The sequence below is a fragment of the Chlorocebus sabaeus genome, chromosome 22 (genome assembly GCF_047675955.1).
Source record: "Chlorocebus sabaeus isolate Y175 chromosome 22, mChlSab1.0.hap1, whole genome shotgun sequence".
Taxonomy (NCBI): Eukaryota; Metazoa; Chordata; class Mammalia; order Primates; family Cercopithecidae; genus Chlorocebus; species Chlorocebus sabaeus.
Genome location: NC_132925.1, coordinates 21,580,224 through 21,868,581, shown reverse-complemented (window position 1 = coordinate 21,868,581; position 288,358 = coordinate 21,580,224). Strand labels below are relative to the sequence as shown.

Below are 288,358 nucleotides of genomic sequence, written 5' to 3'. Positions count from 1 at the left end.
TCCATTATTGATGGATGCCTTCGTTGGTTCCATGTCTTTGCTATTGTGAATGGTGCTGCAATGAACATGCAAGTGGATGTGTCTTTTTGGTAGAACAATTTATTTTCTTTTAGATATATACCCAGTCATGGGATTGCTGAGTGGAATGGTAATTCTAAGTTCTTTGAGAAATCTCCAAACTGCTTTCCACAGTGGCTGAACTAATTTACATTCCCAAAGGCAGTATATAAACATTCTCCTTTCTCCGTAACTTAACCAATATTTGTTGTTTTTTGAATTTTTATTAATAGCCATTCTGACTGGTGTGAGATGGCATCTCACTGTGGTTTTAATCTGCATTTCTCTGACGATCAGTGATGCTGAGCATTTTTTCATGTTTGTTGGCCATATGTATGTCTTGGTTTGAGAAGTATCTGTTTATGTCCTTTCCCTAGTTTTTTTTTTGTTTTTTTTTGTTTTTTTTTTTTAGTTTTTAGTTCTGGGGTACAGGTGCAGGATGTGCAGCTTTGTTCCATAGGTAAATGTGTGCCATAGTGGTTTACTGCACCTGTTAACCCATCACCTAGGTGTAAAGCCCAGCATGCATTAGCTATTTTTTCTAATACTGTTCTGCCCCCAGCCAACCCCCGACAGGCCACAGTGTATGTTGTTCCCCTCCCTGGGTCCATGTGATCTCAATGTTCAGCTCCCACTTATAAGTGAGAACATGGAGAACATATGGTGTTTGGTTTTCTGTTCCTGTGTTAGTTTGCCAGGGATAATGGCTCCCAGCTTCATCCATGTCCCTGCCAAAGGAATTCATTCCTTTTTATGGCTGTATAGTGTTCCATGGTGTATATATATACCACATTTTCTTTCTTTATCCACTCTCTCAGGGATGGGCATTTGAGTTGAGCCCATGTCTCTTCTATTGTGAATAGTGCTGCAATGAATATATGTGTGCATATATCTTTGTAATAGAATGATTTATATTCCTTTAGGTATATACTCAGTAATGGGATTGCTGGGTCAAATTGCGTTTCTGGTTCTAGATCTTTGAGGAATCACCACACTGTCTTTCCCAACGGTCGAACAAATTTACATTCCCACCAACAGTGTAAAAGTGTTCCTGTTTCTCCACAACCTCACCAGCATCTGTTGTCTCTTGACTTTTTAATAATGGCCATTCAGACTGGCATAAGATGGTATCTCATTGTGGTTTTGATTTGCATTTCTCTAATGACCAGTGATGAGGAGTTTTTTTTTTCGTGTTTGTTGGTTACGTGAATGTCTTCTTTTGAGAAGTGTCTGTTTATGTAGCAGGACTTTTTTAATATCAAGTAGTTCATGGGTCAGAATTGAAGAGCAGAAAAGAAAATAAGGGGTTACATCAAAGGGAGACTTAGAAATCTTTCTGGCTCACAGTCTCAAAACATCTTTTTCTGGCGTCACCACTATTATAAATTTTGTGAATGCCTGTTCTAGGTCAGAAAAGAAACTATAATAAACCTTGACCCTAAAAGTTGTGTAAGATTTTTTTGAGGTTCTGGTCCTACAGGAGCCGACTCTCCTATGCATAAATGTCAAAGCCTATCTAGAAGGATTGTAGATTAAAGAGCACTAGTTTCAATGTTAAAAGTCCTCCATTCAAGTTATGGGTCTCATTCACTAGCCGTGTGACTTTGGGCCAGGCACTTATTCTCTTAGGACCACAGCTTTGTTTTGTTTCATCGTCCAGGATGTCAGCTGACATTTCTCTGCACTCCTTATAGGGCACACGGTGTTAAGCAGGGACTCAGCAGGTATTCACTCATGAGTCTAACCCCATGGACCTAGCATGTTCTCATGGCTAGGACTTCTACACAGAGATTTAACTGATCCCGATGAATTCTGGGTTACATTCCAACTCTGTTCCTACCATGGGTCAGGATAGGAGTTAAAATTCAGTCCCTGGAGTTAGAAACCCCTGGTTCAAATTCTGGCTTGCCATTTTTTAGTTCTCTGACCTTAGACAAGTTATTACTTTCCCTCTCTGAGCCACCAGTAACACTGGCATCTACTTTATATATGGTTATTATGAGAATTAAATAACACGATGCTTGTAACATATACAATAGCACAAGGGCCCGGCCCAGTGGCTCACGCCTGTAATCCCAGCACTTTGGGAGGCCGAGGTGGGCGGATCACTTGAGGTCAGGAGTTCGAAACCAGCCTGGCCAACATGGTGAAACCACACCTCTACTAAAAATACAAAACTTAGCCGGGTGTGGTGGCACACACTGTAATCCCAACTACTCAAGAGGCTGAGGCAGGATAATCACTTGAACCCAGGAGGCAGAGGTTGCAGTGAGCCAAGATCGCCCACCACATTTCAATCTGGGTGACAAAGCAAGACTCTGTATCAAAAAAAAAAAAAAAGTACATGCTTGAAAAAAGTTTAATTACCGATATTGTTGCTGCCCTTGAAATAACCTTAATGATCATATCCATCTTTTCTCTGGCTATAGGCAAAGCACTGCTTGCAATCAGCCCCCTTGGCAATGGCATGTTATGGAAACAGCATCTGTGTTAAGTTCTAAACTTTCTTTGGTGAACTTTTCAGTATGAAACCTAAGTTCCAACTTGTACCTATCTGTGTGTCATCTTCTAGAAGCATTCCTTATACAATTTTTGTTATGCCAAATGTAGTAAATAGTGCCTGAATGGAAGCATAAGAAGTAAAAGCATATCAGCAAATTTTTTATTCTAATTGCTGTTTTTCTTTCAGTCCCAACTTAGATGTCACTCTCTTCTGTGAATCCTACTTCCATCTCCCTGCCTTTCATGCCCCATACCCTGAAGTTACTCACTCATTTTCTCTTCTCTGTACCTTTGGCATGTTTTCACTGTAGTAAGTAGGATTCTGTGTTGCCAAATATTGATGCCTGTTTCCTCTTCTAGATTGTACATGCCTCGGGGCAGGCTCTAGGTCTGATTCATCTTTCATCTCCTACTACCACAATGCCTAGAACACACTTTTAAAAGTGTTTGTAGAATAGATTAGAAATAAATTGAATTTTGAGGTTCCACATGAGAAATATCTAGAAAAATGATCCCCAAAATGGCTAGAAAACAGCCTACAGAGAAAGCCAGAGGGAAAAAAGTACAGAAGCAAGATTGGGGGATCGCTGTAGATATAATATAGCAAGTAGAACATTCTGGGTTTATAAATCAATCCCTGCTCTATTTGGGTTTCCTCTTCTGTGATCACATGTCTGCTTGGGAGTAAGTTGAAGTGGAAAGGACCTTAGACTATGAATTTAGACCTGGGTTTAGTCCCAGCTCTGCTATCAACTGCCTGTGTCACTTCCTGTGCCTAAGTCTGTGTCAGACATAATGATTCCTAAGATCTCTTCAAACTTCTCACACAAGCACAATATCTGGATCCATTGCCATTAGCCTCATTCCACAGCTAGGACATTTGAGACACAAATACCACAACCAACTCATCCAAGAATTTTACAGCAACTGGCACCCATAGTTAGTGACTGAAGATGGATGGAAAGTCTCCCTATCTGGGGCCCAGCCCTGCAGAGTCACCCTACACCTGGTGGGACAAGGGAGTTTTAGGGAAAAGCAAAGCTTCTCTGTCCTCTGCCAAGAACAGGAAGTTCCCACATCTGCAGGAGCCAACTAGTTTCATAGTATCAGCTTTCAGTACAATCACAGCTCTGGGATTCCTGGTAGACATGCAAGAATGTCTTAATTAATGTCCCCATGCAGAGATGTCTTAATCAATGTTAAGCAATTGGCAGAAATTGCTCAAGCTCCACCTATAAAAACAGGAATCCTGTCTAGGTCTTCCTATTTGCTCCAGTCACTGGAGCTTCACTGGAGTCTAACAACTAGATCCAGGACCAAGTCCCAAGTTGAGAACCCGATTGGCCACTTGACTTAAACACCCCATTCAAACAGAATACTTGAAAACCTTGAAAAAGAATAATCTGAGGCAGAGATGGGTAGATCACCTGAGGTCAGGAATGTGAGACCAGCCTGGCCAACATGGCAAAACTCCATCTCTACTAAAAATACAAAAATTAGGTCGGGCATGGTGGCTCAAGCCTGTAATCCCAGCACTTCAGGAGGCCTTGGTGGGCAGATCACAGGGTCAGGAGTTCAAGACCAGCCTGGCCAACATGGTGAAACCTCATCTCCACTAAAAATACAAAAATTAGCTGGGTGTGGTGGCACACACCTGTAATGCCAGCTACTCAGGAGGCTGAGGCAGGAGAATTGCTTGAACTGGGACCTGGGAGGCAGAGGTTGCAGTGAGCTGAGATTGCACCAGTGCACTCCAGCTTGACAACAGAGCAAGATTCTGTCATAAATAAATAAATAAATAAATAAATAAATAAATAAAGCAAAATAGCCGAATAGGAACACCTCTGGTCTACAGATCCCAGCAAGACTGATGCAGAAGACTGGTGACTTCTGCATTTCCAACTGAGGTACCTGGTTCATCTCACTGGGACTGGTTGGACAGTGGGTATAGCTCATGGAGGGCAAGCTGAAGCAGGGTGGGGAGTCACCTCACCCGGGAGGCACAAGGGGTCGGGGGATTTCCCTTTCCTAACCAAGGGAAGCCATGAGTGACTGTACCTGGAGGAATGGTATACTCCTGCTCAAATACTGTGCTTTTGTCATGGTCTTCGCAACTGGAGGACCAGAAGATTCCCTCCCGTGCCTGGTTCAGTGGGTCCCACAGCCAAGGAGCCTTGCTCGCTGCTAGTGCAGCAGTCTAAAATCGACCTGGGACACTGGAGCTTGGCAGGGGGAGAGGCATCCACCATTGCTGAGGCTTGAGTAGGCGGTTCTATGCTTATAGTGTACACAAAGCAGCAGAGAAACTTGAACTGGGCAAAGCCCACCACAGCTCAGCAAAGCCTACTGCCTCTCTAGATTCTGCCTCTGGGGGCAGGGCATATCTGAACAAAAGGCAGCACAGCTTCTACAGACTTAAATGTCCCTGCCTGACAGCTCTGAAGAGAGAAGTGGTTCTCCCAGCATGGCATTCAAGCTCCAATAACAGACAGACTGCCTCCTCAAGTGGGTCACTGACCCCCATGTGGCCTGACTGGGAGACACCTCCCAGTAGGGGCCGATAGACACCTCATACAGGTGAGTGCCCCTCTGGGATGAAGCTTCCAGAGGAAGGATCAGGCAGCAATATTTGCTGTTCTACAGCCTCCGCTGGTGATACACAGGCAAACAGTATCTGGAGTGGACCTCCAGCAAACTCCAACAGACCTGCAGCTGAGGGGCCTGCCTGTTAGAAGGAAAACTAACAAACAGAAAGGAATAGCATCAACATCAACAAAAAGGACATCCACACCAAAACCCCATCCATAGGTCACCAACGTCAAAGACCAAAGGTAGATAAAACCACAAAGATGGAGAGAAACCAGAGCAGAAAGGCTGAAAATTCCAAAAACCAGAACGCCTCTTCTCCTCCAAAGGAACACAACTCCTTGCCAGAAAGAGAACAAAACTGGACTGAGAATGAGTTTGACGAGTTGACAGAAGTAGGCTTCAAAATGTTAGTAATAACAAACTTCTTTAAGCTAAAGAAGCATGTTCTAACCCATCACAAGGAAGCTAAAAACCTTGAAAAATGGTTAGACAAATGGCTAACTAGAATAACCAACATAGAGAAGAGATTAAATGACCTGACAGAGCCAAAAACAATAGTACAAGAACTTCATCAAGCACACACAAGCTTCAATAGCCAATTACAACAAGTGGAAGAAAGGATATCAGTGGTTGAAGATCAAGTTACTGAAATAAAGAGAGAAGACAAGATTAGAGAAAAAAGAGTGAAAAGAAATGAACAAAGCCTCTAAGAAATATGGGACTATGTGAAAAGACCAAATCTATGTTTGATTAGTGTACCTAAAAGTGATGGGAAGAATGTAACCTAGTTAGAAAACACTCTTCAGGATATTACGCAGGGGAACTTCCCCAACCTAGCAAGGCAGGCCAACATTCAAATTCAGGAAATACAGAGAACACCACAAAGATACTCCTCAAGAAGAGCAACCCCAAGACACATAACTGTCAGATTCACCAAGGTTGAAATGAAGGAAAAAATGTTAAGGACAACCAGAGAGAAAAGGCAGATTACCCACAAAGGGAAGTCCATCAGACTAACAGCAGATGTCTCAGCAGAAACCCTACAAGCCAGAAGAGAGTGTGAGCCAATATTCAACATTCCTAAAGAAAGAATTTTCAACCCAGAATTTCATATCCACCCAAACTAAGTTTCATAAATGAAGGAGAAATAAAATCCTCTACAGACAAGCAAATGCTGAAAGATGTTGTCACTGCCAGACCTGCCTTACAAGAGCTCCTGAAGGAAGTACTAAACATGAAAGGACAACCAGTACCAGCCACTGAAAACATATGCCAAATTGTAAAGACCATCGATGCTAGGAAGAAACTACGTCAATTAACAGGTGAAATAACCAGCTAGCATCATAATGACAGGATCAAATTCAAACATAACAATAGTAACCTTAAATATAAATGGGCTAAATGCCCCAATTAAAAGACACAGACTGGCAAATTGGATAAAGAGTCAAGACCCGTCAGTGTGTTTATTCAGGAGACCCATCTCATGCACAAAGACACACGTAGGCTCAAAATAAAGGGATAGAGGAAGATCTACCAAGCAAATGGAAAGCAAAAACAAAAGCAGGGGTTGCAATCCTGGTCTCTGATATAACAGACTTCAAACCAACAAAGATCAATAGAGACAAAGAAGGCCATTACATAATGGTAAAGGGATCAATTCAACAACAAGAGCTAACTACCCTAAATATACATGCACCCAATACAGGAGCACCCAGATTCATAAAGCAACTTCTTAGAGACCTACAAAGAGACATAGACTCCCATGCAATAATAATAGGAGACTTTAACACCCCACTGTCAATATAGACAGATCAATGAGACAAACAATTAACAAGGATATCCAGGACTTGAACTCAGCTCTGGACCAAGCAGAACTAATAGACATCAACAGAACTCTCCACCCCAAATCAACAGAAAATACATTCTTTTCAGCACCACATCACCCTTATTCTAAAATGGACCAAACAATTGGAAGTAAAACACTCCTCAGCAAATGCTGAGAAACAGAAATTATAACAAAGAGTGTCTCAGACCACAGTGCAATCAAATTAGAACTAGGATTAAGAAACTCACTCAAAACAACACAACTACATGGACATGGACCAACCTGCTCCTGAATGACTACTGGGTACATAACGAAATGAAAGCAGAAATAAGGATGTTCTTTGAAACCAATGAGAACAAAGACACAACATACCAGAATCTCTGGGTATACATTAAAAGCTGCATATAGAGGGAAATTTATAGCACTAAATGTCCACAAGAGAAAGCAGGAAAGATCAAATATCAACACCCTAACATCACAATTAAAAGAACTAGAGAAGCAAGAGCAAACAAATTCAAAAGCTAGCAGAAGGCAAGCGATAACTAAGATCAGAGCAGAACTGAAGGATATACAGACACAAAAAAACCCTTCAAAAAAATCAATGAATCCAGGACCTGGTTTTTTTAAAAAGATCAACAAAATAGACTGCTAGCAAGACTAATAAAGAAGAAAAGAGAGAAGAATCAAATGACACAATACAAAATGATGAGGGGATGTCACCACCAATCCCACAGAAATACAAACTACCATCAGAGAATACTACAAACACCTCTATGCAAATAAACTAGAAAATCTAGAAGAAGTGGATAAATTCCTGGACACATACAACCTCCCATGACTAAACTAGGAAGAAGTTGAATCTCTGAATAGACCAGCATCAGGTTCTGAAATTGAGTCAGTAACTAATAGCCTAAAAACCGAAGATGGCTGAATAGGAACAGTTCCAGCCTCCAGTTACCAGCATGAGCAACACAGAAGACAGGTGATTTCTGCATTTTCAACTGAGGTACCAGTTTCATCTCAGTGGGGCGTGTCGGACAGTCTGTGCTGGTCAGCGGGTGCAGCCCAAACAGCGAGAGCTGAAGCAGGGTGAGGCATCACCTCATCTGGGAAGCACAAGGGGGAAGGGAATTCCTTTTCCTAGCCAAGGGAAACTGAGACATACAACACCTGGAAAATCAGGTAACTCCCACCCTAATACTGCACTTTACCAAGGGTCTTAGCAAATGGCACACTAGGAGATTATATCCCACACCTGGCCAGGGGGGTCCCATGCCCACAGAGCCTCCTTCATTGCTAGCACAGCAGTTAGAGATCAAACTGCAAGGAGGAAGCAAGGCTGGGGGAGGGGCCCCCGCCACTGCTGAGGCTTAAGTAGGTAAACAAAGCCGCCAAGAAGCTCAAATTGGGTAGAACCCACTGCAGCTCAAGGAGGCTTGCCTGCCTCTGTAGACTCCATCTCTGGGGACAGGGCATAGCTAAACAAAAAGCAGCAGAAACTTCTGCAGATGTAAATGTCCCTATCTGACAGCTTTGAAGAGAGCAGTGGTTCTCCCAGCATAGAGGTTAAGATCTGAGAAAGGATAGACTGCCTGCTCAAATGGGTCCCTGACCCCTGAGTAGCCTAACTGGGAGACATCCCCCACTAGGTGCAGAATGACACCTCACACCTCACATGGCTGGGTGCAAAGCTTCCAGAGCAAGAATCAGACAGGAACACTTGCTGTTCAGCAATATTCTATCTTCTGCAGCCTCCACTGCTGATACCCAGGCAAACAGGGTCTGGAGTGGACCTCAAGCAAACTCCAACAGACCTGCAGCTGAGGGTGCTGATGGTTAGAAGGAAAACTAACAAACAGAAAGGACACCTGCACCAAAACCCCATCAGTACATCACCATCATCAAAGACCAAAGGCAGATAAAACCACAAAGATGGGGAAAAAGCAGTGCAGAAAACTGGAAATTCAAAAAATCAGAGTGCATCTCCCCCTCCAAAGGAATGCAACTCAACACCAGCAACAGAACAAAGCTGGACGGAGAATGACTTTGACGAGTTGAGAGAAGGCTTCAGTTGATCAAACTTCTCAGAGCTAAAGGGGGAACTACATACCCAGTGCATAGAAACTAAAAACCTTGATAAAAGAATGGAAGAATGGATAACTAGAATAATCAATGCAGAGAAGACCATAAACGAACTGACAGAGATGAACACCATGACACGAGAACTACGTGACAAATGAACAAGTTACAGTAACCAACTCAATCAACTGGAAGAAAGACTATCAGTGATTGAAGATCAAATGAATGAAATGAAGCAAGAAGAGAAGTGTAGAGAAAAAAAGAGTAAAAGGAAATGAACAAAGCCGTAAAGAAATATGGGATTATGTGAAAAGACCAAATCTACGTCTGATTGGTGTGCCTGAAAGTGGGGAAAATGGAACCAAGTTGGAAAACACTCTGCAGGATATAATCCAGGAGAACTCCCCCAACCTAGTAAGGCAGGCCAACATTCAAATTCAGGAAATACAGAGAACACCACAAAGATACTCCTCAAGAAGAGCAACTCCAAGATACATAGTTGTCAAATTCACCAAAGTTGAAATGAAGGAAAAAATGTTAAGGGCAGCCAGAGAGAAAGGTTGGGTTACCCACAAAGGGAAGCCCGTCAGACTAACAGCAGATCTTTCGGCAGAAACCCTACAAGCCAGAAGAGAGTGGGGGCCAATATTCAACATTCTTAAAGAAAAGAATTTTAAACCCAGAATTTCATATTCAGCCAAACTGAGTTTCATAAGTGAAAGAGAAATAAAATCCTTTACAGACAAGCAAATGCTGAGAGATTTTGTCACCACCAGGCCTGCCCTACAAGAGATCCTGAAGGAAGCACTAAACATGGAAAGGAACAACCACTACCAGCCATTGCAAAAACATGCCAAAATGTAAAGACCATCGAGGCTAGGAAGAAACTGCATCAACTAACGAGCAAAATAACCAGTTAATATCATAATGACAGGATCAAGTTCACACATAACAATATTAACCTTAAATGTAAATGGGCTAAATGGTCCAATTAAAAGACACAGACTGGCAAATTGGATAAAGTGTCAAGACCCATCAGTTTGCTGTATTCAGGAGACCCATCTCACTTGCAGAGACACACATAGGCTCAAAATAAAGGGATGGAGGAAGATCTACCAAGAATATGGAAAACAAAAAAAAGCAGGGGTTGCAATCCTAGTCTCTGATAAAACAGACTTTAAACCATCAAAGATCAAAAGAGACAAAGAAGGCCATTACATAATGGTAAAGGGATCAATTCAGCAGGAAGAGCTAACTATCCTAAAGATATATGCACCCAATACAGGAGCACCCAGATTCATAAAGCAAGTGCTTAGAGACTTACAAAGAGACTTAGACTCCAATACAATAATAATAGGAGACTTTAACACCCCACTATCAACCTCAGACAGATCAACGAGACAGAAAGTTAACAAGGACATCCAGGAATTGAACTCACCTCTGCACCAAGCAGACCTAATAGACATCTACAGAACTCTCCACCCCAAATCAACAGGATATACATTCTTCTCAGCACCACATTGCACTTATTCCAAAATTGACCACATAGTTGGAAGTAAAGCACTCCTCAGCAAATGTAAAAGAACAGAAATTACAACAAACTGTCTCTCAGACCACAGTGCAATCAAACTAGAACTCAGGACTAAGAAACTCAATCAAAACCGCTGAACTACATGGAAACTGAATAACCTGCTCCTGAATGACTACTGGGTACATGACAAAATGAAGGCAGAAATAAAGATGTTCTTTGAAACCAATGAGAACAAAGATACAACATACCAGAATCTCTGGGACACATTTAAAACAGTGTGTAGAGGGAAATGTGTAGCACTAAATGCCCACAAGAGAAAGCAGGAAAGAGCTAAAATTGATACCCTAACATCACAATTAAAATAACCAGAGAAGCAAGAGCAAACACATTCAAAAGCTAGCAGAAGGCAAGAAATAATTAAAATCAGAGCAGAACTGAAGGAGGCAGAGACACAAAAAACCCTCCAAAAAAGCAATGAATCCGGGAGCTGGTTTTTTGAAAAGATCAACAAAATTCATAGACCACTAGAAAGACTAATAAAGAAAAAAAGAGAGAAGAATCAAACAGACACAATAAGAAATGATAAAGGGGATATCACCATCGACACCACAGATATACAAACTACCATCAGAGAATACTATAAACACCTCTACACAAATAAACTAGAAAACCTAGAAGAAATGGATAATTTCCTGGACACTTACAATCTCCCAAGAATAAACCATGAAGAATTTGAATCCCTGAATAGACCAATAGTAGGCTCTGAAATTGAGGCAATAATTAATAGCCTACCAACCAAAAAAAGTCCAGGACCAGATAGATTCACAGCCAAATTCTACCAGAGGCACAAGGAGGAGCTGGTACCATTCCTTCTGAAACTATTCCAATCAATAGAAAAAGAGGGAATCCTCCCTAACTCATTTTATGAGGCCAACATCATCCTGATAGCAAAGCCTGGCAGACACACAACAAAAAAAGAGAATTTTAGACCAATATTCCTGATGAACATCGATGCAAAAATCTTCAGTGAAATACTGGAAAACCGAATCCAGCAGCACATCAAAAAGCTTATCCACCATGATCAAGTGGGCTTTATCCCTGGATTGTAAGGCTGGTTCAACATATGCAAATCAATAAACGTAATCCAGCATATAAACAGAACCAAAGACAAAAACCACATGATTATCTCAATAGATGCTGAAAAAGCCTTTGACAAAATTCAACAGCCCTTCGTGCTAAAAACTCTCGATAAGTTCGGTATTGATTGAACGTATCTCAAAATAATAAGAGCTACTTATGACAAACTCACAGCCAATATCATACTGAATGGGCAAAAACTGGAAGCATTCCCTTTGAAAACTGGCACAAGACAGGGATGCCCTCTCTCACCACTCCTATTCAACATAGTGTCGGAAGTTCTGGCTAGGGCAATCAGGCAAGAGAAAGAAATAAAGGTATTTAGTTAGGAAAAGAAGTCAAATTGTCCCTGTTTGCAGATGACATGATTGTACATTTAGAAAACCCCATTGTCTCAGCCCAAAATTTCCTTAAACTGACAAGCAACTTCAGCAAAGTCTCAGGATACAAAATCAATGTGCAAAAATCCCAGGCATTCTTATACACCAGTAACAGACAAACAGAGAGCCAAATCATGAATGAACTCACATTCACAATTGCTTCAAAGATAATAAAATACCTAGGAATCCAAATTACAAGGGATGTAAAGGACCTCTTCAAGGAGAACTACAAACCACTCCTCAGTGAAATAAAAGAGGACACAAGCAAATGAAAGAACATACCATGCTCATGGATAGGAAGAATCAATATTGTGAAAATGGCCATACTGCCCAAGTTAATTTATAGTTTCAATGACATCCCCATTAAGCTACCAATGACTTTCTTCACAGAATTGGAAAAAACTGCTCTAAAGTTCATATGGAACCAAAAAAGACCCTGCATTGCCAAGACAATCCTAAGCCAAAAGAACAAAGCTGGAGGCATCACGCTACCTGCCTTCAAACTATACTACAAGGCTACAGTAACCAAAATAGCATGGTATTGGTACCAAAACAGAGATATAGACCAATGGAACAGAACAGAGCCCTCAGAAATAATACCACACATCTACATCCATCTGATCTTTGACAAACCTGACAAAAACAAGAAGTGGGGAAAGGATTCCCTATTTAATAAATGGGGTTGGGAAAACTGGTTAGCCATATGCCGAAAACTGAAACTGGACCCCTTCATTACACCTTATACAAAAACTAACATAAGATGGATTAGAGACTTAAATGTAAGACCTAAAAACATAAAAACCCTAGAAGAAAACCTAGGCAATACCATTCAGGACATAGGCATGGGCAAGGACTTCTTGTCTAAAACACCAAAAGCAATGGCAACAAAAGCCAAAATTGACAAATGGGATCTAATTAAACTAAAGAATATCTGCACAGCAAAAGAAGCTACCATCAGAGTGAACAGGCAACCTACAGAATGGGAGAAAATTTTTGCAATCTACTCATCTGACAAAGGGCTAATATCCAGAACCTACAAAGAACTCAAACAAATTTACAAGAAAAAAACAAACAACCCCATCAAAGAGTGGGCTCAGGATATGAACAGACACTTTTCAAAAGAAGACATTCATACAGCCAACGGAATCAACCCAAATGTCCATCAGTGACAGACTGAATTAAGAAAATGTGGCACATATACACCATGAAATACTATGCAGCTGATGAGTTCGTGTCCTTTGTAGGGACATGGATGCAGCTGGAAACCATCATTCTCAGCAAACTATTGCAAGAACAGAAAACCAAACACCACATGTTCTCACTCATAGGTGGGAATTGAACAATGAGATCACTTGGACACAGGAAGGGGAACATCACACACTGAGGCCTATTGTGGGGAGGAGGTTGGGGGAGGGATAGCATTAGGAGATATACCTAATGTAAATGATGAGTTAATGGGTGCAGCACACCAACACGGCATATATATACATGTGTAACAAACCTGCACACTGTGCACATGTACCCTAAAACTTAAAGTATAATAAAAACTAAAAATAAAAAGTAGCCTACCAACCAAAAAAAGTCCAGGACCAGACAGATTCACAGCCGAATTCTACCAAAGGTACAAAGAGGAGCTGCTACCATTCCTTCTGAAACTATTCCAATCAATAGAAAAATAGGGAATCCTCCCTAACTCATTTTATGAAGCCACCATCATCCTGATACCAAAGCCTAGCAAAGACACAACAGAAAAAAGAGAGAGAGATTTTTAGGCCAATATCCCTGTTGAACATTGATGTGAAAATCCCCCAAAAAAATATGGGGAAACCAAATCCAGCAGCATATCTAAAAGCTTATCCACCATGACCAACTCAGCTTCATCTCTGGGATGCAAGGCTGGCTCAACATATGCAAATCAATAAATGTAATCTATCACATAAACAGAACCAAAGACAAAAACCACATGATTATCTCAATAGATGCAGAAAAGGCGTTCAACAAAATTTAACAGCCTTTCATGCTAAAAACTCTCAATAAACTAGGTATTCATGGAACGTATCTCAAAATAGTGAGAGCTATTTATGACAAACCCACAGCCAGTATCATACTAATGGGCAAAAACTGGAAGCATTCCCTTTGAAAACCGGCACAACACAAGGATGCCCTCTCTCATCACTCCTATTCAACATAGTATTGGAAGTTCTAACCAAGGCAATCAAGCAAGAGAAAGAAATAAAGGGTATTCAAATAGGAAAAGAGGAAGTCAAAGTGTCTCTGTTTGCAGATGACGTGATTGTATGTTTAGAAAACCCCGTAGTCTCAGCCCAAAATCTCTTTAAGCTGATAAGCAACTTCAGCAAAATCTCAGGATACAAAATGAATGTGCAAAAATCACAATATTCCTATACATCAGGAAGAGGCAGAGAGCCAAATCATGAGTGAACTCCCATTCACAATTACTACAAAGAGAATTAAATACCTAGGAATACAATTTACAAGAGATGTGAAGGACCTCTTCAAGGAGAACTACAAACCACTGCTCAATGAAATAAAAGAGGACACAAACAAATGGAAGAACATTTCATGCTCATGGATAGGAAGAATCAATATCATGAAAATGGCCACACTGCCCAAACTAATTATAGATTCAATGCTATCCCCAACAAGTTACCACTGACTTTCTTCACAGAACTGGAGAAAACTACTTTAAATTTCACATGAAACCAAAAGAGCCCACATAGCCAAGACAATCTTAAGCAAAACGAATGAACAAATCTGGCGGAATCACACTATCTGACTTCAAACTATACTACAAGGCTACAGTAACCAAAACAGCATGGTATTGATATCAAAACAGAGATATAGACCAATGGAACAGAACAGAAGCCTCAGAAATAACACCACACATCTACAGCCATCTGATCTTTACAAACCTGACGACAACAAGCAATGTGGAAAGGATTCCCTATTTAATAAACGGCGCTGGGAAAACTGGTTAGCCATATGTAGAAAGCTGAAACTGGATCCCTTCCTTACACCTTATACAAAATTAACTCAAGACAGAATAAAGACTTAAATATAAGACCTAAAACCATAAAAACCATAGAAGAAAACCTAGGCAATACCATTCAGGACATAGGCATGGGCAAAGTCTTCATGACTAAAACACCAAAATCAATGGCAACAGAAGCCAAAATTGACAAATGGGATCTAACTAAACTAAAGAGCTTCTGCATAGCAAAAGAAACTATCGTGAGAGTGTACAGGCAACCCACAGAATGGGAGAAAATCTATCCATCTGACAAAGGGCTAATATCCAGAATCTACAAAGAACTTAAACAAATTTACAAGAAAAAAACAACCCCATCAAAAAGCAGGCAAAGGATATGAACAGACACTTTTCAAAAAAAGACATTTATGCAGCCAACAGACGTATGAAAAAGTGCTCATCATCACTGGTCATCAGAGAAATGCAAATCAAAACCACAATGAGATACCATCTCACGCCAGTTAGAATGGCAATCATTAAAAAGTCAGGAAACAACAGATGCTGGAGAGGATGTGGAGAAATGGGAATGCTTTTACACTGTCAGTGGGAGTGTAAACTAGTTCAACCATTGTGGAAGACAATGTGGTCATTCCTCAAGGATCTATAACTAGAAATACCATTTGACCCAACAATCCCATTACTGGGTATATACCCAAAGGATTATAAATCATGCTACTATAAAGACCCATGCACATGTATGTTTATTACATGGCTATTCACAATAGCAAAGACTTGGAACCAACCCAAATGTCCATCAATGATAGACTGGATTAAGAAAATGTGGCACATATACACCATGGAATACTATGTAGCCTTAAAAAAGAATGAGTTCATGTTCTTTGCAGGGACATGGATGAAGCTGGAAACCATCATTCTCAGCAAACTATCACAAGGACAGAAAACCAAACAGCACATGTTCTCACTCATCAGTGGGAATTGAACTATGAGATCACTTGGATATAGGGCTGGGAACATCACACACCAGGGCCTGTGAGAGGGTAGGGAGCTGGGGGAGGGATAGCATTAGGAGAAATACCTAATGTAAATGATGAGCTGATGGGTGCAGCAAACCAACATGGCACATGTATACCTATGTATCAAATCTGCACATTGTGCACATGTAACCTAGAACTTAAAGTATAATTAAATAAACAATAATAATAAAAATAAAAAGTCAGGAAACAACAGATGCTGGAGAGGATGTGGAGAAATAGGAACACTTTTACGCTGTTGGTGGGAGTGTAAATTAGTTCAACTATTGTGGAAGACAGTGTGGCAATTCCTCAAGGATCTAGAACTAGAAATACCATTTGACCCAGCAATCCCATTACTGAGAATATACCCAAAGGATTATAAATCATTCTACTATAAAGACATGCACATGTATGTTTATTGCAGCACTATTCACAATAGCAAAGACTTGGAACCAACCCAAGTACTCATCAATGATAGATTGGATAAAGAATATGTGGCACATATACACCATGGAATACTATGCAGCCATAAAAAAGGATGAGTTCATGTCCTTTGCAGAGACATGGATGAAGCTGGAAACCATCATTCTCAGCAAAATATCATAAGGACAGAAAACCAAATACCACATGTTTTCACTCATAAGTGGGAGATGAACAATGAGAACACATGGACACAGGGCAGGGAACATCACACACCAGGGCCTGTTGGGGTGTGGGGGTCTGGTGCAGGGATAGCATTAGGAGAAATACCTAATGTAAATGACGAGTTGATGGGTGCAGCAAACCAACATGGCACATGTATATCTGTGTAACAAACCTGCTTATTGTGCACATGTACCCTGGAACTTAAAGTATAATACAAAATAAAAATACAAATAAATTACTCAGGCATGGTGGCACATGTCTGTAATCCCAGCTACCCGGGAGGCTAAGGCAGGAGAATCACTTGAACCTTGGAGGCAGAGGTTGCAGTAAGCCAAGATCACACCACTGCACTCCAGCCTGGCAACAGAGCAAGACTCCATCTCCAAAACATAAAAAAGAAATAATCTGAAAGTGTGAGCTATATGCATCCATTTAGAGTAAGAAAGCCATTCGACCTCTAAAAGTAAGGTAAAAACCTAGAGATAAATCATAATCTAGTTTAGCATTAAACATTTGTAATGTAAGAAGTTTTATCTAACTTCTTACATTTAGAATGTAAGAAGTTTTTGAGTTCTTAAAGAGAGCCTGGAAGCCTAATACACTGTATATATATTTATTATATTTGCTCTTTTAAAGTATACTTACTCAGTGGTTTTTAGTGTATTCAAAGAGTTGTGCAACCATTACTACTATCTAATTTCAGAACATTTTCATTACCCGAAAAAGAAACCCCACCCTCATTAAGTCACTTCCCTATTCTGGAGATTTCATATAAATGGAATCATACCATATTGGCTTTTTGTATCTGGCTTTTTTCTAGGGTACATTTTTGCTCTACAACTCTGGACAACAGGATCTAATAAAAAAGGAGAAGCCCATCTTGAAGATATCATCTTTCTTTTTCAGAAGTTCCTAAAAATACAGTATGAAATACTAAGAATGTAGAACTCGTGGACTAAGATCTGGTCTAGACTATAGACTCCCCAGCCCACTGGAAGAGATATTCCTCAAATTCCCCCTACTGATTACCACCTGGCCTAAGTCTGAAGCTCACCCTTAAGACAGAGCATAGTGTCATGGGAAATTCAAGAGCATCAGAGCCTCACAAACCCAAACCCTGACACAGCCACTCACTAGCCCCAGGGTGACCTTGAGCAATCTTTTTTTTTTTTTTTTTTAAAGACAGAGAAAAGAATAATCTGAGGCAGAGGTGGGTGGATCACCTGAGGTCAGAAGTGTGAGACCAGCCTGGCCAACATGGCAAAACCCCATCTCTACTAAAAATACAAAATTAGGCTGGGCGCGGTGTTGCACAGGCTGGAGTGCAGTGGTGCGATCTCAACTTACCGTAACCTCCACCTCCCGGGTTCAAGCAATTCTCCTGCCTCAGCCTCTTGAGTAGCTGACATTACAGGCATGTACCACCATGCCTGGCTAATTTTTGTATTTTCAGTAGAGATGGGGTTTCACCATGTTGGCCAGGCTGGTCTTGAACTCCTGACCTCAGGTGATCCTCCCACCTTGGCCTCCCAGAGTGCTGGGATTACAGCTGTGAGCTACTGCGTCTGGCTGACCATAAGGAATCTATTTAACCTCTTTTATTTTTCACTTTCTTCATCTGCAAAATGAGATGACAGCAATACCTTCTTTGTTTGATTGTTATGAAGACTGGAAAAAAAGATATACAAAGTACCTAACGCCTGGCAGAGATAAGGCCCTCAATAAATTATTATGATTATTACAATTATAAAACTATTACTATTTTTCTTCTCTTAAGTGTTTTTACTTATCACCCATGACAAGTGAACAAAGAATTGTTCACCTGAACAAATAATTATATTGGTCATGGTTCTTGCCCTCTCAGAAATGACAAACTATGGTAAATATAAAATATACCTCTTTTTGCAATCTAAGATTATCTGTCCCTGTTGTACTTTAATCTCACTACTTAATGTTGGAGAGGAATATAATGAAGACTATTCTGTGTTCTTTGTGCACATGTTTAATCTACAATACTGGACTGGAAACTTATGTCAGCTCAACTCTTCTAAGAAGAAGATGCCAAGACAAAATTAGTCATGCAGGAGACTTCTTGGGAGAAATGCCTTGAAGGATTTGGGGAGGGGGAGCCAGCATGAGCAGGGACGGCCTTCAGACTAGGAGGAAAGGAGGAAGACGGGGCAGTAGGAGTCAGATGACACTGCAGCGCTGAGTCTCAGCCAGGCCCACCAGGAGACCTCAGGCAAAGACTTCTCATTAGAAGAGTCCCATGCCAGCCAGAAATAGCCTGACCCTGGTACCATACAACTACCACATTCAGTTACTAGCTAGAAGATTCCCCAGAAGAGTGTGACTTGGCAGCATGAATGCAGGGGCAGATCCAGAGGGGCCACAGCTGGAAATATCAGCTAACTACCCTCCTCATGAGCTTCTCACACAAGTGGATTTGAGCCGTGCATGCCCACAGCCTCTAGAGAACTCCCTGAAGACAATAATTTTGTTGGTATTATTGCTTGTACCTAGAAAGTTCTCAACAATTGTTTGTTGAAAACTGAATACCCAAAGGATTATAAATCATGCTGCTATAAAGACACATGCACACGTATGTTTATTGCGGCACTTTTCACAATAGCAAAGACTTGGAATCAACCCAAATGTCCATCAGTGACAGACTGGATTAAGAAAATGTGGCACATAAACACCATGGAATACTATGCAGCCATAAAAAAGGATGAGTTTGTGTCCTTTGTAGGGACATGGATGCAGCTGGAAACCATCATTCTTAGCAAACTATCACAAGAACAGAAAACCAAACACCACATGTTCTGACTCATAGGTGGGAACTGAACAATGAGATCACTTGGACTCGGGAAGGGGAACATCACACACCAGGGCCTATCATGGGGTGGGGGAGGGGGAGGGATTACATTGGGAGTTATACCTGATGTAAATGACGAGTTGATGGGTGCTGACGAGTTGATGGGTGCAGCACACCAACATGGCACAAGTATACATATGTAACAAACCTGCGCATTATGCACATATACCCTAGAACTTAAAGTATAATAATAATAATAAAGAAAGAAAAAAAAGAAAACTGAATACGTGATGGTTTTCAGCAACCAGCAGGAAGAACAACCCATTTGCTCAATCCAGGTGGATTAGGTCTCATAATTCCTGAAGAAAGAAAATGGCTTCCATCATTTCAAGTAAAGGACAAGGCCCAGAAAATACTCCTGTGGCATAGCAGATTCCAGCCTCCAAACAATAAGCGGGATGGGGGGTCGCTGAGGCAATGAGCTGACAGCAACAGGAAGAAGTGTCAGGCAAAAGTGGCCTGAATTAAACCCACCGTTGACTTCATTATGCACTTCATTTCACTTGTATAGACATAGCCACAGGATGAAGTAACCAACAGTGGGTGTGGCCTCAAAGGTAAAAGCAAGATGGTACAAAAGCTGCTTCTGAAACAGATGACAGAGTGGGGAGAGCCTCAGGAGCTCGGGGCGGAGGGAAGATTTCAACTGTGGAGGTACACTTGCCCAAAGCAAGCACCCAGCAACTGGAAATCAGGTCAGCACAGCACTCACTGGAGGCTTGAAAAGGATAACTAACTCCAGTTTTCAAAGAATTCAAACAGCTATGGGTGAGGCAAGAGGAAGAGATGACTCACGAATCTGGAGGTAAAATGAGATCTCTGAGCTGACGACCACAAATAAAGGAGGGCAGAGAGAAGAAGCAGTGTGCTTGTCAGACTCATTTCTCATTTTCATAACAGACAGCTATCTACTTCAATTAAAAATGATTTATTGAGCACCTACTGTGCACAAAATGAAAGAAGCAAGGTTTCAAAAACATTCACATGTCCAATGAGCATGGCTGAGCTCCTCCCAATGCCAGGTATATATATATATGCTGGAGTCTGCAGAAAAGAAAATCATTCCCAGTGACTACACTAAATCCCATGAAGGAGACAAATCCAAAAAACAATTAAAATACAACAATACAGCACATTGTGAATCATGTAGTGATAGAGGCAGGTCTAAGTATTATGAAAACACTCTAAGTAGGGCAATCATTTAACTCATCATTAAAGCAGAATGATTTGAAAGTAGAATTGGGCATCATCAATAATTACACTGTGACAATGGGCATAAACTGGGACTGTTCCTGGACATACCAGGATGAATAGCATCCTAGTTATAAGGAATAAAACTGGGGAGAGACCAGGCATGGTGGCTAATGCCTGTAATCCCAGCACTTTAGAAGGCCAGGGTTGGGGGACTGCTTGAGCCCAGGAGTTCAAGACTAGTCTGGGCAACATGGTGAGACCCTGTCTCTATTATTTAAAAGAAATAATATTTTTTAAAGTTGGAAGAAAAGGATAAAGAGGATCCCAAGGTAGTGCAGAGCATCACACAGACAGGGGCTGAGCATACTAAGATGCTAGCTCAGGTATCTCTCTTATAAACCACAAGTTCCCCTCCAATGATAACCCATTAATCCATTAACTCACTAATTCATTAATCAATTAATCCATGAATGAATTAATCCATTCACCAGGGCAGAGTCCTCATGATCCAATCACATCTTAAAGGCTGCACCACTCAATATTCCTACGTTGGGGATTAAATTGAGCATGAGTTTTGGAGGTGACAAATATTCAAACCATAGCACATAGTTCATTTGCAAAGTGATCCTAAGAAGCTCTAATAGGAGAAATGGGAAGGGGAAAGGGTGATAAAAGGAAGAGAAACAAGCCAATGCCAGGTGTTAGTGAGCAGATTACCACAAAGGACACCTGGGAGTCAGTCCTGCTGAGGACCTCTGAGAGATAATAAAGAATATCCCTCAGAGTGGTCCCACCCAATAGATGATGAAGCTGAGTTATTTATCCTCCAGTTTCCATCTGTCACTAGATGAGGACTGCTACTGGCGTTTCAACTTCCCAGAACCTTTGGCCTCCCTTCCCTGCACATGAACCAAGCTTACTAGAGAAAGCTCTCAAATGGAGTATTGGTGATGGCAGTAGGAAAACCATCAGGGTGCACAGCAATGGCAAGTGACAGGGAAATATGAGAAGAATATTAAGAGGGTCTGCTACATAGTTAAAATAGATTTTAAAGGGAAAATCATTACTAGAGGTAAAGAGGGATATTTTACTTTTTAATTTATATAAATTTATGGAGGGCAAGTGCAATTTCATTGCATGAAGAGATTGTATAATGGTCAAGTCAGAGCTTTCAGGGCATCCATCACTCAGATAACATACTTTGTACCCATTAAGTAATTTCTCATCCTCCACCTCTCTGTCACTCCTTGACTCTTAGTCTCCATTGTCTATCTCCCATTTTGCAGGTTGTCTGTTCACTCTGTTGCTTATTTTCTTTGCTCTGCAGAAGAGTTTTAGTTTAAGTCCCGTTTGTCTGTTTTTGTTTACTGTGCTTTTGAAGTCTTAGTCAGAAATCCTTTGCCTAAGCCAATGTCCAGAAGAGTTTTCTCTAGATTTTCTTCTAGTATTTTTATAGTTTCAAGTCTTACAGTTAAGTCTTTAATCTTGAACCACTTTTGTGTATTGTGAGAGATAGGCATCCAGTTTCATTCTTCTGTCTGTGGCAATCAGATTTTTCCCCATACCATTTATTGAAAAGGGTGCAAGAGGGATACTTTAAAAAGATAAAACTTTCAGTCCATAGACATATATAACAAATATAATTCATCGTATACCCTTGGTAACATAGCATCAAAATATATAAGGCAAAAAAAAATGACAGAACTAAAAGAGAAAATGGACAAATCCACCATCTCAGTAGAATCTTAGCAATATCTTACCAAAGATATTGAAGATCTGAACAGCACAACAAAGAATTTGATTTAATTGACACACAAAGGACACCTAAGAACTTCAGAATACACATTCTTTTCAAGTATAAACAGATACTTATAAATATTGCAAGCCACAAGCAAGTCTTACACATTTCTAAGCTTAACAGTATACATAAAAATGTTTTCTAACCACAGTTCAAGTAAGCTAGAATTAATAACTAACAGATAAGTGAAAATCCCACCTACCTGGAAAGTTTAAATATACTTCTAAATAACCTATAGACTAATTTAAAAACACAATGGAAATTAGAAAACATTTTGAACTAATGCTAATGAAAATATGACGCATTAAATTTATTATGTGTAATTAAAGTTGTGCTTAAAGAGAAATTTATGACCATAAACAAACATTAGAAAAGGATTCAGACTTGACCGCTTGCCAGCTGTGTCATCTTGGGTAAAATCATACCTTCTGCTGAACCTCGTTTCCTTACTAACACAACAGAGGTGCCAATAACTACTTCAGAGAGATTTTTTGTGAAGATAGGGCGATGTCAAATGTAAAGCTTTTAACCCAGTAGAAAATCCATTAACCATTTGAGAAACGTAACTATTCCCAGCCTGGGGTCCCTTCCAGGTTTAAGCAAGCTGTTGCATAGGAAGCCCAGAAGTTCCCACGTTCTGCATTCAGGGACCTCTAGGATGAGAACGTCAACGCAATAAGCCTTCAGCCTCTAGATTTGAGCTCTTTACACTGCTGATTTGCAGATCAGGCTGCTATGGGTATGCTGTGACAGAGTGAAGAAACAGGGAAGAAAAGGAGGGATGCTTCTCAGTAAGACCCTAGGCATTTCCGTCCACAGCACTTAAACACACTCCATACCAGCACAAACACCAACATAAAGTCATAAGATTGTTTCGGTTACTTTGTAATGTTACCCTCCTCCCTACCTTCCCCACGTCCTTCCACACATTCCCTTAAGCTTTGAGGCCTTTTACAAGAATTTGGTGTCCTATGTTGCTTTCCTCTGCCCTCATTGTTCTACTGTTCTGTTGCCTTGTCCATCTTACTTGATGGACAGAGTAGGGAGGTTAAAGGACCCTCAAGGACAATTTATCCCCACCCATTCCTTTGACTTTTGTGTTTTGTTTTGTTTTGTCTGTTTTTGAGTTGGAGTCTTACTCTGTCACCCAGGCTGGAGTGCACTGGCATGATCACGGCTCACTGCAGCCGCAAACCCCTAGGCCCAAGCAATCCTCCTGCCTCAACTTCCCAAACAGCTGGGCTTACAGGTGTGAGCTACTGTGCCTGGCCCATTCCTTTGATTTTTATATATGTGGGAAATGAATATCAGAAAGGTCAACTTGGCTCAAAGTCTTTGACAGAATGTAGTCTAGAAGCCAGTTCCAAGTTCATTACCATTTCCTCAACTGCATGTTGCCTCTCCAGTAGCTCTGACCTCTGAATTATCTTCTACAGAGAACAGAATTCCTACTTAATAGGTATCTTTGAACCATGGTGTATTAGATTCCTATGGCTGCTCTGACAAACTGCTAATAGCTTGGTGGCTTAAAACAGCACAAAGTTATTTTCTTATAGTTCTGGAGTCCAGAACTGTAAAATCAGTTTTACTGGAATGAAATTAAGGTGTAGGTAGGGCTCCCTGAAGTCTCGAGGAAAGAATCCCTTGCATTGCATTTCCTGTTTCTAGTAGCCACCTGCATTCTTTGGCTCTGGCCCTTTCCTCCGTCCTCAAAGCCGGCAGTGTAGCATGTTCTCTCTGTGACTCTGTTTCCTTCTGCTTCTGTCACATGGCCTTCTGTCTTCTCTGTCTTCTGTATTAAATCTCTCTTCACTTCCTTCTATTTATTTATATATTTATTTATTTATTTATTTATTTTTTAACACAGTCTCACTCTTTCACCCAGGCTGGAATACAGTGGCATGATCTCAGCTCATTACAACCTCCGCCTCCCAGGTTCAAGCAATTCTCCTGCCTCAGCCTCCCAAGTAGCTGAGATTACAGGCACCCGCCACCACACCAGGCTAATTTGTGCATTTTTAGTAGAGACGGGTTTTCACCATGTTGGCCAGACTGGTCTCGAACTCCTGACCTCAGGTGATCTGTCCACCTCAACCTCCCAAAATGTTGGGATTACAGGTGTGAGCCACCGCACCCAACCTCCACTTCCTTCTTATAAGGACACATGTAAGTGCATTTAATGTTCACCCATATAATCCAGGATAATCTCCCCATCTCAAGATTTTTAACTTAATCACATCTACAAAATCTCTCTTGCCATGTAGGTTAACATTCACTGGTTCTAGGGATTAGGACCTGGATATCATGGAGAACAGAGGGGAAAGGACATTATTCAGCCTACTATACATGGTAACTGATTCAATGAAATGGATAGAAATGGCTTCCAAAATTATGAACCACATAAAAGCACTCCAATACAAACTGAAAAGGTGGGGTTAAAGAAGTGTCAGAGAAAACCTAATATCTGGAGTATAATGAAATGTTTAGAAAATATCTTTGATTTTGTTTGAATCCTAGCTCAACAAATCAACTACACAAATAGATTTTTAAGACCAGTAGGGACATTTAAATGTAGACTGGATATACTAGAGGTTACCCAAGAATCACTGTTAATATTGTTAGATGTGATAATTATGATTATGTAAGAAAATGTTTCTTTTTAAGAGATGCATAATGAAGCATATAGAGGTATAATGACATGAGGTCATGAGAAAATTTGCTTTAAAATACTTCAGCAAAAAGTGAAATAAATCAGGCACAGAAAGACAAATACTATCTGATCTCATTTATGTGTGGAATCTAAGAAGTATTGAACTCATACAACTAGAGAGTAGAATGGTGATTACCAGAGAGTGGCTGGGAGAGGTGATAGGGAGCTGTTGATCAGAGTATAAAGTGTCAGACAGACAGGAGGAATAGGTTTTAACATCTATCACAGAGCAGGATGACTATAGTCAACAATAATATATTACATATTTCAAAATAACAGAGTAAACTTCAAATATCTCACCATAAAAAATGATACATAATTGAGGTGATGGATATGTTAATTTACTTGATTTAATCATTTCGCATTCTCTACATATATCAAAATACCACATTGTACCTCATAAATATTTATAATTATGATGTGTCAGTCAATCAAAATAATATGAATAAAAAAGACCAGCAAAAATGTAGATTTAGTAATAAAGCAAGTATGGCAAAATATTACTAATTATTGAACATGGGTGACAGGAATAGCAGAGTTCCTTTCTCTACTATTTTAATATTAAATTAAATAGTTAAATATTGAAAATTATTGATTGTATTTTAATAATTTGTTATCTCTATTGTTCTGTATATTTGAAATTTTTTGAGGGAAAATTAAAAATATAAAGGCTCCATTTTAGAATTAAAATTGCCTGTCCCAATCCCCAGCACTCAGCATCTGACCAGTTGCTCTGTAGGAAAGATAAACCGGAGGTGAGGAAGCCTGCCTGCCAGAACCAAAGGAGTGATGAGCCTAGGTGTTTAATGTCTGATGGGCTGAGTGCTTGGTAAACATTGCAAAAGAAATCTCAGGGTTTTGACAATAGATCCCCAGAGCAACATGTTTGTATGTCAGTATTGATTGTGTTTCTGTTTCTCAAACCCCTTTCTCCCTGTTTCTTCATGGTATTATAATATCCAACATAAGGCTCCTTTCCCCAGTGAGGTTAGAATATGAAGGGAAGAAGGGGACAGTAAAACCATCAGCCTCATCCCATCTACTTCCAAACTCTTTTCCACCATGTTGCCAGGGTGAACTTTCTAACAAATCTATATAATCCTGTCTTCTCACTGGCTTCCCAATCTGTGACATACAATATCTGCACATCTTGACCGGGCACACAAGACCCTTTATGATCTGGATCCTCCCAAAGCTGAAGATCAATTTGCTCTAAGAAGAAAATTAAGCTCCAGGAAATGGAGGATAAATACAAAGGAATGTGTGTTTAAACACCAGTCCAACGAAGAATTACATAACAAATAGGAATTTAGAGTCAGGCTTTGGATAATAGGGTAGCAATTCTGTTCGGAGTTCTGAACGTTCCCAGATCCACTTCAAGGAACTACCCAGAATTAATTGCGAATTCATACTCTGAATTGAAAGATAATTGATTAGGTGGCATTACAATAGATAGATAGGTAGATAGATAGATGATTGATTGATAGAAAGATAGATAGATAGACAGACAGACAGACAGATAGATAGATAGATAATCTAGATACATGGGGAATCTTTCTTTTCTAAACCAAACATCATGGTCTCTACTTTTACAACAGGATATAATATCTCAAGTTGTAAGTGCCATAGAAACTTAGGACACATGGATGTCATCACAAATATTTTCCTCTCATCAATGGAACAAAACTATACAAATAGATATTTTAGTGTAAAGTAAGGGGCCTCCCAGATTACAAAACTGATCTTCTTGCTTGCAAAAATTGCTTTACTTCTTACTCTCATTCACCATCAATCCATCACCTTACAAAAAGCTTTTGCCTATTCTCAAAAGCATAATTGGATTTGGGAGATAAAAGTGTACACAATAAATAAATATATATACAAGATCCTACGCACATCCAAATTGTTTATTTGAAATGATTATGCAACTGTCGCTTATTCCAAGGGCTTGGCTTATTCCCAGAACTCCTCTTTAGTTGGGCAAGCACTATGTCTTCTGGACTTGCACTTTATTTCTTCTCGCTCAGAGTAAACTGATGTAAAGTTAAGATTTTATTAAGGTACTTGGATTGTTTTCCCTCTTCTCTGAACAACTGTATATTCATTATCTACCACCTTCAACTGGAAATTATTATACATTGACCTCAATTATTCTCTATTTCCCTGGAGAGTTTTCTCTTTTTTAAAATAATTTCAACTTTTATTTTAGATTCAGGGAGTACGTGTGTAGATTTGTTACCTGGGTATTTTGTGTGATGCTGAGGTTTGGGGCACTATTGATTCAGTCACCCAAATACCAAGCACAATACTCAGTTTTTCAATCCCTGCCCTCCTCCTTTTCTCCCCCAAGACTTTTTTAAAAAATTTTTTAAGACTAGTCAAGTGCAGTTGTGAGAAGCGGGGAAAAAGTAGAACAAGAAATTTGATCTGTAACTCACTGTGAACATTTTGGATAACTCACTCCCTTTGGATCAACCCCAAGACTTTTCTTTACAAAACAAACAAACAAAAAGTATGTTTCTGAAGGATGTTGAATTTGGTGATGATTTCTTGGATACTATACCAAAAGTACAGACAACAAAAGAAGAAACAGATAAACTGGACTCCATCAAAATTAAAAACTTTCATGCATCAAAGCATACTATCAAGAGATTAAAAAGACGATCCACAGAATGGGAGAAAACATTTGTAAGTCATATATCTGACTGTAGATTAATATCCAGAATATATAAAGAACTCCTACAACTCTGCAATGAAAATAAAAACAATCCAATTCAGGAATGAACAAAGGATTTGAATAAACATTTCTCCAAAGAAGATATGCAAATGGCCAACAAGCACATGAAAAGATGTCAATATCCCTAGTCATTAGGGAAATGCAAGTCAAAACCACAATGAGATATTACTTTACATCCATTAGGATGGTTATGTTTTATGGAAAATACTGCAAGAAGTGCATTTACTAAAATACAAGCTGTGTTGTCAAAGATATGTAGAAACTGGAACTCGTGCATCACTGGTGGGAATGTAAAATGGCACAGCCACTGTGGAAAACGTATGACATTTCCTCAAAAAGTTAAAAATAATATTACCATATGATCCAGCAATTCCACTTGCAGGTTTATGCCCAAAAAAATTGAAAGCAGAGACTCAAACAGATACTTGTGTACCCATATTCATAGCAGCACTATTCACAATAGCCAAAAAGTAGAAAAAACCTAAGTGTCTATCATCAGATAAATGGATAAACAAATGTAGCAAACACATACAATAGAATACTAGCCTTAAAAAAGAAAGGAAATTTTGGCCGGGTGCAGTGTAATCCCAGCAATTTGGGAGGCCGAGGCAGGCGGATTGCTTGAGCTCAGGAGTTGGAGAACAGCCTGGGCAAGATGGTGAAACCCCATCTCTACCAAAAATACAAAAAATTAGCCAGGCACGGTGGCACATGCCTGTAGTCCCAGCACCTCAGGAGGCTGAGGTGGGAGGATCACCTGAGCTTGGGAAGTTGAGGCTGCAGTGAGCCAAGATCATGCCACTGCACTCCAGCCTGGGTGACAGAGTGAGACCCATCTCAACAAAAAGGAAATTCTAATACATGCTGCAACGTGGATAAACTTTAAAAAACAGTATGCTAACTGAAATAAGCCATGCACAAAAAAACAAATATTGTATCATTCCACTAATAAGAGATACCTAGAACAGGCAAATTCATGGAGACAGAAAGGGTTACAAGGTGCTAAGAGAAGAATAAGGACACTATTTAACAGGTACAGAGTTTCTGTTTGTGATAAAAAAATTTCTGAAAATGGATAGTGATGGTTGCACAACACTGTAAATGTACTTAATGCCACTGAACTGTACACTTACATGACTAAAATAATCATTTCTGTGTTATGTAAATTTTACTGTGAAAAAAAAATAATTTTTAAAAGTACGTTTCTTAAAGACTTGGCTAGCCAGCAACAACTCTAGTATTCTACACAAAGCCCAGGAATGCCAGGCACGCAGTGGGTATTTTAAATACATTTGCTCAATAATTGATCAGCTCGTATGTTTCTTGGTTGCCAGAATCATTATTTACATGAACAGGGAAGGGAATGGAAGACAAGCAAAGAAAAGAATATTAGGCTTTTTGTCCGACATCTTAGCAAGGCTGCGGTGTCCGCTGCTGCTCTGCGAGCTTCGCAATGCCGCCCAAGGACGACAAGAGGAAGAAGGATGCCGGAAAGTCGGCCAAGAAAGACAAAGACCCAGTGAACAAAACCGGGGGCAAGGCCAAAAAGAAGAAGTGGTCCAAAGGCAAAGTTCGGGACAAGCTCAATAACTTAGTCTTGTTTGACAAAGCTACCTAGGACAAACTCTGTACGGAAGTTCCCAACTATAAACTATAACCCCAGCTATGGTCTCTGAGAGACTGAACATTCGAGGCTCCCTGGCCAGGGCAGCCCTTCAGGAGCTCCTTAGTAAAGGACTTATCAAACTGGTTTCAAAGCACAGAGCTCAAGTAATTTACTCCAGAAATACCAAGGGCAGAGATGCTCCAGCTGCTGATGAAGATGCATGAATAGGTCCAACCAACTGTACATTTGGAAAAATAAAACTTTATTCAATCAAAAAAAAAAAAGGAATATTAGTATCTACTATGTCCCAAACACAGTTAGAGGCTTAAGATACTCTAATTCACTTAATCCTCAAAGACATAAAATTCAAAAAGAACTTCACATCATGATCAGGACCTCCACTGGGTATCCTGCTTTGTTCACTTACTGGTAGTATTTTCACACGTCGTGTCATCTTATTTATCAAGAAGTCAATATGTGATATGATTTTGAGTAGATGTGGGTCAAGTAAATGTCAGGTAGCTTCTGTAGGGCAAGCCCAAGCCCGATGGTGACGACAACCACGGGGTTGACCCTGAGGTCCCATGAACAGTCCTACAACCCTGGACTTGGGACTCTCTTCAAAGATGCCCTACTGGCGCTAGACAGGTGAGCAACGTGGGAGATTCCTCATCGATGGAGCCCCAAGTACGTTTAATTGTTCACTTTCATAGTCAAGATTTGTCCCTGGCCTCCAGCCCTTCTTTTGGAGGTTGAGGTCGAGGGGGAAAAAGGAACAAGGAGGACTTACCAAAGGTAGATGCTTGGTTAGGAAAAATGGTGCTGAGCCTGTATTTATATTAGATTTGGAAATATTAAAATAAATGCCTACATTTTTCAGGTTTTGTTTGTCTATAATGGGGAAAACCCAAACTGCCTGTCAGCTGTTCTTCTGACTGTATGATTCCAGTTTCTGCGACTTTTACCTATAGGTCAACGTGAAATGAAAACAAAGGCATTGGAAAGAGGCCTAAGGGACTCGAGGTCAAATCCCGACTCCATGACTTACCAGGTATATGATCTTAGCAAGTTACTTCATGTCATTTTTGTTTTTGTTTTTGTTTTTGTTTTGAGTCTTGCTCTGTCACCAGGCTGGAGTGCAGTGGCGCAATCTCAGCTCACTGCAACCTCTGACTCCCTGGTTCAAGCAATTCTCCTGCCTCAGCCTCTCAAGTAGCTGGGATTACAGGCATGCATGCGTCACTACGCCCAGCTAATTTTTGGACTTTTAGTAGAGATGGCATTTCACCATGTTAGCCAGGATGGTCTTGATCTCCTGACCTCGTGATCCTCCTGCCCTGGGCTCCCAAAGTGCTGGGATTACAGGCATGAGCCACCGTGCCCAGCCATAATTTCATGTCTTTAGATACCAATTTTATCATCTATAAAATGGCAGCTTGCTATCACGTGGCCCCATGTAGCATAGTCCTAGAAGCAGCCTGCCTAGATACAAATTCTGACTCTTCCACCTACCAGCTGTGAGACCTTGAACAACCTTCTTACTCTTTCTATGCCTTAGTTTCCTAAGCTAAAAAATGAGGATAATAAAAATATTTAACTAATGTGTTTAATGAGGATTAAATGAGTTAATGCTTGTGAAGCCCTTAGAATGAAATCTGGTACCTAAGAGGAGCTGAATAAAAATTAACTTTTAATATTATCATATCAGTGTTTAACTTTCTCTTTTAAAAAAATAGCCCCAGAGATTTAAAAGCATTTAAGAAATATGACCTTCCGCAAAGCTTGCTTCCAGTCCAGTGACTGCATGTTTTAAACACAAGCAATACACCACGGTTTTGCTTTAGATGGTTGGAGCTATATAATAGAAAATGTAAAATTGTAATGTAAATTCTTTAGTAGAAACTTTAAAGGAGGAATAATTTTCTATGGTGCTGATTATCCAAAAATCCTTGGAGCATTCCTGCTGCCAAATAGAACAAAAAATAAGCTTTTAACACACACAGCTTAAATGCCTTAATTCTTTGGAGAGGTTCCCTTTATTTGATTCCCAAGCTCCAATAATAAAGAAATATTGCTTCAGGAAAGAATAGAGAAGCCACACAGTTATGATCTGTTGACATGTTTGTCATAGGATGTAATGTCTGAAGTAAAGCACTGCAGGTCTGACTGGTTCTATTGTCTGGAATAAAATGGCAAGGAATGGGAGCCAATGCCACAGGATATCAGGGATTGAGCAATGAAGGGAAGCTCTACCTTCAATCCTGGGTTTTTCTTCCTTTCTCTCCGCTCCGCTCCCCTATCCCTGCCCCACTCCTGCCCTGGTTTCCAAAACTACAATCTTAATAAAATCCCAGGTGAAATGAAAGAAAGAGCTAAAGTAGCATGTGAATTAGATAAGTTGGTCTTGATTCTTGATATGTTCCTTCAGTTGACAAATTACAACAGCTGAATTGAGTCCACTAATAGATTCAGCGGTTTCTATGTGTGGCTTCAAAGAAACACAATTGGTAAATCCACCAGTTTGGTCAGGTTGGTTAGCCTGCTTTGGGTACATATCTACCATAAGACATATGTACAAAGCCCAGAAATTATACTTTGGGAAAATCTCCCAAGATTACTACTTTATTGACAGATTGTCACTGGATCCTCTGAGCATTAACTCAGAACTGTTTCCAATTTAAAATATTGAAGCCCCATCTTGAAATGATAAGCTCAGGTCTAAATTTAAAGGAATATGGGTTCAATCTCTCCATTCACCTCTTTGTGTTCTCACTTCAGTTGGTACTTTCATTTACTCATGACGCATTCCACCCTCACCAGATCTTTTTCTTCCAGCACAACTCAGACAAAACCACTTATTAGCAGAGTAGAAGCAGTCAGAGCCAACGAGGCAGGAAGAAGTGGTTCAGGGCTAGGAGCAGATGATTCATCGACATAAGTGGACACACTTAAGTCCTTGTTAAATGTTCTCATGATTTCTCCCATGCAGAGTTACAAGGATCCAGTGAAAATACTTTTGTCAAACTGAAAATGTAAGTTGCTGAGAAGGTCATTTGATCTTGAGGCTTATGAAAGGAAAGAATTGGGAGTGTGGAGGCACGTCAATGGTAGCTGACACTACCATTGGTAAAATCAGCCCACCTCCAACTGACTCAGATTGGGGGAAAAGAATTTGACAATTCTATCATACAGGAGTTTACAAAAAGTTGGTTAATGGGTTTAAAATGCTAAGTTGACTAAGGTGTCCTCAGACACACTGAGCCTTCCTGCAGTGTCCTTTAGTATAAAGTTTTCCAGATACCCACTCCAATTATCCCAGCTAAATTGCTTTCTAATCAGAACTCATAGTACTTTATTAAAACAACTAATGTTTCTCTTATCTATTTAGTTTCTAGCTATTTGTTTCTTTTCCTTGAGGGCAGGGGCCATATCTTACTCTTCTTTAATTTTTCATAGTTTTTTTAAGTATAGTAGGCACCCAAAATATTCAGTGAATGGCTTTAATTTTCCTGTCATGTCCTATTATATGGAAAGATCTCTAATCATTTTTAATGCTGAGGAAGGATTGGCAATAATCCAAATTTCTCTCTTAAATTTTATTTTTTAGTGTATTTGCATTCCCACTTACATTGTAATTAGGCTAATTATCAAAAGCTTGATTTCAACAGGGCAGGATGGCTCACACCTGTAATCCTAGCACTTAGGGAAGCTGAGACAGGCAGATTGCTTGAGCCTAGGAGTTTGAGACCAGCCTGGGCAACATGGCAAAACACTGTCTCTACAAAAAATACAAAAATTAGCCAGGCGTGATGGCACAGGCCTGTCGTCCCAGGTACTCTGGAGGCTGAGGTGGGAGGATCCGTTGAGTCCAGGAGGTTGAGGCTGCAGTGAGCTGTGGTGGCACCACTACATATCAGCCTGGGTGACAGAGCAAGACTCTGTCTCAGGTTAAAAAAAAAAAAAAAATGATTTCCCAGAGTACACAACTGTCAAAAGGAGGAAGATAGACCAGAAGAATGCTGAATGAGTGGCAAGAATAAATAATTTTGGAATTAAAACTCTTCCCTAACTATATCAGGTCATGTTCCCCAGAAAAGAGACTATAGTGGGGATTTGCATGAGGATTTTATTGGAGAGTGATCTCAGGAGTATCTGTAAGGGGTTGAAGAAAAAAAAGGATTGAGCAGAAGGAGAGACCAAACTGTTACACAAAAACAACAGTGGTCTCAGCTGATGTCAGGGGGTCTGGAATAGCCCTTCAGAGTTGTTCCAAATGGAGGTGAAGGAGCCTGAAACATTTTGCATATCACATAGTCATAGGTGCAGGCTGCTTCTGAGCAAGGAGCATAGGTGTATTCATCTGTTTTCACACTGTTGATAAAGACACACCCGACAATTTACAAAAGAAAGAGATTTAGTGGACTCACAGTTCCACATGACTGGGGAGGTCTCACAATCATGCTGAAGGTGATAGGCATGTCTCACATGGCGGCAGACAAGAGAAGAGCGCTTGTATAGGGAAACTCCCCTTTATAAAACCATCAGATCTCATAAGACTTATTCACTACCACAAGAAGAGCACGAGAAAGACCTGCCCCCATGATTCAATTATGTCCCACTGGGTCCCTCCCACATCATGTGGGAATTGTGAGCTACAATTCAAGATGAGATTTGGGTGGGGACACAGCTAAACCATACCAATAGTCTTGGGCAAGGAAGCTGAGGACAATCCCTAGAGTGGGACTTGGGTAAAAGCTATCAGCAACAACCAATATTCTAAGGGTGCTGAAAGAATGAGTACCTCAGTCTTGACATGGAGGACCTGGGTGGCACACCATAGTATCCCCTCCACAATCTAATCTAAAAAGTAAATAATCCACACATATGGCCAATGAAGCGAACATACATATAAATAAGTCAACAATACTATTTAACCAAGAAAGTCAAGTCACTAAGTCATGAATATTTTTTAAATTGCTTGGGGAAGTTATTGAGAGAATTATGTATCTAAAATATGATTTCTATCCTTTATTCTGCCAAATTCCTAGCTATATTGGAGAAATCACTCAACATATTGATTTAAATAAAAGTAAGAAGGCTTGGATCCATTGCTTTCCCCAAGGAGGTTGATAGAAACATACTTAGCCTCATGATAACACTAGCTGCCTCTCTAGTACTGCTAATACTAGAATGAGGTAAAATAGTGCTACAGTTAACAGTGTTATAGTTAATAGGTCCTAGCTGTGCCTGGCACACACTAAATTCCCTTTAATAACAGTATGGTTTTAATATTAATATAAAGACCCAGTAACACTGATTGGTTTACAGCCATTCTTAAGTACAAATGCCTATCCCTCAAACGATGCCATTATCTGGGCCTGATATGGAGTTATTACTTATACAAAAGATTTTACATATTTATCCCATGAAGAATGAGTTTGTTTGAATGCACTGATGAGAAACTAGTAGGACCTCCCAAAATTAGATATCCAAACATGCTTGAATGAGTTGAAGTTAGTGGGCAACCATGATTCTAAAAGTCAGAGCGGCCCACCATAAGAACTGTGAGCCTAAGACCCAAGATGCTAAAAATAATGGTTCTATAATATGAAGACTATTGTACAAATGGAAATACTATCAGTTGGAAGTTAGGCAGAAGTAATATCACGGAAGTGCTATTAAAAAGTAGGTAACGGGAACCCTTAAGTCAGACTCTCCAGAAAAATTAAAAAAGAAACCCACTACCACATTTTTGCTATGTACACTCTTAGGACAAGTCGATTAACTTTCCTGAGCCTCAGTTTTCTCATTTGCAATTAGTAATAGTACCAGTCTCGTTCAGATTGTGGTGCTATTACACAGGATAATACATGGAAAGTGTTTAGCAGAATGTTTTCTATATTTATATATTCAAGCAACCAGTAAACGCCAAAGAGTAGTAATGAATAGATTTGAAAATATAGTAAATTCTGAAAAAAAAAATGTTTAAACGAGATAGTTCAGAACTATATTCAGTGAAATATGTTCTTTTGGAAGAGATCCAAAAAAACCCGTCTTTTGAAAGTTTAAGTTATAAAACTTCCCACGGCCCCATGGTCTTGTGAAACAATGGTCAGGCTCAATTGTTCTAGTTCAGCATATTCTTGTATCATGATTTTAAACTTTTGGCCCATAAGATTTTTTAAAATCCAATGTAAGCCTTTGCATATTTAAGTTACTTTTTATTACAGGGTTTTTTATTTTATTTCGTATTGTTAGGAAAGAGGAATATATACATTTCATGAAATAAATGTGGTCTGACTAATGGGAATAAATCACCATAATATAATTTGATGAGGCCGGGCGTGGTGGCTCACACCTATAATCCCAGCACTTTGGGGAGGCCGAGGTGGGCAGATCACCTGAGGTCAGGAGTTCAAGACCAGCCTGGCCAACATGGTGAAACCCTGTCTCTACAAAAATACAAAAAAAAATTAGCCAGGCATGACGGTAGGTGTCTAATCCCAGCTACTTGGAAGGCTGAGGCAGGAGAATCACTTGAACCCAGGAGGTAGAGGTTGCAGTGAGCCGAGATTGCACCATTGCACTCTAGGCTGGGCGACAAAGCAAGACTTCATATCAAAAAAAAAAAAAAAAAAAAAAAAAATTGAGGAAATAGGTTTTAACTATCATATTGAGTAATGTGCACCTAATCTGTAAACACATATCAGAAACAGCCATTGCCGTTTCAAGAAGTTAGTTGGAAATTTACTATTACACATTTGACTAGTTCTTCATAGTTTTCAAAGAAAACTTTATACTCTTATCTCTTCTGATAAGCTTTATCTCTGAACTATCTGAGGCAGGCATACTACTACTCTTGAATCCTGGTGGCCTTTATAGAGACATGGAAGGGAAGATGGCAGAAATTCAGCCAAAATTAAGCTGTCCTGAAGCTGACTCTCATTTCTCATGAGAACACCTCTAGGAAGTCGTAGGAAAAGGCTTCAATATTTTCCCATATGTTTTGACTTTCTGTATTTAACTCAGCCAACCACTGAGAGAGCTCTTTTCTTTGAGGGAGCTTTCAGTTCTTAAGAAAAGTGGAAGGATGATAATTTCCCACATGGTTGATGAACTGAAAATCCTATCAGTGCATTTATAGCTTTCTTCAACAGGAGAGAGAAAAGGGCAGAGAGAGACAAAGATATTATAACTGCTAAAAAGGAAAAGGGCAAATTTTATTTTCCATAAGATCATTGGTTCTTGGGTTGTAGGGGAAATATTGACAGAATCTGAAACCTAATTGATTGTTATCAAAAGATTGTGCAGCTAGCTCAAAAACTGTTACGCAACATTCACACCCACCTATTTTCCTGAACTAATATCCTGGAAAAAGCTGAAATTTACCTCTTCAAAATCAATGAAGGGAAAAGATCCCAGAATTATTTAGCTAGAAGCATTTATTAAATATCTAGTTCATTATTTTATTTTTAGATACCTAGAAAATGTGAAAGCATAAGAAGTGTTTTAAACATATCTTTTAACATCTATGTATTATCATTGTGAATCAATAAAAACAAGTGATACATAATGCAGAAAGTAAATGGGAAATAAAAAGAATCTCCTCTGATGCACTCTTCATAATGAGGTACAAATTAAGGAAGTTTTTTCTACAGCCAGGTTGCAAAGTGTTGGTAACAGCAGAAACTCATTGTTACAAAAATGTGAGGCACATTATTTACCATAAGAAGTTAACTCTGATGTGTTAGGATGTTGTCATCCAACTAAATGAAATTATTACATTCTAGAATGTCTATGTGTAGTTTAATTACTTTAGAGCCCAAGTCAATGAAACCAAGCCTTGGTTCCATAAATTTAACCCCCATATTGTTCAGTTACTTGAGCCCTGTTCTGTTATATAACTAAAGCCTGCTCCCCTGATCTTGACCATGCTTTTCAAAGATGTATATAAGGGTTACAGAAATAATCCAGTAAGAAAGTACAGGTCATCCAACAGAAATTCATTCACCACAGCCACAAGAGCACCTCAAAGTACATATGCTGCTAATGGAAGGACATACTAAAGGATAAGATCACAGAACAGTAGGCTTACAAGGGATCTTTGAGGTCATCTAGTAGGAGCCTTCAGTTTACACATAAAAAAGCTTAGAACTTTAGAAATTATATAATCTGTCCAAGGAAAGTGGGTGGCAGAGCTTGAAATAAAACTTGATTATTCTGGCCATCATATTCAACTGTAAAATTAATATAAAATTCCTCGGCCTACTCATCTCATAGGGTGGTTGTAAAGTTTAAAATAAAGTGATATCCATGAATATAATATTTTAAAGCCATCTAAATATTGCAATTAAACCTAAGCCAGTATTATTTAGGAAGCAACATGGTATATTGTAAAGAAAACCTGAATTGAAGCCCTAGTTTAACCACTTAGAGGATGATTTGGTCAAGTCACAAAGTATCTCTGAGCCTGAGTGTCTTTATCTTCAAAAAAGAGAAAATAATGTACTACTTCACCAATCTCACATGATTGTAAAGATCAGTGAGGTAGATAATACATGGTAAAAGTCATAATAAGCTGAAAAGTGCTATGGCGGTGAGACCCAAACATAACTAATGCTTCATGTGGCTCAGTTACACAGAGTCTTATAAAAAATAAAAATAAAAATAAAAAGCAGTCCAGAAAAAAAACACACATACATGCTCGCGCACGTTGTTACTGTCTGGTGTTTGACGTTTTTCTATTTTAGCCATCCTAATGGATGAGAGTGTTATAGTGGTTTTGATTTGCGTTCCCTTAATGTCTAACAATGCTAAGTGTTTTTTCATGTGCTTAGTCAGTCACCATTTGTAAGACTTTGGAGAAACATCTATGCAATTTATCTCCCAATTTTAAATTGAATTATTTGTCTCTGATTGTTAATTGTAAAAGTTCTTTATATATTCTGAATACAAATTCCTTATTAGACATACGCTGTCTAAATATTTTCTCTCATTCCATTGGTTGTCTTTTTACATTCTTGACGTTATTTGAAGCACAAAACTTTTAATTTTGATGACATCCCACTTATCTTTTTTTCTTCTGTAGCTTGTGCTTTTACTGCATTTTTTAAAATTTTGTGCTCATTCAAATATATATGCACAATACAGAGAAGTTTAAAGTTAGTCCAGGAACAAGAGGCTACCTGCCCTAAAGCTGTCCTAGCCAAACTGAATCTTGACTGGACATACAGTACAGATCAGAACCCTGACCTACGGGAATTCATTGATTTCTAAGCTTTTCCACCATCCCATCTCTCCACTGCCACCAAACTCCATCCCTAGTTTTTGTCAAAGTTTCTTTTGGAAGATTCCAGTATTATCCCAACTGAATTAAAAGTAACCAAGGCTCCATCTCTGCCAACATATGTCGGAAAATCAGTATGCAGTATGCTGTCAATAATCAGATATCTTTGTGGTATACCTTCAACTAAAAAGCTCAGAAAGGCCAGTATAGAAAGTATGGACCCAGAGTGGGCAGAACTGGGGAGACTCATGACTATTCTTCACCTCTTGGATAAACACCAAAATGGCAACAAGAAATGAGAGCTAAAAGTTCCAAGACAGAAAAGTAAAAAAAGTAAATACAAGAACCCAAAAGACATAGTAGTCAGTGCCTATTTTGCAAAGGAGCAGATTTTTCTTCACATCTCAGAGGGTATTAAAGGAGTGTTATCCACCAATCTTTCTTTTCCCAAGTAGCTGCAGGTTAGCATTATATCCAGCTAAACTGAGATTAGGGACATCTTAGCATTCTGACTACCATAAAATGTAATTAGACTAAACTAGAAGGTTTTAGTTCCAATTCCCTAATTATAGAAAAGCGTATCTGATTGATCCAGGCCAATCAAGTTATCACCTCTGCTCCAATCAGAGTGGACATCATATAGTATAAACACGACTCCTACAGTAAGAAAACCTGAAAACACATCTATGATAATAGGTTATGGTAATATCACTACCTGGCAGGAAGAGTGCTAGTCTATCAGGTTACATAATCTCTGGGCAATTCCACAGAGACTTTACAGTTGGGTTTTTTTTAATGAGTCTGTCTCATCTGTCTCATTAAGATCAATGGTGTAGTTATTAATAAAAACATGGCCATGGCCATGCCTGTAGTCCCTGCTACTCAGGAGAAAGGCAGGATTGTTTAAGCCCAGGAGTTCGAGGCCAGCCTGGGCAACATAGTGAGACCACATCTAAAAAATAAATTAATTAAATTAAATTAAGTTTAAAATTTGGGATTTTATCCGTCCATGTAAAAATAAAATACAATTTTTTAAAAATCAGTGAGGTTTTTTTTTAACTTTTGCATGGACACACACCCAATTCCCATAGATCAGTCAAATTATCACTGCAGTCTATGAGACCAGATACTTCTTGTTCCAAACACATACTTATGTTTAATTCTCTAAACACAGTGAATTCTCCCATAACACAAAATAACCCCAAATTCTGAGGTTTTTTTAGTTGTAAAGTTATACTACATTTAACTTTTTTTGTGAATAGTTTCAAATTGTATTTTCAACTGGGAGCATGGATCAGTGGTTAAAAACAGGAAGTTTGATGAGCAAACTTGAAACCAGTGAAAATACAGAAGATAATGAGGGAAATTCAGAAAAATCTGAAATTGGCGACAGATGTGACAGTTATGGAGCAGTTCCTAAGTTTTCCCATATGAATCTGGTAGTGGAAAGCATGATTGCAATATCCTGCCAAACATGCCAAACAAGCAGTAAATCAACAGAAGGCAATCACAGGCTGTTCTCACATGCTGATCGAAAGTGATTTTCTTAGTATTTTGGATATTTAATAAAAGTTGTGTGACTCTTGTTAATCCTGGAATAATAATTGTATGAGACCATGATGCTAGCAGAATTATTTTAAAAACCAATCATGCAAATTTTATAAAGAGCACAAGAATTCAATGAAAAGCACAGTTTAAGAGGCCAAAAAGAAATTTCTTAAAGTTTTCCTCAAGGGTAATTTCTGAATCTTCTTAGAAAGCGAAGCCTATATGCTTGTAGAAACTAAAGTGAAACAGAGAAAGGAAAGCTTTAAAGGCATCATTTCAAATAATTCATTTTTAGACTTCAAAAAGCATCAACAACTGCTTAGGAGAATAAAGTTAACCAGATTTTTTTATCTTGCATTTAAATTAAAACATCGATATTAGTAATTTAGCCATTTTCTTGGTCTTTGCTTATTAAACTTATAAATGGTGTATTTGATGATGAAATGAGGAGTAAACAAATTTTCCCTGAGTTATGGGTATACATTCAGTCTAAGACACACAAGGCTGTTGGAGGGATGATGATCATGGCCCAAGGCCTCACAAACCCTGAATGCCAAGCAACTTAGGCAGAATTCAGCAAAACCACACCTCAGAGAATGCCTTCTGATTTTCAAAGTGTGTCTAACGGAGCAGTCAATGCTCTATGTTATGCTTAAGCATGTGTTTGAACGCTATTCTTTTTAGACAAGTTTATAATGAAATGAAACTTTTTCAACCATATAGATGTGTGCTATTTAACCAGAAGAAATGGCTAGTCAGGGCTAAACTGGTAGTTTTCATCTTAAATAACTTTTTAAATCGGACTTAATTTGGCTACTCAAAGGCCTTCTTGGATTATATCTAAGTTCTTACGATTTAAGTTTGTGAAATAAGTGGCTTCTGTAAGGGTAAGATATGACTACAAGTGTTAGTGCGACTTAACAATGGTGTGAAAGCAACACTCATTCAGTAGAAACCATACTTAAGTACCCATACAATCATTCATTTTTCACTTTCAGTGCAGTATTCACTAAAGTACATGTGATATTCAATACTTTATTATAAAATAGGCTTTGTGTTAGATTATTTTGCCCAACTGTAGGCTAATGTAAGTGTTCAGAGCATGAGGTAAGGTAGGCCAGGCTAATCGATAATGTTCAGTCAGTTGGGTGTATTAAATGCATTTTTAACTCATGGTATTTCCAGTTTGCTATGGGTTTATCGGGATGTTACTCCTTCATAACTTGAGGCACATCTGTATTATTAAATCCTAGTCAAGCCAAGCCAACACCACCAGTCCCAGCAACACTGAGTGACCTGCCCTAGGCATTTTCTAAGGTGCTTACCTTACTCTTAGATCCCACCCTGAAAGAATCAGACTCTGAGAAGTCTTATCACAAACCTGTGGTCCATCAATTAACAAGCTTTTATTGAGCACCATTCTGTACTCAGCACTTACATTCACGAAACCTTAAACTCCTCTGTGTACTTAGTCTGTTTTATCTCTGCTTCTGTCTTAATAAGTGCCGTTACATGAGGGATCCCAGGATCCTACCAGCCTGCCTGACACATCGGGTTTCAGGGCGCTCCTGTGATGACTTACAGCCCAGTCTTTTCAGTACATTGTCATTTCCTCTCTTTACCACATCTCATTCTTTCCAGGGCGTTTCCTCTATTTTCAAATACAGGGCAGTTTGCCAACATATCTTCTGTTTTGGAATAGTAATCATCACACTATGCCAAGAATTTAAAAAGTATTAGAATGGAGACTGCTTTTAAATCCCCCTCCCTCTGTCAGCATAATCCTAGGTATTGCTGCTTCTCTTGGGACACATACTTATTTCTATTTCTTACTTTTCTGACCGAATTCCAATAACTACCTCATAACCCAAGCAAACTGCCCTTTTTTCTTATTATTATTATTCCTCTTATCTTTTCTCTTTCTCTTCTCATAAATGGTGGTACTGTTGTCTGTAAGACTTTCACTTTCAAGCATGGGTCTGTGTATCAAAGTTAAATTATTTTAATTGAACTAAAAGGTTTTGGAGGCCTACAAGACTAGCTACTTAAAAACATAGATATATTAACTAGACACAGGCTCAAAACTTTATGGTATCATGAAGGGAGGAATGAGTAAGTGTGAACAAGTAAATAAATAACCACTAAAATGAGACCTAAGGTGAAGATGAGAGGTACAAAATCTTTTGGGGGACAAAGCAAAGAGAAATCCTATATGTTTGAAGAACCAGGGAAAGCATCATAGATTTCGAAATAGATTTCGAAGATGGAGCCTGCATAGATGTCATCCTGACCCAAGAGGAAAGGTAATAGAACAGAAAAGTAAGGACATGTTGAAGGAACGGTGAATGGTACCACTTGGCCAAAATGGACCTCACATGTAAGAAAGTGCTGGCACATATGTCTCTAAGATAACTTGGTCCACATGTTTTCCTGCTTCAGTTTCTTGGAAATCATGAATAAGTGAAGTCTTCTGAGCAGAAGAGTGTCCTAATCAGAGCATGCACGAAGAAGACAAACCAGCCAGCAGTGAGGGGGGTGAATCCAAATGTGTTTTTTTTTTGTTTTTTTTTTTTTTTTTGAGACGGAGTCTGGCTCTGTCGCCCAGGCTGGAGTGCAGTGGCCGGATCTCAGCTCACTGCAAGCTCCGCCTCCTGGGTTTACGCCATTCTCCTGCCTCAGCCTCCCGAGTAGCTGGGACTACAGGCGCCGCCACCACGCCCGGCTAGTTTTTTGTATTTTTTTAGTAGAGACGGGGTTTCACCGTGTTAGCCAGGATGGTCTTGATCTCCTGACCTCGTGATCCGCCCGTCTCGGCCTCCCAAAGTGCTGGGATTACAGGCTTGAGCCACCGCGCCCGGCCGAATCCAAATGTTGAAGCAGGAGCAAGAGCCGTGTCGGGAGCCACGACAACTGTCCATATAAGAAGCAACACGGTCCTGAACTGAGCAGGCCACAACAGAAGGAAGAAAGGAGAAAAAAACATGGAATGAGCATCTGCATTTCAGGAACCGCATGAAGTCCCTGATACATATTATTCCATTTAATGGGAAAGAAAGTTGAGTATGAGAGGCATAATCAGGATTAGGGAAAAGAATGAGATCAGTATTTATTAGGACTTCATATAAACTGTGCAGCGCTCATCCAATCTTCTCAATTGGCTATGTAGGAAATGTTATATTCCCTGCTTTATACATAAGGATATCAAGACTCTGGTGAGCTTAACTAACTGACTCAAGACCAAAAGGGTAGTAAGTAACAAAACCATGATCTGAACTCAGACTTATCTGACTGCAAAATAGATGCTCTTCCCACCCTGTGTATCACAAAGGCTATAGACTCTTCCTTACTCCACAATTTACTAGGCACAGGGCGTGAGAAGTAAGAACGAATAAAAAAATTACTTGTGAGTTGTGAAAGATGATTCATTAATAGTGGTGTCATTTATAAAAACAAAATAGAAACAATCAGTTGGAGTTTGGGGTTTCATGAACATAAGTTAATGGGCTTCGTTTTAGATACGCTGAGTTTAAAATTCTGGCTGGTTACCTAAGTAGGAAAGTCTTAACAGCAATTGGAAATTGCTAGATTTTAGAATCATCAGGAGAAAGATTTTGAGATGAAGGTAAAAGAGATTGAAGAAATTCATGTGTAAAGCAATGTGAGTAGATGAGAAGTCACATGGGGCAAAGAATGTGGAGAAGATCATATTTTAATTATGGAGCAGGAGAAAGAAAAAGCAGCTAGTGAAAGAGATGGAAGAGAAGTTTCCAGAAAGATAAAAGAGCAAGCAGGCTATGGTATCACAGAGGCTATAGAAGGAGAATGTTCCAAAAAGTGAAATTTCTGCAGAGACAACAAGGAGAGTAAGGACTGAAACAAATCCATTAGATTTGTTGGATATGAAACTAAACTCCCAGTGATTTTCTACAAGGTGGTTTCATAGAGGGGTAAAGGTAGAAGCCATATTACAAGGGGTTAAGAAGTGAGTGTATGAGCAGGAAGTGAAAGCAGAATTTGTATTCTTTTAGAAGAAGTATGGTAATAAACGGAAGAAAGATAAGGCAGTAACCTGCTACAGCAGCAGGGTCAGAGGGGGGTTATTCTAGGATATGGACGGCCCTGGCCATATTTGTGGCAGAGGAAGAGAGATTGGAGACTGAAGATGGAAGAAAGATAGGGCTTAAAGGATGGAGCAAAACTGAAAGGAGGTGAGCAGTAACAGAATTAAGAGCAGTGTTCTTGTCAAGGAAAAAAGCAAGTTACCTTATGTTGAGGTAGAAAAAAGGAAAAGAGGGCAACCCTTCAAGAGCTATTGAGAGAATTCACATGGACTGGCCTCATTCTCAGTAAAACATAACATGAACAGCCAATACCAGGAAGAGAAAAAGAAGATCTTCTCCAAAAGACTGGAGCTCATATTCTAAAGGGAAGAAAAATGTTTATGTTGGTCACAAATAGAAATTCAGTTTTGCAACGTTATCAAACTTCAACAATTTCCCAGGGCTACTCTCTATAGCATGTATTTCCTTTTCCAGAATCAAAGCTGTTGTTCTCTAAAAGTACACGTATTTCCCTCGGACTGCATGGTTATAATTTGGACAAGGAAGATAGCCCTATTGGTTGTCAGAAATAAAGCAACTCTCTGGACACTTATCTGTGTTCTTTTGAGAAGAAAGTTCAAGATGTTCACTTCAGTAATGTTTGCCAAAGCAAGTACCGTTCTCAGTGTTTATTATCAAAGCCTATCAATTATATGATTTTAATTTGTCTACGAGTAACCAATACCATCTTTGAGCAAAACATTCTATTTCATGAGGATTAGAAACAGAAATTTTAATATAGCCTCAGTTACTGGAGCTGTTTTCCTAGTCCTTTCCATTGTCACCTTTAATCACTAAGATTATAATTATTACATAATTATCATTATCATTCATTGATCTGATACTCCTTGTGGGATATACAGTGTACATGAATATTATTTAATCCTCATAATCTTATAGTATAAATATAATTATTATCATTCCCACTTTGCAAATAAATAAATAAGATTAGGCCACATAACTTCTCCAGGGTCTCAGAGCTAGTAACGGTAGAACCAGTATCAGTCCTAGTCTGATTTAAAAGCCTATGTCTCTAAAGACTAAGCTGTACTACCTCACCATTCAGTTGGATATTTTGTTACATACAGTTTTTTCTTGTTCTCTAGTGTCTTTGGTTATGTAAGAAGTCTCCTTTTTGTCCCCCTCCTCACCATGAGCATATAAATTCTTTGAAATCAGATACAAACTTTAGTATCCTTGAAACAGAGTCTGGAATATCGGACATACTCAAAAAATGTAAAAGTAAATTGAAATAAGAGTAAAATCAACTCAGAATCTTGCTCCATTTTTCATCACATCTGCTTTGTTTCCACTACACTTCCTATACTCACCACCCCTCTCATTGGTTTCAAGAGAATATGGAAGTTTGGGAATGTAACTATTATTGTGAAAAATAACACCATAAAATGGCTTCTATAAATAAGCCTGTTCTTGTCAAGTGTCTAAATGTAGTGAAGATGAATACAGATTTTTCTCATCAACAATTACACAGGAAGATTGGAGCTGAAAATTCCCTGGTTCCTTCCCCTTAGAGATGATGTTCCCTGGTTCACTCAACAGCTGTTCATTGAGTATCTTCTATTTGCCTCATCCAGTTCCTGCCCTCCGAGTTCTCAGACAAGTAGGGGAGACAAACAGGTGTTATACAATTACAGAAGAGCCTGGTAATGCTGGAACAGAAGTAGTAAGGATGGCTGAACGACAGCCTGACACTTTTTCATCATTAATATGTATTTCAACCTAACTTCCCAATATGGGCTCATTTCCTTTTTGCATCAACACGAAGCCTCAAATGAAACCACACAGTGTATTTCATTTCAAAATGAAACTCATGACACAGCTAAGAAGTGAGTCATCCTCAGAGACCATGAAATTTCAATTCCAGTGGTTGAAAGACTGGCTGGGTCTTTTTTTTTTTTTTTTTTTTTTTTTTTTTTGAGACAGAGTTTCACTCTTATTGCCCGGGCTGGAGTGCAATGGCACGATCTTGGCTCACTGCAACCTCCGCCTCCTGGGTTCAAGTGAGTTTCCTGCCTTAGCCTCCCTAGTAGATGGGATTACAGGCATGGGCCACCACGCCTGGCTAATTGTGTATTTTTAGTTGAGACGGGGTTTCTCCATGTTGGTCAGGCTGGTCTCGAACTCCCGACCTCAGGTGATGCACCCGACTCGGCCTCCCAAAGTGCTAGAATTACAGGTGTGAGCCACCATGCCCAGCCTGGCTGGGTCTTTTCTATCATTAAGCTGCATTATGTGTTTCTTGGGCTGAACTGTTTTTAACCATTCATTTTAATTTAGCTGATGATTGTCAGAATGGCTCCCCTTTGTACTATAATGAAAAAACCTGCAACTCTCCACAGTCACTAAAAACTGAGTTTGGAACAAAGGGCAAAGAAAGTGGATAAATTATTTTCCTCACTGACCTACATAATAGAGGAAATTAAACAGTCTGATCACAATTTTTCCACAGTGATTATCCTCACAGCTTAACCTGTATTAATTACTATTTTACTCTATTGTGTGAGCTACAGAATTTTGTGAGTTAACAAAAGGCAACATCCTTTCACTTTGGAATGCAAAAAAAAAAAAAAAAAATAGAGGAGAGATAGGAAATCTTGGAGTGAAGCATAGATGCAGGCCAATAACACGTTTCAGTATTTGTGAAGATGCCACAAAGGCAGCTTCCTCTGCCATATGGGTAATGCCATAGCTGCTTGTCTGTTTCTCAGTTTCTCATCCTTCTCTTGAAAAAAAAAAAAAAAAAAAAAAAAAGCTTCAGTAATTTCTCTGGGTTAGAACACAAGTTAGTGTGAACCAATCACCCAGTAAGCACCATTAGACTTCATCAGCCCCATCCTGACACATCAAAACACACACATATATAGCACAAAAGGAGAGAGAGAGAAATTACATCTCACTAATGCAGAAACAAATTCACCGTCACCTCAACTTTTAGTTAATTTTTTAAAAGCATTTCTGTGTGTCCCAACACACCAAATCTTTTATGTGATCTTGCATTATCTCAACTTCCATACTCCTTTCCTTCACTGCTATTGCCACTTCTCAAAGTTGTGAAGACACATTTCTACTTCAGGCTTCCAAGCTAAGGTTGTGTAAATAATGCCCAGCCAAGTGAGTCTGGATTTTTCAAACCTTCACAGAGGCCAGCCCTGAGGCTGCAGATCACATGCAAACTGTGTCATGGCTTCCAGTGGCACCAACATGCAGTGAGATAAGAAGTTTAGCTCACGTAGTGCTCAGCGGAAAATCCTAATGAATCACCACCTATATGGCAAGCAAGGAAACTAACAGCCTGTACTCAACCTCTTTATTCTCTGTAACACAGAAGGGACAATACACCAGATAGAAGTGCTTAGATTTCACAACTTCCGATAGTTTGGTTTCAGTCAAAATCAAGGTCCTTCCTAAATACTTATCAGTTGGGAAGATGGGTGGGACACAGAACTACTTCCCGGGTGAACATCATCTATTTTTTTTTTTTTTTTTTTTTTTGAGACAGAGTTTCACTCTGGTTGCCCAGGCTGGAGTGCAATGGCGCAATCTTGGTTCACCACAACCTCTGCCTCCCGGGTTCAAGCGATTCTCCTGCCTCAGCCTCTCGAGTAGCTGGGATTACAGGCATACATCGCCTTGCCCAGCTAATTTTGTATTTTTAGTAGAGATGCGGTTTCTCCGTGTTGGTCAGGCTGGCCTCGAACTCCTGACCTCAGGTGATCCGCCCGTCTCGGCCTCCCAGAGTGCTGGGATTACAGGCGTGAGCCACCACTCCTGGCCCCATGAACATCATCCTCTCTCCACCTTACCAATTTTTTTTCCTCCTTAACCTAAAATGAGAGACCCTACCAATTTTAGTGTACAACTAGAACAATCTTAATCTTTCTTTCTCCCTTTGAAATGGAGTCACGTCTTACTCCAGGACTAGGTGGGTTAGCCCATAAAGTGAAAATTTTACGCAATTCAAATTACCCCTGAAAACCCCATAAGTCCCCCATAGAGTGCAGTGTCTTCTGTTGGTGATCTTATCAGTTCCTCTAATAGTTCTCTAGGGTTTTTGATTAATTTTCAATTCCTACACTGCACATGTCAACAAATCAAATCCTTCACCATCCACTTAACGAGTCCCTTGAAAATCTATTTCACATCTTTATTGTTGACCAGGAAACCCCCTAACATCATTCATACAATCATTCCACGGTTTTTTGGTTTTTTTTGTTTTTTGTTTTTTGGTTTTTTTTGGTGGAGTCTTGCTCTGTCACCCAGGCTGGAGTGCAGTGGTGCAATCTCAGCTCACTGCAACCTCTGCCTCCCAGGTTCAGGCGATTCTCCTGCCTCAGCCTCCTGAGTAGCTGGGATTACAGGGGCCCACCACCATGCCCAGCTAATTCTTGTGTTTTTAGTGGAGATGGGGTTTCACCATGTTGGCCAGGCTGGTCTCAAACTCCTGACCTCAAGTGATCCACCTGCCTCAGCCTCCCAAAGTACTGGGATTACAGGTGTGAACCACCACACCCAGCCTGTTCCATAGATTTTTACTAAAGATATTGACCATTTTGGGCTTGATTAAATCTTTTGCCTACTAGAATGAACAAATAATTACACCACTACTTATGCTAACCACTGAGCCCATCTCTGTCTTTCCATCTCTACTACTGTCCCTCTGTCCCTGCCTCATTTCTTTCCTTCCCTTCTCTTTTTTTCTGCAAAACTCAATTCCAATAAATTGCTCATAAAATTATCTGTATAGAGGGAATATTCTCAAAAAGCATTTATAAACTCATTTACCTGATTTTCTTTCATCATATTTGTTATTTTTTATTGTTCCCACTTATTCATTCATTCATCCATTCCACAAATAGTTGACACCAGCTACATACCAGATACCATTCCAGGCATTGCGGATATATCAGTATTCATTTTCAGTGGGGTAGACAGTAAAGAGATATACACCTGGTAGACAGTCAGACAGGAGTGAATGTTAAGATGGGGATTGAGGACAGGGTGGTCAGGCCTCTGAAAAAGGCATTTGAGCAAAGACCTAAGTAAGCCAGGAGACGAGCCACGTTAAGTATCTGGGAAGCAGTGTTCATGACAGAGGGAGCAGCAAGTGCTCAGGCCTTCACAAGACAGTGGAATTCGAGTATTCCAGAAACAGCAAGGAAACTTTCAGTAGCAATGAGCTGAGAGCCCAAAGGGGAAAATGACATGAGATGGGTTTGAGAGCTGGCCAGAATCCAGGAGGACTTTTGAGTTTTATTCGCGAACATTACGCAAAACCCTGGGCTCTGGGTCCTTTTGAACAGGAAGGTTGCGTGATCTAACTGTGGGCGTTTTTAGGAGGATTTCTCCAGCTATTGTGTGGGAGTGTGCTGTAGAGAAGGAAAGACAGGAGACTGAGGAGCCTCCTCCAACCCTGTAGCATTGCCCAGTGTCTCAGATTGGTGTTTTCCAGAATTTAACTTTTCTGTCAAGGAAGACAATTGAGAAAACATTTCTAGTTAAGTGGTTTTGTTAGCACGCCATACAGCTTTCAGAGTCCTTCCTTCCCTCTCTGTAGGTCTGATTCTCTACCAGGAAACCAGCTGTGAAGCTGGTCCTGAAGGCGAGGCACCCTGGTGCCCAGATGCCACCTGTGCCCAAGCGACTGCAGCGAATGCTGCCCTCTTTCCAGTGGAGGAGCCCAGCTGCTCCCTTTCTCTTTACACGGCAGAGCTTCTGGAAGCTTTATGAAAAAAATAACAATAGTTCAAAATCAAAGCTTCAATGTTAGTTCTTGACTCACCAAAAAAGCTACATGTTTCTAATAAAGTCATGTGTATTTAATATGGACAGTAAGTTTTCCACTGAAATATACTGAATATGCATACAATAACTCTCAAATACCAGGAGAAAAATATTGCCTTTGAAAATTTACTTCTTGAGCTTGGAAGACCTTCAGAAAAATCAATTCTGAATAATCTCCTGATGTTTAAGAATCTGAATGTTTTCATTATGGCACATTCCTGTGTGCACACACATACACACACACACACAACCTTCCTTTCATAGTCTCATCATGAGGAAGGTGAGAAGCAAGCCTCCTTCTCTTGAGGAGCAATGACTTTTTGTAAGTGGGTATGTTTTTACAACAAAGGGCCTGTGACTTCAGATTTGTAAAAACTAGTTCACTATTTCATTTTAATCCCTTTATTAAACACCAGTCTAGATAGAATTTTTAGTGCCATGAAAAGTCTGTCAGTGTAACAGATTGAGTTTCAAATCTGTAAGAAGTAATTTTTTAACTTTACCTTTGACTTATTAAAAATCAAATAATGAGGGGTTTTTGTTTTGTTGTGTTTTGTTTTGAGACAGGGACTTGCTGTGTCATCCAGGCTAGAGTGCAATGGTGTGATCATAGCTCACTGCAGCCTCGAGCTCCTGGCCTCAAGCAATCTTCCCACCTCAGCCTCCTGAGTAGCTGGGATTACAGGCATGTGCCGCTATGCCTGACTAATTTTTGTATTTTTTGTAGAGACAGGGTTTTACCACGTTGTCCAAGCTGGTGTCAAACTCCTAGCCTCAAGCAATCCTCCTGCCTCAGTCTCCCAAAGCGTTAGAATTAGAGGTGTGAGCCACTGTGCCCAGCCAAATGATGAGGGTTTTTTTAATTTAAAAAAAAAAAAAGAAGATAAAAGTACCTTATGTAAAATATACAGCGCAAATTATCATCACTAAAATCCTCATTTCTTTTATATATGTGTATGCGTGTGTACGTGTATATATACATATAGGCATATATTTATATAATTTTTTATCAAGTATGTCTAGAGTATTTTTGTTTAAACCTTCTGTCAACCCTATCACTTAGCTCCACTCAATGCCACCACACCCCTATTCTAGTCATTGGCGCTGCTCAACGGCCTGAGTGCATCTACTGCCCGCTGGGGTCATGCCAAGGAAAGTGGATGTGATTCTTTAGGTCATCCATGAAGGTTTCAGAGAAGAAGAAGAACGTCGTTTTTCGATATTCACTTATTCAAGCATTTGTTGTGCATGAACTATGTATTAGCGCTGTGCTAAGCAGTGGAGATACAACCACAAATAAGACAGAGCCGACGGCCTTACAGAGCAATGTGCCTGCCATGTGGAAAACAGGGAAGCTGTAGGTAGCTGAGTCCCAGGGCAAAAACACTGCAAGAGCGTTTGTCACAGTCAAAGAAGAAGAGATTGTGAAGCTAAAGAAACCCCAGGGACATGGCAGAATTAACTGGACTTCGTCACCCATTAACTGTCAAGCTTTCTTTCTTTGCCAAATCTCAGTTAATTTTCTCCAGAATTTCCCCTATAGAAGTGTATAACACTTTAGAACTCTCTGAGTAATCCAAGTTCAGAGACAGCTATACAGAGTGTCCTGCTTCATTTGCATATAAATAAATAGAATAAACATTATTGATGAGTTGACTTAAGGATTTGAGTACCTGGGTGTTATGGTACTAAAAAAGAGGAAACATGGGCCAGGCGCAGTGGCTCCCACCTGTAATCCCAGCACTCTGGGAGGCCGAGGCAGGTGGATCACTTGAGGTCGGGAGTTCAAGACCACCCTGGCCAACACAGAGAAACCCCATCTCTACTAAAAATACAAAAAAAAAATTAGCCAGGTGTGGTGGCGCATGCCTGTAATCCCAGCTACTCGGGAGGCTGAGGTAGGAGAATCGCTTGAACCCGGGAGGCAGAGGTTGTGGTGAGCTGAGATTGCACCACTGCACTCCACCTGAGCAACAAGAGCAAAATTCCATCTCGAAAAAGAAAAAAAAAAAAGAGGAAACGCTTCCAGCAAAAGTAAGAAAAATACAGTTTTGTTTTATAAAGGTCATGAGGATATAATATAACTACTAAAGTCCCCATTAAATAGATACCACTCATCACTCTCTATAAAATGTTATAGAACTTTCTGGTATTTCAATAGAAAATGACAAACCTAAAACTCTGGCACAATCTGAAATCTAGCAGGCATGATGTTTGGCCACTCTGTAAGGTTGCCTTTCTCCTACGACCTTCTCAAAGGAAAATGCAAGGCTAGGGGCTGTGGCTCACACCTGTAATCCCAGCACTTTGGGAGGCAAAGGTGGGAAGATCACTGAAGCCAAGAGTTTGAAACCAGCCTGGGCAACACAGTAAGACCCCATCTCTACAAAAAAAATATATAAAATAAAATTAGCTGGGTATAGTACACATACCTGTAGACTCAGCTTCTTGGGTGGCTGAGGCAGGAGAATCATTTGAGCCCAGGAGTTTGAAGCTGCAGTTAGCCACAGTCACACTACTGGACTCCAGCCTGGGCAACTGAGCAAGACCTTGTTTCTAAAATAATTAATTAATTGAACGACAATTAATAAGAAAATGCAGACTGCCTCAGAGCACATTTGAAAACAAATAGTCCATGCCAAGGGAAAGAAGCCTTGATGGGCTATTTGGTTTGCTTTTCAGAAGTAAATGAATAGAATGGAGTTAGGCTGGAGCAAGTCTTTCCAGATTATCACCTGATACGTTTAGCCGCAGAAGAAGAAATCTAACTGTGAAGGATGAACCCATCTGTGGGGGGCAATCATCTTCTTCCAAGTGAAGAGCCTAGAGACACTTTGCTCCTTAAAACAATTTATCTGCTAAGTCTGGCATCTAGTTTACAAAGATCCTAAGCCACGCTCAAGTCCAAGTGAAAGCAGTGATGACTCTGTACGCATTTCCATGTCCATCAAATTGATTGAACTTTGCGGATATATGGCTGTGACTACACGGAGAAATGGCGATAGTCAGTAAAGGGAGTCTCAATTGCCTGTGTGTAGGCATTATCATTTTGGTTATCTAACCGCATAACAAGCTGCCTGAAGCATAGCGGCATAAAACAATAAACATACTATTATGTTTCTTCATTCTAGTGGTCAGGAATTTTAACAGGACACAGATAATTTGTCTCTACCCAGTGACATCTGGGGTCTCAGCTATGATGACTCTGAAGGCTGTGAGGTGACTCAAAGGGTATGTCTGGAATAGCGGGGACAGAAGCATGCACTTTCAATGTTCACTTTCCTTACTCACACAGCTGGCACTTGGCCTGGGGTGGGTGAAGGGCAGCTTCAGCTGAGGCTGTCAGTCAGAGTGCCTACATGTGGCCTCAACAGCAGTCTCAGGGTAATCAGATGTCTTCCATGATGGTTCAAGGTGCCAAGAACAAGCTTTCCAGTGAACAAGAAATATGCTTCATGGCCTCTTGTGACCCAGTGTCAGAGGTCACCCAGTGTTACTTCCACTGCACCCAACCAGTCCAAGCAATTAACAGCCCGCTCAGATTCAGGTGGAAGAGAAATGGACCACACCTCCTAATAGGAGAAATGTCAAACAATAAAAAATAGGCCAGGCACAGTGTAATTCCCAGCACTCTGGGAGGCCAAGGTGGTTAGATCACTTGAAGGTGGGAGTTCGAGACCAGCCTGAGCAGCATGGTGAAACCCCTCTCTACTAAAAATACAAAAACTTAGCCAGGTGTGGTGGTGTACACCTGTAGCCTCAGCTACTCGGGAGGCTGAGGCACAAAAATCGCTTGAACCCGGGAGGCAGAGCTTGCAGTAAGCTGAGATCATGCCACTGCACTCCAGCCTGGGCAACAGAGCAAGACTCTGTCTCAAAAAATAAATAAATAAATGAACACATTACATTATGTAATAGAGACACATAACAAAGCTGAAAATTGTTTACTTAAAAAACTAATAAAACGTTTACCAATCTATGATAAAATGGATTTAAAAAAAGAAAAGTATAAAGAAAATCAGGAATTCTAAAAGAAAAAACATTTGAAAACTTAGATGATACACTAAAATGTCTAGAAAAATATCACTCAACAAAAATCCCTTCGAGTAAAACATGTTAATAGTTTTCTAACCATTAAAGATACTGGGTCTGCAGTCTAACCACTTGTATTGGCTTCTATGACATTTTCCCCTCAAATAGTGCATATTTGGTTATTGAAGGCATATAGTCGATTTTTTTAATATAATTACAATTTAACACAGATTATTCTGATGTATAGACAACAGAAAAAATACTCAACACTGTTTCTGAGCTTTGTATAACGTTTATTTTAAAAACTGACAAAAGCAGTACAAAGAAGGAAAATAATAGTCCAGTTTCAATCATGAACATAGATGCTAAAAACTAAACATAATATAAGCTAAACAAGTCACCCCAACTATTCTCTAATGTACTGAAATGACATTAATTTCTGGACCTACTGGGTAGGTCATTGTTCCCACTGAGTGGGGACACTGAGTTTTGTAAACCGTTATCTTTTAAACTGAACAAACATATATATTTGTTCAAATACATTTTGTGTACCCTTCCATATAGGATACATTTCATAATTTTTTTTTTTTTTTTTTTTTGAGATGGAATCTCACTCTGTCGCCCAGGCTGGAGTGCAGTGGCGTGATCTCGGCTCACTGCAACCTCTGCCTCCCGGGTTCACGCAATTATCTGTCTCAGCCTCCCGAGTAGCTGGGGTTACAGGCACCTGCCACCACACCTGGCTAATTTTCGTATTTTTAGTAGAGACGGGGTTTCACCATGTTGGCCAGGCTGGTCTTGAACTCCTAACCTTGTGATCCACCCACCTTGGCCTCCCAAAGTGCTGGGATTACAGGTGTGAGCCACCACGCCCAGCCATATTTCATAATTTTTTTAAAAAAAACACTATTCTCTAGAAACACCTGACACATTCATTCACTCTCATTAAACTCATGTGATGTTCACTGACCCTCTCAGAATTCTGCACTTGTTGTTACACAAAGGGTGATCCAACACCTAGTAGCAGCAGCAGCACCAACATCACATAGCAACTTGTTAAAAATGAATATTCTGGACCCCACCACACACCTACTAAATCTGAATTTTGGACATCCAACTCAGGAATATGTGTTTTAACAAGCCCACCAGAATATTTGAAGATTCACTCAAACTTGAGAAGCACTACTCTACATAACAGTGACAAGCAATAGAGGACTTGCACGCAAGAGCCTGGGACTTGAGCCCAAGAGAACTTGAGCCAGAGGCAACTTCGTGTTCAAAATCACACCCACAGCCTTACCTGCAGCACACATTGCACCATGTTGGGTTTTCCTTCTTTGAAGGACCAGCCTCGCCTTGACCAATCTTATTTCACAGTGAGGATAATTTTTCAATGACTCATACCTGAACATGTGTGTTAATTATATGGCTATCGTTCTTCAATTATATTACAAGATTTCTTCTCCACAGTGGTCACTGTGGAAGCCGCCCAGAGTAAACTCACTGCTGTATCTCTGAGTGAACAGGAAGTGTGTTCATTCCAAATTATCCAGGAACAAGAACTCTCTTTAATTCACTGACTAATCATCTGCTTGTGGGAACATCCAAACATCCTCCTCCTTCCTGCTACCTCTCTTTTGTCATTTTCACTCCTCCCCAAAACCCTTGTAAATGAAGGAGAAACAATAGACAGTTAACTTTCAAATAGGTTCCTCCGGCTACCTGCAAATGACTCTGCGGGACTAGAGACCAGAACAGTTGGTCAGAACAAGACATCTTTTAATCATTGATTAAAATGTGCATTTTATAGATAGCTAAATTAAGCCTTAAGAAAGCTGAATAGCCATCAGTGATAGAATTAAAATAAAATATTTTTTATTTTTATCAAATGTATACTTTCATGTAATTTGAAAAGACATATCATTTTTTTAAATATAAAAAACAGTAGCCCCTGATCCAGAGGAAACAATTTTCCTCTCCTTCAGAGGATTCCTTGGAATTTATCACTATATCTCTAAATAATATGATCATACTGTACTTCTTGATGTCTCAGTTTTAGTGATTGTCTACTGATTTTCTACCAAGGAAGGTAAAGCTTTAGCTTTCTTTAACCCTCCCCTCACCCCACAGTAAACACACTCTTTCTGTTACTACCACCACTCCCTCATTCACTTAATAGAGTTGCACTGAAATTTCGGCTAGATCAACATTCACCGTTTATATTATCGTGACTATGTAAATGTCATTCACAGCTGAGACATGTAGACAACTACAATTAATTTCAATTCCTGCACAAGCTTTTGTTGATTGGGAATGGGGGAAAGAAGGTGCCGGGTGAGAAGGAACTGCTGTTTGTTTTTTCTTATTTGCTCATAAGATTAGTATTATATTTACTTATCATCAGTTCAATTCCAAACTCTGCCAAATATCTAAAATTCCCATCAACATATTGTGAAACACAGTGTCAGATAGTCTATTAACTTCATCTTCTTAAGAAAATATTTGACTGGCAAGATGGCTGAATAGGAAGAGCTCCCATCTGTAGCTCCCAGCGAGATCAACACAGAAAGCAGATGATTTCTGCATTTCCAACTGAGGTACACAGTTCATCTCATTGGGACTGGTTAGAGTGGGTGTAGCCCATCAGAGAGTGAGCTGAAGCAGGGTGGGGCATCACCTTACCCAGGAAGCACAAGGGGTCGGGGAACTCCCTCCCCTAGCCAAGGGAAGCTGTGAGGGACTGCACCATGAGGAACGGTGCATTCTGGCCCAGATACTATTCTTTTCCCACGGTCTTCACAACCCACAGACCAGGAGATTCCCTTGGGTGCCTACACCACCAGGGCCCTGGGTTTCAAGCACAAAACTGGGCAGCTGTTGAGCAGACAGCAAGCTAGCTGCAGGAGTTTTTTTCATAACCCAGTGGTGCTTGGAATGCCAGCAAGACAGAACCATTCGTTCCCCTGGAAAGGAGGCTGAAGTCAGGAAGTCAAGTGGTCTAGCTCAGGGGAATCCTACCCGCAAAGGAGCCCAGCAAGCTAAGATGCACTGGCTTGAAATTCTTGCTGCCAGGACAGCAGTCTGAAGTCGACTTGGGACACTTCAGCTTGGTGTGGGGAGGGACGTCCACCATTACTGAGGCTTCAGTAGGTGGTTTTCCCTTCACGGTGTAAACAAAGCCTCCAGGAACTTCAAACTGGGCGGAGCCTACCACAGCTCAGCAAAGCTGCTGTATCCAGTCTGCCTCTGTAGATTCCTCCTCTCTGGGCAGGGCATCTCTGAGAGAGAGGCAGCAGCCCCAGTCAGGGACTTATAGATCAAACTCCCATCTCCCTGGGACAGAGCAACTGGGGGAAGGCGCAACTGTGGGTGCAGCTTTAACAGACTTAAATGTTCCTGCCTGCTGGCTCTGAAGAGAGCAGAGGATCTTCCAGCACAGTGCTCAAGCTCTGCTAAGGGACAGACTGCCTCCTCAAGTGGGTCTCTGACCCCATACCTCCTGACTGGTAGACACCTCCCAGGAGGGTCAACAGACAACCTCATACAGGAGAGCTCTGGCTGGCATCTGGTGGGTGCCCCTCTGGGACAAAGCTTCCAGAGGAAGGAACAGGCAGCAATCTTTGCTGTTCTGCAGCCTCTGCTGGTGATACCCAGGCAAACAGGGTCTAGAGTGGACCTCCAGCAAACTCCAGCAGACCTGCAGCAGAGGGGCCTGACTGTTAGGGAGGAAAACTAGCAAACAGAAAGAAATAGCATGAACACCAACAAAAAGGACATCCACAGAAACCCCATCCGAAGGTCACAAACATCAAAGACCAAAGGTAGATAAATCCACAAACATAAGGAAAAACTAGCACAAAAAGGCTGAAAATTCCAAAAACCAGAACACTTGTTGTCCTCCAGAGGATCACAACTCCTCGTCAGCAAGGGAACAAAACAGGACAAAGAATAAGTTTGGTGAATTGACAGAAGTAGGCTTCAGAAGGTGGGTAATAACAAACTCCTCTGAGCTAAAGGATCATGTCCTAACCCAATGCAAGGAAGCTAAGAACCTTGAAAAAAGTTAGATGAATTGCTAAGTAGAATAACTAGTTTAGAGAAGAACATAAATGACCTGATGGAGCTGAAAAACACAGCACGAGAACTTCGTGAAGCATACACAAGTATCAATAGCCAAATCGGCTGAGCAGAAGAAAGGATATCAGAGACTGAAGATCAACTTAATGAAATTAAGGGTGAAGACAAGATTAGAGAAAAAAAGAATGAAAAGGAACAAAGCCTCCCAGAAATATAGGACTATGTGAAAAGACCAAACCTACATTTGATTGCTGTACCTGAAAGTGATGGGGAGAATGGAACCAAGCTGAAACACTCTTCAGGATATTATCCAAGAGAATTCCCCAACCTAGCAAGACAGGCCAACGTTCAAATTCAGGAAATACAGAGAACACCAGAGATACTCCTCAAGAAGAGCAACCCCAAGACACATAATTGTCAGATTCGCCAAGGTTGAATTGAAGGAAAAAACGTTAAGGGCAACCAGAAAGAAAGGTCGGGTTACCCACAAAGGGAAGCCCATTAGACTAACAGCGGATCTCTCTCCAGAAACCCTACAAGCCAGAAGAGAGTGGGGGCGAATATCCAACATTCTTAAAGAATTTTCAACCCAAAATTTCATATCCAGCCAAACTAAACTTCATAAGCAAAGGAGAAATAAAATCCTTTACAGACAAGCAAATGCTGAAAGATTTGGTCACCACCAGGCCTGCCTTACAAGAGTTCCTAAATGAAGCACTAAAGGAAAGGAAAAACTGGTACCAGCAACTGCAGAAATGTACCAAATTGTCAAGACCATCAACACTATGAAGAAACTGCATGAACTAGCAGGCAAAATAACCAGTTAGCATCGTAATGACAGCATCAAATTCACAAATAACAATATCAACCTTAAATGTAAATGGGCTAAATGTCCCAAGTAAGAGATATAGACTGGCAAACTGGATAAAGAGTCAAAACCCATCAGTTTTGACTTCCATTCAGGAGACTCATCTCATGTACAAAGACACACATAAGCTCAAAATAAAGGGATGGAGGAATAATTACCAAGCAAATGAAAAGAAAAAAAGAAAAAAAAAAAAAAGCAGGGGTTGCAATACTAGTCTCTGATAAAACAGACTTTAAACCAACAAAGATCAAAAAGACAAAGAAGGGCATTACACAATGGTAAAGAGATCAATTCAACAAGAAGAGCTAACTCTCCTAAATATACATGCACCCAATACAGGAGCACCTAGATTCATAAAGCAAGTTCTTAGATACCTACAAAGAGACTTAGGCCCCCACACAATAACATTGGGAGACTTTAACACCCCATTGTCAATATTACACAGATCAATGAGACAGAAAATTATCAAGAATATTCAGGACTTGAACTCAGCTCTGGACCAAGCGGACCTAACAGACATCTACAGAACTCTCCACCCCAAATCAACAGAAAATACATTATTCTCAACACCATATTGTACTTAATCTAAAACTGACCACATAATTGGAAGTAAAACACTCCTCAGCAAATGTGAAAGAACAGAAATCACAACAAACTATCTCTCAGACCACAGTGCAATCAAATTAGAACTCAAGATTAAGAAACTGACTCAAAATCGCACAACTACTTGGAAACTGAACAACCTACTCCTGAATGACTACTGGTGAAATAACGAAATGAAGGCAGAAATAAACAAGCTGAAACCAATGAGAACAAAGGTATAACATACCAGAATCTCTGGGACACATTTAAAGCAGTGTGTGGAGGGAAATTTATAGCACTAAATACCCGCAAGAGAAAGTAGGAAAGATCTAAAATTGACACCCTAATATCCCAATTAAAAGAACTAGAGAAGCAAGAGCAAACACATACAAAAGACAAGAAATAACTAAGGTCAGAGTAGAACTGAAAGAGATAGAGACACGAAAAACCATTCCAAAAAATCAGTGAACCCAGGAGTTGGTTTTTTGTAAAGATTAAAAAAAATAGATAGAACACTAACCAGACTAATAAAGAAGAAAATGTGAAAATTGTGAAAATGGCCATACTGCCCAAAGTATTGTATAGATTCAATGCTATCCCCATCAAGCTACCATTGACTTTCTTCACAGAATTGGAAAAAACTACTTTAAACTTGATATGGAACCAAAAAAGAGTCCACATAGCCAGAACAATCCTAAGCAAAAAGAACAAAGTGGGAGGCATCACACTACCTGACTTCAAACTATACTACAAGGCTACAGTAAGCAAAACAGCATGGACTGGTACCAAAACAGATATATAGACCAATGGAACAGAACAGAGGCCTCAGAAATAACACCATACATCTACAACCATCTGATCTTTGACAAACCTGACAAAAACAAGAAGTGGGGAAAGGATTCCCTATATAATAAATGGGGTTGGGAAAACTGGCTAGCCATATGCAGAAAACTGAAACTGGACCCCTTCATTACACCTTATACAAAAACTAACATAAGATGGATTCGAGACTTAAATGTAAGACCTAAAAACATAAAAATCCTAGAAGAAAACCTAGGCAATACCATTCAGGACATAGGCATGGGCAAAGACTTCATGTCTAAAACACCAAAGCAATGGCAACAAAAGCCAAAATTGACAAATGGGATCTAACTAAACTAAACAGCTTCTGCACAGCAAAAGAAGCTATCATCAGAGTAAACAGGCAACCTACAGAATGGGAGAAAATTTTTACAACCTATCCATCTGACAAAGGGCTAATATTCAGAATCTACAAGGAACTTAAAAAAATTTAGAAGAAAAAAAACAAACAACCCCATCAAAAAGTGGGCAAAGGATATGAACAGACACTTCTCAAAAGAAGACATTTATGCAGCCAACAAACATATTTTTAAAAAGCTTATCATCACTGGTCATTAGAGAAATGCAAATCAAAACCACAATGAGATACCATCTCATGCCAGTTAGTATGGCGATCATGAAAAAGTTAGGAAACAACAGATGCTAGAGAGGATGTAGAGAAATAGGAATGCTTTTATGTTGTTGGTGGGAGTATAAATTAGTTCAACCATTGTGGAAGACACTGTGGCGATTTCTCAAGGATCTATAACCAGAAATATCATTTGACCCAGCAATCCCATTACTGGGTATATACCCAAAGGGTTATAAATCATTCTACTATAAAGACACATGCATACGCATGTTTATTGAAGCACTATTCACGATAGCAAAGACGTGGAACCAACTCAAGTACCCATCAATGACAGACTGGATAAAGAAAATGTGGCACATATACACCATGGAATACTATGCAGCCATAAAAAAGAATGAGTTCATATCCTTTGCAGGGACATGGATGAAGCTGGAATCCATTATTCTCAGCAAACTAACCCAGGAACAAAAAACCAAACACCGCATGTTCTCACTCATAAGTGGGAGTTGAACAATAAGAACACATGTACACAGGGAGGGGAATATCACACACTGGGGCCTGTTGTGGGGTTGGGGGCTAGGGGAGGGATAGCATTAGAAGAAATACCCAATGTAAATGATGGGTTGATGGGTGCAGCAAACCACCATGGCACGTGTATACCTATGTAACAAACCTGCACATCTGCACATGTATCCCAGAACTTGAGTATAACAGAAAAAAAAAAAAGAAGGAAAGAAAAAGAAAATATTTTCTGGATATTTGTGATTTGCTTAATTCAGGACATTGTCCTCCATGCCTAATATTGAGCTATTGTCCTGAGATCTCTCTTCATTCATTCTGAAGAGTCTTTCGCATCCTCTTGCATTAAATCTCCTGGGTTTTTGTTTGTTTGTTTGTTTGTTTTTTTGAGAGAGAGTCTTGTCACTCACTGCAACTTCGACTTCCTGGGCTCAACCCATCCTCCCACCTCAGCCTCCTGAGTATCTAGGACTATAGGCACATGCCATTATGCCCAACTAATTTTTGTATTTTTGTAGAGATGAAGTTTCACCATGTTTCCCAGGCAGTCTCCAATTCCTGGGCTCAAGTGATCCAACCTCTTCAGCCTCTCTAGTGCTTAGATGGCAGGTGTGAGCCACTGTACTTAGCTAAATTTCCTGTTTCTTATTTCCCATGTTTTTCTTCTCTTTTAGTTTACTCCATTTCGATGGATCATACCAGGCAGTAAATCTCTGAAATCATATCCAGGAGTAAATCTATGAGAATCTCATAGAAGATAAAAATTTTCAGACCTTGAATATCAGAATTTCAAAATTCTGTTCTCATATTTGCTTATGAATTTCCCCAAGTATAAAATTCTAGGTTAAGAATTAATTTTCCTCAAAACTTTTTAAGGTATTTTTACACCCTATTCTAGCCTCTGTTGTTGCTACTGAAAAATCAATAAGTACTCTAATTTTTCACCTTTTGCATGTGACTGTTTGTTTGTTTTCCATTTCCGGGAGATTTTAGAACTTCTTTGTTTACCCAGAGTTTCAACCTGGAAATTCTAACCTTTAGTTCTAGAAATTTGTCTTTAATTATATGGGTAGTGTATTAGTCCATTCTCAACTGCTATAAAGAAATACTCGAGACTGGGTAATTTATAAAGGAAAGAGGTTTAATTGACTCCCAGCTCTGCATGGCTGGAGAGACCTCAGGAAATGTACAATCATGGTGGAAGGCAAAGAAGCAGCAAGTACCTTCTTCACAAGGTGGCCGAAAAGAGAGACTGTGAAGCGGGAAGATCCCTTTATAAAACCATCACAGTTCATGAGAAGTCACTGTCACAAGAACAGCATGGGGGAAACCGCCCTCATGATCCAATCAGCATGAGGGAAACCACCCTCATGATCCAATCAGAATGGGGAAAACAGCTTTCATGATCCAGTCATCTCCCACCAGGTCCCTTCCCCAGCCTATGGGAATTACAATTTGGATTACAATTCAAAATGAGATTTGGGTGGGGACACAGCTAAACCATATCAGATAGTGATTTCCTCTGTTCTGTTTTCCTTCTTTTCTTCCTCTCCCTTTGAAACTCTTGATATAAAGACATTGAATCTCATGATCTGGTCCTCTAATTTTATTATATTTTCTCTTCCCCTTTTCATATTTTCCTTTCGTTCAATTTTTACAGAGATTTATTTAATTTTATCTTCCCACTGTTCCATTGGCCTTCTTGTGTCTGTTATTGTATTTTTAATTTCTAAGAGTTCCCAATTGTCCCCTTTTAAGGCATCCTGTTTGTGTTTCATGAATGCAATACTATCTTATGTTTCTCTGAGGACCCTAATGATGATTTTTTAAGTAGCCTTTCCTCTGAAAAATTTTCTTTTCTCCTGAGTTGATTTTATTCTGTGTGTTTGTTTTTGTCTCTCTGTTTCATGATGAACTCTTTTCTCAGCTAGCTGGTGACCTTGCCTGCCTATTCATTTTTAAGAGTGGAGCCCTAAAGGAGCTGATTGGAAGTTCTGAGCCTGTGACTGGGACTTGACTGCTATGGGCTTCGCTGTAGCTATTAATCTAGCTGGGCCTTGGAGCTCCTTCTCCTCCTTGGAGCTCCCTCTCCTCTATTGTCAGTACCATTACTTCTTATTCTTGGTATGGTTGAGTTCCTACAGAAGAATCTTCTAGTCTCCTATCTAGAAGATATAAGTCTGCCTGTCAAAATTTTGAGAAGTGGGTGTACAAGAGGTCTGGGGTTGTCTCAGTACTCAGAATGTAAATATTTGCTTAATTCCTCTGTTTTCAGCTCAACTGTATTGACAAATCCTATACTCAGGATGTAAATATTTGTTTAATTCCTGTTTTCAACTGTATTGACAAATCTGAGTGCAGAGACCCTCTATTTTATAGTCTCCAGTGGACAATTTTCTTCAGCTTTCTTCCAAAGTGAGTTGGGGGTAGAAAACAATTGTTAAGTGTATGGACTGGGAAAGGGGGTCAAATTGCTTTTTAAATGGACTCCAAGTTGATGCTTTTTTTTTAGCACTACCTCCCCTCTTCCAGGAGTGCCCATGTACAGCTCAAGCTTTTAGAAGTCCTGTGGTGTAAATTAGATTTCTTCTCGGCTTTCCCACTGCTGGCTTAAGATTCAGCTTTCTTAAGTATTTCAAATTGTGCTGATATTGCCTCTCACTTTTTGTCATTTTATATTTACATACTTCTCCTCAAAACATCCATTTATTACCATTTTATGAGATGTTGAAAGGAAGTAAAAGTGTGTGCCCAATTCACCATCTTGACCCAAAAGTCCCAGAAATAAAATGCACACTAAAGATCTTCAGGCATCAAAAGATTAAAGAATTTCAATGATTATCTAGAGAATTTAATCCACATTAAAAAATCAACAATTCCTCAAAAAACTACAAATAGAACTACCACATAACCCAGCAATCCCACTACTGAGCATTTTTCCAACAAAAAGAAAATCAGTGTATAAAGAGAAATCTGCACCCCACATTTATCACAGCACTATTCACAATAACTAAGACACCAAATCAACCTTGGTGTCCAATAATAGATGAATTTTTAAAATGTGGTATATATACAAAATGGAATATTATTTAGTCATTAAAAAGAATGAAATCCTGTCATTTGTGGCACCATGGATGGAATGGGAAGACATACGTTAAGTGAAAAAAGTCAGGAACAGAAAATTAAACACTGCCTATTCTCATGCATATGTGGAAGCTAAAAAAGTTGATCTCATAAAAGTAAAAAGTAGAACAGAGAATATTAGAGGCTGGGAATGGTGGAGGAAAAGGGCTATAGGAAGAGATGTATTAAAGGATACAAAATTACAAGTAGGTAGGAGAAATCAGTTCTAGTATTCTATACCACTGTAGGATGACTACAGTTAACAATAATATATTATATACTTTCAAATAGCTAGAAGGAGAATACTGAATGTTCCCAAAAAAAGGAATAAGTGTTTGAGATGATGGATATGCTAATTATTCTGATTTGATCACTATACATTATATGTTTTAAAACATCACTATGTTGCCCATGAATATGTATAATTATTATATGTTAATTTAAAAAATTTTAAGCCATGTGCTGTGGCTCATGCCTATAATCCCAGCTACTTGGGAGGCTGAGGCAGGAGGATCACTTGAGACTAGGAGTTGAAGACCAGCCAGGGCAACATAGCAAGAACCACCTCTAAATAAATAAATGAATAATTTAAAAAATAATAATAATCAATAGAGTAAAAAAATTAAAATTACATTAAATTTTTTTTAAAAAGTAAAAAGTCAAAGAAAAGGCAGAAGAAGTCATTAATTCAATCACTTTGAAAAACTGTTGGCAATAAATTTTTGATATTACACCAAAAGCATGAGCAACAAAAGCAAAAATAAGTGGGACTACCTCAAATGGAAAAGTTTCTGCACAATAAAGGAAATAATCAACAATACGAAAAGGCAACCTACAGAATTTTTAAAAATTTGCAAAACATGTATCTGATAAAGAGTTAATATCCAAAATTTATAAAGAACTCAATTCAACAGCAAAAAAAGAAAAAACTAATGACCAAATTAAAAAATGGACAAAGCACCTAAATAGACACTTTTCCAAAGAAGATGTAAAAATAGCCAATGATACATGACAAAGTACTCAACATCATTAGTTATCAGGGAAATGCAAATCAAAATCATAATGAGATATCACCTGACACTTGTTAGGATGGTTATTATCAGAAAGACAAAATGTAACAACTAATTGGCAGGGATGTGGAGAAAAGAGAACCCTTATACATTGTTGGGAGAAATGTAAGTTGGTACGGCCATTACAGAAAACAGTATGGAGGTTCCTCAAAACATTAGAAACAGAACCAACATAAGATCCAGCAATCCCACTTCTGAGTATATATCCAAAGACAATAAAATCACCATCTTGAAGAGAGATGTGCATTACCATGTTCATTACTGCATGGTCTCACTTACATGTGGACTTTTTAAAAGTCAAACACATAGAAACAGAGTAAAAGGATGGTTACTATCGACTAGCGGGGGTAGGAGAAACAGGAAAATGTTGGTTAAAGGGTATAAGATGAATGACTTCTGGAGACCTAGTGTACAGCATGGTGACTAGAGTTAAAATAATATATACTTGAAATTTGTTAAGGTAAGTAGATCTTAAGTATTCTTATCACCAAAGAAAGCTAACTACAGGAAGTGATAAATATGTTAATTAGCTTGATATGTAATCATTTCACAAGTATACATATGTGAAAATATCACGTTGTATACCTTAAATACATACAATTTTTATTATTAACTATACTTTAACAAAGCTGGAAAGGAAAAATTATTTGGTAATATCTGCAATAACTGAATATACACAAAATCTATTCCACTTCTACCTGTATATGCAATGAAAGTAGGTACATATGTGCATCAAAAATCATATGCAAAATTTTCCATAGTACCACTATTTATATTAGCCAAATATACTGGGATCAACCACAATGCCCATCAACAGTGAAATGTATGATAAATTGCAGTATATTCATGGAATATGCACAATATATACACAAGTGAATACTAGAAAATTATTGCTGTATTTAAGAACACAAACATAATGTTGAATGAAAAAAGGTATGTACTACAAAGCACATGTTATAAAATTCTATTTCTGTCAAGTTCGAAAGTATTCTATGGTGATAGAGGTTATAAAAGCACTCACCTTTGAGAAAGAAAATAATGACTGGGAGCAGATATGAAGGAGGCTTCTGGGGAGCTGCTAATTCCCTGGTCTGAGAGGTGATTCCATAAAAGTGTTCCCTTGGTATAAATGCATCAACTGTACACTTCAGAGTTGCTCATTTTTCTATGCTAGGCTTCAATTAAAAACTTCCTTCAAAAAAAATTACCAGAAGAAAGGGCAAACCGCCGAAGTGATTCATTCGTTACCAAATTCTCTGATTCAAATAGTTTCTTAGATTCAAATGTCAGATTTGCCACTTATTAGAATGTGACTTTAAGTAAGGCATATACATTCTTCTATAAAATTAATATGCAGTCACTCATTCATCCAACAAAAATGTATTGAGTGCCTCCTACTAGTGCACTTGGGATGTAGCAATGAACACAAAACAACCAAATCCTTACCCTCACAGAGCAAATATTCTGAAGAGAAAGGAAAAAATGCATGTTCTACCTACCTAACATAATTTCTGTGAATCTCAAGGGAGATTATGATAAGCACTTGCTACTCAAAACATGGTTTGTGGACCAGCAATATCAGCACCACCCGGGAATTGGTTAAAATGGCAACTGCAGGCCGGGCACGGTGGCTCAAGCCTGTAATCCCAGCACGTTGGGAGGCCGAGACGGGCGGATCACGAGGTCAGGAGATCGAGACCATCCTGGCTAACACGATGAAACCCCATCTCTACTAAAAAATACAAAAAAAAAAAAACTAGCCGGGCGAGGTGGTGGGCGTCTGTAGTCCACCAGCTACTCGGGAGGCTGAGGCAGGAGAATGGCGGGAACCAGGGAGGCGGAGCTTGCAGTGAGCTGAGATCCGGCCACTGCACTCCAGCCTGGGCTACAGAGCGAGACTCCGTCTCAAAAAAAAAAAAAAAAAAAAAAAGGCAACTGCAGGCCTACTCTGGACCTGATGAAACAGTATTCTCACTTTAACAAGATCCGCAGGTAATCAGTATGTACACTGAAGTTTGAGAAGCACTGCCATAATACCTCGTGAATCATAAAATGCTGTCAAATGTAGATTATTAGTAGTAGTAGTCATGCTCACCGTGGAACTGGCTCAACCCTGCTGGGTAGTTACATTTCTATTCCAGCAAATAAGGGATATGAGGGTTAAAAAAACATGTGTGTACTCCCATTCTAATGTGCATTCTATTTCCAGGACATGTTCCAGGAGCGTTTTCTTTCTGTTGTTTGTTTTTTAAGTTAGCCTCAATTCTCCAAGTCAATAGACCCCTCCATCAAAAGCCCTGATAACGAAAATGCTATTGGTGAACCTAATTGCTGGTTTTTTCCATTGGTGCAACACCTTTCTTGGTAATCCAACAGTGAGCCTAGGAAGAGTACTTTGATAAAGTAATAAAATATTGAACAATACAGACTTGAGATTTACAGAGTTTTACTGGCATGTTAGTGTATGCCAGATTTATTTTACATCCTTCATCTCCTGACACGCAGAGCTAGCTCAGTGTTTTCCTGCAGGCTGTTTGGTGGGTCTCTGATTAGTCTTGTTCCCACAGCACTTTTGTGGAAGTGAGAACTATTGTCCTGGAAATTTAGGACTAATCAGGCCTTCAACAACTATCTTATGTAAGAAAAGATACTTTGTCAAATTGTCCCTATGGTAGTGTTACTCAAAATCTAATGTGTAGACAAATCACCTAGAAATCATATTAAAATACAGTTTTGAATTCACTAGGACTGGAGTAGGGCTCAAAATTCTTCATTTCAAATATGCTCCCACTTAATATGGATGTTGCTAATTCCCAGACCATACTTTGAGTGGCAAGGTCTTATCCTTCAGGGACTAAAGAAAAAACAAACAGTAATTTTGAACCACAAGGCTCCTCCAACATACACAGAAATGTCTTCTGAAAACCAATGTCTAGCAAACCTATGTAAGTTAACTTACTGTTGGTTTTGTTTTGTTTTGTTTTGTTTTTGTTTTTGTTTCTGAGACAGGGTTTTGCTCTGTCAACCAGGCTGGAGTGATCGTGTGATCATGTGATCACAACCAGCTGCAATGGTGTGATCATGGCTCACTGAAGCCTCGACCTCCTGGACCCGAGCAATACTTCCACCTCAGCCTCACAAGTACCTAGGACCACAGGTGTGCACCACCACCATGCCTAGCTAATTTTTGTATTTTTTTTTTTTTATAGAACAAGGTTTCATCATGTTGCTCAGGCTGCTCGTAAACTCCTAAGCTCAAGTAATCCATCCATCTCAGCCTTCCAAAGTGCTGGTATTACAGATGTGAGACACCACACCCAGCCAACTTACTGGTTCTTTAGAAATTTTGAAATTAAAAGAGCCACATGTTTAGATATAACTATATAAAAACTGCAAGTGCACTAAAATGTTAAAATTGTGTTCTCTTCTTATTTCTGCATTCTAGATTTTCTAAAAAATATAATTTAATTTTGAAATAAAAAACAGTAAATAATAGTTTTTAAAATGTATTTTTTTTTTTTTTTTTTTTACAAATTAACCTTATCCCACAGTATACACATTGAAGACTAGGTTTAAAAAACAGTTATTGGAGGGGCAGCAGGCAAGATGGCCAAATAGGAACAGCTACAGTCTGCAGATCCCAGCGAGATCAATGCAGAAGGCAGATGATTTCTGCATTTCCAAATGAGGCATCCTGTTCATCTTACTGGGACTGGTTGGACAATGGGTGCAGCCCACAAAGGGTGAGCCGAAGCAGGGTTGGGTGTCACCTCATCCTGGAAGTGCAAGGGGTCAGGGAATTCTCTCCCCTACCCAAGGGAAGCCTTGAGGGACTGTGCCCTAAGGAATGGTGTACTCCAGCCTAGATACTATGCTTTTCCTACAGTCTTTGCAACCCACAGACCAGGAGATTCCCTCCCGTGCCTACGCCACAGGGCCCTGGGTTTCAAGCACAAAACTGGGTGGCCGTTTGGGCAGACACCAAGCTAGCTGCAGGAGTTATTTTTTCTATGCCCCAGTGGCACCTGGAATGCCAGTGAGACAGAACCGTTCATTCCCCTGGAAAGGGGGCTGAAGCCAGAGAGCCAAGTGGTCTGGCTTGACAGGTCCCACCCACATGGAGCCCAGCAAGGTAAGATCCACCGGCTTGAAATTCTCACTGCCAGCGCAGCAGTCTGAGGTCAACATGGGAGGCTCAAGCTTGGTGAGGGAGGGGCATCCGCCAATGCTGAGGCTTGAGTAGGTGATTTGACCCTCACAGTGTAAACAAAGCCACCAGGAAGTTTGAACTCGGCAGAGCCCACCCCACCTCAGCAAGCCCGCTGTGGCCAGATGGCTTCTCTAGATTGCTCCTCTCTGGGCAGGGCATCTCTGAAAAAAAGGCAGCAGCCCCACTCAGGAAAGCCCCCATCTCCCTGGGACAAAGCACCAGGGGGGAAGGGGCGGCTGTAGGCACAGCTTCAGCAGATTTGAACGTCCCTGCCTGATGGCCTGAAGAGAGCAGTGGATCTCCCAGCACAGCGCTTGAGCTCTGCTAAGGGACAGACTGCCTCCTAAAGTGGGTCCCTGACCCCCGTGTATCCTGACTGGGAGACACCTCCTAGTAGGTGCCAACAGACACCTCATGCAGGAGAGCCCTAGCTGGCATCTGGCAGGTGCCCCTCTGGGACGAAGCTTCCAGAGGAAGAAATAGGCAGCAATATCTGCTGTTCTGCAGCCTCCACTGGTGATACCCTGGCAAACAGGGTCTGGAGTGGACCTCCAGCAAACCCCAGCAGACCTGCAGCAGAGGGGCCTGACTGTTAGAAGGAAAATTAACAAACAGAAAGAAGTAGCATCAACATCAACGACAACAACAACAACAAAAAATGTTCACTCAAAGACCCCATCTGAAGGTCACCAACATCAAAGACCAAAGGTAGATAAATCCATGAAGATGGGGAGAAACCAGCACAAAAAGACAGAAAATTCCAAAAACCAGAACACCTCTTCTCCTCCAAAGGATCACAACTCCTGGCCAGCAGAGAACAAAACTGGACAGAGAATGAGTTTAATGAATTGACGGAAGTAGGCTTCAGAAGGAGGGAAATAACAAATTCCTCTGAGCTAAAGGAGCATGTTCTAACCAAATGCAAGAAACCTAAGAAGCTTGAAAACAGGTTAGAGGAATTACTAACTAGAATAACCAGTTTAGAGAAGAACGTAAATTACCTGATGGAGCTGAAAAACTCAGCATGAGAACTTCATGAAGCATACACAAGTATCAACAGCTGAATAAATCAAGTGGCAGAAAGGATATCAGAGGTTGAAGATCAACTTAATGAAATTAAGTGAGAAGACAAGATCAGAGGAAAAAGAATGACAAGGAACGAACAAAGCCTCCAAGAAATATATGACTATGTGGAAAGTCCAAATCTCCGTTCAATTGGTGTACCTGAAAGTGACAGGGAACCAAGTGAGAAAATACTCTTCAGGATACTATCCAGGAGAACGTCCCCAACCTAGCAAGGCAGGCCAACATTCAAATTCAGGAAACACAGAGAACACCACAAAGATACTCCTCGAGAGGAACAGCCCCAAGACACATAATCATCAGATTCACCAAGGTTGAAATGAAGGAAAAAATGTTAAGGGCAGCCAGAGAGAAAGATCGGGTTACCCACAAAAGGAAGCTCATCAGACTAACAGAAGATCTCTCTACAGAAACCCTACAAGCCAGAAGAGAGTGGGGGCCAATATTCAACATTCCTAAAGAAAAGAATTTTCAACCCAGAATTTCATATCCATCCAAACTAAGTTTCATAAGAAGTGACGGAGAAATAAAATCCTTTACAGACAAGCAAATGCTGAGAGATTTTGTCACCACCAGGCCTGCCCTACAAGAACTCCTGAAGGAAGCACTAAACATGGAAAGGAACAACCAGTACCAGCCACTGCAAAAACATACCAAATTGTGAAGACCATCAACACTATGAAGAAACTGCATCAACTAATGGACAAAATAACCAGCTAGGATCATAATTACAGGATCAAATTCACACATAATGATATTAATCTTAGATGTAAATGGGCTAAATGCCCCAGTTAAAAGACACAGACTGGCAAATTGGATAAAGAGTCAAGATCCATCGGTGTGCTGTATTCAGGACACTCTTCTCGTGTACAAAGACACACATGGGTTCAAAATAAGGGATGGAAGAATATTTATGATGCAAATGGCCAGCAAAAAAAAAAAAAAAAAAAAAAAAAAAAAGGATTACAATCCTAGTCTCTGATACAGAATTTAAACCAACAAAGATCAAAAAAGACAAAGAAGGGCATTACATAATGGTAAAGGGATCAATTCAACAAGAAGAGCTAACTATCCCAAGTATATATGCAGCCATTACAGGAGCATCCAAATTCATAAATCAAGTCCTTAGAAACCTACAAAGAGACTTAGACTCCTACACAATAATGGTGGGAGATTTTAACACCCCACTGTCAATATTAGACAGATCAACAAGACAGAAAATTAAGAAGGATATTCAGGACTTGAACTCAGCTCTGGACCAAGAAGACCTAATAGACATCTACAGAACTCTCCACCCCAAATCAACAGAATATACATTCTTCTCAGCACCTCATCGCACTTTTTCTAAAATTGACCATATATTGGAACTAAAACACTCCTCAGCAAATACTAAAGAATGGAAATCATAACAGTCTCTCAGACCACAGTGCAATTAAATTAGAACTCAGGATTAAGAAACTGACTCAAAACTGCACAACTACATGGAAACTGAACAACCTGCTCCTGAATGACTACTGGGTAAATAACGAAATGAAGGCAGAAATAAAGATGTTCTTTGAAACCAATGAAAGCAAAGACACAATGTAGCAGAATCTCTGGTATATATTTAAAGCAGTGTTTAGAGGGAAATGTATAGCACTAAATGTGCACAGGAGAAAGCTAGAAAGATCTAAAATTGACACCCTAACATCACAATTAAAAGAACTAAAGAAACAACAGCAAAAAAAAATTCAAAAACTAGCAGAAGACAAGAAATAACTAGGACCAGAGCAGAATTGAAGGAGATAGAGATATGAAAAACCCTTCAAAAAAAATCAATGAACCCAGGAGCTGGCTTTTTGAAAAGATCAACAAATAGACCACTAACCAGACTAATAAAGAAGAAAAGAGAGAAGAATCAAATAGATGCAATTAAAAATGATAAAGGGGATATCACCACTGATCTCACAGAAATACAAACTACCAGTAGATAATACTATAAATACCTCTATGCAAATAAACAAGAAAATCAAAGAAATGGATAAATTTCTGGACACATACACCTTCCCAAGTCTAAACCAGAAAGAAGTCAAATCCCTGAATAGACCAATAACAAGTTCTGAAATCGATGCAGTAATTAATAGCCTACCAACAAAAAAAAATTCCAGGAGCAGATGGATTCACAGCCAAATTCTACCAGAGGTACAAAGAGGAGCTGGTACCATTCCTTCTGAAACTATTCCAAACAATAGAAAAAGAGGGAATTCTCCCTAACTCATTTTATGAGGTCAGCATTATTCTGATATCAATACCTGGAAGAGACACAACCAAAAAAAAAAAGAAAATTTCAGGCCAATATCCCTGACGAACATTAAAGCAAAAATACTCAATAAAATACTGGCAAACCGAATCCAGCAACACATCAAAGAAGCTTATCCACCACGATCAAGTTGGCTTTACACTTGGGATGCAAGCCTGGTTCAACATACACAGATCTATAAACGTAATCCATCACATAAAAAGAATCAATGACAAAACCACATGATTATCTCAATAGATGCAGAAAAGTCGTTTGATAAAATTCAACACCCCTTCAGCCTAAAAACTCTCAATAAACTAGGTATTGATGGAACATATCTCAAAATAATAAGAGCTATTTATGACAGACCCAAAGCCAATATCATACTGAATGGGCAAAAACTGGAAGCATTCCCTTTGAAAGCCAGCACAAGACAAGGATGCCCTTTCTCACCACTCCTATTCAACATAGTATTGGAAGTTCTGGCCAGGGCAATCCAGCAAGAGAAAGAAATACAGGGTATTCAAATAGGAAGAGAGGAAGTCAAATTGTCTCTGTTTGCAGATGAGATGATTGTATATTTAGAAAACCCCATCATCTCAGCCCCAAATCTCCTTAAGCTGATAAGCAACTTCAGCAAAGTCTCAAGATACAAAATCAATGTGCAAAAATCACAAGCATTTCTATACACCAATAACAGACAAACAGAGAGCCAAATCATGAATGAATTCCCATTCACAATTGGTGCAAAGAGAATAAAATACCTAGGAATACAACTTACAATGGATGTAAATGACCTCTTCATGGAGAACTACAAACCGCTGCTCAAGGAAATAAGAGAGGACACAAATAAATGGAAAAACATTCCATGCTCACAGATAGGAAGAATCAATATCATGAAAATGGCCATACTGCCCAAAGTATTGTATAGATTCAATGCTATCCCCATCAAGCTACCATTGACTTTCTTCACAAAATTGGAAAAAAAACTACTTTAAATTTCATATGGAACCAAAAAAGAGCCCATATAGCCAAGACAATCCTAAGCAAAAAGAACAAAGCTGGAGGCATCATGTTACCTGACTTCAAGCTATACTACAAGGCTACAGTAACCAAAACAGCATGGTACTGGTACCAAAACAGAATAGAAGCCTCAGAAATAATACCACACATCTACAACCATCTGATCTTTGACAAACCCGACAAAAACAAGCAATGGCGAAAGGATTCCCTATTTAATAAATGGCATTGGGAAAACTGGCTAACCATATGCAGAAAACTGAAACTGGACTCCTTCCTTACACCTTATACAAAAGATAACTCAAGATGGATTAAAGACTTGAAAGTAAGGCCTAAAACCATAAAAACCCTAGAAGAAAACTTAGGGAATACCATTCAGGACATAGGCATGTTCAAAGACTTCATGCCTAAAACACCAAAAGCAATGGCAACACAAGCCAAAATTGACAAAGAGGATCTAATTAAACTGAAGAATTTCTGCACAGCAAAAGAAACTATCATCAGAGTGAACAGGTAACCTACAAAATGGGAAAAATTTTTTGCAATCTATCCATCTGACAAAGAGTTGATATCCAGAATCTACAAAGAACTTCAACAAATTTACAAGAAAAAAAAAAAAAAAACATCAAAACTTGTGCGAAGGATATGAACAGACTCCTCTCAAAAGAAGACATTTATGCAGCCAACAAACATATAAAAAAGAGCTCATCATCACTGGTCATTAGACAAATGCAAATCATAGCCACAATGAGATACCATCTCACGCCAGGTAGAATGGCAATCATTAAAAAGTCAGGAAACAACAGATGCTGGAGAGGATGTGGAGAAATGGAATGCTTTTACACTGTTGGTGAGAGTATAAATTAGTTCAACCATTGTGGAAGACAGTGTGGAGATTCCTCCAGGATCTGGAACTAGAAATACCATTTGACCCAGCAATCACATTACTGGGTATATACCCAAAGGATTATAAATCATTCTACTATAAAGACACATGCACACGTATGTTTAATGCAGCACTATTCACAATAGCAAAGCCTTGAAACCAACCCAAATGACCATCAATGATAGACTGGATAAAGAAAATGTGGCACATATACACCATAGAATACTATACAGCCGTAAAAAATGGTGAGTTCATGTCCTTTGCAGGGACATGGATGAAGCTGGAAACCATTATTCTCAGCAAACTAACCCAAGAATGGAAAACCAAATACTGCACATTCTCACTCATAAGTGGGAGTTGAACAATGAGAACACATGGACATAGGGAGGAGAACATCACACACTGAGGCCTGTTGGGGGGTTGGTGGTTAGGGGAGGGATAGCATTAGGAGAAATACCTAATGTAGATGATGGGTTGATGGGTGCAGCAAACCACCATGGCATGTTATACCTATGTAACAAACCTGCACCTTCTGCACATGTACCCCAAAACTTAAAGTACAATTTAAAAAAAAAAAAAGTTTTTGGAAGAAAGCGTGGCTATTCTTCAAGGGTCTAGAACCAGAAATACCATTTGACCCAGCAATCCCATTACTGGGTATATACCCAAAGGATTACAAAGCATTCTACTATAAAGACACATGCACATGTATGTTTATTGCAGCACTATTCACAATAGCAAAGACTTGGAACTAACCCAAATGCTCATCAGTAATAGCCTGGATAAAGAAAACGTGGCACATATACACCATGGAATACTATGCAGTCACAAAAAAGGATGAGTTCATGTCCTTTGCAGGGACATGGATGACGCTGCCATCATTCTCAGCAAACTAACACAAAAACCATGTGTTCTTACTCATAAGTGCAAGTTGAACAATGAGAACACACGGACACAGGGAGGGGAACATCACACACTGGGGGCTGTCAGGGGGTGGGGGGGCCAATTAGGGGAGGTATAGCATTAGGAGAAATACCTAATGTAGATGACGGGTTGATGGGTGCAGCAAACCACCATGGCACATGTATACCTATATAACAAACCTGCATGTTCTGCACATGTATCCCAGAACTTAAAGTATAATCAAAAAAAAAAAAAAAAAAAGGTTTTGGCTTCTCCACAAGTATCACAGTGTAACATATATTCAGGTTCTCTCCGACTCTCTCTGTCCATCTTTCCACCAATAACTGGTTCATAGTGGGCAGCTCTGAGCTCTACAAGAGGTCAAGTTATAATGGACTCCAAATGTATTCAACAGTACATTTTCTAAAGTCAAGAATTGCTTTTTCGGCTTTTGGTTTTACCATCCTAATGGTGAAACTGTGTGTGGATTCATTAAAAGTAAATAACTGCTACTCTCTAAGAGTCTATAATGATGAAAAAAGTCTTCATTAGGAAAATGGACTGGCCAGGCACAGCAGCTTACGCCTGTAATCCCAGCACTTTGGGAGGCTGAGGTGGGCAGATCACCTGATGTCAGGAGTTCAAGACCAGCCTGGTCAACATAGTGAAACCCCATCTCTACTAAAAATACAAAAATTAGCCAGGCATGGTGGCGCACACCTGTAATCCTCGCTACTTGGCAGGCTGAGGCAGGAGAATCACTTGAACCCAGGAGGCAGAGGCTGCAGTAAGCCAAAATCGTACCACTGCACTCCAACCTGAGCAACAGAGATTCCATCTCAAAGAAAAAGAAAAACAAAGAAAGAAAGAAAAGAAAAACCTGGACTTCCGAGCAGCATTTTCTGAGTGCTTTCTTTCACTGATAATTCACCTTAAAGCAATTCAAAGACAAAATGGGTTCATTTTCAAATTCACATCATTGTTGATGATCCAGTCTTACAACCCAGTAGAAAAAAACGCCACAAGGGTGGCAAAGCAGTCTGACCAGAGCTTGTTCTCCTACCCACTACCTTCTACTACCTCTAATCATATTCAGCATTTCTTGAGCACTTATCACACATCAGGGACTACATTAGACATGTTAGAGGAATTATCTCAATAGTCACAACAACCTGTTTTCCCTACGTTATAGATGAGAAAACAGAGAGGTTAACTACCTTGCCTACGGATGTATAATAAGTGGTAAACAAGACAAGATGTGACTGAGTCCAGCAATACGTGTCTCAATGGCACGTTTACAAGCCAGGGAGCCTATCAAAAATGCAGTGTTTACTAAGTCATCTCATACTTCTTTTCTGAATCAACCCCAAACTTATTCATTATGCTTATCCATTCATTGTTTTGTAGCCACTTATTAGCCGTAGCTTGTCCACTGAGAGCTTGAGAGACTCATCTGTTTTCCAAATTGACTATACGGATTTTTAGAATTTTCTCATTTTAAAATAAAAATTGAGTAGATATGTTAACAGAAGGATTGAAGTTCTATTATCACCAATATTCCACATGTTATTAGGTTTTCAATCTCATTTTGTCTTAATTTTTCTCATTTGTGTTGCCCTTGATGTTGTAAGTTTTAGGGGTTAGGGGCCATGTCTTTTCATTTGAAAACAAAAGAGCTTCAGAATAAAAGACTGAATGATTAAAAAAAAAAAAACTGTTAGCAATGGGTGCTTCTGGGTTAATGGGATTGTACATAACATTTTGTTTCTATATTTCCCAATTTCCAAATTTTCGACAAAGTGCATATAGCTAGAGAAAAGTATTCTTTTAAACAATTTTAACTTCTCTTGTCTATGACAATATATGTTGATTTCCACAAAATGCCTCATCAACACTGAAAATTATCTAAATGTGGTATCAGTAATAAACAGAAGTAAAATTCTTAGATTAATCCAAGGCAAGGGCTGCATGTGCTGGAGGCCTAGTGAGAGGGAACCATCCAACAGAAGAAAGGAGAAAAGTTGGAAGCAGAGAATCTTAGTGCCATCATCATTGCTCCCCTGAATTCAAGCATCCCAGGTTCATAAACCACAGAGTGTTTTCCACAGCTCCTTAATGAAGGTAGTCAGTACTGGCAAGTTTCCTTCTCAGAGGAAAACCTTGGAAGCTAGAAAGACTTAGGGTTCTAAACAGGGATTGTTTTCTCTGGCATCGCTGATACATTGAAATACGTAGAAGCCATTTGCTCTGCCTGCTTCCTGATGCTTTTGTTATTATTGTGCCTTGTGATGTCATCAGTTGTGAGCTGGTGACATCATAGTGTATTATTTGAGCCCTAGTCATCACCCAAGTGCTGCTGAGAGGACAGATGATCGAGAGAATGACAGAGAAAATGTTGGAAATCTCCACCTATGCATGAGTCAGAGAGGAAATTGCTACCATCTTCAAGGTCTACTGAGGAAGTACATACCGAATGCTGGAAGCACCAGGGGAGATCCCCAGCTGTCCTTGTCAGAGCAACCCTGAAACCAAGATCAGAATAGATGTTCCAAGAGACTGGACCAGGCCACACAGCATACAGAGAAAACAAGGGTGGGATGCACGGATACAGAGAAAACTGGGGCGGGAGTGGGTAGGGGGGACATACTTTGGGAAGAAGTCCTCCAAGGAATAGTAAAATCTTTACACAGGGAAATAGTACAATGCCTCCAGGAGGTAAGACAGAAGTGAAACTTGACAGAAGCTCATCTTTAATCGCTTTAGAAATACAGATTTCTCTCTGGGCCAGAATCCTAACAAGGTAGGCCAGTGAATCCTTGAAAAACAACCATTAAAAGCATGATACTATGATTTATAGACTGAGTGACTGAATTAAGATCACACTTCTGACATGTACCAGCTGTGATTTAAGGTGATTACTTAACCTCTCTGAGCCCCAGCTTCCTCATCTGTAAAATGAATAATGAGCCCTAATCAGAGAGACGCCATAAGAATTAAATGAGGAAATGTATATAAAGTACTATGTATAGAAAGTACACAGTGCCTAGCATATAGTAGGCCTACAAAAAAAAATAGCTACTAAGTGCGTGTGTGTGTGCGTGTGTGTGCGTGTATAAAATTGTATGTGTGTTTTTGGACATCTGGTATATCTCATGACAAAGAAAGATGAGAAGCATTCTGGTTTTGGTTTTGGACTTATTAAAGGTGATATTATGCAAAATGTTTTATGTGTCAGAATCGCCCCCAAAAATTAGTCCAAATAACAATGTACCATGATAAAGTTATCCTATGTTCTGGGTTAATGGCTTTTCAAACTCATTTGGAGTTGGTTTAGATAAAATACTGTGCAAGCTTCTATATGTCAAACAAAAATTGCACGACTTAGAGCTAAACAGGCAAGAAAGACTTTATTCAATACTTACGGCCATAGGAGTCAAGTCTATTGCAACAGGGGAGAATGATGAAACTTGAGTTTTTTAAAACAAAAAGAGGGAGAATTTGTAAGCACTGGAGTGAACAAATAGAAAAGTGCTAGAGGACATTAGCGCTGGCCAGTGGAAGTAGGCCGTCTGTGTTTGCTAGCTGGTGCTTGTTCACTTATTAAGCTAGGCTCCCAGGTCCCCCAGAGACTGGGAAATAGGGGAGCTGTCTTTCTTGATAATTACATTGCAAAGTGATGGCTCCCAGGTCCTTGTGAAAGACATTCCTGGGTTATAAAACTGGCAAGAGGTTGGGAGAAGATTTACCTCTCAAAGGGCTAAAGAATTTATAACTGCAAGCTTTCTAAAGCAAATACTCTTCCTTCTGAACTACAGTTCTATGAAAAAGGGGGGAAAAAAGAAAGAAAAAATGAAGTACAGAAAAAGAGAGGTCAAGGGCCTATACTCGGGAATAAGCCTGTGTAAAGTTTAGTCAAGCTGAGGGGAACTTTAAGACCATCTTGATCCTATACCCAGCTGGGCAGGGTCTGTCTTCATGCATCAGTGAGGAGATTGCCATCTAAAGTGTATCTTCTCTGGAAGCACCTGTCTAAAACGAGTTGCCTTCCTCCATTTGCAATAGTCTGACTTTTACGGGTCTGGACATGCGCCTCATTTGAGTCATTCTCCTGTATTAGACAACAAAGGTGGGTACACGGTTTGTAGGAGACCATAGTTAATAACATTGGTGTGATCTGGGGCCAGCAATGAAGGACCTACCTGCATCTCTTATTAGCCTTTCTGTCAGGGAAAGACCTCAACAAAATTTTGATGTAGACAAAGGCTTTCCCATCTTTCCTTCCTTTTCAGCTCTTCTTGTTTCAGACACCCTATGCCCTCAGCCTCTCCCTTCTCCTTCTGTTTTCTCCCAGAAACTAGCTTCTGAATCTTATACTAAAATGGAACAAACTGGCTAATAGCCTAAAAGAAGTCAAAATGTTTGTATATTACTAAAGTCTTAAACTTGGTGAAATTTTTTGTTTGGGCCAGCTGTGAGTTAAAACGTTAGAGGACCTCGCCCTTAATGCTGAAACTGCCCCCTTCTAGCAAACAGCTATCACGTTGAAAGACAGGACAGGAAAGCATCAAGGGGACCCCAACCTGCCAAGGACAAACCTAGATAGCTGGGAAATGGACCCATGCCACACCAAGGAAAGCAGGCACTAAGGTGAATGCCTGGATATGAAGGATGACAGGGATTTTGGAGGCCCTTGACGAAGGATTCTAAAAGAATATGTCTAACCAAAGCCAGGAAATGAATATCAGTGTTTTCTCCCCATAACTTTTGTCTCGAATGAGTTCTAGAGATGAAAGAATATGGGACCCTAAAAAACAACCCTTCTGTTCAACTTTACCCCTCAAGTACTGTCTCAGGCCTTTCCTTCTGGTCTCAAAGCTCTTTTAAGAGATGGAGTTCCCCATACAGTCCAAATAACATGTCAATTGCTTCTATAAAACTGGGTTATAAATACTACTTCTCTCAATAATTCATTTTAATATATATACCCAAGGCACAGTTATATGAGTTAATATATGTAAGACAGGAAAAGAGTTGCCGGTATATAATAAGTGCATATGCATATTAGCTATGATTTTTATCATTATGATGCCACAGCCCTGATTGTGGGGGATATTTGGCAAAGCCAGAGTAGAAAGGTATCCTGATTATAGCTGCTAGGTTAGCTCCATAAAAGAGAGGAACCCAGTACCTATCCATAAAGAAATATGCAATCATCCTGTTCTTTATAATGACTTAAGATAGCAGGATGGATAATATCTTTCTAGAGACAGACTTCCCCAAGGATGCCAGTCTTGCCACCTTGTATCAGTCAACTGAACCTATTCTTATTTGGGGTTACCTCTGCCCAGCACCACAGATATCTGTGGGATCTGAATGTGGAAGATCTCCAGTTCTGGTAATATTCCTCTAAGATATTTCTTGTAAGAAATTCATCTGTAGCTGCTATAAAGACACATGCACACGTATGTTTATTGCAGCACTATTCACAATAGCAAAGACTTGGAATCAACCCAAATGTCCATCAGTGACAGATTGGATTAAGAAAATGTGGCACATATACACCATGGAATACTATGCAGCCATAAAAAAAGGATGAGTTTGTGTCCTTTGTAGGGACATGGATGCAGCTGGAAACCATCATTCTTAGCAAACTATCACAAGAACAGAAAACCAAACACCGCATGTTCTCACTCATAGGTGGGAACTGAACAATGAGATCACTTGGACTCGGGAAGGGGAACATCACACACCGGGGCCTATCATGGGGAGGGGGGAGGGGGGAGGGACTGCACTGGGAGTTATACCTGATGTAAATGATGAGTTGATGGGTGCTGACCAGTTGATGGGTGCAGCACAGCAACAAGGCACAAGTATACGTATGTAAGAAACCTGCACATTGTGCACATGTACCCTACAACTTGAAGTTTAATAATAATAAATAAATTAAAAAAAAAAAGAAAAAAGAAAAAAAAAAAAAGAAATTCATCTGTAAAGCAAATATAAGGGAAAGTCCTGTGATACTTGAAGGATGGTCTCTCTTGACTCCTGTCAGCATCCTTCAAAGTGACCATCTAGATTGATTTCATAACATCCAGTCCCAGCAACAGCAGTTCTGCTTCCGGGGGAAGGCCAACTTCCAAAAATCACAATAGAACCGTTGATATAGGGTAATTTAGTGCTAAACGGACCCAGCAGGGTGGTTTTATTTTTCTTAAAAGGGAAGAGTGCAGTAAAGATAGTTTGGTTTGGGGCCTGACCTAAATCTTTCACTTCCTCTTACAGGAGAGAAGCAGATGTTAACTACAGGGTTGGGGAGGGAATGGGGAAGATGAAGGAAACAAAATAAAATTGCGGTTCAAATTATTCTTAACACATCAGTCTGATGCTCATTCTCTCATGTAAGCATTTAGAAATTCAACACAGAGAGCATCTTCATTTTTGTTCATAAATTCTTTCTGCCTACTTCACCTTTTCTTTAAAGGCACAAAAAAAATAAAAGTGAAGCCAGCAAAAGACAAGCCATCTTTTCAATACATGGTGCTGCAATAATTAGATATCTAGAAAGACAAGGATGAATTCAAACCCTTATTTCACATCATAAACAAAAAATTAATTCAAAACGAATCAAAATTCATTGGAATTTATCAAAATTTTTTAACTTTGGTACTTCAAAAGATACCATTAAGAAAATTAAAAGGTAAGTCACATACGGGGAGAAAAATATTTGTAAGTCATGTATCTGATAAGGGACTTGTATCCAGAATATGTAAAGAAAACTCAATTTTTAAAGTGAACAAAACATTTGAATAAACATTTTACTAAAGAAGATATCGGAATGGCCAATAAACACAAGAAAGATGCTTAACATCATTTGTTATAGGGAAATGCAAACTCTCTTTTTCTTCCCTTTTTTTTTTGAGACAAGGTCTCACTCTGTCACGTGGGCTGGAGTGCAGTGACACTATCACGGCTCACTCCAGCCTCAGCTGGAGTCAAGCGATCCTGCCACCTCAGCTTCCTGAGTAGCTGGAACTACAGGTGCGTGCCACTGTGCCTGGCTAATTTTTGTATTTTTTTGTAGAGATGGGGTTTCACCACGTTGCCCAGGCTGGTCTCAAGCTCCTGAGCTCAAATGATCTGCCTGCCTCAGCCTCCCAAAATGCTAGGATTACATGCATGAGCTATTGTACCCAGCTGGGAAAGGCAAGGTAAAGCCAAAGTAAGATACCACTGCACGCCCATTAAAATGACTATAATCCAAAAGGCAGGCAATAGCAAGTGTTGGTACAGACACAGAAAAACTGAAACCTTCATACATCGCTACAGGATATGTAAAATGGTACAGCGACTTTGGAAAACAGTTTAAAAGTTAAACATAAATTAACCATAAGATCCAGCAATTCTTCTTCTAAGTACCTGTACTCAAAAGAAATAAAAATGTGCATCCACACAGAAACTTGTATGTGAATGCTCATAGAAGATTACTCATGATAGCTGATATGGTTTGGCTCTGTGTCCCCACTCAAATCTCATGTCGAATTGTAATCCCACACATCAGGAGAGGGACCTGGTGGGAGGTAATTGGATCATGGGAGCAGATTTTCCCCATGCTGTTCTCATGATAGTGAGTGAGTTCTCATGAGAGCTGATGGTTTAAAAGTGTGGCACTCTCCACCTTCACTCTCTCCTGCCACCATGTAAGACATGCCTTACTTTCCTTTTGCCTTCTGCCATGATTGTAAGTTTCCTGAGGCCTCCCCAGCCATGTGGTACTGTGAGTCAATTAAACCTCTTTTCTTTATCAATTAACCCAGTCTCGGGTGATTATTTTTAGCAGTGTGGAAATGGACTAATACAATAGCCAAAACCTTTTAAAAAATCCAAATGTCCATCAACTGGTGAATGGATAAACAAAGTGTGGTATATTCATATAAGGGAATATTATTCAGCAATAAAAAGGAATGAAGTACAGATAACCCCTGGTTTACAAGTTTTGACTTTACAATTGGTTTATCACAGTATTAAATGCATTTTTCATTTATAATATTTTTGACTTACAATGAGTTTATTGAAAGGTAACCCCATCATAAATCAAGGAGTACCTATACTGAAGGACAAGAATGAATTCAAACCCTTATCTCACATCATACACAAAAAATTAATTCAAAATGAATCAAAATTCATTGGAATTTATCAACATTTTTTAATTTTTGCACTCAAAAGATATCATGTAAATGATACATGCTATTACATAGATTTTCCTTGAAATTGTTACACTCAGCAGTGGAAGTCAGCCACAAATGGTTTGACTCTGGTGTGATTTTGTTTACATGAAATGACCGGATTAGGCAAATCCATAGAGACAGAAAGTAGTAGATTAATAGTTGACTGGGGCTGGGAAAAGGGGTCTTTTCAGGATGATGAAAATATTCTAAAATTGGGTTGTGATGATAGCAGCACAACTCTGTAAATTTACTAAAAATGATTGAATTGTACAGTTCAAATGGCAGATTTTTATGATGTATAAATTATACCTCAATAAAGCTATTAAAAAGAATACATACATCAAATAAAAAGTAAAGTCAGCAAATACTAACATCAAACAAAATTAGATTTAAAAGAATGATTGAATTTAAAACTAATTTTCTGACAGCCAAGGCAAAAAAGACAAAGACATTCATGAGGCTATATAACATTATTTTTGTTTAAAAACATTAAAAAGAAAGAAAGATAAAAGCATTCCTGTAATCCCAGCTACTTAGGAGGCTGAGGCAGTAGGACAATTTGAGCTCAGGAATCCAAGACCAGGATAATTTGAGCTCAGGAATTTGAGAACAGCCGAGGCAACATAGTGAGACTCCATCTCAATTTTTTTTTTTTTTAAAAAAGGCTAAATTTGTATGTTCTCACTCATAAGTGGGAGCCAAGCCATGAGGATGCAAAGGCATAAGAATGACACAGTGGACTTTGGGGACTCAGGTGTAAGAGTGGGAAGGGGGTAAGGGATAAAAGACTACAAGTTGGGTTTAGTGTACAGTGCTCTGGAGATGGGTGTACCAAAAATCTCACAAATCGCCACTAAAGAACTTACTCATGTAACCAAATATCACCTGTTCCCCAAAATCCTATGTAAATAAAATTTTTTTTAAAAAAAAAGCTTCATTTTTGTCTTTGGTTGGGTGCAGTGGCTCATGCCTATAATCGCAGCACTTTGGGAGGCTGAGGAGGGCAAATTGCCTGAGCTCAGGAGTTTGAGACAAGCCTGAGCAACATGGCAAAACCCCATCTCTCCAAAAATACAAAAGTTATCTGGGCATGGTGGCATGCGCCCGTGATCCCAGCTAACTGGGGGCTGAGGCAGGAGGGTTGCTTGGGCCTAAGTGGTTGAGGCTGCAGTGAGCTGTGTTCATGCCACTTCACTCCAGCTTATGTGAAAGAGTGAGACCCTGTCTCAAAAAAAATTAAAATAAAAATTAAAAAACAAATTTTTTCTTTATCTGTTTGCTGCTGCTATAACAGAACACCACAGACTCGGTAATTTATAAAGAACAGAAGTTTATTTAGCTCATGGTTGTAAAGGCTGGGAAGTCCAAGAACATGGTGTCTGGAAAGGGTCATCTCATGGTGGTGAAAGGGAAGAAGACAGAAGTAATCATGTGAGACAGAGAGGCCTCAAAGGCTGGACTCACTTTATAACAACCTGCTTTGTGATAACTAACTCTCTCTTTTAAAAAGTGACATTAATCCATTGGTTGGAGCCCTCTTATTGAGCCCTACCTCCCTCTCAACACTGTTGCATTGGGTATTAAGTTTTCAACACATGAACTTTTGAGGGAAACTTCAAACTATAGCAACTTTTTTTCAGAAACAACTTTTTCTCTGTTTCTGACTTCTATCGAATAAAGAAAAACAAATCCCAAGTGTTTCAAATATTAGAGAGAGCCTCTGTAAAATTTGAGGGCATGTTGTTAGGTCTTAACTTGGGCACAGAATTTTCGGTGGAGCCAGAGCAGTAATATACTGCAGAACTGAGTTTAGGGTATAGCAACTCGATACCAAGAAGGAGCTCAGAGAAGCTAAAAAATGAGTGTTTAGCATCTCTCATTGGCTGTATTTCTCACATGTCATTTTTCCCATATGGGCTTTAACAAGTTTTCCACAGAAGACAATCCAAAATTATGTTTACTAATGAGTTCATAATGTTCATACCTTATTGAAAGGAAAGTATTGGGCTGAAACACCTGACATGTAGACACTTAAGAAAAGTAGAGTCTGTTTTATGCTCTTGCCCAGGAGTATGGCCTTAAACATAGAGTAGGCTAAGAAAATCTACAGGTAAATAAGACTTTTTTCTACAAATCAGCTTTGGATATATCTCCAAGACACTAACAAGTATGGTGAAGCTCTAAATTTCTGCACCTACAGCACATAAGGCCTGAAGGATTGTTGGGATAGAAGTTAGTCTCCATCTGTACCCACCACTTAAGAACTTTCAAATGGATCCTGTGGAGCTATTAATTTGAAGCACAACTGAATCTCCATGGCTCCGATGGGTGACGTTGGTCCCAAAACACACAGCACCACCCCTGAAATATAACTATACTTATCTATCTGTTTAACAAAGCTCTATTAAACAGGAGTACATTCTAAAAATGGCATACTTGACACTGAGCTGTTCCTCCTGATAGAAACCAACCATTCAGTGAAGGACCATGTCATCAGCAAAGAAAATAATAGATACCTTCCTGTTTGCTATGGCAAAAGACACAGTATCTGCTTTATCTAAAAATGCTGATCCAAATATTATGAGTTAAAAATAAAGAACTGAGTACAGCCACATTTAATGCTACTGAAAATTGGAATTTACCAAGAAGAACCACTGTATTTTACAACAGGGACTGTGGCAGAGTCACTGGAGAAAAATAAAAAGCCTTGGACTTAATAAGACCCTACAATATTGTTCTAAATACTTACTGTAAAAATCTTAAAATCAATCTCAACAACAAAAAACCTGACTTTAAAAATAAGCAAATGACTTGAATAGACATTTCTTCAAAGAAGATATACTAATAGCCAATAAGCACATGAAAAGAAGTTTAATATCACTAAGTATCAGACAAATGGTCATCAAAACCCCAAGATACTGCCCATTAGGATGGCTACTATCAAAAAATAGAAAAGTATTGATGTGGCTGTGAAGAAATTGAAACCCTTGTGTACTGCTGGTAGGAATGTAAAATGGTGCAACCACTACCGAAAACAGTATGGCAGTTCCTTAAAAAATTAATAAGTGTTACCATACGATCTAGCAATTCCAGCTCTGGGTAGACACCCAAAAGAACTGAAAGCAGAAACTCATACAGATACTTGTACATCCATGTTCATAGCAGCATTATTCATAATAGCCAAAAGGTAGGAAGCAACCCCAGTGTTCATCAACAGATGAATGGATAAACAAAATATGGCATCTACATCCAGTGGAATATTATTCAGCCTTAAAAAGGAAGAAGATTTTGACACATGCTACAACATGGAAGAACCTTAAGGCCACTATGCTAAGTGAAATCATCCAGTCACAAAAAGACAAATACTGTATAATTCCACTCATATATATCATCAAACTAATACAGACAGAAAGTACATGGTGGCTGCTAGGAGCTAGGGAGAGGGAGAAATTGGGAGTTGTCTAACGGATACAAAGTTTCAGTTTTACAGATGAAAAGAATTCTAGAGATTGGTTGCACACACACACAAAAAGTGTGCTACTTATGTATTCATGTGAGGGAAAAAAGTGAATACACCTACCACTTCTGAACCGTATGCTGAAAATGGTTAAGATGGTAAATTTTATGTTCATTTTACCACAATTGAAGATTTTTTAGTGTTCTCAATTTCTCCATTAGATGAATCATCATGCCAACCAGAAACTGCAGGACTGAGTCCAAAGACTGCCTGATTCTAGAAGCATGTTAAACCAAGTAAGCCAGACCTGTGGCTCATTGAGAGGAAAATTGATATTAAGTTGCCCTTTGGTAGCTGTTGCATCCTATATTTTGAATTCATCTTTGATAGTCTTCACACATTTCCCAGGCTTGAGCTTGGAGAAGTGAAGAACAGAAACAGCAAGATAAAGATAAAAGTTCACTGGCCCAGAAACCCAGCCCTTCATTATTTATTTATACTCATCATTGAATTTGGCCTTTTATTTTTGAGAAGGCTAAAAAGGTTTCGAATGATACGTAATGACTTCCAACACACTTTATTTACCAGCAAGCCTTGTGGAAGGAAAAGAACCCTCTGGTTACCTATCAATAGTGATACATTATCAGACTTGCAGCATTCATAACAAAAGGCAAAGACACTTAAGGACAGCGGCAGTGGTGGCCAGTCAAAGGCTGAAATTCCTACACGATGGAAGGAAAGAAGGAACAATGAAGGGACAGAAAACAGAAGGGCTCTGCAGTCTGCAGGAGGCAGGGGAATGCATGAGAGTGGAGGTAAGGAGTGATGTGAGATGGAGAAAGCCACACAAACAGAAACAACTGTCTCCCATATAGCCCGCACCTCAGTTCCCAGCAGACATAGCACCTGTCCCCTCTTCCATGTGTCAGGAGGGAGTGAGAAATGAGGGTGTGCTCAACTGTGGCCTGACTCTATCTCAATGGTTCCAGAGGCCTCAGAGGGCAATGGCTTTACTGCAACCAACCTTACCTCCACTTCACAGTGAATTAGAGGCCATGAGGCAAACAGGTCCTCACATTCCTACCCACGCCCCTGCCCAAACATTTTGCACCCACACCAGTGACTCCTTCTTCCTCTCTGTTACAATGACCGTGGAGTCTCTTCTTTCTTCCTGTCCAAGGCTACTACTTCCATTCCTATGCATTTTCAGGAGCCGTGTTTCACTGTTACTCCTTCTAGCCTCCTATATTTTCAACCATTCCCCTCCCCTTAGCATATATATATATATATACACACTCAGATCTAACCCATTATTTAATAAATAAATAAATAAACTCCTGAATCCTGTATCCCTTTTGTTAAAGTTTATGGGAGGCTATTGTTTTGGGCTAGCCTCCTGCACTAGGCCCTGGCAGGCCAGACCAAACCAAAATGAAGTCACTCGTGCTAAGTGCCACAGAATCAAAGTGAACTTTGAAATGAGCTCATTTTCTAAAAATCAAGAGATTCCAGTCAACCTGAGTCAGTGTAATAGGGAAGTCCCCTCTGTTTTAACCCTATAAGGAAAGTCACTATGAAACAACCAATCTGTTTTTTGTTGTTCATTTCCGCTTTCTTCAGCCATTTTCTGCCTATAAAGCCAACCTCCTCTGCTCAGCAAATTGGAATCCTCAGAAAGAGGTGTTGCTGATTCTAGAATCGCAAATAAAGCCAATTCGATTTTTAAACTAAATTTATTGTAATTCTGTCTTTTGACATCTTTTAAGACTTTCTGTTGCTTCTCAGCTGGAATTCTAAAATTACCTTTTTTTTTTTTTTGAGACAAAGTCTTGCTCTGTTACCCAGGCTGGAATGCAGTGGCACGATCTCGGCTCATTGTAACCGCCGCCTCCTGGGTTCAAGCGATTCTCCTGCCTCAACCTCTTGAGTAGCTGGGATTACAGGCAGGTGCCACCACGCCTGACTAATTTTTGTATTTTTAGTAGAGATGGGATTTCACCACATACGTCAGACTGATCTCGAACTCCTGACCTCGTGATTTGACCGCCCCCCTCAGTCTCTCAAAGTGCTGGGATTATAGTCACGAGCCACTGTGCCCAGCCAGAATTCTGAAAATTTTGGTCCACACTTATCTCTGTTTCGTCTCCTCAGCCAAGTAAAATCTCACTGCAACTGATCTCACCAAGGTCACCAGTAATCCACCGGTTGTACAATATGGAGACATTTTAAGTTATTGCATTGTGGGACCAGATCCCTTTGACCAGGCCATACTCCTTAAAACCTCTTCTTCCTCCTTTGCTGTCCTTGACTCTGTTCTCTCTTGGTTTTCTTTCTTCCTTAGACTAAGCCGTGCTCAGACTCCAGCAGCTATCATCAGTTCCTCTCCCTGAGGGCCCATATCATCTCTAGCCACAAAATGTAGCAATGTAGCACAATGTTAAAACTCAGTAAACCCCCGGGCGGGTGGCTCACGCCTGTAACCCCGGCACTTCAGGAGGCCAAGACAGACGGAGTCACCTGAGATCAGGAGTTCAAGACCAGCCTGGCCAACATGGTGAAACCCCATCTCTACTAAAAATTAAAAATTAGCCAGGTGAGGTGGCATGTGCTTGTAGTCCCAGCTACTCAGGAGGATGAGGCAGGAGAATCGCTTGAACCTAAGAGGCGGCAGTTGCAGTGAGCCGAGATCACGCCACTGCACTCTAGCCTGGGCAATAGAGTGAGACTCTGTCTCCAAAAAAAAAAAAAAAACAACTGAGTAAACCTCTGGAAAGACTTTCCTACACTGGTTTATTCAGTGCAGTGGTGCGGAACCCTCACTGCCCATTAAGTTCACTGAGAACTTTTACAGGAACATAAATACCCCACTTGGTAGTATTTCTGATTTAGCTGGTCTTTGGTAAGTCCCAGATAACAGTATTTTCCAAAAGCTTCTCAGTTAAGTCTTGGTGCTCAGCAATAACCTTGTCACTCCATGCTGGGACTATAAGGACAGGAAATTTGCAAAATGCATAATTATCATTTTTATAACTTAACCCTTTAGGTGGATTTTAGGATTCTGAGACAGAGTTTTTTCTTATCTTTTGTATTTTGTCTTTTAGAGACAGAGCCTCACTCTGTGGCTCGGGCTGGAGTGCAGTGGTACACTACTGTCTCACTCCTGGGCTCAAGCAATCCTCCCACCTCAGCTTTCCAAGATGCTAGAACTAAGGCGTGCCACACACCTGGCTAATTTTATGTTTTATAGAGACTGTCTCACTATGTTGTTCATACTGTTCTCAAACTCTCCCGGCCTCACGCGATTCTCCCACCTCGGCCTCGCAAAGTGCTGGGATTACAGACATGAACCACCAAGCTCGAAGTTTTAAAGGTCTCCTTAAAAGTTTACGTTAGAAGGTTGCTTAAAATTGGCTCATCTTCAGTCACGCCAGATCTGCAATTACCGCAGATTTCTCTCACCCTCACCCAGCCAGAAGCCCATAGAAACCAACCAAGACATAAATTTTCTTGAATGAGCACGTGGCCCTGTTGGCTGCAAACACTGGAAATTTTTGTCTTCCTCTCCCTACAGAGTTTGCCAGGATTCTTGGGAGTGCCTTCACCTCACCCTACCCTGGCTTCCAAGAACCAACAGGCCCTAACCCAGAGGCACTGGCCTTCCCTTCTGCTTCTGCCTTGAAGGTGCAGAGTCTGTTGTGTGCCTCCCTTGCTAGAGAAATTCTGCCCGTTACTGTTTACAAGGAAGGCGTCTCTCACAGGAATGGCGTGACCAGAGAAACATATTCACACAGAGGCAGTTTTATTTGTTTCATGTGTTTAATTATTTGACTGTGGTTGTGGTTTTTGGGGCTTTAGGGTGAAGAAGTGAGGAAGGAGTTGGCCAAAAGAGGCCTAGAAGATAGGAGCAAAACCACCATAAAAAGCTATGAGACCCAACCACACTAAGAAACAATTCCAACTGCCTGGTCCACCTTTTCCTCCCATCTTTTGCCATACACATCCACCCACCTACCCACTCATTCTAGAGAAGGAGGAAGGGAGGCCACAAAGAGAGACAATACTTCAAAACTGCATCTTCAGTTGCAACCAAACTGTTGTTACTAAGTCACCTTATAACAAAGGGGTGAAGTCCCAAAGATCTGACCCTTTCGTGATTGTGGAAGATTCTGGAAATCTCATGTTGCCAGGAGACAAGACATTGGATATTCCCTCTCCACTCGGTTCTTCTCAGCAAAACTGCAGAGTCTCACCAGGAAAAACAACAACAAAAAGAATTCCCTTCAAAATTCAAGTCAGGAAAACTCAGGCCTTAATCCGAAGCTCAGGATAGTATAGTATACAGTGCTCCAGGTTGGGAATGACTTAAGAACTACATTTATGCTGCTCTTAGTAAAGACCAGATTCTCCATATTTTACATATTGGAAGAGCGGGCTAAAGGGAAGGAGGGACAGAGCAACAGTTTTCAAAGGACAGCAAATGCAGTCAATCAAAAAAGTGATGATGGCAAAACATGTGGCACTGGTCCTAGCTTTTGCTGCACTGGTTGCTGTGCTTGTGATTTTAGTGTCATCATTTGTTCCGCTACTCTACTACAAGGAAATGGTAAAAAGTTATTTCATGTAGGAGAGTAGAATTCTGAGTGGTGGGTGACCATTATAAGAAGCAGATTTCAGTTCTGGCTGTCAGAGGGGCTGCTCAGAAAGGCAATGAGATGCCTATGCTATATGTACTCATGGTCATCAGGGGAACTGCTGCTTAGAATTGTAGGGGAAAATCAAGTCAGAGGCACTGGTCTTCAAGATGCCTCCTGGACTAGAGAGTCAATGATTGCAGCAACACAGTTTACTGAAACTGTCTTTCTACCCCCAGTGATTAACAAATCTACTTCATCTAAATTTTGCTTCCTCATTCCTATTTAACCTTTTAAAATAAGTTTACTGGCAAATTTTAAGAATCTATTAAGTACTCAGCACAGGGACAGATTTTCTGAATAATAGAGGAAAATTTACTGTGCTAGAGAGCAAAATAAGAAAGCAAGCTAAAGAAATAGAAAAGTAGGCTGGGCACAATGGCTCATGCCTGTAATCCCAACACTTTGGGAGGCTGAGGTGAGAGGATCCCTTGAGGCCAGGAGTTCAAGACCCTAGGCAACATAGTAAGACTCCATCTCTACAAAAAATAATAATAATAATTAGCCAGGGGTGGTGGCAAGCACCTGCATTCCCAGCTATTCAGGAGGCTGAGGCAGGAGGATTGCTCAAGCCCAGGAGTTTGAGGTTATAGTGAGCTATGATTGAACCACTGCTCTCCAGCCTAGGCAACAGAGCAAGACTCTGTCTCAAAAAAAAAAAAAAAAAAAAAAATTACATTAAATTAATAAAAACCAGAATACGAAAACAATTGAAAAATCAGAAAATTCCAGAACCCTTTGAAAATCTTCCTCTCTCCCTAATAAAGACCACGGGGCCTCCTTGTCTGTAAAGAAGCACGACTGTCCCAGCATTCTGCCTGGCTATGGCTACTCCCTTGCTTGACTCATTTTCACCTAAGGGTAGAGAGAGCAAAATTACAGGGAAGTGTTTGTTGGGTTTCGGCCACACTTTTAAACTTACCTGGGTCACACTCTGTGGGCTTGGAGCCAGCTGCCTCTCCTTGGTGATTAATGCAGCTCCACAGAAACCTTCTGTTCTCTGTTCCTCCTCCTACCTGGGGCAAGTACCAATGGTTTTCAGGCTAGAGATGAGAGGGAAGGCCAGTATGAAGAACACTTATCTGTGATTAAAATGATGGCAAGATAATGAAGACCTCATGACTTGCTGTTACTGAAGACCTCATGATCACTATAAAGATCCCACTATCACTTTTACTCAGGGATCCCTTGAGTTAAGAATGCCCAGACCTGCAATACCATTCAGGACATAGGCATGGGCAAAGACTTCATGACTAAAACACCAAAAGCAATGGTAACAAAAGCCAAAATTGACAAATGGGATCTAATTAAACTAAACAGCTTCTGCACAGCAAAAGAAACTATCATTAGAGTGAACAGGCAACTCACAGAATGGGAGAAAATCTTTGCAATCTATCCATCTGACAAAGGGCTAATATCCAGAACATACAAAGAACTCAAACAAATTTACAAGAAAAAAAAAACCCCATCAAAAAGTAGGCAAAGGGTATGAACAGATACTTCTCAAAAGAAGACATTTATACAGCCAACAGACACATGAGAAAATGCTCATCGTCACTGGTCATCAGAGAAATCCAAATCAAAACCACAGTGAGATACCATCTCATGCTGGTTAGCATGGTGATCATTAAAAAGTCAGGAAACAACAGATGCTTAAGAGGATGTGGAGAAATAGGAACACTTTTACACTGTTGGTGGGAGTGTAAATTAGTTCAACCATTGTGGAAGACAGTGTGGCGATTCCTCAGGGATCTATAACTAGAAATACCATTTGACCCAGCAATCCCATTACTGGGTATATACTCAAAGGATTATAAATCATGCTGCTATAAAGACACATGGCATGTATGTTTATTGCAGCACTATTCACAATAGCAAAGACTTGGAACCAACCCAAATGCCCATCAATGATAGACTGGATTAAGAAAATGTGGCACATATACACCATGGAATACTCTGCAGCCATAAAAAAGGATGCATTCATGTCCTTTGCAGGGACATGGATGAAGCTGGAAACCATTATTCTCAGCAAAATATCATAAGGACAGAAAACCAAACGGTGCATGTTCTCACTCATAAGTGGGAGCTGAACAATGAGAACACATGGACACAGGGAGGGGAACATCATACACCAGGGCCTGTTGGGGGTAGGGGACTGGGGGAGGGATAGTGTTAAGAGAAATACCTAATGTAAATGATGAGTTGATGGGTACAGCAAACCAACATGGCATATGTATACCTATGTAACGAACCTGCACGCTGTGCACATGTACCCTAGAACTTAAAGTACAATTAAAAGAAAAAAAAAAAAAGAAGAAGAACACCCAGACCTGGACAGCATTATAATGCAAACACCCTGATCCAGTCCCATGTGTTTTTCCTGGGGAAACAGGGACTTGAAATCTTGACCTTCCTAGGCTTTTGTAGACCACAACATCCTCCACACAGCCTTCAGATCTTTCTAAATTACGACCTGATCCTGGTTCTTCCTTGACTGAATTATTTCCGGGGATTCTTCTCTCCTACATCCCAATTTCCTTCAAAGTCATTGAGGCCCTCCAAGATCTAACCCTTGTTCTCTCTCTCTCCCGTCTCATTTCCCACCATGCCAGGTCTCAGACTCTTGCAAATAAGTCTACAGAAAATTCTGTTTCATATCTCTGTGCCTTTTGCACGTATCTTTCTTCTTTCCTTTGTGGGACTGACTACCTGACAAACTCATACTATCTGAAGGTGTGGTCAATCCTGGGTTTTTCCTGAGTTAGACCCTGGGGCAGTATGTAAATGAAGCCATGAGGAACAAGCAAGTTCTTGCTCATTTTTATATTGCCATGTGCAATCAACTCACATGTGTAATCGACTCCTCCAGATCTTACTTTTTGCAGGGAATGAACAACGCAACACTTCTCAGCCAGTGTGGTTAGCCCTCTTTTGCCTAGAGGGAAGATGATGGAGAGAGACTTAAGAAGGTGCTTTTCCTTAATGCCATTGAGGAGGACAGTCAAGATTACTTCTCTTTGAAGAGTCTAGGTAGCAAAGGTCCACACTATTGAAGACCCTTATAGAGTGTGGGACATGGATCTGTTAGAGTCCTACGCTAATTACCCCCTTCCTCTCCATCTTTTTTCTTACTTCTCTACATCTCACGTCCACCATTTCCACCAAGTTTAGTGTTTTATAGTCACTGGAGTTGGATTAAAGATTTAGCAGAAAGTAATTGTTAATTTAAATATTAATTGCTTCAACTCTTCCTACTAAGGTTACAGGTAGTTTTTTGATACACTGGAGAAAATGTATGTCCTGATCAGGCACACACTGCTGATATGTTTCTTTGGAGTAATATGTAAAATGTTTTATGTTACAAATTCTATCACTAATTAATTGTTTCTCATCTTTGTAGAGTGCGTACTTTATACTTGAGCAGATATTATTACATTTGATCCTTGTATCAGTCTAAAGCCTCATCAGAAATTCTGTCTATTCTGTCTGTTAAATCTCTCTCAGACCTGACTTATCCTCCCTTTTTCTTTTTGCCTCTGCCTTACTTTAGGCTTTGATCAGTTCTCACCTGGATTTTTATGTTAGCATCCTAAACAGCCAGCCAGACCAGCCAGTATCCTGTTTTTCTTTTTCCTCTGTCTCCACTGCCTCCCTCAAAGTCCATTCTCCACTACTACATACCTTTCTAAATTACAGCCCAATCCTGTTACCTCTGTAGTTTAATTACTTTGGAGGTTCCCTTTCACCTACACAAAACCCAAACTCTTTTCCATAGTACAAAAGGCTCTCCAAAATCTGTTCCTTGCCTGACTCTAATCTTGTTTCTTACCCTCCAGGCCTCAAATTTTTAGAGTTGACTGAAGACATAATGCTTTCTTATACATTTATGCCTTTATATATCTTTTTTCTCTGGAATGCCCTTTTGATCTTTGTCTATTTGGTGACACAAACTCATCCTTTGACAGACTAATCTAGTGTCTCCTGTTCTATGAAACTGCCCCCACCACTCAAAGGCAGAACTTACTACTCTCCCCTCTAGTCACAATTTAACCCTATACTTATTTCTATAATGGTACTTATTGAACTGTTTTGAAATAATAACTTCATTATGTTACTGTCTCCCAGTAAGCTCCATAAAAACAAGAAATTTGTAATATTTGTCTTTATATGTTTATTGCTTGCACAGTTCATTGCAGTTAATCTATAAATCATTGTTAAGTAAGTGAATGAATGGAGGAAGAAGAAAGATGAATATAGGTCTGTTATCATTATTCCCATGTAACAGGAGAATAAACTGGGCTCAGGGAGGTTAGGCCTCTTGCCCAAATTCCACCTCAAGCCCATGGCTCCTCACTTCAGATCCGGGAGTCTTTTCTCAAACCATCTTCCTCCAGCCAGATGAGCACAATAATAGTATACCTGAAATCTGCTGGCACTCTGGATTTCTCGTTTCCTATCTCTGAAATAGGGAACTAAGATCATGCATAGGACTCACAAATCAAAATGTTGTGATCTATGACCTGTATACAAGATAGATCAGTTTGTCTATTGCTGCATAACGCACCACTCCAAAAATTAGTAGCTTAAAACAAAAATCACTTATTTTGCTCCTAAATCTGTAGCTTGGACAAGACTCAGTGGGAACAGCTTATCTCAGCTCCATGGTGCCTCAGACGGGGCAGTTCACTGGGAGACTTAAGGATACACTTTCTATTATGGGGAGGGGGGCGGGGGGAGGGATAGCATTAGGAGATATACCTAATGTAAATGATGAGTTAATGGGTGAGGCACACCAACATGGCACATGTATACATATGTAACGAACCTGCACGTTGTGCACATGTACCCTAGAAATTAAAGTATAAAAATAATAATAATAAAGGGATACACTTTCAAATGGCTCCCTTATATGGCTGATATGCTGGTGCTGGCTGTCAATGAGGACGTCAGTGAGGACTGTGGGCCAGATTCCCCTCCACACAGTCCTTTTTGCAGGCTACTTAAGCTTACTTACAGCCCGGTGGCTGGTCCCAAGTGCCTCAAGAGAAACAGGCAGAAGCCACCTTGCTTTTATGACTTAGCTTCAGGAGTAATGTAGCATCACTTCTGAATCCAGATTTGAGGGTAGGAAACATAGATTCTACCTCTTTATGGGAAGATTGTCAAAGTCACCTTGTAAGAAGAGCTAGTGAACAAGCAATCTGCCATTATGGATGTCTCTAATGGTATGGAATCAAAAAAAAAAAAGAAAGAAATGTGAATATAGAACGTATATGCCCAATGAGTATTATCTTTAAAATATCCTTGAAAAGCTACATTCATTACTCAGAATATCTGGGAGGTCCCCTCTGAAATTTTCTTCAGGGCTTGGCATGGTGGCTCATGCTTATAATCTCAGCACTTTGGGAAGCCAAGGCGGGTGGATCACTTGAGCCCAGGAGTTTGAGACTAGCCTGGGCAACACAGTGAGACTTTGTCTCTGTTAAAAAAAGAAAGAAATTGTCTTCAGGATCAATGTTAAAAACATTGAACACTTACTTTTACTATATACTAATATAAGTCACTGCTAAAGGCTAGTCATGCAAAACTGAAGGCACTTAAACCAAAAACTTGGTAGTTCTAGTAGCTATACTAAAAGATAGAAGTCAACACAAAATACTATTGAAGCTCAGAGAGATTAAATTACAATTGGAAAGATAGGGAAACTGTCATTATATAGATTTCTAAAGACAAGTAGAAATTCAGCAGGAATGAAGGACACATTAAAACTTCTGCAAAAAGAAAGTAATAAATATAAATCAATGGGAATAAGGAAAGGCTATTCCATAAGGAACAACATGGGCAAAGGCATCGAGTTGGTAAATATTGACAGTCAAGCAGTTCAATGTAACTAACCAGAGTTAATGGCACTATCATAGGAAGTAAGTCTGTAAAGTTAAGTAGAGCCCAATTAGGGAAGGTCTTGATATTTTTATTCTGCAAAGAGGAGGCCTTGGAATCAAAAAACTTCATCCCCAGAGTTCAGATTTTAAAAGTGGACACTGGCAGCTCTTTATAAAAGAGATTAGAGCAACAAGACATGGGAACTCCTCAGGCAGGATTGCTCAGGCCCTCTGCTCGTGTTCTACTACTATTTATGTTACTCAGACTGGTCGTCTACTTCACTTGGTTTCAAATGATGTTCAGTTGTTCTCAAAAAACCAAACCTACTCTAAGGAGCGAAACTTACTACCCTGGAAAGTTTTAAAAAACAAAACATTCCCAAAAAGTGAAATCCCCAAAGCTGGAAAATCACGATAATGTAGAAATATGCTTTCATTTGGAAGTGGGTAGGCTACGTTGGGATATTTAAGTTCAGGTGTGTTTATCAAAAAGAAAGTCATATTACTTTAGAATCGATAGTGGGTATGTATAGAGTGCATATGAATCTGTGAATCTGTGTGTACAGGTATCAATGTGCCAAGAAGGAATTAAACAGTGTGAGGACCCTGTGTTAAGTGCTGTAGCTTTTGGAGTTCTTCCCTGGTAACCATGGCCTCTCTCACTTCAGATAAAAGAATATCTGTCATTTGCCAGGCACAGTGACTCATCCCTGTCACCCCAGCACTTTGGGAGGCCGAAGTAGGAGGACTGCTTGAGCCCAGGAGTACAAGCCAGCCTGGACAACATAGCAAGATCGGCTCTCTACAAATAAAAAAATTAGCTAGGCATGGTAGTGCATGCCCATAGTCTCAGCTATTCAGGAGGCTGAGATGGGAGGATCACTTGAGCCCGAGCCCAGGATGTCAACGCTGCAGTGAACAGTGATCATGCCACTGCACTCCAGTCTGCGTGACAAAGCAACACCCTGTCTCAAAAAAAAAAAAAAAAAAAAAAGAGATGGGGGGTGTCTGTCATTCAACCACCAACCAAAACCAGAGTGACGACTTAACTTTCAAAATAAGCATCAAGTACCACAGGGTCTGCCTGCTCCTTTGTTGCCTCCTCAGCTCCATTCTACTAATATAAAGGATGAGTTTCAATTGTAGCAAATTATACAGAAGAGAAGTAAAGATTTTATAGACGGAGTAGCATTTTAGTTAACATTATTCATGTCTGGGCCTCTGTGACAAAAATATATATATATATATATTTACCAATCTTTCAGGGACATTGTGAGATTTAAATCATTTATGTGGTACCCTAAGTTTCAACCAAAGTGTTCAATGTGCTTTCTCTACAATTAAGTCAGCTGTATAAAACTACAGCTCATACTCTACATAGCACTTTATTACATAAAATTTGTCTCAAGCAAATTTATTATATAAAATTTTACCCAAGCAAAAGTCTATAACCACAACAGGGAACTGGCGGAATCATTTTTGTTTTTTCAACCATTTTTTTTCACTGGTTGCTGAGCAAGATTCTAGAATAGCCCTTTGGGGAATCTCACTAGCAAGATTGTAGGCCCATGTGCATTATGAACTCATAATTATTCAAAGCATGTTTTGTTTTGGTAACTTAAACGTTCTCTTTTTGTATGAAATAATATATTTCCTTCTCCTTTTTTTTGATACTCAGCAGTTTCTTAACAACCAAGACAATTTCCCTTTTCTGGCCATCCAGATATATATACAACAACATTGTATATATATACACAATACATACAACAACATTGGAGTCTCTACAAAGTACTGTCCTAAGTAAAGCAATACCTAGAATCATAAGTTTTAAATGCGGATTAAAATATCCACTGCTCAATACAAGATTTTTCTCTGCAAAGGAGACAATGTTGTATGATAGATAAAGCAGATGCATAATAAAAGATAAGATGAACCATGCCATGACCTGATTTTATTCACTTTGCCACCTCTCCCGACCTCAATCTTTTCATTCTCAGAAGTGAGATAACCTACCACACAGGGTTAGTAGGAGGAGAAAACCAAATCTTGCCTATGAAATCAGTTTGTAAAGCAAGGAGGTTTATATAAGTTACACTGTCATTAGGATGGTGTAAAGTTACCAACTCTGGATACCTTTCCATTAAAATATGCATATGGTGGGAAGTTGGGATTTGGGGAGAAGAAAGAAGGCACTGGACTAGTTATGGAAAGGATTCGAGGGCAGGGGAGAAAAGGTTAAAACTAGGCTTGAGAAAACGGTGCTAGGGAGACAATAATATGGACCTCTGCAGAGTCATGTGAAAAAAACCAAAGAAGTAAAAATGTGCTTTTACTAAAAATTATTTTGCATAAAACACAACACTTTGTGTCTCCATGTTTTAAAGAACTTATCTTTTTGAGAATGTTTGCCAGAGATGCAAACCTGGTCATTAGAGTTTGGCCTTTTGAAGACAGCGTCAAATGAGGTATATGTTTGCCCACGCATGCTTTTGCCAGAGTGCCAGCAGGACACTCCCTATAAAGAGCGTGGCTCTGGTTGCTGTCTTTCAACGGGCTCACCTTTAACTGCCTCTCTAAATTACATTTGTTTTTCCTTCTCAGCATTCCCTGTTTAATCTACTTTCATGGCTGTCCTACTTTGAAAGGTTGCAATCACTGACAGAGTAATTTTAATATTATCATTAAAATGTTATTTACCTAAGCAAAGTATACAACTTATTGTCTCTATTGTATACCAGATATTTTATATATGTATTAGTATTCCATTCATGCAAGTTATCAGTGATAACATTTCACAGGTGAGAACACAAAGGCTTGACAGATTCAATTATATACTTAAAGTCAAACAACTAGGAAATTTTTACTGCTGTGTCTGGCTTCAATACCAATGCTATTTTTCAGACAAAAGAGACTGTGTCAGGACTTCTACACAAGTGATTCTTGACAAAACAAAAAACAAACAAACAAAACTTGAGTCAAACTCTGATGTCGGTGATAGAAAGTGTTGGAGTATTGCACTCCAGAGAGACAAAAGGCGGATCAAAGGTCCTTGCCCACCCCCTGTAAGCTTTAGTGACTTAGTAGAGAAGTGTAGCATTGGCTTGTATTGTCTATCAGTATGAAGTCAGGCAAAGACTTGAAAGAGAAAGATAAAGGTGATTCCAGGAGGTTGAACCCAAAAGTTCCAGCTGGGTGTGGTGGCTAACACCTGTACTCTCAACACTTTGAGAGGCCGAGGCAGGCAGATCACCTGAGTTCAGGAGTTTGAGACCAGCCTGGCCAATATGGTGAAGGCCTATCTCTGCTAAAAATACAAAAATTACCTGGGTGTGGTGGCCGTGTAATCCCAGCTACTCAGGAGGCTGAGGCAGAAGAATCGCTTGAACTTGGGAGGCAGAGGTTGCAATGAGCTGAGATAGAGCCACTGCACACTCCAGCCTGGATGACAGAGTGAGACTCTGTCTCAATAAATAAATAAACAAATAAATAAATAAATAAAAGTTCCTCCTCTCTTGTATTTCATACCTCCCTGATTTTTGGTACCCTTTTCTAGGTTTCCAAACCTAAAAGTAATTATATCACATTATTTTAAGAACAGAACTATTTCTACTAATTTATTCAGCCCCAAGAATGAGGATATAGTACATAGAAAATTGCTCTTGATGGTTTCATGAAATCCTTCCTTCAAAAAGAAACCACAGCAATACCCAGTCCTTGTATAGACATAACATTTGGGTTACTGAGGCATCCTAAAGCATTTCTGGAGTCTGCCACAAGGTTTGAGTGTATTCTCACAGCCCAAGTTCCCCAAGATCAAAATAGCATCCAAGAAATGGTTGCTTAAAAGTTCTCTGAAAATTCCATGCTTCTCAGAAATGTTAGACAAGATTTTATTTAATGAAATTTAAGCAAAAATCCTCAGGTTTCACCACTCCTTGCCGTTTCACTGGACACCCCTAATTCCAGAGCTTATACAACAGAAAAATGCTACAAACATTGAGAAGAAATCTACCTTTTGGAGACCTGCACCAAACCTGGAGGACTGAACCAACTTTTTGGAATTCAACTCACAGCAGAAAGCAGGTTCAGAGACAGCATATCAATATATCCATTCATTTCTTTAAATAACTGTGTGTATTTTATCCCTGCTCTGCCTCCACCCTATTTGTACTACCATTATGTCAAATCTGCCCAAACTTTAGGTTGGCACTACCCTTATAACAATTATATGAGTCATAGCAGGAGGGTCCCGTGATGCTAATTTAGCTCACTCCATAGTCCACAGCCTGGGGAGAAACATCAGGAGGAGCTGAAAAATCTACCCTTAAATTTCACTGAACAAGACTACAATTCCCGCTTTCTGCTCATAGGCATTTTCCACAAGATCGACTGGACTTTCAGATATTGAGAATAGATGAGGCTTGGATCAGAAAGCCCCAGTTTGTAGAACCTGTTTTTACAAAAGTACGTTGGGCTATCAATAAATTCAGAATACTAAGGGCTCCTCTCATAATGATCACATTACCCTGTTCACCTTCAACAATCCTAAAAAAAAGATAGTTTTCTGTCTTCGTGCAACAGGATCACCTCAGGAAATTGTTAAAAATATATTTTCCCAGAGTTCACTCCAAGTCTACCGAACCAGAATCTACAGAATTTCCTGTAGAAACCAGGGATATCTGTTTTAACAAGCTTCCTAGTTGAGCCTAATGAAAATGCAAATTAGAGAAATACTGCTTCAGCCTAAATTGGTGACACAGTCATTCAAGATCATGGTGTAATTCATGCTGCTATGGCACTAAACATTTTATTTAGAACTTGGATCTCTCCTAGACTATCTAATCGCCCTAAGAGATGGCAGTTTCCTTTCCAGAGAGCTCTAAGCTCATGCTTGTGAGCTTTCAACAAGGGGCAGATTCCAACTCAGACCCTAAGCCTGGCCAGATGGGATGAAAAGATAGACAATTTCCTCCCTTCCCCACCTGCCTTCACTCCTGGCCAACCAAGAGCCTGCTGGTCACAAATGTAGTTACTTCCTCAATAAGAATCAAATCCTATGTCAGCATTAGTTTGTTTTGGGAGGGCGGGCTCACAATAAAATGACAAAACTAGTTAGGCAGAATACTCATTTTTATGTCAACAAAAAAGTTTAAAGGCAGAACACATTTACAGAATGTAATATCTTCACTTTCACAAGGAAGAACTAAATCTCCATTTCCGTGGTAAACACGTTGAACACAAAAAGCTTGGGACTAAGATCCCTAGGGTGAGAGTTCAAAATGGCACTGAACACAACAGATAAAGATCTGAATCACAGTGTGACCTGTAGCCAGGCGAGGCCTGAGTTTACTCTTTATGCTCTGAGCCTCAACGGAGAGGAAGTTCAAAGTCAGTTAGCAACTAATGGGAAATTCATATTCATTTTCAGCATTGCCTGTTTTTCCCTTTTTCACTTCCACAGTTGCAAGTTGAGTTTCTATACGCAAGCAGACAGCCACGGGTAAGCCCAGTTGAAGTAGTGCCAGTTGACCAGGTCACACAAAGATAAATGTATAGTGTCTGATAGAAATCTGGAGGGAACTTCATATGGCCATGCAAAATAGGATCATCAGTGTCTCATGAAAATGGGAGAGTCCTTGATCCAATATTTTCTAAAACATCAAAAAGATACACATTTAAAATAAGCTTGTGAAAATTATTAAAGTGTTCAGCTAAAAATGCAGTAAGAACGTATTCATTGATGCATTCAGAAAATGTTTGTTTATCACATACTTACTATATGGCAGTTACTGTTCTAGGCACTGGGGATTCAAAGATAAATAGACAGACTTACCCCAAAGAGCTTTGATTCTCGTAGGTAGGAGACAAATATGTGAACATAGGTTAGCAATAAGGAATTATGGGTGTTCTAGCAGGTGGATGGACAGGTAACTGTGGGAACCGAAGAGGGAATAGTCAGGTGGTTTTTGGAAAGAAAGCAGGAGATAGCCTGTGTCAAGTCTTCAATAATGAGTAGGTGTTCATTGGCAGATAAAGTGAATAGAAACTTTCAGGGATGCATGAACAAAAGCCTCAGTCATGAAATATATGGTACCTTTGGAAAAATGAAATAATTTGGGACAACTGGAACATCATAGACTGCAAGTGACAAGACCCAATGAGGATGATTCTAAAGAAGCAAGTCCTCCTGAGGAGCTGTAAACGATATGCTAGGTGCTAAGTAAGGCTCAATGGGACACCAATGAAGAACTTTAAAAGTCTTAGAGCTGATACTGAATATAAGAAAACCAGTATTAGAGGCACAGAAAAACCAGGATGGAGACCATTGCAATGATCTGGACAGGATCATAAAAAAACTGAATTAAGGCAGGAATACTGAAATAGAGATGTGTACAGATGTTAGAGCTGTTCAGAGTAGATACAATTCAGAGTAGAAATAATAGGCCATTCACAAAAGCTCAGCTGACCTAGTGTCCCTCTTCTGATTCTTTCAAGTAGTCAAATTATTTGTTCAAATGATTCCACATAAGGCATAAATGCTAAGACAACAGTCTAAATTTGATTTCACATCTCTGATATTTAGGAATGTTACTGAGCAGTCAGATCGCTGAAATATAGGCCAAGCAGGATGGAAAAGAAAAGAAGAGCCTGAGGTGATGTAAAATAAACAATTCTCTATGATTGCTGGCAGTTAAAGATTGAGGATTTGACTACAAAAGTTATCAAGAGGGAATTTTTTGGTGGGGAGCAGAGGGACATGAAACTGTTCTATATCTTGATTGTGGTAACATGACTCTAGACTTTTGTAAAAACTCATAGATCTACACACCAAAAAGAATAAATTTTACTGTATGCAATTTTTTTTAATAGGAGAGAAAGGCAAAAAATAGACAACCCTCGATGATAAATCAAGTTCATAAGAATCTGAGACAGGAAACCTACTCACTCTTCAACATTCCTTCATTTATTTAACAAATACTTATTGAACACATACACCATGCCAAAAACTGTGCTAGGTGCTGGTTATGTGGTAGGAAATGGGTTTCATGGAGCCTATAGTCTAGTGGAAAAGACATCCATTAAATAAATATTTAAGTAAATTCAATTACAATTATGATTTAAAAAATAAAATACATGTTATGAAAGCATGTAACAAATTTCCTGGAAGTAGTAATATTGAAGCTAAATTCTGAATTATACATTTAAGTTGATTGACGGGGAACAGGTTGTGCTCAAGGGAAAGAACATTTGGAAAGACTCCGAGGTAGGAGTTCTCACATACCCACATGTGCTCACAAATTCCCTCACAAATTTACGATGCAGGTTAATGTAATTTGAGTTTCTAGAATCCTTTATGCTATATAACATTTCTTTTCTTTTTTAGAGACAGGGTTTCACTCTGTCACCCAGGCTGGGGCACAGTGGCACAATCATAGCTCACTGCAGCCTCAAACTCTTGGGCTCAAGCAATCATCCCACCTCAGCCTTCCAAGTAGCTAGGACTACAGGCATGCACCACCATACCTGGTTAATGTGCTTATTTTTTGTAAAAACAGGATCTCACTACATTGCTCAGGCTGGTCTGTAAATAGGATTTTTAATTAGTAATTAATCATGTTCAGGTACTAACTAGTAGTTAATTGGTGATTAATTGATTTGTTATAAAGAATTGGTTAATAAATATAAAGCCTTAAAGACAGAACCTAGAACATTAAGTATATAATAATTGTAAGTTATTATTACTACTATTATTTTTAGAAATTTTCTTTTTGTTTCTTAGAGAGGGGAGATGGCTATTAGACTCAATTTTTAGAAACAATGCAGAGAAACTACACTCTACTCCACCATACTAACTTCCTATGAATGGAGTCAGTGTCTGAGTCATAGGATGGCACTCATGACTATTATTAATGCTTTTTCAGCCAAAACAGAATCTTTGGGCCCCCTCTTTGGTAAATCCATTTCTGTTTACATCATTTAATCTTTAAGAGCACCTCTTGCAAACTTTCACTTCCAACTATGACGAAACAACGGGTATAGGACTAGCCCTCCACCCGTAAACAATGAAATGGAAAATAACATATGAGGCAATTGTTTTTCAGCATTGGACAACAGGAAATTAAACACTGTGATCTCTGAGAGAGGAGAAATTCATTAGGTGAGCCCCATGATTATCCTGGATCTCTGCAAGGGTACATTTTTCCAACCACAGCATAGCAAGCTAGAATCCAGCCTGAGCACAGTAGTTCTGCTGAGCTGACAAGGCAGAGATCAGAGTTCGGAAGATAGGAAGCAGTATGAACCTGTAGAGCAAGGCACCAAAAAGAAAGGTATTTTGGGGGTAGTGAGAAGGTGGGTCCCAGAAGTTGTATGGAAGATTCTCTATGAATTCTTGACTCAGAGCTAAGGTGCACGTGCCCATGTCAAGACTACCTGGATGCTATAGTAAGTATAGAGAATTGTTAGTGCAGAGACAAGTACAGAACAGATATTGTAGACATTACACAGTGCTGAAGAATATTGAAGTTTTGGCCAATCCAGAGTAACAAGATCTTGTTATTAATGTATTAACACACCAAGCATCTAACTGAGATACCAGAAGAGATTAGAACCGTGCTTTAGAGTAAGGTCCACCCCAAGCCCACATTAACAAAAATAAAAACCAAGCCTCATTTTTTTTTTTTTTTTTTTTTTTTTTTTTTTTTTTTTTTTTTTGTGATGGAGTCTCACTCTTTTGCCCAGGTTGGAATGCAATGGCGCTATCTCGGCTCACTGCAACCTCCGCCACCTGGGTTTAAGCAATTCTCCTGCCTCAGCCTCCCGAGTAGCTGGGATTACAGGCACCCACCACCACACCTGGCTAATTTTTGTATTTTTAGTAGAGAAGGGGTTTCACCATGTTGACCAGGCTGGTCATGAACTCCTGACCTCAGGTGATCCACCCACCTCAGCCTCCCAAAGTGCTGGGATTACAGGCATGAGCCACTGTGCCCAGCCAAAACCAAACCTTTAAAATATCTGCAGAATTGGAGGTCGAAATGTGCCAAGATAGAAGAACTTGGGAAATATATTGAGTTTTCCAGAGATGTACCCTAGCAAAGCTTGAAAACTAGCCCACAGAAGTGCAAGGTAATCTGCAGATAATGAAACTGCCTAATAGAAGACAGGATAACACTTCTCAAAAGAAGAAAACAAAATCCGTGGCCTAAAGTCTACACAATGTATCACCAACAACGTCCAGTGTACAATTTAAAAATTGGTAGACATTTAAAAAAAAAAAAAAGGCAAACATGATCCACATTACCCACAGTCAAAGAGAAAACACCAGTCTCAACATTACTGAGATCTTGGGTTTAGGAGAAAAAAAAGGACTTTAATTTTTTATTTAATTTAATTTTATTTATTTATTTATTTTTGAGACGGGGTTTCGCTCTTGTTGCCTAGGCTGGAGTATAATGGCGCAATCTCTGCTCACCACAACCTCCGCCTCCAGGGTTCAAGAGATTCTCCTGCCTCAGCTTCCCGAGTAGCTGGAATTACAGGCATGTGCCACCACGCCAGGCTAATTTTCTATTTTTAGTAGAGACGGGGTTTCTCCATGTTGCTTAGGCTGGTCTCAAACTCCTGACCTCAGGTGATCCGCCTGCCCCAGCCTCCCAAAGTGCTGGGATTATAGGCCTGAGACACAAGGGAAGACTTTAAAAGCAGCACCTATAAATGTGGCTCAAAGAATTAAATGATATATGTTCAAAGAATCAAAGTATTGGTTTAATGAGTGAAAAGACAGAAAATCTCAGCACAGAAATGAAACCTATAAAAAAGAACTATATAGAAATACTGGAACTGAAAAGTTTCATGACAAAAAGACATCACAGTAGATCAGAGATGGTAGAAGAAAGGCAGTGAAGTTGAACACAGGAAAACAGGCCAATAGAAAATATTCAGGCTAATAGATGGAGAGAAAATAAATTCAAGAAAAATAAACAGATCCTCAGAGACCTTCGGGATAATAGAAAATGGTATAAATAAGTGTAATTAGAGACCCAGAAAAAGAAAATGAAAATAGGGCAAAATAATTTTTTAAGAAGTGATAAAAAGGCAAGCCACAGACTGGGAAAAATTCTTATAATACATATATCTGAAATACATTTATATCTAGAATATATATTTTAAAAAACTGTTACAACTCAATAATAATACAATCTAATTCTTTTAATGGACGAAAACTTGAACAGATGCTTCACTAACAAGATATGTGAATGGTAAGTAAGCACAAGAAGAGATGCTTAACATCATTAGTCACCCTGGAAATTAAATCTATAAGATAATACTACGCATCTTAAAAAGACTGGCAATACCAAGTTTGAGGGAAGATTGAAAAATCTCTTCTGCGTTGCTATTAGAAGAGAAAAATGACACAACCACTTTAAAAAAGAGTTTGACCATTTCTTTTAAGGCTAAACATATACTTATATGAACCAGGTTCTTCACTCCTAGGAATTTAAAATGAAATGAGAACGTATGTCCACACAAATACTGTTCATATCAACTTTATTCAATAATAGTCCCAAACTGCAAAGAACCCAAATGTCCACTAATAGGTGAATGGCTCACAGACTGTGTTATGAGTGCAATGGAATTCTAGTCAGCAATAGAAATGTACTTTAGTGATCAATGCACCAATCCAGATGAATCTCAAAAATATCATGCTGAGTGAAAGAAACCCAGAAAGTAGTACAGACTATATGATTCTATTTAAATGAGGTTCTTGAAGAGGCAAAAACTAATCTACAATAATATAATAGAAATCAGATCAATAGCTGTGTGGAAGGAGAGATTGACAGCAAAGGGGCATGAAGGAAATTTCTGGGATGTCAAAAATGTTCTGTATCTTGATTGGGTGGTGGTTACATAGGTGTATACATTTGTTAAACTGTACACTTAAAATGTATGCATTAATTACATCTCGCAAAGTTGATTTTTAAAAGAACACTTGCATAACCCTTTAAATTAGGAGCCTTATTATCTTCACCATCATTCTTTAATGAGTCATTCGGCAATAAATTTTATAAGGAACGAGTTATTTACGAATCACGCAAAGGCACCCCAAATGAATGTCTAATCATTCGTTCATTTCTGTGTGCACGGCTGGAGAAATAGATGCCAGTTAAACCAGTAAAGCCCCTGCCCGTCATCTGTGATCTTACGCTGCAGAAGAAACTGTAATCTAAGTTCTCATCTTAGTTCCAAGAGCTCTTGACAACTGCTTGTTGACCAGTCTCTGAAGTGAGTGTGTCTGTTTATTTTAAACAAGTTGTACCATCTGAAATCTTGGCTGCTGCAGAGCTAAGGGGTTCTTTCCCTACAACAGGGTTCCCCAACTCCCGGGCCATGAACTGGTACCAGAGATGGGTGAGCCAGCATTATCGCCTGAGCTCCACCTCTTGTCAGATCAGCCTCCGGCATTAGATTCTCATAGAAGTGTGAACCCTGTTGTGAACTGAGCATGCAAGGAATCTAGGTTGCATCCTCCTTATGTGAATCTCATGCCTGATGATCTGAGGTGGAACGGTTTCATTCCGAAATCATCTGCTCACCCACACCCCATCGATGGAAAAGTTGTCTTCCATGAAACTGGTCCCTGGTGCCAAAAAGGTTGGAGACCGCTGCCCTATAAAATATGCCCCACTCTTACAGTAGAGGTAAATGGCTAGATTATGGCAACACAGTAAGCTGATGCTACTACTGGTCAGATATGCTGTCCTAATCACCTTCCCCTGCTCCAGGACCCTTTTATAGATTCTTTTGAAAACACTGGCAATAGGGAAGCTAAACTTTCCTTGAAATTTTCCAGGCTGGGCATGGTGGCTCATGCCTGTAATCCCAGCACATTGGGAGGCCAAGGCAGGTGGATCATGAGGTCAGGAGTTCAAGATCAGCCTGGCCAACATGGTGAAACCCCATCTCTACTAAAAACCACAAAAATTAGCCAGGCATGGTGGCACACACCTGTGGTTCTGGCTCCTTGGGAGGCTGAGGCAGAAGACTCGCTTGAACCCGGGGGTGGAGGTTGCAGCAAGCCACGATCATGTCACTGCACTCCAGCCTGGGTGACAGTGCAAGACTCCATCTCAAAAAAAAAAAAAAAGAAAAGAAAAGAAAAAAAAGAAAAAAAAAGAAATTTTCCCATCTGGAATGGGGAAGTGATGGATAAAAGTGAGGTATCATAAACTAAAGACACTGCTAGCCTGTGTCATGACCACACATCCTAAGACAAGTGCCCCCATTTATTGGAAAACTTCTCTTGCTGATTTGAAGCCTTAATTAAAATAGCAGGAAATGTATAAAATCGCACTATAAGCTCAAACCCTATGTTATATATTGTATTCACTTTCTATTGCTGTGTAACAAATTACCCCTAAATTTAGCAGCTCAGAACTCCACCCATGTGTTATCTCACAGTTCGGCAGGTCAGAGTCTGGGCGGGGTTGGCTTGACTCTCTGCATGGAGTAACACAACGCCAAACTCAAACACCTGTCACCAGGGCTGGGCTCTTATCTGGAGGCTCTGAGCAAGAATCTGCTTCTAAGCTTAATCAGGTTGTTGGCAGAAGTCAATTCCTTGTGGATGTAGGACTGATATTCCATTTTCTGTTTTCATATTTAAAAACTACCTGCATTCCTTGGTTCATTGCTCCCTTGCTCCATCCTCAAAGCCAGTAATTGTGGGTTGAGTCCTTCTCAGGCTTGAAATCTCTAGGATTTTCTCTTCCGCTTCCAGCCAAAGAAAACGCTCCGCTTTTAAAGGGCCCATGTGATTAGATGAGGAGTTTCCCTATCTTAAGGTCAGCTGGTTAATAATTACTTTATTTACCTTTGCGAAATCACTTTTGCAGTGTAACCTAACAGCATCACAGGAGTAACACCTGGGGCAAAGGACCATCTTAGAATTCTGCCTACGATTCCAATGCTAGATTCTATCCAGCACCACTCATCTTCTTTGTGTCCTCAAAAATACCACTAACTCAGGCATTTTAAAGTTGTATTTAAAAAGTAAATGCTGCAGTGGCACACACCTGTAATCTCAGCACTTTGGAAGGCTTAGAAGGGAGCATTGCTTGAGGCCAGGAGTCTGGCCTGGGAAATATAGTGAGACCCCCATCTTTACAACAAAAATAAATTAGCCGAGCGTGGTAGTGTGAATCTGTAGTCCCAGCTACTCAGTAGGCTGAGGAGGGAGAATCACTTGACCCCAGTAGGTCAAAGCTGCAGTGAGCTATGATCATGTACTGCACTCCAGCCTGGATGAGAGTGTGAAAAAGAGAGGGGAGGGGAGAGGGAGTGGGGAGGAGGGCAGAACGAAAGAAAGAGAGAAGGAAGGAAGGAAGGAGGAGGGAGGGAGGGAGGGAAGGAAGGAAGGAAGGGAGGGAGGGAGGGAGGGAGGAAGGAAGGAAGGAAGGAAGGAAGGAAGGAAGGAGGGAGGGAGGGAAGGGTAGGAAGGAAGGATAAAGGGAAGAAAGGAAGGAAGAGAAAATGCTGCTAGTCAGATTCATAGCTCACTTTCCTGATTGCAGTAATTAAGTCTGGAATATGACAGAAAATACCAGATAATGAAAGTTAGAGGAATTGTGTTTTAATCCCAGGAGTTCAGGGAAGAGAGCAGTCAGTATGAGCTGGGAAAAGTTTAATAGAGAAAGTGGCACCCAAGCAGGGCTCTCTAGGATGCACAGAATTTGGGGAGGGGAGGACATGACAAGAGACAGGAATAAACAGAGCATCAGCTGATACAGTGAAGAGACCCACCTGATAACCCACTGGGGAAAAATGAGATGAGATTAGACAGGCAGGGTCAAGCTAAGGTCAACATACCTTTGTAAACCAGGACAAAAGTTTGCATCTGATTCAACAGGCAGCACTGAGCCTTTGAAAAACTTTCTCTGTTTCTTTAACAGTATGCCAAGTGGTGGAAATTTTTTGATTGGTAAGAAAAGCAGGAAGATTGGAGGAAAAATAATTAGAAAGCTATTTATTGGGGACACAAGTTACTTATTAGCGATTTTTACTGACAATCTACAATGCTTGGAGTGGGCTTTAACTTATTCCAGAAAAAACTGTGGGGGGAAAGAAGAAACAAAAATGGCAAAATGTTTATAATTGATGAAGCTTCAGGATAGATATATGTGTTCAATATACTATTCTGCCTACTTGTGTGTTTGAATGTTTCCATAATAAAAAGTCAGGTTTCTAAGTCTATTGTGGTAATCCAAGAATAAAGTCTTGAAAACCTATATGTGGGTGGTGGCAGAGAAGACAGAAAAAAATATTTTAACAGACTTTTTTTAGCTACCCTATTAACTGATTAACAGACATTTTGACCTTGATAACAGATTTGGTATAACTTTAGCTGAGGAAAGAAACAAAATTGATTGATTTATATAGACAGGGAAATAGAATAATGTCATAAAAGAGAAACTTGTCAGCTGTCTATAAATCCTGCACTTTAAATGATGTACCTCATTAGCCTGTATGATTAGAATGTGTATAGAAATTAATAACCTGTGTAAATGAAACTTCTGTCTATACCTCTTATTACACCACATTGGCGTGATCATGGATGGCTCACTGCAGCCCGGAACTCCTGGGCCCAAAGAGTACTCCCGCTTCAGCCTCCAAGTAGCAGACGCTACAGGCATGTGCCACCACACCTGGATAAAAATGTATCTTTTAAAAAAATGTTCCAGGAATATGGGTAGAGGCACCATCCAAATGCTTACTTGTTTTCCCAAATCGTGTATTTTGAATTTTCCTTACATATGTATAAGAAGTTACACCAGACAAAATTGCCATCCTGAAGATGACCAATTCTTCCATATCTGCGAGAGCCTAAAATGGAGAGCTTTTTGAAAATTTTAAAGTATTCTGGAAGGAATACTTCTTGGGAGCAAAAAGAAAAGGATACCTTTTTTAAAGACAAAAGAAAAGTGACATCTAACGTGAAAAAAAAAACAACAACCCAACTCTGGCACCAATTCAGAAAAGCAGACTCACAGTGGACACACTCCCACTGAGGCAAACACCAAAACTAACCCTTGAGTGCTGGAATTAAAGAGCAGTTCGCCTCCAGAGCGATCCACACCTGGGGCTTCCACAAAGGCCAGTCGGGAAGTACCCTACAGTCTTATGCAATCACTCGAAATTAAAGTCCTACCTGAGAGATGTTCGGCTGCAAATAGGGAGAGCAGGTCATGTGAATTAAGATACCATGAATTGATAAAAATAAATAGTAATTTGAAACTTAAGCCCCAGATCGATTAAGGTAAGGAATCTAGTGTTGTTTCACAATCTGAAATTTGTCCCGATTGTCAAGCCTACAGGAACTACGCTGATCCAACAGGTAAACACATGCTGGATCCAGCTACCAAGTTCCCAGAGCTGCTGATGTCTTTATTTCTGGAGCAAGAGCCAGAATCCTATCATTTAAAAAGATAATATCTAGACTTAAAACAGTCTATTTCAACTGAGTTTTAGCAAAGTGGAATCAACTGTTATTGTATGAAACTGGATTTGACCCTTGACTTTCAAACGTTTGCAGTTTTCAGTGACTAACTACTCTACTGTTATCATTACGAGATCAGATGCTGTAAAGCATAGGAATTTAATTTGATTTGGGATCATGTTGCTTCTCACACGGGCAGGTCTAGGTAGTGTGATCCAAGGTGAAGAGCAGCAGATTCATTCACATGTGTACCAGGAGCAAAATGACAAGCGATAATCATAAAAGCTTTGCTGGAAGTTTAAGATACTTAAAGCTCTTTTAATCATTATCATAATTTTTGAGTTACAGCTCGATAAATATTTTTGTTTCTCTTAAAGTTTATCAGTGGTAAATGAGTTGCCTGGTCAGTGTTTAGTATTATAGCCAAGAAATGAAATGGAGATATTTCACCATACATTAGATGAATAATAATACGTAAAAGGTACTCATAGATTCTGAAGACAGGCTATAGGATTGCTCAGAAAGAAATACTCATAAGTTCTAGAGATCTGTTGTACAACATTGTCCCTATTATTGTACACTTTACAATTTCTTAGGAAAATAGAATGTTCTTACCATGATAAAATAATTTTTTTAAAAAGGAAATATTAATCTTACTCGTTTTTTAAGAGAAATAATGGTAACAGAAATTATTATAAATCCTCTTTCCTGGTGTAGTAAGTTTTAAGTTAAGGCCACCCAAAAGATATGTCCACATCCTAATCCTCAGAACCTGTGAATGTGACCTCATTTAGAAAAAGGGTCTTTGTACAATTAAGAATATTGAGGCTCGGCATGGTGGCTCATGCCTATAATCCCAGCACTTTGGGAGGCCAAGGCGGGCAGATCACTTGAGGTCAGGAGTTCGAGAGCACCGTGGCCAAAATGGTGAAACCTTGTCTTTACTAAAAATACAAAAATTCGCTGGACATGGTGGAGCACGCTTGTAATCCCAGCAACTTGGGAGGCGGAGGCTGGAGGATTGCTTGAACCTGGGAGGCAGAGGTTGCAGTGAACTGAGATAGTGCCACTGCACTCCAGCCTGGGTGACAGAGAGAGACTCTGTCTCAAAAAAAAAAAAAAAAAAAGGCCGAGTGCCGTGGCTCACACCTGTAATCCCAACACTTTGGGAGGCCAAGGTGGGTGGATCATCTGAGGCCAGGAGTTCGAGACCAACCTGACCAACATGGTGAAACCCCATCTCTACTAAAATAGAAAATTAGCCAGGTGTGATGGTTCATGCCAGTAATCCCAGCACTCAGGAGGCTGAGGAAGGAGAATCGCTTGAATCCAGGAGGTGGAGGTTGTAGTGAGTTGAGGTGGCACCATTGCACTCCAGCCTGGGCAAGAAGAGCGAAACTATTCCTCAAAAAAATAAAATAAAATTGAGATGAGGTCATCCTGGATTACTCATGTGGCCCCTAAATTCAGTGGTGAGAGTCCTTGTAAGAGATATACAGAGAGGAGGCACAGGGAGAAGAGGAGAAGGCCATGTGGAGATGGAGCAGACACTGGAGTTATATTGCCACAAGGCAAGGAACACCTGGAGTCACTAGAAGCTGGACTAGAAGGCACGAATTCCACCTAGAGCCTTTGGAAGGCACACGTTTCTGCCAACACCTTGGTTTCAGAATTCTGGCCTCCAGAACTGTGACAAAATGAAATTTCCCTTAGTTAAGCCACCAAGTTTGTGGTTGTTATACAGTCCTAGGAAACTAACATACTTGAGAAACTTACACTAGAATCACCTTAGAAAAGTGATTTCTGAAATCAGGAAAAAAAAAAATAAGGCGACTCATGATTGTATCTTCAAAGCTAGTTTCTACACCATAGGATCCAACGTGCCTGGTACACGGCACACCATCAGTTGCTACTTCATCCCCATACGCATTCCAGCAACCCATTCTGTTACCATCACATGGCTACTGCCCAACCCCAGCTACTCTCCAAAGTCTGCATTTCCAAATTAATTTAGACTAAAACTGCACTAGAATCACCACATATAACCTGCCAGAAACCTGAAAACCCGAGAGGTTCTGATTCAGGAAGCCTGGGGTGGGGCCCAGGTATCTGCATGTTTAACAAGCTTCACATAAGATACTAATGTCCACCAAAGACTGAAACCTCAAACCCAGGGCACTCAGCAGCTGCACTATCTCATCCCCAAACCCTCTTGGGCTGATAGGCAAGGGGAATGGTGTGATGGAGAGAGCAGGGACCACAGGCCAGAGGACAAGGAGTACAAAGAAGAACGTAAGACACATTTTGAGAGGAATCTACAATCAGTCAGGCATGATGGCTCATGCCTGTAATCCCAGCACTTTGGGAGGCTGAGGTGGGCGGATCACTTGAGGCCAGGAGTTCGAGACCAGCCTGGCCAACATGGCGAAACCCCATCTCTATTAAAAATACAAAAACATTAGCCAGGTGTGGTGGTGCGTGCCTGTAATTTCAGTTACTCAGGAGGCTGAGGCACAAGAATTGCTTGAACCTGGGAGGTGGAGACTGAATGAGCCAAGATCTTGCCACTGACTCCAGCCTGGGCAACAGAGCAAGACTCCATCTCAAAAAAGCAAACACACAAACAAACAAAAACAACCAATCTTACTCCTCCTAGAAATGTGCCACCCATGCAATGTTTCTGGGTCTGCACAGACTCCAAAGGCTTGAAGCATGAAAGTACTGGATTAACTCATAAACTGTATGTGAATAATAAAAATATTTATAGACTGAAGAATAAATATGCCAAGAAAAAAAATTTTTACAAAGTCTTGAAATTAAATTCAATTTAGGAACTATTTATTGAATGTCTACAATGTATCAGATACTGTGCTAGGTGCAGGGCCTCTGATGACTAATAAGGCAGTATCTCCCCTTCTCTCAAGGATTAATCCAGGGCACCAGCAGGTATAGCCAAAACCTAGTAGCATGGTTACAAGTAATCTCAAACCTTGTACCCAGGCCTGATCTCAGAGGAACCGTCACAAACTTAGCCAGTGACTGAAGCTGATTTCTCTCTGAGGTCATATTCAATACAGAACAACTGAGGTTATCAGAAAATGGAAGTTAGTGGCCATATGTTTAAGTTGACATTTGTTAAAAGTCAGAGACGTTTGAGGAAATTTTCCTGTCCTGATTAAGCAAAAATATAGAAAGGATATTAAATGTTACTGATTTGACTAACAAATTGAGCTGGAAGATTTGGTCTCCGACTCTTGTAGGGATTTCTTAGTCAATATCAAACTACAGCACTAACACTAGTCGTTTGCAGGTTTTTTTGTTTGGGTTTTTTTTTTTTTTTTTTTTTTTTTTTTGAGAAGGAGTCTCACTTTGACGCCTAGGCTGGAGTGCAGTGGCGCGATCTGGGTTCACTGCAAGCTCTGCCTCCCGGGTTCCCGCCATTCTCCTGCCTCAGCCTCTGAGTAACTGGGACTAGAGGCGCCCGCCACCACGCCCGGCTAATTTTTTGTATTTTTAGTAGAGACGGGGTTTCACCGTGTTAGCCAGGATGGTCTCGATCTCCTGACCTCATGATCCGCCCGCCTCAGCCTCCCAAAGTGCTGGAATTACAGGCGTGAGCCACTGCACCCAGCATTAACCCTTTGTAAAGACAGACTGCCTAATTTATTTTCTTTAATGAGTCCAACTATGCCCATGCCCATTTTCATTAACATATCATCCATGCCACTGTGAAATCATGTGGCAGAATTAAATTCAGAACCATGACAGTCAATAATTCATTAGTAATTAATAGTATAACTCTGGCTCAAAACATCACCTCCCCCAACACAATCAGTGACTCTAAGTAGGACTGGCATACATTGGTTCACTCATTTAACCAATATTTTATGAACCATTTCCATGTGCCAGGCACTGTGCTAGGCACTGAAGTTGCAGCAATGAGCACAGTCTTGGCTTCTGTGAGGCTTTAAGATATATTCAATCAAGAGCCATTTCCCATATTCCTGTGGCAGGTATCACGAATCAATCACAGCAACCTCTCCTGACAAGTACCTACGAGCCCAAGGATCTTTCTCAACTTGATACTCGAGAATATTACCAGAGGTGGAACACAAGATGAATTTTATCGGCCACTCCACAGTCTAACTAACTATATTAAAATCACCTGCTATTCCCACAGACGGCTATGCTTTGGTTCATACTGTTTGTTTCTTTCACCTGCCTCTCCTCTCTTTATATGAACATCCAAATCAACTATTCAGAAGATACAGTTCAAATGCTCTACCTTGAATCCTCCCCAGTCAGAAAGAAATTATTCCTCCTGAATCTCTGTACTTCCTTTTTCAATACTATCTAACATAGTCTGCATAGTAAAATAAATGCCATGTCTCTCACATAAATATCTTAAGGCTAAGAAATGTCTTAGCGTCAAATTATTTACATCTTTGCGTGCGTGCGTGCACACACACACATACTTGCTAGATACTGGTTCAACTATGAGAGAATTTGAGATTAATATAGAAGCTCACTTGGGTAAAGCTCACTGGACAGCTATATTCAGTGGGAGTACATCATTTCTGCTGTTCTGGTTAACAGGTTGCATTTGCAAAGCAAATTATTCTAAAGATTTTGTTATATGAAAGAAGGAAAATATTTGATGTGCAGAAATGAAACGAGTGGATTCTTGTGAGTCATGGTCTTCTGAAGGTTGTAAAGCCCCAAATATTGTACATAGCATTTGTGTGTATACATATATTTGCATTTTTCCAGGGAAAGGATTCATAGCTTTCACCAGATTCTCAAAACAGGCTATAAGAACTAGAATATATGTGCAGTAATTGTAATGACATACTGACAGATACTGATGTGTTTGTTCTCACACATGTCAAAATGGCTTGCTGGCAAAGGGAAGAACCTTTCCCAGGTTTACATTTCTCTAAGGATGATCCTGGTAATCTCCAAACTGTTCTTCCTATGATTCACTGCTCCCACTTAGCCTTTTTTTTTTTTTTAGCATCTAAACATCTGAATGATTGACAGCATCTATTAAACTTCCATGATAATTTCAAAACCTAACACACTTCTACTAGTAAACTTATCAAATTGATTTTGATTTTAAATCTTGTATACTTTCAGGAAACATGTTATCCAAAAAACCCAAATTAACACATATTAACTCACTCAAAGGCATTTAAAATCATCAATAGTACTTTTTTCTATCTAGGGAAATATAAATAAGGCACTAGGAAAAGAAAATGCATGTAAGACAAATAATATTAGTGAATTATTTTATTTAAAACCATCAGTTTTTCCAACGTGAATGGACTGGTTCATATCACACCATATTTAGAGATACAAGGTGATTATAACTAATGTGTCTACAAGACATACTGGGTCAAACAATGTGATCAATCCAAAGGGTATCTTTTTAAAAGAATTTAAGTACTCAGCTGCAAACATAAGTTAGTCACAAATGAGATTTTTTTAAAAAAGATTTTTAATGTCAAATTTATTACAAAAACTTAGTGTGTAATCACAGCCAAATGCATTCCTCAGGCATGCCAGTGGCAAGCAAAATAATGTTAATAGAATATTATTAAAAAACAAAACTTTTTCTGAATGATATATGTAAAACATCATGGCACATTATCATCATTTGACAACAGAAAACAGGACAGGAAGACATGTTTCAATATTGACTTTTTGTTGTTTCTATAAACGTAAAAAAAAAACAAAAATTTCAACAGAACACGTAAATCAGAAATTCTAGAGAGTAAGCCATAAAGAGGTGTTCTCTTCCATGCAATTGCCAGCCAGGTATGGTGGCTCACTCCTGTAATCCCAGAATTTTGGGAGGGTAAGGCAGGCAGATGGCATGAGCTCAGGAGTTCAAGACCAACCTGGGCAAGGTGGCAAGATCCTGCTTCTACAAAAAATAAAATTAGCCAGGTGTGGTGGTGCACACCTGTAGTCACAGCTACTCAGGAGGCTGAGGTGGGAGGATCACTTGAGTCCAGGTCAAGCCTGAAGTGAGTCAAGATCATGCCACTGCACTCCAGCCTGGGTGCCAGAGCAAGACCCTGTCTCGGGAAGGTAAAAAAGCACGCAATTCCCTACAAATAATGTCTAATTTCAATGCATGAGAAAAAGCATCTTTACAATTCAAACATATCTTTCAGCCAATAGAGGAACAACTCCATAACTCCCCAACTGCTTTATCTACAAAGACTTAGTGATTACACAATAAAAACTCCTTGGAATTGTAAAATAAATTTTAAATAGCAACAATTCACTTGTTCTTTTCTATTTTACTGACTTACACATTTTCAAATATGACCATGTTAATGACCAAGTATGTACAATATTTTAAGGACAAAAATAACAATTACATACAGTTTGCAAAGATCAAATTCTAACCATGGACACCTTTCTTCTAGTCCAATGACTGAAGCCTGTCCAGTGCCAGTAACTCCCAGGGACTGCATAAGGCCAAATGAAGCCTCAATGCTGTATTTACGTTTTTCCTTTCACACGCTTTCATTTTTCTTAAAGAAACAGTTACAATGTACCTGCTTTGAAAATATTAACAATGTTTTGTGCCACAGATCAAAGTCCTTGCTACTCACAAGCTACTGTTAATTGAAGGCAATGTTACCACTCAGATCAAATTCATATGTCTAGATCCCAGATACCTGGGTATGAAATATGCAAATCTGCCAAGAGAAATTAGATATTTTTCTTTTCTTTTAATATAACCCACTATATAATAGTGAACTAAATATGTTTGTTTCATAGAAACAACTTACATTTGCCAATATGAGGCAAATGGTCTATGTACAGATATATCAGGACTGCCTAACTGACAGTGAGTGTTGCTAGCCAGGCTCCAAGCTAATGGAGCTAATACGGTGGAGCTCTCTGCTGAATGGACTTCCCCTTCAGGATACGTCGGATCTGGAAGAGAAACAAATAAAATTTGTGAAGTTTATTTCTTATGGCCAATGCAGTGTATTTCCTTTTGAGTTTCATTCCTTTCTTATACAGTCTACACTACTCCTATTAACTTGTAAGTATATGAAGAAATACACACAATACTTCTCAAGATTTTGTGGTGACTCTTAAAAATACTAAACTTTTAAAGCTTATTTCAGATCTCCTATAATAATCTTTGGGTCCAAGAAAGTAAAACATCTCCATTAAAAATTATCTGAAGTTGAAAATCTCCATAAACTTAAATAACACCTATATTCTTTTCCTAATTTTTAGTCCTGCTATTTGTGAGAACATTTAATATAAGGCAGTAATTAAGGCAAATTATAATATCTCGCTTATCTTGAAGTCAGCCTCAACTAACAGGAACACAAAACCCACATTTTATGATACACACACACAAGTAAATCCTTAATACCATTCGAGTCAAAACAGCTGTCATGATATCCAAGTATTAAAGCATCTACACATAACTTCATGGATCACAGAAAAGATCCCCGCTCATTCAGAGTGGTTCATTTTATAACCCAGTCTGATAAATTTTATTTTCTCTCTCTCAGCCTCCAGCAGATACGAAGCAACAATTTAGAAGAAAGGAGATTGGGGTAGGCGATACAACTGAGAGCTGCTAGAAGGAAACACACGATCACGGTATGACGATAAAAGCCAGGGAAAAGACCCCCTACCTCCCAACACACACAAAATACCAACGCAAAAAGGAGATCATCTGAGAACATTCAATGAAGAGCTAAATGGCTTAATACCTCAATAATCCCTGAGAGCATAGTTATATGACTGCATACCACAAACAGTGAAGTAGAAGCAAATACTGGGCTTAGGACTCTGCCTTTTTACAAGTTAATGATGGTCCTTGGAACCTCTCTGAATATCAATTTTCTCAGTTGAAACTTGAAAGTTGCAAAGTTCTTCTAACTATTAAAATATACATGAAAACGCTTTACAAACTATCGAAAGATTCTTTCTAAATTACACAAAGCTCTCTACATAGGGGCTACTATAACATTATGGTCATAATGACAGCTCAGAATCAAAGAAAAAGCTAAACTGCATTCCACATATTTTATTTTGTGATTAGTAAAGTATGTAATGACCTACCCACAGCCACAATCCCCCTCATTCCCTCCGGGAAAAGAGTTCTATCAAAAACATTTTAAGTTCTTAAAAGATTAAGTTCTTATTATCTAAAAAGTTTACTCATGAAACTATTCAATCCTCAATGATAATATATAACCATATTTGATGAATAAAGCATTAATTCTGTTTAAAGTATAAAGTATTTCTAGGCTTGAAATTACATAATTTTTCCATTTTTGGTTCAGTATCACTTCGTAGACAGAAATAATTCTAACTATTGATGTTCACTGAGCTCTTCTTACTCTGTACCTGGGACTATTGTCAGCACTCCACATATAACAACTCATTTAATATCCACAATATTTGAAGGCTCATACCTTACAAGACTAAGATTCTCTTTCCTTGGTATCTGCAGGAACCTTGGTACCTTCTCTTTCCACACCTTAAACCATTCTGACTTACTCTAACCCTAAGTCTGTGTCACAGAATATTACCTGACCTCTCACCATTTTGAGTCTATGGATAAACCCTCAGATTTCTTAATTGCTCTGTTTCCAAAGGAAGAGGAACACCAAAATGCTATGACGGCTACCGTAAGACGCAGACACTGATAGAGCCCACCTAAAGAGCAACAGCTGGCCTCTGCCCTGCACAGCCTAGTCTCCCTTTAGGTTTCAGACTGGAGTGCCAAAAAGTACTTCCTCTCCCTCCTGTGCCTCTCACCTGTTCTCCCACAGGGCCATCGGGAACCAAATGCACTGGCTGTTCGTTCTCCAAGTTCCGAGTACTTGGGTCGGCTCCCTTCCTCATCAACAGGCGGACGGCATCTAATTGTGTCAGCCGGTACTGCAGGCTGGCAGCAACATGGAGGGCAGTGTTGCCATTGTAAGCCTGAAGATACAACGAAATACCAGACATCAGGAAGGGGGAAATTTCATGAAAGGAGCTCAAAAACTTTGAGAAGGTATACAGAAGGCCATTCCCACTCTGATGTGGTTATTAAAGCTTTCTAAAAGTACCTTTGCATTCACAAAAGACAGGCAACTGGGCAGCTCCAAAAAGAGGCGAATGAGTTCCAGATTTGCTTCTTCAGCTGCCAAATGCAGGGCTGTGCGGCCACTTTTGCGATCCTTGTCAAAGGCAAGAGGGAGAGAAAAAAAAAAAAGAAAATCCAGATACCATGCCTTGGAATACACTTTTCACCCAGTCTCTTGAATGTCTGATTTGGCTTCAGAGACTCACTTTGAATGTTCCCTTCTCCACAATGCCTTGCTTAATCCCAAGCTAAAGGGAATCTTTTATTTCTCTTAAATTTCCTATTAATTTGCCTATATGCCTCTTGTCACAATGTACCTTTTTATACAGAGTGGCCATAAAATGTAGAAAAATAAATGATATTTTTAAATCCTATGTCGTAATATTATCAGTAAACCATGTATTATGTATTCATCTGCATTTCCAGACTTGGTAGCGTCCCTGTAGAGTCATATTTAGCTGTTATCTCTCACCTCTTTTACTAGACAGTAAGCCTCAAGGGTCCAAATGGTTTATGACTTAGGCAATTTTCCCCCACATATTCAGTGAATAAAACCAAATTTTAAAAGAATATTTTCCAGCGTAAAAAACAGAAGATGAATTCCACATCCCACAACAATGAAGAAACCCTTACAAAAAGCACTACCTTTATTCTCAGTGTATGAAAATGGAAGCCAAAATGACAGTATCAATTTCAGGCATGTTCTTTTCCTTTCAAAGACTATTTTACACCTGAATGACCTTTTGGTTAATCCACAGATTCAAAGCAAATCAAAAAAACACATGAAATGATCTGTTAAAATCTGGGCTTCTTAACCACCCCATACATTGCTACTCACACCATTAATTTCAAAAAAAAAAAAAAAAAAAGGAAGTTTGAATCTGTACTTGGAAGCAAGGTCTTTTGCTCTTCTGCTATAACCAGCTTCTCCCCTACCCCATCTTAAACCTTTTCTTTGAATTTACCTTCGCTTCCACCGCTGCTCCCATCTGAATTAGGCACTTAATGGTATCAACCAGACTCTTATTCTTCAGTAAAAGCTCCTGAACTTCAGGTGAATGAGGCTGTTGATTTCTCTGGAGTTCATGGACCACAGCATTGTGGGCTATGACTGCACAATGAAGGGGAGTCAGGCCTAGAAGAAAAGTATAATCAAGCAGTGGTCGAGCATCCCATCAGGTCTTTTGGTCCTTCTATAACGACAAAAGTTGAGGATGGCCTCTAACTTAACCTACAAATGGGCTTCACAAGAACTAATAAAGCAATCTGAATATAGTCCCTTTGTTGGGTCTCGGTGCTAATTTTATCTACAGAATATTTTCGCTTTAATTATCTTCCTTCTTAGTATGATACTTAGTACCCTTAGACCTTATGGGTCCCCCTCTCTAAGTGGCTCTCAATCTAATAAAGTTTCAGTTGCTTACCATCATAGTTAGTTGCCTCAAGATCCACAAACTGATTACTTCCCACTGCTCCCTTCTGAATCGCCTGCAGAGTTTAAAAACAGACATCTGTTAGCAACACAAGCTGCGCATATACCTATTAGAATCCCCAAGAAATGAATAAGTTAACTCAACATAGATTATTGCAATAGGCAACCTATATCCAACTTCTAATATCCAACTGTATCTCTCTGGCCTTGCAATGATGGAAGCCTGGTCTGCTGCCTCTTACCTGAAGCACCTGGCAGTGGCCCTTCTCAGCACAGACATGCAGAGGTGTTCTTCCCCAGCAGTCTGTGGTGTTCACCTGCGCCCCGAGGTTCACCAGATCCTGCACAATGAGATGCTGATTGGCAGCCACTGCCACCTGAAAGGCACTCTGTGGATATCCAGAGGAAAAAAGGTATTTTAAACATACAATGTTATCATAACAAGGAATATGAAACTAAACTATGACTGAGGGAAAAACCCACATAGAGAAAATAAATCCTTTGAATAAGCAATCAAATACTGTAAGACAAGGAAACTAAAGTAAGCCGAGGGTGTGGCTTTATTACACTCAGTGTTTGGTCAAATAGCTACAAAGTTAATAACTTCAAGGTTAATGATAGCAAAAAGTCAACATCTCAAAGTTAATATTAACTAAACTCTCTTGATGTTGAGCTCTAAGATGGTCATCATTCACAGCTCTAATGATGACCATCATAAGGCTGGTCATCATTCACTTCACCATGACCCCCTCGTTGCCATTTCAGACTCTGTCAAGGTCCTCACCTGTCCATTGTGCTCTTTAATATCCAGCATGTGAAGTGCATTCATCTTTCTTGCTAGAACATAGGAAAGTGCTCTTCTCCCTTGGGCAACAGCAATATGAAGGAACCTGGGGAACATAGAAAGGAAAAGGGGTGAATTATTTCTGATTTCACTAAGTTGTTCTTTTGAAAAAAAAAAAAAAAATTCTTCCTTTAGCCCCCTTTTTATATATTGGTACACTCAAATGAAACATTACAAAGCATAATTTGTCTTTTCTGCTACATTGATAATACACCCCAGTTGGAACAGGATGGGTTAGGCTATCAGAAATAAGAAAAAGAATGTCAAGCACCATGCTGATCACCTTACATCTATTATTTTTAATACTCATAAAATCCCTATACAAGAGGTATTATCATTTTACATCTCTAGGAACTGAGACATAAAGAGGTTAAATAACTTGCCCAAGGCCACAAAGGCATCAGGACAGATTAAGATCAATCTGCAAACCAACTCACAGTTTATCCCTAATCATGATCTAATTGTTTCTGTTCTACAGTCTACGCTGGTCTTCCAAACCCAATTATTCAAGATGACACAGATATTTTTACAATTTAGAACAGGTTATTTGTTCAGCCAAAACATTTCTTTGAAGGAAACCCCTTTCTTGACATATTAGCTATCACTGCATGACGGTTTCTATCTATGCTAGTCATCTTGGTTAGCCAACCACTAAGGTATACCTTGGTATACCCTACAAAAATTCTACGCTTACTAGTCCAACAAGTGTGGCTTACCTAATTAAGAACACGAGATAAAAGGATACTCACGTGTCACCATCTGCATCCTTTGAAAGAAACTGGTCTTGGGAAACATTTGCCAATTTGCTTTCTTCCTGCTCCACTTGCCACTGAAAAAGTGATTTCCCTAACTGTGTGGTATTCATTGGATTTCCAGGGATGTTTGGGAATGGCAGTGAAGCGTTTGAAGCGTCAGAGGCCATCTCGTGCCCCGCCATGGCCTCACAGAGGCTGGTGGACATCATGCTGAAGCCGTGCAAGTGAGCATCATTTTGCTGTTGAACACTGGAGGAAGTCGGAACGGGATTAGCAATATTCTCAGATTCCCTTTCATTATTAAGAAAGGAAACTAAGCTTTCGTTCGGGCAAAACTGTGATTCTTGACCAACAAAGAGGTTTGGTTCGTAAGTGGGGGACTGGGAAGGTCTGGAGAAACGACTGTATTCCAGAGTTGGTTTGTGGGTATAGTGCGGCTGCTGCTCTACATGCTGGTTCTGTGGAGAATACTGGTACAGGGAAGCCTGGTCTATCACTTGTGGGGGGCTGTTGACTTGGAATGGTTGGTATTTCTGAGGTGGAGAAAAGACCTGCCCTCCATGGAAGTCTTGACACTGCTCTGCAGGGGAGCTCTGAGGGACCACCACGGGGTTCAACCAGCTAACTTGAACTGTGTTCAGGGAAACGGGGCTGCATTCATTCTTAATGTTGATGATGTTCTGAAGCAGATCAGCACTGCTGTCCTGTTTGGGTTCATTGTGATGAACATCTTCCATGCTCTCCCCGGGCGTTGGTGTTTGAGGTGGTGTCTGGAAAGAAGTAAAATGCAACTTGCACACTCACTTCCTTCTAAAATTATCCCAGGAATAATTCCCAAAGGATAATCAGAGGAAAATTGTAAGATACTTACCAAAAAGTGGGAATGCAACAGAGCTGGCCTTTTGCAAGCTGGTCCATCAGACGACGAATCAGGCCCTTTCCTTTTCCCACCATATGATACTGTGTTCTTCCATTCTGTGCCCAAAGGAATACAGCCTCTGTGATCATCTTATTTTATACATGTTACCCGCAATTACACTCTATGATTTGACTCTAAAGCCCCGGAAAAATTATCAATACAAGTAACTCTTACCTCTGAACTGTTCTATGTTCACACCTTGTGTCTATAAAAGAAAAAAGTTTCCAATTTAGTGTATACAAAATGACTTCCTCTTAATATACATCAGTAAGTAAGCTTATCTCTAACACCCCTTATATCTTACCATAAATCTCTGATACGGTTTTTCTATCAATATTTATTTTCTATGTCAATTTTTATTCCATCTTGCAACTTCCTCATTTTCACTTTCACCTTAGCTCAACGCAAGTCAAGATGAAATTAATAAGAGCATTTGATTTTTCCCCTTCTAGTTAAAATGTTCCATTTCGGTTGAGTCCCTGAACTTGCCTTCATTTATTCACTCATTAAGTTTCTCTTGCCCACCTACCAGGTGTCTGGCACTGGGCTCAGTAGGATGCAATAGACCAAATATGGTCTCTGTCCTATGGACTCTGTCATCTACGAAAAATTTCAAGTAACTTACTTGATGACTGGACCTAGGCCATCATAACAACCCTGACAGACTAACCCCTCCCCACCACTCTACGCTCAAAACAGAAAAATAGATGTCACCTTAAAATCATCCACAGCTTGGCCAGAGCCCTTCTGTTTATGACTTCGGATGTGCAACAGGAGTTCCTTCACCGAGTTCTTCACCCGAACACCTTGAAAAGGGCCCCTCTGCTGCCTGCCAACCCCCATATGGGGCTCAACTGTTCAAAAGAAAACAAAACATATTCCTGGTTAAATATCTTCACAGACATAAACATTACTAATCCCAAAAGTATAGCTGTTGCCTAATGTATACAGTCCCCAAGCAGCAGATTGCAAAATATTTCCAACTTGCTCTGGTCAATCATTGTGAGTCCCGAGCTCTGCTCAAGGCTCCTAAGTTGCCTGATACCTTTCTCTACTGGGTACCCTGAGAAATTAAAGCTCATAAAAACATGGTCAAGGATCCTCAGAACCAAGAGGCAAACCCAAATTAAGCCTCTCTATCTTTCGGCTCTAACCACCCATGAGAATGGATCACAGATTTTGCCATCCTGACTCTCATAGATCTATAATTATTCTTGACTTTGGAAAAACCTTGGGGAGCAAGTGATAAATGATGCACTTTTAGCTTTTTAAACCAATGGTTTTATGTTCACATAGAAATTTTAAAGTCTATCAATTCCGCTTACCCAAGAAGGCACAAAACAACTTCTTTCAAAGATCTCAATGTACCAAAACCTGACAATTAACAATGTCTTAGATTCATGTCTTATTATTTCCTTCAATTCAACTGTGCCAAAAAAAAAAGCTGCTTAAATCAACTGAGCTTAAACACATTTCTACATATGCAAACAGGATTTCCCCTTACTGACTGTTTTTGGAATTACTTACACAGGTCTTCTAAGTAAAAAGGAAATATGCTTGTTTCACTTTTAAATTTTGAAATACACTTTAGCATTTAGTATAGAAGTACAGTACACTACTTCTGATCACTATTATGTCACAACCTCTTAGTATATGTGTTGAACATAAATTCACAAAAAGTCACGAAATGAATAATTCAGCCACTCCATCAAGTGTAGAAAAAACAAGGTGGGGCAAGAAACAACGCATAATTTGAACATATGTATCTATCATAAATATATGAGATAAATAGTTCAATGATAGGGTAAGTGAAACATTAGTTGGCTTTTAAGTTTAGGGATTTCAAAAGATACCAGAATTGGCAGAATCTAACACAGCATTTTTCTGGAATGACAGTAGTTAATAATCCAACGTCACAGAGATTTAAAAAAAAAAAATGCAGTTTCAGAAATCCCCTGCGGCCGTGTGGTAAACCAAGCGACTAGCAAAACAGTTTCAGCCAGATGAAGGCCAAATGGGGAAGAAAAGGTCCTAAACACACATTCTTTCTGGATCTGCTACACAGTGGTTTAAACCACTTTTCACATGATTTTAAATGACTTAAAATGAAAATGAGAAATCACTTTTTAAAATAAATGACAACCAAAACAGGAGTGGCTAAGAGCGGGAAACACCGGAAAGAGATGTTCTTTAAAACCATGCTGATTAGACTCTCAACGGTTCAATTATCGAGGCGTTTTTCTAGCCTACCCACAGGGGCATCCTGTTTTCCCCCAAATTATGCAACTCGGTTCACTAAGAAAGGAAACCATTTCGCAGCCAACGAGAGATAACATTATGTCTTTCTCTGCTAGATATGGCTTATCCGTTTTTTTTTTAAGGCATACAGAACAAAAATAAGACCTCAGAAATTCTGGGCAGACTTCCGAAACTCGCCAAACTAAAAGCATAACTTGAGTTGGTTTTCAGCCTGCCTTTATAACAGCAGTTTTCTTCTCTTTGACGGTCAAGTCTTTTTACTTAAAACTTCCATAAATACTGACGAAGAAATAAGTCATGACCTTTAACGCAAACCCCAAACCCTTATCCTCTGCTACAGCTTTTCACTAAAATAGTCACAAGAAGAAAATTACACCTACATCAGACCCCAAATCTCATCATAGTATATTCATTATAACTCAACAAAGCTGCTTCTTAGAGAGTGAGCGATCTCCTGGTCACCGGCAGTCAGAGCTCGACTGAGCGGTTTCCGAAGCCCCGAGGCCCGCAAGAGGGCGCCGGTACAGCGGGCCGCCGAAGGGCGTGTAGATCTGGCAGGCGTCCGGCCCGGGGAAGGCGGGGAGGGGTATTGATGGCTAAGGTGCGTACGTCCTAGCTCTAAAGAGGGCGCAGGGGCCACCCTCCATCTGGGGAGTCTTCCAACCTCCCAGGGCGTGCGCGCCCCGAGAACGCAGCGGTGCGGGGTCGGCTGGTACCTGGCTGGCGCTCGGCGCGGGCGCCGCCTCTTGGCCGGGACTCCACAGCGCCGCAGGAGGACACAGACGAGGCGGAGGAGAAGTCCGAGGAGTCGGAGCCGGGAGAGCCGGGCGCCGAGGGGCCCGAGGCCGAGCAGCTAGCGTCGCAGGCGCCCGGGGCGGCAGCGGGCGGCGACGCGCCGTAGAAGTAGCCCAGGTTGAGTGGGCTGGTCATGAGGCCGCAGCCGCCCGCCGCGTCCCGCAGCCCCTCTCCGCCGCGGCTGTCGTCCAGCAGCTTGTCCACAATCATGCTCCCAGGCTGGGCGCTCGGGGACCCCGACACCTGCGCCACCGGCTCGCTGCGCGCGGCTGACTCCCGGGCGGGATCAGAGAGCTGTCGGCGGGCGGATGGCGCGGGCGGGTACGGGCGCGACGCGAGGCTGCCAGGGTATTTAACCGGGCGCCGCGCTCGCCGACCTCCCCGGCGCCCGGCCCGGTCATTGGCGGTGCCCGGGCCGCCTCCCAGCCCCTCCTCCGGATGCGGCCGATTTCCAGTAAAATGTACAGGATGAGGCAATGCGCCCTCCGCCCTCCGCCCTCGCCCCGCCCGCCCGGCTCCGCCCAGACCGACCGGTTGTTTTCCTGCCCTTCACCTGGAAACCCCGACAACGCGCGGCTTCCCGCCTCCTGCCTCTCGCCTCCAGCCTTCCATCTCCCGCCTGCGGGACCCCGACCCTCGCCCGGGCCAGTCCTGCCCTCTAGGCCCCCGCCGGGCCTGGGCGCCCGGGGAGAGGGTGCGCGGCGCAGGGCTGGGCCTGCAGAGGGAGGCGGGAGTCAGCGGTGGGAACCGGTCGGCCTGGTTCTTGGGGACTGGCAAGTCCGGAAGGAGCGCGCCCCTCACCCCTCTGCCTGCCCTGGCGCGGCGAGCTGTTAGCCCAGTTAACGCATCTCTGGAAGGTTCTCAAGGTCCTGTCTCCTCGGGCGCCCCAGCGTAGTAGCCTCCCTTCTCAAAACGTTTGTCGATATTTTTAGGCAACATCCCGAATTGAAAGAGATGTTGGAGCATTTTTATGTTCTCAAATTATCTTCTGGGACGCAAATAATTTTTTAGGTGCAGCCATGAATAAAAAGTAATGCCACACTTCTGTATCCTTCAATACTAGAACAAAGCCATCTTAGCAAAATAATAAACATATAGGTGTCTGTATTATACATAGATGTAATTTTTTAAATTCTGCATAGCTTTACATTGCATCTGATAAACTAACACAGTAATTTTGACCTTTCTTGAATACTTTTTTCCAATGGATTTATACAACTATTTGTTCAAGTCCAACTAGCAAAAAATGCAGGAATGATAAGGTTAAGTACACACATGCTATGTTAAAAGAAACCGATTATGATTAAATAACACGAGGGATACAAAGTTCAGTGAGCCACCTAAAAAGAGAAACAACAGGTCTGGTAGAGGAAAAAGGAGGACAGAAGGAAAATCTTTGCAGGGGTGGTGGCATTTAAGATAGGTCCTAAAGGATGGGGGGGCATGGGGCCCACAGCATTTACAGAAAGAACAAGAGCAAAGAATTAAGGAGAGGGTTCATATTATAGTGTACAGTCCCCTTTTACGATTGTCAGGAGAAGACAATGACATTAAACATAAAAGGTAACTTGGTGCCTTTGGGTGGAGCACCTCCAGCAGCTGAGACACTGGAATTTTATTTAGTAAACATTGAGAAAACATGAATTTTAAGTAGGCAAAATTAATCTGCAAGCAGTTGAGAGAAGATGAGGAGCCCAGAGGCCATTAGGATCCACTGCAGTAGCCCAGGAGAGAAATGACTGGGTACTGGGGCAGATACAGTGGGAAAGGAGAAAGTAAATGGAAAGAAAGCAGAGCGGGGCAGCATTGCTAGGGCAGAACCCACAGGTCTGGCTCTTTTGGAGGTGGGGAGCAATGAAAGGGTCCCCAGTCAGGCCGTGGCTTGGAGCCATGACCAGGTGAACAGGACCACCAGCTCCAGATCACATGGAAAACACCAGAGCAGAATGTTAGGGTTTTAGGAGGGAGGGAGGGACACCATGAGTTTGGATTGTTACTCAGTATTAGTAAGTGGTATAAGACCCTGGTGGGGACAGGTCCAAAGTAAATACAGCCATGCCCCACAAAATGATGTTTAAGTCAACAATGAACTCCATGTACAATGGCGGTCCTGTAAGATTTTAATACCATATTTTTTACTGTTTCTATGTTTAGATATGTTTAGATAGACAAATACCTCTGTGTTACAGTTGCCTACAGTGTTCAGTACAGTAACATGCTGTGCACGTTTATAGACCAGGAGCAATAGACTACACCATAGAGCCTAGGTGACTAGTAGGCTAGACTATCTAGGTTTGTGCAAGTACATTCCATAATGTTCAAACAACGACAAAATCACTTAACGACACATTTCTCAGAATGTATCTCCATCGTTAAGCAATGCATGACTGTATTTCCTTGTTTCTCACAAGTGTATTTCCCTAAAACTTCTTGCTGTCTCTCCCTCCAACTTTTTGATAACTTTAAAAAATAAATAAATAAAAAACAAAACAAATCCCTTGGTGTATCTGTGGAAAATACAAGACTTCAGTAATTGCAATTCCTTGGAAACCAAAATCATTTAAAAGATGCTCCAAATAAGATGTTGAGTGTGATGGTTAATTTGATGTGTCAATTTGACTGGATTAAGGCATGCCCAGGCAGCTGGTAAAACATCATTTTGGGGTATGTCTGTGAGAGTGTTTCTGGAAGATATTTGCATTTGAATCAGTAGACGGAGTGAAGAAGATCCCCCCTCGCCAATGTGGGCAGGCGTCCTGCAATCCACTGAGGGCCAGAACAGAACAAAAAGGCTGAAGCTATCTTCTTGAGCTGGGACATCCATCTTTTCCTACCCTTAGACATCAGCACTCCTGGTTCTTGGGCCTTCAGACTCTGACTAGGACTTACACCACCAGCTCGCCTGGTTCTCAGGCCTTCAGGCTTGACCTAGAACTGCATCACCAGCTCTTCTGGTTCTTCAGCTTACGGATGGCAGATGGTGGGACTTCTTGGCCTCCATAATTGTGTGAGCCAATCCTTCAAAATAAATCCCTTTCTATGTATTTATATGTACCCTATTGGTTCTATTTCTCTGGAGAACCCTAATACGTTAGAGTTTCTCAATAAAATCTATTTGAATTTTGTTTTCTACCTACTAATATTTTATGTATAATAAAGGATTTAAATGCCCATTCAAATAAATCCATAGAAAGTAATTTTTTACAAAATTAATTATCCTCCTGTTTTAATTATCTTCCCATTTTGCATGAGATACGAAAATTCAAGCCACAAATTCGTGACCTCTGGAGAACTTAATATAGACCAAGATGATCAACAAAAGACTAATGTTTCAGCATGAAGTTTTCTGTGCAATGCCAAAGCAACAGTACTGTTTGACAAGACCACAACCCCCAATGCCCAGAAGCCCTCCCACACACATCAAAAACAGTTGTTAATATCGCTACAAAAAAATTTAAATGTACTTTGCTTTATGTAAATGTCGAAATACAAATTCAGTTTGATCTATCAGGTCAAATGATAGGATGCTGCCACTGTTCTAATCAAATACGGTTGAACACTCATGCTGTGGGAGACAGCCACCATGTCCTCCTGTGGGAGGACACTGCCTGGAAAAGTCAACTGAGGCCAACAGCCAGCACCAATATGCCCGCCATGGGAGTGAGCTACTTTGAAAGTAGATTCTGCCGCTGCACATCAGGCCTTCAGATGACTGCAGCTCTGGCCGACATCTTGACTGTAGTCTTATGAGAGATTTTGAGTCAGAACTCTGAAAAACACTCAGAGATTTCTGATGCACAAAAACTGTATATGAAATATGGGGCCTTGAGAATTTGTCCAGTTACAGTGCTCCATCAAAAGCAAAGAAGAGATTAAAATCCTCATCAAACTGACTCTGGAGCCTCATCTTTTGCTTTAAAAAAAGAGATTAGAGGATTCACTTCCTCCAGACTCAGATGTACTGTCTACAGCTAAAGATACTGAAAAAGATGAAATGATACATCAGAGAGTTCTGTGACAACTCATAGAGGGGAGAAATCCAGTCCAAAGCTACTGGAAGAAACTGTAAAGAAGAAATAAATATATGAGAACGCTATCTTTCCCCAGGCTTTATAAATGTTAATAATTTACCTTATTGTATCTTATGCAGTAGAACATTTTTGCATAGTTTTATGGTGTCAATTAACATTGTAACACTATCTTGAGACCAATAATTCAGAGTTTCAAAAAAGGAATTGAGGGCTGGGCTGGGTGCAGTGGCTCACACCTGTAATCCCAGCAATTTGGGAGGCCACGGCAGGAGGTATTGCTTGAGCCCAGTATTGCTTCAAGACCAGCCTGGGCAATATAACGAGACCCCATCTCTACATAAAATAAAAAATTAAAAAATTAGCTGGGCATAGTGGCACATGCCTGTGGTCCCAGCTCCTTGGGAGGCTGAAGTGGGGGGATAACTTGAGCCCAAGAAGTCAAGGCTGCAAGCAGTAGGCTATGATCATACAACTGCACTCCAGCCTGAGTGACAGAGCAAGACCTTGTCTCAAAAAAAAAAAAAAGGAATTGGATTTTTTTTTTTTTTTTGAGACAGAGTCTTGCTCTGTCACCCAGGCTAGAGTGTGGTGGCACGATCTCAGCTCACTGCAAGCTCCGCCACCCAGGTTCACGCCATTCTCCTGCCTCAGCCTCCCAAGTAGCTGGGACTACAGGTTCCCGCCACCACGCTCAGCTAATTTTTTGTATTTTTAATAGAGACGGGGTTTCACCATGTTAGCCAGGATGTTCTCAATCTTCTGACCTCATGATCCCCTGCTCCTCGGCCTCCCAAAGCGCTGAGATTACAGGCATGAGCCACTGCACCCGGCCGGAATTGGATTTTTAAGTGTAGATGTAATGAACTTTTGAAAAGCTAAGGACAATTTGGAACAGCTTTTCAAACTTGAGACGAAAAAGCCAGTATCTTACAGGATAAGTTATTATATTACTTTGGCTGAAGAAATGAACATCATAGGTGAGAGACCAGTAAAGCCTGGTAGAGTTCATTTTGCTGAATGCTTTCTAGATGAAAAGTCAGCAAAAGAAATCACAGCACTGCCACTTTGCAACGATACAGTAGCTCACTGAATTAAAGACTTAACTGCAAACTGGTTTTGTCTGCAGAATTGCACCCTTGCCTTAGAAATGGATAGGTTTATGGACTGTCTGGACTTGCTATTTCAGTTATATTCACTTACAGCACCAGCCAGTCATCAAAGGTCTTTTATTTGAATGTATGACAACAAACACAAGGAATGCTGAAACATTCAAAATGTACAATAACTTCAAATTTCATCATTTATCCTGAAACAGTTGTGTTTACATTTGAAATGAGGGTACAAATGCAATGGGTAAAACTACTGGTGCCTTAAAACAAATCAAGGCAGTGGCAACAAGAAGAACTAGTAATCACTGTATTCTTCACCACTGTCTACTTGCAGAAAGAAAAAGAAAAAAAGCCAGTTTCACCTAAAAAGTCCTGGACGAAACAGTAACAGTCTTAATTGACTCTTGTATACATCATTTTAATATTTTATGTGGCAAAATGGGAAATATGCATAGAAGTTTGTGCTGCATCCTGAAATATGATAATTGTCTCAAGGAAATGCACTTGTCTATTAGCTTGAACAATATGACATTGCCATTTGTTCTAATCAAATACTGTTTTGAGTTGTGAGTTGAACTGCCCTCTGTTTTTCATGGAATACCAATTATACTTGACTGACAAACTGTGTTTCAGACTCAGGTATTTGTCAGTTTTTGGTTTTGTTTTGTTTTTTAATTAACAAAGTGAGCCTGTCACATCAAGGAAAATAACTAACAGTATTTATTGCCAATAATAAAATTCAAGTTTTTGAATAAAAATTACAATTTTGGGGAACTTCTGTTGGACACCTTGAGCTTGATAGCTTCCTAGTTCTAGAATACTTTTTTGATAAGTCCAATGGTGATGTGCTATTAACAAATGTGATTTTTTTAACATTATATAATGAAATATGGCAACATTTAGAAAATTTGCATAACATAATTAACTAATAATTTCCAAATGAACAATGCAAGACATTATAAAATCATACATGGGTGAAAGAGCCATTCAAAGTGAGAGAGTGGCCAATGGATTTTAACGTATCAGAATATAAAAAGTTCATTGATATAGTTTCAGGTTCCATCTTGTATCTCTCCTTTAAGGAACTACCACTTGTTCTGGTATAATATTAAATTAGAATATCCAAATTACCTGAAAAGACTATTAAGCTATTTCTTCCTTTTCCAACTACATATGTGTATGAGACCAGATTTTCTTTATATTTTCACCAACATAACATACTGTGGCACATGTTTCTTTTTTAAGAGACAGGGTTTCACTCTGTCACTAAGGCTGAAGTGCAATGGCATGATTATAGCTCATTGTAACCTCTAACTCCTGGGCTCAAGCTCTCCTCCCGCCTCAGTCTCCCCAGTAGCTAGGACTACAGGCATGCTCCACCAGGCCTGGCTAATTTTTTTTTTTTTTTTCATGTTTTGTAGAGACGGGGTCTGGCTGTGTTGCCTAGGCTTGTCTGGAACTCCTGGCTTCAAGTGATCCTCCCACCTCAGCCTCCCAAGTCACTAGGATTACAGGCATAAACCCCTGCACCTGGCCAACTGCAACAAATGAAATGCAGAAGCAAATATGAAAATCTGTCTTCTGTAAAACCGGAAGTTAAGAAATTTGCAAAGATGTGAAACAATACTGTTTGCATGAAGTTTTTTTTTTTAGAAAATACAGATTTTAAAAATAAATTAGTAAGTAAAGATTTAAATAAGTTTTAGGGATCGAATGTAGGCAATGTCCTATCAGTCAACTCAATAGTTCCAGATTGGATTCATAATTGTTGAACAGCTGGTTCTGAAACTCTCCTCTCTTCTCCATCTCTAATTTCCACTATCCAAGACAGGCCTTGATCTCTTACCTGATGCAAATGATCACCCATCCAGCCTTGCCCACTTAAAACCCATCCTCCAGACTGCCATCAGCATGCCAATGGGATGCTGGAATGCCAGGAATTCTTCGGCCAGGTCTAAGAATTCCTCCACACCAGTGGTGTTCAATCTTTGGGCTTCCCTGAGCCACAGTGGAAGAAGAATTGTCTTGGGTCACACATAAAATACACTAACACTAATGGCAGCTGATGAGCTAAAACAAAAAAGAAAAAAGAAAAAAAAAATCACGAAACAATCTCATAACGTTTTAAAAGAGTTTATGAATTTGTGTTGGGCCACATTCAAAGCCATCCTGGGCCACATGTTGCAGCCCATGGGCCACAGGTTGGACAAGCTTGCTCTACGCTGTTTAAAAATCCTTCGGTTACAAACCTGCACATTGTGCACATGTACCCTAGAACTTAAAGTATAATAAAAAATAAAAAAATCCTTCAGTGGCTCTCTACTGCTTTTAGCATGGAGTCCAATCTTCTTAGAATGGCAGATGTCCAAGCCCTGCCTTCCTCACAAGCTTCATCTTCCTCATTACCTTCAGTATACGAAACTGAGTATAGTTTCCCACAGCTCTGGGACTTGCTCTTGCTGTTCTTCTCTCCTCTTCCTCACCCAAAAACTCACGCTCACTTAATACCCAACACTCACTCAAGATTCACTTAATAGCCAACACTTCTGGAGCCTTCCCTGACCCTCCCTCCCTCCCCTGACCCCACCTGTCACCCCCACTTCTGGGCTAAGGGCCCTTCCTCTCAGTCTCCACACAGACTTCTATCACAGCTCTGAGAATGTGCTAAAAATTAACCATTTATGCGTCTGTGTCCTCTATTCCACTATAAGCTCCCGAGACATGTATCCCTTGTCAATAGCCAAGTACCTGTTACTTAGTAGGTAGTTACTTGGTACAATATTTAACTGGATGGTAGAAACAAGTGGAAATGCTTCCAAAATTATTTTATGTCAATACTGTACAGATAAAACAAATACTTTGGCCCCTTGAATTAGAATCTCATCATTCTCTGCACTTGGATTATTATAAAACTATTTTCATCTATCTTGTAAATATAAAAACCCAGCTGTCTTTTGCCCAGAATTCTTTGTAAAGAACATAAAATCTTTCAGGAGCTTTCAAAACAGATATCATCTTATGTGTTGACTTGTTGAATGCTTTCCCTTAAAAATAATAATTTGTTATTATCCCCATAGCAATGTAAAACATACTTCAACATCTCAAGAAACATTTAAACTTCAGGGTGTTCTAACAGATTTTTCTAATGCAGATGAGTAAATCAGACCACGTATTTTCAAATTCTAGTTATTCTTCAATATGGTAGTGCTTTATAAATGTCAGGTACTCTTCTAAGTACTGGGACACAGTGGTACATCAGACAAACACTGCTCTCTGTCTTTGTGGAGCCTATACCTGGCTGTATGAACATTCTGGTCCATATAGTATCCACATAATAGAAACAATTACTATTTCTGAGATATATGAACTCAGTTCTACCGGCACTCATATACTTCCCAATAGGCCACCTGACCAACCAGGCTATGGCATAGACAGCTGTAGTTAGTAAGTTCTATAAGCTGTTTCCTTACAATGGTGTAACCTATTATTTTGTGTGTTTTAATCTGGAAAGATCAAAAGGTTGTCTTTAAAAGTAATTCTCTAGGTCCTGTTTGCAGTAAATTATTAGCACCTGATGTCAAAGCATAGTATACCATAATGAGGAAATTTCTCCAACCAGTAACCTGATCATCATACAGATGAATCAGCAAAAGGTTTGCACATCTCAGAACGTCCTGCTCAGTGCTAAGAGAATAAACTTGATATGCCATTAAGTACTGTATGTATAGTATATACAGTGTTGCATATTATGGACTGATTGTGTGAAGACAAAATTAATAGTGTCCCTGGAGTCATCTCTCTGCAACTTGCTTTTATATGAAAGTATCAGAGGAGATGCCATATACCACTTTGTCCTCCTCACAAATATTTTCTGAGCACCCACTATGTGTGAGTGAGTCATCCACCATGTAAAGTAACTCCACTGCTTCCCAGCAGGTACAAAAGGTCTGTCCTCTGATGGGCGGCACAAAGTCAGGTCACACAGCTGAACATCCCAATAAACAGATGCCTTATAAACAGACCCTGAATCACAGCAATGCTACAATACCCTGAAATACTTTTTCAGCATCCCATCCTTCTAGCCCAGCAGAAATCCAAGTGTATAAACTGAAAACAAAACAAATTTTTCTTCCCCTTTAACATTTCATTTCTAAAGAAATGAAAAGTTCTTCCATCTGATCTCAGAACATATCTACATACTATAAAATGCATATGTTTCGTGCAAAATCACATATATGATGGAGTGGTGTTTGGTGTTAGTCTGAAGGGCTACCTGTGTACCACACTCTCTCTCTAATAGTAATAACCAAAACTCACACAAAACATCCATATGAAACAAGTACACTTTCTTAACTTTCACCCTGTAAGTGGTTCTTAGCTCATGAGGGTGTTTTCTGGTTTCTATTTATAATGATGAACTTTATCCACTATAGACACTTACAGATAAAAATGAGGTAGGTGAGCTTTGTCCAAAAAGGCAGAGAGCATTACAAGTTCCACAGCTTCTTCTGCTTTCTCTGACTTATTGACAACTCCAGAAGTTTCATTTCCACACATATGAATGAAAGCATCCTCCTAAACGCTGAATGTGGGAATATTGTCAACTCTTGCCTGCTTTAAAGGACCCTAAAATGTGAACTGCCTTAAAACAGAATGGTGAAGGACCAAAAAGTATCTTCTAATCCCAACTCCCCTTTCTCCCTCCTTTTTTCCTCTCCGTTCTTCTTTGTGATACTCTTTCCTACATAAATCCGCAGATTCTAGACAGTAATACATAGTGCGAAATTACCCAACCCTGTACCCTTCCACTGTAAAAAATGTACATGCTCTGGGAAGGGATCTCAGTTTTCAGGAAGAGAACTAATGAGCTAATTTACATTGTACTACAAATACATAACATTGTTATTTTCCTGACAATATTTACTTTTTAAGGAGGAAAATCTGAAGGCAATTAACCCCAAAGAACTGAATATTTTATAGTTGAATTTTAGGATCTACAGAAATTAAGTAAAGAAAATTTTTGACTGAAAGACGCTTCACCATTCCTTTGTATGAGGCTTTGGCCTACACGGACCTGCAAAGGCCTAAAGCTAAGAAACGTCTAACCATTATACTTTTCCTTTATATTTTGACTTAAACCTTCTGTTTTCCCCTAAAGAAAAGGCTAAACTTGGAAGGTTAAATTGAGCTTAAACTGAGCTCATTAATATAGAAAAGAAGTACAGTACTTATAAACATTCAATACATAGTTGCTTCATAAACATGTTGATTAGAATTTATGTTTTTCAAAACTTTCATATCCAAAATCATCTTCCCTCTTCCCTTTGTAACACAGATAAGACATATTTGTCAAACTAAATGAGGGATAAGAATATAATGTTATGTCTATTTAAAGGCATGAATGCCTTATATGCCACAATTTTTCAAGAAGAATTTTAATTCTGGAACTTTTTCATTTAGAATTTAAAACTTGACGTTTTTTGTTTTGGGGGATTTTAGGAAATTTTGTTGGTTTTTATAAGTCTCTAGGGATTTATACTGAATTTCTGTAAACAAGGACAATAGTGTGTGCCAGACAGAAAGACTAATTATAAAAATGTTTAAGATCTGAGAAGGAGAAATCAGCTTACATCACCTGTAACATATATTAATACCAACAAAATAGTAATAAATCATAGATCCATAATATAATAATACTTTGGAACACTGATAATGTTTATAATAACTACCACTATTTAATATCTACCATATTCAGAATACTATATACTTTATATACATAATCTCTAATGTATGTAACAGCTGGGAGAATGATCAAAGATGGAGGTAAAATACGCAGTTATGAAATCTTGCCAAACACAATGAATACTAACAGACAAAATACATCAAACATGCATACCTATCAACAGGAATAATTTTATGAAGGAATAATTTTATGAAGGAATAATTTAATACTGGAATTAGTGAGGAAATCTGAATTCTCAGTTACTAGAAGACTATGCAAATTTAATACAAAGTTGATGACAATTATTTATTCAAACAATCACCTTACCTCCCCCAGATTGCTTTTGCTTACATTTTCTGGATACTTTAGGCCAGGAGTTGGCAATTACGGCCTGCAGGCCAAATTCAACCTATTGCACAGCTGTCACCTAAAAATGGTTTTTACATTTTAAAATGATAATATTTTAAATGTTTGTGTAAGTGCCTGCATAATATCCTCCATCTTGTCTCTTGGCCACAAAACCTAAATTTTTACTATATGGCCCATTACAGAAAAAGCCTGCCAACCCTTGTTTAAGCAAAAGTGCTTAGAGGCACTGCAGTGTCATGGCTTTGAAGCCTGCATACCCATCTGTGCCTTTTGCCAGCTACGTGACCTTGGGCACATCTCTTCATCTCTGAGCCTCAGTTTACTTGCCTATACATTGATCTACAAGTATCTAAATCAAATTTCTAATATGGCATGAGATAATGTGCAATGTATGTCAAGTACTTGACACATCCTAGACACTTAACAAGTGTTAGTTCCCTTCCTGTTCCCATAAATTATTATGACCATTGAGTAAATCTCCCTCTTATTTGTGTGCACATGGCTACAGGGAGTGGAAAATGATCGATTACAGATTGGACAAAACCTGTTAGTCATACCTCGCATCTGCATTGAATTTTTCTCCCAGAGCACTTTCACACGTATGCAATCAAACTATTACAAAGGAGTATAATCATAAACATATCATAATTGTAGAATTTGTAAGTCAGACAACTACTATAGTGAACAGTTCCTAAAGATGCACTAAACTGGCCATAGGTTCAGTAAACAGGTTCGACATCCTTCTCTTTTTCTCTCTTTCCAACAAGCGTGCTCAGAATTTCATCTCCTAATCTGATTCTGGATTTTATAGACTTGTCCTGTTGCCCTGCAGAGTGTCCTCTTCCCATCAGCCTACATCATTCCGTACAGTGTTAAAGTTCCATAAAATTCTAGCAAATAAGGATCTGGGGGACCAAAAGTTAATTCAGCAGTAAAGAGGAGAGGATGGAAACCAACAAAGTCCCCCTTTAGTTTTACATGTTCTGTTCAGCTTAACTCTCGGATTCTTTGATCTGTGATTCTCACCCCTGTGTTTTCCACCTGACAGGTATGGCGTGCCCCATCAGAAAGGTGCTCTGTGGCCTGTACGATTTTTCTTTTCTTTTTTTTTTTTTTTTTTTGAGACAGGATCTCACTCTGTTGTTCAAGCTAAGTGCTGTGGCTCAATCACCCACTATGATTTCAAAAAGGGGATATGTGGCCCTTGAAAACATTTCCTCAGTGATTTTTTAAATAGTCCTTTAAAGAAGAATTCCCCATCTGCTGAAGAACCGCTTTAAGTGACTTAACACAATAATTCTAGTGCCAAGTATACCACTCAGACTAGTGAAAAAGAAAAGTTAGATTTACTGAGAGTCTTCACCTGTATGAAATACAAGTAGATTCACATTTACCTTTGATTATGATCCCTTAAAAAAAGCAAAGAGTAGACTTGGTTTAAATGCCTATCCTACCTAAGGTTATATCTTATGACTTCATGACACCATCCCATAATTGGCAGTGCTCCCCGAGAAAAGAATGGAGAATGGTGTAAATTTCTTATGTTCATATCATCTGGCACCCATATAGGTACAATGAGATGGGAATCTTTAAATACAGGTATGGTGAACAAAGAGAAAAGAGACCTCACAGAAACCAAGGACCCCACAAATAACCTATGAAAGTTACAAAAAATATAAAAGTAGATACGAAGAGATAATCTGATCAAAGTAACCAGAGTATGGAAATGCCTGGCTTTTTAAAGACAGTCATAACTACTTTCTCATAAAGAAATGATGTAGCAGAGAAGGAACCACGTGATCTTGGTTTGGGGAAAGTACAAGTTAAGGGACAACACAGAAACAAACCCAAGTTTTTAGGCTGGATATTTAGAGATTCTCAAACACATGTGTCTATACATTCATTTATTAAAAGACATTTGTTAAAGAACAAATTTTTACTTTAAGAAAAGATAAAAGGGAAATATCGAGCAATCTAATTATCAAATTAAATGATACTGATTGTAGAAATTCACCTATTCATGGATTCACTCAGTAAATATTTATTGAGTACCTACGATGTTCCAGACACGCTTCCAGATACTATGAATACAGTATTGAACAGAAAGGCCATCGATGCCCTTACAGAGCTTATGTTCTACTGGGAAAGACAGACAATAATCAAAAAGCTATATAATATAATGCAGGTGGCCATGATGTGCTATAAAGAAAAGCAAAGCAAGGTCAAGGAAGAAAGCCAGAGGTGCTATTTTACCTAGAGAGTTCCTGGAGCGCCTCCCTACTATCCTCCAAACCAATATGACAACGAAGCAGTTTCAGATCTGAGCATTCTTGTCTCTTGTCCTTTTTGAAGTCTGAGCAATCTCATCCACTTCCACAGGTTCAATTCTGACCTGCATAGAATTGATTCCTATTACTAGCTCTGACCTTTTCTCTGAGTTCTAATTCCATGTTGCCAAGCGTATAATCAAGTCTAAAATGAAACTTGCCATATCCTCCACTCTGTCCCTCTACCCTCACCAAAAGATTATCTTCATTTTCCCAGAAACCTCTAGAGGAATTAAAGATTTGACTATTTCAATTCTTTTATTCCACTATAGAAAAGTGTTAATAGTTCCCTCTCCAAAATGGTTGCCATTCACCCCTTAGTACTCTACTCATTCTAACTACCTTTATGTTTAAGATTTAAGAGTAGCTGGAAGTTTGCTTGAGAAAGCAATGACATTCATGTTTTCCCCTGCTGAACCACAACTCTGCCCTGTGAACTTTCATATCAGAACTAAATGTCTGTGCCTGGTTTTCACATCCTCTAAAATCAAGCTACATCAAACCTATCTGTTATGGACTGAATGGTGTCCCCCCAAAATTCACACGTTGAAGTCCTAACCCCTAGTACCGCAGAATGTGGCTATGTTTGGAGACGGCACCTTTAAAGAGTGTAAGTTAAAATGGGCTGTTGGGGTGAGTCTTCATCTAATCTGACTGGTATCCTTACAAGAGGGAAGAAACACCAGGGATGTCCATGCACAGAGAAAACGCCATATGTGACGACGTAGTGAGAAGGCATCCATGTACAAGTCAGGAGAGAGGCCTCAGGAGAAACCAAACCTGCCAAGACCTTATCTTGAACTTCCAATCTCACAGAACAGTGAGAAACAGATTTCTGTTGTTTAAGCCACCCAGCCTGTGGTATTGTATTATGGCAGCCCTAGCCAACTAAAACATTATCCCATCATACTTCTATCTCTATTCTTCAACATGCAGTCCTTATGAGTATCTTCTAAAATAGCACACTAATTCTTGCCCTCAAATTTTTACCCAAGCTAGAATTCTTGCCTGTAATATTATTCTCCCCTTGATTAAAAGCATGGGGTTCTGAAGTCAAACAAACCTGGGTTCAAATCCAAGCTCCATTCACTTAATAACCATCCAACTTTAATTAACTTCTCTAAGACTGTTTTCTCATCCATAAAATGGGTATATTAACTGAATTCAGCCAGTAAGTAGATGTGGTAGTGTCACGAGATGCCTAGCACTCCTGGCATATAATATACACTCAGTGATGGTAGTTATAATTATTATTCAATTTTCAAAGTTCTAATTAATACTTCATTGTTAAGCATTTTGGCCTCTTTGGACCATCGACCCAACTTGAAAGAGAACATAGAAGAAGAGGAGGACCACAGGGTCAAGTCTGGAACCCTTCAGGGCCTTGATGCTGCCTGCAAACAGTGGGCAGCTGATGTGATGGGGAAGTCTCTGTGCCCTTCTCATCCAGTAAAATTGCAAGAAATAATCTAAAAATTAATTCACACCAAGGTATCAACAGTAACCCTTCTTAAAGGTTATTTGCATTTTAAAAGAGGCTCCCAAAAATGAACAACCACGAAGTTTGGGGAGCCGACAAACCTAAGTGAGGTATGGGGTGGAGAAAGCATGTCCTTTAACATTATTATCACTACCCAGTTCACCTCCTGCCTGCTACAATTTGGCTGCAATCTGTCACTCTGCCCTAGATTTTGACATTAGTGTTGGATTTAACAATCCCTTTCTTATCTAAATGCTGGATACTGTTCAATACTAGAGGTAAACACACACAACTGTTTTCATTGGCTGTTTACAAGATATGAAACCTTACCACAGAAAAGCAGGGTTGGGAAGGTCCATGATATATCAGCCTCTGCCATCTTTCAGACTGTTCGTCTCTCATGATACTAGAAATTCCAAGGGTAAATTTGGCAGCCTTGCCCAGTGATCACTTTCAGTTTCTTCAAACTCTTACCTTCCACCTCAAATTAAACGCACCTCCTTTCCCCATAGCAGAGACACAACATAGAAAGTTCTTATGGCCCTCAGAACAACTTTTCACAATTGTTATAATTAAAAAATAAATCATCCTTTCATTTTTTTCCATCCTGGGTTATTTGTTCAACCAAAATTTATGAAGTCACCCTGTACTATGCTGCAGAGGTAAGGGAATGGGTGTGGAAGGGGAGGAGAAGGGCAACAATCAGAACTCACACAATTCCTATCTTCAAATTGTCCTCAGTTCATCTTCATTCACAAGACCTAATCCCCACATCTGTGGATCATCTTTGTAGCTCTGGCCCTTTTAAACCTCCAGCAAGCCTCCCTGGGTTTAAGATGTTGAACTCTACTGCCAGTAGTCCAAATTTCCAAAAAGATCTGACCCACATGGAATCTAAGTGCATTGCCTCAATGATTCTCATAGGAGTTATTCCAAACCACGCACATCTTCGTAAGTGTGTGCACTGTAGTATGTGGCCATGCAAGGGTGAATAAATAGGAGACGTTGTTTTAATAGTGGTGCTGAATCATTCAGCAGATGTACTCAGAACTTCGTGTCATTTTCTGTCACATACTCACGGTGTATGCACTTATTCACTGCACTCTGCCAAATACTACACAAAATGAATTAAAAAGAAATTCATCATGGTGCAGCCACTGTGTAGAATAGTATGGCAGTTCCCAAAACAATGAAACATAGAATGACTTGATATATCCCCAAAAGTAATGAAAGCAAGGATTCAAACAGATACTTGTACACCCATGTTCACAACAGCATTGTTCACAATAGTCAAAAGATAGAAACAATCCAAGTGTCCATGGACAGATGAATGGATAAACCAAGTGTGGTAGGCACACTTACACACATGCTGGAATAGTATACAGCCTTAAAAAGGAAGGACATTCTGACATTTATACAACATGAATGAACCTTGAAAATATTACGCTACATGAAATAAACCAGTCATAAAAAGATAGGTATTATATGATTCCACTTATATAAGGTATGTAGAGTCATCAAAAGTCATCAAATTCATAGAGACAAAAAGTAGAAGGGTGGTTGCCAGGGACTTGGGGGAGGGAGGAACGCAGAATTATTGTTTAATGGATATGAAGTTTCAGTTTGGGAAGATGAAAAAGTTCTGCAAATGGCTGGCGGTAACAGTTGTAATATGAAAAGTACTTAGTGACACTGAACTGTACACTTAAAAATGGATAAGATGGCAACTTATGTATCTTTTATCACAATTTTTAAAAATATATTTAAAGCATTTAAGGATATAATAGAATAAAACTTTCCTGAAATAAAGAAATATAAAGCCAGGCATGGGGGCTCACACCTGTATCCCAGCACTTCGGGAGTCCAAGGTGGGAAGATCCCTTGAGGCCAGGAGTTTGAGACCATTCTTGGTAACATAACAAGACCCCATTTCTACAATAAAAAAGAAAAAAGAACAAAGAAGCTTGGCATGGTGGCATGCACCTGTAGTAGTCCCAGCTACTGATGAGGCTGAGGCAGGAGGATCACTTGAGCCCAGAAGGTAGAGCACACAGTGAGCTATGATCATACCACTGCACTCAAGCCTGTGTGACAGAGCAAAACTCTATCTCAAAAAAAGAAGCAAATCTTTGTGTGGCTGAGGCAGGTAGATCACTTGAGGTCAGGAGTTCAAGACCAGCCTGGCAAACATGGTGAAACTCCATCTCTACTAAAAATACAAAAATTAGTCGGCCGTGGTGGCATGTGCCTGTAGTCCCAGCTACTCAGGAGGTTGAGGCATGAGAATCACTTGAACCCGGGAGGTGGGGTTTGCAGTGAGCCAAGATGGGGCTACTGCACTCCAACCATGGGTGACAGAGGGAGATTCTGTATCAAAAAAAAAAAAAGAAAAAGAAAGGAGAGAGAGGAAAAATAAGAGGAGGAGAAGGAGAAGAAGGAGAAGGAGAAAAAGGAGGAGGAGGAGGAGAAAAGAGAAAAGAAAAGAAACTAAAAATGTTGTTCCTCCTCTGGAAACCAGTACTTTTAAAATCCATGAAAAATGAGGATGTAGACACAAAGCAAGACACAAAAAGACAACAAACCACAGAAAAATCTTTTGACCTCAGTTGAATAAGTACATGCACAGCATTTACAACGGCATATCTCAACCTTTCTTTCAGTATTAGACCCACTACGGAGTCTTTTTAGACATCTTTTTCCTAATCATCCCCTGATGAAAGTTTAACACCACAGATATACTGTATATCTATTATGTACTATGCTCCCTTTCGGGGTCACAAACCATTGTAATAGCTAAGATTTTTCCCTGAAGAACCGATTTTTACCCTCTTGGAGATAATATCACCCTCTCTGAGAATGCATGATTTGTAGTATCAGACCCTCTACAGATTCACAGTAGTAGGCTGTCTAGCAAACTTGACTGAAACAATCAGAGGACTGGGGATGCATATAAATTACTCAATGCTAAAATGTATCCAAAAGTCTTCTACCAATATTAAAAGTGCCTGCATGTTGCTAAATATCTGAACAAACAGTGAAAAAATCATTTTTAATGTCTCCAAATATCTGGAGGTTGGCATTTTATAGATATAACATCTAGGTAATTAACAGTATTTTGATAAGTTTAATTCAGATATTTGGTATCATGTATACAGAACGTAGCATTGTGATTATTGTTTAATATAACCATGAAAGAATTCACCATTTGTCGTGGTGAAGTCTATCAAAAAGACACATGCACCTGTATGTACATTGCAGCACTTATTCACAATAGCAAAGACATGGAATCAACCTAGATGCCCATCAACAGTGGACTAGATAAAGGAAATGTGGTACATATACACTGTGGAAATCTACACAGCCATAAAAAAGAATAGAATCATGTCCTTCGCAGCAACATGGATGCAGCTGGAGGCCATTATCCCAAGTGAATTAACACAGGAACAGAAAACCAAATACCACATGTTCTCATTTATAAGTGGGAGCTAAACATTGGATACTCAAGGACATAAAGATGGCAACAAAGACACTGAGGACTGCCAGAGGCGGGAGGGAGGGAGGCAAGCAAGGGTTGAAAAATCACTATGATCAGGGCCTGGGTGATGGGATCAGTTGTACCCCAAACCTCAACATCACGCAATATACCCAGGTAACAAACCTACACATGCACCTCCTGAATCTAAAATAAAAGTTGAAGTTATGAAAATAAATAAATAAAGCTAATTATAGCTACCTAAAATGCTGTAGGGCTAAATGAGATCTTGCTGGTAAGCTCCCAAAACAAGTGTTTAATAAGTGTTCATTCCCAATCCACTAACTCCATCAGTGGCAGTAAATATTTTCATTCACTATGTTCGAAAGGAAGGTATTTTACTTCACAGACAATCCCAAATTAAAGGAACAGAAAGTGCTTTAATCAGAAACCACAAATGCTAGCTTTAAGGAGCCTCTTCACCAAAACTATGAGGGGGCATGATGCTCTCCAAGCCTGTTAAAGATTACTTAACCCTGAAACTGTCAGTAATCAGAGAGCTGATTTCCCCTCTTAGATGTATTCATATGTCCTCCTGCTATGGAAAATAGCGGAAATTCAACAAATTGGTTTAAAAAAATACTACTAAGCCACACGCACATACACACAAAAAAAAATCTTAGTTCTCATGAAATCACAGCAAAATGCCTATAAGTAAAATTCAGAGTAATTTTGCAGCAACTTCAAAAAACCGGCTAATTTAATAAAAGAATCTTAGAAAAATCCCACCACCCTCTTTGACATCAGCCAGGGGCTAGGTAACACCTGGATGCTACTCGTTTAGAAATATCAGCCCTTCTCACCCTCGGGAGTTCAGCATCAGGCCAAGAAAGCCAAAAGGTGAAGTTCAGCCAGGGCCCTCGAGATCTTCCTGTTAACCTGGGAGAAAAAATCAAGAGGCCTCCAGTTCAGTGTCAGCTATGAGTCAAAAGAAAATGGTGTTTTCAGAAGCAATTCATTGTTGGTCTCAGAACAATTAGAAAATCTTTCCCCTCAGTAATGCTTTCCATGGCTTTGTAGCTTCTGAAAGGGTTTCTTTTGCTCTCTGAGAGCAGGGTCTGTTTCAAGGCAAGAAAAGAGAAGGGTTTGCTTCCTTTTCCTCAGTGAGGAAAAGTCTGTATCTGAACAGCTGGATTATGCTGACCTCGGTCATCACCTCCACACTGGAAAGGATGCTGCCAAGCGTTTCCCGTCATCTGCGCTGTGCACTGATGTCATGTGCTAACTCCTCTCAGACTCACTCTTCTGCCACCGCAGTGCTCCACGCCTGTACCCTCCCCAACTGTGTCTTTGACCTCAGCAGGATGATGTTAGAAAGACGGTGGGGAGGGATGGTGGACTACACATTGTATTTTGAAGCCAAATAAAAAGATTGCAGGGTTATCTGCATGTTTAGATGATCTGTGTGGCTGATGCCCTGCTCCATCTGGGATTATGTGGGGTGGTGAATGAGACTTGGAAACTTTTCTCTCCTTTTATTGTTTAAACAACCCACTGTCTAACAGAAGCAAAAAAATATTCCACCCAGTCAAATATTTCTTTAGATGTCAGATTTAAATAGAGGGAATATATATTACCAAATGCTTAAAATTTACAACTGTCATCCTCTTTGGACAGCACCTTCAGCCACTACAGCAAATTCACTAATCCCAGTGAAAAGAATCTCTAATCCATTCTATTTAGAAACGTGCTTTTATTCAAACAAACCCCTTAACATATACAGATGATCATGAATCTGGGGGTCCAGTCAAATCATCAAATTTCAGGTTTTCCTCATTCATAAAATGGCTATTCATACATTTTAATTTTACGAAGTAATGTAAGAATGAATGAGGGCATGCTATAAAGTACTTCAATTTACTCTGATATATTTTCCCATAAAGATATAGTTTCATGTCTATGCTTGGTGGGAAAGTACACCTCTAAACCCACACATCAACTCTCCTGGGAGGCTTCTGCCTTGGGATATCATAGTTCTAGGTCACTGACAGAAGATAAAGTGTTACATTAGATTTATGATAATTCATCACCCATTCTATCGATCTCCTCCATTAGTATCTTAGTCCTTCCTGGGCCTTTAAAGCAAACAGACATGATTCTTGCTATTACTAAACTACAAAAACATCCCTGATGTTCTTTCTCCAAAAAAACTATCCCCCAATATTTTGCCCCAAAGCAAGTATGGCTACTCAAACACAAGAGAGTGACTCCAAAGTTAAGAATCTGACTATGGGAATAGGAAAGAAAAAGAAAAAAAAAAAATCTTAGCATTTAAGATATTTTAGTAAAACATCAAATAATTAAAATATACCTTTGTGTTTGAAGAGTCAAGTCAAACAAATACGTAAGAGGAAATCAATTGTTTCCAGCTCTAATCAGCGATAATAACCCAAGTACGTGACAGCATGAGAAAGACGATCGGTTTCCTTTTGAGGTTACATGATAAGCAGCAGCTAACAGCCTTTTTCTCTAAGAACTCGCCATCTGACCTCGTGGCAAGAGGAAGCTCGCCCCTCGCACTGGCGCCCTTTATAGCGTTCGCTTTCAGTTCACCACTCGAGTGAGGACGGGGGCGGGGGAAGCTAAGAGCCTGTTTTCTAAAATACAGAATACGGTCATCCTCTCGTTCGAACTGGGTTGCGTGGGCACTGAGGACGGCCAGAGGAGGCAGGGAGGGGGTAGCGAGGACTAGGTTTGTGGATTTTTTTCTGCATACTGGAAATTCCCAGGCCAAAAAGGTACCGACCCGAGTCCCGGACATTCCCCTCGAGGGCCGGCTCCAAGACCTGGACTGGAGCCGCAGGGAGGAATCAGAGGCAACATCTTCAAACAAAACTTTTTCCTTAAAGATGTCTTTTTAAAATGTTCTAGTGAATCTCCTGATGGGCGTTAGAGTTGCCTCTCATCAGATTCACTTCATCTTATTTCACTTTTTCTGTGTGGCCCCTAACCGTGGGGGTGCAGTGGGCGGGTGGAGGGAGTTACCTTTTACAATACAGCTTTTACAATATGGCAATCAAAAAGTAGTATCACTATCATGTGCCTTCATTGACTAATTAAAGGACAAGGAATCTGTGGCATAAATAAAGCAATGGTCCTGTAACATGAAGATCACTTTATTTTCAAGGGGTAAGGGGAATGGTAATGGGGTAGATTTAACAGCAAATGAACCACTGCACAACACTGAAAGGGTTTCTCCTATGACATTTAGTTTCACTTCTTTTCCATTTAGGACACCAGCTGCTGTAATCTCGGTACTACTTTTTTTTAAGTTATCTTCCCCAAGCAGTGTTACAATCCAGTTGGAATGCGCATTACATGTACACATCATTAGACTCTTAAAACTAAAAGAGGACCAATAGCCTCTCATTTAACCAGAATATTAAAAAAGAAAATATATGTACACACATATAAATATATTTAAGTTCACATTTATTTTTTTATTTATTTATATATTTATTTATTTATTGGACAGTTTCACTCTTGTTGCCCAGGCTAGGGTGCAATGGCATGATCTCGGCTCATTGCAACCTCCACCTCCCAGGTTCAAGCAATTCTCCTGCCTCAGCCTCCTGAGTAGCTGGGATGACAGGCATGTGCCACCATGCCCGGCTAATTTTGTATTCTTAGTAGAGACGGGGTTTCACCATGTTGGTCAGGTTGATCTTGAACTCTTGACGTCAGGTGATCCACCCACCTCGGCCTCCCAAAGTGCTGGGATTACAGGCATGGGCCACCGCGCCTAGACCACACTTTTTTAAAAAGTTAAAATATGAAAGCACTTTTAAGAGACAAGTTAGACTGAAGGTGGTGGAGTACAGTGCTCTCCTAGCTTCTGTGTCCTTTAAACTGCTGGCCTTAATCATCCTCTTATCTTCCACCACCTCCACTCCCCTAGGATTCCCAGGTCCCCTTAGCACTCAAGGGGCTGTGGTCTCACCTTCAAAAGAAAAACAACTTCAAAATTTTATTTATTTGCACACTGAGGTGTCCAGAATCCTAAGTACACTAATACTACATTGTAGACATAAACCAGGTAGAATAATGTTTAACACAAGAAAATAAATACACTTAAAGTGGAATTTCTGGCATTAGACTAGCTGAGGTTAAAAAGCTGAATTTACCCAGAACCCACAGAGATAATGCTGAGCAGTTTTTTAGAAAGTTGGGGAGGCTTATTTCTGTCAATTCCCTTGGGTGTTTATTTCCCTGTACCTCTCTCAGTGATCACTATTTCCCTGAACAGGGTCCAGAAACAGACTCATTTCTGGCATGTAACACATGAATATGTAAAGGCTTACCATATTTATTCTTGTCAAGTACCCTGATTTACCAATCTGCAAACTAAGTTTTCAGATTGATAAATGTGAAACTGGATTCAGTTATTAAACTGGATCAACTTTCAATATGAAACTTAATAATTGAATCCAGGAAGTGTCAGTTAAGTGGTCTTAATTAAAATGATAGTTATTCAGAATGGCAAAATGAATCATACTGGAACACCAAAGGTCAGTTTTACATTCACTAAAGAAAGGTGACTTTTGGTAGGATAATTCTATAAAATGTAATTTGCATAGAAAGGCTTTATTATGGGTTCTATCACAAATAGCATCAAATCAATCATCTCAGTTCTGAAACATGAGATTCACTACATTAAATTGTCATTCCAAAATAGAAATTCGTATTTTAAACCACTGAAATTGATATAAACCACTGCTTTTTATTTTATTTTATTTTATTTTAGACGGAGTCTCGCTCTGTCGCCCAGGCTGGAGTGCAGTGGTGTGATCTCGGCTCACTGCAACCTCCGCCCCTCCAGGTTTAAGCAATTCTCTGCCTCAGCCTCCGGAGTAGCTGGGATTACAGGCACCTGCCACCACGCCTGGCTAATTTTTTTGTATTTTTAGTAGAGACCGGGTTTCATCATCTTGGCCAGGCTGGTCTTGAACTCCTAACCTCGTGATCCACCTGCCTCGGCCTCCCAAAGTGCTGGGATTAGAGGCGTGAGCCACCATGCCCGGCCCACTGCTTTAATATTGTAAACCTAAATGTCTAACCATAATGACCAACTTATCTAATAATGAAAACTGCAGTAGCAGTACTATTAAGTAGATCTTTATAATTAACTTATGAAGACTATTTAACATAGAAAAATATTTATATGTAAAAAACACAGACCCAAATTACATATTCTCTATAACTATATGGTTAAAAAACCTGCAAGAAAATATACCTAAATGCTAATGTTCATTGCATTCAGATGATAGAATTATGGATTTTATCCATACATTTTTCTTCTAGATTTTATAGTTTTTAAAAATTATGATGTCCCTTATATTTATATTGGGAAATATATATTTAAAACAAACTATTATTTGGCTACCATGCTAATATTCACAACCATATGGCACTAGTCTAAAATAAACTTTTCAGAAGAAACTATTCTATCTAACTATTCTGGGAAATGTTTAAGTGGTATAGGAATCTCTATCAAAATGTCCACACCAGAGTGAAGAAAGACAAATCAGATGTGGGATGAAAGTTGTTCTCACTGATAAGTGAGAGCTAAATGATGAGAACACATGGTCACATAAAGCGGAACAACACAAACTGGGGTCTATTGGAGAGTGGAGGGTGGGAGGAGGGAGAGGATCAGGAAAAATAACTAATGGGTACTAGGCTTAACACCTGGGTGATGAAATCATCTGTACAACAAACCCCCATGACATAAGTTTACCTGAAACACACTGGCACATGTACCCCTGAACTTAAAAGTTGTTAAAAAAATTTTTTTAAAGAGAGATGAAAGTGACTGAGAATACCTCAAGAAGCTGTGTCACCAAATCTTTAAGAACTATGTCACCAAATCAAAAAACAACAGAAACTAGACAAGATCATAAGAAAGCATTTGCACAATCAAGTGGCAGCATTCCAAACCACTGGAGAAGCAATGCCCTCTTTCTTTTTAAAATTCTCCTGGGAAAATTACCGCTCAGCCTCCTTTACAAATCCTTGAGGAAATGTCTAGAAGTTCTTTCATGAAAAGAAAAACTCTCGGCTGGGCACAGTGGCTCACACCTGTAATCCCAGCACTTTGGGAAGCCGAGGTGGGCAGATGGCCTGAGCTCAGGAGTTTAAGACCAGCCTGGACAACATGGCAAAACCTAGTCTCTACAAAAAGATACAAAAATTAGCTGGGCATGGTGGTACATACCTGTAGTCCCAGCTACTCAGGAGGCTGAGGTAGAAGGATCGCTTGACCCCAGGAAGTCAAGGCTGCAGTGAGCCATATCATGCCACTGCCCTCCAACCTGGGCAAAAGAGCAAGACTCTGTCTCAAAAACAAACAAATAAATACAAACCCTTCTTTATGAAAGTCTCACAATTTTAGCTGAAAAGGGATATGGACTTTTTTCAAATACCTTATTTGAAATCTAAACTTGAGTTCCTCACCTATAAAATGGAGCTAATATCACCTATACTACTGGATCATGAATAGAATTAAACCAGTTATTGGTAAATCCCCTGAAATAATAAACAAGCCATGTTTATTCCCTCATTCTAGCTTACCTCTTCTCTTGTGTTTCTTCCAGTGTGGAATACCACCATTGCATCAGAATCACTAAGCAGTTGCCACAAAGGTTGGTTCCATAAATCCCAGAGGCATCATGGTCCCTCTTTTTTTTTTTTTTTTTCTAGAGACAGGGTGGTCTTGCCCTGTTGCCCAGACTGGAGTACAGTGGCATAATCAAGGCTCACTGCAACCTCTGCAACCTTCTGCCTCCTAGGCTCAGGCGATCCTCCCACCTCAGCCTCCTAAGTAGCTGGGACTACAGGTAGGTGCCATCACACCCAGCTAGTTTTTGTATTTTTTGGTAGAGATGGGGTTTCACCACGGTACTCAGGCTCAACCCCCTTCCGGGCTTAAGCAACCCGCCCACCTCAGCCGCCCAAGACTGTAATCCCTGCTGGGATTACAGGTGGGAGCCACCATGCCTGGCCTTAATTCTTTTATTATTTAACAAAATTTGTTAGAGATAAGATCTCTTGTCCATTGCCCAGGCGGGAGTGTAGTGGCGCAAACATAACACACTGCAGCCTTGAACTACTGGGCTCAATCAATCACCCTGCCTCAGCCTCCCTAGTAGCTGGGACTGTCGGCCCATGCCTGGATCATTTTTTATTTTTTGTAGAGACGAGATCTTACCATGTTGCCCAGGCTGGTCTCAAACTCCTGGCCTCAAGCAGTCCTCCTGCCTGGCCTCCCAAAGTGCTGGGATTACAGGCTTGAGCTGTCACACCCTGCCATGACTCTTAACTCTGCATTTTTGTCAGATATTACAAGTGATCCTTAGGTACCGTAAAGCGTAAGGACCATTAAAATTAAACTATTTTAATATATTTTATTGCCTCATTAGACTCAGAAACAATTAAAAATCTTCTTTCCCCATAAAATACTTTAAAAACTTGAAGGTGTTCCTCAAGGATAGGAAAGTAAGATCTGGGGCCCTCCTATTTTAAATTAAAAATGCAAATTATTTGACCCATTCTTCTAAGGGTACATATCGTTCATACTTCAAGCATCTGTCTTTCTCTTTAAGGCCTCCCTAGTTTCTTCATCTGTCTACTTAGAAGCAACTTAAACTAGACTATAATCTATCATAGCTCAAAAAGAAAAGAGTACTTACTAAATGATCCCAAATTAACTAAACTCATTTAAAATTAATAAGTCAAATAAAATTAATAATTCCATTCTTCTTAGCTAGCCAATAGGAATAGCAGCTTCTTCCAAGCATGAGAGAATGGGTGTGCCTTTTATGCCCAAATCAAAAAATACCCAAAAAAAAAAAAAAAACTGTCATGAATTTTAATAGCTTATTAATTTCTAATTAGATTTTAAATTCTAATTGTGGTAAGTAGTTCAAAATAACAACAACAGCAACAACAACAAAAAAAAAACACCTGAAACTGGTGGGGAAAACTTCCACAGCTTTATACTACAATAGCATTCTTTACACTAAAGTCAATTCTTAAAACCCTCAAATTTCAGAACATAAAAATAAATTTCCATTTACAGATTTCCCCCTTCCAGTTCCAAAAGTAGTTATTCTAGAGTAAGTATTCAACGCATAAAATTTAGCTGAATCAAATAAAAATCACCAAATGCAAATGTCGATTCCAAAGCACAGATTTTATATATACTGCTTTCATAGTTCCCTTTTGATCTTTTCTAGATAAAAGCAGGAAATTGTAAATATTCCCACTAAAAAACTCGAACCAAGCACACTGGCCTTTTCAAGTAATTCAGAAAAGGTAGATCATCAAGAGAAACTCCTGAGACACAGCAGTCTTCACTGCATTCACAAGAGCCTCTGACTATAAGCTTTCTCTAGTTAACCGCCAGAAGACGGACTACTTGTGCTATGCATGCAGATGCACTCCATTTCCTTTACCAGATAAGCTACAAACACTCTACTACCAACCAAACTTGTCCCTTCCATCAGAATATTTTTCATTCTCTTTAGCAAAGTAATCAACCCTCCCAGGAGAAGCTAATTCAAATACACTCATTAGCATCTTTGGTTATAAGAGCAATACAGTGTGTAGATGCTGTTAAGAGTTCTACCATGGCTAAGTCAAGATTAGATAAAATCCTATAGGTAGATATAAATGTAACCTGCATTTTCTAAGCTCCTTGTAAGTCATCATATAAAGTCCAGATCTTTTTGAAATTTTATGCCTATTAATGGCAGTCAGCTCTCACTGGGGCCACTTTCTGTAACTCGGGTCAATTGAGAAGGTCATTGAATGTGATTCCTCCAGTTCCTTCCAAGACAGGCTAGGTCTCCCAGGCTAGGTCTCCAAGGGGCACACAAAGGACAAGAACATGTCCAGCTGGTTCTTCACAATAACTTCATCTGGATGCAGCTTGTGCGGTAGATAATGGGCCAGGGTCATCTCCCAGGCATCGACGAGATATACTCCAACCCCTGAGAACATCCTCCGAAGGATGGTGTCCAGCTGAAAGTTGTACCAGTCGCTGTTGAAAAGGCTCACCTCAGGTCCCAGCTCCTGGGCGTTGGCCGTCCGGATGACCACCACGGTCTTTGGGCTTCGATCGAGGAGCCGAACCACTGCTCGACGGATGTTCCTGAGCCGCCGGATGTACACTTCCAAAGGGAAGGTGCTGAAGTGAGACCATACAGCTATGGCAACCACTGTGTTCTTCCCTCCCACAATGCCATTCAGCTCATTCGCCACATAATGGAGCTCACTGCTAAAGACGGTTGTAAAGCGGATGGGTGGACCATGGCAGCGGTATTTGAGCAGGATGTTGTGCTTCTGGTCCACTGCAAGGAAGGGACCCACATTCTTGGGACTACCCAAGTTAAACTCCACTAAATCTGAAACAAGGAAAACTCAAGTTCATAAAAACCTTCAAACCAAGCACATATATTTTGATTATACCTTATTAAGTGGCTTTAAATAACAAGTTTTTTTTAAGTACAACAAAAAGGTACAATATAAATGTAAAGGGAATACCTATTTCACTGAACTCTGCCCCCTTTTGTATCAATGGGCCTTTATTCTAACACATTTATTATTGAAATTATTACATAAACATAACATTCATTATAAATAACACCATCAGTGATAGACTCTACACTACGCCTGTCTATGCCTGAAAAACAAAATAACCCATTTTTCTCTAATTATTAGGCCAAGAAATGTTGCTATTTGCACTGATCATTGCAATTTTTTTAATCTATGTCTAAAAAGTTTCTGTTAACTTTTATTTTAGGTTTAGGGGTGTATGTAAAGGTTTGTTACATAGGAAAATCTGTCATATATTATTTCATCACCCAGGTTTTAAGCCCAGTACCCAATAGTTATCTTTTCTGCTCCTCTCCTTCCTCCCAACTCCTCGACTCAAGTAGACCCCAGTGTCTGTTGTTTCCTTCTTTGTGTTCATAAGTTCTTATCATTTAGCTCCCACTTATACATGAGAACATGCAGTATTTGGTTTTCTGTTCCTGTGTTAGTTTGATAAAGATAATAGCCTCCAGCTCCATCCATGCTCCCACAAAAGACATGATCTTGTTTTTATTGCTGCATAGTATTCCACAGTATATATGTACCACATTTTCTTTATCCAGTCTGTCATTGATGGGCATTTAGGTTGATTCCATGTCTTTGTTACTGTGAACAGTGCTGCAATGAACATTTGCTTGCATGTGTCTTTATGGCAGAATGATTTATATTCCCCTGGGTATATACCCGGTAATGGGATTGCTGGGTCGAATGGTAGTTCTACTTTTAGCTCTTTAAGGAATCGCCATACTGCTTTCCACAACGGTCGAACTAATTTACACTTCCACCAACAGTGTGAAAGTGTTACCTTTGCTCTGCAACCTCACCAGGATCTGTTATTTTTTGGCTTTTTAATAATAGCCATTCTGATTGGTGTGAGAACCACAATTTCATTGTGGTTTTGATTTGCATTTCTCTCATGATCAGTGATATTGAGCTTTTTCTTCATATGTTTGTTGGCTGTACGTATGTCTTCTTTTGAGAAGTGACTATTTATGATCATTTAATTTATAAAAATCAACTTGGCACTTACATTTTATTCTCCTAACAGATAAATACTATTTCTTTCAAGACAAGGGCTTTAACTTCTGTTTTATGAGCACATATTAGTAACCAAATACTTCTTTTGGGAAATTCTGTCATTTGTAACAACACGGATGAAACTAGAGGACACTATGCTAAGTGAAATAAGCCACACACAGATGTCTTTGATGTGGAACTTCATGCAGTATTTGCCTTATACTGACTTATACGTGGACGTAAAAAAGTTGAAGTAGAGAGTAGAACAGTGGTTACCAGAGGCTGTTAGTGGGGTAGGTGCAATGGGGAAATGTTAATCAAGGTCTCAGAAGGAAAATGTTTTAGAGATCTATTGCACAACATGGTAACCATAATAAATAATAATGTACCGTATATTTCAAAACTGCTAAGAGATTTTAAATGTTCTCACTATAAAAAAGTAAGTATGTGAGGTGATGGATATGTTAATTTACTTGATATAATAATTCCAGTATATATATATATCACATTGTACCCCATAAATATACCTATTTGCTGATTAAAAAAGAATGTTTTTAAAAATAAAATTAAAGCAAGTTCAAATGTAATTCTGAAAAGTGAAAACAAACACCTCTTTATGCAATAAGCCAAAGAAAGAAGCAACCCTGTTTCTTTTGACTTTCAATTTTATCCTGTAGATGAAAAATCATGTTAATGTCCTATTGAAAAACTTCCATCTCTATCACAAGAATAACACAGATAGCATCGCTTTTCTCCCTCTAAGTTGTATTTCAAGGTCCAGTTGCCTGGAGACATTCTGAAGGTCCCAGGAATCAGTGGGACTCCTTGTTATTCCCAAAAAACTCTGTATAATTCATCACTTAGTATGTGCATCCATGAGGAAAGAAGATGTGTCTCATATCCCTAAATATTCCCTTAAGTGCCTTAAGTAAATGTTGACAATCCAATTCAACTGATATTTCCTAAGCACCTACTTAGTGCCCACTGCTATAGGTGCTACAAGCCAGCAATGCTCAGATGGATAAGCTATAGTCCTTGCCCTCAGGAAGTTCACGGCCAATTTTGAAGAAGTAACATCAGAATAGAATTGTCCTACAGGATGGACAAGGTGGCTCATGCTTGTAATCCCAGTACTTTGGGAGGTCAAGGCAGGAAGATCACTTGAGGTCAGGAGTTTGAGACTAGCCTGGCCAACATGGTGAAACCCCGTCTCCACTAAAAATACAAAAATTAGCCAGCCGTGGTGGCGAGTGCCTGTAATCTCAGCTACTTGGGAGGCTGAGGCAGGAGAATCACACGAACCTGGGAGGCAGAGGTTTTAGTGAGTAGAGATCACACCACTGCACTCCAGCCTGGGCGAGAGTGAGACCCCGTCTCAAAAAAAAAATATATATATATATACACACACACACACACACACACACACATACACACACACATATATATATAAAATTGTCATATATTCTTCTTAAGGGTTTAAGTAGGTTTCACTTTTTTCTCCTTGCATTTCCAGGCTTCTCTTCTAGATTTTCCTACCTAACTACTACTTAGCATTCAGCCCCATTTTAACTGAACAAAAAGCTCAAGCTACCACTTTCTTTTGATTAAGATCAAGTACTGACACAAGGCTTTATTTTTATCAGGTGAAGATATGTCTGTAAAGTATATGGTGGGAAGTGATCAAAATAGTCAGTGTGATCCTTGCTATCAAAGGAAATACCAAGCTACATCATTAGAATTTAAGAAGCAACTACAGACACCTAGAAAGGCCCCCGCTGGTCAGCATCACATCAAACCTTGTCCAGCATCACGCCATACAAAGTATTTCCCTTCTCCTAATGTATAACTTATACTTTATCAAACAAAGCTTAGTTATATCTGTTTCAATTTTTAAAAAAAGCAAAACAAAAAGTGGAATTGCCTTTACACTGTTGGGGACAATATCTACTTCCTCCTTTCCTTCTAAAAATTAAATTTAAAACTAAGTTGAGGCCAGGTGTGAGCCACCAGGACTTCGGGAGGTGGAGGCAGGCAGACTGCTTGAGCATGAGAATTCGAGACTAGCCTGAGCAACTCAGTGAGACCTCGTCTCTACAAAAAATACAAAAAATTAGTCGAGTGCAGTGGCTCACACCTGTGGTCCCAAACGCTTGGGAGGCTGAGGTGGGAGGATCACTTGAGCCCAGGAGGTTGAGGCTGCAGTGAGCCACAATCACACCATTGCACTCCAGTCTGAGTGAGAGAGGGAGACCTCAATCAATCAATCAATAAAACTAAGTTGACCTAATAAATAAAAGAGCTGATAAAAAGAAACACAAACAACTCACAACAAACCATCAGGCTTTACTTTATTAAAAGCCTTGCCCACACACAGCCATTAAAAACAGTTCCCACAAAACCATTTATCAGCTCTCTAAATTGTAAGCAGGGTCTTTATTTCTGCTCCTTCAGGATCCCTCCTTCCTTACCTCATCCACACCCCTTCCAGAAAGAGAAGAATGCCCTTGTGAAGAAGGGGTGGGCCTCCAACCACTGGGGTTTGTTCTGAGTGTGGAGAATAGCCCCAGAGCCAAGCAGAGAAATCAAGAAGTTAACAATGCTGGAACTTACCCAGACTCCCTTAGGAGGAGCCAACTCCATTTCAGAGTCACACCAATGGTAGGCCCAATGGATGACACAGGGATGGCTTTGCTGCAAGGATGCAATATGGACCACCATAGGTCTGGCTGCTTCCTTTTACTTAAAGCTACTATAAACTTGGAGCTGGATGAGACAGAACTAGGGGAGAAACAACTGGAAATGCCCACCTCTATTTACAACCCAGAATATTAGAAGTGAAAGACACCTGTGAAGTGACATGGTCCAGCTGTCTCATCTCACACATGGAGAAATGAAGCCCTAAAAAGTAAGTAACTTGTCCAAAGTCATACAGCTCATCAGTGCCATAAACCTCAATGAGAACCCAGTGCTTCCATGAGTACAACACAACACAGCTATTGATGAGAAGCTGTCACACATCTCTCCAGGGTACGAGTACCTCTTTAGTCCTACACAGAAATAAATGTTTCCTCACCTGATAACCTTTCTTCAGGCACCTGAGTGAGCCTGCTGATTTCAAAGCCGATGTGGGAAAGGGTTATGAAACAAAAGGCAAAGTACCAACCTGGAACAAATGTTGTAAGGTATTCAAACCATTGCCTGATGGTTGAGTCACCAAATAAATGCACCACTTTTCTTTGTAAGCACTCTGTAATGTTGTCAGGGTCATTAAACTGACGCATCTTAAACTTTCTGGGCCTCCACTGGTCTTTATAATAATACCCAGAAGGAAAAGTTCCTGAGCTTTGAGATAGTTCTAGATTGGTAGTTTCTGTAAAGAAAAATGAAAAACAAATATTTTAATATTCTCGTCCAACAATAGATGAAAAAAATGTCCCAAGAAACAATTATGCCCATGTATTTGTTAGCCTGATGGCATGTGGGAAACATTTCCTGCTGTCAGATCTCAAATCCCAGACTTTTCTCCTCAGTAAAAAAAGGTTTTCTACAGCCATAAAAAAAGAATGAGTTCATGTCCTTTGCAGGGACATGGATGAAGCTGGAAGTCATCATTCTCAGCAAACTAACACAGGAACAGAAAACCAAACAACGCATATTCTCACTCATAAGCAGGAGTTGAACAACAAGAACACATGGACACAAGGAGGGGAACATCACATACTGGGGCCTGTCGGGGGGTGGGGGGAAAGGGGAGGGAGAGCATTAGGACAAATACAAGGCTTAAACCCTAGATGATGGGTTGACAGGTGCAGCAAACCACATGTATACCTATGTAACAAATCTGCACATTCTGCACATGTATCCCAGAACTTAAAGTAAAATTTAAAAAAAAAAAAAGTTTTTCCTTTGTACAAAAATGGGAAGATCTGAAATGGGCATGAGCATGTTGGTGGACAGAAAGGAAAGGAGGGACTTTCAGCATTCCCTCTACTTACATTTTTTTTTGAGATGGAGTCTCACTCTTTTTGCCCAGGCTGGAGTGCAGTGGCACAATCTTGGCTCACTGCAACCTCTACCTCCTGGATTCAAGCGATTCTCCTGCCTCAGCCTCCCAAGTAGCTGGGATTACAGGCACACACTACTATACCTGGCTAACTTCTGCTTTTTTTTTTTTTTTTTTAGACAGAGTCTCACTCTGTCGCCAGGCTGGAGTGCAGTGGCGCAATCTCAGCTCACTGCAACCTCCACCTCCCGGGTTCAAGCAATTCTCCTGCCTCACCCTTCCGAGTAGCTGGGACTACAGGCGTGCACCCAGCTAATTTTTGTATTTTTAGTAGAGACAGGGTTTCACCATGTTGGCCAGGATAGTATTGAATTCTCTTGACCTCGTGATCCACCCGCCTCGGCCTCCCAAAGTGCTGGGATTACAGGCGTGAGCCACCGCGCCCAGCCAATTTTTGCACTTTTAGTAAAGACAGGGTTTTACCATGTTGCCCAGGCTGATCTTGAACTCCTGATCTCAAGTGATCTGCCTGCCTCGACCTCCCAAAGTGCTAGGATTACAGGCGTGAGCCACCATGCCCAGTCTGATTACATATGTTTTTATCAAAGCCAAATATAAAGGAAGACAAAACCCAAGAAAATGTGTGGACATAAGCATTTATCCAGCATTCTCCCAGAACAGAACAGTTTCTCACCCACATGCCTGCAAGGCAAGTAACAACTTAGACTAATATTTTACACATATGGAGTAGTATTCACTCACTGTTTTCATCCCATTAAAAGCAAAATTACAATCCATGAATCCTACCTTCAAATTTTAATTTTAATTCCAAAAAAAATCACTTAATATGGAGAACAAACTAATGGCAGACAATCTAACGGATTATTCTCCATAATACAAAAGGTTCAGAAAGTCTTTATACATAATGAACAATGCTAAAAATACATCACCAATGTGTACTCCTGGTTGTAACCTAGCTACACATGATAACACAAGCAAAAGGACACCTTTCAGAGGGAGAGTCAACATCCTTCTGCCCTAACACCTCCTGTAGAAAATGCCACTGTGGAAACGATAAACGTTATATGCTTCAAAACAGATTGTAATGGCTAATATTTCTTGCAAGTTTACTCTGCAATCTTTAAGAAACCACCAGTTTACATCATTTTCATACACAACCTTTATCATAATCTAGTCATTCTATAGTCACCTATTAAGCCACAATTTGGAATCTAAATGCTTACATAACTTAGAAATTTAAGTGAGTCCCCTATTTGTAACTACTTTTAGCTTATTTGACTTGACATTATCTGTGTTACTCCAAATTATTTTGGTTTTTATCCCTCCAAAGAAGATGCTCTATTTGACAGAGTGCATATCTAATCTTTTTGCTTCGGCATCTGCTAATTCTTTGCAGGTTCAGAGCCCAAGTAGAGAAGGAAACTGAATGCTGATTTTAAAAAGCTTTATTTGGCCACTTTGGGAGGCCGAGGCGGGTGGATCACGAGGTCAGGAGATTGAGACCATCCTGGCTAACATGGTGAAACCCTGTCTCTACCAAAAATATAAAAAATTAGCCAGGTGTGGTGGCAGGCGCCTGTAGTCCCAGCAGCTTGGGAGGCTGAGGCAGGAGAATGGTGTGAACCCGGGAGGCGGAGCTTGCAGTGGGCCTAGACCGCGCCACTGCACTCCAGCCTGGGCGACAGAGGGAGACTCCGTCTCAAAAAAAAAAAAAAAAAAAAAAGCTTTATTTGGCAAACGCGATTATCAAAGAAAAACTGGGGGGTGGGGAGTAGGGTAAATATTTCCTTGGCTTGTTCAGAAATAATTTCTCAACACGTTATCAAGTGTAGCTTTACTATGTTACTGCACCTTGTGCAAAGCTCCCTCATTATATCAGTACATCGAGTGGCATAGCTAGAGAGCTCCAGAGACGACACCTAGGGCCCACAGAAAACATGTACTAGAATGAGAATTAAAAGTAATTTTGATGTTACCATTTTTTACCACTGTTAATTCAGCAGACCCCGTTATTCTGTGTCAAATATGCGTTATAAAAGAAAGTATACGTCACACAGGAAACAATTACCATTTCCATTCAAATGTTAATTATATTTACTACCAGAGCTAAGTCAAGGAAAGCAAATCAATGACTAAATCTGACATTAATTCTTTAAACATGCTGCATGTTACATGAGAAAAATCCTATTTTTTAAATGAACTGTACATACCTATGTTGCCCCCTAATGGTCAGTTGGGACAAAAACATTTCCTGACAATTTTAATACGATTTTTAAGCAGTCTGGCTGTTTAAACGGTGTTTCTTGGAACTCAGAATGCATTTCATGTAAGATAGCTGAGATATGAAAGTCTCTTAAATAGATGATATAACCCCTAATTTACTATTCACATGGAATAAAAATAATGAAAACAAAAAAATAAAAATGAGCTATTATTCAACTTCCTGGTTATCCTGAAAATTGCTGGTGAAGGAAAAAGTTTAAACAGAGGTGGTTGTAAAAGCAGATATGAAGATTTGGGCAAAACCAGAAGGGATATTTTTTATTATTTGAAAGTAACGTCCCTGTATCTCTAAAATGTCTTGGCTTCTCTTTAAAGCCCATGGTTTGCCTTTTCCCCAACAGGGTGTCATCCGTGTAATCCATCAGCCACAGTGAGGGCCAAAGATGGAACAAAGCAAAGGAGAAAAAGGCAGAGAGATAAATTTCCCTAAATAATCCAGAAAGAGCTGGACAAAAGGAACACAACGTGAATTGAGGTGGAGCGGGGGAGGGCCGCGGGGTGAGCACGTGCAGCAAACCTGTCCCTTTATTTTATGGTATGGAATTGTCTGCAGAATTAAGAACAGTAAAAGGCAGGGCAATGGGGAGTACACAGTTTATAAGGGGGGAAAAAAGACAAGACAGAAGAAATGGGATCAACCAATTCCCTGCACCAGAGATTGCCATGAGCATAGGAAGCTTGGGATAAGGTCAGTAGGGAGGGATAGGATGAGGCAGGATGAGGAATGGGGACAGTGTGTATTGAACTGGTTAGAAACACTCTGCCAAGGGCTGGGAATATGAGAAGGGCCCAGCTACATAGAAATTGTAATGGCTTGAGTTTGAGTTTACACCTTGAATTCCCCCTATGAAACCCTGGAAATTTACTTTTCTGTCCTATATATTTTAGTACCCTAAAACCTCTGCATTTTATAGAGGAAAGCTAAGAATGTTATATAGATAGAAATTCTATAAATTCATAGACTGTCGAATGGGACCTCAGAGAGTAGCTAGTCCAAATATCTTTTTTCTTTTTTTTTTCTTTTTTTTGAGATGGAGTCTTGCTCTGTCGCCCAGGCTGGAGTGCAGTGGCATGATCTCAGCTCACTGCAAGTTCTGCCTCCTGGGTTCACGCCATTCTCCTGCCTCAGCCTCCCAAGTAGCTGGGACTACAGGCACCCGCCACCACGCCCAGCTAATTTTTTGTATTTTTAGTAGAGATGGGGTTTCACCATGTTAGTCAGGATGGTCTCGATCTCCTGACCTCGTGATCCACCCGCCTCAGCCTCCCAAAATGCTAGGATTACAGGCGTGAGCCACCGCGCCTGGCCGTCCAAATATCTTTTAAAGATGAAGAAAGCAAGTCACAGAGTGACTTGACAAAGTTTCTCAGTGAGTATAGAGGCAGGTAGTGGTAGATGTGGTACCATTTACAAAGACAAATACATTTCACTGATATATTGAGGAGGCTTCCTTCCCTCAAATGATTTTTATATGCAGAACATGGGCCCTTTGATTTCCAGGTTAACTAAATTAAAGACATTCTATATCAAATTCTTTTTTCCAGCAATTGGAAAGTAGTTGTCTTTAAAATAGCTTTGTCCCTTTGACATCTGCATCCAGATAGTTAAATTTTTAAAAAATAAAATAGCTTTGTCCCATTTGTTATAACATTTATGCCATTTTTTAGAAATCAATATCAGATGAGGTCTCATCCATAAAATGCCTAGTTTCATTTTTACTGCATAACATGAAATACTATCATTCACTTCATGATCTGTATACTAGAAGGTTGATACATTTCACTACTGTAGACTGGGCACAGTGGTTCATACCTGTAATCCCCAACACTTTGGGAGGCCAAGGCAGGCGGATCACTTGAGGTCAAGAGCTCCAGACCAACCTGGCCAACATGCAAAACGACATCTTTACTAAAAATACAAAAATTAGCCAGGCATGGTGGCATTGTGCCTGTAATCGTAGCTACTTGGGAAGCTGAGGCAGGAGAATTGCTTGAACCCAGGAGGCAGAGGTTTTAATAAGCTGAGATCACACTACTGCACTCCAGCCTGGGTGACAGAGCGAGACACCTTCTCAAAAAAAAAAAAAAACAGTAACTACTGCAGGCAAACCAAAGCATCAAGACATCATTGGCCATACCTCCTAAACATGGCTAAGGGGCAGTAGGGAAAATGCTAGATGAAGAGTCACAGGACCTAGTCTAAGTCTGACTCCACATCTCCAACTCTGAGACTTCAGAAATCATTTAAACTTTCATCTTATTTCCTAACTATACCCTCAAAGTCTAGCCTAACAGAGAAGGAATCAAAATGATGACACAATAAGTGAAATCTCTGGACTCTGGTTACATCATCCATAAAATGGGTCAACTACTAGTAATTTTGAAGGGTTACTGTGAAAATTCAATACTGTAATAGTGTGAATAGTAAAGCGCATGCTAGAGTCCTGGAAATATCCTGTATGTTCTAAATGTTCAATAACTTGGTCTAGATGGTAGTTATAAGTTTTCTATTGCTGTGTAACACATAACCACAAACTTAGTGGCTTAAAAACAAAGGACATTTACTAACCCGCAGATCTGCAGGTCAGGAGTTTGAGACATAGCATAACTGTGTTCTCTCCTCAGTCTCACAGGCTGAAATCAGGATGTTATCAGGGCTGTGTTCTCTGAGAAGAGCCTTCAAAAAGGTCATTCAAGGCCAGGCGCGTGGCTCACGCCTGTAATCCCAGCACTTTGGGAGGCCGAGGCTGGCAGATTGCTTGAGCTCAGGAGTTCGAGACCAGCCTGGCCAACATAGTGAAACCCCATCTCTACTCAAAATAGAAAAATTAGCCGGGTGTGGTAACACACACCTGTAATCCCAGGTACTTGGGAGGCTGAGGCACAAGAATCGCTTGAACACAGGAGGTGGAGATTTGCAGTGAGCCAGGATTGCACCACTGCACTCCAGCCTAGGCAACAGAGCGAGACTCTATCTCAAAAACAAACAAAAAAACAAACAAAGTTCATTGAAGTTACTGGCAGAACTCAGTTACTTGTGGTTGTAAGACCCATTTCCTTGATGGTTATCAGTCAAGGGATGCCCTCCAGCTCCTAGAAGTTGCCTATATTCCTAGCCATGTGGCCCCCTTCATCTTTAAAACCAGCAACAAATAATCTCCCTCACATGGAATCCTTCTTTCTTCAGGAAGAACATGGCCCCTGTTAAGGCTTTATCGGATCTAAGGTCAGGTCTACCTAGGATAATGTCACTCTCTTAAAGTCAACTTTGTCATATAACATAATCAAATCACAGGAATGATACACCATCATATTTACACATCCCTCCCACACTTAAGGGGAAGGAGATTATGTAAGAGCATAGATCACTGGAAGTCATCTTAGTATTCAACCTACCACAGCTACAAAGATACACACAAATGTAAAATTTCATTGTTCTTATCTATACTGTTGCTATTAGATCGAGTCTTATCCTAAACTCTCAGTAAGTTCCCCCCAAAAATATAACCTCAAGTTGTTGCTGAGGTTAGAATCTGTCAAGGTTTCCGAGCCACTTAGCTGTGATAATCTGGGGACCACATTACAGGTACTAATAAAAACTCAGCAGTAATTCTGGCACTAGGAAAACCTGACATAAACCAGATGCTTGCCCTTAATAAGGTAGTCAACTAGAATTACAAACTGCTTTCCCTTGCTTTTGACTAGAATTACGACCACAAGTAGCAGTAGCACTGGCAATCTCAAGCAATCTAAATATGAATCTTAACAATAATTTTACCTGGTAAGAATATTAATTAGCTAATACATAAATACAATTTCATAGGGGGAAAAACTTCAAAATATAGAATTCATAAGTGAAATAAAAGTACAAATACTATAAACCCCTTCTAAGGCTAAAGCAAAGAAAATACAACACAAGCCTCAAATACCTTGTGGTGCCAGAAAGTAAGGAAGTGCTCAAAACAAACAAAAGGATGAGAGCACACAGGGTGACAAAAAGGCATAAAGAAGCCAAAATGAAAGCGTTCCCAACTGCCAAAACTGGAACAATTTGAGCAAAAATAAAAGAAAATAATATAATGATGGAATTGGATTGGATTATAACCCAAAGAATGAAATTATCATGAGTCTACACTGATATAAATACTTAAAATGAAGAAGGGACAACTCTTCTTTGCAGAATTCCAACTAATAAAAGTTGACAGAATGAGAGACATTAAAAGTCACAATTAGAATGCCACCAAAATCATTGCCACAGGCAAGATCTGATGAACCTTGATGAATGCTAAAATTAGTTGGTGAAAGTTTAAGCAGAAACAGAATGTTTGCATAGAATGAAACAAAAGAAGGAAAAATACGAGCCCTTTATTTAGGGTCTTTGAGTGCCCCCTGCTGGTCAATAAAGTGAAATTCAATGAAGTTCTGCCAAGCTGGGTTCCTTCTATATTCCATAAAGCAATTGCCCTTCTCTTTTCTTTCCAATTATATACCTGTTACAAGAAGATGGTTTTCCTGTTAAAAACCAGGATATTCTGCTCCTACTAATTCATACTTTCTTCCTCTAAAAGTATATCAAAAGGCTCACTAATTACCAAATCTATCTTCCCTCTAACCAGAAGAGTAAATCATAAAACCACAGCCACTTCCTGGTCGATCCTCAAGACTTGTCAGGTACAGGTAAACTTTCCAAAGTTCCTCCCACTGACCATCCCTGGGACACCTAGGGACATCACAATAAGGGCAAGCCAGTCGAAGACTGTGAGAAAGAAGGACAGATCCAGTAGTGGGAAAGAGGGCCTCCTGAGGATGTCAGACATGGAGAGTGTTTAGAGCGCAGTACTACCGAAGAACACCATGTCTACTGACATCCTGACAGTCTAAGCAATCTAAGGCTCAAACAGATAAAAGATAAATATTTCCATTATTGATGTCTCATATACAGAGCCTCTAAAATTAGTAATTCATTTGGTTCAAGTAAATCAAAAACAGCTCTTCGTCAGGAAAAGACTGGGAATTCTTGTGGCATACGATAGTAGAGACAAGAGATATAAACTGGCAGTGCCCTGGCTGCATATGGGCCAAACAGATTTCATTCAGCCCATACAATATTTTCAAAGTCTTGAATTAGATGTCAATGTTCTAAAATTTGGAGATATCACATTTAAAAAATCAAAGTTTCTGGTTTCTCTTGGAAAAAACAAATCTATGGATCTGGCCATATAGGGTTTGTTTCTACATAGTAACAAAGCAGCAGAAACTGAAAAGAGGCTGCCTCTTGAGATGGTCCTTGCTTTTCAGTTCCTTCCCCACCACTCAAACAAGGCATGTGGCTAATATCCACTCTGCTTGATCCACATGTATTAAATACTGAGCCCCTGAAGCAAAAGGGTTTGCAACATCTACAGAGTGGAGTACTATTAGTAACTATACTTTTAAAAGCTAGAAGGACCTTGCCCGCCATCTGTATAAGCTTCATTAGTAACATTCATCCCTTCTTTCTAAAAATCACGATAGCTAATTATATCTGTTCTGCAAAGACATAACATAAACGTTTGCTGCTCTGAATTTTGTTCTTTTACTATTAATATTCTACAGCAATAAATCAGAGTCACCCAAAAAGTTTGTTAAAACATGAACTGCTGGGCCCCACCAGCCAGGGTTTCTGTTTCAGTCGTCTGAGATGGGACTTGAGAATCTGCAATTCTATCAGGTCTCCTTCCTGGTAATGCTGATGCCATGGATCCACAGATCACACTTTGAGAACAGCTGCTATTCTCCAACCCAATGTTTTTTATTTTAAACATTTCCATTATAATTTTACCCATATTTCCCAAGTATCTCTAGAAAAGCAATGTCCTACACAACTTTTTGTGATGATGGATAAATTCTATATAAAACGCTGTCTATAGTTATTTGGCATGTGTGATTAAATAACTAGATTTTGAATTTTATTTAATCTTAATTAATTTAAATTTGAATCACTACATGTGACTAGTTGCTATCATATTGGACGACATTGTTCAAAGACTCAAGGAGCCAAACAGAAGAGGGCTGGCAAGAGAAGAAAATTTTTACATGAGCATAAATAGTAAAACTCGGCCATGCACATGTCTGTAATCCCAGCACTTTGGGAGGCCAAGGTGGGAGGATTGCTTGAGCTCAGGAATTCAAGACCATCCTGGGCAACACGGCAAAAATTTGTCTCTGCAAAACAAATACAAAAATCAGCCAGGTGTGGTGGTGTATGCTTATAGTCCCAGCTACTTGGGAGGCTGAGGTGGGAGGATCACTTGAGCCCAGGAGGTCAAGGCTGCAGTGAGTCAAGATTGTGCCACTGCACTCCAGCCTAGGTAACAGAGCAAGATCCTGTCTCAAAAAAATAAAATAAAATAACAATAAATATCAAAACTCAGAATTACGTACATAAGATCTGATTTTTTAAATCAAACAGTACTTCTAATATTTTCAATTATGCCCAGAAGTAACTATGGCATATAAGTTTTTGCAGCATAAATGAAACGACAGAGCCTCAACCCACTTAGTAAGAAAAACAGTAAATCATCAAGCTTATTCTTTTTTTTTTTTTTTTTTTTTTTTACCTTTTATTCTCCTGGGAATCACAGTTACCCAATCAGGTCCACTGGAGTTGATAGGCATTTTGATATTGACGCCACTTTAAGAGGAATAAAAAAGCACAAGCTCAGGTTCAGGAACATTTATTTTCAAATATATGTCTTTACTTGCAAATGATAAAATGACTAATTTCACAGAGCCTTATTATGATGAAACATACTTATGAATGTTAACCAACACAAATAATAAACTGGGTCTCTTGTAATAAGCAGGTTATATGTATATAAAAACTGAAAAAAATTAAATTGATTCTTAAAATTTCACTCCACTGTATACTGCTAAGAGCACAAACTCCAAAATGACCAATTCTGGTTTGAATGATGTACTCCCCTTGGACTCAGAGAATGGCTCACACTGACAAGAATGTCTACTTTGTCGTTATCTAGTTTTCAGGCTGCAAGTTCATGCTGCATTAAGTCATGTATCTGATTCCTTAGGCCTTTTCCAGATCTCAGAGGAGTCCTACGTGGGACACTTGCCCCCCAGATATTTATTTATGCAGTACTTTGCTCATCATTACCAGGACTTTTTAGTGTCTGTTCCCCTTACTAAAACATGTACTACTCGAGGGAGGCAGCAGGGGAAAAAAGTAAAATACAATAAAACATATTCTACTCGAAGACAAGGGTGATGCCTCATTCATCTTTGCATCCTAGCACAGGCCCTGGTCTAGAGTCCACACTCTATTTTTGGAGGGCTGCATTAAAACGTGGGGGAGGGTGGAGGTAAGGAGAAAAGCACTGAAAATTCAGGGCAACTATTCCAGAAACTGAGTCACAATAAAACTAGGCCTCACGTACTTAGACCAAAAACAAAAAAATGAAATGTTAACTCCCCAAACTCTTGATACGGGAATGTGTGGTCATTTTTTATTATTTCATCAATTTCAGAAAAAACTGTTTATTCAACAAATAATTCTTAAGCTTCTGAAGCCAGGTACTGTCCTAGAATCCAGGGCTACTACAGTAAGCAAAACACAGCATCTCCTTCTTCACGGAGCTGACACAGAGGAGACAGACAAAAAACAAGTAATGAAGGAAGTATACAGGCCTGGCCACATTAGAGCATAATCGAATTTCATAGCTTAAATAAAGTGATTTTTAAGACAGCACATATAAACTACTTTCATGAGTTTAGAGTTTTATGGTAAGAAAAAAATATACAATTTACTTGTCTATAGTTATAAGAATTATATAATTATTATTGTACAATAATTTTCTTGCAAAAACATAATTTCCTCTATAATTTTCCTGCCAAAATATTTAGCCTCAATCTAATCACATGGAAAGTGAAAACAATAAAGCAAATCCAAAGCAGACTGGGCGTGGTGGCTCACGCCTATAATTGCACTTTGGGAGGCCGAGACGGGCAGATCTCCTTAAGGCCAGGAGTTTGAGACCAGCCCGGCCAACACAGCAAAACTCCATCTCTACTAAAAATACAAAAAATAGCCAGGTATGGTGGTGCATGCCTAGTAGTCCCAGCCACTCGAGAGGATGAGGCACAAGAATCACTTGATCCCAGGAAGTAAAGTGAGCCGAAGGTTACAGTGAGCCGAGATCACCGCATTGCACCCCAGCCTGGGTGACAGAGCGACACTCTGTCTCGAGAAGAGAGAAAAAAAAAAAAAGTAAAGGACATTCTACAAAACAGCAACATCAAAATTGCCAATGTCATACAAAACAAAATAGGCTAAAGAATTCTTTTGGATTAAAGAGATAACCAAACATACTGTGTAAGCAAGCATAGATTAAATTAGTTAAAATTAAAAAGATAGCTATAGAAGTCATTTTTGGGACAACTGAAGAAACTTGAATATCTAACATGAACTGCATATTAAATAATAATACTATAACAATGATAAATGTCCCAAATGTGATCACTATGGTTACACGTTAGAGAAAGTCCATTTTCTTATAAGAGGCATATTTATGGAGTGCAGAGTCATGACGTCTGCACCATACTCTCAGATGGTTCAGGGGAAAAAATTATACACAGATACATATAAACACAGAGAAAGAAAAGCAAAATGTGGCAAAACATTAATAATAGTGAATCTAAGTTAAAGGTATATGAGTTCATTGTTATTATTCCTGCAATGTTTCTAAAGATTCAATATTTTTAATACAAAGTTAGAAAGAAAAAAGCAGCAATCATGCTAAAATAAAAGGGAAATGTTGTAGGTGATAAGCCCATTCTTTCAAAAGGCCTTCCCTTATATTAATAGGATCTTTAAGGAAACCCCTGTTGTCCTTTCCAAAACTAACACTTTTATTCCCTTATAGATAAAGAACAAAGATGACATTCCTCTAATTGTTCAACTGTCATTTAGGGAACAAAATACCAAGGCTAAGATTCTTAATTCTTTCTGGCTTAAGTAAGGTTATGAGTTACCAAGGAAAAGAAATAAAAAAGGTTATCAGTTCAACATATTTGGGCCATGAGCTCAAAACAGTACACTCAAAGATCCCCCAAAAAATCAATTTAAATCTTTTTCTTTTTCTTTTCAGATGGTCTTATGCAATATTTCAGAACTTAAAGAGAATGAAGTATGGAAAATGAAAACCAATTATGAGGACTCTGTCAAATGTTTGCTTTCCAAAAACTTACACCACCTCAAACATCGTTTTCTCAGCAAACTTCCACCAGGTAAATAGAATTCTGCAATTATTCTACAATACTGTACCATCAACCAGCCTCACCCAGGACATGCAAGTAAGGGCAGGGACAAACACATTATTTTATCCTTGTGGGTTCACGGGTGTTTTTTGTTTTTAATGGTAGAATTTACAGTCAGAAATACTTTTAAGTTTTACACTAAGTTAGCTCTCTAAACTTTCTCTATTTTCCACATGGAATTTGAGAAAATTACTATGCTTCTTCCTCTTTGCTAGACCACTAAGTAGACTGACAACATAACTCTATAGGGCAATTATAGTTACCAATCATTTACTATAGATTTCAAAACAATTATGACAGTGGAATTGGAATGTTCCCAACATAAAGATGATAAATGCTTCAGGCAATGGATACTCCAATTACCCTTATTTGATCATTACATTTTATATGCTTGTATCAAAATATCATATCTACCTCAAAAATATGTACAACTAGTATGTATCCATAATAATTTAAAAATCTAAAAACACAACTCTAATGGAGCATGGTGGCTCACATCTGTAATTCCAGCCCTTTGGGAGGCCAAGGCAGGAGGACTACTTGAGCCCAGGGGTTCAAGACCAGCCTGGGCAACATAGTGAAACCACATTTCTACAAAACATACAAAAATTAGCTGGGTGTGGTGGTGCACACCGATAGTCTGACACGGGAGGTGGCGCACACTCGGGAGGCTGAGGTGGGAGAATCGCTCAAACCCAGGATGTCAAGGCTGCAGTGAGCTGCAATCATGCCACTGCACTCCAGCCTGGATGGCAAAGTGAGACCCTGTTGCAAAACCAACCAACCAACCAACCCTCTAAAATAGGGTAACTGAGTAGTCTTCATACATAGGCAAAAAAGTACACAGAAATAAAATAATCTGCTCAGTCACTAATAAACAGCATGTCTGAAACCTGAACCCAGGAATAAAATTTAAAAACTTGTTTTGGTTTTGTTTGGAGGAGTTGTGAAATTTAATTTTGTTTTCATTTTGTACTAAACCATAGAAAATACCAGTCTTCTCAGCAGTACAGTAAACACTGTACATTGAGTAGTGCTCCCTCTGCTGGCCTTTCAAAGGTATGGCATGAATCCACTAGACATGTAAGTAACCCAGTATGACCAAAAGCTGACTTCAGGGTGGAAAACTGAAGGGTTTTATTTTAGGAGCTCCTACAAACCACATACTTTATGGTAGCAACTTTTCTCCCATCCAGTAATGAGTGGACATAAACTATGAAATTTTTTAGGGTGCCCAGATGTACTTAACAAAAATACCTCCCTTTTATCCAAGAAAAAAATTATCTCTACCAAGGACTGTTTAAAAACAATATACTCCATTAAAAAGTAAAAAGCATGCATACATTCTTTCAAACAATTGTACTTTTTTGTTGAGGCAGGGTCTCACTCTGTTGCCCAGGCTATAGTGCAACTGTGATCACAGCTCACTGCAACCTCAAACTCCTGGGTTCCAGCCTTCCTCCCACCTCAGCCTCCCAAAGTGCTGGGACTACAGTCATGAGCCACCACACTTGGCCAAAATGGTACTTTTTAACCATGTAGCTTTTATAATTTTTTATTTCTTAGTAATGTTATGAAATGTTGAAGAAAACACAAACTGTAATTCATATTGGTTCCATATTCCTTTCTGCACATTATTCTATGTATTTATCATCATGCTGAAAATATTTTATGCTTATATTTGAAATAGAAATTTGAACACAATACTGCAATAATTTCAACAACTATATAGCTTAAAAAATAGTCTTCTGTGGCATTCCTGACTTCCTATGCTTATTAAGTAAACCCAGCAATGTTGCCATATTCATAGTTTTTTAATCAGTATGTTCAAATGATTTTAAAAACCGCTATTATGTTACTTTTTAAAGTTTCAGTTCATTAGATACAAAGATAAAACACCAGCCTGACTACTAGGCCTACCAGCCTGTTCTTGGATTATATTTTTTCTTTACATAAAATAGATGGGGTCTTGCTATGTTGCCCAGGCTGGTCTCAAACTCCTGGGCTCAAGCGATCCTCCCATTTCATCCTCCCAAAGTGCTGGGATTACAAGCATGAGTCACCACCACATCTGGCGCTTGGATAACTTTTATCTGTTCTGTGAATAAGTGATTTTACTTACACAGCTACTGTGCAAACACGCCATGTGGTTCTAAAGTAAAACAGATATGAGGGTAAAGAAAAAAATTCAAGGGTAAAAGGTCTTTAATTTGTACTTAGATAAGCACTAAGCTTCACTTGTAAAACACTAACGAAAAATACAAATCTATGTTTACTTTTTTATTCACTACCTCCTCTGAATTGGGCCACGATAAGAGAGAGATAAGAAACACATACTCAATACCAGAAAGTCTCCTAAATGGGACAAGGACAGTGGAAAAGAACTCTTCAAATTATCCCCAAGAAAAAGCAGCACGTACCTCTGGAAGAAAGCACTCTCCGCAGCAGTTAGGAGACCCTTCAGGTATCCACCTTTGAAATGGGTAATTCTGCTGCTGCAAGGGAGCTTCTTTGGTTTGAAGCAGAACCAGGGCTCCCCAGTGTAGAGGTCTGTAAAGTTGCACAGCGGCAGATTCCCAGGAAGACACACGTTGCACTCAGTAGTTTCAGAAATTCTTCCCGAACGGAAGAGACTCTTGAAATAGACCCTGTCTGGTTTATCTTCCTGTAAGCGCTGAAGAACTCTGATCCCTTCACTGGGGTGGACCAGAAATATGGACACTTTAACTTTGCCCGGCCATAACAAAGTAAAGAAAACCTTGTAAAACCCATTCTGGTAGTCCACCACCCTGCCCACAGCCCCAGCCTGCAGCTTGGGGGAGTGAATTCTGGCCTGCAGGTAGTCTCCACCATACTTCTTGGGCTTCCTTTCAAAATCCTGTACATGAACCAGCACCTCCAGCTGGCTTCCCACCTGAAAGAAGGCAGCAGAGTTCAAGATGACAAAGTAGCTAGAAGAAGGGTCAGTGCTTTTCACAAAGGGAACTGGGCCCACATCGGGAACCTGTCGGTGCAAGGCAGCCAGCAAGGAGTCCTCCTCCACGCGCTCCTGGCTGGACAGGGTCTGCTGATCATAGCCGCAGTAAGGATTTCGGCTAATTCCTGTCACCTGGGAGGAAAGAAACTGTCCACTGCTGTCGATGAATGTGGCTGAAACAGTCTCATGGTCCAAGTACTAAAGAAGAAGACACAAACAACAGAAATTACCACTATAATAGGTCTCTGTATTTTCGGCATAAATTCAGAGGGCTCCCCACACTTCTGTGAGTTTTAGCTCCAGGAGCTCACACAGTGAGTTTGAGCTCCAGGATTCTCACAGTGAATATCAAAGAAAAAATCCCCTTGGGCTTCCAGGAAGGGAAAGGGAAAAGGACTCATTTTGAAGTATGCAGAGCACTGTGTTGTTCTAAACAAAGCTGCCCCTCAAGAGAAACTACTTTATCAGTACCTAGCCTATTAGAGTTTTATCAGAGCCTAACCAACCTGAGACAAGGGAAACACCCAACTCCAGCCCACTTTAGCCACGCAGTCCAACCTAAGATGGTGAAACACCAAGAAAAAAGGAAAGGAAAGGAATGGAGAAAGATATACCATGCTAACACTAACCCACAGAAACCAGTAGCAGCTATATTAATTTCAGAGCAGATTTCAAAGCAAGGAAACTTATCAAAGATAAAGGGGGTCATTACACAATAATAAAGGAGTCAATTCTCAAAAAAAAATAAATAAATAACAACCCTTAATATGTAAGTACCTAACCAATGAGTATCAAAACATGTGAAGCAAAAACTAACGGAGAAATAGATGAATCTACATTATAGTCTAAGACTTCAACACTCCTCTATCAGAAATACACAGATCCAGTAGGCAGAAAATCGGTAAGGACATAGTTGAACTCAACAGCACCATCAATAAACTGGATATAGTTGACATCTGTAAACTACTTCATATCAAGCTCACATGGAACATTCACCAAAACGGACCACATTCTGGGCCATAAAATGCACCTTAAAAATTTTTTTTAAATAAAAATCATACAATGTCTTCTCTTAAGCCATAATGAAATTAAACTAGAAATCAATATAGAAAGATAGCTGGAAAAATCCCAAAATGGTATACAAATGGGTAACATACAAAATCTCATGAGAAATTTTTAAATATTTTAACTAGGTGAAGGTAAAAATATAATTTAATTTATTAAACACTATAGGATGAAGCAAGAGAAGTGCTTAGAGGGAAATTCATACTACTATACATATTTTAGGAAAGAAAAATGACCTAAAATGAATAATTTAACCTTACATCTTAGCAAACTAGAAAAAGAGGAGCAAACAATATCCAAAATAAGCAGAAGAGAGGAGAATCGCTTGAACCCGGGAGGGGGAGGTTGCAGTGAGCCGAGATCGTGCCACTGTACTCCAGCCTTGCAACAAAGTGAGACTCCATCTCAAAAAAAAAAAAAAAAAAGGAAGCTAGAAGTTGTTCATGGAGGGGAAGAGCATCAGCAAATGGTAAAAGTTACAGATATTAACCAAAAAGTACTCATTCCCTAAGCTGGGATTGAACCTGGGGCACTGTTGTAAAATAGCAGAGACCAAAAGAAAGTACTGCCGGAGCAAGATGGCCGAATAGGAACAGCTCCAGTCTCCAACTCCCAGCGCGAGCGACACAGAAGACCAGCGATTTCTGCATTTTCAACTGAGGTACTGGGTTCATCTCACTGGGGAGTGCCAGACGATCGGTGCTGGTCAGCTGCTGCAGCCCGACCAGCGAGAGCTGAAGCAGGGCGAGGCATTGCCTCACCTGGAAAGCGCAAGGGGGAAGGGAATCCCTTTTCCTAGCCAGGGGAACTGAGACACACAACACCTGGAAAATTGGGTAACTCCCACCCCAATACTGCGCTTTAAGCAGACAGGCACACCAGGAGATCATATCCCACACCTGGCCGGGAGTGTCCCACACCCACGGAGCCTCCCTCATTGCTAGCACAGCAGTCTGTGATCTACCGGCAAGGCAGCAGCAAGGCTGGGGGAGGGGCGCCCGCCATTGCTGAGGCTTAAGTAGGTAAACAAAGCTGCTGGGAAGCTCCAACTGGGTGGAGCTCACAGCAGCTCAAGGAAACCTGCCTGTCTCTGGAGACTCCACCTCTGGGGACAGGGCACAGATAAATAAAAGCAGCAGAAACCTCTGCAGAGGCAAACGACTCTGACAGCTTTGAAGAGAGCAGTGGATCTCCCAACACGGAGGTTGAGATCTGAGAAGGGACAGACTCCCTGCTCAAGTGGGTCCCTGACCCCTGAGTAGCCTAACTGGGAGACATCCCCCACTAGGGGCAGTCTGACACCCCACACCTCACAGGGTGGAGTACACCCCTGAGAGGAAGATTCCAAAGCAAGAATCAGACAGGTACACTCGCTGTTCAGAAATATTCTATCTTCTGCAGCCTCTGCTGCTGATACCCAGGCAAACAGGGTCTGGAGTGTACCTCAAGCAATCTCCTACAGCTACAACCTACAGCTGAGGATCCTGACTGTTAGAAGGAAAGCTATCAAACAGGAAGGACACCTACACCAAAACCCCATCAGTACATCACCATCATCAAAGACCAGAGGCAGATAAAACCACAAAGATGGGGAAAAAGCAGGGCAGAAAAGCTGGAAATTCAAAAAATAAGAGCGCATCTCCCCCGGCAAAGGAGCGCAGCTCATCGCCAGCAACGGATCAAAGCTGGACGGAGAATGACTTCGACGAGATGAGAGAAGAAGGCTTCAGTCCATCAAATTTCTCAGAGCTAAAGGAGGAATTACGTACCCAGCGCAAAGAAACTAAAAATCTTGAAAAAAAAGTGGAAGAATTGATGGCTAGAGTAATTAATGCAGAGAAGCTCACAAACGAAATGAAAGAGACGAAAACCATGGCACGAGAAATACGTGACAAATGCACAAGCTTCAGTAACCGTCTCGATCAACTGGAAGAAAGAATGTCAGCGATGGAGGATCAAATGAATGAAATGAAGCGAGAAGAGAAACCAAAAGAAAAAAGAAGAAAAAGAAATGAACAAAGCCTGCAAGAAGTATGGGATTATGTAAAAAGACCAAATCTACGTCTGATTGGGGTGCCTGAAAGTGAGGGGGAAAATGGAACCAAGTTGGAAAACACTCTTCAGGATATCATCCAGGAGAACTTCCCCAACCTAGTAGGGCAGGCCAACATTCAAATCCAGGAAATACAGAGAACGCCACAAAGATATTCCTCGAGAAGAGCAACTCCAAGACACATAATTGCCAGATTCACCAAAGTTGAAATGAAGGAAAAAATCTTAAGGGCAGCCAGAGAGAAAGGTCGGGTTACCCACAAAGGGAAGCCCATCAGACTAACAGCAGATCTCTCGGCAGAAACTCTTCAAGCCAGAAGAGAGTGGGGGCCAATATTCAACATTCTTAAAGAAAAGAATTTTAAACCCAGAATTTTATATCCAGCCAAACTAAGTTTCATAAGTGAAGGAGAAATAAAATCCTTTACAGATAAGCAAATGCTTAGAGATTTTGTCACCACTAGGCCTGCCTTACAAGAGACCCTGAAGGAAGCACTAAACATGGAAAGGAACAACCAGTACCAGCCATTGCAAAAACATGCCAAAATGTAAAGACCATCAAGGCTAGGAAGAAACTGCATCAACTAACGAGCAAAATAACCAGTTAATATCATAATGGCAGGATCAAGTTCACACATAACAATCTTAACCTTAAATGTAAATGGACTAAATGCTCCAATTAAAAGACACAGACTGGCAAACTGGATAAAGAGTCAAGATCCATCAGTCTGCTGTATTCAGGAGACGCATCTCACACGCAGAGACATACATAGGCTCAAAATAAAGGGATGGAGGAAGATTTACCAAGCAAATGGAGAACAAAAAAAAGCGGGGGTTGCAATACTAGTCTCTGATAAAACAGACTTTAAACCATCAAAGATCAAAAGAGACAAAGAAGGCCATTACATAATGGTAAAGGGATCAATTCAACAGGAAGAGCTAACTATCCTAAATATATATGCACCCAATACAGGAGCACCCAGATTCATAAAGCAAGTCCTTAGAGACTTACAAAGAGACTTAGACTCCCATACAATAATCATGGGAGACTTCAACACTCCACTGTCAACATTAGACAGATCAACGAGACAGAAAGTTAACAAGGATATCCAGGAATTGAACTCATCTCTGCAGCAAGCAGACCTAATAGACATCTATAGAACTCTCCACCCCAAATCAACAGAATATACATTCTTCTCAGCACCACATCGTACTTACTCCAAAATTGACCACGTAATTGGAAGTAAAGCACTCCTCAGCAAATGTACAAGAACAGAAATTATAACAAACTGTCTCTCAGACCACAGTGCAATCAAATTAGAACTCAGGACTAAGAAACTCAATCAAAACCGCTCAACTACATGGAAACTGAACAACCTGCTCCTGAATGACTACTGGGTACATAACGAAATGAAGGCAGAAATAAAGATGTTCTTTGAAACCAATGAGAACAAAGATACAACATACCAGAATCTCTGGGACACATTTAAAGCAGTGTGTAGAGGGAAATTTATAGCACTAAATGCCCACAAGAGAAAGCAGGAAAGATCTAAAATTGACACTCTAACATCGCAATTAAAAGAACTAGAGAAGCAAGAGCAAACACATTCGAAAGCTAGCAGAAGGCAAGAAATAACTAAGATCAGAGCAGAACTGAAGGAGATAGAGACACAAAAAACCCTCCAAAAAATCAATGAATCCAGGAGTTGGTTTTTTGAAAAGATCAACAAAATTGACAGACCACTAGCAAGACTAATAAAGAAGAAAAGAGAGAAGAATCAAATCGACGCAATTAAAAATGATAAAGGGGATATCACCACCGACCCCACAGAAATACAAACTACCATCAGAGAATACTATAAACACCTCTACGCAAATAAACTGGAAAATCTAGAAGAAATGGATAATTTCCTGGACACTTACACTCTTCCAAGACTAAACCAGGAAGAAGTTGAATCCCTGAATAGACCAATAGTAGGCTCTGAAATTGAGGCAATAATTAATAGCCTACCAACCAAAAAAAGTCCAGGACCAGATGGATTCACAGCTGAATTCTACCAGAGGTACAAGGAGGAGCTGGTACCATTCCTTCTGAAACTATTCCAATCAATAGAAAAAGAGGGAATCCTCCCTAACTCATTTTATGAGGCCAACATCATCCTGATACCAAAGCCTGGCAGAGACACAACAAAAAAAGAGAATTTTAGACCAATATCCCTGATGAACATCGATGCAAAAATCCTCAATAAAATACTGGCAAACCGGATTCAGCAGCACATCAAAAAGCTTATCCACCATGATCAAGTGGGCTTCATCCCTGGGATGCAAGGCTGGTTCAACATTCGCAAATCAATAAACATAATCCAGCATATAAACAGAACCAAAGACAAGAACCACATCATTATCTCAATAGATGCAGAAAAGGCTTTTGACAAAATTCAACAGCCCTTCATGCTAAAAACGCTCAATAAATTCGGTATTGATGGAACGTACCTCAAAATAATAAGAGCTATTTATGACAAACCCACAGCCAATATCATACTGAATGGGCAAAAACTGGAAAAATTCCCTTTGAAAACTGGCACAAGACAGGGATGCCCTCTCTCACCACTCCTATTCAACATAGTGTTGGAAGTTCTGGCTAGGGCAATCAGGCAAGAGAAAGAAATCAAGGGGATTCAGTTAGGAAAAGAAGAAGTCAAATTGTCCCTGTTTGCAGACGACATGATTTTATATTTAGAAAACCCCATTGTCTCAGCCCAAAATCTCCTTAAGCTGATCAGCAACTTCAGCAAAGTCTCAGGATACAAAATTAATGTGCAAAAATCACAAGCATTCTTATACACCAGTGACAGTCAAACAGAGAGCCAAATCAGGAATGAACTTCCATTCACAATTGCTTCAAAGAGAATAAAATACCTAGGAATCCAACTTACAAGGGATGTAAAGGACCTCTTCAAGGAGAACTACAAACCACTGCTCAGTGAAATCAAAGAGGACACAAACAAATGGAAGAACATACCATGCTCATGGATAGGAAGAATCAATATCGTGAAAATGGCCATACTGCCCAAGGTAATTTATAGATTCAATGCCATCCCCATCAAGCTACCAATGAGCTTCTTCACAGAATTGGAAAAAACTGCTTTAAAGTTCATATGGAACCAAAAAAGAGCCCGCATCTCCAAGACAATCCTAAGTCAAAAGAACAAAGCTGGAGGCATCACGCTACCTGACTTCAAACTATACTACAAGGCTACAGTAACCAAAACAGCATGGTACTGGTACCAAAACAGAGATATAGACCAATGGAACAGAACAGAGTCCTCAGAAATAATACCACATATCTACAGCCATCTGATCTTTGACAAACCTGAGAGAAACAAGAAATGGGGAAAGGATTCCCTATTTAATAAATGGTGCTGGGAAAACTGGCTAGCCATAAGTAGAAAGCTGAAACTGGATCCTTTCCTTACTCCTTATACGAAAATTAATTCAAGATGGATTAGAGACTTAAATGTTAGACCTAATACCATAAAAATCCTAGAGGAAAACCTAGGTAGTACCATTCAGGACATAGGCATGGGCAAAGACTTCATGTCTAAAACACCAAAAGCAACGGCAACAAAAGCCAAAATTGACAAATGGGATCTCATCAAACTAAAGAGCTTCTGCACAGCAAAAGAAACTACCATCAGAGTGAGCAGGCAACCTACAGAATGGGAGAAAATTTTTGCAATCTACTCATCTGACAAAGGGCTAATATCCAGAACCTACAAAGAACTCAAACAAATTTACAAGAAAAAAACAAACAACCCCATCCAAAAGTGGGCAAAGGATATGAACAGACATTTCTCAAAAGAAGACATTCATACAGCCAACAGACACATGAAAAAATGCTCATCATCACTGGCCATCAGAGAAATGCAAATCAAAACCACAATGAGATACCATCTCACACCAGTTAGAATGGCGATCATTCAAAAGTCAGGAAACAACAGGTGCTGGAGAGGATGTGGAGAAATAGGAACACTTTTACACTGTTGGTGGGAGTGTAAACTAGTTCAACCATTATGGAAAACAGTATGGCGATTCCTCAAGGATCTAGAACTAGATGTACCATATGACCCAGCCATCCCATTACTGGGTATATACCCAAAGGATTATAAATTATGCTGCTATAAGGACACATGCACACGTATGTTTATTGCAGCACTATTCACAATAGCAAAGACTTGGAATCAACCCAAATGTCCATCAGTGACAGATTGGATTAAGAAAATGTGGCACATATACACCATGGAATACTATGCAGCCATAAAAAAGGATGAGTTTGTGTCCTTTGTAGGGACATGGATGCAGCTGGAAACCATCATTCTTAGCAAACTATCACAAGAACAGAAAACCAAACACCGCATGTTCTCACTCGTAGGTGGGAACTGAACAATAAGATCACTTGGACTCGGGAAGGGGAACATCACACACCGGGGCCTATCATGGGGAGGGGGGAGGGGGGAGGGATTGCTTTGGGAGTTATACCTGATGTAAATGACGAGTTGATGGGTGCAGCACACCAACATGGCACAAGTATACATATGTAGCAAACCTGCACATTGTGCACATGTACCCTACAACTTGAAGTTTAATAATAATAAATAAATTTAAAAAAAAAAAAAAAAAAAAAAAAAAAAAAAAAAATAAGCAGAAGAAAAATAATAAATACGATAGCAGAAATCAATGAAGTTGAAAACAGGAAATTAATAAAGAAAAATCAATGAAACCCAAAGCTGGTTTTTTAAAAGATCGATAAAATTGATAAGCCTCTAGCTAGGCTAAGAAAAAAAGAGGGAGGACACAAATTATTAATATCAGAAATGAAAAGGAGGCCATCACTACAGATCCCATGGACATTAAAGGAATAAAGGACTATTATGAACAATTTTATGACCATAAATTGGATAACCCAGATGAAATGGACCAATTCCTTGAAGGACACAGTCCATAAAGAATCCACCTAATGATGCAAAAGTAATATTATCACTAGTGGAAATCAAATATAAAAGAATGAAGTAGGCCGGGTGCGGTGGCTCACATCTGTAATGCCAGCACTTTGGGAGGCTAAGGCAGGTGGATCACGAGATCAGGAGTTCAAGACCAGCCTGGCCAACATGCTGAAACCCCACGTCTCTACTAAAAACAGAAAAATTAGCCGAGCATGATGGCAGGTGCCTGTAATCCCAGCTACTCAGAAGGCTGAGGCAGAGAACTGTTTGAACCTGGGAGGCGGAGGTTGCAGTGAACCAACATTGCACCACTGCACTCCAGGTTGGGCGATAGAGTGAGACTCCATCTCAAAAAAATAATAAATAAGTAAATAAGAAAGAATGAGTAGTGCTTTCTTCATCACTTAGAGTAGGAAGTTAAGATATATTAGGCTGTTGGGGAAATAAAAGGTCTAAATACATTATTTAATGTTATATATAGAAATAAAATTAATTTTACAAATTGTGGAAGGAGAATGAAGTAAGCAGAGGCCTTATCTTTCATTAACAGTAGTAGGTCGGGTGCAGTGGCTCATGCCTGTAATTCCAACACTTTGGGAGGCTAAGGCAGAAGAACTGCTTAAGGCCAGGAGTTTAAGACCAGCCCAGGCAACATAGCAAGACCCGATCTCTACAATAAATTTTTTTTAAAAGTTAGCCAAGCGTGGTGGCACATGCCTGTAGTCCTAAGCTACATGAAAGGCTAAGCTGGGAGGATCACTGAACCCAGGAGCTCCAGGTAGTAGTGAGCTATAATCACACCACAGAACTCCAACCTGAGCAACAGAGCAAGACCTTGTCTCTAACAAATACATAAATAAATATAAATTAAAACTAGGCTGGGCACAGTGGCTCACACCTGTAATCCCAGCACTTTGGGGCAGAGGTGGGCAGACCGGGATCGCTTAAGCTCAAGAGTTCGAGACTAGCCTGGGCAACAGGGTGAAACCCCATCTCTACTAAAAATACAAAAATTAAGCTAGGTGTGGTGGTGCACACCTGTAATTTTAGCTATTCAGGAGGCTGAAGCATAAGAATTGCTTGAATGCAGGAGGCAGAGGTTGCGGTGCGCTGAGATCGTGCCACTGTGCTCCAGCCTGGACAACAGAACAAGACCCTGTCTCAAAAACTTTAAAAGAAAAAAAAATATATATATATATACACACACACACACACACACACACATATATATGTGCATATATATATATGTTTGAACCTGGGAGGCGGAGGTTGCAGTGAACCAACATTGCACCACTGCACTCCAGGTTGGGCGATAGAGTGAGACTCCATCTCAAAAAAATAATAATAAGTAAGTAAATAAGAAAGAATGAGTAGTGCATATATATATGTGCATATATATGTGTGTGTATATGTGTGTGTACATGTATGTGTGTACATATATGTGTGTATACATATATGAGGATTGCTTGAGCCCAGGAGTTAGAGGTTACAGTGAACAATGACTGTGCCACTGCACTCTAGCCTGGGCAACAGAGTGAGACCCTGTGCTTAAAAAAAAGAAAAAGAAAAAGAAAAAAACAGCAGTAGCAGAAACACCCGGCATTTATTGTGAGCACTTATGTGCTGGATACTCTTGTAAACAGTTTACATGAATCTTTAAATTCACTGTTCAAATTATCACATGTGGTAAGTCCTGTTATTATGTCCATTTGATAGAAGAGGAAACTGAGGCAAAGAATAGCTTAATAATTTCCTCAAGGCCATGTAGGTCAGAAGCAGCAGAGGATTAGAAGCCAAGCTGTCTGAATTGACACCTGTGTTCTTAACCACCATGCTACACTGCCTCATATGAGCAAGTCAGGAGATAACTCGTAAGGTTCACAAATCAAGATATAAGTATGTAATGTATAATTAGTGCTAACTACCCAAATAATTAAAAATAAGCAATTATATTCACTCAGAGTAAAGAATGGGGAGGGAATCCAATTGTGTACTTAATACCATTCTCCATTCTTGGAAATTTCCATGCATTCCATGAACTACTTTATTAGCAAACAGGATACAGGAACAAATGGGCAGGAAAAAAGTTATATACCTAACCTGAGGCATATAACTAACCTACCTAAGATGTAGAAAACTACACCTTACATTATGCAATTAGTTAAACTGCAGGGGAATAAACAACAACAAAGCAAAACCAAAAATTTCTCTCTTCAAGAGCTATAGCGTTTCCTTGTTTCTAGCCAAACACTTAAAGAAGGCCTCAGGCTCCCCACCTACGGCAAACCACTGCAAAATCCTACATAAGGTAAAAATAATCTCAAGATACAAGAATCTTAGATTCTGCATTTTTCCCCTCTCATTTTATACTAACACACACAGATTTTCATTTTAAAGAATCCCATCTAGGAGCCTTCATTTTGAAGGGTACATGGCAGTATTTGTTTATTTTAAAAATGGCATGGGGAAAACAAAACTGACTTTGAAAAATTCCCTTTATTACCTTACTGATTACCTTTCAGGAAATGTTCCAGCCACCCTCTCCTTTTTAGTTGTTGTAAGTCTGTGACACACCATTAAGGACCAAATCATGCACCGTGTGATAACAGCATAGCTCTTCTTCCTAACCTTTTCCTCTCTTCCTCACCCAACTGACTGACACATGCAACCCAATCCAGAAATCACCATACATTTGGTGGTAACTCCCCTAAATTTTACTTGCAAATGACAAAAATGCAAAAATGTCAATCTGCTTAACTTTCCTAAAGACAACGGCAACTTCACGCCTGCCATCTTTTTAGGTTCAGAGCTAACAGGAAACACCAAACAGATGGCTCACTCCTCGAGTCATCATAACCTATGGGCTAGAGTGAACATGGTGATTGCCTGTCCCACATCCATTTTACTCCTGGCCTACTGAGCCACAGCAATGCTGTTTGCTGACCTCTCAGCTCAGGGGTGGGCCTAACTGATGGAGGGGTAATCCCAGGTAAATGGTTGGTTCAGGAATGGGCATGTGACCCAATTCTGGACTAAGAGAACCAGAAGAGGTTGCTGGAGGCTTATGCTTGCATGCAGCCAAATCCAGGCACCACTAATCCCCGCTGCTAACAGCTATTTGAATTTTACTTATGAATTAAAAAACACAGTATTTTGAGATCGTTTCAAGAGAATAACTGCTTCTTCAGGTGGACATGTACACGAAAGCAAAAACGCCATTACTCCGGCAGCCATCCTACAATCAACCATGAAGGAGGATGCCATAGATAAAAGGTAACATACAAAAGAAGGCACAGTTAAGAGGCTTACAGACAAACAGAGGCTGATTCCCAAAAGAACTATGCCCAACCTATCCACTGACTTCTATTCAAATGAGTAATATGTATTACCATTAGCTTGAAACAGGTGTCTTTACTTGAAGCCCAAAGTCCTAATACACAGGTGTTATAATGCATATCTAAAATATCAATGAATAAGGCAAAAGAAAAAAAATGCAGAACTTTCTCAATGAGAGCTTATCACAGAAATAAAAGGCTGCAATTCTCCCTCCAACCTTTTGTTAGATATTCCTACAAATACCCCCTTCTCATATTATGGGCTGTTTTTTGAGTTTTTCTGTTTGTTTGTTTGTTTGTTTTAGACATGTCTCACTTTGTTGCCCAGGGTGAAGTGCAGTGTTGCAATCTCGGCTCAGTGCAACCTCTGACACCAGGATTCAAGTGATTCTCGTGTCTCAGCCTCCCGAGTAGCTAGGATTATAGGCACCCGCTACTAGGCCCAGCTTTTTTGTATTTTTAGTAGAGATGGGGGTTTCACCATGTTGGCCAGGCTGGTCTCAAACTCCTGACCTCAGAAGATCCACCCACCTGGGCCTCCCAATGTGCTAGGAATCTAGGTATGAGCCATTGCGCCATCTTATGTAATATTTTTAATTAAAATTGAGTCTGCTTTTTAGAAACTGGTAAGATACTCCAATCACAAGAGTACAGTTAAGTGTCAGAAGCATAGTAGGGAAAGGGATTAGGGAGTGAGAGACTGCCAAATTTCAGAGCCAGAGTTTTTCCCCATTTACTCCAAGCTTCTTTATCAATTATCATCACAGTAATAAGCAGCTTAAAATTCATGACAACAGTACCATGCTGGACAAGATGACCTCTTCAGACAGGTGAAAATGCTTATAGCTCCCTCCACTAAAAGATGTATCTGATTTCCAAAATCACAACTGTTTATTCAATATTGATACCTCCCTTCTCCATTCGGTAGAAAAGAGTTGGTTTGTTCAAATAATTAGAGCTTTTAGCTGGCATTAAGTACGGAAGTTTCCAAGAACTAAAGTGGAACAAAAGAATAATTTTCTAGCATTTCCTCCTGACTGTTATAACATTACTGATGTGGGACCGTGGCCTACCCTCTCAAGTCTCTCGGTCTCTCCCTTTGCCTTCCTCCTTCTCTACCCAAGACCCACACAACTATCTTTTTTCTCTATTGTAATATTTAGTGTGTTGAATATGATAAAATTAGCACACACATTCACAAAAGCAATGCAGGTAAGTGCCATGCACACTTAAGGTCTTGAAATTTATTTTCCCTCTGCCATCCTACTCCATCTAGAAATCCATTATTTCAAACTCCATCTAGAAAACCATTATTTCAAACCCCTGTACACAAACCTCCTGGGCTCTACCCTCCTTCTACCTTCCATCTCCTTCACAGCCAGAAAATCCCTGAATGTCCTACTCTCTGGCAGCAAATGTATCTGCATTACCAACCATCATGATATATTTCCCTCTTAGGTCAGAGAAAGGAACGTGGCTCCTCCTGTAAAATTAATAAAATAAGAATACTCACAATATCCTCACATTCCTTGTCCTATGAAAGGTTATGTGCTCCATCTGTGCTCTAGATCTCATCCTCTCCTCCCCCTTTTCAGCCTCTCTGTAATCTCTTTCCCCACAAATTCAAGTCCCTCAAACTTCCACTTCCGGCCAAGATAGAGAAACAGTAATGCACTTTAGCCTCCCACATGAAACAGCTGAAAACAAAAGCCAAAATATATGAAACAATGGTTTTCCAGACACTAGGCATCAGACAATAAAACACAGTGATGCCTAATAGACAGTAAACAAACGAGGTGAGCCCTAGGACTGTCCTTTGCTTAGCGTCTTGAGAGAGTTTCCAGGTTGCAGCACAGGAAGAGGAGCCCAGGTGGAGCAAGGCAAACCACCCAAGGCAAGGAGATGAGGCTGAGAGTCTTAAAGACCATGGTGATTATAATTCACAGGAAAGCAGAACAACTATGAAGAAAAATAACACAAGAGATCTACAGAGAGTCCCACTCAAGTATTCAACAGAGCAATTATGAGCCTATGTGTATAAGGAAACTATTGGAGGCTGGGGAAAGAACTACCTGAAAGCAAAAATTAAAAAAATAGAAAAGTAAAAAACCAGTAACCTGAGTTTATATAGGAATAGTACTTCCTACCAGCCAGACTGGAAAAGCACAGATTAAAAAACAAAAACAAAAACAAAAAAACATACACACACAAAAACACCTTGTCAAGTAATACAAAAAAAAAAGGCAGAATAAAAGGAAGAAGGGAATAAAGAAGAGGTGGGACAAATATAAAACCAACAGCAAAATGGTAGATGTAACCATAATGCTTTCAAAAAATATATTAAAGGTAAACAGGCTAAGCACCCCAACTAAAAGGCAGAGATTATCAGACTATATTAAAAAACAAGATCCAATTACATGCTAGCTAGAAGAAACTTGCTTTAAATATAAAAACACCACAGACAACATCAATATGAATGGGCAAAAGCTGGAAGCATTCCCCGTGAAAACCAGCACAAGAAAAGGATGTCACCTCTCACCACTTATATCCAACATTGGAAATCCTAGCCAAAGGATCAGGCAACAGAAAGAAATAAAGGGCATCCAAATAAGAAGAGAGGAAATCAAACTATCTCTGTTTGCAGACAATAAGATTCTATATCTAGAAAAACCCATAATCTCAGCCCAAAAGCCTGTCCAATTAACAACTTCAGCAAAGTTTCAGAATACAAAAACAATGTACAAAAATCACTAGCATTCCTATACATCAACAACAGCCAAACTGAGAGCCAAATCAGAAAGGCAATCCCATTCACAGTTGTCACAAAAAGAATAAAATACTCATGAATACAGCTAACAAAGGAGGTGAAAGAGCTCTAAAATGAGGATTATGAAACACTATTCAAAGAAATCAGAGAAGACACAAACAAATGGAAGAACATTCCATGCTCATGAATAAGAAGAATCAATATAATTAAAATGGCTATACTGCCCAAAGCAATTTACAGATTCAATGCTATTCCTATCAAACTACCGACAACATTCTTCATAAAACCAGAAAAAACTATTTTAAAATTCATGTGGAACCAAAAAGAGCCTGAATAGCCAAGGCAATCCTAAGCAAAAATAACAAAGCTGGAGTCATCATGTTACCTGACTTCAAACTATACTACAAGGCTACAGTAACCAAAACAGCATAGTACTGGTACAGAAACAGGCACAGAGACCAACAAAACAGAATAGAGAATCCAGAAACAAGGCCACACATTTACAACCAATCTGATCTTCAACAAAGCTGACAAAAACAAGCAATGAGGAAAAGACTCCCTATTCAATAAACAGTGCTGGAATAACTGGCTAGCCATATGCAAAAAATTGAAACTGGACCCATTCCTTACACTATATACAAAAATCAACTCAAGATGGAGTAAAGATTTAAATGTAAAATCCAAAACTGTAAAAACCCTAGAAGACAACCTAGGCAATACCATCCCAGACACAGGAATGGGCAAAGATTTCATGACAAAAACACCAAAAGCAATTCCAACAAAAGCAGAAATTGACAACTGGGCACTAATTAAACTTAAGAGCTTCTGCACAGCAAAAGAAACTACCAACAGAGTAAACAGACAACCTGCAGAACAGGAGAAAATATTTGCAAACCATGCATCTGACAAAGGTCTAATACCCAGCATCTATAAGGAACTTAAACAAATTTACAAGAGAGAAACAACCCCATTAAAAAGTGGGCAAAGGACATGAACAGAAACTTCTTAAAAGAAGACACACATGTGGCCAAAGAGCATATAAAAAAAGCTCAATATCACTGATCATTAGAGAAATGCAAATCAAAAACCACAGTGAGATCTCACACCAGTCAGAATAGCTATTATTAAAAAATTTTAAAAAACACAGATGCTGGCAAGGCTAAAGAGGAAAGGGAACAGTGTTCGTATGAGTTGAAAATTAGTTCAATGATTGTGGAAAGCATTATGGCAATTCCTCAAAGGCCTAAAAGCAGAACTACCATTCCACCCAGTAATCTTATCATGGGGTATACACCCAGAGGAATAGAAATCATTCTACCATAAAGACACATGCATGCAAATGTTCATTGCAGCACTATTCACAATGGCAAAGACATGGAATCAACCTAAATGCCCATCAATAACAGATTGGATAAGGCCGGGCGCAGTGGCTCACGCCTGTAATCTCAGCCAACATAGTGAAACCTCGTCTCTACTAAAAACACAAAAATTAGCCGGGCATGGTGGCAGGCGCCTGTAATCCCAGTTACTCACGCCTGGGCAGTAACTGCTGAGGCTGAGCAGCAAGTGATGCTGCTGAGGCAGCAGAATCGGGAGGCGGAGGATGCAGTGAGCAGAGACCACGCCATTGCACTCCAGCCCAGGTGACAGTGCAAGACTCTGACTCAAAAATAAATAAATAACAGATTGGATAAAGCAAATCTTATGTTCCATAAGAAATCTTATGTTCCATAAGAAATATAAGAAAATGTAAGAAAATCTTATATTACATACACAGCATGGAATACTATGCAGTCATAAGAACAAACAAGATCATGTCTTCTGTGGGAACATGGATGGAGCTGGAGGTTATTATCCTTAGCAAACTTAACACAGGAACAGAAACCCAAATACAGCATATATTCACTTCTAAGTGGGAACTAAATGATAAGAACTTATGAACACAAAGAAGGAAACAACACACACTGGGGTTTACTTGAGTGGGGAGAGTGGGAGGAGGGAGAGGAGCAGAGAGGGTACTGCGCTTAATAACTGGGTGATGAAATAATATGTACACAAACCCCCATGACATATGCTTTCCTATGTAACAAACCTTCACATGTACCCCCAAACCTAAAACAAAAGTTTAAAAAGAAATATAATTCAATAAATAAATAAATAGATATAAAAACACAAATAGGTTTAAAAAATAACAACTGGCTGGGTGTGGTGGTGACTCACACCTGTAATCTCAGCGCTCTGGAAGGCCAAGGCAGCCGGATCACTTGAGCCCAGGAGTTCAAGACCAACCTGGGCAACATGGCGAAACCCTGTATCCAAAAGAAAATACAAAAAATTAGCCAGATGTGGTGACGCACACCCATTGTCCCAGCTACTCAGGGGGCTGAGAGGGAAGGATTGCTTGAGCCCAGGAGACAGAGGTTGTGGTGAGCTATGGTCGTGCCACTGCACTCCAGCCTTGGCAACAGGGCATGACCCTGTCTCAAAAAAAATAAAAAATAATAAAATTATGGGAAAAGATGTACTTGCTAACAGTAAACAAATAAAAGCTAGAGTGATTATATAATACCATATAGAGTACCTTTCGGAGCAAAGAATTTTACCAAGGATGAAAAAGGCCAACTCATGATGATAAAGCAACTAAATTCATCAAGAGGACACAATTCTAAACATTTATGTACCTAAGAACAGAACTTCACAACACATGAAGTGAAAACTGACAGAAATGCAAGGTGAAATAGACAAATTCACAATTATAATGAAAGATTTCAATAGTCTCCTTTCAATAACTGATAGAGCATGTAGACAGAAAATAGTAAGGACATTCAGAAGATGACCAATACCATGAACCATGTTGATCTAACTGACATTTAAAGAATACTCCACGCAATAAAAGCAGAATACATTCCTTTCCAGTACACATAGAATATATACCAAAATAGACCACATTCTGTGCCATAAACAAATCTCAATAATGTTTTAAAAGAATTCAAGTCATACAAAGTACGTTCTCAGGGGAATTAAATTAGGACTCAATAACAGAAAGGTATTTTCAAAATATCCAAATATTTGAATGTTAAATAACACTTCTAAATAATATACAGGGCTGGATGCAGTGGCTCACACCTGTAATCTCAGCACTTTGGGAGGCTTAGGCAGGAGGATCGCTTGAGCCCAGAAGTTTGAGAAAAGCCTGGACAACATAGTGAGACCCCATCTCTGCAAAAATATAAAAAATTAGCTGGGCATGGTGGCAGACACCTGTGGTCCGAGTTACTTGGGAGGGGGAGGTGGGAGGATCACTTGAGCCCAAAGGTCGTGGCTGCAGTGAGCCATGAGCATGCCACTGCACTCCAGCCTAGGCGACAGAGTGAAAACCTGTCATTAAAAAAACCCTAAATAACACATGGGTTAAAGAAAAGAAAAAGAGAAATTAGAATGTAGTTCAGCTGCATGAAAATGAAAATGAGAACAATATCTAAATGTGTGGTATACACTAGAGCAGTATATAGAAATAAATTTTTATTATTTTTGTTTTTATTTTTTTAGAGACAGGGTCTCACTTTGTGGCCCAAGCTGAAGTGCAGTGACATGATCATAGCTCATATTGCATGGAGTATTCTTTAAATGTCAGTTAGATCAACATGGTTCATGGTGTTGGTCATCTTCTATATATCCTTACTATTTTCTGTCACCATAACATCAAACTCTTGGGCTCAAGGGATTCTTTTGTCTCAGCTTCCCAAGTAGCTAGGACTACAGGTGCACACCACTACACTCAGCTAATTTTTCAAAAATTTTTCTAAAGATGGGGTCTCGCTATGTTGCCCAGGCTGGTCTCAAACTTCTGGCCTCAAGTAATCCCCCTGTCTCAGCCTCCCAAAGTGCTGGGATTACAGGCCTAAGCCACCACACTCAGTCTTGTAGAAGAAAATTTATAGAATTAAACATTTAATTAGAAAAGAAAAATCTCAAAACAATGACTTTAGCTACCACTTTAAGAAACTAGGAAGAGACAATTAAATCCAAAGCAAACAGAAAACTGGAAATAATAAAGATCAGAATGGAAACTGACCAAACAAAAAAACAAAAAATACAGAAAATGAAATCCAAAGCTGGTTCTTCAAAAAGATCAATAAAACATAAACCTCTGGTCAGAGTGATCAGGAGTAATAAGATAAACACAATTCTACAGATATTAAAAGGATAAAAGGGGTTTGGGAGATCTATTTCAAGACAATGTAAATAAGACTTAATGCTACTGAGACCAGGCATGGTGGCTCACGCCTGTAATCCCAGCACTTTGGGAGGCTGAGGTGGGTGGATTGCCTGAGGTCAGGAGTTCAAGACCAGCCTGGCCAACATGGCAAAACCCCATCTTTACTAAAAATACAAAAATTAGCTGGGTATGGTGTCAGACGCCTGTAATCCCAGCTACTCAGGAGGCTGAAGAAAGAGAATCACCTGAACCTGCGAGGAGGAGGTTGCAGTGAGCCGATATCACGTCCCTGCACTCCAACCCAGGCAAAAGGTCAAGACTCTATCTCAAAAAAAAGACTTAATGCTACTGAGCTGTACACCTAAAACTAAGATTAGCAAATTTTATGTTTTTATCACAATTTTTTAAAGGATAACAAAGTAGATCAAAGACCTAAACATAAGAGCTAAAACTATAAAACACTTAGAAGAAAACACAGAGGAAAGGTCTCACAACATTGAATTTGGCGATGATTTCTTGGATATGACACCAAATATACAGGCAACAGAAGTCAAAATAGATAAACTGGACTACATCCAAAGTAAAACTTTTTGTATATCAGAGGACAAAATCAGAGTGAAAAAGCAACCTACGGAATGGGAGAAAATATTTGCAAATCATATGTCTGATAAGGAGTGAATATCCAGAATGTATTAAAAACTCCTACAACTCAACAACAACAAAAAAACAAACAAACAACTCCATTAAACACTGAGTACAGGAATTGGATATTTCTCCAAAAGCACATGATAGAAAGATGCTCAACATCATTAATAATTATAGCAATGCAAATTAAAACTACTGTTATACATTACCTCACACCCACAAAGAAGGCTACTATCAAAAACAAAACAAAATAACAAGTACTGGCGAGGATGCAAAGAAATTGGAACCCTTGTGTACTACTGATGTGGATAAAAAATGATGCAACTATTATGGAAAACAATATGGTGGTTCCTCAAAAAATTAAAATTGCCATATGATCCAGTAATTCCATTTGTGGGTACATATTCCAAAGAATGAAAAGCAGAGTCTTGAAGAAATACTTGTTATCCACTATAGCCAAAAGGTAGAAACAAGCCAAATGTCAGATGAATGGATAAAATGTGGTATGTATGTACATGCTGTAGCATGTTATCAGAATTTCCTTCCTTTTTAAGGTTGAATAATATTCCTCCATCTATGTGTAGACAGAGAAGTATTACTCAGCCTTAAAAAGAAAACAAATTCTGATAACATGCTACATGAGTGAACCTTAGGCACATTATGCTAACAGAAATAAGCCAATCACAAAAAGACAAATACCAGGCCAGGCTTGATGGCTCACACCTGTGATCCTAGCACTTTGGAAGGCCAAGGTGGGAGGATCGCTTGAGGTCAGGAGTACAAGACCAGCCTGGTCAAATGGCATAACCCCATCTCTACTAAAAATACAAAAATTAGCTAAGCGTGGTGGCACACGCCTGTAATCCCAGCTACCCGGAAGGCTGAGGCATGAGAATCACTTGAACCCAGGAGGCAGAGGTTGCAGTGAGCCAAGATCATGCCATTGCACTCCAGCCTGGGCAACAGAGTGAGACTCTGTCTCAAACAAGGAAAAAAAAAAAAAAAAGGACAAATATCATATGATTCCACTTGTATAAGGTAGAGTTGTCAAGTTCATAGAGACACAAAGTAGAATTGAGTGAATGCCAGGGGAAGCGGGTAGGCAAGAATGGGAAATCATTGTTTTTTGTATTTTTGAGACAGTCTCCCTCTGTAGCCCAAGCTGGGGGGCAGTGGCATGATCTCGCCTCACAGCAACCTCTGCCTCCCAGGTCCAAGTGATTATCATGCTTCAGCCTCCAGAATAGCTGGGATTACAGGTGTGCACTGCCACGCTCAGCTAATTTTTGTATTTTTAGTAGAGACGGGGTTTCACCACATTGACCAGGTTGGTCTCGAACTCCTGACCTCAAGGGATCCTCCCACCTCAGCCTCCCAAAGTGCTGGGATTACAGGCGTGAGCCACTGCGCCGGACCTAGGTAATCACTGTTGAATGGGTAAAGAGCTGCAGTTTGAGAAGATGAAAAAGTTCTAGACATAGATGGTGGTGGTGATTGCACAACAATGTGAGTGTACTTAATGTTACTCAATTGTACACTTAAAAATGGTTAAAATGACAAACTCTGTGTTATGTTTATTTACCATAAAAAAATACTTTAAAGAAAGAGGAGTTTCTAAAATATCTAGACACATCATCAACAGCTTCCAGGTAAAGGCACTATCGGTGTAGGATTGGTAGTGTCTTACATAGTAAAACATGCAAGAACAGTTTAAGCAAAGAAAAAGAAGAAGAAATACCTAGCTTTTATGCCTTAAGCCTATTTCAAATAGGAAATCTTTAACAGACTCTTTGATAGAATTACTTCACATTCTCCAAAGTATCTAACAAATTTTACTCATAGCACATAGAAAAAGATCTGTAGGACTTCAGTGTGCCCATTTCACAGTGAGATTAGGCGTTCTGCTAAAAACCACAAAGTTGATTCCAGCAGGAGAAATTTTAAAAGCCTATGGCTTGACGTTTAGAGCACCCTATGCTAATAAAACCCAATAAGAAAAGAAATGCCATAATTAAGTTGGATATGTAATCTGAGAAGTACCACAAGCCAACAAAACAAAAGGACAGCATCCTTTATACAGAAACTCCTCCATAAATTTTGGTTATATAAGTTCATATCGGGGCTGGGGCCAGGGAAGAAGGAACACTACTAAGTACCTTCTTAGTAACAGGCCCTTGTGAGGGGTTCAGTAAGACATGGTCCCCGCGCCTCAGTACCATCTAGTAATCTCCAAAACAGACTCGTCTACTCCCTCCCTTGAAATACTCCTTCAGCTTTTTCCCATGGGTCGACTAGAAGTTCCCCTCCTTGAAGAGGTTTTTCCTTTATCACTCTAAAGCTATCCTAGAATAGCTCCCTTTCCTTATTGCACTTTTCACCATCTCCAGTTATCATTACTATTATTATGTGATTATGATTACTACTATTCTTCCATGCACACTTATAATGTGAGCTCTAGAATGAAAGGCCCATAAGTGAAGAAACATCTTCACTGTACCCTCGGTGACTAGCACAGTATACAACCATTGTGAGCACGCAAATACTTACCAAATAAATGAAAACAAGAACTGTGACTACGATCAGCTTCCGATAACCAACTTTTCCCAGGCTAGCTAGCTAGCCCCAAATCCCCAGATTCGGCTCCCTTAGTTATGAGGGATTATACTGGGTACTCACCTCTACCTGAGTAACATTGATGACCAGCACCACCACCATCAACACTGCAAGCAGACAGCAGAAAAGCCGTAGTTTGAAGAAATTGGTCCACATTGTCCGGCTGTGTCTTGTTCACCCATGGCCAACACCATGCTACCTTCACTCTTTAAAATTCCATGTCTTTGTTTTTCTGAGCTGCAGATGAGCTTTCAGATTCATTTGCTTCTATCCTGCTAGTACCCTTAAGAGCTCTTATGTAGAGGAGAGACTGCAGTTGATTCAAGAAGCACATTTTTCTTCAAAGAGGAGAGATGAGAGAACATCACCAATTGCAATGGCCTAGGGTGGGGTGAGAGGAAAAACATCACACTTCCTCTTCCTTAACCTTATCTAAGGCCCAAAGTCACAAGCAGAAAGCAAAGAGACAGAGCACAGTAACGTCTTTTCATTTCCAGACAATCTCAAAGTTTCCTTTTCCAGTGTCAGGCTTCTGTGTAAACACATTATTTTCCCTATTGCCTATTTAGGTTTTAACTTTTAAGATAGCAAGGAAGTATGCCTTCAAACTCAGAAATTGTGAAATAAAAGTAACTGTTAAATTTCTACAGAGACCTCAGTCAATAAAATCACTTCCCTTCCCTTTCCCTTTAAATTATGTAACACTGCTACATTAACCACACTTAAAGAACATGAAGAAGAAACTGTTTTCACGAAGCTCTGGCATACTATGCAAAGCATCCTGACATTCTCTGGAAAACAGTAAGTGCCACCCCTCTCATACAGATGTATGGTAGGAGATGCGACACGCTCTTTTTTCCAGCTCTCCCCACCACATATGTGGTCCTGATGCTCCCTCAGCTAAGTAGTAAGGCACAGGAGGACACACACCTGCCTGGAAGATGTGGGAGAGGAAAGTCAAGCTTGAAAAATGGGTAACAGGATCCCAAAATCCTACATCACACCTGCTAGAGGCAGGGGACTTCAGAGTCAGCCATGCCTAACTGTTCTCCCACGTAACAAATTCAAATGCTCTTTCCACTTGCCATTTCGATACAGGTAAGCAGAAAATGTTCTAGTATTCTATCCCCAGGGAGACATTCCATGAAGGGCAGGACACAGAAATAAAGGCAGAAAGGGTACAAAATCATGGTGCAGAGTATCTTAGAACAGCTCAGCTGCATCAACTCTCCCCTCCACTTTGTGTTGGACCTGGCAAGCCCCCATTCTCTCACTCCTCTGCCTCACCTGTCTGAACCAGTCCCAACCACAATGACAATGCCCATCAGCTTCACAAAGGAGACAAGGGTGAGCCATTCCAACAAGCTCTCCATCCTCAGAGTTCCCATAGTACTTATTATTTTCACTTCTCAGCTGATCTCTATTTGTATTTTTTTCTCCCTCACACTCCATTTGTATTTCTTATCTCTCAAACTAGACTACACCAATTATGACTATATTTTTTTTAAAAAAAAACATATATCAGAGAAAAGCAAGTTAATGATACTGCATCATACTTTTCTGATTTGCTCAAGGTACTTAGTTCTTTACATGGTACACAATGATTCAACAATCTACGCAACAAATAATTATGGAGGCCTACTCTGTACCACACACTGTACTAAATGCCAGAAATTCCCCTTGAAAAACTTATGCTCATATTAGACAAGATGTCAGTACCTTTTTAAGGAGAAATAAATCCACCAGTCCTGGCCACCTCCACAGGGATGCCAGGAACTGTGAAAGACTGTGCTTCTCCATTTCCTGACCCCTAACACCTCCTCTCTCCAATATCCAGGCACTCATTCACCTCAAACTGTCTATAACTTCTTGGAAGAAGCTGGCTGTAAAATAGAGGATAACTCTGTCATCAGGGTCCCAACTGTTCTGCTATCGAAATCCTTCTCAAAAAGTTGTCCATAAAAAAAAAAAAAAAAAAGAAATCAGGTTTCCACGATGGCCAGAGAGAGAAAAGACCAAAGATGGTAGTCCACAGGAATTTAGTTGCACCATAGGCAGGTGTGGTCATGGGTTGTGCTGACACAAGCCATTTAAAGGACATCAGAGTGGTTCAGCCAGGCAGCAGCAGCACACAGCTGCCAGTGATGCAGAAGGAAGACAAGCACAGGAGACTCTAAAGTGAAAGAACTACAGGACTAGAGGCAGCAATGCAGGAAGCCCCTCCCAGCTAGAGGCTTCTACTGACAATAATTTAGGAGGATCGTGCCAGGAAAAGACCTGACTTTGTGCTGTAAGTAGAGCACTGACATTTGAGAGACCACATTTGTACACCTAAATAGATGTTGCGTGAGGCACACTAGACAGACCTCTCTTTGGGAAGATATACACTAGGCCGGGTACAGTGGCTCACACCTGTAATCCCAGCACTTTGGGAGGCCGAGGCAGGTGGATCACAAGGTCAGGAGATCGAGACCATCCTAACATGGTGAAACCCTTTCTCTACTAAAAATACAAAAAATTAGCCGGGTGTGGTGGTGTGCACCTGTAGTCCCAGCTACTTGGGAGGCTGAGGCAGGAGAACAGCGTGAACCCGGGAGGCAGAGCTTGCAGTGAGCCGAGATCGCACCATTGCACTCCAGCCTGGGCAACAGAGCGAGACTCCATCTCAAAAAAAGAAAAAAGAAAAGATACATACTCAATAGTTGTCACCTCTAGGCAGTTTTTGTTTTCTCTTTTATCTGTATGTCCTAATTTTTCACTGGGGAATGAAAATCACAAACACAAAGAATAAAGCTGGGCCAGGCATGGTGGCTCACGCCAGTAATCCCAACACTTTGGAAAGCCAAGACAGGAGGACTGCGGAGACCAGGACTTCGAGACTAGCCGAGGCAAGATAGTGAGATCCCAACTCTACAAAACAAAATTTTTTTTTAATTAGCTGGGCACGGTAGTACGCACCTATAGTCTCAGTTACTCAGGAGGCTGAGGTAGGAGAATTGTTTGAGCCTGGGAGGTCGAGCCTGCAGTGAACCATGATCACACCAATGTACTCCAGCCTGGGCAACAGAGCAGGACTCTGTCTCAAAAAAATAAATAAATAAAACAAAGAATAAAACCAATTTCTAAAAGTAAAAATTAAAGATGAGACATAGGAGAAACAAAGCATTAAATCATATCTGTGAAATCAATTCAACTTAAACTGAAAGATTTCTAAGTAAAAGAAGAAACCTAATTCACGGCACGAGGTGACTGTAGTGTAAACAACAAACTATAACAAGTTTCTGGTATTTTCCTATAAACATAAAACCTACGCATTATAACAAGAAAGCTATTTGCAAGGAGCCTTAAAATCAAGTAAGAACAACAGTGTTGGCAGGGAATGATTCTAGAAAAAAGTTCCTCAGATTAACCAAAAAAATAAAAATATATAATTCAATGTAATGTACCTCTTTTGGAAATTTTCCAAGAAAAGATGTTTACTGGAACTAGAAATTAGAAGTTACATCTAACATTCCTTCCAGCATGAAATTCTGAACTCAGCCAATTTTGATCAGAGATCCTTATTTTTTTATGCCACATTTGAAGCACACATCAATGTTTTTTTCATTTTTATACAATTCTTCTTGCTGCAACAAAAATATGCATATGATATAAAGGTTAAAGATACTTCAAATGAAGTAAAGAAAAACATTAGAAATTAAGAGTTCAATTTTACAGGCAGAGAGTTATACATGATACAGTGGGAGGAGTGGGCATAGGAACGTTTCCTTTTCCTTACTAATAAAAAATAGTAATTGTCTATTTAAATACATTAACTTCAACCTGGTAAATCACTCTCAGACCCTGGCAGAAGGTCAAAACTTTATAAATAGCAATATAAGTGAAAAAATATAAACCAAAGATAAAAGCTCCAAATGTTATTTTTCTTAAAAACTATTATAATTTTGTAGTTCAATGATCCAATGATTTTGTTTTCCTCTACAGAAAAAAAGGGGTATCTGTACAGATCTAAAAGTTATTATTCAAGGAATCTAAACTTGAGTGATCCTGTTTTCAAATGTCAGACCACTACTTACTCATGCTTTATTTTTATTAATACGTGCAAAGGACAAGCAAAAAGTTAAATGCATGCTCTGCCTTACATGTGGAACCCAGAATTTGTTGGAAGTGTTCTGCCAAGTTTTTATTAAGCCTGCTTCCATATCCAGGACTCGTAGTGGCCAATCTAACTTCTTTATGGCCTGTAACAACAACTCCAGACTGCCATTAGGATTCCTACCCCCATCTCACAAGAGAATTACAAAGTAGTCGCTTACATCATTTGGAATTACAATTATCAGTAACACAAATGAAATTCCTGAGTTCAATACTAAACAAAGAAAATGAGACAGCAACCCTATCCTCTGGGGAGCTAATGTTCTCAGGCAACCATTTTACAAAGATAATATATTAGAGGACAACTGCATAGAAACTGTCCAGTTTCTGAGGCAGTCCCTATACTGCCTCTTATACTCTGACCTGTTAGCCACATAAATGTAATTGTACTAGTCACAGCAAGCCTCTGGAACTTTAATTCAGAATATATACTTCAGAAGAATAGTAAGAGACAAAAGCACAGATTTACATGGAAAGTATCTACACTTAACTGCTTATATTTCAAACTTTGCAAAGAGTCGCCGTATTTCATAGAATGCTGAGTAAGACCATGAAACACGGCAGGATCTAAAGAATGAAGAACTAGAGACCCATCCAGGACCCCAACAATGACAGGTTAACCAAATAGGGTCAATCCTTGAAAAAAGATGAAGCAGGGGCACTAGTCTGCAGGACTTGTTTCCACAGATTCCATTCCTCCTTCATGTCCCCCAGCCTCACATGCCCAAAGTGCTGACTCATCTGGACTTTCCCTTGCCCTTCTTCCAAAGCAGGGCCCCATGTATTCATAGAGGTTACATGGCAGGTGGAGAAGTAATAAAATCAGTTATGTAAGTCACATCGTACTAAGTGCTATTTTTAAAATATTGAATACATTGATAGGTTGTGGTCCTCAACCCTGCATGAACATTAATCATCATCATGGAAGCTTTTTAAAATACAAATAACTGGGCCCCACTCAACCAATTAAATCAGAATCTATGGGAATAGGCCCAAGAAGCAGCTTTTTTTTAAAAGGTCCCTAGATGATTACAACGTACAGCCAAGTGGGAGAACCACTAGCATAGAGTGGCCAGGGGCTGTTATTCGTTTCAGTTGGTAAAAGGATGCCTTTTCAAAATGATGTTTGAATTGTAACTTAAATTGTCGGGGCAGGAAAACCCAATTCCTGGGCAATGGGGACAGCTTACCCCACTTCAGTGATTTATCCCTTCGTTTCCTTTCTCAGTAACAAATAACAGCACTCTACCAGCCCCAAAGAGATTGTGAGGATAACAGACATGGGAAAAAAAAAACAAAACTAAACAAAGTCAAAGAAAAGCTGAACCCAAACACTACAGAGAAATGGTATGCTGCTGCCTCCACTCAGACAATTATCAGGGTCTGGGAGTCCTGCCAGTTTCAAATGATAATTTCTGATGTTCCAAATGATAATTAACCACAGTGAGGAGGGGGGAGGCCCACCAGAGCAGTGTGATTCTTTATCTTTGGGAAAAGTGGCAACAATCCCCCTTTAACGTAAATCATGAAAAGCAAATAAAATTTACTATTTTGCACAAATGTTGCATAAATCCTGCCTCGGAACCCCTCTTATCACCACCCTAGTGGCCTTCGATCCGGCAGAAATGGGCAACAGGCCAGGGTCTCCATATCAGACCTTGTAAAGTTACACTCGTTTCTCCCCATACGACCTGAATCTGATGTCCCCAAACGGCAGCTCAGTAAGGCCAGAACAGTCCACCGTGTGACAGCAGCGCCAGCCAAGAGGCAGCCGGTGCCCAGAGCAGCGATGAGCCGAGAGACATGAGATGGGCAGGGAGGCGTCGCCAAGTGCTCCGCACCGGGTTAGTGAAGGTGCCTGGGGGACAGAAGTCCTTCGCTGAGGCGTAGAAGTCCGAACTGCACCCAGCTGTGCGGTTGCCGCAAGTCGAGGAAACTGAGGATGGAGATGCTCGCTCTCGGCCCCGCTCGGCCCCGCCCCGCCCCGCCCCGCCCCGCCCCGCCGGTACTAGCCTCGGCTCCTGCTTCTCAGCTGCGACGCTTTGGCAACCCAGGGCTCCAACTCTGCCTACGCCATCGACCCGGACCTCCCCTCCGTGGGCCCTGCGCCCCTAGCCACGACCCCGGGGGCTGCACCCCTCAACACGGGGCTGGGGACTCGGGAGCAGATGCGCGCGGAGGGAGGGGCTTCGCAGTCAAAGAGAGAGCTAGATGAGCCGGGCAATGGGTCGCTCCGCCCGCAGCGGCCCCTCCCACATCCCCGCACTCACCTCCGGGACCCGCCCGCCCTTCGCTCCCCGGGGGCTAGGGATCCTGACGCCCCGGCCGGTCGCCGCTGCGCCAGGCCGCTAGCCCCCAGCTTCCTCACCCGGCGTCGTCTCCTCACCTCCGACCCCCGGCTACGATTGGTGGAGCTTCGGCGGGGGCGGGCCGAGGGCGTTGACTGACAGCAGCACGCGCCGGGCGGAACCCACAGGCCTGGAAGCGAAGTTGGCACCCTGGCGCTCCACGCCGCGGAGCTCCCGCTTGCGACGCGACACTGCAGCTGTCTCCCCGCGGCTCGAGGTCTCGCCCCTCTCGCGACCCAACTCCTCGTGACCTTCGGACATCAGAGTTTCCTGGGAGCATCCACCTACCTCAAGGCTTTTCGCTTGTCAGCCAAAGTGCCTACAACCGCAGTTGACTCTAGTGGGGCAGCCTTTCCTGTGCAGTGATGGAATTTATTGTGCCCTGAACCGGAGAAATGCGATTTGCCAAGTATGAGCACGGATATAGCGGATCCTTGAATCTTTTCCTTGCTTTGAAATTAGTCAACAACTTCTATTCCGTAAAACAGCCCGTTCCTTTTACTCTCACTGTACATGATGTCGGTCTCTTGGCAAAGCATACTTCCCTCACCCCCCACCATCCCAAATTCTGGGTTATCCTATTTTAAACATTTTTCTAACTGGTGAAACGTCGATGGCAGTTATGTGAACTTCAGGAACTGAGAGGAGTCCTGAGAAGACACTTGTTCAAGAAACCAGAAGGGATTGCGGTCTGCACCGTGTTTTTCTGTACTCGGAGCACAGTGGGGTTAACACAGGTCCCAAAAGCAGGCCTGCCCCCGGACTATTATCCCAAAGTTTAAGAAAAATAATTAATATACATGACAACTAAGTATTTTTCCTTTTCTTGACCATAATGGACTCTGCATGCTCATTCAGGTGCTTTCATGGCAGGCCTGCATCGTGGACAACCAGATCCATGAATAGGATAAAAGGAAGTTCTGCTATAAGGTGGAAGATCTCTTCTGTAGTAATGATCTGATACTCCTTCTTCCTCAGGAAATACAGCACTCTGGTACCTTTTGAGAACATAAAAGGTAGCTTCCTTCCGCTATCAAAGAAGAGCCCCATATACTAGACCTCTGCTCTGATTATGCTTTATCTCCCAGTAGGATCCCCCACCTCATGTACAGTTTGGCTGTCTTACAAGGGGTAAAATACTTAGGACAAGATGACTTCTAGGTCATGGTTTTGGACCTCATTGACCCCATTCTCCCCCAAGCACTCATAACCCTGAGGCATTTGAGTGATCTTACCTATATTTACCTATATTTTACAGTCATAACCACAAATAAGAGCAGCCCCGACCAGAAAAGCCCATCCATCACTACCAGTTTCTTAAAAGATTTCTCACTGCAAAGTTCCCACACTCCCACCTCAGCACATTCAGTGAAGAATACTGTCACGCACAGAGTATGCACTTCGGATCCTAGCCTACCTGGATGTTTCTTACTAGTAGTGCCATCCTAGGCAAATTACTTAACTTCTCTGCATTCATTTCCTCTACTGTAAATTGGGGGCAACACCACTGAATGTTCATTTATGATCATCTCACAGCCCGTCATGGTGGTTCACACCTGTAATCCCAGCACTTTGGGAGGCCGAGGTGAAACAGGAATTAAAAGACATTAAAGAATGTGTAAGCGACAACTCAGTTGTATGTAAGAAAACCCAATTCCCCCTGAGAAAGAGAAAGAGGTGGAGTCCTTTAAAAATTAACCGCCTGTTTTTCTGTGGCTAGTGAGCCTTATCTCTCCCTTTCCCAGGCATTGTGAAGACTCTGCATCTCTAGCTGTGCAGCTGCAAGGTCTCTAGGCAGATAAACTCAAGTCATAAAACACGTTGTTCCTTGAAAAGTAAGAAATGATGTAATGCATGTCTCAATTGAATAACTGTCTTTGTGTCTCGCTTCTGTAATATGCTTCCCCCTGCACAAATCTCCCCCCACCCCACAAAATGCTTAAAAGGTAACCGGACTCTTTGTTCAGGGCTCAGTCTTTTCGGCTGTTAATCTGACTGAGCCGGTGCACTTAAATAATAAATAATAAGTTTCCTCCTCAACCCCTCAGTCTCTCTGATTCCTAAATTGTCCTGCTGCAGAGGCAGGCAGATGGCATGAGCTTAGGAGTTTGAGATCAGCCTGGGCAACACAGTGAGACCCCATCTCTACAAAAAATATAAAAATTAACCTGGGCCAGGCACAGTGGCTCATGCCTGTTATCCCAGCACTTTGGGAGGCCGAGGTGGGAGGATCACCTGAGGTCAGGAGTGTAAGACCAGCCTGGCCAACATGATGAAACCCCGTCTCTACTAAAAATACAAAAATTGGCTGGGTGTGGTGGCACACACCTGCAATTCCAGCTGTTCAGGAAGCTGAGGCAGGAAAATCACTGGAACCCAGGAGCCGAGATCATGCCACTGCACTCCAGCCTGGGCAAGACTCCATCTCAAAAAGAAAAAAAATTTACCAAGTGTGGTGGTGTATACTTGTAGTCCCAGCTACTCAGGAGGCTGAGGTGGAAGGATAGCTTGAGCCTGGGAGGTTGAGGCTGTAGTAAGCTGTGATCGTGCCACTGTACCAGCCTGGGTGACAGTGCGAGGCCCTGTCTCAAAAAAAAAAAAAAAAGTTTATATGATTATATGAAACCAAAGGAACTGGTCATTTCTGTCCCATCTGCAAAAGTGGTTTAGACACTAGTGTTTATTAATGCTAAACTTGATTAAGCAAAACAAAGCATAGATCTTAAGAGTAAACAAAAGCAAATAAACCTGTCTCTGATGGCAGAAGCTTGAGGCACAAGCACATTAAGTATTTTTATATTTCTTGACCACAGTGGACTCTGCATTCATTCAGATATTTTCACAAAGGCCTACATGCATACTCCTGAGCCCAAGTCAGTTCCTCACTCAGTTCCTTTGCTTCCCCGCTTTGAATAAGTCATTGAAATTTGGGCCTCAAGGCCATCTACCTACTGAAAATTAAGTGATCACTGTCACATTAGGTACCAACCACTCTGTTCCAAAACACCATGAACAGTTGGAGGAGGCTGCCAAGGGTAAGAGACTAAAAGGGAGAGTATTGTGTTGGTCCATGCTCTCAAATTAATGGACATATTTTCCTTTTAAAAGTCATAATTGGCTGGGTGCGGTGCTCACGCCTGTAATCCCAACACTTTGGGAGGCTGAGGCAGGTGGATCTCCAGAGGTCAGGAGTTTGAGACCAGGCTGGCCAACATGGTGAAACCCTGTCTCTACTAAAAATAAAAAAAAATTAGCCAGGCATAGTGGCAGACGCCTGTAATCCCAGCTACTCAGGAGGCTGAGGCAGGAGAATTGCTTGAACTCAGGTGATGGAGGTTGCAGTGAGCAGAGATCATGCCATTGCACTCCAGCCTGGGTAATAAGAGCAAAACTCTGTCTCAAAAAAAAAAAGAAAGAAAGAAAGAAGAAGTTGTAATTAATGATGGCTAATCTCACACGCAGTTTAGGGAAAAATGAGATCGATTTTTTTCCTCCACTCTTGATTTCTCCAGTTCAGTATTCCCCTAATCAAATTTCACTGATAATCGAGGTAATATCAGTAGCTTTTTTTTTTTTTTTTTGAGATGGAGTCTCGCTCTGTTGCTCAGCCTGGAGTGCGGTGGCACAATCTCGGCTCACTACAACCTCCGCCTCCCGGGTTCAAGTGATTCTTCTGCCTCAGCCTTGACAGTAGCTAACAGGCATGTGCCACCACGCCCAGCTAATTCTTTTTAATTTTCAGTAGAGATGGGGTTTTTTACCATGTTGGCCAGGTTGGTCTTGAACTCCTGGCCTCAAGTGATCCACCTGCCTTGGCCTCTCAAAGTGCTGAGATTACACATGTGAGCACTTTGGGAGGCTGAGGCAGGTGGATCATGAGGTCAGGAGTTTGAGAGCAGCCTGGCCAATATGGTAAAACCCTGTATCTACTAAAAATACAAAAATTAGTAAGGCATAGTGGCACACACCTGTAGTCCCAGCTACTTGGGAGGCTGAGGCAGGAGAATCACTTGAACCTGGGAGGTGGCAGTTGCAGTGAGCTCAGATTGCGCCACCGCACTCCAGCCTGGGAGAAAGAGTGAGACTCTGTCTCAAAAATAAAAAATAAAAAAAAAAGAATATTGATCAGGCATTTTGTAGACTATCCTTCAACTTGGATTTGCCTGGTGTTTGTTTACTCATGGTTAGACTTGGGGGAAGAATACCAGAATGAAATGTCTTCACTGCATCAGATTAAGGAACATGCAACATGATTTCTCACTGGTGATATTAACCTTGATCATTTGATTGAGATGTTATATGCTATGTTTCTCTGTAAGAGTGGCTAATTTTCTTTTTCCATACTCCGTCTGTTAGTAACAAGTCACTAAGTCCAGCTCACACTCAGGAGAGGGAAATTAAGTTTTATCTTACGAAGGAAGGAGTATCAAAGAACTTTTGGGTACATGTTTAAACCATCATAATAATCAATATGTATTTAAAGGAAGATACTTTGAAGCTACACAAATATTCTATCTCTTCTTATAGTTTTGCCCACTAATTTTGACATTCATCCGTGGGTTTCTGTTGTAGCAATTATTATAGTGGTTTTCTAATGGTGATTTTCCTATGCCCTTCATTCTTTCTGCGTTTGTTATTTGGAAGTCTTCCGTAAGAGTTGTCCTTCTGTACCCTCTCTGAAAGGACTAAAAAACTAGGGGAAAAAAATGAAAGGGTTGTCCCTTCTTCTTCAGCTATTTATTTGTTCAATAGTTTATTTACATCAGGGTGCACTCATGGATGTTTATTTTATTCCTTGATTTATAATCTGTTATTTTGCTGCTCAAATTGTTCCAGCTTTTGCCATTGGGACCTCTTTCAGGTTGGTTCATGTGTCTTTTTTACATGCTTGATCATTTGTTTGCTTATCACTTCCTTACTTTCTGGCACTTAAGATGTTCTGGGATCATTTTTTTTTTCTTTGCCTCACCCCTGGAATCAACCATTTCTCCAAAGAGCCTTGTTCCCTTTTATTGAAGAATGGTAGGGACCACGACATGGGTGCTAGACGTGCTTGTTGCTACTGAAGGATCATTCTTTCTAGGCCTGTACAGAGCTAAAAATGTACGTGTGTATACTAACCCATGTATAAACATAGACACTGTATCTTTATACTTACATAAACATATATACACATTTATATTTATATAGACATATGTCTATATTTACTTCCATAACTACCTGTGTAGACATGAGTTCATACTGATATCTCCAACTCCAATCCAGCACCACAGGGTTCATTCCTGCATTTCTCCTTTGCATATTTGTAATTTCTTTTTCTAACAGTGAGATACCTGGCCATCATTATCTATATTTACTTATTTGTGCAAGCCTAGTATAGATGGCAGTTACAGAATAGACAACCTGTACCCCTGTAAGAAACATTTACCAACCAGAGTATAGTGTTCCTATACAGTTCTTTTTGTCTCTAGCTCAGTGACGTTATGTCATAAATCTGTAATATAGTTGGTGTCATTTGTCATAGTCCATATTCCATTCTGAGATCCCCTTGACATCCTCGGTACAGATTTATTTTTTGGAAAAACTTGAAAAACGTTCAGACTTTGTAATGTATTGTTCTGTGGATTTTGACAAGTCTGTAGACATACGTATTCATCATCACAGTACCATACAAAGAAGTTTCACCCTAAAAATTCCCACATGCAAGCCCTTTATAGTCAATCTCTTCCTCAATCTCTAACAACCACTTATCTATTTTCTCTCCCTATAGTGTTGATTTTTCTAGAATTTCATATAAATAGGATCATACAATATGTACTCCCCAGATTATGATTACCAGAAAGTTTGGGAACCAATACTCTTGCTAATTCAGATACTATCTGATGAAGTACCACCATCCACTTCATCACCAAACTGAGAATCAGCTTCAATTGTCTGAGGGGCAAAAAGGTTTTCTTTTCCTTCAAAGATAGATGAAACAATACAAGAAAAGCTTTGCTGTCCTACTCCCTCTCCAGAATATGGACTTCCACTTCCACCAATTTGAGTTATATTTGTTTCTAAACCAGTTTATTCCAGTTATAATGTGATTATAATCATATAATCTAAGTACTTATTATATGAACCTTTGAAATCTAGTGTAAAAAGAAAAAATATTCAAGGAAAACAAAGTTGAGTGTTTCAGAAAGACTCAAAAGTGAATTGCTTAAAAAGGTAAAAAAAACTGCAATTGAGTTAGGTACAGGCAAGAAATGTGTCAAAAATCAGATGGAGAAATTATAAAAACCTAGAAATATTCTGTATTCCAATGGCTTTATACATGTTTTTAAATTCTTACTCTATTTTAAAGAAACTAAAAATAGAAATTGTGCATTATAGGTAAAAGACACAGAACTACAGAGCATCTATATTCAAAGAAAACAACATTAGAAAAAAACAAAGGACTCAAACACTACCAGATTTCAAGACTTAGTATAAAGCTATAGTAATGAGGACAATGTAGTATTGAAATATAAACAAATAAATCACTAGAACAGAAGACAATCCAGAAATGGATTCATACATATATGGCCAGTTGATTTTTTGCAAAGGTGACAAGGCAGTTAAATGGGGAAAGGACAATCTTTTTCAACAAATGATGCTGGATACCTGGATAATAATATGTAAAAAATAAAGAAACTATAAACTTTATCTCGTACCATATAAAAATTTAACATGAAGTGGATCATAGGTTTCAATGTAAGAGCTAGAACTACAAAACTTCTAGAAAAAAACTTAGAATATCTTTTTGGCCTTGGGTATGGCAAAGATTTCTTAAACACAACACCAAAAGCACAGACTATCTTTAAAAATCAACATATTAGACTTCATCAAAATCTTAACCCTTTCCTCTTCAAAAACCATGACCATGAACATGAAAAGGCAACCCACAGACTGAGACAAAATGTTTTATATTTGTTCAAGGACTTGTGCCAAGACTATATAAATCTTTTTTTTTTTTTTTTTTCCTGAGACCAAGTCTCACTCTGTCCTCTGTCGCCCAGGCTGGAATGCAATGGCATGATCTTGGCTCACTGCAACCTCCACCTTCTGGGTTCAAGCAATTCTCCTGTCTCAGCCTCCCAAGTAGCTGGGACTACAGGCACATGACACCACACCTGGCTAACTTTTTGTATTTTTAGTAGAGACAGGGTTTCACAGTGTTAGCAAGGATGGTCTCGATCTCCTGACCTCGTGATCCGCCCACCTTAGCCTCCCAAAGTGCTGGGATTATAAGCATGAGCCACCATGCCCGGCCTAAATAATTCTTACAACTCAAAATAAGGAGGCAGACAACCCAATTTATTTTTTTTCATTTTTAGTTTTTTTTTTTTTTAGATGGTGTCTCACTCTGTTGCCCAGGCTGGAGTACAGTGCTGCGATCTCGGCTCCTTGCGACCTCCACCTCGCAGGTTCAGATGATTCTCCTGTCTCTGCCTCTAGAGTAGCTGGGATTACAGGTGTGCACCACCACACCCAGCTAATTTTTGTATTTTTAGTAGAGATGGGGTTTCACCATGTTGGCCAAGCTAGTCTCAAACTCCTGACCTCAAGTGATCCGCCTGCCTCAGCCTCCCAAAGTGCTGGGATTACAGGTGTGATCCACTGCGCCTGGCCCCCATTTTTTTAAAATGGGTAAATTTTTTGAATACTTCAAATTTAGGGACACTTAACCAAAGATATATACACAGCAAATAAATTAAAAGATCCTGCACATCATTAGTCATTAGGGAAATGTAAATTAAACCACACTGAAATACTACATGTATCCACTAGAATGGACAAAATTAAAAAGACTGACCATACCAAATGTTAGTGAGGATATAGAAAAACTGGAACCATCCGATACTGCTAGTGGGAATGCAAAATGCTACAACCACTTTGGAAAAAAAAACTGGTTTGGCAGTTTCTTCAAAAGTTAAGACATATACCTACTGTAAGATCCAATCATTCCACTCTTAGGTATTTACCCAAGATAAATGAAAACACATGTTCATACAACGACTTAGTCACAAATGCTCACACCAGCTTCAGTTCGAATAACCAAAATGTACAAATAACCCAAATGTCCATCAGCAGATTAATGGATAAACAAATTTTGGCAAATACGTACAATGAAATACTACTCAGAAAGCAATCAGATGAATCTCAAATAATCATGCTGGGTAAAAGAAACCGGGTAAAATAGGACATGTCATGAAGGGGATGAGGAATCTCTTGGAGATAATAGATACGTTTACCATATTGATCGTTGTGATGGTATTATGGGCACAATGTGTCAAAATTTATCAAACTGTCCACTTTATTTTTTTTTCCTTTTTTTTTTTTTTTTTTTTTTTTTTGAGATGGAGTCTCATTCTGTCACCCAGGCTGGAGTGCAGTGGTGCAATCTTGGTTCACTGCAACCTCCGCCTCCTGGGTTCAAGCGATTCTCCCACCTCAGCCTCCCGAGTAGCTGGGATTACAGGCATCCACCACCAATGCCTGGCTGATTTTTTTGTATTTTTAGTGAAGATGGGGTTTCGCCATTTTGGCAAGGCTGGTCTCGAACTCTGGATCTCAAGTAATCCACCCGCTTCAGCTTCCCAAAGTGCTGGGATTACAGGCATGAGCCACCAAGCCCAGCCAAATTGTCTACTTTAAATATGCAATTTTAAATATGCCTTAAGAATTTGAAAAAGGAAATAAAAATTAAAAATAATTATGTCTTTAAATGTCCACTTTAAATATGCCAATTATATTTCAATAAAAATAAAGTTTATGGTGTATAGATACATATATATCATATATATATAATCTTTTATGATTCCCTGCTGTAATTTTTTTATTCACCAACCAACTACAGGTTCCAATAGTGTCAAACGAGAGGGCTTCTACTCAACTTAGCCCCCAACACTTACTATCTTCACTAGCCCCAGAAAATGTCATCTATGCTCGTTGAAGGATGTCTGCTCTTCTCTGTCTAGAGAATTCTAGTGAGTATCTAGAGGTAATGAAATCTATACTGAATAAAACCAAATTAGCATTCCTTCCACTTCGTATCCATTTTCATAAGGCAAGAGCTGTTTTATTGTAAATTCACTTATATAATGAGAATCCTCTGGACATTGCTTAGTAGGGTTCTATTTGCAATTTATTCTGAAATTTATCCATTAATTACAAGCACAATGCATAACAATCATTACTACTAATCATCAAAATAAACAGATGAAGCACTCAAATGTATAAACCTTTTATTTAAAATTAGAGACTCAAATACAAATTAAATAAGTACAATATAAAATAGTAAGCCTTCATAAAACAGATCATAACCACTTTAAATCATTTACTATTTCTACAACAAAATTAAAGAGAAACCTAAATACAGTCCAAAATCAAATTATTTTTAAACTCTTATTGTCAACATTAAAATTATTACAAAACATTCAAAGAGATTTAATTAGAAGATGAACAAGGCCAGGTGCAGTGGCTCACGCCTGTAATCCCAGCACTTTGGGAGGCCAAGGTGGGTGGATCACGAGGTCAAGAGATTGAAACCATCCTGGCCAACATGCTGAAACCCCAACTCTACTAAAAATATAAAAATTAGCTGGGCATGGTGGCGTGTGCCTGTAGTCTTAGCTACTCGGGAGGATGAGGCAGGAGAATCACTTCAACCAGGAAGTGGAGATTGCAGTGAGCCGAGATCACGCCACTGCACTCCAGCCTGGCGACAGAGCAAGACTCTGTCTCAAAAAAAAAGAAAGAAAGAAAATGAACAAAACTACTACAGAGTGATTCCTGCTATCCACTAAAATAAATAAGAATTAAAATTCAATGTGATTTCCATTCATCCACAGATAAAAAGCACCTCATTTTAAGAAGACAATTATCTATTTCTTTCCAAGGTTGTGAGGACTGCTTTGTTTATTTGACTTTTAATTTTAATATGGCACAACAAGCTTGATCAGTAAAAGCAATATTATTAAAAACGTTTAAAATGTTCCTTACAGACCCTTTCTGCTTCACTTCATGAATGAGGGTATCATATATGTAACATTTAAAACATTACGACGCAATAAATATCTTTTAAAGGTATGTGGCAAAATAAAAATACACTCTGGTTCGAGCTGGTGTTCGGAAAAAATAAAAATATACATTAAACAATGAAGTCTCGGCCGGGCACAGTGGCTCACAGCTGTCATCTCAGCACTTTGGGAGGCGGAAGCAGGCGGATCACTTGACGTCAGGAGTTCAAGACCAGCCTCGCCAACATGGTGAAACCCCATCTCTACTAAAAATACCAAAAAATTAGCCGAGCCTTGTGGTTGCACACCTGTAATCCCAGCTACGCAGGAAGCTCAGGCAGGAGAATCGCTTGTACCCAGGAAGTGGAGGTTGCAGTAAGACGAGACCAGTCTGGGTGACAAGAGTGAAACTGCCTCAAAAACAAACAAATAAACAAACAACAACAACAAAAAAAAACAATGAAGTCTCTTCTTTCCTTTATGATGGGGAAATGATCTTATGCATTCTATTTTTCCTTTCTACTGTCTTAATTCTTGAGAAAAAACGTTTTATATTTTTATTATCAATGTTATAAATCTAAGACTTTGCACAAAAAAAAAAAAATACCAAAGGAGATAGTATAGTATCTTAAGCTTGTATTTTCCTGAAATTATTGGTAAAAAGTAGAACTAGACTTAAGTAGATAACAGGAAAACACAGTATTATGGTGTTTGTATACAAAAAAATAATCCAAATAAAAACACATGCTCAAGATGGCACCCACATTATTCCAGAATAAAGTTATTTACATATATACAATTATATGACTAAATAAATGAACATTTTCCTAAAACATGCATATTGTGAAGTCTTTTATAATTAAACTTTTAAAATCAAACTAAATTGCATATTATCAACTGTCATGATTAGAGCTTTCTGCACACCAGGAGAGTTGAAATTTTAACATCTGTTGTTCTACAAAACGGAAGATAAAATGTCATCAAACTCAGCATTTCTCTAGAAAATTTTATATCCCTCAGCAACCTGTCATACTGCCTATCATCAAATAAATGGACTCTAAAATGTAATTATTCTTTTCAGAAAAAAATTTTTTTTGTAGAGAGGTGGGTCTTGCTATGTTGTCCAGGCTGCTCTTGAACTCCTGGTCTCAAGTGATCCTTCGGCCTCGGCCTCCCAAAGCGCTGGGATTACAGTCGTCAACCACCACACCCAGTCTCTTTTCTAAAACTTTAATTTCCACTATTGCTCTTTTGAAATCATTTTAATCAAGTCACGTTTCTTGAAGAAAATTCACTCAGGGTTCTGAAGGAATTAGTTATTTTCTACAAGCAACTCTGTCATGAGTGATAGAGTTGTAGCTCTCTTAGAAGTTTTTTTCCCTCTTTCAAAGAGAATGAGAAATATGCAGAGATTTCCGTACTGACTCACTAAATGTAAAGATTAAGAGGACATAATAAAAGTTTGGACTACAGTAGCATATAGGTTTTCAGTTCATTTGCTACTAACTAGCTATAACTTAGACAAGTCATTTAACATGCTGTGCTTTAGTTTCATCTTTGAAACAAAGAGATTCGTACAGAAATTCTTAAGCTTCCTTCCAACTCTTACACAGTATGATTCTGTGCTTCTGCAGGAATTCTTAATTGATAAACTGAGTCTTCCATAAATCAAGAGAACTGATGTATACTAAAATAGCACAGCTGAACTACACCTCTCCTTGTTAGGAAAAAAACACAAAGACCATGTTCAAAGCTCAACTTTCCAAACCTTACTAGACCCAGTCCCTCTTCAGTCAGACCAAAGAATAGCCCATAGGGTTAAAACCAAATATCTTAATTATATAAATTACTTTTAAAGTATAACGTAAACCCATTAAAATATATTAAGTCTATGCCAGTTTTCCTACATTCTAATTTACATTATTTTCATTTTATCTACATTCAAGATAATATGTACAGTTAAGGAAGGGGCTATTTAATATTCTTGCACTTCTAAACACTAGTAAAAGTTAAATAAAACACAGGCGAAGAACAGAATATTAATAATTATCATATTCTGCCAAATTGTTAATGAAAGTATGCTGAGTACTCTTTATGGGCTAGAGAAACAAGGCAAAGGTAAAAAATGAAATCCTGCTAACAAGTGCTGATGATCAAATGAATTTAGTTATGTTACGCCATTACTTAAAAAAGACAGGAGGGAGAGGATTTTAGTAGAAACCTATTTAGGTAATACTGAATCATGACATTCCAGCAGCTTTTATGAAAAACTAATGTATAAAGTAGCATTTTGGTACTAGTGCAGTGCAGATTGGTTTTTCTTTGTCTAACTATGGACAGCAAGTGAGGCACTTAACTGTAAAATAGAAAAATAGGGTATGTTTTAAAAGACATCCAAAATCATTCTGAAAAGATAATTAGCACTGTTGAAAAAAAGTTAGAAATTCCATTTTTATTTAACATGCATTCAATGTTACACATGTTTCACTAAGGAAAATCCTTCTGAAAGTAAGATTATTGTTTTATTTATAAGAAACAGAAAATATTTCCTTTTCAAGGGATTCTGGATTTCTAAGAATAAAATCCAAGTCGTCTCAACCTGAGTGCTACGTATTTATAAACTGAGAAAAATACATCTTACCATACAGGAAAAATGTTATGACTATCAACAAATACCATGAGCTGGGAGCAGTGGCTCCTGCTTATAATCCCAGATACTCAGGAGGCTGAAGTGGGAGGATCACTTGGGCCAATAGTGAACTATGATCATGGCACTGCACCAACAGAGCCAGACTCCATCTCTTTAAAAAACAACAACAAATGCCACGTACCATGTGATCCTCAACTTTATCCTTGAAGGATCAGATGCTTTTATTTTATATAACTTCAAAGAAGGGCACCTAACGACTACAACAGAATAATTAATAGATATTTAGCACCTAAATTTAGAGAACACTTAAGTATTGCCATAGTTTTAAATAGCTGTATATCTGTATGTTGAGGGAAACTAAATACATATTGTTCAATGATATTATCCTTAATTACAAATGCATCTACCTACAATATTCAAACACAAATCTTATTTCTCCCTTATTGCAGACATATATATCCCTTTTAACAAGTAAAGGGAAGTTTACTATTTCTTCACCATCATTAAATTGTCTTCCAAATGTGGCACTTTTTCAGGTTAGACAAAAAGCAGTTCCTAAAAAGTCATTCATATTCGACCATTAGTATTACTTTAAATGTTCTTCTCTATGGGACAGAGGTCAATATTGAAGTGAATGGCCGTAGACCTTCTGTTGAAATACATAATATAAGCAGGAACAGAGGAGATGAACATACATTAATTTCTGACAACATATTGGCACATAAATGCTCATCTATAGGGTGAAAAAGCACTTAATGAAAGGATAAATATTTGCCATGACAGTATTTCAAGTGAATGGAGACTAGTGTTTCCTTTCTTCATATCTAAGTGAAATATTCTTGTGTTGCATAAGTAAACTTGACTTTAATTCTGGATAGAACACTTTACTTCATATGTTAAAACTGATGCATGACATTAACTGAAGTTTTCCACGAGACAATTTAATCATTCCCATTGAGAAATCTTATAATCCTACCTTTTCTTAATTTACTTATAGAAAGGCTTTCCTTGACTCCAAAAGGAGGGAAAAAGGCTTTAAAAAAACATTTTACACCAGGGAGACTGGCAAATTTCAATAGTTCACAATCCTCATATTTCTCATTTATATTTGTTTTATCAAATTTCATTCCCTACTATATAATTAATTTTCTCAGACACAGAAGAGCCAAAATTCTCTTATTTATATATTTAAGGTATTTTTTTTCTATTTTCTTTAATATATGCTAGCTTATTTTTGAAAGTAAATGAGTACATGAAAGAAACAGGAACATTGTTGATGTAATTCAGTTAAGAAATAAAGTGCATACAGCTGTCAATATAAATAGTTTGGTACCTTACAGCTAAGTAAAAAGCTAACAAAATCAAAATGAAAACTCAGCTCAATATCTAGAATCTGAAAAATATGAGACATGAATACAAACTCTATATAAATAGTAACAAAATTAGGGGTAGGGAGTACTCCCCTCCAAAAAAAAAAAAAAGGCAACTGAAAGTATTTTTAAGAAAAGTTAAGTGGGTATCTGCTTCCCAAAAGACCACAACATGCTACACAGTAACACCAACATGCAATAGCTGAAACGCAGAATCACATTCTGGCTGCTGCCCTTGAACTTCTGCATTTAATTTAGAATTCTCTTGTGTCTGGCTAATTTCACCTTGCAAAGGAGGAGATATGCCATGACTCTCATCTACAGAAGCACCGTCAGACAAGGTATCTAACTGTACTGGGAAACAAGCAATGTGAAGTTTACTATCTCTTGTCTCTCTATCAAAACTGGTCCTCTCATCAGCATCTTCCAGCTGTTGAACTGAAGTTAAATACTGTTCAAGCAGACTATTGTCCTGCTCATTATTTGAGCTTTCCTTATTCCATTCACCATGTTCCTCACTAACATCCCCTAAATCTGATTCTTTGCCATATCTCACTGTGTCAATGGAATTCCCCATTATGGAGCTTTCACTGCCTTCTGTGGAACTTTTCTCAAAATCCAACGAATCCTGCAAAGAATGAACTTGTTCTGTTAGAGAGGAATGAAAACCAGAGTCTGGAAATTCTGGTAATGATTTATCTTGAGGAGCTACATCAGAAGCAATGAACCAATCAGCATTTTGATCAGAAGAGGACTCCTGGCTTTGGGTAAATAATGGAGGTTTCGATGACACAAGAGTACTTGATATAGGAGGAACATCAGTATGCCAGGAACTTAGACGCTGGTCCACTGTCTGTTGCCAAACCTGTAGAGACCTTACCTATAAACCAGAGAGAATACAGTTGTATTATAAAATAAAAAGTGTCTTTTTTGTTTGTTTTTGAGACAGAGTCTCGCTCTGTCACCCAGGCTGGAGTGCAGTGGCACAATCACAGCTCACTGCAGCATCAACCTCCTGGGCTCAAGTGATCCTCCCACCCCACCTCTGCCTCCTAAGCAGCTAGGACTCCAGGTGCCCACCACCATGTCTGGCTATTTTTTTCCTTTTTTTTTTTTTTTGAGATGGAGTTTCGCTCTTGTTACCCAGGCTGGAGTGCAATGGCGCAATATCGGCTCACTGCAACCTCCGCCTCTCAGGTTCAAGCAATTCTCCTGCCTCAGCTTCCCGAGTAGCTGGGATTACAGGCGCCCACCACCACACGTGGCTAATTTTCTATTTTTAGTAGAGACAGGGTTTCCCCATGTTGGCCAGACTGGTCTCAAACTCCTGACCTCAGGTGGTCTGCCCACCTTGGCCTCCCAAAGTGCTGGGATTATAGGCGTGAGCCACTGTGTCCATTCATCTGGCTAATTTAAAAAAATTTTTTTGTAGAGATGAGGTCTCACTTTGTTGCCCAGGATAGTCTTGAACTCCTAGGCTCAAGCAATCCTCCTGCCTTGGCCTCCCAAGTGCTGGGATTACAGGCACAAGCCACTGCACCCCACCTGTCTATTTTACAATTTTCCTTTGCACTCTTTTCTCCAGCAGTCATGAAGTTGGCAAATGGTAGAATTGGAGCTAGAAACTGCTGACTCCCTTTATCTTTTCCATAGTATCCCAAGTCTAAAACCAGACTGGCACAAATGGTACATGTCCCTGGTAACAAAAGGCCTTCACCAGGAGTGGGGATGGGCCAAAGCAATTCCCTTGCTTCTATTAGAAAAAAAGCCAGAAACACAACAGTACACGTCTAGCTGACTAAGGGGTCAATAATGTATTCAAGATATAATGAGATCTATTCAATAAGACAGGTTAGAGCCCTTGATATAAGTAGATCCCTGTAAAATAAGTCTCATTTTAGATACCCAGGTAGAGATTAGAGTTTTTAAGTATTATCTAACAATACAGTATATGCAACTTTCTAAAATACCTAAAAATATACCAAATTCTTGATAATATGACCTCTACATTTCTAAAGTATAACAAAAATTCCAAAATTTTACTGTAAAAACTGCAAACAAGAAAGCAATGTGTACAGTTTTTAGTTTCCCTTTGATCCCCCTCCAAGGTAATTACTGACAGTAACTTGATGCATATCCTTCCATACTTTTCTCTAGGTAGTATTTTAAAATACACAGGGAAGCTGAGCACACTGGTCTGTGCCTGTAGTCTCAGCTGCTTGGGAGGCTATAGCAGAAGGATCACTTGGGGAGTTCAAGGCTGTAATGCGCTAGTGCTGTTTTTTTTACTAAACAGTATTATTTTGGAGATCTTTCCATGTCGGTCAATACTATTACCTTATTCTTTTTAACTGTTCCATGGTATTCCACAGTATTATTACTCTGTAATTTAACCATTCCTCTATTGTTGGTAACTACAAAACCTTACAAATCACTAATTATGTTTTCATTTTATAGGTCAAATCCTATTATAACAAATTTGGCCAGGTGATGTGGTTCACTTTAGGAGGCTGAGGAGGAACATTGCTTAAGCCCAGAAGTTTGAGACCAGCCTGGGCAATATAGCAAGACCCGATTTCTATAAAAGAGAAGAAATGAAAATTGCATTAAAATATTTTCAAGAAATTATCATCAAGAGTATTTGATGTGATACAATGCTAGTAAAACCAACTGCCCAAATTATCCCTAAAATATGCTATTATAGGATTCAAATACTCTCCTATACAGTTATGTATACTTTTTAGGACGTGCATATTGTAGCCATATACCATCTTAATCATCATTCATTCAAATATTCCCAAAAGACAGATCAACAGCTACATGAAACTTCAAATTGGGGATGTTGTATCTATTGGAAAGCTCTAACAGCCTTCAATTAAGCCACTTTCCTCCTGCTTTATACTATTTTGTTTTTCTTGTCAAAATTGTCAGAATATTTTTCTTCATATTAAATAAAATGCAACAAAATTCACTGTCCTAGTTCAGAGTTAGTGGCAAAGAACACAAGCCATACCCTTAACCTTGAACAAGAGTGCTTAATACACCTGAGTACTCTATGATTATCTCAATGAATATACAATTTTTATTTGATCACATATGAGGTAAGTCAGAAGGAGGGAGTTTACCTGGTTCCAAAGGAATCTGAAAGCTTCTTCTTGTACAAATTTTTTAATACGTTCTTCATCTCTTTCTTTTCGTAATCTACAATAATTCAAAACACATTATTGACATAAGGAAGGGTGCTTTGACTTATACTTCCCGTTACAACTAATAAACACACGCATTGCAAAGAGATTAATAATCTAATAGTTGTCTTTCCCACTTTCAGAATATCTAAATTAAAACCTTATTTTATTTTTATTTTTTTAAACTCAGAATCAAAATGGAACGGTTTTGTAAGTGACATCATAAACCTTAATTTTGAACTGTGACTCAAAGTAGAAGCCAAATGAGATATGACTGAAATACAGGTATTAGTTCTACAAAGTATTTCCAGTAATAAAATGTTAAATGGCTCTTTGTCTGGCTTCAGTTTCTCAGCCAAACCGAAGCAACAGAGAGTGCAAAAAAGGAGTGGCTATCCAAAGCCTCCAAAACAATTAAGGGTCACATTAAGTATTCATGATCGCAGCTTGAAACACCCTCTCCTAAAGACTAATCCCATCAACCTTCACTATTCTGTTTGCCCAGGTCTCTGACCTACTCCCTGCTAATAAGAGACCTCCCATCCATTATTCTTCATTCATTAAAGTCTTAGCTCTGGGCTCACTGCTGTTGTCTCCATACTCAGGCCTATCACAAACCTAAGGCTCCTCCTTTAGTGATCCATTATCACCCAAACTGTCAACACCATTTTGTTCCACACCTCTGACCCAATTCTCCACTTTCTCTAGCCCCCCCAAGCCTTTCTCCTGTGCCATCTAGAACTCCTGAATTATAATCAGCAAAATCCCTTATATACTCCATCTCTCTCTGAACTTTTCCTTGTCCAAAGCAGACCCACTTCTGAGAGCACTATAGCCCTCTGAAGTAGAAGCTATTTTTCCCTCTCATACATCAGGGTTGAAAGATTGCTTCTCACTGTTGTTTTCAAATGGTTCTTCATCTCTCTCCTTTAACTCCTGCCATCCTGCTAAATCTCCCAAAATTCTTTGTCAAGTACTGACCTCCCACCATCTGCTCCCGTTCACTGAAGTCTCAGAACCAGGCTTTCTCTTTGCCCCATACCTGTCATAATTTTTGGAGAACTCAACATTCACATGGATGCTCTAACAATAATCCACCCCATGTCAGTCACCCATTCTCATAGTCTCACCCTAGACCAGATCATTTTGACTACACCACTTTCAGAAATGGTTCTAAGCACCCAATACCAACCACTACTTCCTATCCTCCCAGTTCACTTGCTATTGTACCCTACTGCAACAATCCAGACCTCCAGTCCAGTGATCCTTCCCTCCTGCCTTCAGTTCCCTTTTACCTCATTTAAAATTCCAGCCAGGTTGGGCACAGTGGCTCATGCCTGTAATCCCAGCACTTTGGGAGGCCAAGGCATGTGGATCACCTGAGGTCAGGAATTTGACACCAGCCTGGCCAACATAGTGAAACCCTGTCTGTACTAAAAATGAAAAAACAAAAAATTAGCTGGGCGTGTGGCGGGTTCCTGTAATCCCAGCTACTCGGGAGGCTGAGGCAGGAGGATTACTTGAACCCAGGAGGCAGAGGTTGCAATGAGCCGAGATCGCGCCATTGCACTCCAGCCTAGGTGACAAGAGTGAGACGCCATCTAAAAAAAAATTTTTTAATAAAAATAAAATTCCAGCCAGCAAGGTGACTCACACCTGTAATCCCAGAACTTTAGGAGGCTGAGGCAGGAGGATTGCTTGAGGCCAGGAGTTCAAGACCAGCCTGGGCAACACAGACTTCATTTCTTTAAAAAAATATATTTTTAACTAGCTGGGCATGGTGGTGCACACTTATAGTCCCAGCTACTTGGGAGCCTGAAGTGGGAGAATCACTTGAACCCAGGAGTTCAAGGTTACAGTGAGCTATGATCACGCCTCTACACTCCAGCCTCAGCAACAGGGCAAGACCCTGTCTCAAAAAAATATAAAATCTAAGATCTATCATTATTACTCCCTCTCAAATATCTTCAGCTCTCTTGCCCTTCCCCTGCTCTCTCTACAATATCACCTAGGAAAAAAATCATTTCTGGCTGAACCAAATTAACCACGCCTGAATCAGAACAGAACAGCTAAGAATTGCCAATGAAAATCATACATCCTGACCTATTATTTTACACTTTTAAGCATTTTCTCACATTGTCCAGCAACCCTCCTCCATTTTCCTCATAAGGTCATCCTTAAGATGACTACCTCACACCTCATACTTCTTTCCTTACACCTCCTTCACCCCCTCCTCATTTTCAGGCGCTGACCATATCTTATACATTATTGAAAAAGCAGCAGCATCAGACAGGACTTTTTCCCATCTCCCACCATCAAACCTACCACCTTACTTGCTCCTGCTCCCATCTGAGGCCACTTCCTCTACTTCAACACTGCATTTCTTCCTCTCTTACCTTCTCAAGAACTGCAATCCTGGCCGGGTGTAGTGGCTCATGCCTGTAATCCCAGCACTTTGGGAGGCTGAGGCGGGCGGATCACAAGGTCAGGAGATCAAAACCATCCTGGCTAACACGGTGAAACCCCGTCTCTACTAAAAATACAAAAAATTAGCTGGGCGTGGTGGCAGGCACCTGTAGTCCCAGCTACTCTGAAGGCTGAGGCAGGAGAATGGCCTGAACCCGGGAGGCGGAGCTTGCAGAGCTTGCAGCGAGCCGAAATGGCACCACTGCATTCCAGCCTGGGCAACAGAGCAGACTACGTCTCAAAAAAAAAAAGGACTGCAATCCTGCTCTTCCTCTTTTTTTTTTTTCTGCACCATCAGTTTTTCCCTTCTTATTTATTCATTCCATCAACACATGAACACACTCTGTATCTCTCATCTCCAAAAGAAAATGTTCCTTTAATCTAGATTTCTCCTCCAGATACCACTTAACTCTCTTTTTTCATGTTTTCCTCAAAACAACTCTTTCCAAGAATTGGCTACACTCATCCTTCAAACTCTTTACCTCTTATTCACTATTCAACCCATTCCAAAATGGCCTTCATCCCCCTACACCACTGAAGCTGCTCTTGGGAAGGTCATTGTGCAGTAAAGAACTCAGCAGGACTCGGATGTTCAAACACTGTATATTGCAAAGATAAGAAGACTGGTCCTTGACTGACTCCTGGGAGATAATCTCCAAGTCCTTGGAATATCCTGACTGAAACAGAATATCTTTATACACCTGGGGGATAATCTCCAAGTCCTTGGAATATCCTGACTGAAACAGAATATCTTTATACACCTGGGGTCTTGGTCCACATTAGGTAGTTTAGGCAATCAATGATTTCTAGTCAATATCTGTTGTGTTCACCTGGGGTCCTGAGCCATGGAGTATCAGTGTGACCTCTATGTGGCCTGAGATCTAAATAGTTAAGATCAGTTACATGGGTACTCATTACCTATGTGACTGGCCCACAATAAAAACCCTGGACACCAAACATGAGGTAACTTTTGCCAGTTGGCAATACTTCATATGTGTTATCATACATCATTGCTGAGAGAATTAAGCCCTGTGTGTACAACACTGGGAGAGAACAACTGGAAGCTTGCACCTCATCTCTCCTGGACTCTGCCCTAGGCACCTTTTTTCTTTACTGATTCAAATCTGTATCCTTTTGCTGTAACGAACCATAATGACGAACAGAATAATATTTTCCCAAGTTCTGTGAGTCCTTTTAGCAAATCACCCAACCTGAGGATAGTCTGGAGAATCACCAACACAGTCACCAATAGTCTCCAACTGCCAAGTCTAATGCCTGTGTCCTCTCTATGGCACCTCCTATCTCTCCTGAAACAGTTTCTCCTGTTGAAGGTGGAACTCTCCTAGTTTTCCTACCACTCTGGCTGCCCTTTCTCAGTATCCTTTGCTGCCTCTTCCTCTTCTATCTGATAATACCAATAAATATTACTAGTCGCAATATTAATGAAATCCTAACTTTCTTGGGTTAGCAGTCAGTAAAACATATGAGCCATGGGATTAAGGAATAATCCTATTGTAGTCCTATAGAATTTTAGCCCCTTCTGAATCCCTGCTATTAATTATGTCATGTACTGAATTCCATGTAGACTTCATCATCTTCTCATTTTTATACTTAGTTTTTCAATGTTTTCTGTACCTTTCTATGTTTAGAATTACAGATCCCTATAAAGCTCACGTTCATTGAACATTTATAACTACACTGCATCTATGTATCAAGTCCTTTGCTGGGGATGGAGATGCAGCAGACAGAACAGATGGTCTCTGCTCTCCAGATGCTTTCAGTACACTGTAGGAGACAACCAAATCAACAGTGGCTACATGGTGTGAAAAGTGTTATAATCACAGACGCACAGTGTTCTGAATCAACTGTAAGAATCTAACACCCTCAAACCAACAAAACAGTGCATCGAAAGGACTTCTGACCCACCTCCTTATTTCATCAGTTAAGCAGACAATGTGCTCTTGCATTCTGCGTAGCCGGATTTCGTAACGCACATCTTTGGCTTGAGGGTTGTAGTTCCTGGCATAAAATCCCCGCCAACAGGCCTGAAGCTTGGTGGCTGCATCATTTGATTTCTGAAGGGCAACTTTGTCTTGTCCCAAAACAACAGATCTCTGGGTTAAAATCATGGGAAGTTTCTCTGAAGTTGCTTGAGATACGGTTTCTTTATTTTCTGGTTGTGTATTTTCTGGTTTCTTTATGTCTGGTTGTTTCTGTCCAGCTGACTCAGGAAAAAATGTAAGACTGTGGTTATCATCCTTCAAGATAGCGCTGATTATTGTTGGCTCAGAACAAGGTAATAGTCCAGCTTTCTCATTTACCTCTGTATTGATTTCACTTCTCATTATTTGAACAGAATTCTCATTTGCAGCCCATAAAGGCTTTTCCTCTTCCTTATCCAACGCCTGGCTTTCCAGCCCTTTCACAGATTCATCTGCAGCACCATCATCTTCTAGGCCCACGTTAATGCCCTGCAGTCTCAGCTCAACTGTAGGCGATAGTGGCGATAGTCCTGATGCAACTGGCATAAAAGTAGACTCTGAAGAGAGAAGACTACAGTTTAACTTGTCCTCATCTGTCTGTATGTCTTCCAGGTGCAGATCATTTCGAGAATATCTTGTAGTATGTACAGAGGCTGGAAAATTATTCTTAACCGCAAATAACTGATCATCATTACTGCTTATCCCAACCCAAGAATTGACTTGAATGACGGGTTCTAGAAGAATCAACAGAGTATCATTTAAACCACTAAATATTTACATTTTAGTTATGTCCTTTTAATGAAATCTATTCCTTGAAATAGAGTAAAATGTGAAAAAATCCCCAGTGATTTCTTCCAATATGCCTAAAACATCTTAAACATTTTTAAGAAAATGAATTCTTGTGATAATTAGAATATTCATCAAAGCATCAGGTCTATACAAAAGGTAGCAGTCCTTGAAATGTTTCTTAAAATTAGAAATATAGCAGCTATAATATACATACATATATAGGTGTGTATATACATAGATATGTATAAGATCTAAATGATTACTAAAGTTAGCAAACTAACAAAAAACTATGAAAATATGCACCTTTTTCTGCTTTATGATGCCAGGAAAATTAAACAACTTGGAGAAAAGGGATCAGAGATAAATTAATTTCTTACCACTTTCCTGGGATATCTGGCAATCTTGAACAGGGCTTGAATGCTCAGGAATAAGGGATGCCCTTGTTTCAACAGGAACAAGAGGAGACAACTCTTCATTTTGGCTTTGGTTCATCAACTGCCTCTGGTGAAACCTAAAAATCAATAACATCTGTTCTGATTTAACACAAACCAAAAAAAGAAAGATTTTCTGCTTCCTAGGTAACAATGTCAAAAAGGCAGAAGTTTACAAGTTCTCAAAGTAGGTACTTTTAATTACTGCCAAATTATAAATCCTCATTTGAAAGCACTGCATAAAGAAGGTTAAGAAACTTATTTTGTAATTGCAAAGACAGACACCCTCCTATGCACACATATACACATACAAAAATATTTAAAGGCAGTATCTCTGATAAAGAAAGTAAATATTAAATGCTTCTGGCAATACTTTTTCTCTTTTTTTCATTTTGAAGGCAGATATACCTCTTAAGTATCCAAAAACCCACAAGAAACACCTACATTAAGGAACAAATAGGTCGGGCATGGTGGCGCGCACCTGGAATCTCAGCACTTTGGGAGGCCAAGGCAGGTGAATCACTGGAGCTCAGGAGTTCAAGATCAGCCTGGGCAACATGATGAAACCCCGTCTCTACAAAAAAATATAAAAAATGAGCCAGGGCATGGTAGTGCATGCCTATAGTCCCAGCTACTTGGGGGTCTGAAGAGGGAGGATCAATTGAGCCCAGGAGACTGAGGATGCAGGGAGCCGAGACCACCACTGCACTCTAACCTGGGTGACAAAGTGAGCCCCTGCCTCAAAAAAAAAAAAAAAAAAAAAAAAAAGAGGGGGGGCGGGGCGGGCCAAGGGCAGACACAGTAGCTCATGACTGTAATCCCAGCACTTTGGGAGGCCAAGGCGGGCAGATCACCTGAGATTAGGAGTTCAAGACCAGCCTGGCTAACATGGCGAAAAACCACCTCTACTAAAAATAAAAAATTAGCTAGGTGTGGTGGCACATGCCTGTAATCCCAGCTATTAAGAAGGCTGAGACACAATAATCGTTTGAACCGGGAGGTGGAGCTTGCAGTGAGCCGAGATCACACCACAGCACTCCAGCCTGGGCAACAGAACGACACTATGTCTTAAGAAAACAAACAAAAAAAAGAACAAATGTATTTTTTAAAAATCCCATCCCGTTTCCTGGTATAGTAGCTCATACTTGTAATCCTAGCACTTTAGGAAGCTGAAGCAGGAGAACTGCTTGAAGCCAAGAGTTTAAAATCAGCTTGAGGAACAAAGTGAGACCTCATCTCTACAAAAAATTAGCCAAGCACGGTTGCATGTACGTGTAGTTGCAGCTGCAGTGACCTATCTTTGCGCTGCTTTACTCACAGACCAAGAGACCAAGACTCTGTCTTTAAAACAAAAAACAAACATAAAAACCCTGTATTCCCCCATGCCAGATTGTATGGCTGTTTGCAGTGCACGATTCAGCTTCCCTACAGAAATTGCTGCAGTGACAAGGGGACTGAGTGTCCAGAAATGTGGACCACAGCACTTGCCTCAGGCTTACTATCACCATAGCAAAGACTCAGAGGTATTTTAACTTGTGAATTCATCAGTTGTTAGAAATAAACGTGTTCACCTCTGTTTGCTCAGAATCTTCTCTAGTTTGGCATCCTCTGCAGTTTGAAGACCTAGTGTAGAAGTGAGGGGGCAGACTGTAGCCAGATATTGGACAAGCTGGATGTGCTGGCCAGGCCGATATGCTCTCCCTTTGCCTTGACTATAGAGCCATTCAGCTTTCAAGCTGGAATTGAGGAACATAAAGAAGAGGAGATGGCACAAGAATAGTCAATACACATTGTTAGGCAACAATGATCTTCCTTCTTAACTTACCTTTATAACACCACTGGATGTTTTTCATAAATAAAATTCACTCGATTTTTTTTTTAATCTACCATTCTGACTCATATTCCTCATTCTAACAATGTTTTAAACCCTTTTTCTTGCTTAGGGGCACTTCCATTGAGCTTGGACTAATGGTCCCAAATATTTTTAAATCATTTTCAAGGAAGCAATGAGTATTCTCTCCATTCACTCTGTCACACTGAAATGCCTAAATAGATGAACTGCATTTAAATCCATTAGTTCATAATGACAGTTAAAAGAAAAAAAACAACTAGCCGGGCATGGTGGCATGTGTAATCTCAGCTACTCAGGAGGTTGGGGTGGGAGGATCACTTGAGGTCAGGTGTCTGAGGCTATAGTGCTCTATAATCATACCTGTCAACAGTCACTGCACTCTAGCCTGGGCAACATAGCAAGACCCTCATCTCTAAAAAAAAACAAAAAGACAAAAAAACAAACAAAAGTGAATTGGTCACAGTTAGAGGATACTAGTGAACCACCAACTCTTTATTAATTCTATCTTTCCTACACAAACTATGCCAATGCGTAACCAGATAGTTACTTCATAGTATTCCAACTAATAAAAAAAAGAATGATAGAATGTCACCATTTTGCAACCTTTAATGAATTAGCAGATTTAGGCATTGATCATTAATAGCTACTAATAACACAAGAGAAAACTAGACCCTGTATGCCTCCCAACAGAACCCACTAAGTAAAAACTCCAATTACTTTTGCACCAACCTTATAGTCCTCCCCTCAAAAAAAAAAAAAAAAAAAAGGAAAACAAACCTGAATCTGAGCAAACATCCATATCCAATTTACAGAAAATACAGGAGAGAGGAACATGTCAAAGGACACACGGATATAGCTGGCAAAATGAGCAGATAATGGGAAACTCTATAGGACAAATACTCTGACTTCTTCAACTACAACCAAAAGAAAAAAAGAAAAGCAAGGGAGAGCGAGAGAAAAGAAAGCAAGGAAAATAAAAGAGAAGAGAGACAGATAGATTGAGAGATTCAAGAGTCATCTTGGACATCTAGCCAAGTTAAGCCTTCAGATGACTCTAGCCCCATCTGTGATCTGAGTGCAAGCCCAGGAGGCCCCAAGTAAGAACCACTCAGTCAGCACAGCCAACCTACAGAGTATGCCATAATAATATATTGCTGCTTTAAGATGCTAAACAGAGAAGAAAGAAACTTAAGAAATACATCAACCAATTGTGACACAAGGCCTTATTTGAATTCTGTTTCTAAACTACAAAATGCATTTATAAGGATTGAAAATGTAAGCACTGAATATCTGATATTAGGGCACTTTGTTAAATTTTTTTTGATGTGATAATAGCATTGTGGTTGTTTCCTTAAGAGTTCTTCTCTTTTAGAGACATATACTGAAATACTAACAGGTGAAATGATATCTAATCTGAGATTGGCTTCAAAATAGTATAGAAGGGAGAGTGAGTGAAGGTATAAGATGAAGTAAGGGCCGGGTGTGGTGGCTTACACTTGTAATCCCAGCACTTTGTAGGGCCTGTGGAGGATTGCTTGAGCCCAGGAGTTTGAAGCCAGCCTGGACAACAAAGCAAGACTCTGTTTTCTTTAAAAAAAAAAAAAAAAAAAGTTCAGCTTATTTAATAAAAATAATTATAAGTATTCCTTCCATGGGTCAGGCACGGTGGCTCACACCTATAATCCCAGCACTTCGGGAGGCTGAGGTGGATGGATCACAAGGTCAAGAGATTGAGACCATCCTGACTAACACAGTGAAACCCCATCTCTACTAAAAATACAAAAAAATTAGCTGGGTGTGGTTGCGGGCACCTGTAGTCCCAGTTACTCAGGAGGCTGAGGCAGGAGAATGCCGTGAACCTGGGAGGCGGAGCTTGCAGTGAGCCGAGATCACGCCACTGCACTACAGCCTGGGTGACAGAGCGAGACTCCATCTCAAAAAAAAAAAAAAAAAAAAAAAAAAAAGAAGCATTCCTCATACATTCTCCTGCCAAACAAATGGCTTGTTGAAAGGTTGTACAAAAATAGGTCCAGAGTAGAAGACAATCACCAACTTTAGTATTTCCCAGCAAGCAATATTTCTAAGTTATAGATGATCTGTACCGTAGGAAGACAGAAAAGCGAAACTAAGAGACTAGAGGAAAGGGCTCGAGCTTGAATATTCCAGTTTAAGTATTTGTGGGGAAAAAAACCACAAACTGTAGATCGTCAACTGCTATAAGATGTTTTTCCACTTTGCTTCACATGAATTCATCAATAAAGATATCCCTACACAAATTATATTAAATCCTAGGAAAAAAACAAAATTTAAAAAAAAATTCCCTGTCAATTAAAATACCATTTTCAATTAAAAAACAAAAAACAAAATTAAGACTCATTCAGCTCTAATATATTAATCTTTTTTTTTTTTTTTTTGAGACAAGGTCTCTCTGCCACCCAGGCTGGAATACAATGGCACTATCATGGTTCACTGCAGCCTTAAACTGTTGGGCTCACTCAATCCTCCCACCTCAGCCTCCCAAGTAGCTGAAACTACAGGTATGCACCACCATACCCAGCTAATTTTTTCATTTTTTATTTTATTTTTTTAGAGATGGGACCTCACTATGTTGCCCAGTCTGGTTTGAACTGCTGACTTCAAGTGATCCTCCTGCATTGACCTTCCCAGGCACTAAGATTACAGGCATAAGCCACCATGCCTGGCCTCTAACATATTCATTTCAAGTCATTGGATGATGACTCCACTCTTGAAAGTGAAGGAACTGTTTACTTAAAACAAGAAGTAACAACTATTAAGAAAGGGAACTTAAAACAACCTGCTCTGTGTCTTTAAAAAAAAAAAAAAAAAAATGTAATCCCAGCTACTAGGGAGGCAGAGGCAGGAGAATTGCTTGAAGCAAGGAGGCAGAGGTTGCAGTGAGCCAAGACAGCACCACTGCACTCCAGCCTGGGCGACAAGAGCGAAACTCTGTCTCCAAAAAAAAAAAGGAGTACTGAATAAAAGGATATCTGATATTTGCTTTTAAAATACTCCAACAAAAAACATGGAATGAAACAAGACCGGTAAAATATTGACAACTGTTGAAGTTGCACGGTGGGTACACTGATGTTCATTATGTTATTCTAACTTCCTATGTATTTGAAATATCCCTTTTAAAAAAGAATATTGGGCCGGGCGCGGTGGCTCAAGCCTGTAATCCCAGCACTTTGGGAGGCCGAGACGGGCGGATCACAAGGTCAGGAGATCAAGACCATCCTGGCTAACATGGTGAAACCCCGTCTCTACTAAAAAATACAAAAAACTAGCCGGGCGTGGTGGTGGCGCCTGTAGTCCCAGCTACTCGGGAGGCTGAGGCAGGAGAATGGCGTGAACCCGGGAGGCGGAGCTTGCAGTGAGCCGAGATCTGGCCACTGCACTCTAGCCCGGGCGACAGAGCAAGACTCCGTCTCAAAAAAAAAAAAAAAAAAAAAAAAAAAAAAAAAAAAAAAGAATATTGGCTAGGTGTAGTGGCTTATCTGTAATCCCTGCACTTTTGGAGGTTGAGGCAGGAGGATCCCATGAGCCCAGGAGTTCCAGACCTGACTGGGCAACATAGCAAGAACCCATCTCTACAAAAAAGTTTTAAAAATTAGGCTAATGTTTTTTTGATGGCAGCATCTGTATTCCCAGCTACTTGGGAGGCTGAAGCAGAAGGATCGTTTGAGCCTGGGAGGTTGAGGCTGCAGCAAGCTGTGATCTTGTTGCTGCACTCCAGCCTAGACAACAATGCGAGACCCTATCTCTAAAAATTAAGAAGAAAAAATCTAGCACTAGGAATTTCAACTTAAATAATTTTAAAAAGGAATATTAACTTTCTCCAAGGTTTTGCTCCCATAAGAACTCCAACTAAGCAATAGAGTTATAGCTTTATGCAAGGTCCTGTCAATAGTAAAACAGATCTAAACACATTCGGAAAGAACTCCAAACACTGAGGTGCCACACGAAGATGCTCCTCTCTCCACAGGTGTGCTTAACTCTGAGAAACGGCTCAGCCAAAGCACCACAAGGTTTGGTTACTGCTCAAATTACTCTTTTGGGTGACACATACACTCAAATCAAGATCTAGCTACAGGATGTTATCAAAGAATCTAGGATACATTTCAAAATGGAGAACTTTAACCTGGGGGTTCTTAGCAAATAACATCCAAGATGGGCAGACTTTAAAAACTGAAAACTCCGGCTGGGCATGGTGGCTCATGCCCATAATCCCAGCACTTTGGGAGGTCGAGGCGGGCAGATCACATGAGGTTGGGAGTTCCAGACCAGCCTGACCAACGTGGAGAAACCACGTCCCTACTAAAAATACAAAATCAGCCAGGCGTGGTGGCACATGCCTGTAATCCCAGTTACTAGGGAGGCTGAGGCAGGAGAATCGCTTGAACCTGGGAGGCGGAGGTTGCAATGAGCCAAGATCATGCCATTGCACTCCAGCCTGGGCAACAAGAGCGAAACTCCGTCTCAAAAAAAAAAAAAAAAAAAAAAAAAAAAAAAAAAAAAAAACAACAGGCCGGGCGCGGTGGCTCAGGCCTGTAATCCCAGCACTTTGGGAGGCCGAGACAGGCGGATCATGAGGTCAGGAGATCGAGACCATCCTGGCTAACATGGTGAAACCCCGTCTCCAATAAAAAATACAAAAAACTAGCCGGGCGCGGTGTCGGGCGCCTGTAGTCCCAGCTACTCGGGAGGCTGAGACAGGAGAATGGCGTAAACCCGGGAAGCGGAGCTTGCAGTGAGCTGAGATCCGGCCACTGCACTCCAGCCTGGGCGACAGAGCGAGACTCCGTCTCAAAAAAAAAAAAAACCTGAAAATTTCTTCCTATCCTTCAGAGCAACTCTCAGTGTTGACCAGGAAAATATTTTGAGCAATGCTCAGGCCAAACACCAATTTTTAAGGCAATAGCCCTCCCTTAGAATAATGTCTCCTTCCTGAACACAGTACTTCCAGAGTTGTTTCAAAACATGGGAGCACTGTTGACAGACTACAACTGCAACAGCATTTTGTCTCTAGTACAGCATCAACCATCTAGCTTCCTAGTTTGAGAGTAACTCTACCCTTTTTTTTTTTTTTTTTTTTTTTTTTTTTTTGAGACAGAGTTTTGCTCTTCTTGCCAGGCTGGAGTGCAATGGTGCAATCTCAGCTCACTGCAACCTCCGCCTCCTGGCTTAAAGTGATTCTCCTACCTCAGCCTCCCAAGTAGCTGGAATTACAGGCTTGCACTACCACACCTAGCCAATTTTGTATTTTTAGTAGAGATGGGGTTTCACCATGTTAGTCAGCCTGGTTTTTAACTCCTGACCTCAGGTGATCCACCCACCTTGGCCTCCCAAATTGCTAGGATTACAGGCATGAACCAATGTGCCTGGCCCTTTTTTTATTTTTTTTCCTTTTTTTGAGAACTCTATCCATTCCTGTATAGTCTGGAGTGCTATTATGAATAGGGCTGCTGTGAACATGCATGTACATGTCTTTTGGTAGACCTAAATAACTATTTCTATACAGTATACACGTGAAGTAAAATTGCTGGGTAACAGAGTATGTATGTACATTTAGCTTCAGTAGATACTTCTAGTTTTTCAAAGTAGTTGTACCATTTTTTATAGCTCCCTAGAGTGGTTTATGAGCATTCCAAATGCACCAAATCCTTAGTATTATCAGTCTTTTTTTTTTTTTTTTTTTTGAGACGGAGTTTCACTTGTTGCCCAGGCTAGAGTGCAATGGCATGATCTCAGCTCACTGCAACCTCTGCCTCCCAGGTTCAAGCGATTCTCCTGCCTCAGCCTCCCGGGTTCAAGTGATTCTCCTGCCTCAGCCTCCCAAGTACCTGGGATTACAGGCATGTGCCACCACACCCAGCTAAATCTTTTTGTATTTTTAATAGAGACGGGGTTTCTCCATGTTGATCAGGCTGATCTCGAACTCCGGAACTCAAGTGATCCGCCCATCTCGGCCTCCCAAAGTGCTAGGATTACAGGCATGAGCCACTGCACCTGGCCATCAGTCTTTTAATTCTGGTTATTCTAGCTGGGTGCAGTGGCTCAAATGTATAATCCCAGCATTTTGGGAGGCTGAGGTAGGAAGACTGCTCAAGTCCAGGAATTCAAGACCAGCTCGGGCAACATAGCAAAACCTTATCTGAACTAAACATTTAAAAATGGGCACAGTGGTGTGTGCCTATAGTCCCAGCTACTTGGAAGGCTGAGACAGGACAGTCCCTTCAGCATAGGAGGTGGAGGTTGCAATGAGCTATGATCATGCCACTGTACTCTAGCCTGGGAAACAGAGGGACACTCTGTCTTCAAAAAAAAAAAAAAAAAAATTATTCTACTGGAAGCTGGTTGAAGATGCCATAATAACCAGGAAAAAAAAAAATTCTTCTGAATTATTAAAAAGTTACCATAATAGTTACTTCTAGGTAGGAGAGGAGTTACGACCAGAGGGGAACAAAGGGGATCTCTGGATGTTGCTTGTATTTTTTTTTTTTCCACTTTGTTGCCTAGGCTGGAATGCAGAGGTACAATTTCATCTCACTGCAACATCCGCCTCCCTGGCTCAAGCAATCCTCCCACCTCAGCCTTCTGAGTAGCTGGGACTACAGGCACACAGCACCACGCCCAACAAATTTTTTCTATTTTTTTGTAGAAACAGGGTTTCACCATATTGCCCAGACTGGTCTCAAACTCCTGGGCTCAAGCAATCCACCTACCTTGGCCTCCCAAGTAATGCAACTACAAGTGTAAGCCACCACGTGCGGCCATGCTCTATTTCTATTCTCTGAAGTGATTATAAGGATATTTTTAAATATTATTTTAAATCTATATCTTAATTATGTCATACTTTTACAATTCTTAAAAATGTGTCTGGAAAAAAAAGTTGCTATTGAGTTACCCTCCCATCTCGTCCTTCTTCCTACACTTTTTTTTTTTTTTAAATACTTAAAGTTCTGGGATACATGTGCAGAATATGCAGGTTTGTTACATAGGTATACACATGCCATGGTGGTTTGCTGCACCCATCAACTCATCATCTACATTAGGTATTTCTCCTAATGCTATCACTCCCCTAGCCCCACACCCAACAGGCCCTGGTGTGTGATGTTCCCCTCCCTGTGTCTATGTGTTCTCATTGTTCAACTCCCACTTATGAGTGAGAATGTGCAGTGTTTGGTTTTCTGTTCCTGTGTTAGTTTGCTGAGAATGATGGTTTCCAGGTTCATCCATGTTCCTGCAAAGGACATGAACTGATCCATTTTTATGGCTCCATAGTATTCCACGGTGTATATGTGCCACATTTTCTTTATCCAGTCTATCATTGATGGGCATTTGGGTTGGTTCCAAGTCTTTGCTATTGTGAAAAGTGCTGCAATAAACATACGTGTGCATGTGTCTTTATAGTGGAATGATTTATAATCGTTTGGGTATATACTCGGTAATGGGATTGCTGGGTCAAATGGTATTTCTGGTTCTAGATCCTTGAGGAATTGCCACACTGTCTTCCACAATAACTGAACTAATTCACATACCCACCAACAGTGTTTCTATTTCTTAACACCCTCTCCAGAATCTGTTGTTTCCTTTTTTTTTTTTTTTTTTTTGGAGACAGTCTTGCTCTGTCACTCAGGCTGGAGTGCAATGGGACAATCTTGGCTCACTGCAACCTCTACCTCCCGGGCTCAAGTGACTCTCCTGCCTCAACCCCCCGAGTAGCTGGGATTACAGGTGTGTGCCACCATGCCTGGCTAATTTTTTTGTACTTTTAGTAGAGATGGGGTTTCACCATGTTGGTCAGGCTGGTCTCGAACTTCTGACCTCGTGATCTGCCTGCCTTGGACTCCCAAAGAGCTGGGATTACAGGTGTGAGCCACCACGCCCAGCCTGTTTCCTGATTTTTTAATGATCACCATTCTAATTGGTGTGAGATGGTATCTCATTGTGGTTTTGATTTGCATTTCTCTAATAACCAGTGATGATGATCTTTTTTTATACGAGTGTTGGCTGCATAAATGTCTTCTTTTGAGAAATATCTGTTCATATCCTTTTCCCACTTTTTGATGGGGTTGTTTTTTTCCTATAAATTTGTTTAAGTTCTTTGTAGATTCTGGATACTGGCCCTTTGACAGACAGATAGATTGCAAACATTTTCTCTCATTCTGTATGTAGGGTGCCTGTTCACTTTGATGATAGTTTCTTTTGCTGTGCAGAACCTCTTTAGTTTAATTAGATCCCATTTGTCAATTTTGGCTTTTGCTGCCATTGCTTTTGATGTTTTAGTAATGAAGTCTTTGCCCATGCCTATGTCCTGAATGGATTTGTCTTGGTTTTCTTTTAGGGTTTTTATAGTTTTAGGTCTTAGATTTAAGTCTTTAATCCATCTTGAGTTAATATTTGTATAAGGTATAAGGAAGGGGTCCAATTTCAGTTTTATGTATATGGCTAGCCAGTTTTCCCAACACCATTTACTAAATAAGGAATCCTTTCCCCATTGCTTATTTTTGTCAGGTTTGTCAAAGATCAGAGGGTTGTAGATGTGTGGTGTTATTTCTGAGGCCTCTGTTCTGTTCCATTGGTCTATATAACTGTTTTGGTACCAGTACCATGCTGTTTTGGTTACTGTAGCCTTGTAGTGTAGTTTGAAGTCAGGTGGTGTGATACCTCCAGCTTCGTTCTTTTTGCTTAGGATTGTCTTGGCTATACAGGCTGTTTCTTGGTTCCATATGCAATTTCAAGTAGTTTTTCCTAATTCTGTGAAGAAAGTCAATGGGACCAGGTGGGGGGCTCACGCCTGTAATCCCAGCACTTTGGGAGGCCAAGGTGGGTGGATCACCTGAGGTAGGGAGTTCAAGACCAGCCTGACCAACATGGAAAAACCCCATCTCTACTAAAAATACAAAATTAGCCAGGCATGGTGGCGCATGCCTGTAATCCCAGCTACTAGGGAGGCTGAGGGAGGCTGAGGCAGGAGAATCACTTGAACCCAGGAGGTGAAGGTTGTAGTGAGCCAAGATTGTGCCATTGCACTCCAGCCTGGGCAACAGGAGTGAAACTCCATCTCAAAAAAATAGTCAATGGTAGCTTCATGGGGATAGCACTGAATCTATATATTACTTTGGGCAGTATGGCCATTTTCGCAATATTGATTCTTCCTATCCATGAGCATGGAATGTTTTTCCATTTGTTTGTGTCCTCTCTTATTTCCTTGAGTGCTGGTTTGTAGTTCTCCTTGAAGAAATCCTTCACATCCCTTATAAGTTGTATTCCTAGGTATCTTAGTCTCTTTGTAGCAATTGTGAATGGAAGTTCACTCATGATTTGGCTCTCTGTTTGTCTATTATTGGTGTATAGGAATGCTTGTGATATTCGCACATTGATTTTGTATCCTGAGACTTTGCTGAAGTTGCTTATCAGCTCAAGGAGATTTTGGGCTGGAACGATGGGGTTTTCCAAATATACAACCATGTCATCTGCAAACACAGACAATTTGACTTCCTCTCTTCCTATATGAATACCCTTTATTTGTTTCTCTTGCCTGATTGCCTTGACCAAAACTTCCAATACTATGTTGAATAGGAGTGGTAAGAGAGGGCATACTTGTCTTGCGACAGTTTTCAAAGGGAATGTTTCCAGCTTTTGCCCATTCAGCATGATATTGGCTGTAGGTTTGTCATAAATAGCTCTTATTATTTTGAGATACGTTCCATCACTACCTAGTTTATTGAGAGTTTTTAGCATGAAAGGGTGTTGAATTTTTTTTTAGATGGAGTCTTGCTCTGTCACTCAGGCCGGAGTGCAGTGGCTTGATCTCGGCTCACTGCAACCTCCACCTCCCGGGTTCAAGCAATTCTCTCCCTCAGCCTCCTGAGTAGCTGTGATTACAAGTGCCCACCACTACGTCTGGCTAATTTTTATATTTTTAGTAAAGATGGCGTTTCACCATTTTGGCCAGGCTAGTCTTTAACTCCTGACCTCATGATCCACCCATCTCGGCCTCCCAAAGTGCTGGGGTTACAGGCTTCAGCCACTGCGCCCCACCAGGGGTGTTGAATTTTATCGACAGCCTTTTCTTCATCTATTGAGATAATCATGTGGTTTTTGTCACTGGTTGTTTATGTGATGGATTACATTTATTGATTTGTATTATGTTGAACCAGCCTTGCATCTCAGGGATGAAGCCAACTTGATCATGGTGGATAAGCTTTTTCATGTGCTGCTGGATTTGGTCAGTCAGTATTTTATTGAGGACTTCTGCATTAATATTCATCAGGCATACTGGTCTGAAATTTTCTTTTTTGTGTGTGTCTCTGCCAGGTTTTAGTATCAGGATGTTGCTGGCCTCATAAATGAGTTAGGGAGGAGTCTCTCCTTTTCTATTGTTCGGAATAGTTTCAAAAGGAATAGTACCAGCTCCTCTTTGCACCTCTGGTAGAACTCAGCTGTGAATCCATCTGGTCCTACGCTTTTTTTGGTTGCTAGGCTATTAATTATTGCCTCAATATCAGAACTTGTTATTCGTCTATTCAGGGCTCTGACTTCTTCCTGGTTTAGTCTTGGGAGGGTCTATGTGTCCAGGAATGTATCGATTTCTTCTAGATTTTCTAGTTTGTATAGAGGTGTTTATTCTGATGATAGTTTGTATTTCTGTGGGATCAATGGTGATATGCTCTTTATCATTTTTTATTATGTCTATTTGATTCTTCTCTCTTATTAGTCTTGCTAGCAGTCTGTCTATTTTGTTGATCTTTTCAAAAAACCAGTTCCTGAATTCATTGATTTTTTTGAAGGGTTTTTCATGTCTCTATCTCCTTCAGTTCTGCTCTGATCTTTGTTATTTTTTGCTTTCTGCTAGCTTTAAATTTGTTTGCTCTTCCTTCTCTAGTTCTTTTAATTGTGATGTTACAGTGTTGATTTTATATCTTCCCTGCTTTCTCCTGTGGGCATCTGGTGCTATAAATTTCCCTCTACACACTGCTTTAAATGTGTACCAGAGATTCTGGGATGTTGTGTCTTTGTTCTCATTGGTTTCAAAAAACTTAATTCTGCCTTAATTTCATTATGTACCCAGTAGTATTCAGGAGCAGGTTGTTCAGTTTCCATGTAGTTGTGCGGTTTTGAGTGAGTTTCTTAATCTTGAGTTCTAATTTGATTGCACTGTGGTCTGAGAGACTGTTATGATTTCTGTTCTTTTGCATTTGCTGAAGAGTGTTTTATTTCCAATTATGCAGTCAATTTTAGAGTAAGTGTGATGTGGTGTTGAGAAGAATGTATATTCTATTGATTTGGTGTGGAGAGTTCTGTAGATATCTATTAGGTCTGCTTGGTCCAGAGTTGAGTTCAAGTCCTAAATATCTTTGTTAATTTTCTGTCTTATTGATCTAATTTTGACAGTGGGGTGTTAAAGCTTCCCACTATTTTTGTGTGGGAGTCTAAGTCTCTTTGTAGGTATCCAAGAACTTGCTTTATGAATCTGGGTGCTCCTGTATTGGGTGCAAATAAATTTAGGATAGTTAACTCTTCTTGTTCCATTGATCCCTTTACCATTATGTAATGCCCTTGTCTTTTTGATACTTGTTGGTTTAAAGTCGGTTTTATCAGAGACTAGGATTGTAACCCCTGCTTTTTTTTTTTTTTTTTTTTTCTTTTTTTTGCTTTCCATCTGTTTGGTAAATATTCCTCCATCCCTTTGAATCTATGTGTGTCTTTACACGTGAGATGCGTCTCCTGAGTGCAGCACACCAATGATTCTTGATTCTTTATCCAATTTGCCAGTCTGTGTCTTTTAATTGGGGCTAGTAGCCCATTTACATTTAAGGTTAATATTGTGTGTGAATTTGATCCTGTCATTATGATATTCGCTGGTTATTTTGCCCGTTCGTTGATGCAGTTTCTTCGTAGTGTTCATGGTCTTTACAATTTGGTATGTTTTTGCAGTGGCTGGTACCGGTTTTTCCTTTCCATGTTTAGTGCTTCCTTCAGGGTCTCTTGTAAGGCAGGCCTGGTGGTAACAAAATCTCGCAGCATTTGCTTGCTATAAAGGATTTTATTTCTCCTTCACTTATGAAGCTTAGTTTGGCTGGATATGAAATTCTGGGTTGCAAATTCTTCCAAGAATGTTGAATATTGGCCCCCACTCTCTTCTAGCTTGTGGGGTTTCTGCAAAGAGATATGCTGTTAAGTCTGATGGGCTTCCCTTTATAACCCGACTTTACTCACTGGTTCTTAACATTTTTTCCTTCATTTCAACCTTGGCAAATCTGACGATTATGTGTCTTGGGGTTGCTCTTCTCAAGGAGTATCTTTGTGGTGTTCTCTGTATTTCCTGAATGTGAATGTTGACCTGTCTTGCTAGGTTGGGGATGTTCTCCTGGATAATATCCTGAAGAATGTTTTCTAACTTGGCTCCATTCTCCCTGTCACTTTCAGATACACCAATCAAATGTAAGTTTGGTCTTTTCATATAATCCCATATTTCTTGGAGGCTTTGTTCGTTCCTTTTCATTCTTTTTTCTCTCATCTTGTCTTCATGCTTTATTTCATTAAGTTGATCTTCAATCTCTGATATCCTTTCTTCCTCTTGACCAATTCAACTAATGATACTTGTGTATGCTTCACAAAGTTCTCGTGCTGTGTTTTGCAGCTCCATCAGGCCATTTATGTTCTTCTCTAAACTGGTTATTCTAGCTAGCAATTCCTCTAACCTTTTTTCAAGGTTCTTAGCTTCCTTGCATTGGGTTAGAACATGCTCCTTTAGCTTGGCAGAGTTTGTTATTACCCACCTTCTGAAGCCTACTTCTGTCAATTCATGAAACTCACTCTCCATCCAGTTTTGTTCTTTTGCTGGCAAGGAGTTGTGATCCTTTGGGGGAGAAGCAGCATTCTGGTTTTTGGAATTTTCAGCCTTTTTGCGCTCGTTTTTCCTCATCTTCATGGATTTATCTAACACTGGTCTTTGATGTTGGTGACCTTCAGATGGGGTTTTTGTGGGGACTTCCTTTTCGTTGATGCTGATGCTATTCCTTTCTGTTTGTTAGTTTTCCTTCTAATAGTCATGCCCCTCTGCTGCAGGTCTACTGGAGTTTGCTGGACATCCACTACAGACCCTGTTTTCCTGGCTAATACCAGCTGAGCCTGCAGAACAGCAAAGACTGCTGCCTGTTCCTTCCTCTGGAAGCTTCATCCTAGAGGGGCACCCACCAAATGCCAGCCGGAGCTCTCCAATATGAGGTGTCTGTCAACCTTTGCTGGGAGATGTCTCCCAGTCAGGAGGCACAGGGATCAGGGACCCACTTGAGGAGGCAATCTGTCCCTTAGCAGAGCTGAAGTGCTGTGCTGGGAGATCCACTGCTCTCTTCAGAGCCAGGAGGCAGGAATGTTTAAGCCTGCTGAAGCTACGCCCACAGCTGCCCCTTCCTCCAGGTGCTCTGTCCCTGGGAGATAGGGAGTTTTCTCTATAAGCCCCTGACTGGGCCTACTGCCTTTCTTTCAGAGATGCTCTGCCAAGAGAGGAGGAATCTAAAGAGGCAGTCCAGCTACAGCAGCTTTGCTGAGCTGCGGTGGGCTCTGCCCAGTTTGAACTTGCAGGAGGTTTTGTTTACACTGTGAGGGGAAAACCACCTATTCAAGCCTCAGTAAAGACACATGCCCCTCCCCCGGCAAGCTCGAGCATCCCAGGCTGACTTCAGACTGTTATACTGGCAGCAAGAATTTCATCCCTGTGTATCTTAGCTTGCTGGGCTCTGTGGGGGTGGGATCCGCTGCACTAGACCACTTGGTTCCCTAGCTTCAGCCCCCTTTCCAGAGGAGTGAATGGTTCTTTCTCACTGGTGTTCCAGGCACCAGTGGGGTATGAAAAAAAAAACTCGTAGGGCTAGCTTGGTCTCTGCCCAACAGCCACCCACTTTTGTGCTTGAAACCCAGGGCCCCAGCGGCACAGGCACCTGGTGTGCAGGGTTGCGAAGACCATGGAAAAAGCCTTGCATCTGGGCCAGAGTACACTGTTCCTCCCAGCACAGTCCCTCACAGATTCCCCTGGCTAGGGGCAGGAGTTCCCTGACCCCTTGTGCTTCCCAGGTGATGCAACGCCACACCCTGCTTCTGCTCACCCTCTGTGGGCTGCACCACTATCTAGCCAGTCCCAATGAGATGAGCCGGTACCTCAGCTGGAAATGTATAAATCACCTGCCTTCTGCGCTGATCTTGCTGGGAGCTGCAGACCAGAGCTGTTGCTATTCATTCATCTTGCCAGCCACCCCTCAACACTTCTTTAGTGCTGGACGACCCCAGAGAGAGAGGCTACCCCAGGTGGGAGCCCATTCTTCCCTATCTCCTGAAGTCTCTGAAATTAAATGTTTGCAAAGCATTATGGAGAAAGCTCAAAAAATAATCAAAATCACTTTTTTTTTTTTTTTGAGACGGAGTCTTGCTCTGTCGCCCAGGTTGCAGTGCAGTGGCCGGATCTCAGTTCACTGCAAGCTCCGCCTCCCGGGTTTACACCATTCTCCTGCCTCAGCCTCCGGAGTAGCTGGGACTACAGGCGCCCGCCATCTCGCCCGGCTAGTGTTTTTTGTATTTTTTAGTAGAGACGGGGTTTCACCGTGTTAGCCAGGATGGTCTCGATCTCCTGACCTCGTGATCCGCCCGTCTTGGCCTCCCAAAGTGCTGGGATTACAGGCTTGAGCCGCCGTGCCCGGCCGATTCAAATTCACTTTAAAGTCACTTGGAATAAAACCATTTCCACAGTATAGAAACACAGACTTTTTTATCATTATTTATCCAATCAACAAATATTTTCTGCCTCCTTTAACACTCTCTTTAGTTTCAACAAACTCTTCAACCTTTAGTCTCTATCCTTATAAAATAATACCATTTATTAAGCACCTACTATATGACCAGTCCTATGTTCTATACATCATCCTTAATCCTAACATCCATGAAAGCTAGGTAGTACTACTATTCACATTTTACAGATGAGGAAACTTAGGCTCAGAAAAGCCCTAAGGAACTTGACAAGGCCATACAGTTAATAGATAGCAGAGAAAAAAGTGAAGCTTTCCCCTGTCTCTCGTAACCAGGTCTCACCTCTCTTTGTGGGTCTCTCTTTACACCAAACCCTTTATCTCTGCCCACATCACCATGCTGCCTCTCAGACATGAAAGTGTTGCCAGTACTACTCCAATAGAAAAAGTCAACAACTGTAGAGAGGATTATCCAAGTAAACCCATATTCCAGATCTAGAACTAGTCACAGTGTGAAACAAAATAAGGTTTATTCTCAGAGCAACATTAACAGCAGGAAAAAAAACAAGCCACTCTTTCTGGTAGGCAAACTAGACCTGACATATGTCCCTCACCCTACACCAGCACCACCACTATCTAGCTCTTGGCTGCTATTCCTCACGGCCCCCTGCTTTACTCAGAAACTATGCAAAACAGCAGAGAGACAGAGAAGGGAGACACACTCTGTAATCTACCACCCATCCTCCCATCAGGAAACTCCTGAAATAACTACTGTCTGTAGTAGAGAAGAACAAAAAAAGGTGACGGAGAATGTATGTGTTGAGTCCATAATGCATGTGTGTACGTACTGAGAGGAAAAAGTGAAATGAAGCATAGTAGAGAGAATAAAGTCATCTCAACTCTCACTATCCCAATTCCACTCTCTCCTTCTCATATCCTAGTTCCTTACCTCCCCTAAAGCTCTCATTCCACTGATCATGTACCAGGATCCAGAAGACTCCATTCTGCAGGGATCCCAGCTCCAAGCCACAGAAACTATTAATGATCTACAGATAGGGGAAATCTTGCTTCTGCTGCCTCACAGGTATAAGAAGGGGAGGACCTGGCCAGGTGCGGTGGCTCACACCTGTAATCCCAACACTTCAGGAGGCTGAGGTGGGTGGATCACCTGAGGTCAGGAGTTCGAGACTAGCTTAAACAACATGGAGAAACCCTGTCTCTACTGAAAATACAAAAGTAGCTGGGCGTGGTGGCACATGCCTGTAATTCCAGCTTCTTAGGAGGTTGAGGCAGGAGAATCGCTTGAACCTGGGAGGCAGAGGTTGCAATAAGCGGAGATCGCGCCATTGCACTCCAGCCTGGGCAACAAGAGTGAAACTCCAGCTCAAAAAAAGAAAAAAGGAGAGGTGGACCAATCACCATGTCTGCTACTAGTTCCAAATTAAAACTCTGCATTTTCCCAGAGTTATCATTATAATGGGTATTTGGAGAATTCTACGATGTTACTAATACTGCCCTTACATGACATTTGGGGCTGGAAGATAAATAGAAAATAAAATGAAAAAAAAAAAAATACAGCCCCTATATATGTGAAAGATTAATATATTACAAGCTTTTGCGAGACTGATCTGAGATCCTGCACAGGATCTATAACATGACGGTTTTAAGCAAAAGTGTTCCAAGCTCCAAACAACTGATTAACAAAAGAATTTTTAGAAATCAAATTGTTGTATGTAGGGCACTAAGACTACTAGCTCCAACCTCTGGGGCCGAGATTTCTTTTTTTTTTTTTTCAGAGACAGAGTCTCACTCTGTTACCCAAGGTAGAGTGCAATGATACAACTATAGCTCACTGTTAACATTAAATTTCTGGGTTCAAGCAACCCTCCCACCTCAGCTTCCTAAGCAGCTAGGACTATAGGTGTGTACCACCATGCCCAGCTAATTTTTTTTTTTAGAGATGCATTCTCCCTATGTTGCCCAGGCTGGTCTCAAACTCCTGGGCTCAAGCGATCCTCCTGCCTCGGCTTTCCAAAGCACAAGGATTACTGGCATTAGCCACTGCACCAGGCCAGTATTTATTTCTTATCCTTTTTTGGAAATGACAAAAAATCCTAAATGACCAGCACATAGTCTGCTATATGACTGCACTAATACTCTTGATTTCTAAATGCACATTTTAAGAAATACTCTATTAATCTGTAGTAAACTACAAATGGTCTTTTCAGTAACATTTGTGATGTTAAAGAGGGCATGTTCACCTTTCCTTCTGAGAAATCACATATCCATCTAGGACTCTGAGGTTTAAGCACCAGCTGACGATGTACGGCCGATAGTCAAATCCTGGGATGGATGGTGTTGCCATCACACAAGGATTGTTCATAATCGACAACTGTTCCAATTCAGTTAAGGATGCCAAAAAAGAGATCTGGAACAAAAGATATTTTTGTTGAACAAAAGGACTGTTCAGTGTCAAGCACAAGGTTTCCACTGATTACACATCTTTGGCAGCATTTGAGAATGTGGTAATTTCCCTCTTGTTCTGAAAAGTGACAAGTGTCCATTGACTTCCAAAGTTTCAACAATACAGCCATCTGTCCCTGCTGCACAAAATCCCTTGGCAAGTATCAGCACTGTTTCCTAGCAGAAATAACCCTATTTTAAAAACATCACCGCAGCCAGGAAATGCGGACAGGGAGTCTTATAAAACCTTATAACGTAGATGTCCCTCTACCATCAGTTGCCTCCCAGTGGAATGATAATTACAGTTTTACAAAGGAAATTAGACCTTAATAACCCACTGACACTAAGGAAAAGTGGAAAGAAAAATAATGATCATCTAGAGTCAAGTGTTTCATCTGAATGGCAGTTTCTTCCAAGATGCTCACAGTCTAAAAGTAAGATCACAACTCTTTCCTGTGTCTTTCCTAGGCTTTCCAACTTCCTGAATCTCACAAAATACCCTCAAATTTTACCTCATTTAAGTCTCGGATTTCATTTTCTGCCAAAGAAAGTATAGCAAGACTTCTGGGTAGGTAAGCAGGTGCCATTCTAAGAGAGGTGATGATGTTTCCATGTAAAAGCAGGGTCTTGAAAGTAAAAACAGTATGAATTACAAATGAAAAGATTACAAATAAATTGGCCTATTGTGACAACACCAAAGTGGTACATATAAGAATAAAGGAATCTACTTTATTTTATTTCTCATCACACACAAATCAAAGACTGTTAATGCTACAAGGGTCCTTGATGATCTTCTGGTCCAACTCTGCTTTCATATCAACATCCTAACAATATTTTAAAGACTTGTCCAAAAACATATGCTTCGCATAGCAACTAGGCATGCTGTGAGATTTAAGTTATGAGACACTGAGCAATTTCTAACACACTTGTTCATTTTCTTTTAAAATATCAAAATAGAGGCCACAAGTGGCGGCTCATGCCACCCACCTGCATTGTAATCCCAGCATTTTGCGAGGCCAAGGAGGGAGGATTGCTTGAGCCCAGGAGTGTGAGACTGGCCTGGGCAACATAGTGAGACCTGGTCTCTACTAAAAATCAAATAATTAGCCAGGCATGATGGGGTGCACCTGTAGTTCCAGCTACTGGGGGTGCTGGATCCTCCTACCGGAGGATCGCTTGAGCCCAAGAGGTCGAGGCTACAATAAGCCATGACTGCACCACTGCACTTGAGCCTGGGTGACAGCAAGACTCTGGTGTCTCAAATTAAAAAAAAAAAAAAAAAAAGTCATTAAAACCACATATAAAGCAAATTTTCCAAAAAAGAGAGTGATAACCTACAACCATAATTGCAACTGTATTCTCTAGGTAACTAAAAACCAGGGGAAGGTAGAATGTTTTACTTGCAGATAAAGCTGACTCATATTAAGTCAGCAACAACCAAGAATAAACCCAAAACTGAACACCCAGGATTCTGATCAGATAAACAGGCTTCTATTCCAGCAAAAAAAAAAAAAAAATTCAATCATCTTTGGTTCATTTGAATTCTCTTAGCATCTATCAGAACAGTATCTGGCTACATCAAATTGTTTAGAATAATTATTGCTAAAAATGATTTCTGCTAAAGTCTGGGAAAAACTGAACTAAGATACTGCTTCTAGGGCTTAATGAATATATCTGATGCTATCTGATGCTAATAATATACAGTGAGGCAACTATATTTAAAACATCCTACATATGTTTTTCAAGACTGTGATTTCAACTGTTACTTATTTGACTGTATGATACATTCCCCTCCATAAAAAGTACTATATGCTACATGTTTTTTTTTAAGTGAAATTAATTTTGACAATTAACTAACACCTATTACTTTAAAAACAGCAATCCTGAATGCAAAAAAAAAAAAAAAAACAGACTTAGGACCGAGCGCCGTGGCTCAAGTCTGTAATCCCAACATTTTAGGAGGCCAAGGCAGGTAGGTAACAAGGTCAGGAGTTCAAGACCACCCTAGCCAACATGGTGAAATGCCATCTCTACTAAAAATACAAAAATTAGCTGGGCGTGGTGATATGCACCTGTAGCCCCAGCTCCTCGGGAAGCTGAGGCAGGAGAATCACTTGAACCTGAGAGGCAGAGACTGCAGTGAGCCGAGATTGCACCACTGCACTCCAATCTGGGTGACAGAGCAAGACTCTGTCTCAAAAAAAAACAAAAAACAAAAAAAAACAACAAAAGACAGACTTGGTCAGCTCAGTGGCTCACGCCTGTAATCCTAGCACTTTGAGAGGCTGAGGCAGAAGGGCTGCTTGATTCCACAAGTTTGAGACCAGTCTAGACAACATAGTAAGATCTCATCTCTGGCCAGATGCAGTGGCTCAGGCTTCTAATCAAAACACTTTGGGAGGCCAAGACAGGAGGATCATGTGAGGTCAGGAGTTCAAGATCAGCCTGGTCAATGTGGTGAACCCTACCTCTACTAAAAATACAAAAAATTAGCCAGGTGTGGTGGTGGGCGCCTATAATCCCAGCTACTCAGGAAGCTGAGGCAGAAGCATCGCTTGAACACAGGAGGCAGAGGCTGCAGCGAGCCAAGATTGTACCACTGCACTCTAGCTCGGGTGACAGAGCAGAACTCCATCTAAAAAAAAAAAAAAAGATCTCATCTCTACAAACGCTCAAAAAAGTAGCTGGGTGTGGTGATGTACACATGCCTATGGTCCTAGCTACTGGGAAGGCTGAGGTAAAAGGATCATTTGAGCCTGGGAGGTCGAGTGAGATTCTACTACTACACTCCAGCCTGGGTGACAGAGCAAGACTGTTTCAAAAAAAATAAAGACAGACTCAAATTCAGGAATGACTAATCTCAACCTCACCAAACATTATGTATATATAGTAACTAAAGCTACTAGCACTGGTTGGTTGGGCATAGAGGGAATTCCATCATGTTCAGAGAATGCAGAGAATGGTAAATAAAATTAACCTTAACTACAATGACCAGTTTAACATAAAATAAATCAGTTATAGAACTAACAACAAAATGTTTCATACTTAATTTCTGGTATTCTAACATAATTCCTTTTTTTTTTTTTTTTTTTTGAGACTGAGTCTCACTCTGTTGCCCAGGCTAGAGTGCTGTGACCCAATCCCAGGTCACTACAACCTCCACCTCCTGGGCTCATCCAATCCCGCTTCAGCTGAGTAGCTGGGACTACAGGCTAACACCACTATGCCCCACTAATTTTTTGTATTTTTAGTAGAGATGGGGCTTTGCCATCTTGCCCAGGCTGGTCTTGAACTTCTGAGCTCAAGCCATCCACTCACCTCAGCCTCCCAAAGTGCTGGGATTACAGGCATGACCCACCGTGCCCAGCCCATAATTCTTAGCATAAAGCAAGCAATCTGTTCATACACGGCAGGCTAATTTTTGGTCAATGAGATTACTTTCTCTTGGTATTTTGCTATAAAACTTCACAAATGACATAGAAAACATACTTACTTTCAAGGATACCAATTTAGATAGATCACCTATCTGGGATATGTTATTGTCTGATAAATCGAGATGCTGTAGAGCTGTGCAGCTATTGATCTGTTCCATGGCCTATCACAAGAAAAGCATCGCATTATTTAATGAAAACAAAATCAAAAAATAAAATTATTCCCTAGTTCTTTGCAGCTGAAAGAGTGTCTTACCTCCTCTTATTACTAGAAGCAGAGTAGAACAACTTAGCAAGAGAAAAGGGGCAGTACTAACAGAATTTAGTAGATTGTCAGGTTATAAACTTACACTTTCATTATCTCTCTATGAGTAGACGGCTACCAAGTAGTTCATACCATCCAAGATCTTTATAGCTTGAAGAAACCAAAGTAATGGCCAGGCGCTATGGCTCATGCCTATAATCCCAGCACTTTGGGAGGCCGAGGTGGGTGGACAGCCTGAGGTCAGGAGTTTGAGACCAGCCTGGCCAACATGGTGAAACTCTGTCTCTACTAAAAAAATACAAAAAATTAGCCAGGCGTGGTGGGCGGGTGCCTGTAATCCCAGCTACTCAGGAGGCCCCAGGACGCGGAGGTTGCAGTGAACTGAGATCGCGCCACTGCACTCCAGTCTGGGCAATAAAGCAAAACTCCATCTCAAAAAAAAAAAAAAAAAGAAACCATAGTAATAATATATGACAGTTGGTGGTATAGAACAGAGTTTACAAGTTTAGATTAAAAGCAAACAGCCTGGATTTACATTCTGGCCCTGCGACTTCCTAGCTATGTGACCTTGAGCAAGTTACTTAACTTCTCTGTGCTTCAGTTTCTTCACCTTTTGTAACATGCATAATGTCTATATCTACTTCATAGGCTGTCACGAGATTGAATAAGTTAATACAGATAAATGCTTAGAACAGTAGCTCATACACGTTAATGGCTTAATAAAAGGCAGCTATTGGGATCATTTAATCTAGTCCTCTTAGCTAGCATGCCAAAAAATAAGACACAGAAATATGTATTGATTTACCCAAAATTACACAGTTACTAAGCAGTGGAAGTAGGTCTAGAATTCAGATCTTCTGACTTTTAAAACTGTATATTCTCCCGTATAGCATTAAACATTTACTTAAAGCTTAATTCAGCATGATATAGTCTCCCTCCTAAACACTCTGGTTTGATCTACTTTTTTTAGGTACAATATAGATTCTTTGTTCACATTTAAAAGAATATTATGCCATATTATATGTTTCAAAATGAGATTTATTTTTAGTTAATTTTAACAGAGATTAAAGCTGCAGAGTAGGAATGGGTACTTTCACTTTTTAATTTGACTTATTTCTACACTGCTTGAATTTTTTTTAATGCAAAACAGTTTTGTAAACAAAAAAGAAACCATTCACCTTAAGATTATTTCCTGCCAAATTCAGCCATTCCAGATGAACTAGTTCCTTTAGCCCTTCCACACAGCCAATGCTATTATGAGGCAAATTTAATACGCGAAGCAACGTCAGCTTGGCCACACCCATCATCCGAACCAGCCGATTATTAGCCACTGATAACTGTAAAAAGGAAACATACTGTTATTTTTAGGAATCACATATATAAAATATTTCACATTAAAGTGATTTAAAAGGTTTTAGACGGCCAAACCCTCTCAAACTCCTTTTGTACATTTCACACATATTGTCTAAATATTCTACAGTATGACTATCAGTTTTTTGTTATTCTTCCTGGGCAATAGAAAATACAGATAAAGCTGAGCAATCAGACCTCCTCCAACTACTAAGACATTTAACACAGCAACAACTTGAGAATGTAAGTTCCACGAGAATAGTGTTCTTAAACTCTCAGTCAAAACTTAATACAGTGCCAGACATATAAGAGGGACTCAGTAGCCATTTCTTGAATGAAGGAATGAATGAACTCTTTACCCCCATCATGAGGTAAAAGGTTACCTTAGTAACACAGTATTTTGCCAAAAGTAAAATGCTTCCTCTTCTTAACAATGCTTCTTTTTCTAATTTACTCTCAATGTAGTACATGTATGTTCATCTTCAGAAGAAACTGTCATGTAAAAATTTAAGGCAACAATCACTGCTTTCTAGGCCTGCACAGTTACTTTTTGTCAGGTTATTTTATTGTTTTGTTTCATAATAAATTGATCCTATGTCACCATTTCCCAGATTGCAATACCTACCTGTATTAATCGTTTGCATTTCTCCAGATTTTCCAATTTAATAATCTGATTTTTATCCAGAATCAAAGTGTGAATATCAGCTTCACAGGGTAAATTTGGACCTAATTTCTGCAGTCCCTGCCCTGACCAATTGACCACTGATCCTTGAAAAGAAACGGAAATGTTAGAAAACACAAATAAAATAAAACATGTAAAACAGCTGAGCATAGGGGTGGAATTATAAAATATCTATGCCATTTCAAGTTAAAAAAAAAGTAGAACATAATATCAACATTGTAAAATTAAAGCAATCTTGAGTTCTACACGACCAGATTGAATTACTCATTTTTCTTCAGAAATATCAAATTAAAACTACATTTGTGATATTCTCCTCAAGTTTCCATACTTTGGAAATCTTCATATACATTTAAATATGAACGATTACTTCCATTTGTTGTGCCTAAGTAATGATACTATTGTTTAAATGTTACTAAACTTTTGACTGCGATCCATCAGCTTACAGCCTAACTACCAACATACCCTAAAGTGCCCAAACTGTGATTTTGAAAATCCAAGTATAGTTCAACTAATTCTCCCATAAAATAGGATAATACACCAATTTTGCTAGCTTGATATGAGAATTAAAAGAGAAACCATATGAATAGTACTTAGCCCCGTTCCTGCCACAGGGCACTCAATAAAGCACTTTAGAATAACATAGACGTTCAAACCCTGGTTCCACCAGTTAACCATTGTGGTATATTAGGCAAATTATTGATTTCTTTTGGGCTCACTTTTCTACTCTGTAAAGTGGGGATAATACCTGCCTTATAAATGTAGTTCTACAGAGAAAATGAGATACTGTAAAAAAAAAAAAAAAAAAAAGGCACTGAGAACATCGTCTGGGTCATACAAAGCGCTCTGTAAATGTTAACTGTTACTAATAGTTAAGTAGCCCTGGTGGGCTTGAGAGGTGTGGTTTAAGAAAAGCCGATCTCCAAAGAGGGCGGGACCAGAGAAACGGCCAATTTCAAATTTACACCCGGATCAGGACTACTGCAGGAAATAATTATGCCAGATTGCTCTCGTGGAGGATTTCAACGTTTTCCCATTGTCTAATGGCTCTTAGCATGTGAGGAGTTGTGAGCCCCTCTGAAAATCTGATGAAAGGGGTGTGCTGCCTCAGAAAAGTGCACAGCCTTTGTACACAATTCCAAGGGGTGGACAGAGAGGTCTGCGAACCACCCACCAACTCTTCCCCCAAGAATTTACGGCTCCCAGAAAATGCACTCCTGGTCTAAGCCATGAAAACGGGCCTCGACCCCTGGGCCCTGTCCCCGATTTAGGACTGACTGCTGCCAAGCCTCGGAGCTGTAACCAAAACAAAAGGAGCTCGCGTCCGGCGCCCCAAAGAGGCAGGTATCTTCAGGCCACAGAAGCACCCACACACTCCTGTGCTCCACTGGGCAGCGACCAAACTCAATCCTAGGACCCGTGTGTAGAACAAGGAGTACAGAACTGTGGGCTCTGGATCATCCCCTAGATTTTATCACAGCCACTGGCCACCTCCGAAAAAGGGTTCAAAGCCAGTCTAGTCAGCAGTCTCTGAGGAAAGGTTTTCCTGAACGTTCCAGGAACCAAGAAGAGAGGGGAATGTGTGAAGCGAAAGAGGGAGATCCCAAACATTTCGCTTAGGCACCCAGGACTCAAAGTAAATGGCCAAGAAAGGTCATCGCAGCCCGAAATCCACTGCCTCCTCAGCATCGGGAGCGCGGGAGCCAAGGCGCCGGGCCGCGCGAAGGCTTCTGGGGGCTGTAGTTCCCCGCTCGGCCCTCACCGCGACACCGGAGAGCTGGGCACTGCAGGCGAACTACGACTCCCAGAGGGTAGCGCGCCTCCGCGACGACCACAGATCCGCATCAAAAGAACTGGTCCAGAACTGCACCTCTAAACCTAAGCTTTCTCCTCTCCACTGTTTAATTCAGTTCCATGGAGTAAACCTTAGGACTCGGGTAGTGATCGCCTTACCTTCTCCGGGAGGCAAAGCCGCGTCCACGCGCGCCACCGCCATACTTGCTGCTTGCTAATAATACCAGGCAACCGTCCTCCCGCGGCTCTGTGGAGCTTGTACTCTGAAGGAGAGAGCCGGAAACTATAACTCCCAGGATGCACGGCTCCCAGACGGCCCAATTGGCTGCTTACGCCTAATGATGTGAAGCTGGGGTTAGAATCTGAGGGTAGTGAGCTCAGGGACCTGACCCACTCGCTTATTTGACAGATGAATTAACTGCCTTATTAGATGATCATTTCACTTCCTTATCCAGGTGTTTGCGAAATTTGACACTTTTACTGTCGGGATGATTGTAAGGAAGCTACTTAATGCAGACTGAATTTGACAACTCATTGCTGGAAGTCTCTGTGGGGGCTGCTCTATTCTTTTGATAATTGTGAATAAGTTGAAAGTTTTCAACTCCGCTATAGGAATGACCGATCGTGTTGAGATCATAAAAGTGGATACATTTTATTTGAAAAATTAGTTAAGTAAAAGTAAAGTATGCCGAAATAGAAACTTTTATACAGTATGTTTAAGTGATTGTTCTTGAATATTTGACAAATCTTTTGACTTAGGGGTATAAATATGAACCAAGAACTTTTCCAGGGAGTATTCAAAATAACTTTAAAATATAATTTCCAGGCCGAGCGCAGTGGCTCACGCCTGTAATCCCAGCACTTTGGGAGGTCGAGGCAGGCTGATCACCTGAGGTTGGGAGTTCAAGACCAGCCTGGCCAACATGGAGAAACCCCGTCTATAGTAAAAATACAAAAAAATTAGCCTGGCGTGGTGGTGCATGCCTGTAATCCCAGGCGCTCGGGAGGCTGAGGCAGGAGAATCACTTGAACCCGGCAGGCAGAGGTTGCGGTGAACCGATATCGTGCCATTGTACTCCAGCCTGGGCAACAAGAGTGAAACTATGTCTCCAAATATATATATATAATGATCTATTATATAATATATATATTATTTATATAAATATATTTTTATATAGTCTCCAAATTCAAGAATTATATTGCCTAGTTGGAAGGAAGCAGGCTCACACGTTTTTTTTTTCTTTAATAGAGACAATTTTTTTTTTTTTTTTTTTTTTTTTTTTTGGCCCAGGCTGGCCTTGAACTCCTGAGCTCAAGTAATCCTTCTGCCTCAGACCCGCAAAATGCTGGGATTACAGGCGTGAGCGACTGCGCGGAGCCTTCTTTCTTTTGATACAACTGTTACATGCTAAATGGTGTGATTATGACTGAACTCGGTAAGATTTCAAGGAATGGAGAAAGAAATGGAATCTGGAATCTTCAGTGAAGACTTGATGGAGGAAGTAAAATGTACCCATCTTTTGATGGGTAGACTCTGAACAGTTCAAAAGTAAAAGGTGAAAAGATTAGCACAGGCTGCAGTTGGTAACAAAGTTGTGCTCACGGGAAGTGAGAAACTAAACAGAGTATACAAAAAGCTTCTGCTTTCTACTACCAGCTCTCCGATTTCCTCTTGCAACCTTTATTCTGAACTCCTCTGTTTCGGAAACAGCAGTCTCCAAAGTCTGATCATTTTTGCTTGGGAAAATCTAGTAACTCATGCTTCTAGATTTCCAGGTACTGGATTCTCTGAGCATTCTCTCTTTCCTGGGTTCTCCTATCTCTCTACACTGTTTTAACTCCTTTCAATTCTTGTTTCCTGCTGTTTTGGTCTAAAGAAAAATTTCCTACTTCTGAAGGGGTAATTAAGACTAGGATTGTTTTCCTTTTAACCAAGAAACTCCTTACCTAGAAAACACAATCTTACTATATGTGTAAGAACAAAGCGAGGACTGATTTGTCCACTGTTGTATCCTTGCAAATTGGCACAGGTTGGCAGGTAAAAATGACCTACTTTCTGTAGAAGTAGAAGCCTATTCTTCACATGTAAGCTGTGATTACTATTTTATCACATCTTAAATATGTAAATCTCAGGCTGCGCATGGTGACTCACGCTTGTAATCCCGGCACTTTGGGAGGCTGAGGCGGGAGGATCACCTGAGGTCAGGGGTTCGAAACCAGCCTGGCCAACATGGCAAAACCCCATCTCTACCAAAAATACAAAATTAGCCGGGCATAGTTGCACATGCCTGTAATTCCAGCTACTTGGGAGGCTGAGGCAGGAGAATCACTTGAACCTAGGAGGCGGAGGTTGCAGTGAGCCGAGATCATGCCACTGCACTCCAGCCTGGACAGTAAGAGCAAAACTCCATCTCAAAAAAAAAAGAAGAAAGGGAAGGGGAAGGGGAAGAGAAGGGGGAGGGAGAAGGAAGGAAGGAAAGGAAGGGAAGGCAAGGAAAGGGAAGGAAAAGGAAGGGAAGGGAAAAAGCAAGCCTGAATACTGCCTCTGCTAACCCTTATTCCCTGGAATAGGCCATAGGGATCTGGGGGAAAGGGTTTACAGTTCTTTCCAATTAAGCAAGGTAATTACTTGGTAGGGAGGTCCTGGAAGCTTCAAAGGTACTTAAGAAGCACAGGTTCCTGCAAGTTCATAGCAATAGCAGAAACATTGTTTGCATGGTTCATCTGCCCTGGAATCCAGAGGAAAGGGCCAAAGGACTCTTTTTATGCAGCTAAGTATAGTCACGGCTTTTAAAGTGAGTAGCCAGATGTTCCTGGGCAAGGTCTCCCCTGCCCAAGTGACTCCGCAACCCTTTAAAATTACTGCACAGAAATTCTTTTGCGCTTCAAATAATAGCTTTTACACCTAAAATCAAATTGCTACACTTTAAACTGCCTCATTTTGTATGTATGTTAAACCCTATAAGCTCAAACCAAATTAGGATTCTACTAATTAAGACTATGAACCTCTCAGTAAGGTAACGTCTCTCTGGCAGGCCCAGGCCCTGTGAGAAAGACTTTCCTATCAACACAGTGTACTTGATCCCTACAACAGCTGAGTACCCTGATCTTTGCCATGTCTAATTCATCTGCCCACAGTTACTGGCATGATCTAAGTAAAACAATGCCTTTTAACATGTTATTGCCCTCTCAAAAACTTCTCACTTGAAGTTCAACTTGCAAGGGCCACCATAATCTGGCTTCACCTTACCTCCCACCGTTCATCCCACTGGTTTTCATTTGGTGTTTTTGAGTGAGGGATTGATATAATGATACTTGTGTTGTAGGAAGGTTAAACTGCTCATATAACAAGGATGAATTGAAAGGAATAATTGAATTGAAAGGAAGAAGGCAGTAAGGAGATTGTCGTAATAGAGGCTAGTAACCTTCAACGGCGGTTTCAGGAGAGTATTATAAACAAGTTTAGATAACAGGAAGTTAAGAGACTAGGTAGACAAGAAACTGGAACATTTGTGGATGGTACAATTTACCTTGAGAAAATGAAGGTGGTTTTCTAATTAGGATTGAAATCATATTTGAAAGAAGTAAATATAACTTTGAAGTTTCCATTCAAGTTTTAAAATGAAGAAGTTACTAATGTAAAGAATTTTGACACTGTAAAGATTTGGAAACTATGAGAATTTTTTTAACAATAAAAAATCTTTTTTTTAAATTTTTTTATTTTTTTGGACACAGGGTCTTGCTTTGTTGCCCAGACTCGAGTGCAGTGGCACAGTCCTGGCTCACTGCAGCCTCGACCTCCTGGGCTCAAACAATCCTCCCACTTCAGCCTTCTGAGTAGCTGAGACTACAGGTGTACACCACCACACCTGGCTAATTTTTTTTTTTTTTTTTTTGTAGACAGAGGTCTCACCATGTTGCAATCCTCCTGCCTTAGCCTCCCAAAGTGCTGGGATTATAGGCGGCCACCATGCCTGGTTTAACAATAAAAAATCTTCATGCAAAGGTTTAGGTGCACAAAATTATAAATATCTCCTTCCTTGATTAATATTCATGTGTAGACTCTTCTGGTCCTGCTTCCTTATCTATGACCTATGGAATGGAAAGAGAGATTGCCAATATTCACAGGTTATCCAGGTGCCCCAGATGAGATTAACTTTCTTCATTATTAGTTATTATTATTATTATTTATCTCCTGCTATGTGGTAGGCTTTGTGATAACTAGTTTACATATATTGACCCTAATTTTCACAAAATCCTTACAAGTAGATGCCAAGAGGTTATGTTACAGTTGTTGGAAACAATATAGGACACCCAGTTAAACTTGAATTTCAGATAACAGTGAATAATGTTTTAATATAAGTATGTCCCAAGTATTCATGTTTTGTTGCAGTATACATCTTATGTAATACATGCAATATTTAGGACATAGCTATACATAGAAAAGTGTTGTTTATCCAAAATTCAAATTCAACTGGTGTCTTATATTTTTATTTGCATTTATATTTATTTTGTTAATTTACAGCAACCTAAAAAGAAGGACAGACAGAATTTTGGTTTTGTTTGTTTGTTTTTTGAGACGGAGTCTTGCTCCGTAGCACAGGCTGGAGTGCAGTGGCACAATATCAGCTCACTGCAACCTCTGCCTCTCGGGTTCAAGAGATTCTTCTGCCTCAGCCTACCAAGTAGCTGAGACTACAGGTGCCCACCACAATGCCCAGGTAACGTTTGTTTTTGTTTTGTTTTGTTTTGTTGAGACAGGGTCTCACTCTGTCGCCCAGATTGGAGTGCAGTGGCGCAATCTCAGCTCACTGCAACCTCCGGCTCCTGGGTTCAAGCAATTCCTCAGCCTCAGCCTCTTGAGTAGCTGGGATCACAGGCATGAGCCACCCCACGCCCAGCCAGAATTTTGAATTCATGTTCAACTACATATTAAACTTTTCAGTGAGACGCAGTAGCTCACACTTGTAATCCCAACACTTTGGAAGTCCTAGGTGGATGGATCACCTGAGGTCAGAAGTTTGAGACTAGCCTGGCCAACATGGTGAAATCTTGTCTCTACTAAAAATACAAAAATCAGCCGGGTATAGTGGTAGGCACCTGTAATCCCAGCTACTCTGGAGGCTGAAGCAGGAGAATCACTTGAACCTGAAAGGCAGGTTGCAGTGAGCTGAGATCTTGCCACTGCACTCCAGCCTGGGTAACAGAACAAGAATCCATCTCAAAAACAAACAAACAAACCAAAAAAAGAAATAAATAAACTTTCCAATGACTGATGTAAAAATATTATTGCTGCATTTTTTTTAAATTTCTTAACTTTTTAATAGACATGGTGTCTCACTATATTGCCCAGGCCAGTCTCGAACTCCTGGGCTCAAGAAATCCTCCTGCCTCAGCCTCTCAAAGTGCTAGGATTACAGGTGTGAGCTACCACACCTGGACAGATGCACATTTTACTTTCGTAATTATAGCCTTAATGAATATGTTTATAGACATATAAATATTCATATTTGTGTTTAGAAAGAATTCTGGAAGGAGCCACAAGAAACTATTAACTGTAGTTGCCTGAGGGAAGGGTGAAATGGAAATGGGACAGAGGGATTGATGAGGAACAGAGCTGGGGAGAAATTTTTCACTGAATATATTTACTTAGTCCCAGCTCCTCTGGAGGCTGAAGCAAGAACGCCTGAGCCCAGGAGTCTGAGGTGTAGAGCCCTATGATCATGCCTGTGAATAGCCCCTGCACCATGACCTGCGCAACACAGTGTGAAATTAAATAATTTAAACTTAAAGCTGTTGGAAATTTAAAATATTTTCCGCCTTGAGAGGAATGTGGCTATGTGGCCTGAATCACATAGCATGAAGCTACAACTTCTGCTTCTCCGATTATAGATTAAATCTCATATTCATTCTTGTCCTGCAAATGATTAGGAAAAACTGAATGGTGCTAGAAGTAGCAAGACCTTATCTCTAAAAATAATCATAATTTTTAAAAATCAGTTTTTCATAATGGCAGCAGACAAAAAATTATCACTGCAGTGTCTATGGCTAACAAAAGGCCCCAGAGAAACTAGAGCCCAAAATCCATGACAATGGAAAGAAACCACAATGTAAGAAATGCTTGTGAACAGTTATGTTTGAGTCAGAATGGGAATGGTGATGTTTTGCTGGGTACCAACTAGCACACCTGGTTAATGGAAAGATAACCAAGGTGTAAGTTTTTTGTCTTTTTTTTTTTTCCAGCAAATTGCAATACAGTGAGTATACTATGATTCCAGTTTTTTAAAAAAAATTATATATCAGGAAAGTGTGAAAAAATTTAACAAAGTCTGAACGATGGAGACCCCAGACACAGAGCCTATTTAGCATACTGAGGGAGCACTAGGCTCCAAAGCTAGACCATGGAAGAATCCCATTATTGTCACTTACCAGCCACGTATTCTTGACTTGTGATTTAAACTCTGTGGTCTGCCCTGTGAAAAATGGTAATATTAATCATTCCCCAATTATATCACTATTGTGATAATCCAATCAATTAAATCCTGTTAGAAATCCAAATAGTGCCTAACATGTGGAAAATACTCATTAAAATGTACTGATTTGTTGTTGTTGTTGTTGTTGTTGTTGTTGTTGTTGTTGAGACAGAGTTTCAGTATTGTTGCCCAGGCTGGTGTGCAATGGCGCGATCTTTGCTCACTGCAACCTCTGCCTCCCAGGTCCAAACAATTCTCCTGCCTCCACCTCCCAAGTAGCTGGGATTACAGGCATACCACAATACACCTGACTAATTTTGTATTTTCAGCAGAGATGGGGTTTCACCACGTTGGTCAAGCTGGTCTCAAACTCCCAACCTCACATGATCCTCCCGCCTCGGCCTCCCAAAGTGCTGGGATTACAGGCGTGAGCCACCATGCCCAGGAAAAGGTACCGATTTTTAAATTGTTGCTAAGGTGGCACTGTCCAATAGAAACAGGTATACCTCATATGAAATTTTAAGGTTTCTAATAGCCATATTTTAAAAAGACAAAATATATTTTATTTATTCATATTAGCATTTCAAAATATAAACAATATAAAAAATGAGATATTTTGCATTCTTTTAATTTCTTTCTTTTTCTTTTTTTTTTTTTTTTTGTGATGGAGTTTCACTCTTGTTGCCCTGGCTAGAGTACAATGGAGCAATCTCAGCTCACTGCAACCTCCGTCCCTACCCCACAGAGTCAAGCGATTCTCTTGCCTCAGCCTCCCGAGTAGCTGAGATTACAGGCTGTGCGACACCATGCCCAGCTAATTTTTGTATTTTTAGTAGAGACGGGGTTTTACCATGTTGGCCAGGCGGGTCTCTAACTCCTGACCTCAAGTTATCCGCCCACCTCAGCCTCCCAAAGTGCTGGGATTACAGGCATGAGCCACTGTGCCCAGCCCCTAAATTTTCAATTGAGAATATAATGAATCATTTTTATAAAAGTTCTACTGCCTTTCAGAAAAACTTCAAAAGAGATTAAATAGAAACGTCAAGGATTCCTTTACTATTCTTTTAAACAAAACACAACTTCTGATTTGTTTACTTTATTATTTATTTAGTTTACCTAAATAACCTGAAAAATATTCTTGAAATTAATGTATACATCCAACTCTTTTTTTCTTATATTTAGCTGATATACAGGGGGGAAAATAAAATGAATATTTTAGAATCTCATCTTGAGTTGGGTAATTCTTCATTTTTCTGGCCGTGACATTGCACTCTTTTTTTTTTTTTTTTTGAGACAGTCTCCCAACAGTCCAGGCTGGAGTGCAGTGGCGCAATCTCCGCTCACTGCAACCTCCGCTTCTCAGGCTCAAGTAATCCTCCTTTCAGCCTCCAAAGTAGCTGGGACTACAGGTGCGAGCCACCACTCCCAGCTATTTTTTTGTATTTTCAGTACAGATGGGGCTTCACCATGTTGGCCAGGCTGGTCTCAAATTCCTAGCCTCAAGTCATCTGCCTGCCTCGGCCTCCCAAGGTGCTAGCATTACAGGCCTGAGCCACCATGCCCAGCTGACACTGCATTCTATTTAAGATTCCTGCTTTAAGCATGTTCTGACTAGGCTGGATGCGGTGGCCCATGCCTATAATTCCAGCACTTTGGGAGGCCGAGGCAGGGGATCGCTTAAGCCCAGGAATCCAAGACCAGCCAGGGCAATATAGAGAGAGCCTGTCTCTGCAAAACTTAAAATGAATTAGCCGAGTATGGTGGCACGAGCCTGTGGGCCCAGCTACTGGGGAGGCTGTGGTGGAAGGATTGCTCAGGCCGGAGTTTGAGGCTGCAATGAGCTGTGATCATGCCATTGCAGTTCAGCCTTGGTGATGGAGTGAGATCCTGTATCAAAACTAAAAAAACTGTTCTGTCCATCCTCCTGAAATCTCACTGGTTTCAGGGATGACAGGTTGGTAGTTTACCTTTAGAGGAGTAGTGAAAGCAATTATTCACTGGTCCCCCAACCTGTGTTGTTTTTCTCTCCCTCAAAGAGCTTCCTATTTGTCATGCAAGAAGCCTGGATAGAACCTCATTATAACATAGCAAAGTAATTAACCCTCTGTCTAAATACTGTGGAATTTTGTTGTTGAAATTCTTTGACTTTGGTTTTAAATTTCTTTTTGGTTTACTGACCACTTCTGAAAGACCATAATCTACAAAAGTTGTGGCCCCTCTTCTAGACAAGTGCACAGAGAACACACATAAAACTATCAGTATATAACCTTTCCTACTGTTTGGTTTTTACTATTGTATAACACCTACTCAAAAGCATAATTCTTTCTGACTTCAGAGCAATTGACTTTTTATTTTATTGTGGTTTCTGATTGTATGAGCAATATATGGGTTTTTTTCAACATTCAGGAAAACAAAATAATACATAAAATACAAAGTAAAAGTTTTTCTAATCTCACCCCTTAGAGATGCATTGTCTAATACAGTAGCTAATATCCACATTTGCCTGCTGAGCACTGGAAATGTGGCTAGTCCTAAATGAGATGTGCTATAAGTGTAAAATACACACTGGATTTCAAAGACTTAATTAAAAATAAGAATGCAAGCCTGAGCAACATGGCAAAACTCCGTCTGTAGTAAAAATACAAAAACTAGCTGGGCATGGTGGTGTGTGCCTGTAGCCCCAGCCACTCAGGAGGCAGGTGGGAGGATTGCTTGAGCCCAGGAAGTTGAGGTTGCTGTGAGCTGAGATTGGGCCACTGCACTCCAGCCTGGGCAACAGAGCAAGACCTTGCCTCAAAAAAAATAAAATAAAATCACAGCTACTTGGGAGGCTGAAACAGGAGAATCGCTTGAACCCAGCACAGGGTGTGGGAGGGGAGTGAGCCGAGATTTTGCCATTGCACTCCAGCCTGGGCGACAGAATGAAACTCCATCTCAAAAAAACAGAAAAGAAAAACAAAGAAAATTAAGTGAATAAGTTCTTTATTTTTTACAGAACAATATGAATATATTTTTTAAATTCTAACTTTAATTTCTACCTGGAAGATTTCTAGTGCTTAAAAGCTTCGGCACATTATAAGAGTGGTAGTTTTGCTCTTTCCTCCCACCTTTGACTTGATTCATTTTTTTAAATAAATTTGTTTTTATTTTTTAATTTATTATTTTTATAGAAACAGGGTCTCACTATGTTGCCCAGGCTGGTCTTGAACTCCTGGCCTCAAGCAATCCTCCTGACTCAGCCTCCTAAGGTGCTGAGATTACAGCTATGAGCTATCACACCTGGGTGATTATTCTTTTCTGAAACGGAGTTTCACTGTTGTTGCCTAGGCTGGAGTGCAATGGTGCCATCTGGCTCACCGCAACCTCTGTCTCCTGGGTTCAAGCAATTCTCCTGCCCCAGCCTACCAAGTAACTGGGATTACAGGCATGCACCACCACGCCCCGCTAATTTTGTATGTTTAGTAGAGACCTCGTTCCTCCATGTTGGTCGGACTGGTCTTGAACTCCCAATCTTAGGTGATCCACCTGCCTTGGCCTCCCAGAGTGCTGGGATTACAGGCGTGAGCCACCGCTAGCCTGGCCGTTTTTTTTTTTTTTTTTTTTTTTTTTTGAGACGGAGTCTTGCTGTTGCCCGGGCTGGAGTGCAGTGGCCTGATCTGGGCTCACTGCAAGCTCCGCCTCCCGGGTTCACGCCATTCTCCTGCCTTAGCCTCCCAAGTAGCTGGGACTGCAGGCCCCCGCCACTACATCTGGCTAATTTTTTGTATTTTCAGTAGAGACAGGGTTTCACAGTATTAGCCAGCCTGGTCTCGATCTCCTGACCTCGTGATCCGCCTGCCTCGGCCTCCCAAAGTGCTGGGATTACAGGCATGAGCACCGCGCCCGGCCGCCCTTTTTTTTTTTTTTTTTTTTTTTTTTTTTTTTTTTTAAATGATGAGGAATGATGGTAAATTTATGGGTGAACTTGGCTGGGCCATGGTGCCCATCTATGAGGTCAAACGTTATTCTGAATGTCTCTGTGAAGGTGGTCTTGCGATAATGTGGGTGTGCCTCTTCCAATCAGTTTCCTAGCAAGAAAAGTCATTTATTACAGCATGTTAATTAAATGTTTGATTGAAGTGGCTGAAGAACTGTATACTTGTCCAGGTGTAGTGATTCATGCTGTAATCCCAGCACTTTGGGAGGCCAAGGCAGGAGGATCACTTGAGACCAGGAGTTCGAGACCAGCCTGGACAACATAGCAAGACCCTGTCTACTAAAAAGAATTAATAAAATTTTAATTAAAAAATTAAAATTTAAAAAATTAAATTTAAAAAAGAAAAACTTGCTTAAAAGCATTAGCCTTTAGGTGAGAACAGCTGCTTAAAGTGTTAAGGACACAGGAAACAACATCAATAGTAAAACAAGGCAAGTTAGTCACATGAGGTAGCCTATGCCTGTTGTCCTAGCTACTAAGGGAACTGAGTCAGCCCAGGAGTTCAAATCCTGGCAACACAGGAGATCCTAACACTGAAAAAAAAATTTTTTTTTTTTTTTAATTAGGGAAAAAAAAAAGCAAGGCAAGTGACTTTGAATGGTTTTTCTTAGCTTGTACTGAATTGACAGGTGTTATTGATGTTGCTCATTTGTTCTATATATTCAAGGAGTCAATGATTGAATTGACTGAATAATTAGCTCCAGAAACAGGTGAGAACATTTTTAAAGAAGGTGAAAAAACACTAATTAAGTATACCTGATGTAGAATATCTGATATATTGCAACTGATGATATAAAAAGAGAAAGGCTTAGCTTGACAAATTTACAATGCTTATGAAAATGTAAAGTGTTTAAATCCTGTGGTTATAACATCATTGGATTATTAAAAAACAGATAGTTTGTGGAAAACATTTGAACTTACCATGTACAGGTATTATTGAATCTGCAGTATCAATGATAAAATTAATTCATCCTCATGGACTTAACTGTTGTCAGTCCATGAATTTTTGGTCAAAAGAGCAGAATATCCTACCTTGCCCTGCCACACAGCATTTGATGACTTAGCAGTGATAACATTTTATTGTGATTTTTTTAAAGCCAAGATTGAAATTTTTCTAAATGAAAAGAATTTCTCTTAACCACTGTTACCTTTACAAATCACAAGATCTATAATTTAGAAAGAAGACTTTATGTCTTATAAAGGCTTACAGCCAGTTGGGCGCGGTGGCTCAGGCCTGTAATCCCAGCACTTTGGGAGGCTGAGGCAGGTGGATCACCTGAGGTTGGAGTTCGAGACCAACCTGCTCAACATGGTGAAAGCCCATCTCTACTAAAAATACAAAAAAAAAAAAAAAAAATTAGCTGGGCATGGTGGCAGGTGCCTGTAATCCCAGCTACTCGGGAGCCTGAAACTGGGAAGAGGAGGTTGCAGTGAGCCGAGATTGTGCCATTGCACTGCAGCCTGGGTGACAAGAACAAAACTCCATCTCAAAACAAAACAAAAGAAAGGCTTACAGCCTGCAAGGTGTCCATCCCATAGGCTGAGAAGAATAGCTTCCAGAGAGACTGGAGACGGGGACTTCAAAGGAGGAGTGGTTGGGGTAGGAGCTTTATGCTGAACAGTTTCGTTAAACGTACACATTCAACAGGTTACTGGAGAAACTCTGAATATTTATAAAGGTGATCCTGACAGATAGGTATTGAACAAACATGCATGTAACATATGACCGATGTTCACTTTGGAGTGGAGATTTAATACTTAAATGTATTATAATTAGGTCCTATACGTCAAAAGCTCTTTTGAATATATGAAGTCATGCAAGTGTGCAGCCTCTGCAAGCCTGCCAGAATCAGCCCATGTTGGCGGTCTTCTTATCAGGAGAAAGTTACTGAAATCAGTCTCTTATCCAATCAAAGCTGGTGGATCAAAGATCAGTTACTCAGTGTCTGATGGTGAGCTACGGTTGTTTTAATATTGCTTATGTCTAGGCCAGTGATGGTTTAGCTGTTATAGAAAAGGAAAAACCCTGGGGCAGTTAGAACACAGTTTATTATTTAAGATATATGACTTAACTCTTACCTGGCATGGCCTCGGGTCTTGTTTTTGATATCTTATTGACACAAAAAGTCCATTCTGTCAGTCTTAGGATCTTCTCTTCTTTAACATCAATGCTGATCGGTTGTCGTGTCTAAACTCCAAAAGGGAGGGAGTGTAATGAGGCATGTCTAACCTCCTGTCCTGTTACGATTAGGAACTTCATTTTAAAGGTTTTTCTGGGGTCCCCTTGGCCATGAGGGTACGTTCATGCAGTTGGCAGAGGGCTCAGGATTTTATTTTTAGTTTACACCACTGACTGAATGACTTTGAAATTCATTTTCGCTAGTTTGCTAATTTTGATGATTTAATGATACTTCCTCATAAAGTCAACATAAATTACAAAGCAAAACCGTACTGACACGCAAAACTTATTGTGATGAAGTCATTTTGACAACCAACATTATTTAAGCCACAAGTCAAAACAAAAAGCAAGCTCTCTATCCTCACATAAGTTTGCAGTGGTTATATTTTTCAAGTTCAAACTACAGTTTTAGTGGTATTTTACAGATCTCTGCAAACACAAAGGAAATTTCCATATTTCAAAACCATTTAACTGTGCAATTGAGGAGCTTCCACCTAACCATCAGTTAGAAATGATTCATCTGACATGCTAAAAGGCAGATATGAAGAGAATAATGTGCTTCTGTAATTGTTTTCCAAGAGAATAATATACTTAATTTAAATCATATGCCCTTGGGTTGACATCATATTGGGCAGTGCCTGTATGTATGAAAATATATTTTTCAAAGATAAAATCTGTAAAATTTCATTACAGATCATGATTGACAGATGAACATTTGCAATAGATTTTGATAGGGAATAAGAACTGTGAAACCTAATTAAGAAAAATGTTATTCTCCATCTCCCCACAAAAAAAATTTCATTCTTCTGGTTAGCATACCTGATTTACAAAAACTTGTACTCAGTATTATTATATTTTGAATTTCGTCAGTGAAAATGTTGTGGAAATTAGTTTTCCGTTTTTCTACAAGTATCTACATAATATCTTCAATTTTGCCCCTTAGCCCATAAAGCCTAAAATATTTACCTTCTGCCCTTTATAGAAAAAGTTTACTGCTTCTTATTCTACGGAAAGTAAAATCTAAGTAAGAAGTTAGACAGTGGAAGAGAAGAAAGATTTTCAGCTTGGGCACAGGAGAAAGAACCAATGGGGTATGTAAAAACTAAGCTATCATTCCACACCAAATCATATTTTTAAACCATATTTTGGCCAGGCACAGTGGCTCACATCTGTAATCCCAACACTGGGAGGCTGAGGTGGGAGACTTGCTTGAAGCCAGGAGTTGGAAACCAGCCTGAGCAACAAAACTAAACCCTTACCTCTACAAAAAATAAAACTAGGCCAGAAGCGGTGGTTCACGCCTGTAATCCCAGCACTTTGGGAGGCCAAGGCGGGTGGATCACGAGGTCAGGAGATCGAGACCATCCTGGCAAACACGGTGAAACCCCGTCTCTACTAAAAATACAAAAAAAAATTAGCTGGGCGTGGTGGCGGGTGCCCATAGTCCCAGCTTCTCGGGAGGCTGAGGCAGGAGAATGGCGTGAACCCGGGAGGCAGCGGAGCTTGCAGTGAGCGGGGATCGCGCCACTGCACTCTAGCCTGGGCGACAGAGCGAGACGCCGTCTCAAAGAATGAATGAATGAATGAATGAAAATAAAAATAATTAGCTAGGCACATGCTACTTGAGAGGCTGAGGTGGGAGGATCGCTTAAGCCCAAGAATTTGAGGCTGCAGTGACCTGGGATCTGTCCACTGCACTCCAGCTGGGCAACAGAGGGAGACCAAAAAAAACCCACCATGTTTTCTTGCACTTGCCTTTCTGAGTCAATCAGTAATACCAATTTCTTCCAGAAGATGTCTCCCTTTATTTTCCCTGAGTAATAGGAAAAATTTCAAACATACATAAAAATTCGAACAATTGTGCAATGAACATTCATTTACCTACACTTTGATTCTATGTTTTGGGGGTGATTGGGGAGACAGGGTCTGACTCTATCACCTAGGCTGGAGTACAGTGGTGTAATTAAGGCTCACTGCAACTTCTGCCTCCTGGGCTCAAGTGATCCTCCCAAATCAGGCCCCTGAGTAGCTAGGACTACAGGGAACATGCCATAACATCTAGTTAATTTTTTTTTTTTTTTTTTTTTTTTTTTTTTTTTTTTTTTGAGATGGAGTCTCGCTCTGTCGCCCAGGCTGGAGTGCAGTGGCGCGATCTGGGTTCACTGCAAGCTCCGCCTCCTGGGTTCACGCCATTCTGCCTCAGCCTCTAAGGTAGCTGGGACTACAGGCGCCGGCCACCACGCCTGGCTAATTTTTTTGTATTTTTAGTAGAGATGGGGTTTCACCGTGTTTGCCAGGATGGTCTCGATCTCCTGACCTCGTGATGCACCTGCCTTGGTCTCCCAAAGTGCTGGGATTACAGGCATGAGCCACTGCACCCGGCCCACACCCAGCTAATTTTTGTATCCATCTATCCATACATCAGTCATTTATCAGTCATTTATGGTGGTGCCTTTTTTTTTTTTTTTTTTTTGTTATGACACAGAGGTCTGGCTCTGTCACCCAGGCTGGAGTGCAGTGGCACGATCTTGCGATCTTGGCTCACTAAAACCTCCTCTTCTGGGCTCAAGCCATCCTCCCACCTCAGCCTCCCAAGTAGCTGGGACTGTAGGTATACACCACCACACCTGGCTAATTTTTGTATTTTTTGTAGAGATAAGGTTTCATCATGTTCCTCAGGCTGGTCTCCAACTCCTGGACTCAAGTCATCCACCCACCTCAGCCTCCCAAAGTGCCGCACTGGGCCCACTATGTTTTTTAGTGGACAAATACATCTCTCCCTAAATACTTCAGCATGTATTTCATTAACTAGTGTTCAATATTTATTTAGTTTCCTTTCTGCTGAAGTAAAATTTACATACACTGAAATTTTCAAATCTTAAATGAGCATCCCCTGAGTTTGACAAACTGTATTATTAAACTAAAACTCATCAAGATATAGAAAACTGGCCGGGTGCAGTGTCTCACACCTGTAATCCCAGCACTTTGAGAGGCCGAGGCTGGTGGATCACGTGAGGCTAGGAGTTCGAGACCAGGCTGGCCAACATGGTGAAACCCAGTCTCTACTAAAAATACGAAAATTAACTGGGCCTGGTGGCGGGTGCCTGTTATCCCAGCAACCTGGGAGGCTGAGGCAGGAGAATCGCTTGAAGCTGGGAGGCAGAGGTTGCAGTGAGTCGAGACTACACCATTGTACTCCAGCTTGGGCAACAAGAGTGAAACTCCTTCTCAAAAAAAAAAAAGATACAGAAAATTATTATTCACATGGGAAGGTCCCTCCTACCCCTTTCCAGTTAGTCCTTCCCTTCTAGATAAAGGCAACCAGTGTTCTGATTTTTTCCCCCACCATAGGTTATTTTGCATGATGTAGAATTTGATATATATGGAATCCTATGGCTTGTACTTTTAATGTAAGTCTTTCAATTAATATAATGTCTAAGACTCATCCATGTCGTGTAAATAAACAGTTCATTCTACTTTATTGTTAAGTAGTAGTACATTGATATGTATTATAGTTTGCTTATATATTCACCTATTGATGGGCACCTAAGCTGTTCCCCGTGTCTATTATGAATACAGCTGCTATAAGTATGGGGATTTTTTTTCCCGTATTTTTTTAATTACAAAGTAATACAAGTGGTGCTTACTTTATTTTTCAGGACTGAATTGTGGGACATAAATTAATCCCAAGACACATAATAATTGTTTGAAACTTTTTATCATGGAAAAGTAGTTTAAAAGTATATAATAATATAGAGACTATTTTAACAAACCCTAGTACCTAATATCCAGCTTCAACCATTACCCACTTCTGGCCACCATCTCCCTTCCCTCCCCTCCCCTCCCCCCTCCCCCCTCCCCTCCCCTCCCCCCATCCCCCTCCCCTCCCCTCCCCCCCCTTCCCCCTCCCTTCCCTTCCCTAGACACAGTTTCACTCTTGTTGCCCAGGCTGGAGTGCAATGGTGCGCTCTCAGCTCATTGCAACCTCTGCCTACCGGTTCAAGCAATTCTGCCTCAGCCTCCCAAGTAGCTGGGATTACAGGTGTGTGCCACCATGACCAGCTAATTTTTGTATTTTTAGTAGCGATGGGGTTTCACCCTGTTGGCCAGGCTGGTCTCAAATTCCTGACCTCAAGTGATGCTCCCGCCTCGGCCTCCCAAAGTGCTAGGATTACAGGCATGAGCCACCATGCCTAGCCCTTTATTTATTTATTTAAATATGTATGTATGTATGTATGTATTTATTTATTTATTTATTTTTAGAGACAAGGTTCCATTCTGTTGTCTAGGCTAGAGTGTATGATCTTAGCTCCAGTGTGGCCAGGCTGGTCTCAAACTCCTGACCTCAAGTGATCCGCCCGCCTCAGCATCCCATAGTGCTAGGATTACAGGCGTGAGGCACCATGCCTAGCCCTTCCTTCCTTCCTTTCTTCCTTCCTTTTCTTTCTCTCTCTCTCTCTTTCTTTCTTTCTTTTTAGAGACAAGGTCTCATTCTGTTGTCTAGGCTAGAGTGTATGATCTTAGCTCCAGTGCAGCCTGCAGTTCTTCGGCTCAAGCAATCATCCCACCTCAGTCTCCCAAGTGCCTAGGACTACAGGCATGTACCACATGCCCAGCTAATTTTTAAAATTTTTTGTAGAGATGAGTCTCACCATGTTGCCCAGGCTCATCTTGAACTCCTGGCTTAAAGCAGTTCTCCCACCTCAGCCTCCCAAATCACTGGCATTACAGGAATGAGCTATCCTACCCACGAATCATTTTTCATAAATGACTTACACACAGTATTAGTCAGGGTTCTCCAGAGGGCCAGAACCAATAGGAGAGATCTATACCTATATATCTATATATATATAGAGAGAGATACATAGATATAGATATATGGGGATTTTATTAGGGGGAATTGGCTTACACAATCACAAAGGTGAAGAAGTCCCACTAACAGGGTGTCCAAAAACTGGAGAACCAGAAAAGCTGGTGGCTTCATTCCAGTCCAAAAGCCTTAGAACTAGGAAAGACAAAAGTGTAGTCCCCAATCTGTGGCTGAAGGCCTAAGGGTCCCTGAGAGGCTGCTGGTGCAAGTTTCAGAGTCCAAAACCCAAAGAACCTGGAGTACGATGTGCAAGGGCAGAAGAAAGATGGCATCCCACTTGAGAAGGCAGCAAGAGAAAGAAAGCAGTATGTGCTGAGTATCCCCCTTTTTCTGCCTGTTTTGTCCTAGTTGGGCCAGTTGATTGGATGATGCCTGCCCACCTTGAGGGTGAGTCTTTCCTTCTCAGTCCACTGACTCACAAGTCAATCTCCTCTGGAAACACCCTCACAGACACACCTAGAAACAATGATTCAGCATCTAAGCATCTGTCAATCCAATCAATTTGATATCAAATATTAATTATCACACCCACTAACTCCACCTTCAGATTATTTTATGGCAAATCTCAGATATATTACTTCTTTTTTTTTTTGAGACGGAGTTTCGCTTGTTGCCCAGGCTGGAGTACAATGGCCGTGATCATGGCTCACTGCAACTTCCACCTCCCAGGTTCAAGCAATTCTTTTGCCCCAGCTTCCCAAGTAACTAGGATCACAGGTATGCACCATCACACCTGGCTAATTTTGTATTTTTTTAGTAGAGATGGGGTTTCACCATGTTGGTCAGGCTGGTCTCAAACTCCTGACCTGAAGTGATCCAGCCACCTCAGCCTCCCAAAGTGCTGACATTACAAGCATGAGCCATCATGCCCAGCTCAGACATGTTATTTCATCTGTAAATATATTTAGTGTGTACTTTGAAAAAATAACTGAAAAATAGCCACAGTACAATCATAAACCTAAAAAATTAACAGTAAATCTTAATAACAAAAATCCAGTAAGTACTCTAATTACCCCAGGTCTGTCCAGCTTATTTAAGCAGGGCTTAAATGAAATCCATACATTGTAACTGGTTAATAAAGTCACTAAATTTTTTTTTTTTTTTTTTTTTTCCTGAGACAGGATCTTGCTCTGTCACCCAGACTGGAGTGCAGTGGTACAATCACATCTCACTGCAGCCTCAAACTCCTGAGTTCAAGCGATCCTCCCACCTCAGCCTCCCAAGTAGCTGGGACTACAGGCATGCACCACCATGCCCAGCTAAATTTTTTTTTAGATTTTGTAGTAACAAAGTCTCTCTAGGTTGACCAGTCTGGTCTCAAATTCCTGGCCTCAAGCTATCCTCTGGCCTTGTCCTCCCAAAGTGCTGGGATTATAGGCATGAACCACCACACCCTGCCCAAATTTCTTGTAATCTAAAGGCAGAGCCAGCTTCAAGTTGTGTGACCAGTGCAGTTGCATAGGACACTGTGCTAAGCAGGATCCCATATTTGAGGTTTAATTTTCTGCAGTTGCTGTCTTGAAAGTCTAATTCTATCTTTAATTTTGTGTTTTATCAGTGAAGTAGTACAAGAGAATAATAGAACATGTGCCTAGGGCTGGTGTCTCAGCTAACGTGCAGTCCCGCTTTCTGCTGCTTTCCCAGCTGCCTCCACAGGCTGAGTCTGCAGTTCCCTGACAATAGCCTATCTTTCCCCTCCCCTCCATTACTATGGCTGCCCTCCTCCTTCTCCCAAGCTGGCAGCACCATCATACATTCTGCAAATGACTTGATGCCCACCCCAGATCCAAGTACGAAACACATCCAAGGGGGGGTTACCTGTCCTCTGTGGGTTTGGCCAGGAGGATAGTGGAATGAAATGGTTGGTTAGACTTTCCTGCCCCCAGCCAGGGCACTGCATGTTGGTCCAGTGGCTGGCTGGAGGGGGAACTCAACAGCTGGTGGGCCATGTGGGTGCATCAAATCACCTATGGCCCCTGGATACCAGTGAGTCCTGCACTGGCTGAGTAAATGTCCTCACCTGAAAAAACATGATGTTAAATAACAAATGAAAAAATACTATGAAAAGTGGAGAGAGAGATCTCAGAATAAAGGAAAATGCCTTATATTTTGGCATCTTTAATAGCACCTTTTTCTAGCTTTTTTTTTTTTTTTTTTTGAGACAGAGTCTCGCTCTGTCACCAGGCTGGAATGCAGTGGTGCGATCTCAGCTCACTGCAACCTCTGTTTCCTGGGTTCAGGTAATTCTGCTTCAGCCTTCTGAGTAGCTGAGACTACAGGCGCCCCCACCACACCCAGCTAATTTTTGTATTTTTAGTAGAGATGGGGTTTCACGATATTGGTCAGGCTGGTGGCGAACTCCTGACCTCATGACCTGCCCGCCTCAGCCTCCCAAAGTGCTGGGATTACAGGCATGAGCCACCGCACCCGGCCTTCTAGGTCTTTGAAAAAGGGACCTCACACTTTCATTTTACATTGAGCCCTGCAAATTATTTATGTAGCTAGTCCTGTCTATAGGTGGGGTTTTTTGTTGTTTTTTTGAGACAGAGTTTTACTCTGTCCTCCAGGCTGGATGGAGTGCAGTCGTGCAGTCTCGGCTCACTGCAAATCTCCCTCCCAGGTTCAAGTGATTCTCCTGCCTCAGCCTCCCAAGTAGCTGGGACTACAGGCACCTGCCACCATGCCTGGGTAATTTTGTATTTTTAGTAGAGGTGGGGTTTCACCATGTTGGCCAGGCTGCTCTCAAACTCCTGACCTCATGTGATTCCCTCACCAGGCCTCCCAAAGTGCTGGGATTACAGGCGTGAGCCACTGTGCCCACCCCTTGTCTATACATTTTAATATCTATCTCTCCTTTCAATTCACATGTTGTTGGAAAAATTTATTTATTCTGTTTCTCAAACACTAGATTTTGCCAACTGCATCCCTCTGGGGTCATTTCACATGTTCCTCCTCTGTCACCTGTATTTCCTACAGGGAAAGTTACTGTAGTAGTTAGATATAAAGACTTGATTAGATTTAGAGTTTTTATTTATTTATTTTTTGAGATGGAGTCATACTCTTGTCACCCAGGTTGGAGTGCAGTGACTGATCTCAGCTTCCTGCAACCTCCACCTCCTGGGTTCAAGTGATTCTCCTGCCTCAGCCTCCCAAGTAGCTGAGATTACAGGCACCCACCACCATGCCTGGCTAATTTTTTTGAATTTTTAGTAGAGATGGGGTTTCGCCATGTTGGCCAGGCTTATCTTGAACTCCTGATCCACCCACCTCGGCCTCCCAAAGTGCTGGGATATCAGGCATGAGCCACTGCGCCCGGCCTCCCTTTTATTTATTTATTTATTTATTTATTTATTTATTTATTTCTGAGACAGAGTCTCGCTCTGTGGCCCAGGCTGGAGTGCAGTGGTACAATCTCGGCTCACTGCAAGCTCCGCCTCCCGGGTTCCCGCCATTCTCCTGCCTCAGCCTCCCAAGTAGCTGGGACTACAGGCGCCCGCCACCTCGCCCGGCTAGTTTTTTGTATTTTTTAGTAGAGACGGGGTTTCACCGTGTTAGCCAGGATGGTCTCGATCTCCTGACCTCGTGATCCGCCCGCCTCGGCCTCCCAAAGTGCTGGGATTACAGGCGTGAGCCACCGCGCCCGGCCGGCCTCCCTTTTAAAGCACTTTCTGAAGTCAAGCCTGATTCAGGATTGCAAGCCTTCAGAGAACTATGGTGGTAAAGTCGAAAAAGATAGAATCCTTTCCACACTTGAGAAGGCAGTATTTTTAGAAGGAAACACCAGACTCACACTTAAGTCACTGCAAAGGCATTCATGTTTATACATTTCCGAAATTGTCTTACTTGAACTTTATGTGACTTTTAGCACTGTTAAGACACTTCCATAAATTTCTATGAGGTTACTGTTATGGATCTCTATCTTCTTTGACCTCATCTGCTCAGCCTCCTTCAATTTATTATTTTCCTCCATTCACCTATCCTTTAAATATTAGTATTTCCTGATTCTTTTTTTCTTTCTTTTTTTTTTTTTTTGAGATGGAGTCTCACTCTGTCACCCAGTCTGCAGTGCAGTCATGTGATCTCACCTCAATGCAAACTCCAATTCCCTGGTTTAAGTGATTCTCCTGCCACAGTCTCCTGAGTAGCTGGGATTATAGTTGCCTGTCACTACGCCCAGCTATCCTGATTCTTTTTTGATGACTTACTCTAGGCACCATTTCTAGGGGTGGTAGACACAGAAACATACTATCCAGATCCCCCTTCAAGCAAGGGCTTGCTGCCTCACAGTGGGCAGCATGGGCAGCAGCATCCTCCAGCTATCAGTAGGGCCTGGCTCAGCTGCTGAGTACCCCCTCACTTGAGGTCGTGACCTCCCTGGGGCAGCCCCCATGTGGTGACTGAATAAGGTAGAAGTATAAAGAGGCTTCACCATTTAGCCCAACACAGAACACTCCAACAAACAATAATTGTTCCATAGTTCCTGGCAGGGTTGACTGAGATTTATTGATTGATTGATTGATTGATTGATTGCAGTGGCACAATCATAGCTCACTTCAGCCTCAAACTCCTGTGCTCAAGCAATCCTCCCGCCTCGGCCTCCCAAAGTGCTGGAATTACAGGCATAAGCCAGCATACATGGCCTGACTGAGGTTTAGTTGGGTCTGTAATGTATACGACTTCTTTCTCTGCCTAACACTGTTTTCTCCCCCTTCCTTTCACAAGACTTGATCTGTAACAAATATCTTGAACCCCAAAGTCAGTCTCAGTAACTGTTTCCACAGAAGCCAGCTTGTGACAGTAGGTGATATTATCTCACATATTCTGTCACCATAAGTTCATTACTACTAAAATATATCCTTGGCTGGGCATGGTAGCTCACGCTTGTAATCCCAGCACTTTGGAAGGCTGAGGTAGGCTGCTCATTTGAGTCCAGTTCAAGACCTGCCTGGGCAACATGGTGAAACCCCATCTCCACTAAAAATACAAAAAATTAGCTCGCCATGGTGGCAGACACCTACAGTCCCAGCTCTTCACGGGGCTGAGATGGGATGATCACTTGAGCCCAGGAGGTAGAGACTGCAGTGAACCCTGATCGTGCCACTGCACTTTAGCCTGGAGCCAAAGTGAGACCCTATCTCAAAAAAATAAAAAATAAAAAATAAAATAAATCATATTACAAACACTCTTCTGAACATGTTTAACTTCCCACTACACAGTTGTACCTTAATATCCCTATCAGCATCTTGAACCCAGCCTTTTCAAAATTAACCCTTTCAGGCTGGGTGCAGCGGTTCATGCCTGTAATCCCAGCACTTTGGGAGGCCGAGGCAGGTGGATCACCTGAGGTCAGCAGTTCGAGACCCGCCTGACCAACATAGAAAAACCCCGTCTCTATTAAAAATACAAAATTAGCTGGGCGTGGTGGAGCATGCCTGTAATCCCAGCTACTTGGGAGGCAGAGGCAGGAGAATCACTTGAACCCAGGAGGCAGAAATTGTGGTGAGCCAAGATCATGCCATTGTACTCCAGCCTGGGCAACAAGTCTCAAAAAAAAAAAAAAAAAAAAATTAACCCTTTTCCTGACAAACCTACTTCCTTCCTCTTGTCTATTCTCTCTTGACAAATGATACCACCATTCACCAAGTCCCCATTGTCAATTTTTCCTTACCGCCTATATTACCTATTTCTATGTTAACAAATTACTCCCCAAAACATAGCTTAAAACAACAAACATTTATAATCTAACAGTTTCTATGGGTTAGGAATTCAAGAGTAGTTTAGATGAGTGGAACTTGGAAGAGCAAGGAACAGGTTCTCCCTTAGATCCTTGATCCTGAGAGCACACAGATACCTTGATTTCAGCCTAGTGATACTAATTTTGAACTTACTGCCTCCAAAACTGTGAGAAAAAAATGTATCTGTGTTGTTACCAAGTCCATAGTAATTTGTTACAGCAACTACAGAAAACTAATATAGCAGGGAAATATGTACAAATGGGTGAAGAAACTGTGAAGGGAAGCATACACTGTTCTTAGAGGGACAGAGGCTGAAAAGGGCACCAAGTTTGATTCAGTATTGCTCCATAAATGAATAAAAAGAGAACAGAGTGTAGCTAAACCTTTTGCCTAAGATAAAAGAGAAAGCATGGATAAAATCAGCAATAATTTATGTAGTGTCAGAAGCTCTACTTTATGACACTGTATAATATAAATTCATTTAAGGGTCTCTCTCTGCAAAATTTCTCCCTATTCTAAGAGCATTTTGAGCACAATTTGTTTGTTATGGGAGTGTGTTACAAGGAACCCTGGCATACCAACTCAAGAAGGCCCTCCAGTAAAGAGTAAAATACAGCCAAAATCCCTAAGGCCCAGTTTCCTGCATTTCTTCCACACAACCAGTCAGGCCAAAAGTAATTTCAAAGAACAATAAAACAAAATCTTTCTAAAATATTGTGAAGGGACTATAAATTCTGAGGTTCTGTGGAGCAAAAAGGACTGCATTCCTTCAGATGGATCTTGGTTCCACTGGCTACCTAAACTCAGCTGTGCCTTGGATCTTGTAGAAGCCAGGACTATTTCCGAAAGATGTTTTGTTTGGGGTTTGTTGTTGTTGTTTGTTTGTTTTGAGACGGAGTCTCGCTCTGTCGCCCTGGCTGGAGTACAGTGGTGTGATCTCGGCTCACTGCAACCTCTGCTTCCGGGGTTCAAGCGATTCTCCTGACTCACCAAAGTGCTGGGATTACAGGCGTGAGCCGCTGTGCCCGACCTCCCTTTTTTGTTTTTGTTTTTGTTTTTTGTTTTTTTTTTTTTTTGAGATGGAGTTTGGCTCTTCTTGCCCAGGCTGGAGTGCAGTGGCGCGATCTTGTCTAAATGCAACCTCAGCCTCCCCAGTTCAAGTGAGTCTCCTGCCTCAGCCTCCCAAGGAGCTGGGATTACAGGCACACGCCACCACGCCCGGCTAATTTTTGTATTTTTAGTAGAGACGGGGTTTCACCATTTTGGCCAGGCTGGTCTGGAACTCCTGACCCCAGGTGATCCACTCACCTCGGTCTCCCAAAGTACCGGGATTACAGGCGTGAGTCGCCGCGTCTGGCCACCTAACTCATTCTTAATACTGGTTCCAGGCAGGGCGCGGTGGCTCAGGCCTGTAATCCTAGCACTTTGGGAGACCGAGGCGGCTGGATCAGCTGAGGTCAAGAGTTAAGACCAGCCTGGCCAACATGGTGAAATCCCATCTCTACTAAAAATACAAAAATTGGCCGAGCATGGCGGCGGGTGCCTGTAATCCCAGCTACTCGGGAGTCTGAGGCAGGAGAATCGTTTGAACCCGGGGGACGGAGTTTGCAGTGAGCTGAGACCACGCCACTTCACTCCAGCCTGGGTGAAAGAGCGAAACTCCGTTTCAAGAAAAAAAAAAAAAAGACTGGCTCCAACACATTTGTACAGTTTGCGTAACATTAGTCTGCCAACTTGTTAGACATTCCAAATCTCTTCAACCAGCTATCTTACAAAACCTTTTTAGCGTGACTTGCATACATAGACAGCAGAAATCAATCATTACATTTGTTTCCTAGTCATATACTGCAGCCTCCCACAGAATTCAAGAATTGCCTCTGGCCACTCCTTGTCATAGGATGAAATATGTAACAGATTGCGCCCTTAGCCTCCAAGCGGGGCTCCACCGACCCCCTCAGCTTCACTAGGCACCAGCTCCGAATTGTAGTTCTTAGGCGGGTACTTAATAGGAATTCTGGAAACTGAATGAGCTCACGTTTGCAAAGCCTTTGGCGTAACTCCCGGCACAGAGAAAGCGCTCAATGAATGTTAATTATAATTAATGCAAAGCGCCAACGTGCACTGTTTGATTCGCACAGCCTGGGAAACAGTTCGGTTGTCATTACTTTCTTATGGTTAAAGTATTCAAATAGTTAAACTATTAATTTGTTTGGTTGAGAAAATTCGCCAACAGGGAAGGCAAAACGTGACTTGTTTTACCTGCAGGGCATTCGTCTTTGGGTCTCTTTATGATAAGAGAGAGGACACCTTTCTCTTCAGTTCACATTCCCTGCAGCCGGAAGATGGCTCTAGAATACTTCGCAGTAAGACAGAATGGGCCGGGCGCGGTGGCTCACGCCTGTAATCCCAGCACTTTGGGAGGCCGAGGAGTGGGATCACCTGAGGTCAGGAGTTCGAGACCAGCCTGACCAACATGGAGAAACCACGTCTCTACTAAAAATACAAAATTAGCCAGGCGTGGTGGCACATGCCAATCCCAGCTACTAGGGAGGCTGGGGCAGGAGAATCGCTTGAACCTGGGAGGCGGAGGTTGCGGTGAGCCGAGATCGCGCCATTGCACTCCAGCCTGGACAATAAGAGCGAAACTCCGTCTCAAAAAAAAAAAAAAAAAACAACGGAGAGAGAGAATGACTCAGAAACCAACTGTCTGACTGCCTTTTTGGCAGGCCCTCTGGGCCCGAGAATCCTCCAGCAGCCTCTGGAGGAATTCCACCAGAGGAAGTCAGTTGTCACGGAAAACGAGATCTTCCGCCTCGCGATGATTACGTCATCAAGGAGCGCCGGGAACATCGAAGGATATTGGGGGAGGAGATTTCCGGCCCCCAGCCCCTCCACGACCTTATAAGGTCTCTTCCCATGATTCTCTCTTTCTCTTCGCCATCTCTGCTCTTCCCTAGAATCCGTCGCCATGAAGTAAGCACGACCCGTGGTTCCCAATCCGCTTACATCCTCGGGCAGAACGCCTCTCTGTCGTCCCTGGCATAGCTGTAGACACCCTCCCTGATGGACTTTCACTTTTTGTTGCAGGGTGGAGCTGTGCAGTTTTAGCGGGTACAAGATCTACCCCGGACACGGGAGGCGCTACGCCAGGACCGACGGGAAGGTAAAAAGCCGCGTCGGCTTAACCTAGCTTGTACTCCGAGGAGGAAAGGCTGGTCTAATTCGGTTTAGACAGGTTCATTCCCCGCATCACCATTGACCTCTGGAACGCTTCGTGGACGCTCTGTGGACTGGTCGTTAGGACCAGACACCTCTAAGTGAACCAGCGTTGATTATTTATTGTGAGCCAGGTAGGACATCAGGAGCGGTTTATGTAACTGATGTCCCTGTGTAAGGGAAATAACTGAGGTACCGAGATAATTGGTAGTTTCCCCTTGGAATCCCGGGATGGACAAAAGCAGAATGCTTCCCAGAAGGATGCACCACCCTGTCGTTTGCTATGAGTTTAGATTTCCTGCTCTCGAGAAAAGATGAAACGCAAGGACCTTCATAGTGTCGCACAGTTACCTGCCAGTTACGTGACAGCCTTTTGGTTCTTGTGGGCTTCAGTTTTGTAAAATAAGCCAGAACTAGCATATTGATCTTCTAAGGATTCCAAGCTCGTTCAGCCTCTTGTATTTTGTATAAATAGGTAATTCCTTTGAATTTGTCACTCCAGGTTTTCCAGTTTCTTAATGCAAAATGCGAGTCGGCATTCCTTTCCAAGAGGAATCCTCGGCAGATAAACTGGACTGTCCTCTACAGAAGGAAGCACAAAAAGGGTCAGTCGGTAAGTGGAATACGCCTTGATTTTGGGAGCTCTCTCAAGTTGTCTGAGCTCTCTGAACGTTGGTTTTCTGCTCTGTAAAATTAAATCAGACTGTATGCGAAAGAGTTCTTAAACTGTAAAGCATCAGCGAAATGCAAAAGATATTATAAACTGTCCCTATACATCTTAGGCTAGCAGCAACACCAAGTTGAAATTTTAAAGTCAGATAACTTACGTGAAGCACATTTGGGTTATAGGGCAGGGTGGAAAGGCTTAGTTTTCCAGTGGGAGGAAATTGAGAACTTACCATAATTTGGTTTTGATTGGAGTATTTACAGGATTAGTCCTCACGTAGCCAGTCCACCATACTGGTTCATTCTCAAGACAATGGTTTTTCTGGTCCTTGTTAAGTGTTGTTTTAGCTGGGTTATACATGAGAAAAAGTTTGAGTGCCATGGTGGGACTAGTATTCAGTAGGCTTGGGAATACTTAGCACCTTCTGTATGAAGGACTTTTCTAGGTCTTGTGAGAAATAAATGCCATCAGACATAAAATATGTTGAAAGTTCAGAGGAAGGAGAAACTTAAAAGTGGATATGACACACCTGTTAGGGTGACTATTAAGAAAAAAACAAAACAAATTACAGGTGTTGATGAGGATGGGGAGAAATTGGAACCTTTGTGCGTTGCCAAATATGTAGCAGCTGTGAAAAACCATTTGGTGTTTTCTCAAAAGGGTAAACATAATTATCCCAGCAGTTCCACTTGTAATACCCCAAAACAGTTGAAAGCGGGGACTTATAACTTGTACATCAGTGTCATAGCAAATGCAGGGTTAGTGGCAGCGGCTGTACTCTAGCTGCTCCCGAGGCCAAGGTGGGAGGATTGTTTGAGGCAACATAGGAGACCTTTTAAAAAAAAAAAAAGTTATTTAGATGGATAATGGTGATAGCTACACAGCGCTATGAATGTACCTAAGGCCACTATACTTTTTTATTGAGACAGGTTCTCTGTTGCCCAGGCTGGAGAGCAGTGGCAGGATCACAGCTCACTCCACCTCAACCTTGGCTTAAGTGATCCTCCCACCTCAGCCTACCCAGTGGTCCACAGGCACATGCCACCATGGCCCAGCTATTTTTTAAATATATTTTGAGGAGACAGAAATCTTTGCAATGTTGCCCAGTTTTGTCTCAAATTCTTGGGCTCAAGTAATCCTCCTGCCTTGGCCGCCAAAAGTACTGGCATTACAGGTGCGAGCCATCCTGCACGGCTAAATTATACCTTAAGTTAAAATGAAGCCGGGCATGGTGGCTGACATGCCTGTAATCCCAGCACTTTGGGAGGCCAAGACAGGCGGATCACGAGGTCAGGAGTTCAAGACCAGCCTGGCCCACAGAGTGAAACCCCATCTCTACTAAAAATAGCAAAAAAAATTAGCCAGGTGTGGTGGCAGGCACCTGTAGTCCCAGCTACTTGGGAGGCTGAGGCAGGAGAATAGTTTGAACCCAGGAGGCAGAGGTTGCAGTGAGCTGGGATTGCGCCACTGCACTCCAGCCTGGGTGATGAAGTGAGGCTCCGTCTCAAAAAAAAAAAAAGGTTAAAATGGGCCTAACGCAGTGCCTCATGCCTGTAATTCCAGCACTTTGGGAGGCCCAGGCAAGAGGATCCCTTGAGCTTGAGCCCAGGAGTTTGAAACAAACCTGGGCAACATAGTAGCAAAAACCCCAGTTTCTATTTAAAAAGATAGAAAACAGGCCAGGGATGGTGGCTCACGCCTGTAATTCCAGCACTTTGGGAGGCCCAGGCAAGAGGATCCCTTGAGCTTGAGCCCAGGAGTTTGAAACCAACCTGGGCAACGTAGTAGCGAAAACCCCAGTTTCTATTTTAAAAGATAGAAGACAGGCCAGGGATGGTGGCTCACGCCTGTAATTATAGCACTTGGGGAGGCTGAGGCAAGAGGATCCCTTGAACTTGAGCCCAGGAGTTTGAAACCAGTGTGGGCAACGTAGTAGCGAAGACCCCACTTTCTATTTAAAAAAATAGAAAACAGGCTGGGGATGGTGGCTCACGCCTGTAATTCCAGCACTTGGGGAGGCCAAGGAAAGATGAGCCCTTGAGCTTGAGCCCAGGAGTTTGAAACCAACCTGGGCAACGTAGTAGCGAAGACCCCGTGTCTATTTAAAAAAATAGAAAACAGGCCGGGGATGGTGTCTCATGCCTGTAATTCTAGCACTTGGGGAGGCCGAGGCAGACGGATTGCCTGAGCTCAGGAGGTCCAGACCAGCCTGGGCAACATGGTGAAACCCGGTTTCTACTAAAAATACAAAAATTAGCCAGGCGTGGTGGCAGGTGCCTGTGATCCCAGCTACTTGGGAGGCTGAGGCAGAACTGCTTGAACCCCGGAGGTAGAGGCTGCAGTGAGCCAAGATCATGCCACTGCACTCCAGCCTGGGCAACAGAGCAACGCTTGATCTTAAAAAACAAAAACAAAAACCAAAAAAAGGTTAAAATTGTCAACTTTACATTTTTACCACAATAAGAAAAAGGTTTATGTGTTGGTTTGAGACAAAAATATTAAGCAGGTAAATACTGCCATTTACTGTAGAAAAACTGCCATTTTACTGTAGAAACAAGATTTCATCTTTCTAAAAAGTTTAAAATTAGGATGTCTGTAAACCACCAATGTGCTTTATTTTTGTTAAAAGTTTTTAAGGTACTTTTGCATTTCTGTGCCTTAATAAACAACTTTTCAAATATACTTTGTTCTTGGACTTAAAGGTGCACTGCAAGATCTTTTTCTCATAAATACTGTAGTACAGGTTTCCAATATAGAATGTACAGAAAATGTTAGATTCCACAACGCCTTCTTAGACATATCCTACCTAACATTTGGTGGCTCTCCTGTCAAATCATTGTCTAACTTGAGTATTTCTCCTAGTGACAGTCCTTTGAGTTAAAACAGCTGAATTTGATAATTATTTTCAATAAGTAAATTATTAAAAGTATAAACAGTCTTCATTTATACTATGCAGTTCATGGAATAACCATTTTCCTTAGAGTTCAATTTTTTGTGTGTCTCTTTAAGGTAAAAAATGGCTAGGATTTGTAATAGCTTAATCCATAAGTAGAAAACATGTTTTCAAATAATTGTATGAATTATTTTTTGTTGAATATGAATATTAAAAGACTTCATTTGCCCTGTCTTAAAAGACTTAATTTTTCCTCCCTCTAAATTCTTGAAGGCAGTTCCTAAGTGTGCCTCTCATCTTTGTTTTGCAGGAAGAAATTCAAAAGAAAAGAACCCGCCGAGCAGTCAAATTCCAGAGGGCTATTACTGGTGCATCTCTTGCTGATATAATGGCCAAGAGGAATCAGAAACCTGAAGTTAGAAAGGCTCAACGAGAACAAGCTATCAGGTGAGGAATGCTTTCATTATGAGCGTTTCACCTATTGGGATGGATTTTAGGTTTGAGTCTTCAGTAATTAAAGTTACCATATAGTCTAATATATTTTAAGCTGATTTGGTGGTTAATGAAAATTATTGACAAACTCTTTGGATTTAGCCTACAAATAAATGCAGGTGGGGAAGGAAGGAATATGGTCATTGTACTTGTCCAGTACAGTCTAACTCTAGTAATAAGTTGTACCACTAAGGAGTAAAGTGCTTTTGCCTTAAGTTATTTTTACCCCACAGGGCTGCTAAGGAAGCAAAAAAGGCTAAGCAAGCATCTAAAAAGACTGCAATGGCTGCTGCTAAGGTAATTATGGGGTTTCTTGACTTTCTTGAACAATACAACAGGAAAATTTCTTTTCCTTTTCTTTTTTTTTTTCCTCTCTCTTTCTTTTTTTTGAGACGGAGTCTTGCTCTGTTGCCCAGGATATGGAGTGCAGTGGCATGATCTGATCTTGGCTCACTGCAACCTCTGCCTCCCGGGTTCAAGCGATGCTCCTGCCTCAGCCTCCCTAGTAGCTGGGAGTACAGGTGCACGCCATCAGACCTGGCTAACCTTTTTTTTTTTTTTTTTAGTAGAGACAGGGTTTCACCATGTTGGACAGGCTGGTCTTGAACTCTTGACCTCAGGTGATCTGCCCGCCTCAGCCTCCCAAAGTGCTGGGATTATAAGTGTGCGCCACTGTGCCCAGCTGGAAAATTTATTTTCAATCTAAATTGTGATAATGAAAGTTTCACTGTTTTAAGGTATTGATTGCAAGGCTCAATTGGAAATGATGTTGGTAACCAATTAATTGGTTCAGGTCTCCAGAGGGCTCGTCCTCTCCATAAGCCAAAGTATCTGTTACTGTTAGGAATTGGGAAAATAAAGGTTGGCTTTTGGTTTTTTTCCCCTTCAACACAGGGTCTCACTCTGTAGCCCAGCTGGAGTGCAGTGGCACAGTCACAGCTTGCTGCAGCGTCAACCTCCTGGGCTCAAGTGATCCTCCTGACTCAGCCCCCTAAGTAGCTGGGACTACAGGGAAGCGCTACCACGCCCAGCTAATATGTGTTTTAGTTGAAATGGTTTCGCCATGTTGCCCAGGCTGGCCTCAAACTCCTGAGCTCAAGCGATCCACCTGCTTTAGCGCCCCAAAGTGTTGGGATGAGCCCCTGCACCCTGCCTGGTTTTGAAAGTTACTATGGTTATCTACATTGATAACATTGAGAAAAGTTGAGTAAACACTGTACTGTTACTGAGAACTTTTCTGTGAGGTTCTGTTAGGATGCATTTCAGGATCCTACACTGCACTTGGTTGTGTCTTCTTCCTTTCCTCCAATCTGGGATGGTATCTTAGTCTTTGTCTTTTCATTGTAAAGATGGGCTTTAAATATTTAAGGGGAGTCACATTAAAAGATTGTCATTAGGAATGCAGTTAAATTACTAAGAAAGTGATCTAAGCTACATAAACAATCTGGATATGAGAGATGGGTAATAATAGGGTAACAAAAGGTTTGTGGAATAATATCACGTTACCTTTTTACAGGCACCTACAAAGGCAGCACCTAAGCAAAAGATTGTGAAGCCTGTGAAAGTTTCAGCTCCCCGAGTTGGTGGAAAACGCTAAACTGGCAGATTCGATTTTTAAATAAAGATTGCATTATAACTCTAGGTTGTGCTGGATTTTTTTTTTTTTCTTGTAACAGGCATGTTGGACTTTACATGGTCATAGGTGACCTAGTAAAGAATGTAAGACATAGGTATTTTATTAAAAAGTCTATTGCTCAGGAATAATGCATCCTATAAAGTAAGCCTCTTCCTTGGAGAGAGGTTAAGCAAAATGATGTAAGAAGATGGGTATAGTCAGATGCTACCTTGGCTTGGCTGGGGTGTATAGGGCACATTACAAAAACTTCATTGCCTTAACTCTTTGGTTACAATGCTGTAAGTATTAGGATGTTGCTGGTGCAGGGGCCTACGCCCGTACCTGTAATCCCAGCATTT

General features: G+C 40.4%; 4 protein-coding genes and 1 pseudogene across 14 annotated transcripts; 2 read left to right on the top strand and 3 right to left on the bottom strand.

Moving 5' to 3' along the window:
* The first annotated feature begins 29,490 nt into the window (after positions 1 to 29,490).
* Positions 29,491 to 29,946, top strand: LOC103228425 (small ribosomal subunit protein eS25 pseudogene; annotated as a pseudogene).
* An 89,589-nt stretch (positions 29,947 to 119,535) lies between these two features.
* Positions 119,536 to 155,472, bottom strand: NFKBIZ (NFKB inhibitor zeta). Of its 2 annotated transcripts, XM_007985957.3 has the most exons (13): positions 151,268 to 155,472; positions 149,760 to 149,835; positions 128,047 to 128,186; positions 127,507 to 127,537; positions 127,285 to 127,388; positions 126,408 to 127,183; positions 125,599 to 125,704; positions 125,057 to 125,203; positions 124,807 to 124,870; positions 124,348 to 124,517; positions 123,366 to 123,476; positions 123,070 to 123,237; positions 119,536 to 121,215 (listed from the first exon to the last, which is right to left on the bottom strand). In XM_007985957.3, exons 3-13 carry the CDS (start codon positions 128,173 to 128,175, stop codon positions 121,162 to 121,164), a joined length of 1,860 nt encoding a protein of 619 aa, XP_007984148.3. In that variant the 5' UTR covers positions 128,176 to 128,186; positions 149,760 to 149,835; positions 151,268 to 155,472; the 3' UTR covers positions 119,536 to 121,161. The 2 variants fall into 2 exon arrangements, with proteins under 2 accessions (XP_007984148.3, XP_007984146.3); XM_007985955.3 differs by lacking the exons at positions 149,760 to 149,835; positions 151,268 to 155,472 and adding an exon at positions 130,308 to 130,815.
* A 107-nt stretch (positions 155,473 to 155,579) lies between these two features.
* NXPE3 (neurexophilin and PC-esterase domain family member 3) lies at positions 155,580 to 206,415 on the bottom strand. Of its 7 annotated transcripts, none has more exons than XM_073009691.1 (9): positions 206,288 to 206,415; positions 204,005 to 205,875; positions 203,309 to 203,488; positions 202,821 to 202,938; positions 199,926 to 200,243; positions 177,607 to 178,361; positions 172,474 to 172,547; positions 162,731 to 162,937; positions 155,580 to 158,360 (listed from the first exon to the last, which is right to left on the bottom strand). In XM_073009691.1, the coding sequence occupies exons 5-9, from the start codon at positions 200,016 to 200,018 to the stop codon at positions 157,810 to 157,812; spliced, it is 1,680 nt and encodes a 559-aa protein (XP_072865792.1). In that variant the 5' UTR covers positions 200,019 to 200,243; positions 202,821 to 202,938; positions 203,309 to 203,488; positions 204,005 to 205,875; positions 206,288 to 206,415; the 3' UTR covers positions 155,580 to 157,809. The 7 variants fall into 7 exon arrangements, with proteins under 7 accessions (XP_072865792.1, XP_072865794.1, XP_072865796.1 ...); XM_073009693.1 differs by having other exon boundaries at positions 205,675 to 205,875; XM_073009695.1 differs by having other exon boundaries at positions 202,821 to 202,942; positions 205,709 to 205,875.
* A 9,205-nt stretch (positions 206,416 to 215,620) lies between these two features.
* Positions 215,621 to 281,846, bottom strand: CEP97 (centrosomal protein 97). Of its 4 annotated transcripts, XM_038003240.2 has the most exons (14): positions 281,376 to 281,846; positions 268,412 to 268,520; positions 262,313 to 262,356; positions 256,043 to 256,146; positions 254,036 to 254,178; positions 253,239 to 253,397; positions 251,858 to 251,959; positions 248,877 to 248,990; positions 248,163 to 248,329; positions 230,856 to 231,020; positions 229,231 to 229,364; positions 228,009 to 228,798; positions 223,557 to 223,632; positions 215,621 to 221,311 (listed from the first exon to the last, which is right to left on the bottom strand). In XM_038003240.2, exons 4-14 carry the CDS (start codon positions 256,083 to 256,085, stop codon positions 220,607 to 220,609), a joined length of 2,598 nt encoding a protein of 865 aa, XP_037859168.2. In that variant the 5' UTR covers positions 256,086 to 256,146; positions 262,313 to 262,356; positions 268,412 to 268,520; positions 281,376 to 281,846; the 3' UTR covers positions 215,621 to 220,606. The 4 variants fall into 4 exon arrangements, with proteins under 4 accessions (XP_037859168.2, XP_007984152.3, XP_072865788.1 ...); XM_007985961.3 differs by lacking the exon at positions 281,376 to 281,846 and having other exon boundaries at positions 228,009 to 228,621; positions 268,412 to 270,564; XM_073009687.1 differs by lacking the exons at positions 262,313 to 262,356; positions 268,412 to 268,520; positions 281,376 to 281,846 and having other exon boundaries at positions 256,043 to 256,969.
* Positions 281,847 to 281,945: 99 nt separating this feature from the next.
* RPL24 (ribosomal protein L24) lies at positions 281,946 to 288,025 on the top strand. Its single transcript, XM_007985964.3, has 6 exons — positions 281,946 to 282,089; positions 282,204 to 282,279; positions 282,835 to 282,945; positions 286,203 to 286,339; positions 286,618 to 286,681; positions 287,901 to 288,025. Exons 1-6 carry the CDS (start codon positions 282,085 to 282,087, stop codon positions 287,979 to 287,981), a joined length of 474 nt encoding a protein of 157 aa, XP_007984155.1. The 5' UTR covers positions 281,946 to 282,084; the 3' UTR covers positions 287,982 to 288,025.
* Positions 288,026 to 288,358: the final 333 nt, after the last annotated feature.

Coding starts and splice junctions, on each gene's coding strand:
- RPL24 (XM_007985964.3), top strand. Junction 282,280..282,834: donor ACGCCAGGACCGACGGGAAG/GTAAAAAGCCGC, acceptor TTGTCACTCCAG/GTTTTCCAGTTTCTTAATGC. Junction 286,682..287,900: donor CTGCAATGGCTGCTGCTAAG/GTAATTATGGGG, acceptor ACCTTTTTACAG/GCACCTACAAAGGCAGCACC.
- NXPE3 (XM_073009690.1), bottom strand. CDS start 200,018: ATGTGGACCAATTTCTTCAAACTACGGCTTTTCTGCTGTCTGCTTGCA. Junction 172,548..177,606: donor GAGAGTGCTTTCTTCCAGAG/GTACGTGCTGCT, acceptor TTCCTCTTAAAG/TGGCGTCAATATCAAAATGC. Junction 162,938..172,473: donor GATTCCCAGGAGAATAAAAG/GTAAAAAAAAAA, acceptor TTTTCTTTACAG/AAACTACCAATCTAGAACTA.
- CEP97 (XM_038003240.2), bottom strand. CDS start 256,085: ATGGCGGTGGCGCGCGTGGACGCGGCTTTGCCTCCCGGAGAAG. Junction 254,179..256,042: donor GGCTTTGCCTCCCGGAGAAG/GTAAGGCGATCA, acceptor TTTCTTTTCAAG/GATCAGTGGTCAATTGGTCA. Junction 251,960..253,238: donor TGGCAGGAAATAATCTTAAG/GTGAATGGTTTC, acceptor TTCTTGTGATAG/GCCATGGAACAGATCAATAG.
- NFKBIZ (XM_007985955.3), bottom strand. CDS start 130,596: ATGATTGTGGACAAGCTGCTGGACGACAGCCGCGGCGGAGAGGGGCTG. Junction 127,184..127,284: donor TGTTGCATTCCCACTTTTTG/GTAAGTATCTTA, acceptor ACTTCTTTCCAG/ACACCACCTCAAACACCAAC. Junction 123,477..124,347: donor GAGCAGCGGTGGAAGCGAAG/GTAAATTCAAAG, acceptor GCCTTTGACAAG/GATCGCAAAAGTGGCCGCAC.